Below are 211,317 nucleotides of genomic sequence, written 5' to 3'. Positions count from 1 at the left end.
CTGAGCTCGGCGATATAAGAAAATAAAACGAGATGCGAGAAATGGCCAAAGCATTTGAAAACATGCTCCAGGCGTATAATGATAGAGTCCACAGCACAGTGCTGCGTGGACCAAGGCGTTGTTGTAACGGAAAGCCAAAGATTAAAGGACGGCTGCATTGGCCTCGACCGGGAGGGGAGGGAATGGGGGTACTGAGGAGCTGACTCGTGGCCCAGCTCGCCACAAGTTGAGCCCGGCAGAGGTTCCAGGGCACTGCCCAGCTAGATTCTTTCAATAGAAGTATTTTGCATACTCTTGGGCTGAGGGCTGCGAAGACGTTTAAAATTATTTTTTGTTTTTTTTTTTTTTTTCAATACTGTCCAGTGTAGTCGCTCACAATGAACAATTGTCCAGGGGTCGGTTCAGGGGTATCAGCCTGCGTTAATTTACGGTAGCCCGCCTATCAAGTATTCCCTCAGTCCTCCCGAGAGCGCCGCGTGAAAGAAAAGGGAAAAAATCATTTCTTTACTTTTTTTCAAGTGTCACCCTATGTCTTACTGCATTGCTGCTGGTAGACGCGATGCTGCCGCGCAGTGAACAGCAGTATCCTCTCCGCCTGCCCTCCGGCCGGTGGCAGACAGTACAATATGACTGATATCACGTCATACCATCAGCCCGTGAGTGCTCCTGGCTGGCCTCAGTGAGGTTTGGCCGGGGGCACTGGGTAAAAATAGGAATGACTCCTGGTCATTCCCGTAGATGGTACAGAACGGCTGGTAACCGTCTTCATCATAGCAACTGGGGGCCTGAGCTCCATCAGCCCCCTCCTCTTTCCTGTGTAAGAAAAAGATTCTGTATTGTCTGGACTATCATAGCAGCGAGATGCTGGCTCCTCTCCCCCGCACCGTTTAATGTCCTGCTGGACTATTGTAGCAGCTGGGGGCTGCCTCCCCTATTCTCATTTATCTCACTAACAAGTCATTGTTTCTTATTTCTGCATTCTTTATTATACTTCATCACACAAATGGGGGACGCTGCAACGGTAGCCCCAGGAGGTTGGGGGAGGAGGGAAGCAACAGGTGGGGTTGTTGCAGAGGCATCCTCAAGAACGGCATGTAGCTCATTATTTCTGCGGGATCTGACACGCAGCAGGCGGCTGTGGCTTTCTGGTAACTGGTTCTCTAGTAACATTGCCCCTATTCTAGGCAGGACTGACTCTATTTTTAGATACCATAAAGGAGGGATTGACTCGGGGAGTCATTCCATTTTTGTCTTTGGCGTCCCCAGCCGACTCATCGCCAGGGGCATTCATGACAGGCGCAGACGGTACAGAACGACTGATAACCGTAGTCTCATCGCCATTGACAATGGCATGGCAGCGGTACACTGAGCTCGGCGATATAAGAAAATAAAACGAGATGCGAGAAATGGCCAAAGCATTTGAAAACATGCTCCAGGCGTATAATGATAGAGTCCACAGCACAGTGCTGCGTGGACCAAGGCGTTGTTGTAACGGAAAGCCAAAGATTAAAGGACGGCTGCATTGGCCTCGACCGGGAGGGGAGGGAATGGGGGTACTGAGGAGCTGACTCGTGGCCCAGCTCGCCACAAGTTGAGCCCGGCAGAGGTTCCAGGGCACTGCCCAGCTAGATTCTTTCAATAGAAGTATTTTGCATACTCTTGGGCTGAGGGCTGCGAAGACGTTTAAAATTATTTTTTGTTTTTTTTTTTTTTTTCAATACTGTCCAGTGTAGTCGCTCACAATGAACAATTGTCCAGGGGTCGGTTCAGGGGTATCAGCCTGCGTTAATTTACGGTAGCCCGCCTATCAAGTATTCCCTCAGTCCTCCCGAGAGCGCCGCGTGAAAGAAAAAGGGAAAAAATCATCTTCTTACTTTTTTCAAGTGTCAGCCCTACTGTCTACTGGCATTGCTGCTGGTAGAACGCGATGGGCTTCGCCGGCGCAAGTTGAAGCAGCAAGTATCGCTCTCCGCCATGTCACCTCGCGGCCCGGTGGCAGAAGCAGTAGGCAATATCGACTCGATATAAACACGTCATGTGACCAATGCAGCGCGCGTGAGTGTCAGGCTACGGGCTGGCCTCAGGTGGGTTTGGCCGGGGCAGCTGGGTAAAGAATTAGGAAATGACTCCTGGTGCATTCCCGGTTAGAATGGTAAGCATGTGAAGGCGGGCTGGGTAAACGGCGTCTTACAATCATAGCAAGCTTGGGGGCCTGAGGCTTCCAATCCCAGCCGGCCCTCCTCCTTTCCTGTGTAAGAGAAATAGATTGCTGTATCTGTGCTGAGACTATCATCATCGGGCAGCCGGATGGGCTGGGACCTCGGCTTCTCCCGGCCGCACACGTTTAAATGTTCCTGGTGCTGGACTATTCGTTAAGCAGCCTGGGGGGCTGGTCTCCTCATAACGGCGCGTGATGAGTGGAAACCCCTCATCCTTTTGAAATGCTCAGCTAACAAGTCATTGTTTGGCTTATCTTCTGCATTCTTTATTAATTACTGTCATCAGGCACAAATGGGGGAGCGGCTTGAGCAACGGTAGCCGCCCAGGATGGTTGGGGGACGGAGGGAAGGCAAGCAGGTGGGGTTGTTGCAGAGAGCATCGCTCCAAGAACGGGCATGTAGCTCATTATTCTGGCGGGATCTGACATGCGCAATCCGCAGAGCGGGCTGTGGCTTTCTGGTAGACTGGTTCTTACTAGTAAAATCATTGGCCCTATTCTAGGGCAGAGACTGAGCCTCTAATTTTTAGATAAGGCCCATAAAAGGATGGGCATTGACTGCAGGTGGGGGAGTCATTCCGCATTTTTGTCTTATGTGGCTGTCCTCCGCCCGAGCGGTGGCCGAATCGCCAGGGGGCATATCATACAGGCGCAGGACGGTAGCAGACAGCAGACTTGATAACCGTAGTCTCATCGCCATTGACAATCGACCCCTGCATGGCAGGCGGTACACAATAATGATTCAACCGAGAATTCCAAGGGGCGGGGGAGACTGCAGGAACTATGGGATAGCTACGGAATAGCTACCCACAGTGCAACGCTCCGGAAATCGACGCTTGCCTCGGACCATGGACACACACCACCGAATTAATGTGCTTACTGTGGCCGCGTGCACTCAACTTTATACAATCTGTTTTACAAAACCGGTTTGTGTAAAATCGGAATAATCCCGTAGTGTAGACATACCCTTAGACTAGACAGGCTTTGCAGGGCCGCCCAGAGGTGGGGACAAGTGGGGCAATTTGCCCCGGGCCCCACAGGGGCCCCATGAGCCGCTCTGGGTTTTCAGTGACACTTTGGTGGCAGGCCCTTCACTCGCTCCGAGTCTTCAGCAGCGGGTCCTTCAGTGCAGCCAAAGACTTGGAGCAAGTGAAGGACCCGCTGAAGCCTCAGAGTGCCGCCCGGTGAGTGCAAGTAGCCCAAGCAGTGGGGGAAAAAAGAAAAGCCACGACTGGCGGCACTTAGGCTGTTCTACCGCCGCTGCTTCATTCTTCGGCAGGTCCTTCCCTCCAAGAGGGAGCCATTGCTGAATTGCCGCCAAAGACCCAGCCCTGCCCCAGGGCCCCTGAATCCTCTGGGCAGCCCTGAGGCTTTGCCCCAAATTCTGTGCTGCAGCTGCTTTATGCCACCCCATAAGCAGAGATTGGCCCTAGAGCTGGCATATCTGGCTTCAGCAGGATCATCTCAGTGTGCAGGAACCTTCCAGTGGCATAGAACCACCATGGTAGCTCTTGTCCCGACCCCTGGGGAGCAGCCCAGCACACAGCTGGCCCGGAATCAGGGAAATGCAAAGGTAAGTTTTGAACACCTTTGTATTCCCCATCCTGAATTGTGCTGTCTGCTTCTCAGCTGCAGCCTAGGCGTGGCCATATGTCCTTATGCTAGATGGTGTTCGAAAACCCTCTTTCTACTTTTCCTTCCTTCCCTCTCCCCAGTACTGCTGTTTGGTTTTGTGGCAGGCTAATGCTTGAGGGAGGCTAATGCTTGTTGGCTAGAGTAGGACCTTCCTCCTGAGCAGGACCAGCGCAGCCAATGGGCCAGCTAGGGATCAGAGAGCCACAAGGTATGACAGACTATGCCTGTGGACCTACACACCTTACCTGTTGGAAGTGATGGAAACAAGAAGCAGCACAGGGATAGTAACCTCCCCTTGTTGCACTAGTTGTAGGAAGGCTGGCCGGTATTTGGTCTAATAAATCATCAGCTAAACTGGGCCAAGAAACCTACAGGTGGACAGTCCAATTGCTTTGTACTCTTGTATGGTTCTGAATGGTAGGTCTGCTGAGGCCGAGTTCTCAAACAGGGGATGATTTGGTCATGACCTACAAGTACTTACCTGCAGGAGAGATTTCCGATAGTAGGAGGCTCTTTAAAGGCACAACGAGGTCCAATGGTTGAAAGCTGAAGTGAGACAAATTCAGACTAGGAATGAAGCACACACTTTTTAAGCAGTACAGATGATTAACCGCTGGGACAATTTAGCTAGGGATATGGTGGATTTTCCATCACTTGAAGTCTTTAAATCACAACTGGATGCCTTCTAAAAGTTAGGCTATAGCTCAAACAGAAGTGATAGTGAAATTACTGGGGGAGGTTCTCTGCCTTATACTCTGCTGCCAGATGAGACTAGATACAATGGTCCCTTCTGGTCTTACAATCTATTAATCAAACTGGCCCTGGGTGGCTTCACTAAGGTTGTAATTGGTTCCATATCTTGCATTACATTCTAGCCATGATAGGGCTCTTGTGAGCTACAGTACCACGACGCCTCTCCAAGCAGCTACTGTTCAAAATTCCAAATGGGTGTTTAAGAGGAAGAGGCTTGTGCACTACTGTATGGTTTTATTCCATTTTTCTTATTACAGAGGATTGTTGTTGCCCTTCTGCCCCACCGTATTCATGCCACGAATCATCAACCCCTGTTGGTAAGTACTGGGAATGCTTGTTCCTGAAGGTGCCCAGAGCTCTGGCATATGAACCCAGGCCTTCAGAACAACTGCTGTAGATTTTACAATGGGAGAGGGGTACTTTGATCCAGGTGGGTCTAGGAGGAGGAGAACTCGTCCCGTAAAAGTTACAGGGAAACCCTACATGACTCTGTCCCCGTCACTCCTTTTCCACACAATCTACTCCCTTGAGCAAACCCCACTCTGGATGTCTGGATTCACACCTCTCCATGTGTCACTCTGAACAAGAAGATGCCAAGCAAACTTCAGTCAGTTTGGACTCAACCAAGGGTAAACCTTTAATAGATTTTGAACAAAACAGGCAGATGAGATTGGTCTTATTCTTATGCAGCTATAGAAATGAATGGGGGAAGTGGCAAGGCAAGAAATCAGTGAAGCATAATGGTTCTGTTCTGAATCGCATTTTACTTCTCGTTTCTTCCTAGAAACAATCTATGTGGTGTCTCAGCCTCCAATCATCGTAGCAGGAATCTTTACAAGCAAGCCAGCAGGAACAATATGTCCAAGCTGTCGCCAACCCATTACCACAGAGATTGTCTACAGAGTGGGTAGACTGACTTTCCTCCTCTCCACTGCCATGTGCTGTCTTGGGTGAGTATTGAGTTTATTTTGGAGATTCTTTATAGCACAATGGTTAAAAGGTTATTTCTACCCCAATATATAGTTATAGCAGGGGCTTAGCTGCTAATGGCTGCATAGCTAAGTCCCAGTGTGAGTGCAGTCCCATATACACTGTATAACCTTATTAGGATGTACTCAGTGTGGTTATGTGGGATGCAGGTCATAACTGAATTTAACTTATGTCGTTACCTCCTCATTAGCCAAACAAACAGAATTTGTATAGCCCTGTCCACCTTCCTGTCAACATTTCTGAACCACATAATATCTCAGCATGTTCTCATGCAGCTCCTAGAATAGTGGGCAATATCTCTAAGCTTGCTTGAGGTCACATGATAACTCCTGTGAGCATCTAAGCAAGGGCCATGTAACCTCTACCCCAACAGTAAATACTGCACCCGCTTTAAGCCTCTTTCATGTTGAGCTGTTCCCATTATCACAGACCAGGCCAGCCTGCGTCATGCCAACTAGATTATCTCCTGGTGGAATGCTTCAAAACCACATTCTCCTAGGAGCGTTCCTCATGCTAGCTAGAGAATATTCTCTCTGCAAAGTGTTTTACATCCATACCACTGAGACAAAAATACTCTTTGTACCAATAAAGAGCCAGAGTAGAAGTGCACAATGAAGCTATCAAAACTGAAACGCTCATGCTGAAAGTAGAGACTGACCTGAAGTCAGCAGCAAGATGAGAAATAAGCCCTAACATGTTGGTTAACACCTTTCTGTACATTTCTTATATCCCATTCTGCTCTAGATGCAATATGGGATGTTGCCTCATCCCTTTCTTCATGAAAAGGTGCAAGGACGTAGACCATTATTGCCCACGCTGCCAGTTTCATATCTACAGATACAATAGGCTATAGAAAGCCAAGCCAAGCCACGGAGACTTTCAAGCCCAATTCACATTGTTTTGCTATTGATGTAAGAACTCATAAATGAATCTTTTTCTGTGAAATATGCAAAGGTAGGCCTCAATCCTGCAACGAATTCCTCAGAGATCTCAGCATCAGGACATTAGATTGTTGCACTGAGTTTTGAAAACACCTTTGGAAATAGTTTCATGTCAATGTGCCACACACGTTTTATTTCATTGTTTGGATATTGTTGCCTTAAGCTGTGATCTGACTGGTGCATAATTATTTTGGTGCTATTGTACCTATTCTTAAATCTCCAGATGGAACATGGACGGGATGTAACCTCTCCCATCCTTGCTCATGCTTCTAAACCCTCCACTTATTAAAAAGTTTCGAAATACACATTTTAGATCAGAGTTTAATCTCTGACCCATCAAGACCTATTGGCCTCTGTTTTTGTTAGGCCTAAAGCTTGGGTCAACCTATCTACATCACTCAAGGCTGTGAAAAACTTCCCATGCTGCATGACGTAGTTAGGCTGACCCATTGTAGATGCAGCTAGGTCCAAAGAAGAGGTGGATTAAGCAAGCAACAGAAGCCCTACTTCCATCGCTGTAGGAAATGTTTACGCTACAGCAGCACAGCTGCAGCACCGCAGCACTGACATAGTCTTGTTCTAAGCTCTTTGGGCCAAGAAATGTCTTATGTTTGTACAACGCCCAGCACTAGGATGCCCCTAGTCTGGGCTGGGGATTCTGGCTTGTACTGTACTGTAACTGTGTATTATTCATGTGAGCAATTATGAATTATGAAACTGAGGTTTCAGACCATATTATTTATGGGGCAGAAATAAACCTATTTGTTTAACAATTCCAGCAGCATTCCCCTTTTCTCTCTTGGTTCTGTGATCTACATTGTGTTCCGGGCAGACTGACACGCCATCTGCCACCTTGTTTACACTACAGCATCACCCCAAAACCAGTGGGGAGGGGGGGAGAAATCACATGTATCGGTAACAAACAGACAAAAAGTATTAACTGTCCCTTTAAAACTTCCCCTCAACACCTCACTCTTCCCTGTCCAAGCCACCTCCACTACTGACAAAGCTACACCTCCCAATGAAGACTGACCCCCCCCCACTAACTATTTATTGTGCCTCCTTTGCACACTAGAGGTTTGTAAGGCAAAGAAAGGGCCGATTTACCATCCCACCATGCTCCCAATTTGATGATGTGAAGAAATGTTAAAGGCAGCAGTTTTAAAGCCAATACAAAGGAAATATGCCACATAGGCAGAACTGAGCTTGAACCTGCCCCGCCTTTCCACACAACAGCTCCTTCAAGGCCCCTGAATTTAACCTTAGTGTATCAATGACATTGATTGTCAGTGATTGCTGAAAGCTATCCGCTATGTTATAGCTATTACATTGCCTGGTTTTTCCTTGTGTGTAATTAACCTTTTATCAGAGTTGTTTCAGATTCTAGTTATATTAATATTTACCCCACAGCCCTCCATCAGTGAAGGTCACTTGCTTTGTAAATGAAAACACTGAGTATCCTTATGGTACAACTATTTGCACTGACTGCATAAAGGGACCATGCAGCCTCAGCTGTCCAGCAGCAGCAGCAGCAGCAAATGTTTATTCTTATCCAAAGAGATAAACTTTGAGGAGGAGATTTTATTTTTCAGACCTTTAACATTAAAATGTTTCTATGCTACTGTAACAGGGTCAGCTGCCTCTGAAGAGCCCCTTTGTGGCCTGGCATGGCTCTGTAGCCCCTTGCCTCATCTTTCTCCTCATTCAGGTGTGTTCAGTAACTCCACAAGGGGCTGCGTCTAATAGCAATGCCGCCGATAACATCTGGTTTATTAACATAAAGTAACTCAAAATACAGTCTCCTCTGCCCCAGTCTCACAGCGGGCAGAGCCCCTCCTCCCTCTGTCTTCAAGTTCTCAAGGTGAGCACAGCTTTTCAGTGCTTCCCAGGCTCTGCTCAGTCTCTGCCCTCGGCACACTCTGAGCTCCTTTAAACACTCCCATCTCTCTTCTGATCAGCCACTCTCCAGCCTGCGTACCTGGAGTCATCTCCTGCTCTTTCTCTCTGCAGAAACTCCTAGACATTTCTACCTGCAGTTTTTCCACATGCTCACAGACCCCAACCCTCTGGCCAAGGACCTCCTGCACTCTATACCCTCTGCCACAGCTTCCTCTTGCCATCTGGGGGGAGGGATAGCTCAGTGGCTTGAGCATTGGCCTGCTAAACCTGGGGTTGTGAGTTCAATCCTTAAGGGGGCCACTTAGGGATCTGGGGCAAAAATCAGTACTTGGTTCTGCTAGTGAAGGCAGGGGGCTGGACTTGACCTTTCAGTTCTAGGAGATTGGTATATCTCCAATTATTATTTACCCTCTTTTCATAGTGACTGGCTGTCCTCTACCAGGCCCCATTGGGAGGGTGTTAATGAGGCACAGGTGGGCTGGACCAGTTCCCTCCTAAAAGTGCCAGTCCACCCCTTGACAACTACAGAATCATTACAATTGGTAGACATGTGGAGAATGGGCACCTCCAACGGCCCTTTGCTTGTCTTCTCCACAACAGAGGGGGTCAAACACTGTCAGCTACAGTCTCTAAGAGTCTCCTCCTTGCATGCAGTTTGGGCTGGCTGCTCTGAAAGAATCCCTTTAGCTACTCAGCATGTGTTTCAGTACATCCCCTACTTAGCTAGTTCAGTTGGTTTGACTGAGTAGCTAAAACAATGTAAGTTGTATCTTTTGTTAAGTGCCTAAGCAGTATATTACACCCGATTGCACAAACAAGGCTAATATGATTTCATAGATATTTTGGTTGTTCTTAAATCCTGCAGATCTGTAAACTTCCCAGATTTGCTTTAGCAGAAATGTACAAACTCTAATAATTATTAGAATTACAGTGGTGGACAAAGGCCCCAACAGCAATCAGGGCTGCATTGTGCAAGGTGCTGTATAAACACACTAGAACAGTCCTCCCCTCAAAAACCATCTTTGCTAAACAGACAAGAGACACAAAGGAAGGATTATCCCCATTGCACAGAGGGGAAACTGAGGCAGAGAGAGACTAAGTGACTTCTCCAAGGTCACACAGGGAGCCAGTCCTAAAGCCAGGAATAGAATCCACATGTCAAGTTCCAGCCCAGTAAACTGCATAAAATGTCACTAAATTAAAGTAAACAGAAAACCAGCCAAGGGACCACCTCAGCAGTTTGCCTGCCAGAGCCGAAAAATAGAGCTGTGACATTGAGCAGGCAGGCAGCTCTGAGTGATGTCTGCAGGTTTAATGTAGCACAGGCATCTTGCTGCATTCATTTCCTCCCAGGCTGGCAGAGCTGCCCATGCAGTTGTCTGCAGGCAGACAGTGGGTGCCAAATCAAGTCATAACGAGCACTTAGCATTTGTTCAGCACCTTGAACGTGTAAGTAAATGTCAACATCTCAAGGAGGCAGCAGAGTTAGCCACATGTTACTAATTGGGAAACTGGCACGGTGAGTTAATCTATTCACGAGTGGGCAGGTATTAGGAATGTAGATGGGCCAAGAAGCTTAGTTCAGAACAAGAACTTCGGGGTTTTGTTTCCAGCAGATACCCCGATTTGGGAAGTGCTAGAAGGCCACTCAACCATTTAAAGTTCCCTTTGAATTAAGTACCTGCCTACAATTCACTGGTATAGAATCAGACTCCAGGCTGAAAGCTATGTGCTAGAGAGGCAGTGAGGGCAAAGCACTGGACTGGGACTCACGAGAGCTGGGATCTAGTCTTGGCTCTGCCACTGATCTGCTGTGTGAGCCTAGACAAGACATGTCCCCTCTCCGTGCCTCAGTTTACCCATCTGTAAAATGGAGATAGTGACACTGACCTCCTTCGTAAAGCACTTTGAGATCTACTGATGCAAAAGTGCTATGTAAGAGCTAGGTGTTATTACAGACTGGGGATGGAGAGAGGAACTAGCTCCCTGAAGGACCTGACACAGAGTAACTTTCCTATCTGTACTCTTCTGCACATCTCTCTGCCTCAGAAATACTTGGGGAACATAAGAACGGCCATAATTAGTCATACCAAAGGTCCATCTAGCCCAGTATCCTGTCTTCTGACAGTGGCCAATGCCAGTTGCCTCAGAGGGAATGAATAGAACAGGTAATCATCAAGTGATCCATCCCCTGTCGCTCATTCCCAGCTTCTGGCAAACAGAGGCTAGGGACCCCATCCTGGCTAATAGCCATTGATGGATCTATCCTCCATGAACTTTAGTTCTTTTTTGAACCCTGTTCTAGACTTGGCCTTTACAACATCCCCTGGCAAGGAGTTCCACAGGTTGATTGTGTGTTGTTTGAAGAAATACTTCCTTTTGTTTGTTTTAAATCTGCTGCCTATTAATTTCATTTGGTGACCCCTAGTTCTTGTGTTTTGACCCCTAAACACAAAGACTAGAGGTCATTAAATGAAATTAATAGGCAGCAAGTTTATTAAAAATATTCCAACCTGATTTTCATTCCCTGTTGAGGCTTCCACTACCATACTCAAACACCCGAGAACTACCAGCTGCTCTCCCCTTCAGCTAGCTAGCTTTCATGAACACTCTCAGAGAATTATAGGAAGGTGTAATTCTGAACATAATTTTTCTGTAATTTTTAAATTGTTTCAAAATGTGTTTTTAATTGTAAGCTCCAACTCTTTACTCAAGCACCTTTCCCCACATCTGACTACTAATGATTTTACATCAGAATGTGCTGAAAATGTTTGCCCAACAGCCTTGCAGGCAAGGCAATGAAACCGTCCCCTACGACTTGTGCTCTTTCCACCCCATAAGCTAAAATGGAATGTTGCAAAGATTTCAAGCCACCAGGGGCTCTTTATCCTGCGAGGAGAAAACATAGCAAGGGGATGTAGCAGTAAGGGGTCTATATGGGAAAGGGCAAAGATCAATTGATGCCCTGTGTCAGTGCTCCCCAGACTGGGGAGGGCAGGTTTTATCACCAGCCAGTTCAAGAATTGAGCTAATAAAGCCCCAGCCCTTTAAGAAGCAAAGAGCCTCCCAAAGAACCATGTAGCAAACCTCAGCCAAACCTCCACTATCAGGGTTACTTATCCCAGCAACACTTCCTAGAGTTAATCCTTTCAAAGCAGCACATGACTTACATGCACCACTTCCTGGTTCCCTACTAGTTCTTACACAGAAATACATGGCTCATCTCTGCAAATTCCAAATAAAACAAAGTACCGGTAACAGCAATTGTTCCTACCAGCTGCCCCATTTTCAGGCCCACAGAGTCTTATACTGTTTGCCTTCTCTTCACACTGCTCCTTTCCTTTCCCCTGTCCCCCTGCATCTGATTGATCAGCCAGAGTATAGGGAAGGCAGCCAGATCTTTGATCCCCTACAGCTGTTTTTACTCTCTCCTGAATTTGTCTACACTGAGCACAGACAGCTGTGGTTCTTCTAAGGGAAAGGGAGTTAGTTAACCATTTCCCTGCCAGTCCAGCAATGGGGTTTGTACTCCCCATCAGAGAGGTGTTGACGGTTTCTCCTTACATATATGGTTTCTCGCATGCTCTGTCATAAAAGTATGATAAGGCTTTAGATAGGCATGTGGGAAAGCCAAGGTCAGTTCCAGGTTCTTGGTCCCCACATCAGCATCAAAACTATCGGAGGTGTCCCATCCTGTCTGTCAGCAGACAGGGAGGATGATCTAGTAGCAAGCTAGGGCTTGGGAGACATGGGTTCAATTCCCCACTCTGCCACAAACTTCCTGTGTGACCTTGGGCTAGTCACCTAGTATTGCTGCCCCAGAACCGCAAAGGTAATTAGGCACTTATTTCCATTCATTTCAATGGGAGTTAGGCAAATAAATACCTTTGAGAGTTTGGACCTCTGGCCTTAGTTCCCCATCTGTAAAATGGGCACAATGAGGGTGTTGTAAAGATAACTACGTTAAAGATTGTGAGGTGCTCAGGTACTGTGAGTAGGACAAGGGGTATAACATTAATGACATATTGACCCCATCCCTTGAACCCTAAGGCCCCATCCACCTGTCATCATAAGACCCCACCCCCTGGGCTATTAGTTCCAGGGCCAAGATAGACAGATGACTGGAAGCCAGGGGTGGTATGAGACTCCTCTGAGAACTCCTCCCATCACCCTCTATCAGTTAGAGCTGGTTTCAGTCCCAAACAATGCAGGTATCAGGGAGGAATGACCTGCCCATGAGAGCATCGTCTGACTGAGAACTCCCCTCACAGCCCTTTACCAGTTGGCAAAGGTTTCTCACCCTCTTAGGCCGTCCCAGAAGGGAAACATGTACCGATTAGAAAAGGTATAATACAAGGGTCTAGGCAGGAACCCCACGATCTCTGGAGCTCGACAGCTGGCCAGCCATCAGCACTGCCCCAGAAGTCCCAATGCTGCATGGAAGAGTCCATCTCATTTCAAGAACACGTTTTTCAGAAATCATGGAAACACTCATTCACCACCCCCAGGAGAACTTTGGGGGGATACGGGGTCACCCTGGCACTTGCCCTGTTTGGTCAAATCCCCTCCTGCGGCAGTCCTATGTGGCTGAAACTTTCTCCGCTTGGCAGAGGATGGTGGGAGGAGCTCTCAGATGGGTCACCCTGCCCTGGAACTTCCTGTTTGGCTGGATACACTCTTGGGATCCACTCTTGGGGCTGAAACCCACTCCAATTGGTAGAGATCAGTGAGGGGAGTTCTTCGAGGAGTAACATGACATCTTGCATCCAATCATGTGTCCATCTCAGCCCTGTTGGCAATACCCCAGCAGGGTGGGCCTTACGGTGACAGGTGGGTGGGCCCTTAAAGGTCAAGGGACAGCATCATCCTGTGATTGATGTTGTACCCCTTATATTACTACATGGTGATGGGGGCCATGTGAACACCCACAGTCAAAGGATGGCAGTCTCTTTTTGTGTCCCCCCAATAGCTCTGCAACCCCAGAAATACTCCATTATTTGATGTTCTTTTCCCAGGTTCTAGCACAAGCTTTCTGTTGGGTCCCAGAGTGCTACTGCCTTTAACTTTCACATCCAGGTTTAAGGAAGGGATCCTCAGGGAGTAAATACACCTGATGAATGACTGCCAAATGCAGAAGGGACCTGGATCTGTTATTATCATAAAATGCTAAATGAGTTCTTCCAGACATGTCCACTGGACAGAAACCATGATAACCACTTCCTAGCGGAAAGATGCCAACCAGGTAAGGAGAGACAGCCAACATCATGGCAATATTTCCTTGCTGTCTGTGTGTTTTAAAGGTCACTGTTAAGATGTTGATCAAATCTACCATAATATTTTCCTGCCTAAAATAGCAACAAGTGGCTAATCTCAGCATTTTACTGACATCTAGTGGCAAGTATCCACATCTCCTTTCTGCAGGGATTCAAAAAATAATACCTGTAATAAAGCATCTTTCTCCTGGTAACTTTTAAAACTTAAAGCAATCAGTGATCTATGTTACAGGGACTGGGGAAGAAAGGAGCATCTCATACTTAACAGTCAACATTACCTGCCCTCACAATGCACATCTGTTTGGATAAAGAGTCTTGCTAAACACCCTAAAACGTTAACAATGTGTGATGTAAGGAGTCTCCTGCAGCTGGAGAGTGGATAAGGATATTGGGGAGAGGAAAGGAACAAAGACGTACCTTTAGGAAGTGGTGTAGTTCCCAGAGGAATGTAATAAGGTTGCAACACATAGGACTTCTGACAATAGACAGATCTTTTATTCCCTGGCTGCAGTCACAGATCATGAGTCAGAATTAGAATAATTCATATCTAATAGGATTAGGAAGGACTATCAAGAGAGAGACTTGCCCATAGCCCACAGTGGCTTTTCACACGAGTGGGCCCCTACATAACCCACTGCAGCCCGTGGACACTGTCCTCTCATAACTTTTTCTGCAGCATAGTTCTGCAGGTGCAACCCATCCTTCTGTAGCTGCTCAATCCCTAGGCGAAGAATTTGCAGGCAGAAGTATCTTCTCTGGGGACTGCAGTGGATCCAGCACACGTATCTTGTAGTGTTATGCATAGAACTCTTCTGCTCCAGCCTAGATAATTTCAAATCTATGATTTTCCAGGTGGCCCAAAAGGATCTTTTCATTTCCAGACCAACCCTATGAGGTACTGAAGTTGTGATACCTGTGGGCCCTCAGAAACACCTAGACAGCCCTATACTAATGGCTTGTACTTTCAAAGCTACTGTTGACCAGAAGATATCCAATTGCTCTGTATAGCTGCATTACACAAGCTTCACAACAACTCTCTGATGTAAAGGACTCTCACATCTCCATTTTGCCGAAGGCTAAAGTGAAAATGATGATACATAATATTTGGCCCTTATAGCATCTTGCAGCCAAGGATCTTGGTTACAAACATTGCTAGCCTCGTTCCACATCTGTTGTACGAGGAAGAAACAGGCAGAGAAATGGTGAGTGGCTTATGCAAGATCATAAGGCAAACCAGTAGCAAAACTGGGGCTATGTGTACACTAAATTGATGCAAGTTATGCTGGCATAATGCCATCACAGCTATTATATCACTGGCACGTGCACATTTGATTGCTGGCATCAGCAATTTGCATACACACCAGGAGTACTTGTGTCGATGCAATGTGGGCACACCCTGGGTAGATATCCCAGCATGCCATGCACTACTCTCTGGGGCAATACCTTTTGGGGGATTTTTGCAATGTGTATGGAGTAGAAATGAGTCATGCTGGGAATTCTGGGAGGTAGGGGTCAATTTCCCAACATGTAACTTTCTCCTCCCGATAATGCCATCCATAGCCCATAATTTTTGCCATTTTAAACCCTCCCTTTGAGGGGTGGGAGGAGGAGGAGTGATAGCTCAGTGGTTTGAGCATTGGCCTGCTTAAATCCAGGCTTGTGAGCTCAATCCCGAGGGGGCCACTTAGGGAACTGGGGTAAAATTATTATTTGGCCCTGTTAGTGAAGGCAGGGGGCTGGACTTGATGACCTTTCAGGGTCCCTTCCAGCTCTATGAGATAGGTATATCTCCCCCACCACACACTTGTCAGTCACCTCTGAGCAAAGCATGGAACCCACACAGCATTGCACTATTGTCATGAAAGTTGCAGAGGCTGAGTAATCCTCTGGTATTTGCAGAGCCTCAAGAAGTACCACAACACTGGGCACATGATTTCTTTCAGGACAGACTGCTAAGGGACACAGTGAAAACCAGTTCAAGGCTGTTGGGAGCATTCATGGAGCAGCACCAGGCAGTGGAGTGCCACCTCTGGGCCTGAGAAGCAAGCCCTGACTGATGGGATTGCATCATAAAGCAGGTTTGGGATGATGAGCAACACCTGCACAACTTCCAGATGCAAAAAGCAACGTTCCTGGATCTGTGCGCTCAGCCCAGCCCTTCAGCACATAGACACAAGAATGAGAGCTGCACTGAGAGCTGAGAAGCAAGTGGCAATTGCACTGTGGAAGCTTGCAATGCTGAATTGCTAATGGTCAGTGAGGAATCATTTTGCAGTTGGAAAATTCCATGGGGGCTGTTGTCATGCAAGGGATTAGGGCTATTAATCAAACCCAGCTACACAGAACTGTGACTCTAGGCAACATGCAGGACATCATGAATGGATTTGCAGCTATGGGGTTCCCAAAATGCAGTGGGGTGATAGACAGCATGCACATCCTTAGTTTGGCCTCAGCCCACCTTGCCACAGATTACATCCACAGAAATGGCTACATTTTGACACTGATGCAAGCACTGGTAGGTCACTGCTGACTGGGCTGGTCTGAGGTGCATGATGCTCAGATCTTTTAACACAAGCCTGTTCAGGAAGGTTCAAGCTGAGACATTCTCCCCCCAGTTGGCAGATTGCCAGTGGTGGCATTGAAATGCCAATCGTGATGCTAGGAGAACCAGCCTACCTCTTGCTGCCCTTGCTCATGAAGCCATGCACTGGTCAGCTTCACAGCTCCAAGAAAAAATTCAGCTACCAGTTCTGAAGGTACAGAATGACAGTTGAATGTGCTTTTGGTACACTGAAGGGACGGTGGTGGCATTTACTCACTAGATCAGATCTCAGGCAGAAAAAATATCCCAGTGGTTATAGCTCCTTGTTGGGTCCTGCATAATATTTCTGAGGCAAAGAGGGAAAAGTTGCTGCTGGGGTGTAGTGCGGAGAGGGAGCGGCTGTCTGCTGACTTTGAATGGCCAGACACAACAGCCACGAGAAGAGCTCAGCATGAAGCTATGCAGCAGAGGGAGGCCTTGAACGAGCACTTTAACAGGCAGTCATGGTAAAGTGCTGTGCTGGACAGCATGGTACCTGGCCCTGAAGTTTTGTGCTGCACTTGGTGTACATTTGTGACTATCACACTGTCTTTCAGTAAACCTGAGAATTATGCAGTGCTTACTGTACATTTATAAATATTACATGTTTTGCACTCAATCTACGAGTTCTGTGGTCCTGTTCAATTATAATTCCTGTGCACTTTAGATAGTGCTCAGCATTCATTCAAGTTTGTCATGAATAAAGACGTATTTAAAAAAAATTGTTGTGTAACAAAAAAGTGCAAAGAATGTGCAGTAAAAATAAAACAGTGAAAAATAAAACAGAACATAAACTTAGAATGCTAGAAAACGTGTGTCCATTTCAGTTCATTTCATCCATACACACAGTGTGTGTGGCTATCACAGCTCAGCATATATGAAGGAATGCAACCCGTGATGCCACATGGAATGTTGGGAGGGAGGGGTGCAGGAGACTGCAGAACTGTGGTTCGCCACTGACTGCAAAGGGAGGTACACACGTGACTGCTGGACCTGTAGGTCAAGAAGAGCCTGTAGCATTTATGTTTGCAGCCTGAGAAGCCCCATTACGTCCTGGCGCATCTCCCAATCTTACCTGCTGAGAAACCTGGATCTCTCTCCTATCCACTCTTCCCTTCTCCAGACTGTCTGCTGTATTCACCCTCCAGCTCCTCCATTCAAGGTCCGATGCACCATTGGCTTGCAGGATCTCATTGAGCATGTCCTCCATAATCAACTCCTGTCTCCTCCACCTCCTCAGGGTAGGTGTTCCCTGGATGTGGAGCTAGTACCCCTCACAGCCACAATGGTGGCAGCTATAGATAAAACAGACAGATGTATCACTGAATTTATAGTGGAAAGCAATACTCCCTTCCCTTATTCCCATAAGAGTTTTAAGTCAGACATGCTTATTGACACTTCAGCTTCTCAGCCTCTACACACCACCAGTGTCCAGCTGCAGCCGTGATGAATACGGACTGCTGGGGTTGGAGGAGAAGGGAACTGTTTTGTGTGAAACAAAAAACAAACAAAAAAAAACCATTGACAACTGAAGGACATAAATCCACACCGTGTAGAGGCCAAGCATAGGAGTTTATTACACACAGCGCTGGCGGAGTGTCACCTTGCTTATTAGGCTCAGAGACACTGTCAATCAATTGATTACAATAGGATATATAGATTTTCCAAGGCCGGAGGAAAGTGACGGGGTAGGCAGTTCCACACCCCAGGATAGGTGTTACAGCAAAACAAGATAGCACATTATGTAACCTTTTAACCATTGGCTAATGTCTCCGCCCATGGTCTCAAGTTAGCAAGTTAACATTTAATTAATACTTTGATAAAATGTTATTAGTATAAAATATATATGTTGAATTCTGATTTGGAGTCCATAGGAATGGAGCAACTCCTCTGATCGTCCACCAGGTACATTCCTAGGGGTTAAAGCAAAGAAACAGTGAAAGGATATGACAATAAAGATTGTCTCCTTTATGTTTTAAGGCAGGCACTGTTCCCTGGGAAGGGAGGTGGAAGGATGCCATATCTTATACCGACATGTGCCAACTTTTCATAAACTCAAGGTTGGATCTGTGGGAAGAATGTTGCCTCCAGCAGAGACCGACACAATAGGAACAGGGATCCTTTTTTCAATTTGCAACTCTGAATAAGACACAATTATTTAGTTCTTAGCTCCAACACCTGGCAGTTTGCTGACCAGGCCTATTTTAGCAAAACAAGAGTATTTGTTTACCCCAGCTTTCTCTTAACTAATCACTATTTGCTAGGCCTCTGGTCCCTTGGCCAAACTCTGGACTTTGGGTCTGAGAGAGAGCTGGCACAATCCATATACCAGGTTGTTATATAAAATGCACATGGATTTTAACCCTTCAACCCCCAATTGAATGGGCATGAGTACAGGGCAAGGGCACTGAATACTGGCACTACTTTCCAAAGGCCCTGGTGATTTTAGCTCATCTCTCACTTCTAAGGATAACAAAGGCACAGAGAAACTGCTGCTGCTGGTGCCCGAAAGCTGCCCAGGCTTAGAAGCCACTATCTCATTTACTGCAGTGGTACCTGCCAAAGTCATAGGGGAGTGGAGTGGGAAAGTGTCCTACTGCAGACACAGGAATTAGGGCAGCCAGCTGTAGAAACCTTAGGAAGAGGACTGCAGAGTACTTCCATGAAAGTTTCATTGAGATCTCTCAAGAGGATGCAAGGGATATCCCTGAGTACATAAGCAAACTGCTTCACATGGCTCTCCACTAACTCTACAGGGGAAGGAAAAGCAGGTACCTATCTCGAAGTTAGATGTACCTCTACCTCTTCTTGTTTGAGTATAACAACGAAAAGCAGATACCTGTCCTGCTAACTTGGGGTTGGGCCAGGAGCCATCTTCGCATTTATTGGTGGGTGCATGTACACACTTATCCGAGGTTCCTTCCCCTGGATTGGGCTTGTCTGTACTCAGCTGGTGTGATTGGCTAGACTGTGGTTCACAGCACAGCAGTACCCCTCCACCGCATGGCCTTCCTCCTCCTCCTCCTCATTGTTCATAGCAAGGGTCTTTGTCTTAGGGCCCATTGAGGCATCCATGGTGGTTTGTGGGATGCTGGTGGTGACTCCACCAAGTATGGCATTCAGTTCTATGTAAAAGTGGCAGGGCTGCAGCTTAGCATCAGATCGACTGTTGAACTCCCTGGTCTTGTGGTATATGCCTGCCACAGTTCCTTCACTTTCACTGGGCACTGCTGCTCATCCCTGTCCCATCCCTTCATCTGCATCCCCTGTGAAGTCTTTCTAGTTGTCCACACTTCAATGACTAATCTGTAGCTGTACCTGCACAGTCTCTTCTCCCCACAGGCTCAGGAGGTCCAATACTCCTTCTAATCCAGGAAGGACCACATAGGGCCAGGGTGGCCAGTGGGGCAGTTGCACACTACAATACTCGCCAAACTGGGCAATTAGCAAAAGGAATTTAAAAAATATTCCTTTAAATTCTTCCATTTCCATTCTTCCAGTGCTCAGACAGCACTGACAATATTGGAGCCTCTCATTTCTGATGTTTGCCCATTATTACCAATACTTTTATATAAGACCGTCAATTGACATGAAAGGGAAATATCCCAGTTTAAATGGAATGGAGATTACACTTGCAGCATAAGCTTCAGTATTTATCTAATCACTATTATTTTGAGGGAAAAAAGGGGGAAGATTTAAACAATGGTGCTATGATTTCTTCTCTCTTCTAACTCTCTACTCCAGACCCAGAAATTTTACATTAGAGGCGAATAACAAAGTAAATTCTAACTATGGAGACACTTTAAAAAAGTGGCTTCCTAAGGACTCCTTATTTTGTGTGTCAGCTACACCATGTGAAAGCTATGTCACTGATAGCTAAGAAGATATTTATCTCTCACCAGCAACCCGGCAAGCTCAACCTGAAAATTGAGCAGAGTTCTGTTCTTCTCATGACCGATCACCAGTAAATGAAGATCCCTAGGGCCAATTTATTTATTGTGATTTTTATAAACAATGATAAAACATGTCCAGTCAGTGCTATGGCCACTGTGGACAATCTTTGAGAAATACACTAATTACGTCCTCCATACCCTCTATGGCACCACCATTGTCCTTGAACTGTGCCTTCAGTTGTACCTATGGACACCAATCAAAGACTAATAGGTTAGCAGAGATTTTACTGAGGACATGTTTCCCTATAGGATATATTTCATCTCATTAATAAACGTACAGTCACACTCACATCTGCACAGTGCTCTTAGTCTTTCAGCTGGCTAGACTGTTACAACTGAGGGTGCAATCTTGAGAAAACGACCACACATGGAGGTTTAATTCTACTGCTTTGGGGAACTTGCTACAAGTAGTATAGGTAAGTAAGTTCCTGACAGCTTGTCATTTTTTGATGACTTTTAGAGCTGATCTATTTCACAAGTTGCATCAGATTAACTAATGGTGTGTTTTAAAACTATTTCAGTAAAATGGGTGTAGGTTTGTGCATACACGTAAGATCACAACAGCAATACTGGGTCAGACTGAAGGTCCATCTAGCCCAGTATCCTGTTTTCTGACAGTGGCCAGTACCAGGCACCCCCGAGGGAATGAACAGAACAGGTAATCATCAAGTGATCCATTCCCTGTCGCTCATTCCCAGCTTCTGGCAAACAGAGGCTAGCGACACCATCCCTGCCCATCCTGGCTAATAGCCATTGAGGGACCTATCCTCTGTGAATTTATCTAGTTCTTTTTTGAACTGTTATAGGTTTGATTTGTTTAGCTTACTATTTAAAAGACCCCAAATACTCTATTCTTACACCAAAAGCAGATTGTCTATATACAAACTTGCACCAGTTTAACTAAAATCTTTAAAAATGTACCTTCAGTTAAACCTGTGCCAGTTTGTAGGTATATAAGGCTTATTTATATTATAGTAGTCCTAGGGACCCAAACTGAGATCAGGTGCTGTACAAACTGAGTAAAACAATCTTGTATTCCCAAGATCTTACACTGTTTAAGGTCTTAACACCAATCCCCTCCTGAATAAAATCAGAATGAGCAGACAGGTGACAAAATTCTATTCTTCTGCCGCAAGGTAGAGGAAAAATCAATGTTTTTATCATTTTTAGCACAGTAGAAATTACTTCAGAGGAAGCGCCATGAGATTCTAGTTCATCTGTCATTGTGCAGGCCTTTAAGTTTAGAGATCCTAGGTCTAAGGGTAAAAGGGGATCTTCAAGACCAGATTAGCTAAATTAAAAGCATGAGACACTATTAGAATTCCTGAATCATGATTTATGGGACCACTCTGGCTATATGAGCAGGCAGGGCAGCCTCTTTCTTGATGGACCTTCCTCAGGACTTCAAGGAACGAGAGGAAATGTGACAAAAAGGCATGGTTAGTTAGCCCCTTGTGCTCTAGAACTTAGCTGCTTGAACAGATGATTTTTTTTTTTGGCATGATCAACATCAAAGGGAGTGGTAATGTTGAAGCACCTGGAAACAAAATACGCACTCTGCCTGGGTGAACTATCTTCATACCCTAGATTTCTCTCTGCTCATGCAGATAAACTATAATCATATACTGAAAAAAGTCTGTTCTTATTAGAACTAAGTTATTATTGTGATTTCAGAGCTAAAGGATCCCTGAGCAGTTCAGGCTAAATTATGCACCTCTCCTACCCTCATCCTAGATTGTCATGATCCAAGGGGATATTCTACCATGTCAGGGAAGTGTCTCATGATAAACTTCTCTCTCCTCCCCTCTTTCATCTGTAGAATAAATGGGAGATATTTTGACTGATTCCAGTATTTTAAGTTCTTCAGAACAAGATTGTTTGCTTCAAACTTCTTGAGCTGCTGAGCATGACATCAGGGAATGCAAGTGACCACAAGCTCATTTAACTAGATGGATGCTGGGATAGTTCTACGTAAATAGAACTTAAGGACTCTTACCACATCTAAGTTGTGCCAAAGCACAGGATTTAGGAGATGGGCAATTTCCAAGTGATAGATGCAGGGCTAGCTCCAGGGTTTTTGCCCCCTCAAGCAGCAAAAAAAAAACAACCAAAAACCGTGACCAGCTCTACTGCCACCGCTTCAGTCTTCGGTGGCAATTCGGCAGCTGATCCTTCGCTCTGAGAGGGAGCGAGGGACTCGCTGCCAAAGTGCCGCCGAAGAGCAGGACGTGCCGCCCCTCTCCGTTGGCCGCCTCAAGCACCTGCTTGCTGGGCTGGTGCCGGCTCTGGATAGATGACTTGAACACCAGGCACTGAATCCTCATGGAAGATCTGAAATGGTTCCTCTTACAGGTGAGATCAGCTCTCTCCCCCAGCTTACTTATGGAAATAATCATGCTGAGAAGGGCAACAGCAGCCAGGGATGGACAGGGCCTGAGGGGGACCATGAGGCAGAGCTTTGATTTGAGGAGAACTATATCCAAATACGTTTGATAGGTGGAGGGACCCTTCCATTCCACTTCCCTGCAAACTGCGGAGTGCAAAAACTTTTCTATGAAAGGTGCTGTTGACAACCTGAAATTCAGCTGTGCTTGAAGAGCTCTGAGACCTTAGGGATTGGGGATGTTGTGGGTTAGAAGTTTCTGTCCAGAGCAGTACGTTGCCTACACCTTACTAGAGACTGGAAGACTAGGTTGCTACAGGACAGTAAGGGTATGCTTACACTGCAGCTGGGAGAAGCCTCCCAGTCTGGGCAGACGGACATGTTATCTCAGCTGGTGCTAGCATGCTAAAATACCTCTGTGGATGTTGTGAAACTGGCAGAGGCTCAGGCTAGTTCCCAAGCTCATGTCCACCTGGCCCCCTAGGTCCGAGCTCTCTCCATCTGTGGTGCCATAGTCACACAGCTATTTTTAGCACGCTAGCTTGAGCCTCTCTAGAGCAACTCTCTACCCAGGCTGGGAAGCTCCCTTCTAGCTGCAGTGTAGACATACCATAAGGGCTTAATTACTAATTAGATAGTCCCATAGCCACCAGGCTGCTAGAGAAAGATCTAGACTGGACTGGAGAAGGGATTCAGAAAGGCAATTTGTGGCTATGGGAAGAAGAGTGGAGTACCAAATTTTCTGGGAGTCGTGGGAAGAGATGGAATGGGTGTGTGCGCATGGAATATATTTTTCAGGGTCCCTGCTCATCCTCTGGAAAAAAAGATCTACAGAGAGAAAAATGTGGATTGAAGTGAAAGTTCCCAAGAGCATCTTGTAATCACAAGCAATCCTCCTTACTACAGGACTGCAAGGCAAATTTTTGTGACTAGATATGCATCAGGTTGTATGTAAGACAAAAAAGCAAGTTGCAGGAGAAATAAAATTAACTGTTTTTTCTTCCTCTTTGAATTTCTGGGCCACTCATCTTTTCAGTCACAATTGCTTTGAAAGACTAAGATGAGTTTCTAGCATCAGGAGAAGTTCTCATAACACTCAAGACTTGTGTCTGTCTTCCTGTGACTAGGGGGAAGGAAACAGGAAACTGCTGAGGCCAGTTTAGGTAATGATACCCAGTCTGAAAAACTTTTGACTTAAGTCAACTACATCTTATGACCCTCTTTAGGTGCATCTCTGCTAGAAAGTGCTCATTTTCCTGCACTTGCACTTGTGCTAGCAATGGAACAACTGTTAATGCAGACGGGGCTTTTTTTTACCATGTCATGCAAGGATGCTCAGAGCACCTGGTAAAAATGCTTAAGCCCTGTCTACAATAGTGCTTGTGCTATTGATAGTATGTAGGTACAGCATTTTCTATTGCAGACAAAGCTTTTAAAAATGCAGAATATTTAAGTTTGGGATGCCCAGACGCTATGTCATTGTTAGAATACTCTTATGGGTTAGGGACTGTTTTTCCCATCTCCCCATCCATTGGAAGAATGATCTAGGTGGAACAGGGCAGTACCTAGACCTTCAAATTTTGCCCTTAGGAAATAAAATACCAACAAGAGTCTATTTTCAGAAATGGATGCATCTGATTGAAACAGGTGCACTTACTCCTCTGCAGAGATGAGTGAGAGGGAGGTGTATTGCTGTCCAGCCTCAGACGATCCAGCGTACAGAGAGTTTGGCCCCAAGGGAAATAGTCACCATAGTGTTGATTATGTCACCATGGAACTGGAGGATAGATGTTCTTTCCTTCCTCTTGTTTCTAAGGTATCATTTTGCCTGAAAATTACCTTAAATCCTGAATTGAAAAATTTGCTTTGCAGAAGAAAAACACAGGCCCACCTTTTGCTTAAGAGGTAAGCTAGACTGAAGATGCTTCTAAACAGCCCAATTTGTTTACCTGTGACAGAACAAGTGGCAGAGAAACCTAGCTGCCTGAATTGAAGTCATAGGTTGTACAGAAATACTTTCATGACGAGGTAACCTTAAAAGGCACGTACTGGATATGATCGTGAGCACCTCAACAGGAACTGAAGTGTACTGAAAAACTTGCAGCAGTGAGCTCATTTTACTTGTGGGCTGAGAACAAAGCATGAGAAATTTCAGATCCAAAGGCAGTGGTGATATTTTCTACCTTTTGGGGATGTAAAAGTGTAGGCATGGAAAATATCAGGCAAGTGTTCACAACCTCAATTTAGATAAAACATTGAAAATGGCATTTAAAACATTTTTACTCATATTCACTGAGCTGGCACCGCTTAATCTTTGTCTCTGTTACATGGGTTCTTCAGAATTACACAGATCACACTGTCTCTCTGTCAAGTAACCATGTGTCCTCTAGAGCAGTGGTTCTCAAACTAGGGCCGCTGCTTGTTCAGGGAAAGCCCCTGGCGGGCCGGGCTGGTTTGTTTACCTGCCCCATCCACAGGTTCGGCCAATCGCAGCTCCCAGTGGCCGTGGTTCTTAAAAGAAGGATTTTATTAAAAGAAAAGGTAAAGTTTATCTCTGTAAAATCAGGATGGAAATAACTTTACAAGGTAATCAGATTCGAACAGCCCAGAGGAACCCCCTCTAGCCTTAGTTTCAAAGTTACAGCAAAACAGGGATAAACCTCCCTCTAGCAAAGGCTCAGGGAGGTTTGAGAAAATAAAGATAAAACTAACACACCTTGAGAAAATAAAGATAAAACTAACACACCTTGCCTGGCTGTTACTTACAAGTTTGAAATATGAGACACTTGTGCAGACAGATTTGGAGAACATGGATTGATGTCCAGTTCCTCTTAGTCCCAAGAGCAACCACCACCAAAACAAAGAGCACAAACAAAAGCCTTCCCCTCCCCCCAAGATTTGAAAGTATCTTGTCCCCTTATTGGTCCTTTGGGTCAGATGTCAGCCAGATTACCTGAGCTTCTTAACCCTTTACAGCTAAAAGGATTTTGGTGCCTCTGGCCAGAAGGGATTTTATAGAATTGTATACAGGAAGGTTGCTACCCTTTCCTTTATGACAGGTCTCCTTCTCAAAATCCTGTTGTGAAACAAGAAACAGGTTTTGCCTTCAAGAGGTTATAGTTCAGTTTCAAAGTAACTCTCTTTCCTAATAGGAGGCTATGTACACTGGGGGGAAAACAAGAAGTTTCTCACGTCTGATTTTAGACTCATAACAGCCATTTTCCAAAGCTGGTTGGAACATCTGCAGCAAAGTGAAACTTGGCTGAAATACGATGATGCAAAGCAGAAGCATTTCATGGAGAGTTATCTGTTTAGACAAACTTTTAATTGGGAGGTTTTTTTGAGAGCGATTCACTCTATAGCCTGATGGTTAGGGCACTGGGATGTGGGAGATGCAAGTTCAAGTCCCTTGCATCAGGCTAAGTAAAGATCTGGGACTCCTACATGCCAGACCAGTGCTCTGACCTCCGGAATAGTCAAAACACCCCTTCTTCCAAATCAAAGAGCTAATTTTGACTCAGAAAATGAACACTGACAAGTCCATGTTTGAGAACGTTTGCAAGGCTTTGTTTTTGTTCCCATGTGGAATAAAAATATATTTAAAAACTTCAAAAGTTGGTGTGAAAAGGAATTGTCTGTCCTCTGGCCAGCACTACCCTTTTTTTTTTTTTTTTTTATCATAAGACCATTTTCGATACAAAAACACTTCAAGAAATGCTTAGGACTTTCCAAGAGATTGTAGTGCATTCTGAAAAATCCAAGTCAACAATCAAGATCAAGTTGTCATGACTTCTGAGCAGTTCAGTAGCTTTTGACTCAAGATCATTAAATTTCTAATAGAAAAGCAAATGAGTGGACACAGACTCAGGTTCACTGTTATTCTAGTTATTTTATTTACAGTATGTACAGTTCCTACAGAATATGGTTTCTATTAGGATACTAGATAGCAAAAACAAACACAGCTTAGATCTACATACTGACATCCACAGCCAGCACGAAACCCACTGGTCCAAGCCTCATGTCTGAAACACTTAAAGACTCTCTGGAACTACAGGTTCACAGCCCAGCAGCGTCAACTCAGTAGGGTGAAGGGCTGAGGTAGATACAGTACACTGAGTTCCATGTAGTTTACTATGGGTCAACACAAACCCTGCCTGATTTGTACCAGTACGGGGCTTGCCTGGTGGGGCTGGCTAAAACCCTCCTCACCACTGTTAAGTGTGCTCGCTGCTTGCCACACTCAACCCCAGATGTGACTCTGTCAGTGGTGCTGTATGTATACAGTTGGTAAAGCACTTTGGGATCCTTTGGAATGAAAAGCACTATATAAATATCAGTAATATGTTTTTTTATATTTATAGCAGGAATTTAGGTTGCCCATGGTAATAATGTGATGCTGTGTAACAGTGCTTGACTTATCTTCTTGTTTTATCACTGTAATTTAATGCAGTCTGTGTCTATTACTCATCTACAATCCAAAATACAAACTCAAAATTGAAATCATCCTTATTCTGAAGATTACATTGTGTAATCGTAAATTCTTAAAATGAATTAAACGAGGAGAATACCTCTGAGAATACCCTTCCTTCCTCTTCTCTTCATAGTGTTAGGTATTTCAAATAATCACACCTTAAACAACGTCTCTAAACCTTTCCCTCCTCAAAGAGCAAGCTATTTGTGCTCCAAATCTTCTCAGAAAACCTCAATGACAGAAGAAGTTGGAAGGAACAAAATGCTTTACATATGTGGGGGTCCTTTCAAAACTGGTGCACTAACTAATGCTATCAATAGTGATAGTGAAGAAAGTAAAACTACCGATTTGAAATTAAAAGGCACCAAGAGCTTACTGCTGCAAAAGTGAAATGGATGTTTTCTTTAAGTATAAAATGCAGTTATGATTACTAGAGATAACTTCTAAAATGGGCTGCGGTCCACGTTACTACTTGTGTGACTATGAAGGCTCAATGATTTTCAAGAGCGAGGTGGATTCTATACTAGGCTATCCTAACATTTACATCCAAGAAATGTAGAGCGCGTCCATTACTTCTGGATGGCACAACTAAAGAACATCTAAAGTACAATCTGAGCACTCTGTAAGCACCAGTTGCCCTGGATTGCAGCACAACCCTCACCAGTTAACACAAACAATCAAAGGAAATCTTTACTCACTCAAGGCATGCTACTTAAACCACTTTTATCCATCTGAAATAGATAAAGCAGAGGACAAAACTAACTTGGGTATACCTTGATTGGAAATAAACATAATTAAAAACAATACAACATACAATTACAAAAACAAATCCCCCACTACAGGAATATTTAAAACCAGAAGCAGAAAATTAAATTAATTTTAAAACTGAAATAGAGGGGGGGAACCCCTCTATAGATTTAGTTACAAAACAAATACTCCTGCTGTTTTTGACAACAACCATAATCAATTTCAGAAAAAAATTATAAAGGCCATTACGTATACAACCCCTATTAAATGTTTATTGACAGGTCTAATAAAGTAAGCTTCTAAGAATGGTTTTGATTATGAATACAAGGAACACATTACAGCAATAATCTATAAACCTATCGAGAGCTTACCTTTAGAGACTCCAGATTTTACTTTACACCATTTATAATATTAGATTTGAGAATCTGGACCACAAAAGTTTTGTACAAGGCAGGCAGAGTCAAGTCTACTACAAAGACTCTACTACAGCTTTACAAACAAACTAGTAAAATATTTTTTTCATTCATCTTATTTGTACATGGTTCCCTCCTGGAAAACCTTTTATTTCCTAAGCTCGAATGTGACTAGTTAGAGGCAAAACACCAACAAAAAAAAATCAATCAAAAAAATTCACAAAACAAAACAATCCCTCCCAGACCACTCCCAAAACCCCAAACCAACCAAATCCAGGGATATACATTGGCAATACTGGAAAAAAATATACATCTCAGTAAAACCTTAATATAAATGAAAACTGTATTTCCAAGGAGAGTAGAAATCTTCTTCAACCTCCACGTCATCACTCATCGAAGTAAAATTTTATAGAAAATTTTATTCAACATACAACATTTTCCAGCAAAAAAGGCAATATACAGGAAGAGTTGTTGTACACTGCGGCTACAGAAACAAAATAAAGTACTGGAAAAGAATGTAAAATTATAAGTGTGAATTGCTGATTCTATTTGGACTGCACTCAACACTAGACACTCAGCTGGCATTAGCTCCAAAACAAAAGGAAGCAGTCTGGGGACTGAAATAAAACTACACACAATGAGTATCAACATCAGTGAAATTCACTTGCAGACTCACCCAACAAAATTAACCTCCAAGTGTTAAATTGTACATGTTCATTAAATATACAATTTCATTTTTTTCCATTTTTTGTTTTTTTACAAAGTCAACAGCTTACTAAACACTAGTGAGCATGCCCTCTGTGCTGAAAGGCTATTTCTTGTGTTTCTTCCCCCATCTCTTCCAATGTTAACTAAATTAATTATATTTATAATCCTTTCACCTGCTTTTGCCAACTCTGAGTGTCATTCTATTTGTCAAAAGGCAGCATAGTAATCCTCAATGGTATTTGTCAATGTTTTTAAATTTAATAAAAATACCCAAACATCTTTTAGGACCCAGAGCATCCACTTGGCAAAATGGGATGCATGGTAGCAACAGAACAACATAGGAACTAGTTTATTAAAAAAGGATCCTATGAAGCTGGAGGAGACAAAAATCCCGAATAAGTGCCAACAATGTACACAATGAAGTAGAGATTGCTATTTATTGATGTGAGTTTTTTTGCATTTACAAATGCACAAAAATGTCATTTAAAGTATAACTGAAGGAAATAAATCTGATGTGAGTCTAAACATAAGACTTACTAGCTGCAGTGATGGGGAATACCACACCAGGAAGGGCAGCCAGACAGCTTATGCCATCTATAAACGTACTACAGACAAATATTTTGCCAATGTCAACTGTTCTACTAAACTCTTCCCTCATTATGCTGACAATTGCCTTCCATTACGTTTACCATAAAATAACTCTCATTGGCATCCAAGCTTTATAAAAACACCTTCATTTTGCTCAAAAAGGGCAGTCAATAGATACAGAGAAGCCAAACTGAACAGCCTCAACAAAATAAAATTAACATCAGCAGCAAATCCTCTTGCTGAAGACTTCAGATATAGTGCACGTGTACCAAAGTTCTACTGTTGTTAAAAAGGTGCACACACACACTGATATTTGTCCCTTGCCTTGAACAAATTGGTTGCGTAAGTCAGTTATGGATTTTAATAGCTTTTTCAAGGTAAGTGTAGCGACTTCTCTTTGGGGCTTTATTGAAATGGTCAAGCCCTAGCCATGGCCTTGGATGAGACATGTTGCCTAGAAGAGGGAGAAAAAAAAAAACCCAAATAAGCTTTTAAGACACAGTAGCAACCTTACATTTGCACAAAATATTTGCATGCCCTTACATGGAACAGCCTGAATCTTACAGTACTGAAGCACTTCAGAAGTCTGTAGAATGTTTTCATAGCAACCACTCCACTTCCACTAATACCCTAAACTGTGTCCTTGGATCTATTGGATACATACTTAGCTGTTGCTACCACAATTTTACAGACATGCTAAAAGTGAGATATTGATGTACTACTTGATGCCCAAAGACATGAGTCTGAATGCATCAGCTTTCATAGCTCTCTGAATAAAAGAAACGGGCCTATTTTGAAGAGGAAACTACCATCTAAGAATACCAAGTATCAGAGGCTGTAGTTTATTATTACCCTATTTTTGGTTATTCTTGCCATGTGATTTACTTGGGACTTGTCTACACTACTGCTAACTTACGTCGCTCAGGGGTATGAAAAAGCCACCTGGCAAGTAACACAAGTTACATCGACTAAGAGTGGTGTCTATACCGTGCTATGTAAGCAAGGAAATGCTCTCCCGTCGATGTAGCGCACCTTCACCAGACATGCTACAACGATGCTGATGTAGTGCAGTAGTGAAGACAAGCCCTTAGATTTAATAGCACTGAAGTACACTCACATCAATTAACTCTTCAGTTGGAATTTTTGAAGAAATTATGCAACTGAGCGCCCGATTTTAGTCCTCCAAAAAAGTTTACAAACATTTTGAAAGCACTAAAAATACAGGAATTTTGTCAGTCGTCCAATTCAATATTTTGTGTTGCCAATGGTTAGTTTTCATTATGCACTGTAATATCTTTAGAACACTGTCTCTATATTTCTTACAAATGGAAGAGAGTTCCCTGTAAGGTGTCCACAATGCATCAAATGTTCTTTGGAGTGAAATGAAGAAGACAGTAGCTTAAAAACCCTACAGCAACAAGGACCTGACACTGGATTCAAATCAGCCAACTGCGATGACTGAAGTGTGAAATACTTGACCTTTTTCTTCTAGAAGGTTTGTGTGCATGCACTTTGGATAAATTTTCCCCATTGAAAAAGTAAATTTTCTTTCATCTTGGCATAATGGACAGTGCATTATAAAAACAGATGTCACCAATGCCTTTTAAAGAGATACCATTGCACACCATAACACTACTTAACACTGATTAATGACAGGAAACTTGTACACCTCTACCCCGATATAACGCCACCTGATATAACACAAATTCAGATATAATGTGGTAAAGCAGCGCTCAGAAGGATCAAATCAAGTTTGATATAATGCGGTTTCACCTATAACATGGTAAGATTTTTTGGCTCCTGAGGACAGCGTTATATCAAGGTAGAGGTGTATTCTTGTTTAGGTTTTGTCTAGACTAGGATTTAAAGGTGTGGTGTTAAAAAGCTAGCTAACATGTTTTAAAAGCCTACTTAATCGCTGTGCCTTGTCTACACATGTGCAAAACTGGTCTAATTAAGTCTAGGACAAAGGTTTAACTTGAACTGTTTAGCATGTGTTAAAGTCTACATATTAGGCCAGGTCTACACTATAAACGTACACTGATTTAACTACATCGCTCAGCGGTGTTAAAAATCCACAACCTTGAGTAACACAGGTACTACCCTTTCCTAGTGGGACCTCTAAGAGAAGGCTGTGGTACAAACACTGCTTGCTTTTCCCTGGGTAAAAAGCCCACAGAGTGTATTGGCTCTGCTTGTCTCTGTGCAAGCATGGTGAATGGAGCGCTAAGCATTAGTCAAGTAAAGAACACGGTGAACAGGGTACACAGACAAGTACAGATTAGGTTACATTTCAGCACAGTACTCAGCTCTTAAAGTATATCTATATAATATCCCTAGTTAACACTCTGTTCCAGTTTGATTCCACCTTCAGTGAACCCGTATTATGGTCTCTCTTTACAATAAGTGGATTAGAAGAATCTGAGTTCAACCACCTTTGGGGGAGTCTTAAAATTAAGAAGTTTATAAGAATGGAGCTTTGTACTAGACAGCAATATTACATATGTACGTTTCTCCAACAAAAATGAAGAAACCAAATATTTAAACAAACTAGAGTAAGATGAGCCATACAGCAAAGCTTTTAGCTTACATTGCAGCTTTCTTCTCTTGTACAATATGTTGTGTGCGCACATGTGTGTGTTCAATAGTACTCAGCTACTTAGGCACACACGCTTTATTTGACTCATGGGGGAATAATAAGTGGTTCTGTAAGTCTGTGTGGGTATATATACATTAATGCAAATATGTATTCTCCCATGTTAACACAACAGTGTACATATACATTTTATGTTATATACAGATACATGAGTGAACTACATAAAGCATATTGTGGGTGGACACTAATATACCTTTTTATTTCCTGAGTCAGGGACCACTGCATAAGTAACAAATGGCAGAGTAACTGCTGCAATTTAAAACAATAGAGTCAAATTAACCAGCTACTCACCGGGTTGGGGTTCAAAATCTTTCAAGTTCACTTCATACTCATCTTCATTCAGGTACTGGTGTCGACCCATCATTACAATGGCAAACTTAAACTTCAAAAGGAACAAACTGTTAAGATTCTGGATGGAAATAAAACTCTACAGTTTTTTCAACTATTTATATTTGGTATAGTAATGCAGAAAGCATATTAATCTGAAGTGGCACATATTCCAAACACAGGAAGAGGAAACCCTATAAAGTATTATTTCCAATATTCCCACATGGCACCTTTTTCCTGCCCCTCATCCCATAATCTGATGGAAACTCAACAGTATTTGATCTAAACCGAGTCTCTTATGGTAAAACAGCTGCTCTATAATCCTTAAGTACATTGTATTACAGCTTTTTTTATTTTTAACTCAGGATTAATAAACTGCAATATGAACTCTCTCCAACATGATGTTACCTTTTCAAATTCTTTTTCTTGGATGTCCAGCATTGTTTGAATCCGCTTCATCACCTCTCTGAAATGTTCACCCTAATAATTTTTTAACAGTAGATATCAAAAAAATATAATTTAAATAATCATGATAAAGAGAAATTGGATAGTAACTGTTGTGATTTTCCTGCCAAATCCTGCACTGCAGTACAATGACATAAATTATCCAGTTATTTCCAGAAACTATTACAGAAATTTCAGTACCACTTACTATGACAGGGGTGGGGAAACTACGACCCGTAGGCCGGATCCGGCCCCTCAGGGCTTTGGATCCAGCCTGCGGCGGCACCGGCACCATGTCCCTGCAGCCTCCTTGCGTTGCCTTTGCCTCCAGGCACAGTCCCCCGCAGCTCCCATTGGCTGGGAACAGGGAACCTGGTACCTGGAGGCACGGCAAGGGCAGTGCATGCCTCCCCTCTCCCAGGGGCTGCAGCGCTTCCGGGAGCAGCACGGGGCCGGGGACAGGGCGGGCAGGCAGGCAGGGAGCCTGCCCTAGCCCCAGTGCACCCCACTGCCACCCCGGAGACGCTTGAGATAAGCGGCACCAGGCTGGAGCCTGAACCCCTCCTATACCCCGCCCCACAACTACCTGCCCTGAGCCCCCTGCCGCACCCTGCAACCCTCCTGTCCCCCAACCGCATGCCCTGAGCTCCCTGCCACACCCCGCACCCCTCCTTCATCCCAACCCCCCGCCCTGAGCCCCCTGCCACACTCCACACCCCTCCAGCAACCCAACCTCCTGCTCTGAGCTCCCTGATGAAACCTGCACCCCTACCCCCTGCCGAGCCCCCTGACGCACCCCACACCTCTCCTGTACCCCAACCCCCTGCCCTGAGCCCTCTCCTGCAGTCCACACCTCTCTTTCACCCCTGCCCTGAGCCCCCTCCTGCACCCCAACCCCCTTTCCATAGCCCCCTCATACACCCCACACCCCTCCTCTGCCCCAATTCTTTGCCCTGAGCCCCTTCCTGCACACCGCACCTCCTCCCACACCCCACACTCCCTCCCACACCCCAACCCCCTGCCCTGCATACAACTTCCCCACTCAGATGTGGCCCTCAGCCCAAAAAGTTTGCCCACCCCTGTACTATGACACAGTAGTAAGTGAAATCTACATTTTCAATTCACACTGGTTCATCAGTGGCTTGTATGCAAATTGTTCCTAATTTAATCAAATCCTTGTTTAGATGTGTTTGCACAACTTTTGACATATGTGTAAATCAGGCTAAGGCCAAGATACAAGTGAGAAATATTGCAACCGAAAGAAAAACAGTGTTCTAAGAAAATGGAAATATCTTCTTTGGAACATTGTCATTTTAAATCTCTATAACCTGTGAATTTTTGCCCTCAGTAGCATTATCTTTGAAATTAAGTACCTCTGCCTTGTGTTATTTTATAAACCCACAAAAGATGATGTAGTGGAAAACACCAAAAAGAAAAAGGTTCAATCAAAAGTCAGCCATTAAGAACATGAAAAAACAAAACAAGTGGCCTCCCTTAAAAATAATACTAAAGGTTTATTTGGCACTAGTCACAAATTCCAATACACACAACTAGTTCTGAATTCTGTGGCAATACACACATTTCTGGGTCCAAAAATCTTACAAAACTAGATAATCTTTGTATGAACTGGCATATCAGAACAACAAAAAAAAGATGCTAACTTTGAAAACGATTGGGTTAGAAATCTGAAACTTGCAGGGGTTTATTGTGCTTGAAGATAAAGTGTATGCTAAGTGTTAAAAACAAGTCATTTGAGGTAAGAGCTATGAAGGTATGTTGGAACATGGCTTCTAGAAAGTTAAAAGTATTATTTTTCACAGCCATGATTAAAAAGAGAGAGCCAATTTTCTTCATATTAACCAAAAAATTAACCTTTAGGCAAAGACTAACCATAAGAAATTTCAAGCCACGAGGAATATTTTAAATACAATTGTGCCCCAACTGATATCAGGGTCTCATTACGTTTGGCACCACACACACACACTGCCTCAGAGATACTGCAGTCTAAACAGAGGTGAGGCAATATTATAAATGCTGTATATTAAATTCAAATATACAATATTAAAATAACCACAGGCAAGAGAGGAAGTCTCTCTATTTTTACACATGGGGAACTGAGGCACAGAGATATTAAATGACCTGACCAGGGTCACAAAGGGAGTCTGTGGAAAAAGCAAGAATTGCTGAATCCCAGTTCACTGACTTAGTCACAAGACCACCATTCCACTTGAATTTTCTTCCGTAGTTCAGAACAGATGGAAAACAAAATGTCAGACTAGAATAGTTCTGAGAAGCATTTCTATAGAGGTGATGCTCTAATACATAAATTGACACCTATCACACATTTGTTTGTATAGGAAGTTAAAGAAATGTTATGTAAATACCACCACAGGGGAACAACAGAAACATGGTGTACCTGGTGTATCCTCAGCAAGAATGGAATTCCAAATGTCCCAAAAACCTCTTTGTGGAAATGTGCTACTGTGATTAGCATCTCATTTTCCTTATCTATATCTACCTGGTCCAGAGGAATTTCCTATATTAAGATATAAAAACGGTGATCACGATAAGTTTAAACTGCCACAATAAACATTAACATGAAATATCAGAAAGCATCACTGACTAATGGTCTTTACATGATTAACAATTTGACCAACAACACACGTTGTTCTTTCTTTTTACCATTCCTTCTGAAAATAGCTTTTGTTTGATATGACATGGAAGCGGCCCTATTTCTAATGGACTTCTGTTATTTGCCATTTTTCTTTAACTGACAGGAGAAGCCAGGAGTCCTCAGGAGCACTGATTTGCTCATGAACTGCTAGTAAGCTGCTGCCACAGTAATAATGCAATGCTCTCTTTCTTGCTTCCTTGCAATACAAATTTATATTGACAGCTTAATTTCATTTTCTACTTATGAGTTCTGATGTAAGCAAAGTTCTCAATGCTTAAAGTGAAAAAAAAAAAAAAAAAAGTTTGCCGCACTGAATGTAAATTTTGAGAAAAGTCAACCCAACCTCTCTCATTTGACTTAAACATTCAACCTTAATTAAGAAGGAAAGGAATAAAGTATGCAGGCACAAACAGACTTATTTTCTTATTGGAAAATAGGGCCTAAGCATAAAAATATACAATATATATGAGCCCCTATGTCAATCTTGGAATTACTGCTGAGGAGGCAATTTCCTCACAGATAGCTCCTTACAAAGCTTTCATTTCCTGTTAACATTTTATGCTCAAATGTTATTGTAAGAGTGGAATTGTTACAAGATCAAGAACTTCAAGCTATTCTGAAGTGAAGGTGAAACTAGGTTTTACTATTTTTAGAGGGATTCTCAAAAAAAAAAAAGTCAGTTAGCTAGTTCATTCAAATGGTCACAATATTTGAACATCAGAATCTAAGAATGGATAATTACTATTTGGAGAATGCAGCCCTCTCAAAAACAAGTGCCTCATATTTCTTTAACGAACAAAAAACAAAACAACAACAAAACCATTTACCTCTATTCGAAATGTTCGACTTGTTGCTGGTGATAAACACTCTAACAGCTCATCTTCCTGATGGACACCAATTATTTTGTAGCTTACAATTTCTAGAAGCCTTAAAACCAAAATGAATAGGAAAAGAATTAAAAATCAATGCAACATATCTCTACTAAATCTTTAGCATATTACTATATCCAGAATTAAATTTAATACTGAATAGTTATTTTAAAAATGTATTCCTACTTTGGAATAATTAAGCAGTAAACTCAGTCCTGAATAGCGAGTGTATCTGCAGCATAAGCCAACAGATGTTTATTTAAACTATCTTCTGAAGTCTCTTCAAGTTATATGACAGTCTTTATTTTTGGAAAATTAATGGCATGAACTGTTGGATAATGCAATAAATCATTGTAATTTGTCTGAATTTGCAGTTGAAATCTATGAATGTTAAATATCGCTAGGATTTAATTCTAGGAAGTGGCATAAGAATTTTTTTTTAATGAATTTAGCTCATAATTATACTTGCAGATATTCCAAAAACTAAGAGCTCTAAAGCCCTTAACAATTTTTAAACCCACAGTGACAGACTACGTTAACGTGCATTTGATTTTTCACTGTATTTTAAATCATAAAATTGTTCAGTTAGGTGAAATCCACATTGTCATACCCATTGATCTATATTTTAAAATAACTTGTTTTCTTTAGCTACCTTTTCTACTTACCTTAGTTTTCCCGAACCCTTCTCACAGAGTTCTACTGCTTTTTTACATTCTTCTAACAGGTCCCGTACACACCCATGTTTATCTGGATATAGTGTTATTTCCTTTACAACACAATATTTAAAATGAGACAATCAATGCATAGAGAAACTGAAACCAAAGCACATAAAACACTGAAATCTGACTTATTACTAGACCTTGCTCAACAGATAATGATCACTGACGTGTACATAAAAAACAAGGTTGTTTTTTTTAAAATTCTCTTTCCTAGAAACAGTACTATGGAAGCCACATAACATTTTCAGGACACTGCCCAGAAAGCAATGGATGCAACTTTTCTTCTTAATGGAAATTTCAAAGAGGTACAATGACTAAAAAAACCCAACACATAACAAATTTTATGTTTTTGGTTTAATCCTTAGAAGTCAACATTATATAAGATGCAACATGTTCTCACAATACTATCCAAAGGCTTATGGGAAAAGAAATTACAATCAATCCAGTGTGGTAGCTAATATTGTACTAACCTCTTCCCTAAATTGGCTATTTAGCCATATGCACTTAAAACTTCTCCTGTTTTCAAAGTCAGTAATTTTCATTTTAAGCTAGGGGGAAAAAAACAAAAAACAGATACGCTTTAGAAATACTTGTAAAGGCAACAAAAGCACAAAAGCACAGTAGTATAAATAAGGACTCATACCTGCTGATAATAAAGTTTTTTAGGTTGTCTAGGTTTGAAGAACTGCAGGAGATCTCTTAAAGTACCTTCATAATTATGTCTAAGAGGATTACCTGGGCCATCCCTATAACTATACAAGAAAACAACATATAAATATCACTTCATAATCCATCATCACAAAGTAAACATCTGTTAAGAATGCAAAATAAATTTAACTTCCAGCACTCAAATTTATAAAATTTCTCCTTGGTATGAAACTGGCAGCACTATATTCACAGTGATTTAAGGGGAGATTTTCAAATGCCCATAAGAGATTGAGAAGCACAATTCTCAGTAACTTTCAATGGGAGTTTTTTTGTTTCTTTAAAGTCACATCTTTAATCTTTATGCAATGGCAGACAGAGGTTCCTCCAACATTTAGAATAAGTTAGTGCAGCAATTCCTATACTTGCTGTCATTTCTAGAGGCTTAATTTGTGGAGGTATAGGAAAAAAATAAAACAACAACATTTCCCAGTGAAAACAGTATAGAATCTATAAAAAGCTATAGTGGGTTACTAAAACTAGGTACATGATCCTTGAGTATCAAGGAAGATATTTAATTTTAAAGAACTATAACTTACATTTGCAAGAGTAAGAACTAGGGCATAATTTCTCTGCCTGTCACAGTTTATCGGCAGACATGCCAAACCCGCGAAAAAAATGTGAGTTGCTTGTTGGCTAGTTTTGGGCTTGTAGTCTGCTGTAGCTTGTTGCTTCTTTTTTTTGACCAGCTCCTGGCAAGCCGGGGCAAGGTGGGTAGAGAGTCAGGGGCGCACAGCGGGCTTACCACAGTCCCAGACTGCATGCCGGGGAAATCTTGTCACGCAGAGCGCTGGGGTTCTTCGGGACTGGTTTGTTTTGAAATGGGATTAGCTTGACTTCTGGCTTATTGTGAAAGTCGGGGTGCTTATTTACCGCGAAATATCTGGCAACGGTGGTTATGGGCCCATATACACCACAGGAATAATCACTGATGTGCTGTTCTTTCTCATGTTATGCCATAGTTTTTTTGTTGATAGACAACAGTTTTACAGTTGTGTCTGGAAACAATGCACTGACATACCAGCTTCAATGATGAGGGTGGCTGCTGATGCTCTTATCTTGTGTGCACCCCTTCAGAATAGAGAAGGGCTCTATCCCACGAATGCTCATTTCCTCCTTGATACTCATTCATCATTCCCAGATCTCCAAGAGACAGTCCATTTCCCACTAAAAATATGCCCTCACTTTGAGATAAGCCACATACTCTTCTTTCTTGGCACACTTAGCTTCTACTACATTGTCCTGAGACATCCACCCATGGACCAACACCTCCCCACGCTTTCCACTGATCCTCTTCCACCAATGAAGGAGCATAAGTGTGATTTCCTTAACTTCCTCTTCTTCTACTTTGATTCCTCATCCCATTGGTTTGTGTCTATCATTCCTCATCTGATTCTTTTCCCCCACCAGACAGATTCAGGAGGGAAGGCCGCTCTAACACTTGGTTAAGGCTTACTTCCACTACAATCCAATGATATATTTTGCCATTTAAAATGCATAAGTATCCATTTGAAATGAACCCAAGAAACCCTAATATTTAATAGTTTTAGATGTAATTAAGGAAAAATACTTTTAATTGGTTTTGTATATAGACTAACTGTCCCAGAAAGGCATATTCAATTCAGTGGTCAAAGAGTGCTATATGAAAGTATTAAAAAAACCCTCAGTATCTGCGTCAGTTCAGTAGAATAGAAAAAATCACTAATATGTCAACTTTAGAAATGCAAGCTTGCAATTTATTTTAGCTTGGAGTCTTTCTTCTTGAATGCCATTTCTCCATTACCTCGATATAAAACTGTCCACTGTGGCTATCATCCTTTAAATGAAGGATTCCCCTTAAAACCAGTCAAGATAATTCTTTGAACTTGCTGCAAATTGATGCATTCAAAACCTACGTGAGCCCAGAGAGATATCTGCTGCCTGAGTGTTTTGGGCAGCAATGAATTAACAGTATACCTATCACCTAGGTTAATGGTCTCTTCACATATCAGTTTGGTCGACAATGTAAAACACAGTGATCACAATATGCAATTAAATGCACGTTTTATAAAGTTCTTGAGAAGATATATTTGGTGATGTTAGCTGAAATAAAATTTAACTAGGCAAAGAATTAATTTTGTGGCAATGTGGAAAAAGCTATTAAATGAAAACCTAACTCTAATCTGTTAGTTTTAAATTATTTAAAATTAGTTTAAAGATATTCGTGTAAATAATGACAAAGCTAAACTAAAAAGTTATGTTTACAGGAACTCATCTTACCCTTGGGACTTGAAAAACTGTAGTAGCATTGGGTCTGTATTAAGTCTTTGTGCAACAGTCTTCGCAACCTGTAGAAATAAAAGCTTTTTAAAACTTCTAAACAACAAACCATTTATGACACTGCTTTGTCTAGGGTTATGCTTAATATTACCTCCATATTAGATTCCAATAATCCAGTCAGAGACACAGAATACATACTAACTACATTAATAGTGACAGAGTCCAAGAGCAGAAGTATTTGGTATATTAAATGGGTGGCAATCACCAGTTCTTGAAGATTCTAGGCCCATTAGCACCTTGTAGGAAAATTAGGTTGCATAGGTATACATGAAGGCATAATTTGGCTGAATCTTATTACTGGTGATGATACAAAAAAACCTGAAAACACAGCAGTTTTTCAGATCCCAAGACTGATGGGAAAAACTGTCTTAAAACAAAATATTTTTTTCTTGTACATGAGCAAATTTTATTCGGAAGTCATTCTCGGAATGCAAGCAATCCTACTATGTCATTTTTAGAAAAACAGTTTTCAAAGCAGAACAGCATGTTAAAGAAGGAAGTTCTTGTTTTCATACAACCGTTAGTAATAAAAAGGAAAACACTCTGGAAAGGAAACAACTGAAGTTGTGTTAACATAGGCAGACTATCTATATATATCCAAATTTTCTGTGAGCAGTAAGCGGCTCTTTAATGAAAACTTTAAAAAGGCAAGGTAGAAAGTATGAAAAGGAGACTGGAATTGTTTCTAATAGAACACACAATGTGCTTGGTGAAAAAACAAGTGAAAGCACAGCTCAGGCCCTAAAGAACTTTGTCTAAGAACATTTCATCCAAACAGTGGTATCTTGACCTACTAATTAATCTGAACCTGATTTTATTATATAACGCCCCCACACGGCTGTGAATGGGAAAACAAAAGGAGAGGAAACAAAGTAGAGTGGAATACATACCTGAAAGTAATTCATTCTATTGGACAAAGTAACAACAAATCCGGGATCATTGGGGATAGTTTTATCACAGAAAATGACATCAACACGGTGGTAAAGGTCTCTGAAGTATTCTTTTGCTGTTGGCAGTTCACTGTTATCATTTTCTGGGTCGTCCCTACAAAAGCAGACAAATTGTACTATCTACATCATACAAGCAGTTATGGGTGTTAAACATGTTCTACAGTAAACCAGAAATATTATTGAGAAATACAGAAATGAAGTTAGGAAACCTTTATAAAGATCCACCATTTGTACACACCAACACTGTAATTGTCAGCTGTGATTCATACCTTTTGAATATATATGTGCTGTGCAAGGACTTCTAACACATTTGCAAATCATAGGTACTTACTTGGCAGCATGCTGACTCCATTTGTTTCAGAGCACAGTCTAATGGCACTGGTTCCCCCTTCCCTCCCCGGTATGCTACCACATACCTTTACTACATTGCTGAAAACATCTGACATTCTCATGGAAGGTTTTTATTAGTCACTTCGCACAATGGCTGGATGTACAATAGCATCCCCTGAACCATAGATGTGAAATGTGTATAAACATTAGTATGGGTCACTACTGACTGGTACCCCTATCTTCTTGGCAGAGCAATAGCACCAGTGTACAAGCTGTGCACTTACCCAGAAGTCAGCAGCCAGCCAAAGGTGCATAACACCAACTGGGTCAACAGGGAATGCGAGTTCCAAGGCATGACATGAGAAATACATTCATCTCACATAATCTGGGGTAAGAGTGCTGAAGATAGACTAGCTGGCTTCCACCCACTGTCAGCCCATGGAGAGAAACAGAGCAACACAGTTGGGTGTGACCATCAGGAGTAAGAGCACAGAAATTCTGATTTATAGCCCTGACAAACTTAAGTAAGATCCCTTTATTGGATATAAGCTGCAGGAGTTCTCCCTTTGCCTTGGAAATACCTCCAATAAGCACCAACATCCTTATTATTTGAACATGTGCTCAGTTAAGTCAGAAGCATGTCATCACTGTAGGCCAATGTGTGACTAGTAAAGGAACATGAGTAAGAGGAAAAGGGAGACAGCTTAGTTTCAGGCTGAAGTTATAACACAGAGACTTAGACTAGAATTACAGCTAGGCTCTGCAGTATAGTATTTCAGTTACGGTGGCTTCAAGGGCAAAGCTGCAGAATTCAGACTACCTGGTGAACACAGATCTTAACATTATCACAATGTGAAGATCTATTTCAGTATTTATTGGTTTTCTAATTCAGGTGAAGAGGTATTTTTAAATCTTATGAGTGACAGTTTAATATTCTTAATAGTTTAATTCCCCCACCCCAGTAAGTTGGTACTGCTGACTATGTCTGCCATTAAGCAACTATGCTTCTCAACATTTGAAAATCATTGTTAAAACTGCTAAATAGAATATCTTTCTCCACTTAAATTTAAGTGAACCAGGTGATGTAACCATGATTATAACCATCCCTTCAAAACACATACTTCTGAAACACTATGATGTCACCATCCATGAGTTCATCAAGAGCCTTATCAAGAGATACATCATAGTCTTGAATTCTCTCTGTTAAATTCGGTTTAACTTCCTGCAGTAAAAACAACAGGGAAAACAATTAGAAGAAATAAATGACAAAATAAGAAACCCTCACAGCTGCAAAAATATTGTAATGGAAGATGACTCTTTTCCTTTTTCAATCTAAATTTAAATGAATGGGGGGGGGTGAATTTTGATTTTTTTTAAATTTAAATTATATTTCATTTACAAACTTCACTGCTCACAATAGTTTACTATTTCTACTTTACCCATGAAATTTGCACTAGATTCTCTTTTAATTAAATTGAATCAATTTAAAAATGTTTTATATAGTCCATCAAACCACCTCAATAGCCAGCCCCAATTCAAAATTCTCCAATGCTCCAAGACTTATTTTTCAAATCACACAACTTTCAGAATAGTAGTGGAACCCAATTAATACTAGTTTGTTTTTGGCAAGGTGCAACTGATTCACACTATAACAAGCTGCCCTCTCCTTCTCAAAAGGAGTGGAAAGCCCCCAGAGTATTAAATACACACTATTTAAATAACTATAATACACACATATTGTGAGTTGTTTACTGGACTATAAATATCTTTGTTTAAAGGAACAGGTGGCAGAATCTTTTGTGGTCCTCACCCATACTACTTAAAAGAAGGAGCTTTTATAAGTGATTGTATATATGGAAGTTCCCTGGTAGGAGTTCTGCCTGTTAGTACGGAACTCTGTACATGCCCCAGGAACCACCAGTGAGAGCAGTATGGCTGCTAGCAAAGCAGGCACCTAGTGGCATACGAGCTCTCATTCCTACTGTAGCAAGGGCCTCACTGCAGATTCAAAACCCAATAGAGCAATTTGAAGTTGTTATAAACATGTATTGCTCCTACACTTTGGTGAAAGGCTGTGGGAGCTCTCACTCGTTGCCTGCTGTCTCATATAGTGTGGTGGAGGCAAGAGAGGATGCACATTCCCTCCCCACAGCTGGAGACAGGTCACTGCAGATTCACGAGCACTGGGAGCCATAGGCCAGCCCTGCTAGCAGCAACAGCTGTGCTATCATGGTGACTTGGGGAACATGCATGGATTTAGTGCTAACAGCACAGAGTGGCTCACCCAGGACTTCCATGAAGATAACTGCATTTTTGGGGGGTTAAAAGTTTTCCTTACCTCAGACTGTGCAAGCAGAAGTTTTAAAGGGTAGGACTTTTTAGTCACAAAATACTAGTGGTGTTTTTGATTGTTGATTTTAAAGTTAGAATTCCAATGATATTCTCTTGTGCCCATGTATTCAAAAACTTCAGAGCCATAGCTTTTAGGGGTAGAGCAGATTAACCAAACATTGCTGGGCACAACATCTTTAACAGTGAAAGCTCTGTTTGTTAACTGTAGGATGCACAAGCTGTAAAGTTTGTTACTTTAAAATATCTGCTAGAATATGCAGCCAGATCATAATTAACAGCCAGTCCTGGAGGAGGAGGAATGTTAACAACCTTGACAGAGTTTAACAGAGTTTTGTAGCTAAATTATTAGTCATATTGATGCAAAAAATCAAAAAAAATCTTATAAAGGATTTTGACTTTTAATATTGGAGCAAGTGTCAGAGCAAGTGTTCAGAAATTGAGTTTCTGTGTATTCAGCTCCAGATTAAAGGAAGCGGTAATGATTTTTTGAATAGTACAGAGAGCTAACATAAGTATTTATTAAAATAAAAATACATAATCAGATGCATTTTATAAATTAATTTTCAATAGTTCAGGGACACTGATCACTCTGAGTATTTCCATTCAGTGAATGGCACCATTTTATCTCAGTGCAACTTGTCTCTTGGTGATACAGCATTATACCTAATCAACAAGAGGTGGCTAACCTCATGTAGCTGATTAAACTTCACTGTTAAACCAACTGTTTGTAATCAAAGCTAGCTATTAATTTTTTTTTTTTAAGTTATAAAATTAACCTTACAAGCACTCAAACTGACTGATTTTCAGAGTTTCCAATGGGACTTAAGCCTCAGTTGGCTGTGTGTGTGGTGATGGTTTCTTGTCTAAATGTAATATCTAAAATTATTTTATTTCTCACTTAAAATGTTATGTTAGTGACATGTTCTTTGTATTTATATGTCATGGTTAAAATCTTTTATATACATTGCAGTTTTTCCTTAGAGAAAAACTTGCTAATGACACACAAACCTAGATTTATTGTAGGAAAAATAATCAATCCAAACCTCATAGAGGATAAGGTTAGTTTCTTGGGGAAATCCTGCTCTCTCACACATAACTGGAAGCAAGTCACCTATTGGAAAAAAAAAGAAGTGTGAAGTATGTTATAGCTTTCGCTAGTAGCGAAAGCTATGATTAAGGTTGCAAAAAGGTTCCATTATAACCCTCCAAGTTTTCAGATGTCCAACTTTATGACAAATTTCTCCTTTAAATTGAAACTTCCCATCCTTACGTTTAACCCAAAAGGGGATTTATTTATTTATTTTTAAATTTGAGGAAATTTTGCACAGCCATCTCAATTCTGCTAGTGTAAAATAATGCCATAGTTTTAACCACACACAAAAAATAAACAGAGCTAGAGCAAAACTGAAAAGTTTTACGCATAACATTTTGCATGCAAGTTACTGTTAATGTAGAGCAACATTTGCTTTGCTTATGGGCAGAGACATTAACAACAATAAGAAATCCGAGTATCATGTCTGAACACGTTCTGTGCACATCCACTAAGTTTTTCAGTGGAGCTTAATGAGGCTCTACCGTCTGTATGATGTCACATAGGAGTGAGGTGCACTAGAACTTTACAAACACAGTCTAACCAGACAGGCATAGGGGCTGCAGCTGCTGCTGGGACAATTTGCCTGAGGTCATTTTGCAAAATGTTGCAGCAGAACACTTGGCAAGAACACAAACTCTAACATTCAGGAATAAGAAAGAAAGTAGGAAAAGCAGATCCTGAGACTTTAGGGTGATTCTGCAACATTTGCTGTAGTCACCAACACACTGTAAATCCTAAATTTTTAAATAAAATTAGAAAGCTACAGCTAGCCCAATACAAAAATCAATAAACTGCTGCCCCATTAACCCAGCCTTGCAGATAACTCTCTACAGCTAAATCTCAGCAGCAAAGACGGAACTCACAATTCCCCCACCCCATTCATTTCAATGGCATGTAAACTTCAAAGCCTCACTGGGAACATTATAATTCTACAATTATTGAGCAAAAACAATTTTCTCTCTTTATATATATATAAAAAGGCTCTTAAGTTATATTAATGAATCATTAAGGCTTCTCAGTTAAATTTAAGTTAGGAAATAGAAATGTTAAGGTTCCTGCAACCATGTTGCAAACCTTGCATATTTCATGCCATACTTCTCAAAATATACCAAATTATACATTTATCACATAAACAGAGGAATAGAAAATACTATGCACGTCTGACAGGTTAATGCTGCTGTAGAAGCCTTTTTTTTTGTATTTCCTGAATTTCGCTTTCAACAGTATAACTAATATTAAATGCAAAATGTTATATTTATATAATTGATCATATTATATTACAGCTCAACAAGAGCTTAAAGACTTACGTATTTTACAGGATATAGGTGTGTAGATATGTCCACAGTAATTCAAACTCCGAGTCTTTGGATCATACATCTTCAGAAACAACATCACATCATCTGCAAGTGAAGACGCAAAAAATACTCTGAAGTAAAGCCATAATTTGAGCACATCTGAAGATTACCTAACTGTAAATTCCATTTTCACACTCAAGGCCACAGCAGTCACAAAACAATGTCTTTAATTAATAAGAAAACACGTAACCTGGTAACAAGATAATTTCCTTAAAATACTTTTTAAATATCAAAGCCAAATAACCCACACACAGCTGATTAAATGAATTTTATTCATTCTACAACATCTGAAATCTCAGTCTCTCTCCACCCTGGAAGAGGACAACACAAAATGAGGTCACGTGATCAAACTAAACTGAGAGTCACAGTCTGATAGACATCCTGTGCATCAGGCAGAGTGAGCACCATAGAAGCAGCACTCAGTGATTTTCAGGCACATATAGAATAAGAGATTTTGTATTTTCTGAAATTTTAGCATATATACTTACGATCTTTATCAAACTTGGGTAATGTTGCCCCAGTAGCTGCCATCTCTGGATCTACTGTTTCCAGGAATATTGTCCATGGATTTTCATTGTCACTGAGCTCAATCATCTGTTTGTTTAGGAAGCAGAATATACAAAACACAACATGAACAAAAAATGACTTTAGATGAGTTTCATATAGGCAGAAAACTTAGTGGAGTGGTCAAACTGCATAATTTAAATTAAAACAAAACAAGAACTTATAAGGAATCCTACACTGTTGGGAAAAGTCCCTCATTTTTAGCTCTGTTGGTGAGAGTTAAAGATCATATGCAATCCTCCACCAGCTTGCTGAAGTAAGCAAAACAATAATAAATATTGCTTTTGATGTGTGTTTTTTAAAAGTTACACAAGTTTTAAACTGCACAGAATTTAACTTAAAGTGAACTCTCTTGTATGTTTAAAAGTATTTTATTTCCATCCATATCCATTATACTAGCAAGAACAAAAATTAAGGATAAACTTAATACAGGGGCTAGTACAATTTTTCGTATCCCTAATTTTATTGATATTTATATGCAACACTTTATTTTATGAAGTTTCTAAAGCATTCATGGAACGCATAACATATTTGCCCTTACATTTTATATTATGTAGTAAAATTTAAATAAGTTAGTGTCAGTGACAGATGAATAATGATTGTCTCTTCTTTCATTACAGTAAAAAGATCTAGATCTGCCAAATCTCAAAATCAATCCACCAAATCTCAAATCTACTCTAAATCAAAAGGTACTGTACACTGCTCCCAGATTTAACAGGTTTTTCTATGGTGTTACAAGGGACATCGGTTAGTTTCCAACACTTAAGTTTTGGGTGTCCCGAGGCCACATCTTTACTGTTGGAACTGTAAATGAGACAGACTTAGAATTAACTTTCCCTTCCATTAGTAAATACTTACAGTTTTATTGCCATCCGCTTCATTATCTAACATCGCTGGTCGTTTAGTTCCATTACTTCTAGCTTGCATCGGCCACAACCGTATTTGATCCTGTGGAAATCCCTAAGTTAAACGAGTCAAAATTATAAGAAAAATAATAAAAAAAAATTAATACACTTTAATAAAACCAGTCAAAACTAGTCTGTGAACAAACATTCAAACTAGAACAGAAAGAAGTTACTCACCTTGTGCAGCAAGTGTGTGTGTGTCACTATGGGTGCTCCACTGTAGGTGTGCTTGCCTCCCTGCACTGCTGATTGCAGAACTTCAGTAGCAACGTCCATTAAACCCGCACATGTACTCTCATTCCTCATGCTGCATCACAAGGCTAGTCAGCGATGTGGGCTAACCCCTCGCTCAGTTCCTTCTCTACCACAGTGTCATTCACAAGAACGCCGAAGTAGAGGGGAGGAGGGTGGATTGTGGAACACCCACAGGGACACACATCTCAAAGAACCATTGTTACTGCACAGGGTGAGTAACTACTACTTCTTCGAGCAGTGTCCTTATGGGTGGTCCACTGTAGGTGATTCCCGAGCAGCATCCCTTCCAGAGAGAGACTTCTTTAACTGACCCAACTCCAATGACAGCACAGTGGAGTCGGAAATGGCATCAATGGCGGAGTCCCCAGTGATCCCATAATGTTCCATAAAAGTGTGGACTGACACCGCTCTACAAATCTCTAAGATAGCGACATTCTTGAAGAAGGCGACAACGGATGAGGAGATGGACCTTGTAGAGTGTGTATGAATAATATGTGGAAGGGTTATATTGAGAATCTAGTAACACTGTCAGATGCAGTTCGAGAGACACTTGGAGAGCCTTTGGGCTGATATTCCTGAGCCCTTGAATCTTTCTGCAGTAGAGAGGAAAAGTCTGGGGGACTTTCTGAAAGCCTTTGTCCTGTCCAGGTAAAAGGCTAATTCTCTCTTGATATCTAGAATGTGCAATATAGCCTCTCTCATGCTTCGGTGAGGCTTGGGATAGAAGGTTGGAAGATGAATCAATTAGTTCATGTAAAATGGGGAGGTTACCTTAGGAATGAATTTTGAATGTGGCCTGAGCATAACTTTGCCCTGAAAGAATACTGTGGGGGGTGGGGGGAGAGATGTGCCATCAGAGCGACACTTTCCTCTGTTCTTCTGGCTGAAGTAACTGCGATCAGGAAAGCTGTTTTCACTGAGAAACAGGTGGCTATGGGTTTGAAGGGAGGCCTAGTTAGTTCTTTCAGCACCAGGTTTAAGTCCCATGTGGGAGGAGGAAGTCAAGGTTGTGGGAGGAGGTTTACTATACTCTTGAGGAACCGTTTGGTGATTGGGTGTGACTGCACTGAGTATACCTCTACTGGGAGGTGGAAGGATGTTATAGCTGATAGGTAGACTCAGAGAGCTTACAGACAGTTCCAGTCTTTTTAGGGCCAGAGTATAGTCTAAGATGTTGAAGAGTCATGGATGTTGGGAAGATCTTTTGGGAAGTACACCAAATTCAAAACCTGGACCATTTTTGCACACAAGTATGTTGTGTTGAAGACTTTCTACTGTGTAATAATGCCTCTTGCATGTCCTTTGAACAGGAGTGTTCTAGTTATTTGAACCAAGGAGCCATGCCTTGAGACAGAGAATCCCCAAGTTGAGATGTGGAGGATAGCCATTGTCCTGGGACAATAGTACGGAGCGACTGGGAGAGCCATCGGCAGGCATGTTGCGAGCTGTGACAGGTAAAGGAACAAGGTCTGTCTTGGTCAAATAGGAGTGATCAGAATGATGTGTGAACAGTCTTTTTTTAAAATTTTCAGCAGGACCTTCAATAGTAGGGATGCCGGGGTGGACGGCATCACCTAGGGAGCACTGTCTTATCCCTGCTCTGGAGCAGTAGCAGGGACATTTCTTGTTCGAATAGTGAAAAGGGTCTGCGGTCGGTGTCTCCTACTGCCTGAATAGATCGTGAAGTACTACTGGGTCTATCTCACACTTGTGGTCATGTGGGAATTAGTGACAGACTATCTGCTATCAAGTTATGTGCCTCCGGGAGGTAGTCTGCTGACAGTGTGACAAGGTGGGAGACACACCAGTTCCATAATCTCATCGCCTCTGCACAGAGGGAGGGTGATCAGGCTCTCCCTTGTTGATTTATGTAGTACATGCAGGCTATCTGTTACGACTCTTGTGTGTGATCCTTTGATCACCAGGAAGAAGTGGGTGCAGGCATTCCTGACTGCCCTTAGGTTGAGGAGGTTGATGTGAAGGGATCTCTCTGTGGGTGACCATTTGTGACAGTACTAAGCCCCGTTTAGATATTTGCATCCCTCCCTACCCCACATGAGCAATGTGTCAGTGATTAGAAGAAACGAGGCGGTGATTTGCAAAACAGGGATCCCTTTGAAAAAGTCTGTTAGGTCTTTCCACCAATCTAAAGAGATTTTGACCCAGGTGGATAGTGAAAGGGGTTTATCTTATCTGTCCCTGTTTGGGCTGTAAACAACATCTGGAGGCACCACATGTGAAGCTTTGGCATGTGGTATTACCGCTGTGCCTGCTGCTATGTGCCCCGAGTTGCACGCAGTATCTGGCTGATATTTGTAGGCTGTTTTGAATGGTCTATATGAGTGTGGCTAAAGAGAAGAAACTGTTGGAGCAAGGGGAGCTCTGGTCTGTAGAGCTGAGGTAAGCGCCTATGAATATTAGGTGCTGCACTGGAGTGAGGGTTGATTTCTAGGTGTTGATCTGTAAACTCACTTCTGTAAACAAGTGTATTGCAGCTAAGGTGACTTGGTGAGCCTCTTGTAGAGACTGGGCTGAGGAGGTAATTGTCCAGATACAGGTAAATCATGATCCCTTGGGAGTAAGTGGGCAGCCACTACTGAGAGAACCTTGGAAAATACTCTTGGGCTGATGACAGTCTGAAGGGGAGCACCCTGTATTGACAGTGGTCTTATCCTAGAGAGGATCTGAGAAATTGTCTGAGAGTCGGTAGGATTGAGATATGAAAACAGATGTCCTCAAGGTCGAGGGCTGAAAACCAGTCTCCCTGTTCCAGCGCTGGAATGACTGTTGCTAAAGTGACCATCTTGAATTTTTAAGCCTTGACAAACTTGTTGAGAGCTTTGAGGTACAGTATGGGTCTCGAACCTCCTTTCCTTTTGGGTATTAGGAAATAACAGGAGTAGAACCCTTTCCCTTCTAGATATTTGAGGTACTGGTTCTATGGCTCCTAACTGGAGGAGATGATCTACCTCTTGTCCCACTGGGGTGGCAGAACAGAGGTTGGTGGTGGTGCCCATGGATGGCCATGCCAAGATGGTGATGGTGGGGCCATCTGAGGATATCCTTGAGACTTTGCTGATATTGGGCATCGTAAGGAGCCTTTGAGGAGTACTGAGATGCCACCTCCTCAGGTTCACTGTCCGAGCTCTCACTGGAGAGCAGGGGAGCATGGCAGAGCAGTGGGGAAGACTCCTGTGCCAAGCAAACTCAGTGCGGAGGTCCCGGTACTAAGGATCCCTGGAGGGCAGGAATTTCAGTGGTGCCGTTCGACTCAGTGCTGTTGGCAGTACTGTGGGGGACAGGAGTCTTGCCCATACTGTTTGCTCTGGTGCCAGATGAGGTGTCGAGGACGGTACCGATGAGGAATCATATACGGATGTTTTCTTAGAGGAGTGATTACTCCTGCCTTTGTCCCTCGCTGCTGTTGACTCGGTGCCTGTGCCCATCAGCTGTAGGCTTGTCAACAGTATCTGCCACTGAGGACTTCCATGAGCACCGGACCGAGAAGGTCTTTGTGCTGGTGGTAGTGAGGATACCAAGTATGCCAGCGAATGTTTACGGCTATGTTGGAGCTCAAGTGTGGGGACTTCCGCTCCTTTTTTGATGATTTGTGAGAGGGGTCAGCGCCTTGTTTCTTCGACTCACAGCCTTTAGATGTTATGGGCTATGGGGAAGACTGACATCTGAAAGGTGACTCGTGGCACGGGTATGGAGAGTGTTAAAGAGCCGCCTCCTTGAACATAATCTTTTGCCCGAGTTCTCTACCCTTATGAGACCTGGGCCTGAGCTGTTCGCAAAGACCACACCTTTGTTGAATGTAGACTTCCACGAGGCAACAAATGCACTGGGCTTGCTTTTCTGCGATAAAGGATTGCCTCTTTGCAAGACAGGCACTTCTTGAAGCCCAGGGATCTGGGCATACCCTGTTGGGGGAAGGTCCCCAACGAAGAGAGAAGCAGGAAAATAAAATAAATTTTGTTTGTTTGGTTTTTTTTAAAGGGAAAAATAAGGAGAAAGAAAAAAAACTATAACTAGAACTACAACTAAGACTTAGGAAGCTAACTAACTACAGAAAAGCAAATAGCTCCGTTTCTAGCCTGAGTGTGCCAACTAGCCTCATGGAGCTGAATGAGAAGAGACAGTGAACGTGCAGGCCTATCGCATACTGCTACCGAAGTTCTAAAAACAGTAGCACAAGGATGCAAGCGCACCTACAGTGGAGCACCCACAGGGACACTACTCAAAGAAGCAGTCACATATACCAAGAGAATGCAACAATTATAAAGCGAACAAAATGTAATAACAAAAAGTGTATAGTTAGATATTGTGCTACAGAAAAAAAACTTACCATTGTTTGAGACAGGTTTTGAACAAATTCTGCAAGTGTGGAGTTTTTTAATACTTTGAACACAGTATATTTCACTTTTTCTTCATCATACATATCATTGCCTTGGTGGCCACAGAACTGGTCCTCTGTCACGATCTGAAATTGAACGTTTTATAAACATTACAGCTGAAGAATCAGAAACACTGTTGATGTACGCTTTGCCTCCGAATTTAACTGGTTTATTGGTTAGTGTCAATGTTTACACTTAAATCATTTTGTGTTAAGTTTTCAAATATATAAGCTATTAATGAAATTTAAGACAAACTATGTTACTCAAAACCATGTTTAAAAATTCACAAATATACCAAATGTTCTGACAAAACACAGCACAAAGCCATTAACATTTAGGCCCAAATCTTGCAAACACTAACCCTAACCCTAATTTTAGCATTAGAGAAGTGGCCCTGCATTCAAAAGGAATAGTCACTGACGTGTTTCCTGGACTGGGGCCTGAGTTTCCAGGAATGGGGCCTAAAACATTATGGAGCAGTTTCTGATCAGTATACCAGTTCTGCAGGGGAGTACAGGAACCACACACCCAGGAGATCTTGCCACTGTGGAAAAGCCCCAGTTTAAGTAGAATTTCATTCTGGTGTAGGGCCTGCACGGCCTCTACTAGTAGTACATAATGGGGTCGACGGAAGGAGTGACTAGTGACTCTGCCTATTTTGTGCTGCTGGATGGCTCCATAGGAAGCCATAGCAGTACAGTATATTGAACAGCAGCCACAGGGCTTATTCTAGGTAACACTGGAGACTGCTCTGGTCCCTTGCCATCTAAAAATGTGAAGATGCAAAGGTAACATAGTTCTCCTCCACGGTGAACTCAGCTCAGCTGCAGTCCAGAATTACAGGCTATAACTAGCTATATTCCAATTTCAGAAAGTAATTTATGGGAGATCTCCTGAGCTACTCTAACACTGCACTGAAAGAGTCTAGCCCTTTTCCTCTAATATAATAATTTAATCCTCTCTAAAAAGCCCTGAAAAGTTATATTCTTGTATAAGTACAATAAACAGTGGCCCAACAGAAATATATGAATATACTGTTATTTCCCCGCGGAGTGCTATTAATTTCATCAGAACTCAAGGTGACATTTGCAGATGTAAGAAATGGTAACTTACTGTAACTGTGGTGCTTTGAGATGACATGCAGACGTGTATTTCACTTAGATGTGGGTGCACCCAATGCACTCGAGCTGGAGAATTTTGCCTATCAGTACCTGTAGGAGGTGGCACTCACATCTGCTGGCCATAGCACCTCCTAGGGCTACATGAGGCAGCACTGCGACGACCCGTCTCTGTTTCTTTGCACCGAACGCCCAGACTCTAGACTCTGATGCAGAGGGGACAGAAGCTGGGTCACGGAATACACGTCTGCATCATATCTCGAAGAACCACAATCATAGTAAGTAACCGTTTCTTCTTCTTCAAGTAGATGCAGCTGAGTATTCCACTTAGATGACTCTCAAACAGTAACCATCCCAGGACATGGGGCTTGGAGTCTATCCAAACAAGGATTGCAGGGCCACCTTACAAAAACTTGCATCCACCCTGGGAGATGCAATAATGGTATAATGCTTCGTAAGCACATATATGGACAATCACAGCACAGTCCTGCAAATAGGCAATATTGAGACATCACTGAGGAACACCTTTAACTATAGCTGTGCTCTCACAGAATGAGCTCACATCTGCTGATAGGCCGTAGCTGAATCTATTTCATATGCAGTCTTTGTTTTACATTTAGAGGTAGTCTGTGAAGAGACTGCTTGACCCTTCGTGTGATCTGCATAAGAGACAGGTGAGGCGAAGCACAAAATGGTTTAGTCCTCTCCAGATAAAAGGCTAGATGTCATTTGGTATCTAAGGTATGGAGAAGCTGCTCCTCACGTGATGAATGCAGCTTAGGAAAGAACACAGGTAAATATATCACCTGGTTCAAATGAAACAGAGACCACTTTAGATAAAAATTTTGGATGCAGTCATAAAGGCACTTTGTTCTTATCAGAGTTGTGCATAAGGCGGTTCTGCCATCAGAACCTGCAACTCTCACGCTCTTCTTGTGGACGTTATCGCTACCAGGAATGCAGTTTTCTGACACAAAAGCGGAAAAGAACAAGATGCCGGAGGCTCAAATGAGGGTCCAATTAAAACTGCTAGGACTGTGTTAAAGTCCCATAGAGAAACCAGTTCTCAGAGCAGATGGAGACGAAGAAGCCCTTTTAAGAATCTTGCTACTATAGTATTGGAGAAAATTGATCTTCCCTGAATGGGGGGAGTGAAATGCCGACATTGCTGCCAGATGCACTTCCAATGAGCTACACAAGTCCTGACAACCTGAAGGTACAGCAGGCACTCCAAGATGTCATGAATAGAAACCAGTATCAGCTGAATTCTGAGGGCCAGTGATCACACCGAAAACCACTTCCATTTAGCTGAATAGGCATTCTGAGAGAAGACTTTCTACAGTTGAGTAGAACCCGTTGCATAGCTACCAAAAAATGCTCTTCTTCCTCATTCAGCTGCAAAGCATCCATGCTGGGAGCTGATCATGGGATGCAATGTGTGACTGATTCTCTGTGAGTAGGTCAGAATGGAGAGAAAGGAGTAAGGGAGACTGAACTGACAGCATGAGGTCAGAGAAACAGCATTGCCTTGGCCATATTGGGGCCATGAGAATGAGCTTGGTGTGATCCGCTTTCAGCTTAAGGATGATATGTGGGATGATCAGGATCTGGGGAAATGTACACAGGAGAGCTGATCGCTAGCTGACATGGAAAGTGTTGGAAAGGGAGCCTGGACTGAGGCCCCCTTGAGAGTAGAAAGGTAACATTTCCCTTTGTCCCTTGTAGTAAGCAGGTCAACCGTCAGAATGCTCCAAGCTGCGAAGATGACCTGGAGGACACTTGTCTTCAGAGTCCACTCATGAGTCAGGGAAAAATTCCTGCTGAGATGGTCCACAAGATGATTCTGGACTCCAGGCAAGTGGTCGGCTCTCCTCAATGAAGAACTTCCACAAACTGATTGCTTCTTGGCAAAGTGTGATGGAGCGTGGTCCCCTTGCTTGTTCAAATAATATGTCATGGTAGCATTTTCAATAAGTATGTGAACCACTGAGCCTGATACAGTCCAGAAAAGCACAACATGCATTGCACATGGTCCATATCACATATCTTGAACTTTCAGTGACCCCAGGTGTGCTCCTCAACTCATCAAAGAGGTGTCAGTGACAATAGCTCTGGTTGGCAAGGACCGGACAAAGGGAACACCTTAGCATATGTTCTCTGGATGCATCTACCACTGCAAGTAGTCCAGGACCTGTTGAGGAAGATGAAACAATCTATACGGTATGACGAGCTGGACAGTAAACCATCCTGAGCCAAATGTAGAGGTAGCGAAGGTGCAACCTTGAGAAGTGGGCCACCTGCATGCAAGCGGACCGATATGTGGCCCAAGAGCCTTTGGCACACCTGAACCATCATGAAAGTCAGCCTTCAGACTGAGGCAAAAGGTAGTAAATTGCCTTAAAATGGTTGGTCAGCACAAAAGCTCTCAAACTTTTGGAGTCTACTAGGTCCCCAATGAACTTTAATTTCAAAGTGGGAACCAAAGTTGACGTCCCATTGTTTAGGATGAGACCCAGATGATCAAGCATGCACAGCATAATGTCGATGTGAGCAAGAATTTCCTTTCTAAACCTGCCCCTCAGAAACCAGTCATCCAGACACTGGAAGATGTGGATTCCTTTCTTCCTGAGATATGTCATCACAACCACCCATTTAGTAAAAACACAAGGGGCAGAACAGAAGCACCATATACTGAACATGATGCTCTGCTATAACAAATCAAAGGAAGTTCCTGTGACCTGGCAAAATCACCACATGAAAGTAGGCATCCGGAAGGTCGAGATCAGCAAACCAGTCTTTCTGAGACAATGTTAGGAGGATAGCCAATAGAGTGACCTTTTGGAACCTCATGTATCTGATATATTTGTTGACACCTCAAAGGTAAAAAATGGATCTTATCCCTCTCTTGGATTTGGGCACCAGAAAGTATCAGGAACAGAAGCTGTGACCACAGTGTTCCAGAAGAATCTCCTCTGCTGCTCCCCAGCCAGTAGAGAGCAAACCTGCTCGCAGAGCAGCATCTTGAGAGAGATCTCTGAAGAAAGATAGGGATGGAGAATCAGTGGGAGGGATGGAGAGGAAATGGATGAAACAGCCTGATCTGACAGTGTCCCAGATGTCAGTGGTGATCAAGCCCAAGCATTGCAAAAGCAGGCCACCCAGTCCCCAAATGGAGGGAATAAGGCAAAAGAAGCAAAAACTGGAACACTGCTCTGGACCAAGGAGTCAAAATGGGTGCTTGGAGGGTGACAGGGAAGGGCATCTGAACTGATCAAACCCCGGGCCCAAATGCCTCCTCATATATGGGGTTCATTGTTGGGGATCACTAACCTACATGACAGACAATGTTTAAACCCTGGTGAGGGTATCATCAGGGAAATACTTAAACTACAGCTAACTAACACTAAAGCTAACTAACTCTATATTAGGGTACTAATTAACTATATAAAACTAGAAAAGTCACTAAAATAGAAGGATTTTGAGGTGAAAACCACACTGGGCTCTGACTCCAGCCCTGGGTGATAAGAGGGAACTGAGGGGGGTCAGGAGCGGTGCCACCTCATATAACTGGAGAGAGGCTATGGCCATGAGCACCACCCCTCTACAGGTTACTGGTAGGCAAAATTATCTGGCTCCAATGTGCTGGGTGTGCACATGCTCAAATGGAATACACAACCGCATCTACTCAAAGAAGAACTGTTTGTTGAATCAAGCCCTGAGCTGGTGGTTCACACCAAACAATAAGTAACTTAAACAACTAGAGAACCCAAAGTTTGATTTGGGTGGTTTAACATTAGAAATACAAATCAGATGTCAAGAATTATAACATTCAAAAACCAGTCGGAAAACACTTCAACCTCCTTGGTCACTCAATTACAGACCCCAACAAGAAACTGCAGAATTGGAATTAATATGCAAACTGGACACCATTAAATTAGGCTTGAATAAAGACTGGGCGTGGATGAGTCATTACACAAAATAAAAACTATTTCCCCATGCAAATGTTTTCCCCTACTGTTACTTACACCTTGTCAACTGTTGGAAATAGGCCATCCTGATTATCATTACAAAAGTTTTTCTTCTCCTGCTGCTAACAGCCCATCTTAATTGATTAGTCTTGTTAGAGTTGGTATGGCAACACCCATTTTTTCATCTTCTCTGTGTATATATATCTTCCTACTGTATTTTCCATTGCATGCATCCGATGAAGTGAGTTTTAGCCCACAAAAGCTAATCCTCAAATAAATTTGTTAGTCTCTAAGGTGCCACAAGTACTCCTCATTGTTTTTGCTGAATTAAAGACGACGCAAATGTAAGCAGACACTGGGGAAGACCACCATTTGCAGCATAACTGTTTTCTAGAATTCTGACTATTAGCCAATATTCCTATCGTCAAATTTCAAAGCAGAAATTGGTTTTAAGTTACTGTTTGAAAGCTGACCTGCACTTGCATGTAGAGGTGAGCTTCCTGCCTCTCCTTCCTCTTTTGAGCCTCTATTCTCTTTTCTTCTTGTAGCCGTTCTACTAATTGTTGAGGAATATCATGGTCTGTGACAGGTTGCAAAACTTCACCTAAAAAGAAAGTGGGTTGGTGATGTCATTTAACAATAATTTATATCTAACAGGGCTTTCATACACACTCGTGACTATTCTTGGTGCAACTATTTCTGATAATAAGCTAAGGAAAGCTTTCACACCTTTAAAACCACTGTTTATCTGATACAACATCATTACATTCTGGCACAGGATGAACTTTCTAATCGAGGCTACACTACACCATTTTCATGATTTATATCTTACCCTTACGAAGGATTCAATTAAAATGTCAGATTTTTAGGATAATACATTTTTACTGACACTCAAATTTATACATATCAAGCCTGATCTAGTTCTCGTCACTAAGGTTCAGTTACATTAAAATAATGGTAATCCATTTCTGCTGTTCAAAATACAATCAAGGCTATTACACAATTACTGTGAAGAGAAAGTGAAGTACTGTAGTGTACACTTATGACACCACTATGTCAGCTAAAGACATTTTTGATTTTGAAGATGTAATAAAGACTGGTCAAACATTAACATTTTCCAAGGTTAACTGCGGCTTTCTGAAGCTCCATGGTGAAAGATAACCACAGACCTCTGCATTTCAATATCTGAGTTTAATCAAAATTCACGCAAGAAAAGGATACACAAATATAGACATACTTAATTTTGATTCCCTGATGTAAACCAACATGTAAGCATTAGTACAGTGCCGAACGGATAAGTCGTCATCATGACCTCCATAATTGTGCTCAATTGCTTCTTCCTTTGTACATCTCGATACAACATCATCATCAAATTTACACCACTGGGAAAAAAAGTGAATTATTTAAAGATACAAAAAAATTATTCTTAACTCAAATTAACTCACACCTTAACTGACTTAGATTACATGCAAGAAATGGGAACTTTGCTCTTTGAAGTGACTAAAAAATATAAAACACTTTCTCCAAGTGACAGAATAATTATTTTTACAATATCTCACTTGTTCAACATAAGTTGTGCAACCTTCTGTTTTTACAAAAAATAAAGGTCTTAAATTTCTGATGCTTTATTAATTAAATATTTGAGCCTATTTTATGAAAAACAGAAATCTTTAGCCAAACTATTCAAATTATTATTTATCTTAACAGAATCTGTTATCCAAATATATTTCATTACTACCGTGAAGTCCTGACAGCTGATGCAGATTTATTGTTGTAGAATGAAATATAAAGCAAGTAGTACACAAAAGTATCCAACTACTACTTGTAAATTTTAAACATACTGTGGCAAATATGAAATAAAACATCCCAAAACTTCATCCTTATCTGTAAAATATATCTGTTGTGAAAACTGAAGGGGAAATATGAAAAACAATACATTTACATTGAATCTTGGCTTTCTCCTCTTAAATATAAACAATTAACAGCTCAAAAACATTTTATGGTGCACATAATGCAAATATCTCAAACAAGGATGTACCTGACCTATAAACTTCCAGTTACAGCTAGTCATCAGAATGGCCTCTCTCATATTAGGAGAATGTCAGAAGGAAAGAGTGTTGAATCAGAGATGTTAGAAACATTTCCCTGGATTTAAATATATGTAATACAGACAGTAAAGACACAGGACATGCTGGTCAGCCTCCTTCTGCACACACTAATTTCTTTTGGAGCCCTAGTATGTATGTGTGTGACTGGAAGGATTCCCCTAGCTAAATTATTTGGCCACAAGCCAACCAACAGCAGGCAAGCATGAGCCTACTCCTCCTTAAATGGGCGAGAGACTCCTAATGCCTCAAACTGTCAGTACCGTCACTACAAAAAAAGGATGAAGATTTTTTGTACAAATTAAGCTTCCCTAAGTCTGTGGGACTAGAAGCTGGGTGAGAGAGGAACAGTTTAATAAACTCTGTCGAGAACAAGCATTGTATTGGAGAAAATGAACTTCGTTTCAAAGACAAGTATTCTAGTAGTCCCCACTCCTGGAAACCGAAAGGTTCCTAGGGCAACTCTAATCAGCAATAGGAATCTTAATTGCAGGTTTCTGAGTTGCTCCACGACAGAAGCTTTCACTGCCTCAAAAGACAGAATCAGACCCTCTACAAACAAACAAAATAGTTTGATTGCTTTTTCAATACTTACTTTGCCATCCCCTTTAGGATTTAAGTAAACAACATAATGTCCGCCATGGTTATCTCCACTATGTACTAGTACTGCATGAAGGATGTAATTTGCAGCATCTTTAGGGTCTGTTTTTTGTAAAAATTCATCAAGTGGCAACTGCTCAGGAAATTCAAACCTAATTTTAAAAAAAAAGTTAGGTATTTTTTACTTGTAATTAAGAGAATAATACTTTTATGCTTAAATGTATTTACACTTATAAACTTCACTAAAGGAAGTTACAGTACATAACTGAACATGTCAAATTACAACATCATTTTTACCTGAGATTAACTGCAATGACTGAGTAAAGCAGCATATTTTACATTGTTAATATGGGATATAAATAATCTTTGTCTACACACGGGACCAAATTCTGCTCTCAGTTACAAAGCAGTGTAAATTCAGAATAACACATCTGAAGTCGAGAAGTTACTCTGGATTTACTACACTGAAAAAGAGAACAGAATCTAGCTCAAAAACTCATTCTTTGCAGGTGCTGCAAGACTGCAACTGCTAAATGAGGTACCTTTTGACTGGAACGCTATTGTTATTTTGCATCAGACCACACTACACAACATTCTCCAATTACTGTAACATATTGATTTCCTCAATTTCCCTTTTTGCTGGAAAATAGTAAATTAATTTGTAAACAGAACTGACGTGTCCAGAACTCATTTCATAGAGGTGTACCTGGCTTGTAAAAAATCCACATAAAAGTATGTACAGGTTTTTTCAAACTGCACATCTACTTGTGTTATGAACATCCCAAAATAGAGCGTGTGTGGTGGAAGCAAAAGAAAAAGTGACATGAGTAGGGGAGACCCAATAATTCTGTTTATTATTGCAGTAGGAATTTGGTATGTAATAAAAACAGCGGCTTACTACACTATTGCAACGTCTCTTACTTTTTTGATACCCATATGATGTAAACAAGGTTCTATATAAAATTACATCATTTAAAAAAAAACTAAACAATTTGTTAATTATCTAATATCTCAGTAAATGGTTAACAATGGATATTTAATAAACAGCTGAATTTGTCAACCAGAACACTAAAAATTCATTAGTCAACAATACAAATAATCAGAACTATTTCTTGGAAGCTTTCTTCAGCATATGTCTTCATGTACCTCTCCCTGCTGGTGTCAACTGATTGCCCAAAAGCCACACTTTGGGCAAAATAGTTTCCATATCACATTTCAACAAGTTCAAACTTTATTATGGCAAAAGAATTACCTATCATTTATCTTGATGTTTTGGTCAGTTTGAGGGTCATACATAAATCTCATGAGTTGAAGATGTAACACTGGTGGCAATGTTAGGAACTTCACACCTTTCTCTGCCTCCTGTATGTTAGAAAAGGATGCAAGTTCAGACCCTAAATTTGTCGTCTTAAACTACTCAAAGAAAACCATTTTTGTCCATAAACTGCATTTCTCAGATTAGTTTGTACTACATGGGCTTTCATCTACACCACACGATAGACAGATATAGGATATTTCATAACTTTTTGGTACTTTGGTACCCTCGAGCTTCCCAAGTGCTACTGCAGTAGTACTTAGAACAAAATAGTTAATTATTTAAAAGGAGAGCAATAAATAAGGCAAACGCATAGCAACACCGCAATGAGCTACTAACAATAAATGAACAAGCAAGTTTTTTATGAATTAAAAAATGTATATAGATGCAACATAGCACCAGTGAAACTTCTAAGTTGAAGAAGGTTGATTGAGCTAGTGCCGGAAGATTGCTGAGTGAAAGGTCCTCCCATTATAGCTAGCTTTTCTTTTTTACTTCTTGCTACTGCAGTCTTGGGAGAACTCAGGTAAAACTTGTGACTTCAGAGAGGCCTTACGAAACAAGGAAGATAGAAGATTCAAGATGCACATCATACAGTGGATAGCCAAAGACACTGTTTTCAGACTACCAAACATAACAAGAGGGCAGTGAACAAGCTAGACATTGCTAGGCTGCAACACCTTACCACAAGAAGAGTATTTACATATCTTTTGTTTTTCCAATTTATTTTTAAACTATTATTGACAAGAGTTATGCTTCTTCTAAAAAAATCAGCTTAACCAAACCAGTTTTAGACAAGGACTTCTGCTTTTCACACTGTGGTAGGCAAAGTGAAACTGAAAAGTCAGAGAGACATGGACTGATGTAAACAGATGAATGGCAAAAAATATTCTGCAACTTCAGTTGCTGCCTCTTCCTGTTTGTGGGTGACATATAGATACACATGCAAATGCAGACTAACTCTACTAAAGTAGCTGAATGGATTGTCATCTTGAAATCAAATATCAGTTCAAAAATAGAATCTAAATTTAAATGCAAGTTATAATTTCTTCTTTGGTAAAAAATGATAATTTATAACAAAATCATAGGGAAAAGCAAACTGCATTGCTGAAGTCTTCATTTCAAAGTAACTTAACAAGAATTAACAAAATATACACAATCTTTCTTAGAAGGAAGCCACCACAACCAGTTAATGCATGTTTGCATGAATTTCATAACACTTTTGATCAAGGTAGTTCAATAACTAGCTCTCGTTGGAAATCCTTTACCAAGGATCTGGAAAGAAAACTCAGTACTTCCTCTTGAATTTTATACCTGCAAGCCATGTTCTCCTGCATCGTATTTGTTATCACCATCCAGCTGCTCTACTGCAACATAATCAATGAAGGACTCAAATACTAAGTAAGAAGCAGAAGGAAAAAACAGAAGTTTACTAAAACAATGTGCAGACTCAATGCAAAACATTAAAAAGAGCAAAATAATTTGCAAAACTTACTCAAATCTAATTGAAGATTTCTGTCTTTGTAGAGTGAAAAAATGTGTTATACTGCTTAAGATTTTCAAATAGATTGAGACTTATTTGGAATTAGAGGGGACAAATATAGATTTTAAAATGCATTTTAAAATGACAGATTTAAAAATCAGGTCATTAAATGGTCTACCAGCTTTCTACATTCACTTTGTGAGTGACATACAGTTACGTATCTGTGCTGTAACCGTTGTTCTTTGAGATGGGGTGCAGATGTGTATTCCACTCAGGTGTGCACATATCTAGTGCACTGAAGCCAGAAAATTCTGCTCAGCAGTACCCATCAGGTTGGTGCTCACATCCTCTCGTGCTTGTTGCCCATCCTATGGCTATATAACGGCAGCACCACTTCAACCCACCCCTTCAGTTCCTTTGTCCCGGAATCTAGCACCAGAGACTCAAAAGCACAGGGGATGGAGGGTAGGGCATGGAATACATGCCTACACGCACATCTCAACAGTTACAGCACAGATAAGTAACAGTCTTTTCTTCTTTGAGTGGTTGCCGACATGTATTCTGCTAAGGTAACTCACAAGCAGTACCGGTAGGAGTTGGGGCTTGGGAGTTTGTTTAAAGAAAGACTCAGACTCATAGACTTTAAGGTCAGAAGGGACCATTATGATCACCTAGTCTGACCTCCCAACGCAGGCCACAGAATCTCTCTCACCCACCCACTCCTGCAGCAAACCCCTAACCTATGTCTGAGTTACTGAAGTCTGCAAATCATGGTTTAAAGACCTCAAGGTGCAGAGAATCCTCCAGCATGTGACCCCATACTGCAGAACTGACTTCTCAAAGTTTGCATTTGATCTAGATACCAAGGTAACAGCATAATGTTTGGTAAAAATACGTACAGAAGACTGGGTAGTAGCTCTACAAATGTCAAATACTGAAACATCACTGAGAAATGCAATCAATGTCGCTCACTTGGGCTCTCATTGAATGAACCCTACTACATAAGCTGTGGAAACAGCCTGCACAAGGATTGGCTGACCTTTGATCTCATCCTCATAAAATACAGAAAGTCGAGACAATGAACAAAACATTTTGGTCCTTTCCAGACAGAATGCAAGGCAACACCTGACACTTAAAATATGACGACACTGTTCATCTGCATTTGAGTGCAGCTTAGGAAATAATACAAGTAAGAAAATAATCTAGTTCAAGTCAAACTGTAAAATGACTTTGGACAAAACTTTTGGATGTGATCTCAAGGCAACTTTAATCTTTGAGGAACTGCGTATATGACAACCCTACCATTAAGGCCTGGATTTTGCTGACTCTTCTTATAGATTTTATAGTAACAAGAAAGGCTGTTTTTGGGAAAGGAGAGTCAACCGACAAATTGCTAGCGGCCTAAATAGAGGACACATAAGGATAGCCAGTACTTTACATAAGTCCAACAATAGGACCATTTCCTTCACAGGTGGAAACAAGTGGACTATACCTTTCAGAAATTTCACTACCATGGAGTCTGAGAAAACTGACTTCCCTGGAATTGGAAGATGGAACGCCAAGATCACCACAAAATGAACCCTTAACAAGCTAAGAGCCAGACCCAAAGATTCAAATGCAACAAGTAATCCAAAATATCCTGAACACAAGCTAACACTGGTTGAATTCCCTTACCAAAAACTACTTCCACCTGGCCAAATATGTAGTCCTAGTAGATGGTTTTCTACTATTAAGTAAGACACTCCAAACTGCTTCTGAATATTGCCCTTCCTCATCATCTTACATGTACCATCCATGCCGTGAAGTATAGATCTCTCAGCACCAGATATGCAATCTGGCTGTGGTGTCCAGTCAATAATTCAGGAAGGAGAGGAAGAGATCTGTGAGGCTGAACCGACAGACCCAGAAGGGTTGGAGAACCAATACTGTTTTGGCCAAGTCAGTGGAATAAGAATCAGTTTAGCATGGTCCAACTTCAGTTTGAGGACAACCTGAGAGATTACAGGAATGGGGAGAAAAGCATACATCAGGGCCATGCCTCAATTCAATTGGAAGGCACCGGTTAAAGATCCTGGGCTGAGTCTTGCTTGAGAACAAAACGGATGGCACTATTTTGTTATCCATTGTTGCACGGATTGACCGATGGGGTATCCCATTCCCTGAAGATGGACCTCACCACATTGTTCTTCAGAGACCACTTGTGGTTTTCAGAGAAAGTTCAGCTGAGACGATCAGACAACTGGTTTTAAGAACCTGATAAGTGTGTGGCTGTGGACATGTCATCCTGGATGCAAAAGTGTCAAAAGTTTATTGCTCCTTGACAAAGTTAATTGAAGCAGACTCCTGTTTGTTCACATACTAAATTATGGTGATATCATTGATAAGTATGTGACTGCTTGCCAGCCGCATGACGAGCTGGCTGGTTAAAGTTGGAGACTTGTGTCTTCTCTGAGAAGTCCAGTTGCTCTGCAGAATAAGGTGGTTGTCTGAAACACTGTCGGGAGTACCAATGGAACTGCTGTTGTTGTTGCTAATCTCCAGACTGGCAACTTTTAAATTGCTGGGGTATAGACCCCTAAGACCTATAACATGGTCCTGGCATCCTTAAAAGAATGTAATGGCTCATCTGTCTTTTCAGAAAACAAAGACCATCCAAACAAACATCTATGATCTGTTGCATGTCTGGAGCAATGCCAGAGTTCTGCACCCAAGGAACCCTTCACAGCTGAGGCCATAATCTTAGATGAGGTGTCTGCCACATCGAGTGCTGACTGTAGCAACGTCTTAGCCACTATGAGGCCCTCTGCCAGGAAAGACTGTGAGAAGGGACTAACGGGGGTCAGGGCAGTGTCACCCTTACATAAGCCATGGGAGTGGTTATGAGTGGTTATGAGGTCCAACGGGCTCAAGCACTTCCCCAATGGGTACTGTTAAGCAACGTTCTCTGGCTTTGGGGTGCGCGTGCACATGAGTGGAATACATGTCTGGAACCCCTCTGCTTGGTTTACTGCAGTCTTAGGTGGCTCTATATTTCTTGTCTTCATTCCAATGACTTGTTCATGTAATTAACAATTAGCAACTGCTACATTGCTTGACTCAGTTAGCTGTTCTCTTGGTTTTTATTAACATCTCCATTTGTATGTAAAAATGGTCTGAATTACTCAAAAATTCATCTGCTCTAGTTGATCATGCCTATAGTACTCCTGGGGGAATTCTGCACATGTGCACAGAATTCATGTATCTTGCAGATTTCTGTGGCCTGTGCTCCCCCGTCATGCTGGAGACTCTGCATTTATTTACTGACAAATAAAACTTGCAGAATTTTAAAATATTGTGCATAGAATTTTTTATTTTTTGGAGCAGAATGCCTCAGGAGTACTATACTTAAATCATAATCCATGTGACATTATTACTGTTGCAGAAGCAACTAATTCAGGGTATTACAAAATATTATGACATCAGAAGATGAGTTAGTAGGAAAAATAGATGAACTCTTAAAATACAGGATGATCCTAACAAGAAATGAGGGGAAAGGAAAAAAGAGAATATGGCCAATGCAAGCAGAATCTCTCTAAATCATGGGTTCTCAAACTGGGGGTCATGACCCCACAGGGGGTCTCAAGCTCATTACATATGGGGGGGGGGGGGGACACTCAGAAGCTTGCTGTGTGACAGGGTTCACCAGTACAAAAGTTTGAGAACCACTGCTCTAAATAGAAAAATCTGTGAGGTTATCTTCATGCTGAGACACCTACTTATGAAATCAAAGGCATTATTTTCCAAATGATGAGCCCTTGCAAATCTATTTGAAGTCAATGAGGTAGGTGGGTGCTAAGCATCACTGAAAATCAGCCCCCCAAATTTAATTTGTGCATATAAAATACATATTACTTACTATTTTTCTTTCCCTTTATACTTAGCTGGATGTCATAATAATCCTCTATTCGTTCAGACCGATAGTCTACGTGTTTGCATTGAATGTAAGACTGCGAACAAAAATAAAGATAGGATTTCAATATGTACAAACAACAGAATTAATTTTAAAAATTTGTTAACTGACTAAATACATACCACCATCTTTCCTCTGAATAATTTAGGGATAGTGCCCTCTACACACGTGCCTTTCATTTTATTTTCCACATTATCAAGCAACTGAAAGAAATTAGATTTGCACTGTTACACAGCCTGAACTATCTTTTTCTGAATTCATTTACTTAAAGTATATAATTTTAATTTAATGGTGAAACTTTGGGGACTTCATTTTTTCTTGTGCTACTCATTAGTCACTTCTCCTTTCTATTAATCCTTTAAGTCCTCCTTTCCCCCAAAATCCTTTCACGGCTATCCCCACGCTATTTCCCCTTAGATTTGAAGAACTTTGCAAAAGTCTGTGATGCACTAGAACAGCAGGATAAAATCCACAAGCAGAGTACCTTCAAAATATTTTTTTTAAAATTGGGCTTGTGCCTTTTAGAAATATCAGGAATGTAACGTCTGGACTTCCCTGGTTTTGTTAGAGGACCACTGTGAACACTTCTCATTTAACTGAAGGAGCAAAGATGCTGAATCTTTTAACAGATTTCTATTCACAACGTTAGTTGTACAGCTTTTCCCAAATGTAAACATAAAATAGTTTTCAATAGACTACAAATACCTTCCCCCTCATAAGTAAACTAATTTGCTTGGCTCTTGTGTTGTAACCATTTAACTATTTCTGCAGTCAGTCTTTCAACCCAGAAAGAAACTGAATTTCTAATTTAAAAGAAAGGGAGAGAGAAACTATTCAAAAAAGCACCCAATTCTCTCCCACCATCTTTATTCAGCAAAGAAACAAGGGCACAAATCCAGTAATTATCTTCCTTTCCAAGCCACCTTTAAATGCATTTCTCCAATGTGACCTTACAAGGAAAGTCAGCACATTTGAAAAGTCTTCTATATTTTGTTTCTAAACTTTGCTTTCCCTTACAAATTGTGTGTCCCTATAACCCTGGTCCATAAATATAAAGGGACACATAATGCTCATGCTATATTTAGAAAGGAAGATGCCATGTAAAATGGAACTCTTTAAGCCTTGGTTTACTCTAATCTAAGAAATCAATTTCAGTATTAATAGGAATTGAGCTAAAAATACATATATGCAGATATCAGTAAGAGATGCTGGAAACTTACCACTCGACATAATTCCTGAACGTCATGTTGCATGAAACTGTCTAAAGTTTCCCACCTTTATAAGACAAATAAGTAATAACATCACTATATTATAAAAGTGCAGAAATCCAGCATTTTAAAACAATATTCTGATAATTCAATTTTAGAATACGAGTTTAAACAAACAGTCAGATAAAGGAAGATCTGAAACTGGCATCCTGTATAATCCTACTTTTAAAACCAGATAAGACCTGAAAAATGCTGCCGTTTTGTTACAAAAATATTCTATCAGGTGTTCCATTCAAGTGCCTTCTACAAAGGTAAACATCAGCTGTTCCTGTCTTAAAATTACCAGTGGTCTTGGCACTTAATATCTACATCTTATTCTACTTTCTCTTGTTTTAAGATTGGTGAGGATCTGGACATAAGAGGATATTTGCAAAAAATTTATTGATACTTTATTTTTTCTCTGAAAAGAAGTCGCTTTTAGAGATCCTTTGTCAGACTGCACACGTAGACATATATCAAAGGACAGACATTAAGACTGGGATTTTGTAAGTACTCTGTATTTATCTAACTCTGCTCCCATTGACATCAAACAAAACAGATGGAAGCAGAGTTAAGTCAAAACTGTGCACTTTTGAAAATCCACCTTAAAATATCACAACTTCTTTATTAGTTTTACTTTAAAGAAGAGGAAACACGGAACAACTTCAGAATGGTTTTAACAATTTCAGATTAATATACCAGTGTATACTTCTATACACCTCTACATGAAAATCTCCAAGAACATTTCAAAGATTAATTTAAAGATGAAGTTAACTAAGACACAAAGAGGTTAAGTGACTTGCCAAAGGCCATATGGGAAATATGAGGCATACTTAAGACCTAAAAATAGATTTCTTGCCTCTCTGTTCTGGGCTTTAGCCACTAGTCATATTAAAGACAAATGAAATGGAGAAGGATTAATTACATCTCTATAAATATCTGATTATTGTGTAACATTAAAATGAATAATGCAACACAAATAGATGTTTCAAATTAAGAACTAATGGGCAGTACTGGCTTCTCAGGTCAAAAGACAGCACTTGCTACAGTGGAAAGTCAAATCTAGATTGTGCAGAATAACCACATCGCACCTTAAAGTGGGAAGCGAGAGAGGGGCACTGTCCAGCTTGCTGGGGGAGAGGGAATAGCACCTTATGGACAAGAGGGGAAGTGAGGCTCAGAAGCTGCTGCAAAAAGGGAGAGTAGGGTCAGCTACGCTGACTCATTCCTAGGGAGCCCCCAAGAAGGTCAATAGGGAAAAGTGAGTGGCTCTAAGCCATGCTTTGCCTGTCCCCAAATATTTCAGAGTCCCCTCTGCTCCAAGTGCCCACACTGGAGCAGAGCTTCTAGACTTCAGAAGTGGAGGGCTAGGTAGCAAGTGCTGTCCATTCAGAACTCCCTTTGAACTCGGTGGAAATCTACTACAAAGTCACAGTTGGCATAACAAGCAAAAATTCCCTCTATTGCATTGCCTTAAAGAGGAATGTTATAACACCATACTAAACTTTATCGACCTTATAAGAAAGAAGCAAACCAAAGCTAATAGCTAGTGTCAGAAACAAAATGAGCCATATCTAAGTGCTTATGTTGCAGATAACATCACAATATTTGAGAGCCCAAGTCTGTTATCAGAAGCAGCGACCTTCCACATGGTAATTTTGCATACTTAACCCCTGCACCTCAGTAGCAGTGGCAGATTAACGCACGGGTCTACAGGGCCCAGGCCAATTTGGGGGCCTCCCGCAGGAACCTGAGTAGAAGTATGGGGGAAGATGGGGGTGGGGGCCAGCAGCATGGTCCTATCCCCTGCTCCTGGTCTTCTCCCTGGGGCCCTGCCCCTCTGCTCCCTACCCCAGCCAGACCAGAAGCTGGAGCTGGGCTGTGGTAAGAGCCACCCAAGGAGCCTGGGGCTGCTATGGGAAGCTCTGGACCCTTTACCTGCCCTGGGCAGAGGGTCAGGACGCTCGAGAATAGCCCCGGGCCCATGTCTCTATCCCCCAGCATTTTGATCTATGTTATTTGAAACCGTGTGGTTAGGGACCACAATTTCCTTCAGTAATGTTGTAAGTGGTGAAAACGTGCTGTGGTCTGCCATAAGAGATACAGCTACCTGAAAAAGATCATACTTGAATATCTGAACCTATTGTAAAAGCCACAGTTGCTTCTGTTTGAATGGGCAATCTAGAAAGCAATAAAGCAAGAAACTAGCTGGCTAATATAATGCAACACAAGGAAAATGTATCTCAGTTTCTTTATACTATAACTATAAATCTGGTCCCAACACACTGAAAGAAGCCATAATTGTGATGTAAATGCACAAGGAGCAGACTAAAAGGTTTCTGTGGGATCTTGACCTCTAACTTTTATGTGTAGACAAATCCCTAATCTGGAATAAGACAGGGTACGAATTTAAAGAAGATTATCTACTTCTGATCAATTCCATTTGTGGATGCTCTTATTACGGAATAAATGTGCCTAATTGTGAATTATTTTAATTCACTACCAAAGCGGATTTAGGATAGATATATTTAGGATAATCTTAGATTTAAATTTATAAATTTGTCAGACCATATTACAACATGGTACTAGACTGAAAAGATAATAGAAAATGGATACTGGGGGGGACAAAATCAGAGAGAAGAAACTAGAAAGGAGTGGATACAAATAAGGTAATTTGTATGATGTGGCACATCTACTCGGTGCCACAGGTACATATTTCATGTTTTAAAATCACTAAACAGGATATAGTGAGACGTGACAGAAATGGGATGTTGGTACTGCACTTGTGTTCTGTATATGTTAAAAACCTGATTTTGGTCACAAATAAGTTCTACAATGGTCATCAATGCAGGGCCACTAAAGGTTATAGAAAGGCAAATTCTTATTTCTTTTGCTTATATTATATAAATTTGATAAAAAGGGTACCTCTCCATGGCCCAAGACATCATTTACAATTTTAAATACACAATTCCACTCTGTTTTCTGTTTAGCCAAATGCATCATCCACTGGATAAATTATAAAATCAGATCTTTATTGCTGTAGATGGCTGATGGTTATGTACAAGAAAACATTTGATTTTCAGTTCAGCTGACCTTAGTGTTGTCAGTATGCGAAATGTTTTTATTGGTAAACTAAGAAATATTAATAAAAGTCTTCTTAGGAAAGAATAACCATGGACCACTATCAGACTATTTTCTATACCTTTCTAAGCTATCTTTAATTTACCTTTACACAAAGCAAAATACTTTTTAGCAGAAATGTGGAAAAGTTTTAAGAACTTTGCTATATCCTACAAAATATTTTGAAGTTCTGACACTTACCCAAAGGATTTTGTTAGCTTTTTAGTTCCTACTGGTTTGTCACTGTGCTGAAGTTCATAGAATACTCTCTGCAATGCTAAAGGAACACTTTTGGATGAATCATCTCCTTCTGTGGGCATCATGTACACAGCCTACAAAATATTTAGTTCAATTAGTATTTAAGAAAATGTGTGTAGTGCTCATATTGTTCAATTCATCACTTGTTCCTGCTCAGATTTGTTTCATAGACCTAATCAATTAACACAGCAGAATAATCTGGCACAAATATCCTACTGTGGTTTAGGGTGAAAACTATTACTTACCTTATTTGTGGTTCTCCAAATCATGGTAGATAAAAGAAAATCAATTGATTATGCTCACTATAAACTCTTCTAATCATTCATAATTTTTTTAAAAAGTAAATGTGCTGAAGAGTTCAGTAATTCCTTCAAACAATGCACCATACACTGTATGTTCATGAATTCATCACAGTAGGATTTGACATACATTGCACAATACTACAACCTATTTGAAAATGACTTTTTTTTTCCAATTTGGTTTTATATGATACAAAACTATGTGAAGGTAGAAAGGACAATAACAAAAGTGTGTATGTTCAGTGAGGCACATCAAAAGAGGCTTTGGGGATCAGTGCTTGATCCATTCTTATTTAACATCTTCATTAATCATTTGGAAGAGGGAGTGAACAGCATGCTAATTAATTTCACTGATTACTCTAAACTTGAAAGGGTCAAAAACAACAGAGAAATTATAAAAAGGAACCAAAAGGGATTAGGAAATATGAGCACGCAATGCGATTCAGTTTAGAAAAATGTAAAGTACTCAGAGAAAGATAAAGGACAGTTACCTGTTCCCTAACTGGCATTCTTCGAGATGTGTTGCTCAGGTGTATTCCACAGTAGGTGTGCATGCTCTCATGTACACCGGTGCTGGAAGTTTTTCCCGTAACACTACCCGTACGGTGGGGAGCATTGCTGCGACCCCTGGAGTGGCACCTCTATATCACGCGATAAGGGCAGCTGTGCACTCCCCTCACCCTCGGTTCCTTCTTGCCAGACAACTCCAACAGAGGGGAAGGAGGGCTGGATGCGGAATACACCTCAGCAACACGTCTCGAAAAATGCCAATTATGGAACAGGTAACTGTCCTTTCTTCTTCAAGTGATTGCTCATGTGTATTTGACAGTAGGTGAATCCAAGCTATATGTGATGGAGGTGGGTAGGAGTTTAAGGGTTTCCGGGATGGAGTACCGCCTTACCAAACCCAGCATCATCCCGTGTTTGGGAGATGATTGTACAATGCAAAGAAAAGGTGCAGACAGAGGACCACGTGGCAGCTCTACGTATGTCCTAGATAGGGATGTGAGCTACACAGGCAGCCGACGAGGCCTGAGCTCTCGCAGAATGTGCCTTAACAACAGGCGGCGGGGGAACCCTGCGAGGTCATAACATGTGCGTATGCATGAGGTGATCAAGCGAGAAAGGCGCTGGGTTGAAATTGGTTGCCCCCTCTTACGTTCGGCCGACGCAACGAACAGCCTGGTTTGGCCCAGGTGAAAAGCCAGCGCCTTACGCATAGTATACGGGGGTTCCGAGGACACGGCCTAAGCTCCGAGACATGATGAGCTGATGTGATAGCAACAAGGAATGCTATCTTCCATGACAGGTGGGACCAGGAACACATGGCCAAGGGTTCAAAGGGAGGACCCGTGAGGCTGGAAAACACTAGGTTTCGATCCCATTGGGGATAGGGGGCCTGGCATATGGAAATGAACGATCCAGGCCCTTTAAAAGGCGGGAGGTCCTATGGCGGGAAAAGCCCGAGTGGCCCTGTACCGGGAGGTGGAAGGCCGATATGGTGGCCAAATGCACTCTGATGGAGGCAGGCGCTAGCCCATGGGTCCTAAGGGACAAGGTAATCGAGAATGAGAGGGAGCAATGCGGACAATGGGGAGGTTCCCCACCCGCCCACCCGCCTAGAGAACCTGTACCATTTGGCTAGGTATGTCCGCCGTGTGGATGGCTTTCTGCTTTCCAACAGAACTCATTTGACGTTCTTTGAACACCTCCTCTCCTTCTTATCTAACCACAGAGCAACCATGCTGTCAGGTGAAGCACGTCCAGGTTGGCGTGGAGGAGGCATCCCCCTTCCTGGGAGAGGGGATCTGGGCGAAGCGGCAGCCTCCGCAGGGGAGCCACTAGGAGCTGCAGGAGGGTCCCGTACCAGTGTTGACAGGCCAATCTGGGGTTATGAGGATGACCTGCGTCCTGTCTGCTTTTACCTTTTGCAGAACTTTGTCTATTAGAGGGAAAGGTGGAAAGGAATAGAAAAGATGGCCCAACCATCGAAGGAGGAAAGTGTCCAAGATTGCCCCCCATCCTGCCCCTCCCCTGGAGCAGAACTGGGGGCAGCGTCGGTTCTGATCAGCTGCAAAGAGGACAACTCGGGGAACTCCCCACTCTCTGAAGAGCTGTAGGACGACCGCCCAGTGGAGTGACCACTCGTACTGGTGGGGAAAAAAAACCCTGCTGAGGTGATCGGCTCGCACACTGCAGACGCTGGGGTAGGGGGAAGGCTTGCAGGGAGATATCGTAGCCTATACAGAACTCCCACAGGCTCAGGGCTTCCAGGCATAGGGCCGAGGAGCGCGTTCCTCCCTGTCTGTTGATGTAATACATCGCAGCCGTATTGTCCATGAGGACTCTGGCCACCTTACCGCGAAGGTGCCCACTGAAAGCTACGCACGCCAACTGTATTGCCCTGAGCTCCCTGATGTTTATGTGTAGGGATAATTCTGAGGCCAGCCATCTCCCTTGTGTCTGAATGCTCCCTATATGAGCCCCCCAGCCCAGGTCCGAGGCATTCGACACCAGGTCTATTGAGGGGGAGATTTCTCGGGAGGGGACCCCTTGCAGCATGTTGCGCGGAGGGACCACCATTGAAGGGCAGTAACTATCTGAGATGGTATCATGACAACCTTGTCCAACCCGTCGCGGGCCTAGGAATATTGGGAGGCCAGCCAGAGCTGGAGGGGCCTCATTCTGAGCCTGGAGTGGCAAACCACGTATGTGCACGCCGCCATGTGCCCAAGGATCTGAAGGCACATGGCGTTATAACGGTGAAGGCCGTGAGCCCCCATGAATTCTACGTTCTGAACTGGAACTAATGTAGACTTGGTCTCGTTTACCACTAGGCCAAGATCTGTGCACATGGACAGGAGAAGTCCCACCTGGGCCTGCACTTGGGACCGGGAAGCCCCTTTGAGAAGCCAATCATCCAGGTATGGGAAGATGTGCACCTCTCTCCTCCGGAGGTAGGCTGCTACCACTGCCATGCATTTGGTGAAAACTCTAGGAGCCATGGAAAGGCCGAACAGAAGGACCATGAACTCGTAATGGTCCCTCCCTACCAGGAATTGGAGGAAGCGCCTGTGTCCCTCAAATATATGGATATGGAAATATGCCTCTTGGAGGTCCAGGGCTGCGAATCATCCAGGGAGGGAATGATAGAGGCCAGGGATACCCCCCACCCGCGGGTCCAGGGAGGGAACGACAGAGGACAGGGATACCATCTGCAACCTGTAGTGAACCATAAAATTGTTGAGATCCCGTAGGTTTAGTATGGGTCTGAGCTCCCCTTTTGCCTTCGGGATCAGGAAATACCAGGAGTAGAAACCCTCGCTCTGGAATTCTACCAGTACACTTTTTACCACCTCCCAGGCAGAGGAAGTGTGCCACCTCCTGGTCTAGGAGGCGGGCGTGCTCCGGGTCCCCGAGGCTCACCTGGGGTAGGGGGTGGTGGTGATGCAACATGTAGCCCTTGGAGATAGTGTTGAAGACCCACTGGTCCGACGTTATATGGGATCACTCCACGTGGAAGGCAGATCAATGGTTGCAGAACACAAACTTTATTAACTGGGGGGCTTCCCTGGCAACAAGCCCGGTGGCCCCCCGCAAAGAGTCACAACTGCCTCTTTCCCTGCCTTTTGCCCTTCGAGGGGCCTGGCCGTGGGGCTGAGCGGGACTGACGTTGGGACCTATGTCTCTGTTCCCTCGGTCTCTTGGGCAGGGGATTGTAGCAGGGGGAGCCGACGCCTGCAGCCTGGGCTTGTCCTTCGCCGGAGGGACGTACAGGCCCAAGGTTTGCAGGGTGGTGCGGAAGTCTTTCATCCCATCAGTTTGGTCCGCGAACAACCTTTCCTGTCAAAGGGAAGGTCCTGCATCAAGGACTGGGACTCTGCAGAGAAGCCACGATGCCCTGCTCTTGGATAAAGAGGAAGCCATTGAGCAGGCTGCCGTGTTGTCTCCGTCAGATGCCGCCTGGAGGGCTGCTTTAGCTGCTGCCGCTCCTTCCTCTACCGGAGCCCTGAACTCCTTTTTGTCCCACTCCGGGAGGAGAGGTTCAAACTTTGGTAGGGACCCCCCTAGCCTGAAGTCATACTGGCTCAGTAGGGCTTGATGGTTGGCCAACCTGAGCTGGAAACTTGCCAAGGCATAAATCTTCCTGCCAAACATAGCCAGTCTCCTGGCATCCTTGTCCCTGGGGGTGGGTTGATCGTGACGTTCCCAGTGGTTCACTGATTCCACCACCAGGGAGTTAGGTGCCGGGTGGGAATACAGGTACTTGTAGTCCTTAGCTGGCACAAAGTATTTTCTCTCCGCTTTTTTGGATATAGGAGCCAAGGAAGCTGGGGTTTGCGACAGAGCAGTCGAGATACTGGCTACCTCCTGGTGGAGAGCCAGGGCCACTCGGCCTGGTGCCGAGGACGAGAGCATATTAAAAAGAGAGTCAGATGGCTCCTCCATCTCCTCAGCTCAGAGCTGGAGATTGGACACCACTCGCTTAAGGAGCTCCTGGTGAGCCCTGAAGTCCTCCTGTGGGACGGGTGGCGCGGCCGTTATGGACTCCTCCGGTGCTGGTGAGGGAACCAGCATGGTGCCTAGGGCGTCAGGGGGGTACTGGTGGATCGATGCCCAGGTCAGGGTGAGAGTCCAGATGTGGTGCCGTCGGCTCGAGACCCATTGACTTTTCCCTCTGCTGAGGAGGGGAGGCTGAACGAACCTGGGATGTTCTGGCCACCGAGCAAGAGCTGGCCTGGGCGGGCATCTGCGGCCACGGTGCTCATTGACACCACTGCCCCTGTCATGGTGTGCTGTGCCACTGACCGACCTGGGGGCCGGGTGGCACAGTTTGTTCTTGCTGAGTCGCATGACTTGAAGACGAGCGGCTGAGTGCTGATGCTGAGGTCACCGTCGACCACATGGTACCATAGGAGTGGCGAGAGCGATGGTGTCTGCAACGCTGCTGTCTGCGTGACTGGGATGTCAATGACAAGGATCAGTACCCGTCTGAGGAGCTGCTTCTATACTTGTGCTGGCGGCCAGAGCTACGATGCTTTGGTGCTGGAGAATCTCAAGAGGAGTCCTGCGTGCAATGTCTGGTAGAATGGGGACTTGAATCGGAGTGTCTACGTTGGTGGCGTCGAGATCGGCTCCGGTAGCTGCGGCGTGAGGAGGAGTGTTGGCATCGCTTACGCTGGTGCCTACATCCCTGGTTGCGGGGCATGGAGGAGCCCCGAGGCTCCTTCATGGGTGGCGAGCCAGTCAGCCTGAGCTGGGTAGAGGGCTGGCGTGAGCTGTGGGAAGACTGCGTCGAGTGAGGCGGTGAGCGGTCCTCGGAGCAGAGACTGTGCTGCGTCGGGGAGGGCTGTTGTGCTCCCAGTGGCAGCGTCCCTCGAGACTGGGGGCCCATCCCAGGTGGTGCTCCATGTAGCGGGAGGGTTAAGATGTCACGCGCGGCCTGTGCAGCCTTTGGAATTGACGGCATCCTCACCGTAGGGGAGGCACGCGTGGACGGGACCGGGCTGCTCCCTCAACGTGAGTCGGAGGCCTGGGTTCTGAGGGGGACAGTGGTCTGTCCCTCTCCTTCTTAGTTCGGGGCCTGAATGATCTGCAGATCTTACAGCGCTCACTTACGTGGGTCTTGCCCAAGCAACAGATACACTGAATGTGCGGGTCGCTTCTTGGCATAGAACTGCAACAGAAGTTGCACAACTTGAAGCCTAGAGCACGGGACATGCCCCGAGCCCAGACAACTAACTGGAGAAAACTATTTAACTATTGGAAGAACTGTATTACTAAGGCTAACTAGAGAAGCTGCAGCAAGGCTGGAGCATGAAGTTCCGACTACCTTCACTGGCGGCAAGAAGGAACTGAGGGTGGGGGGAGTGCACAGCTCCCCTTATAGTGCAATACAGAGGAACCACTCCAGGGGTCTCAGTGGTACTCCCCTCCATATGGGTACTGCTCAGGGAAAAACCTCCAGCACAGGTGCACGTGGCGAGCAAGCGCACTTACTGTGGAATACACCTGAGCAATCACTCAAAGAACAACTCCCAAATACAGATATTTAATGGGGGAGACGAATTTAGGAAGCATTAATGTTAAGAGAGAATAGGGGCAATAGTAGAGAGAAAATTAGACAAGAGCTTGTAATAGGATAGGGCCACAAACAAAAAAAAAAAAAAAGCAATTTTGGGCAGAAAAACGAAGAAACATCACTTCAAGCAGCAGGTACATGATAGACTGCATTCACTTCTGGGCAGCACAGTATAAAGGTGTAGGGTCTTGTGATTAAGGCACTGAACCAGGACTGAGCAAATCTGGTTCAATTCCTGGTTCTGCCACAGACTTCCTGAGCGACCTTGGGCAAGTCACTTAATCTATCCTGTGCCTCAGCTCTGCATATGTAAAATGGGGCTAATAATATTTCCATCTATAATTAGAGCGTTGGCAAGGCAAATTCATTCATGTTTGTGAAGCGCTCAGATACAGTGGTGAGGGGAGCCAGATTAAACAAATTAAATAGATTAGACTGATACAGACAAAATAAGGGAGTCTAGAAAAGAGCAACAAAAATTGTTAAACAGTTGAGGGACCAATTAAGAAGATTAGAAGATCTGAGGAGGTAACAGCAAAGGAGAGGAGTCCAAACAGACTTCAAATATACATAAAATGTAAATATTTAGCAGGACTAGGAATTTAACATGCTACAATGAGGAGAGTAGCAGTAGAATAACTAAAGTAATGGGATAAAAATAAAACAGGATAATATTTCTGAATTCTGGAAAACTTCTGGACAGTGAATCCATTAGACTGTGGAATAGTCTCCACAAGAAACTGAAAGTCCTATCATACTGGATACAATAAATGATATTGCAGATAAAAATTACGGTCAAGCAGGCAACAGTATAAATAGGCAGCATGATTCCACACTATTATGTCCCCTCTTCCAGTTCTGATTTACATGATCTGAGTGTATGGAAGAGGATAACTCACCAATTAAATTCCGTATCATAGGGAACCTATATGTAAATCAGCATCCTGATGGTAAAGAGGGACTATTTGGCACCTTTGTGCGATAAACACAAATCATCAGTACTCTGCAGAGTCTCCACCCCAGCACTAGAAACATTACCGGCTAATGTGATATAGCCATCACGTGTCAGCAATACCCCTCTGCCATGTACATTGGCCAAACCAGACAGTCTCTACACAAAAGAACAAACAGACACAAATCTGACATCAGGAATCATAACACTCAAAAACCAGCAGAAGACTTCAACCTCTCTGGCCACTCAGTAACAGACCTGAAGGTGGCAAATTTGCAACAGAAAGACTTCAAAAACAGACTCCAACCAGAAACTGCTGAGCTTGAACTGATTTGCAAATTAGATACCATTAACTCTGGCTTGAATAGAGACTGGGAATGGCTGAGTCATTATACTACTTGAATTTATTTCCTTATGATAACTATCCATACACCTCTTGTCAACTGTCTGTAACTGACCATCTCAATTATCACTACAAAAGTTTTTTCCTGCTGATAACAGGTCATCTTAATTAATAAGCCTCTTAGAGCTGGTATGGCATCGTGTGTATGTGTGTGTGCGCGTACATACATATATATATATATACACACACACACAGTTACAGACATTTGACAAGAGGTGTATGGATATATATATATATATATACACACACACACACACACACACACACTCTTCTTATATGTTCCATTCTATACATTCGATGAAGTGGGCTGAAAACTTATGCTCAAATAAATTTTTTAGTCTCTAAGGTGACACAAGTACTCCTGTTCTTATTACTGGCTTAGCTACTTCAAACAAGATGACAAGTTATTCTGCTTTCCTTTTTCTTTCCAAACCAGCTACTGATTCAAAAATCAAGAACAGTAGTTCAACAAATTTTGCATCCAGTTACTTCCACCAATTCAGTAATTCAATCTCCTTTATAAAACTCTGAGAAGGAAACGTGTAGTTTGGGAATGGCTGTGCTCCAAACTTGATAGTAATTAGCAATGGTATAATTTATATGCCTAGGTCATAGCACCTAAAATTTTCTGTAAAAGTATCTAAGTATTTATACTGCACTTTTCATTGGTACCCTGTGAATCCCAGAGAGAGAAAGTTCTGGGCAGAGGTTTTCTACCCTCAACCAAAAAGCTGTATTTTCTAGAAGCATTAACCCTGCTGTCCTGGCCAAATTCCAATTCAGGTATATGTAAGCCAAATTCTCCCTCTATTTTCAACTGCAGAAGTTATTTTTCAATTTAATGTTGGGAGCAGAGAGAGCTCAGCACCTTGCAGGTTCAGTCCATATGATTTATATCACCTTATAATAAGTCAATCTACCTTGCGCAAAGGTAGTAAAAGAAACAGATCCATGATCTTGAGTCTTACATATTACAGGCTCATAATATTAGCAGTGATTCATGATACCTTTTTAATGTCTACGAAAACCTCCTTTTCACAAAGCACATACAGAAAACTGGTGAGATATGGACTGACACGAGTCACATTGTTTAACCAAAATAAAATCTATATAAAACCCAATGTTATTAAATGCAGTGCACACAAACGTAAGATAAATCACCAGAACTAGTTTATCAAAATGTGCTTTCGGGAAAAAATACAGATATAAACGCACACAATATTTAGACAGTGTGTGTATATATATTTCCCCCCAAAGAAGTGTATACTAGGGATTCTACAACCTATCCCAATACTTACATATCCTTATAGTTAGAAAGTTTTTCTTAAGAAATCTCTCTTGCTGCAGATTAAGCTGATTATTTCTTGTCCTACCTTCAGTGGTCAACGGGAACAATTAATCACCATCTGCTTTGCAACAATCTTGAACATATCTGAAGACTGCTATCAGGTCCAGTCTTTTCTCAAGACTAAATATGCCCAGGTATTTTAAACCTTTCCTCACAGGTCAGGTTTTCTAAGACTTTTATCACTTTTGGTGCTCTCCTCTAGGCTCTCTCCAGTTTGTCCACATCCTTCTTGAAGCATGGCACCCAAAACCGGATATATTCCAGAGTAGGCCTCAACAGTGCCAAGTAAACTGGGACAGTTACTTCCTGTGTCATATATACAACACTCCTGTTTACATCCCACAACGATACTAGCCTTTTTTACAATTCCATCGTGTTATTTAATTGTATTCAGTTTGTGATCCACTATAACCCTAGATCATTTTCTGCAGTATTAACGCCTAGCCAGTTATTTGCTATTTTGTATTTGTGCTCTTGATTTTTTTCCTTCTTGGGTGTGGTATTTGCACTTGTCTTTATTAAATGTCCTTGTGTTGATTTCAGATCAATTCTCCCCCAATTTGTCATGGTCCTTTTGAATTTTAATCCTGTCCTTCAAAGTCCTAGCAACACCCGCCCCCGTCCAGCTTACTGTCATCCATAAAATTTATAAGCACATACTCTACTTCATTATCCAAGTCATTAAGGAAATTATTGACTAGTAAATACCCAGGACAGACCCTTGCAGGATGCTACTAGATAAATCCTCTGAGACTCGCAGTGAATAATTGATAACTACACTTTGAGAACTCTTTTTTTCCCAATCAATTGTGCAGCCATCAATTTTGCAGCCATCTTACAGAAATTTCATCTAGGCCACATTTCCCTAATTTGCTTATGAAAACGTCACATGAGACTGTGTCAGATAACTTACTAAAATTAAGATACATCATGTCTACTATTTCCTCCCAGACACTATGTCAATAACCCTCTCAAAGAAGAAAACTAAGCTGGTTGGGCATGATTTGTTTTTGACATACTAATGTTGGCTAATACTTACCACCCTATTGTCCTCTAGATGCTTACAAATTTATTGTTTGGCAATTTGTTTCAGTATCTTTTCAAGAACTTAAGTTAGACTGGTCTAATTCTCTGTGTCCTCTTTGCTTCCCTTTTAAAATATAGGTACTATGTTTACCTTTCTCTTGTACTCAGGGACCTCACTTGTCTTCCATGAGTTTTTGAAGATAAAAACTGAAAGTTCTGAGATTGGGAATACTTGTGACACCTTAAGCCTTGGCTACACTGGCGCTTTACAGCGCTGCAACTTTCTCACTCAGCGGTGTGGAAAAACACATCCCTGAGCGTAGCAAGTTACAGCGCTGCAAAGCGTCACTGTAAACAGTGCCCCAATGCTGGGAGCCCGGCTCCCAGCGCTGCAAGCTAATTCCCACGGGGAGGTGGAGTACGTGCAGTGCTGGGAGAGCTCTCTCCCAGTGCTGGCGCCGCGACCACACTCGCACTTCAAAGTGCTGCTGCGGGAGCGCTCCTGCAGCAGCGCTTTGGAGTTTCGAGTGTAGCCAAGCCCTTACGGTATGGCTACACTCACTTTACAACGCTGGAACTTTCGCACTCAGGGGTGTGAAAAAACACCCCCCTGAGCGCTGCAAGATACAGCGCTGTAAAGCCTCAGTGTAATCAGAGCGGCAGCACTGGGAGCATGGCTCCCAGAGCTGCATGCTACACCCGTAGAGGATGTGGTTTAGGTGCACTTCAAAGCGCTGCCGTGGCAGTGCTCTGAAATTCCAAGTGTAGCCATACCCTTAGAGACTAACAAGTTTATTTCAGCATAAGCTTTTGTGGCTACAGCTCACTTCTTCAGATGAACAGAATGGAACACACAGACAGGAGATATTTATAAATACAGAGAACATGAAAAGGTGAAAGCATGCATACCAACTGTAAGAGTCCAATCAATTGAGATGAGCTATCATCAGCAGGAGAAAAAAAAACCTTTGAAGTAATAGTTGAGATGACCCATAGAAGGTGTGAGGAGAACTTAACATAGGGAAATAGAATCAATTAGTGTAATGACCCAACCATTCCCAGTCTCTGTTCTGAGATTGCTTCAGCTAGTTTCTTAAGTACCCTAAGGCGAATCTTTGCAGGCCTCGCTGATTTGAACACATCTAACTTATCTAAATATTCTTTAAACTGTTCTTTCCCTATTCTGGTTTGTTTTCCTCCTTCCTTGTTGTTAATATTAACTGTCTTAAGTATGTAGTCACAATTAATCTTTTTAGTGAAGACTGAAGCTATTATTCCTATCCTTCATTTACATCAGCGTAATTTCCTGTTGTGCCTTTAATATTGCCTCTGAGAAACTGCCAGCTCTCCTATACTCCTTTTTCCAATGATTGGACCTTACCAATCACTTTTCTGAGTTTCTTAAAATATGCTTTTCTGAAGTTCATCATCCTCATTCTGCTGCTCATTCCTTCCATTCCTTAGAATCAGGAAATCTATTATTTCATTATCACTTTTGCCCAACTTGCCTTCCACCTTCAGATTTGCAACCAATTCCTTCTTGTTAGCCAAAATCAAGTCTAATATACATACACATACTTATGCTATATATAAACAATCACGTTAAGTATGACAATATCAGACTTAGGCATGAAAATTTCCAGCTCCCTGATAAGTCAAAATTATCAACAACAGGCCTCAAATCAAAAGACAATTGCCCTGATTTTCAATAGTGCTGAGTGCCCCAAAGTCAATAGGAACGGCGTGCTCAGCCCTTCTGAAAAATTAAGTTCTGTATCTATGGAAAGCAACTATGGAAAGCAATTAGTTCCTTTTTATATATATCCAATCATTATGCTGATTGATAAATTTGAAGTAAATTCAAACTGCCATTGACTAAATGCATTAGTATATACTTTGTTAAATGCTAAATGTTTCTATTAAGACACACAAAGTGTGTGAGATAATATCTTATTTTACCAACTTTTGTTGGTGAAAAAAACAAGCCTCCCAGATACACAGAGCTCTTCTTCAGCTACACAAATCTGACTTGAAGAGCAGCTCTGTCTAGCTTGAAAGCTTGTCTCTTTCACCAAAAGAAGCTGGACCTCCCCTCCCCTCGGCCAGTCACTCTAATATTCTGAGACCAATACAGTTACACCACCACCGCAAACAACAAATGTTTCTATTGTATGTTATCAACGTGATATTTAATTTATATGCTTCCCTGGCTTTTCCCCTCTGCTTGTGCAATTTAGGATAAAATCAGCCTATTACTCAAAGTTCAGTCCGAATTTCCAACCCAGATAAATAATCTATGTATCTTCTCTCGTAAACCATCTCACTGAAATGCCCAGTTCACTGAAAACTCTGAAAAATTTGCCTCAAAATCAAGAAATAAGGCATTTAAATACATTCAGCAAACAACAATCTCAAATTAAAATCTGAGATGTTCCCCCTCTGGGGATAAATGCAAGAGAATAGTAAAGACATGTGGGGACAAAGTCTGAAAAGAAGAGGCACATAATCAGGTACTATGCAGAATACATATAAAGAGGAACAAGAAAAACTTATACAAGCGAGGCAACATTAAAGGAAAGTTTAAATCCATTGCTTAACAGAGGAAAAGCAAACACCATGACAAGAAATGGGAGGAAATACTTCATCCTTTTTCGTGAAATCTCAGGCAAAGTAACTACTGAGTAACAAAATACATTAGATGATGACAAGGAAAGGGAGAGGTCAAAGCAGAGCCAGATCAAGAAGGAACAAACCTAAATCACTTAGGCTGAAATTACAAACATTTGTCTCAGGCCCTAAGGTGTGATCAAGAGAATTAGCACAAAGCTTGAAAAAATTACTATTATGTTCTAGCTGGAGGACTGAATCTATTAGCTAGAAGCAGAGACAGAACACTAGGGTGGAGAGACTCCACCAGTAAGATCCAAGGGCAAAGTCTTTGTGAGAAGCTCTGTCCCCGGGCCTTGTTTAGATCGTGATGGTGGGTTCGGATTTAATCAGACATCTCCCAGCCACAGGCCAATATAAAAGTTGAAAGTTCTTTCCCCTCTAACTGGTCAAGGAGAGAAAGTGCCCTGGTCCCTTGCCACACTTTCTCAGCCTCATGGCTGCTGTTTGGAGGGATAGGGTCTCTGCCATTTTAGACTGCTGTTGGGAAATTGCAGGTAGGGGAGGGGGAGGAGGAGAGAGGGAGGAAAAGGTCTTTTCTCGATTAGCTTTCCCCCAGGCTCCATTTTAGTGTCTGACTCCCCACGAGTAACTCAAGTACTTGCCTGTCCTAATGTTCACTGCTTTTCCAGTTGGATTATTGAGACAATTTCATTTTTGTTCACAGGATTCTGAACAGCATCAGTAAAAGCAAATAAAGTCCTGTTAATTTCACCTTGCTCAGAACACTACATTAGTTTTCATGCAGTGTACATAAACACTCATAACAAATTTGCTTATAAAATAAAAACTTGAATTCTGTAGAAATTGATGCGCTCTCTCCAGACTAAGAATTTTGTTCTGGTGAACAATGGTAGGAAGACGACTAAAAGAAATACAAATCTGTACCATTTACAAATATTTCTGGTTGGTTAAGCGATTTTACTCTGCAGTGGGCTGAAGATCGGGACCAAAAGGAAAGAGGAGTGTCCAACAGATTCCAAGGCCATTGTGGATAGTGGCCAATAAGTAGCAGGCCAAGAGCCCCTATACTTCTCTTCCTGCTACAGGCGGTCTCTGAGTCCTGCCAAGGAACGTCAACATGCTACGGCACCGATGATGGCTGAGAAGCTGGTACTGTCTCCAGCACAGACATCAGCCTCCTGGCTTGCTCAGTCAGGTTCTACTTGCATCTCAAGTCCCTTGCCACCAGCGTCATGTTCTTACAGACAGAACCCCTGTTCTAAATGTACCTCTCTCCAAGGTACAATAAACACTACATGGGGGGGATCACTATTCAGAATAGCCCCTCCACACGATGGGCAATGTTTAAATCCTGGTGAAGGCAAGCCACCAGAAAACTACAGCTAAATACCAAACTGACCCACCTATAAACAACTTATTAAACTATTTGCAAGAAGGTCTCAACGACAGAGGAAAAGGGGCAGTGTGAAGAAACACTACCCAGAGTGCTTCGACTCTAGCCCTGGGCAGTGAGAAGTAACTGATGGGGCTTGGGGCAGAGCTGCCCTTCTGTAGCTAGGGGAGGGGCTACAAAGCGAAGGGGGTGACTGCCATCCCTGCAAATACAGCGAGGCAAATTTCTCTGGCTTTGATGTGCTGGGTGCGCACGCACACCTGAGTGGAACACATATCTGCAGCCACTCCAAGAAGATAAAATTAACTGGTGTATCATGCAAAAACAATCCAAATATTCCAAGGCATGTGTTCTATTTTTGATACTATGTTACAGAACAAGCCACACAGTGCAGAAATAAAGGAGAGAGAAACAAAACCACTGAAAGCAGTGGGGTCCTGGTCCATCACTAGGGCTTCTGGGGACTATGGTAACACTATTATTAATAGTAATTAAAAAGATTGGAAAATAGGCTATATCAAAGGAAAAACTGAGCTGCCAAGAGAGAATATGGAATCTTCCATCAACTTTAGAGTAGACACTTTTTTGTGGATTGTTGGAGAATAATAATTTAAATTTATCTATCAATCAATCAATCATGTCCCAAAGTGGTAGTGTAGGGATATTAAAGAAGGTACCAACAGCGATTCCCACAAGTGACAGTGACCCCTCAGTTTCACCAAATACAAAAATCTTTTAGTTCTTCTGTTAAAACTTGTAAGCTCCTGTCTGCAGAAAATATTGATTGTATCTGTCCTGTGAAATATACTTTATTACTATGTAAAACTTACAAACAAGTTAATTGACTTTGTTCTTGATGTAAACAGAATGCTAGCCTTAAGTTGTAATTGATACAATGTAAACAGACTCCCACCTCTGTGATTACCTGGCCGGGAGTCTCATATGATTTAACACACACCCCGAAAGTGGTGGAGACAGTGAACTAAAATATGGTTAAGATATGGAATGTATGCTGATGAATGCTTGATGTACAGGAATGGTTAGGGAGGTGCCAGCCTAGAAAGGGAGTATCCATCGGCCAAAGAATGTGTCAAGTCGACCACCAGACAACCCCCGGAGGGTAAACTGGGATCCACCCCATCACCTATAAGGATGAGAAACACAAATATTGGACAGTGTGAAGCCACCAGGAATGTGCCACTTTAGACAATGTGGAGCCACCAGGAATGTGCCATCTGCTGACTGAGTCAGCAACAGCAGGATGAAACAGCTCCCATAGACTAACATAGGAATTAATTCCTATAAGAATGTACTCCAAAGACTGAGAACTTTGAGTCTCTGGTTCTGCTGCCAGCCTCCAGGAGCATCAGGTGCACCTGACACAGACTCAGCTCCATCCTCATGACCAAGATACCTGGCCAGTAACTTGGCATGAGCAACTTCTAGGCTGGTAACTATAACACCTATACAGAAGTTGAATGAATGATTGTGTGGATGTGTGTGTGTGTGTGTGTGTGTGTGTGTGTGTGTGTAAGGAATAAGTAGTAATAGGAATTAGTCAAACAGTTGTTTACTTTTATCTTTTGCTTTATTATTATATTTACAATAAATGTGGCATCTTTGCCTTATCCCTCTTAATAAGATCCTGCTGGTTTTTATTATATTGGTATAACAGTAGGCTATACTAAAATCAATGGAGACCTTCCCTAGACCAAATTATTTTAAGTCAGGATTTCTTAATGCAAATAAACCCTTGCTAGTCAGAAAAGGATAACACTAATTTATTCAGCAAGTTAAAAAAACAGAAAAGAAAGGTTTTGTTATCCCAGGCACTATTTCACTGTACTAGGATTACATGCTATATAGCATTTCCATGTTGCTTTCTTGAGGTATTTGTAAGAATAAATATTTTGCTAGCAAGAGCTAGTTTTCTTTTGATAAGACATTTTAGAGTATACAAGCAGACATGCAAAAAGACAATTAAGCATGTAAGCAAAAATAATGCACTGAAGTCAAAATTAAATTACCTTTAAACCTCCCAAAATACAGGTCAATACTGTTTTAGTACCACCATTACGTAAGGTAAGACATTAACTATAGTGACCAATAATTTAGCTGCACTATATAAAAAACAGGAAGAATAAATGAATACATAAGCAACACTGAAAAATAAGTGTGTTTAACCTGTGAAGCAAAACAGAAAAGATTATTATGAACTGTTTTAAAGAGCCAATTCATTAATAGATATATAGACTTTATAAAGAGGGATGTGTGTGTGTGTAGCCGACAGATTGAAAATTAAGCGTTGAAAATTATTCCTTTATCTTGCCTGCTGCAGAGGGCTAAGTTAAAGTCTCCTTTTCCTGGAACAATTTTTGGCATCAACAACAAATAAAGCAGTACAGCAACAGATCCTTAACTCAAGCCTTGGCATGTATAAAGATATTTAGCTTATTTTTTAAAAAAGACAACTCAATAAACCCATGTAAACACACCTAAGTATTAAGACAAGTTCTCAGATCTGGCCTGATAGAAATCCAGTTTTAGTGGACTTGTATTACCAGAAGTTAATCAAACTGCAGTTTATCAGGTTTGGAGTACACTAACTACAAAGATATTGTAACCACCTTTTCTAGCTACTTGACAAAGCCTTTTGTTTACTGAGTTACAGAAAAAGGAGCTAACGGAGAGATTGGGAACCACTTTGAAAAACCAGAATAATGATCAAATTGGGCAACTGTGCTCTGAAGTTTTACAGAAAGGAGGGGATTCTTTTGAAAAGGAGAAAACAAAAAAATGGTGGTATGGGGTGAAAAACAGGGTGGAAAGCTATTTAAAACAAAAGCTATTTTGAAATATATCATTTTTGCTATTTAAATATTTGAAATGAAATTACAATGCTATTTAGTTACCTTTCGTAGCTGATTTGTGAAAAATAACGTCTGTAATAAACTGTTCATGTAACAGGTTGCTCCCTGGTTCTTTAACCCAACATATCCCGTGTGCTTCTTTGAATCCCACCTGCAAAGCAGTTAATGGTTAAAACTACAATTGATTATATATATAAAAAACTTAACTATAATGCAGATATATTTCTAGAGAACATTTGTTCTAGGCCAGTGGTTCTCAAACTGTGAGTTGCAACCCCAAAAGGGGTTGCAATTCCATTTTAATAGGGTCGTGATGGTTGACTTAGATTTGCTGGGACCCAGGGCCAAAGCCCGAGCCTCATCACCTGAGGCCGAAGTCTAAGGGTTTCAACCCTGGGCAGCAGGGCTCAGATTACAGGCCTCCTGCCTCAGGCTGAAACCCTTAGGCTTTAGCTTTGACCGCCCCTCCGCATCCAAGGCAGTGGGGCTCGGGCTTTGGCCCCGCCACTCAGGGTGGCGGGACTAGGACAGGGTCAGGCCCTGGGGTCATGTAGTAATTTTTGTTGTCAGTAGGGGGTCGCAGTACAATTAAGTTTGAGAACCCCTGTTCTAAGCTAATCAGCTCTATTAACAGAAGTTATGTGCTCCTTAGTATTACATTCTTTCTAAATAAAACAGATTACACATCACAACTGCCCGTCACCACATGCTCTTAGGATTCCAATACTACTATAAACAAAGGGCTATTCTTGTTAAATTTCCTTTTTTACGATTTTCTGAAGGCTCCCAGAGTGACAAGCATTTCATTAGTTATCTGTATTTAAAATTCAATTTTTAAATTAAAATTTGCAGTTCATAGCAGCCATCTTGCTGAAAAGTGACATCCAGTAATATAAGAACTCAGCATCAGGGAAGGCAGTTTTAAAACTTAAACAGTAAAGCAGGATTAAAATTAGGCGTTTGAACCACTGATGGTGGCAACCATACTGCTTGATGGTGGCAACCATACTGCTTGATGGTGACATTAACACCAAGAGTTTCAAGACCACAATGGCAAAGACTGTAGGTAATTTTAAACTGAAAAATAAAATTAGTTTATACATACTGAAAAGTGTTTTGCACCAAGTAAAGTTACAGAAGGTTGCACTGAACAACACAGGTGGAGAAGCTATTGGGACAAAAATCTCTATGCACCTTTCGAAACATGGGTACATTTCCCTTGAGATGCTTCATCAATTAAGTCTGAAAAAGTGCTTTGAGATCCTCTCATGAACAGTACCATATATTACAAATAAAATTAGATAGTTCAACAAACTCAAATGAATGTTCTAAAGGTTGACTTTTCTGTACATTGGTTTACTATGTATTTCTACTCAAGAGAGGGATTTTTTGTTTTGTTTTTAAAAGATACTTACGCCACTCCATGTGGAGCATCTGCTTGAACATAGACTTCAAAAGTAACCTTGTCATCCTCTATAAATCCTTTTTCAGGATCAGTAACTTCCTATTAAACAGAAATAAGAATATGAAATTTGCTGCAAAACTATTTTCTGAATCCTACAATGCGGAATGTCGTGAAAAACCCAGGCTGGATATTGCTCAGAATCTGCATATTTAAGTAAGCAACCATTTATGGAGTTCTTTTACTCAATAAGCTAAAAAATTATTGAAGGATACCAATTAATCTCTAGGACACTGAGCTCAAAGTACTGAAATAATTTTTAAATGTCTCAATGCAAAATCTTGTTTCTGGCTTTTATAGTTTTTGCAACAGTATTTCAATTCCCTGTGGATAATAGGATCAGTAATCAAAAGCTTTGTTTTGACTTAAAGCAGTTAATTTAGGAAACTATTCCAGGGAAAAGAGAAAAATTAAGGCCCCAGACTTCCATAATGCTTAAAAAACTGTCTCAATTTAAGATGAACATTAAGAGTAGTGTTAATTGAAAATGTCTGTACACATGCAGAGAACATAGGAAATGAGCAAGAAAACCTAGACTGTTCTTAAATGACAGTGATCGTGACCAACAAGATTTAAAAGAAAGTTGGTAGAATGATTTTTATTAAGTGAAGTATTAGTGAAGATGGGTCAATGGAGGAATGATGGAATATTTATGTGGGTCATTAAGTCCAGGTAAAATAGTTAAAAGGAATATGCACTGTGAGGTGCAATATATTAGCACTTAAAGGTATCGTCAGTATGAAACCTACTGATACCACAAGCATCATTCAAACACTAAGACAACACTTGTAGGAAGAAATTTACAAATAAAGCATCTAAGGCAGTATTAGAAGATCAAGTGCATGTACTGGTCTGACCTCCCAACCCAATAACAGCCCATTATTATAAAACTAATATATTGTTACTTACACTCCATGCCATAAAGTTGGAAAAGCCCCAGTCATTCTCCTTATGAAAGAATAAGTGACTAATACGACGACTGAATGATTTTTCATCGTCCTTATAATTTATTATCTTGAGAACTGCCTGTGCATGGCAAGACCATGACCTATAAAATTAAAAGATAACACTTGAAATAAATTTCAATTTTGTTTTCTTCAGTAACAGAAAACACTTTTACAAATTTTACTTGATACACCAAGTCCATATTTGTACACAGATGTCTACTTCACCTTTGTTCCTCACTAGATTCTTAATCTCGTTTAACTGCTGTCAGGAGCATTGTAAGAATTAATCTCCGTTTTTTGTGAGCCACACTGTACGAAGTTATGTTTGTTAAAGTGCCCATACTTTTTTCAGGAATGTGGTTTTAGATTATGTCCCTCTCTGAGAGCAACTGCTACACACTGTCTTAGCTGATTCCTCCTAGGATTTTTTTAAAGGATAACAGTGATTTCTCTTAAGCAAGGTCAGAAGTCTTTTAGGAAAGTGTTCGTTAATATTGCTAAGAAATAATAGCCGAGAGAAAAATCGCCGTCTCTTGAAGTTTCTTGCCAGAAATCACTGTGGCTAACTATTCACATCAAGCACGGTATATCGTACCTAGGTAGGGTATGTGAGATGAAAAACATTACTACTTCAAGAGAAAACGAAACCCAAGAAATAATGTGGAAGAGAAACTGCCATCACTCAGATTGAACCAGAAGTGGTGTGTGATATCATATAAGAATGAATCCATTGCACTTCACAGGAAACTTGCTCCTCCACAAAGCAGCATGTATCAATGCAGTTTCAGGAGACCACCCAGCTAAGAGGCAATGGTTTCACTGGTTTTCCCCCCCACCCCCCCCCAAACACCTTGCCGCCTGTCCCTCTTGACCCCACACGCTCTCCCTATGTTAGAACTCAACTCTATAAGGTGAGGTATGTCTCTTACAAAGTTTCCCAATAATCTGGTGGGCTGCTACATTACAAGATCAAGAGCATTTTGTCCAACAACTGCCAAAGGCTGGGGAACGTTGTCTCACTCAACACAGAAAGTATCTTGTCTTTACAAATGCAGATTTCTTTTATTAGAGTGTCAGGTGAGTTGGTTTAATGTGCTTTGCCACAAATTATCTAAGGGATCCTTCCCTTGGGGTGTGAGCCACTGCTTACTGTGGCTGACAGTGGGTGATCAAACTGCTAAGGCTGGTGTGGATAAAATCACATATTTATGATGCCTACTCTGGAAATGACTGGGTTTCCTCTTCAGGAAGCCATTACTTTTCTTGCTGGACAAGTTTACTTTTCTTGCATGGTTCTTCCCTCCTTCTGTTCAGACTTGGGGTGGCACTGAAGGTCTGAGTTCTCGGGGTCCAGCTGTATTCTGACAGGCAAAATTTATGAATATAAAAAATGCCATAGTCAATCAGACCAGTGATTCTTCTATTCTGGTATCCTGCCACTGACAGTGAGAAGCACCAGATGTTTCAGAGAAAGACGAAGGAAACTTGTGTAATGTACAATTATGAAATAACCTACTCACACGAAGTTTCTTTCTAATCCCATGGGACTGTGGAAGGGCAGAAAGCCATTGTTTTAAAATATACTAGCAACAAATGCTTTTCCTGCTTAATTTACCTAGCAACTGCTGTATCACAGAGATGGATTTATAGCTCAGATTGATTATGGGGATGTTTACTAGCATTTTAGCATAAAATTGGGACACATCTTCCTTTTCCAGGCCAGCAGCCTGGCAATGTTGTTGAGGCAGTGTGCTCCATCCTGACTGAGGGCTCCTCTCATTGCTCTAAGCAGTCCAAGAGAAGGATGGATGAGTTCCATCAGGGATTTCTGGTCAAGTAGGCCTAAATGAAAGATCAGCGTTAGGATGTGGGGATTTGAAGGTGGGAAGCAAAGAGTATATGAGAAGTAGAAAGATCTTCAGACACTGAAAAGCTTGTAAACTTCTGCTCCTCTGTAGAAAAAACTAGATTAAATAATTTTACCAGATGTTGGTCTTGCAATACAATTAAATAATGCCATATATAAGTTTGTATATTAATTATTTAAAGGGTCTTACGTGGAATCAGATTCAGCATTGCACTGAAGAAAGAATCCTACACTTTTTTGGTGTGGTCTGTCTGGGTACAGTCGTGGCATCACCATAATCTTCCACGGCAAATTCCGTACAAAGCAAGGAGGACTGAGGACTGACTCACTGAGCCTGTTGAAACGTTCAACTGTAAACTGAAATGTTGCTTCTGATCGCCAACTTGTGTCTGTAAAACGAAAATATAAGACAACTAAAATAGAACTTAATAATGTGAAGATATCCTTCACCCCACAATACACATTTCAAAAATACAGAACCAGGGGTGCATAAAGAAAAGTTTTACCAATCAATAAGAATGTGTAACATTTTAAATATTCACAAAGACTGTATTGTTACATAACCTGGTTCATGGCAGCACTTGCATATAAACTCTATCATTCTCAAGTATGTCCGAGATCTCAGAGTACCTGTTTTTATATTGCACTTCTTCCAATAATTCCTACATCCTGATGACTTTTTCCCTGGACAGAAAGGCTTTTCCTTTCACTATAATGCCATGTAAGAGTTGGATCAAACTGTTACTAACCCATCGATCCTCAGAGAAACTACAGCAGAACCTCAGTTACGAACTGACCAGTCAACCACACACCTCTTTTGGAATCCGAATTACACAATCAGACAGTAGCAGAAAAATAAAAAGCAAATACAGTACAGTACTGTGTTAAATGTAAACTACTAAAAAATTATGGTAAAGTTATTTTTTTTATTTGTTTACAAGGTAAGGAAACTGTTTCTGTGCTTGTTTCTTTTAAATTAAGATGGTTAAAAGTAGCATTTTTCTTCTGCATAGTACAGTTACAAAGCTATAGAAAGTCCATGTTCACTTGTAAACTTTTGAAAGAATAACCATAACATTTAGTTCAGAGTTAAGAATAAACATCTGTTCCCAAGGTGTTTGTAACTCTGAGGTTCTACTGTAAGACATTATTAATGATCTCTTTGGCTAACTGATATTAAAAGATCATCTAGTAAATGAAAGTATCACACATTCCTGGGATTTTCAGTCTCCCCAGTGTCTTTGAGAATGTTGCAGAAAGCCTAAACAACAGAGTCCTGAAACAAAACTCTTTTCGGTAGAAGAGTCATATATTTTCGGTGTAGCACTTATTCTAGAATGTGTAAGAGAATGCCTCTCAGCTTGGTCAATATCATGTAATGCCCCTGATTTATGAGAACAGGATAGAGTTTTTGTATCATGAAGCTAGTTTTTCCTCACACATTTGTTCTGTCCTTTCAAATCCAGGACAACACTTACTTCACACACTTTTTATTAGTGGAAAAATAAAGAGTAAAATCTTCTTGAAGAAGTCTACATCCCTACACCTGAGATGTTTGGGAAGAATCAGCTGCACTGTCCATGTTTTATTATACCATGTAATGCAGGTGACAGAGACTGATAAATATGACCAAAAAAGAGAGATTTTTACTAGGAAATACTCTTAATGTGCAAATTGTTGGCATGTATTTTATTTGACAGATTTGTCCATGCTTTTGGTTAAAAGGTTATTCTTTCCTGCCTTCAGAACCATTTCCTATAGCATTCACGCAAAGTCGAAGCTATTTTAACTGAAGAGGAAGTAGTTTATCTGAGTATCAGCCTTCCTTGTTAGCTGTGGTCACAATAAGCCTCTTTTAAACCTAACTCTCTTTTGCTTGATTTATTCTGCTATGTACATACAAAAGATATAATTTTATATAAATTCTTTGAATCCCTTTTGTGCTATTTGGCTGAAGATCAAGAATATTTATTCCCCTCTCTCTGCAGCCTGTGCTACCATCTTTTCTAAGGCAATACTAAATAACCCTTTACTACCACTGGTAACACTCATTTGACATAACTATCACCCAGTTATGGTTTCAGCCAAAATGCTCTCTCTTCTTGCCACCACACAGAGCACAACTCTTTAACGTGGTCAGTATCCAAACCACTAAAGGTTTTATATGTCAAAACAAAATCCTGAATTGCACTCAGATGAATCAGAAATCAATGCAGACCACGGATGTAATATGCACCCAACAGGAAATACCTGTAAATAAGCCAACAGTTGCATTTTGCACTAGCTGAAGTTCCCAACTAGTTCCCACGAACAGAGCATTTGCTGTTATAATGGTTTGGATCACCAGGATGAGGTCCACTTCCAAGAAGCGTTACCATTGTATAAAAGTTGTCTACAGCCCCTACTTGACTACTTAGCAAAACACATGGGGATCACAATGTGCACTCTACTGGAAATACCTGCTGGGACAGTTGCAGGTATGGCACAAAGTAATTTAATGCACTGTATTTCTCACAATGAGTGGTGCATGATAAATTTTGAAGAACATGCATATTATCAGACTCTGACAAGATTTAAAATGAACAGCCATCTACAACATGCTTATTTTTTCTGCTGATAGCTTTTGGGATCACCTCTCTTGAAGAATGACTAATCTAAAAAGGAATTCCCATACAGAAATTTAGACATTGTTTATTTTCTCTATGGGGAAGCAAAAACTCTTTTCCTGAAATAACATCATTATTAGAATTTTTTTAGAATCAGTTTTACTAGAGCAGCACCACCCAGAGCCCCTAATCATGATACCATTGCGCTGGGCACTCTACAAATATAAAATAAATAACAAGCTCTGCTCACAATACTTTCATGTCATATTTACTTACCATCTTCCATGTCTTCTTCTGTGTTGTTGTGTCCATCGGCCATAGCTACATTCCCATTGATGACAGGATTTTGCGTAATTCTTGGTGGATCATCTGTATCTCCAGCTAATAAGAAAAAAAATTATCAGTAACTTATTCCTTGTTTACATGGAAAAATTTCAAAATGACATAAGCAATACCAGAAAAAGGCACTCTTAGTCCATATTCTTATTCCTGAATTAGTGTGTCCACACAGGGAGTTCTAGCTATAATTATACCACTACAGTTCTGCTGGTAAATTTCCCTGTGTAGGCAAACCCTTATTGGTTAAGTGTCATACTAATGCATAACAGACTTAAAATTATAATTTAATTCCTAACAGATATATGTACTTTCCTATATGGCATTACACTTAGTAGTCCATACAGAGTTTTATTAAATACAATACATATATATTTAATAATTTCTAAATGACTATTCTCAGGCCCTTTCAAACTGCATACAGTTAGAACTGAAGTAATACTGATTAATCAATTAACAGACACATTAATTTGCTCTAAGACTGCCTGAATAAGCAGTCTTATTGATTGCCTTTTAAAGAAAAAGCAAGCACTACAGCACATGTAAGAGCATGTTTAAGATCTTAAGAATGAAAACTTAGAACATTTAAAACCATCCCTTTGCCAACTCTATCATTACCACGGCTAACTTGTGCTAATATAGTTGTTTGAACATATACAGAGAATTTATGCACCTAAAAAACAACATCCTATGACGTATAAGAAGTTTGACTTAAAAATGTATGCCTTCTGATGAGATATACCAACACACTACCATAACACTGTTTCCACTTCTTTCTCTCCACAACATCTCCCCCACCCCCATATGGATCACTCACTCATGCTAAGAGTTCATACAGACGCCATTAACCCTCAACCACCCATTAAAATCAGATCCAAGTGAGCAGATCCTTTTGCCTATAGAGAGGCCCACTAGCTTCAGTAAGACACTAGGCAGCCATAAGAGTCTCTTTTGGGCAGATCTACTGCAGTAGCAAAACTACAGAATGACTCTAAAAGACAATGCCATCCACACACATGCTACAGAACAGAAATGGGGATATCAGACTTTGTATCTGAAGCTGATGATTAAGATATACATTCATATAAGTTTAAGTTTAGGATTACACATTTAGTTGAGCTGAGTACTAGTCCAATTAATATTTCTCTTATGTCGAAGCACAATTCTCAGGTTACATTTTAAAGTTGTACAAATCTATCGCTATCAGAACACGGACGTTATTTAGTAGGATGCATGGGAGACAGGGACTACCTATTTGCAATTAAGGGTATTATTTTTATTTAACAAGCTAATTTAGAATTTTAAAACTGCATTTAAAAATCCTTGCATGGAGATAGAAGGAAATAGAAGTGCATCTTGCAAGAGGCTAACCCATTGTGAGGAAACCCATGTGAATGGCACTGAATATTATATAATAAGATGCTATGAACCAACAGCATCCAGGAAAAGGAAAACTGATTTCAAATCCAAGCAGTTTGAGCTCATTAGCCTTGGAGGGCAAGTAAACCAGGGTAGATCCGCTGATACCTGCTCCTTACTGGCCAGCAGGCTATGACATGGCATTCCCATGAGCTGGATAGGGTGTATTAGCCTAACGAGCCATAAGTGCACCCAAAACTCACTTTTTATAAAAAAAAGCACAGTAAACCAAAGAGATTTTAAAAAACTAGGCCAAGCATTTATCATCAGGATATCAGCAAATATTTGTGTTGCAGCTCTCACACATCCTTATTCAGCCATTTTCCTTTGTACGTGCCAGACACTGGCAATTAACATACTGAGCAAGCAGCACTATGAAATCAACAAGTCATCCTCCCTAATAAATACTGCAGAGTCCTAGCTTTAAAGAATTCAAAGAAATGCAAATGATTCAATATACATAAACGACAGGAGTTAAATATTCTAGTACTGTTTCTCTCTTGCTTAAATAGCTGTTTGTTAACTTAGTTGTTAGAAATGGAGCAGGAAATGAAAGTCACTACATTGTTTCTTGAATAACCACCAACATGGATTTCAAAATACCCAACCCAATTAGCACAGTATAGTATACATTTGGCAAGCTGGTCAACTGCCTGCCTGTTACTTGACCATTCTCAAATATTCCAGCAAGAATACTGCTGATGTAGGCAGCAACCCACCTTTTTCATCGTTTCATGGTGCTATCTGTAAGCAAGCCTAATTAAATGTCTTGATCACTCACTTATCTACATTCTAATGCTACCTGTTGGACATTAGTGTGCTATTTAAAGTTGAACATCTTGATTGGCTTGAATCTTTTAGAACAAAACACTTAGGTAGGTATGTCGTTGTTTGTATAGCAGGCCATCAATGTACCTCGGGTTTACAAAAAGCACATTAAGCAAATTAAAGCACACAGTCCCTGCCCCAAAGAGCTTACCATAAAAAGTTGGGTCGATGTAAGGCAGCTTATGTTGACTTATGTCAGTGTACACACTACAGCTTTGTTCTGCTGATGTTAATGCCCTACTACACCGACATAACAACTTGAACTCAATGACAGGTGTAGCACTATATCAGTGTAGTTAGGGTGATGCAGTGTTGGTTGTTAACTATCTTGTCAATTTCACAGAAATTGACATGAAAGCCAGGCAACTAGAGTCTGGCTGCCCCGGGCTCCCCACTCCCAGCCAGGCTGCTGCCTGGAGGCTCCCTACTCAGGGAACAGAGATGTCCAGGTGGCTCCCCTCTGTTCCCAGCAGGAAGTCGGGAGCTGAGAGCCCAGGGGGGCAGCCGGGCTCCCAACAAGGAGCTGGGCGGAGCTGAGAGCCCTGGCTCTCAGCCCCCCACGCTGCCCCTCTTCAGTTGGTGGAAGGACTCCTGGTGAGGACATGCTCCAACAACAGAAGGAGGGTAGTGTGGACAACAGCCACTGCAGCAATTACTGCGATGGCTGTAAGTAATGTCTACACTACAGCCCTAAGTCAACCTAACAAAGGTTGACTTAGGGCTGTAGTGTAGACATTACTCTTTTTCTATACTGTTGTTACTGCTATAATAAACCAGTGCTTTAAAATATTAGACTTTTTTTAACCAATATTTGACCAATTATTTTTTGATCAGTCAAAAGCACAACTCTGAAGCCATATTGCTGAACTACATCTTCATTTTTGTCCATTCAAAAGCATTTTGAGTGTGGTTGCAAGCCAATATCGTAAGAGGCAGTCAGCCACTGAATAAGTACTGGAATCTATAATCTATATCTGTTGGGAAAAAAACAACCTTTTTTACAGAAATAATTAAGTAGCACACAAGTGTTACTGTCCAACAAGTAATCAAGACATTGTATTTGTCAAAAATGAAAATGATCTACACAGACTGAACATCAATTTATGTTTTCTAGAATCAGCTGTGTCAGACTGACACCTGGCTTGCAACACTTATCTAAATACACAAAATACTGAAGATCAATATTTAATCTGTTCTTTTTATACATTTGTTTATAAGTTTCACCTTTATGAAATTACACATTTAATGGGAGAATTCTTGGGACTTGAAAAGTTTATCTCAAAAGGATACAGCTACCTGCATGTTTTTTTCCTTTTTGTATCAGTTTTGATTTTTATTATACTTTTAACAGTGGATATATATATATATAATGGCTAAACACACAGTTTCCATATGAAAACAATTAACACATTCAAGACATGAACCATTTGGTGGCTAGGGATGTCAGGTATACAGTCTTAAGTAAGAGTAACCGTACCCTTATAACACACTTTGTTTACACTAAAGTTAATCTCTCACAGCCCACAAGCATGTCTATTACCTTCAAAGGCTATTCAGCACCCTGGACAGAGCCAAACTTGTTCTTCCAAAAGAAGAAGAATCCAAAATCTAGAGGTCTGACTTCCTCCCCTGAAAGGATGGGCACTTCTATTTGGATACAATTCCTCTTATTAAAAAAAAATAAAATACAGCAATATCTGAGGCCTTTCACTTTATAAGATGACTTTTTCAGAGATATTAAATGAAGCAATGTGCAACATTCATGGTATGTGCTTCATCATAAAGAGGCTAGAGCAGTGGTTCTCAACTTATTTACCTTTGTGGGCCGCGTATGTGGCCCAGAATGTGTTATGTGGGCCACATCCAATACTATCTGTATGGCCCTGAGGATGTCACATGGGCCACCGCGCAGTGCTGACTGGTCCACAAGCAGCCCACAAGCCACAGGTTGAGAACCACTAGGCTAGAGTCTCAGATACTCACTGGACACAACTCATTCATTCCTCCTATCAAACATTAACTTAAATCCTCTGTTCAGTAATGTTCTCTAGTTAAGCAGGAAGTTCTCCAAAACCAAACAAGACCACCTTAATTTAATTAGAATGTGTTTGAGATTTTAAATTCATCCAAGTCAGGAAATGGAAACAATGCACCATGATGTGGCATTATCATTATTGTGCATTTAAATATTCTTGCTTTTTATAAAAAATGGGAAACTAGATGGTGCTAAATGCACATTTGGAATGTATGACTGAAAGATTATGCACCAGATCTTGACTTCCACAACAGCGGTGGAAACAGGCCAAAAAGCTCTCTCTATCAGGGTAATTAAGTTTTCCTCGATATGGGGGGATCCTCAGCTAGTGTATAGCTGATATAGTCAACTTAATGCTAGTCCATTTCTTCCTCTTCCACCCCTCAAAGTATAGGGAGCATGAATATGGACAGACAATTTATGGGGTGGGGCTGGAAGACAGCCTGCACTGCTACTACTGTACTCGCTCTGTGGGCGAGAGGATTTCAGTATGTAGGGCTCTCAGTGCAGCACCTTTCACAAAGAATACATTCACTAAACTTTTAGAAAATAATTTAAGAAAAGAAGACAAGCATTTAGAGCTTCAGTTACACAGGCACTATGGCCTAGTGGATAAGGCAGTGGCACTGAACTCCAGAGACGTAGGTTCTATTTCTGGCTCTGCCAGAGGTCTACTAGGTGACTTTGGGCAAGTCATTTCAGCCCTGTGCTTCAGTTTCATCATCTGTAAAATAGAGGCAATCATACCATACTTTTATAAATGACTGAGATCTACAGATATTATGACGGCTAGATATTTTATCATTGTTATTTATGAAGCCAATGGAATAATCAAATCAGAATCATCCTAATGGAGGATCTGAGCCTCCTTGAAAGGTATACTGGATTACCATAAACCTATTTTGGGTTCCATTAAACTGGTGTGCATGCAACTGTCTCATATGGAACTATTATCTCATCATACTTCGTGGAATGCACTTATGAACGTGTAACTTTTATTCATGCAGTACTTGTGTTAATGTGTATGCCTTTGTGAATTTCTCATTAAAGAGACAATGTAAGAACAAATTTGGCTCATAATTCAGGCTTTACTGTAAAAGATTTTTCAAAGCGGAAGGAAAGCAGAAATAGTCCCATGTTCCTCTGTTTATTAAACTCCAGTACAAACTGTTTTCAAACAAACATTCCATGGCCATGTTTGGAACCCAAATGTTTCAGGCAGTACAAGAATCAAAAGTTAAAGGCGAGAAACCGACTCAATAGCTAAAATGAAACTGACCAATAAACTAATTTTCAATTTTGATTGCTAAAAGAAATGGCAAAAATAAACAAATAGAATAGCAAAAAGTAAATTATATCACTACAACTCTTTCTAAAATTCTTTCCGTTTTAACATATTAAGACACAGGTTCTCAAACTTTTTCAAAGTATGGACCACATCCTAGTAGGGAGATTGCCTCTATGGTTACCTCCCCATCTGCCACCACAGAGCACCCCTATAACAATCACAGCAACTACTTATTTGTTCTGAATGCTAGTTTAACCTAGAGTAGTATCTCTTATTCTTATAGATAAAGCATTAAATAAGTTAGAGGGAGGTTTTCAAACAAACTGAGCTCACTACAAGATTCTGCTGTCCATTCAGAGAAGCCCTATGATTAAACCAAGGAGGGATAAATGGAATAGATTAAAGAAGTGTTGGCACTTTTTAAAAACATTGGTTCTCAAATTTTTGTACTGGTGATCCCTTTTACACAGCAAGCTTCTGAGTGTAACCCCCTTTATAAATTAAAAACACTGTTTTTATATTTAACATAATAAATGCTGGAGGCAAAGCGCGGTTTGGGGGTGGAGTCCGACTGCTCAGGACCCTTCATGCAATAACCTTGCGACCCCCTGAGGGGTCACAACCCCCACTTTGAGAACCCTTGTTCTAAACAATCACACTTGGTGACAGAGGTAAAAAAAGCCTGAAATATGACTACAGAAACAAGTAACAATGACATACATTTGCATATGGACTATATAAAGATTTGATCTTTTGAAATATACCATCTCAAAACATTAAATCAGTACACAGTTCTGGACCTGTCTTTGGATATTATGTTAAAAGAAAGTCTTATGGAATAGCTAGCTTTCAGAATAGTGATCCAGGAAGTAAGACTTGGGCTTGGTCCACACTACAGATTTACATCAGTATAATCATGTCGCACACTCCTGAGCAATGCAGTTATACTGACCTAACCCCCAATGTAGACAGCGGTATGTTGACAGGAGGGCTTCTCTTGTTGACACACCTACTGCCTCTCGGGGAGGTAGAGTACCTACAAAGCTCTCCTGTTGGTGTAGACAGCATCTTCAATGAACACTACAGTGGCACAGCTGCATCAGTGCAGCTGCGCCAGTGCAGCTCTGTACATATAGACAATCCCTTACTCTGTTCAGCAGTGAAGTAATGCAAGTAATTGTATCTGGATTGAAGCCATGGAACCTGAATTGAGTGTATTTATAGCAGTTTACAAAAGACGAGAGAAGAGAAAATTCCTACCAGTTCAAAAGTAGTGGCAGTGAGTTGCCACCTGCCAGGAACAGGGGTAACTTGCAGGTTTTGTTTGTTACATATGTCACAACTAAGATCACCAGGCATAAGAATCTTAGACGACATTGACCACAGTGCCTAGGTTAATTTATGGACACTAATTTATGGATAATTTAAAATCAGAGTTCGAACCAGTTTCTTTACAGAGAGGAGGAAACCTCAAAAGTAAAAAGAACGTGGCGGAAGCCCACAAACTGAGGTTGTTAAACAGGACCAGAACTAGAGAGCCTTATGAAATCAAGATGTGTCAGTACAAGCTGCTTCTCAAGATGGAAGTTAACACTGAAAGACTGTATGGTGTTGCTGTAAAGAGTACGAGTGAATATGGAAGCACTTGCTGTTGGTTTCAGCTGACATCCCATGTCCACAGATGAGAATGTGAAAAATGGTTGGCTGTTGTAGTAACTGGTACTGGGCCACATCATATACAGCAGTGGTTCTCAAACCTGCAGCCCATTCAGCCCAGAGCTGCAGCCCATGTGACATCCTCAGGGCCACAAAGGTACCACTGGATATGGCCCACAACGATAAATACGTTGAGAATCACTGTTAAACAGCATGAAGATAGGGAAGAAGTAAGGTCAAGAATGTACCAAAAGCATGCAGGAATGTGAAGATCTGATGTGCCCATTTCCACTTTGCCACATCTCTGCCTTTGGGTGCAGGGAGACCTGAAGACAAACCAAGATTTGCTACCTCAGATACTGGACAGAATAGCTTGACTAGAGGAGCGCGTGAGATTTTCTAGTGTCAGCAGTTCCATAAAGTTTTGATTTTATTTTTTTAAATTGGAGAGCGGAGACTGATGGGGAACAGAAGGGCTCAATTCTTGTTTACTGTCCTAAATAGACAGTTGAAACCTGAAGGTTCCATAGCAGTTGGGCAGGATCCTAGGAGCTGCATGTTGTTTTTTTTAACCTAGAAAAATGGTTCTTACAGCTGAATAAAACTTTCAGTAAACAGTGCCTACTAAAGAAAGTTAAATAACCCAGTAACCACCCAAGACAGCAAAGACCTGAAGCAGCGTGGCAGGAGAGAACACAGAAAGGCTGAGGAAATATTACTAGAGACTGAAATAAGTTTTTTAAAGGCTGACCTTCTTCAGTATCAGTGTGCATAAGCAGGTTAACCGCAAAATATGTAATCCAGGTCTAACTTTCTACCTGAGAGTCTACATTTTGTTGGACCATTTGAAAAGAAACACTCAGATTGCTCTTATGTCCTTCTTAAGCAGCCTGAAGGAACCAACAGGTAATGCTACTTAAGGTATTTAATACATTCTTTTTTTTATTTGGAAGATAAATTTAATTTCACAGACATTATATTTGTTGAAATTTTACAAAGCTACTGTGTTTAAAGAATAACACTTGTACATGCTTGAAGTGATCATTTGCTAACTGAGATTGACATTTATAACGACAGACTTGAGCCAAAATCCCAAATGCTTGTGGACATGTAAGCACTAAAATCAGTATCTGGTAATTTCAAGCACGGTTTTACTTTCCATCTCTTCTCCTCCCACCAAAAACCCTCCCATTATGGGAGCTGGTTATGAGTATGACCAAAATATGGGATTTAAGAAAGATTTTAGTTTAATATACTCTTTGCAAAGTAATCACTAAAGCCATTACAAAAACCTCTAAAATGAGGCTCTGACTTCCTGATCAAGCAAAAGCAAATGGGAAACTGGGAGCCCCAGCTTGAGTCGATTCCTGTGCCCTTAAATAGAGCAAAAGCTGCGGAGAGAGACCCTTTGCTCCCTCAGAAGGTAAGAAATAATTCATACAATTCCTAAAGGGAAAAAGCCATGCCCTAAATTCAGTCAATTTACAAAAGAGTATGTAAGAGATTTTTAAGCAACTAAAAAGAGATCAAAACAAAGCTTAGAAGGTTGTCCATCTGATGAAGACAGGAATTGGACTGGCAGAATCCCCCTCTTTATAGTGGGCTAACATGACACAGTGGTTGATTACTTGTTCCTATTTGCTGTTAGAATATAAGCACAATTCTTAATTAAGCAACTGGAAGCAGGAAAATGGGCATTAAATCTACACCACTGTTTGAGTGAAGAATAAAAGTATAGAACATAATTTTCAAGAGAATGGTAGCAAAACAAAATAATAAAAATGAAAAAAGAATACTGGAACAATTTTTGCAATCTTCAGAGGTCACCTCAGGGACAATGTAATTCTCCTAAGACATTATTAAGGAAAACAGAAGTACAAGATAAAAGGAGGAAACAAAGATGGGGTGGGTGAGAAAAGGAGTATGTGAACATGCAGGTGCCAGGATAGCTGTAAATCTGTGTCTGGATGTAGACTTAAGGGTAAAATTATTACGACAGATTACATTCATGACTTTAAAAAACTATGTCGTCTGCACACACTATAAAAAGTGTTTTTTAATTTTATTACCAATGTAGAGGCCAATTTGCTTTTGTTTCATTTACATCTATTTCATTCCTGTGTGACTCCATAGCTCTTTCTGATTCCATGACAAGCAGCAGAATTTGAAGGCTGATATATTCCTCTAAACAGGAAAGCTACAAGAGAGGATGACTAGGGGTAAGTCTTCACTACCGGCCCTATTGGCGGGTAGCAATCGATTTCTCGGGGATCGATATATCGCATCTCATTTAGACGCGATATATCGATCTCCGAATGCACTCCTGTCTACTCCGGAACTGCACCAATGCGAACGGCGGCAGCGGAGTCGACAGGGGGAGCCACGGACGTCGATCCTGAGCCGTAAGGACGGTAGGTAACTCGATTTAAGATACTTCGACCTCTGCTATGTTATTCACGTAGCTGAAGTTGCGTATCTTAGATCAAACCCCTCCCCTAGTGTAGACCAGCCCCATGATTCCAGTTGAGGATGCTCAGAGAAAAATTACAAGCCAAGAGGCAGCTCTCAGATGAAGGAAAAAGAGGTGTCATGAATGTGGTAAAAAGGAAGAATTTTCTCGTTACGGAGATATACAGCCAGGTAATTCTTCCATCAGATACCATGATGATCAATGATGTAGTGTTTGATTATCAGGGAAACTAAAAACTCCATGAGTAATTATTTTTCCAAGACAATTTTCATAGTACAGCAAACTTTGAGGGGGAAGGAGGGGAGAGACATTTATAAAAGAAAAATGCAGCTGGACAATATATGAGCTTGTACAATGTTATCAAAAAATCCTTTGTATATAGATTTCATACAGTCATAGATATATATGCTGGAAGGGGCCTCAGGAGGTCATTTGGTCCATACTCTCCTCACTGAGGCAGGATTAAGTATACCTAGATCATCCCTGACAGATGTTTGTCTAATCTGTTGTAAAGAAACCCTGCAGTGACAGGGATTCCACAACCTTCCTAGGTATCCAGTACTTAGTTGGAAAGTTTTTCTTAATGTTTAACCTAAATATCCACTGCATCAAACTACACAATTTTCTTCTTGTCCTATCCTCAGTGGATATGGAGGACAACTGACAACTTTTTACATATCTGAAGTCTTATACGTCCCACCTAAGTATTCTCTTCCCTGGACTAAAAACATACTTAGTTCTTTCAACCTTTCCTCATAGGTCATGTTTTCCAAACTTCTTATTTTTGTTGCTTTCCTCTGGACTCTCTCCAATTTGTCCATATCTTTCATAAAGTGACGTACTCAAAACTATTCCACCTGAGGCCTCAGAATTGTTGAGTAGAGCAGAACAATAACTTCTCATTTCTTACATCCTACTCTCCTGTTAATGCACCCCAGAATGACATTTGTCTTTTTTGGTGAAGCATATTGTTGACTCATTCAATCTGCAACCCACTATAAATCCCAGATCCTTTTCTGCAGCACCACCGCTTAGCAAGCTATTTCTCATTTTGTATTTAATTTTTCCTTCCTAAGTGTAGTATTTTGTACTTGTCTTTAATAAATTTCTAATTATTGATTTCAGACCAATCCTCCAATTTAACAAGGTCTCTTTTGAATGCTCATCCTGTCCTCCAAAGTGCCTGAAAACCCTCTCAGCCTACATCTACATCTGGGAATTTTATAAGCATGCTCTCCACTACATTATCCCCAAGTCATTAAAAAAATACTGAATAGTACTGCACCTAGGACAGACCCCTACAGAACCCCACTTGATATGTCCTCCCAGTCTGACTGTAAACCATTGATAACTACTCTTTGAACATATGGTTTTTCAACCAGTTGTGCACACCACTTAAGCTAATTTCAGGTAGACTATATTTCCCTAATTTGCTTATAAGAGTGTCATTTAGGATTGTATTAAATGTCTGACTAAAACTGAGGTATCTACTACTTCCCTCCATTCGCTACAGGTTACCTAGTCAAAGAAGGAAATTAGATGGATTTGTCAAGAACAAATCATGCCAAACCAATGCCAGCTAATATTTATCACCTAATTATCCTCTATGTGCTTACAAACTGATTGTTTAATAATTTGTGCCAGTGTCTTTCCAGGTATCAAAGTTTGGCTGACTGATCTAAAAATTCCCTGGTTCCTGCTTTTTTCCCTTTTTAAAGATTGGAAGTAAGTTTGCCCTTCTCCATTTCTATGGGACCTCACTCAATCTCCATGAGATCTTTAAGACAATCACTAATGGTTCAGAGATTGCTTCAGCAAGTTCCTTAAGTACCCTAGGATGAATTTCATCAGGCCTGGATGAACCGACTATGTTTAACTCATCTAAATATTAGTTAATTGTTCTTTCCCTATCCTGGCCTCTGTCCTGGTTCTCTCTCTCTCTTTTTTGTTATTTCATAAAAAAAAATATTATCGCTTCACTGATTGTAGCTTATAAGCACTTCAGCCAAGGTCTAACAGTGTAAAAGAAAAAATGGAAAATTAGATCATCATTAACACATGACAAATAACTCTCTGCGGGATCAAACTTGCTATCTATAACCTCTGCCATACCTGTAAAACACTCAACGATGACCAGATAGGCAACATGCCATAGTCATTACTGCTTATTACACTAAGCACAGTCATCCCACTGTTATCTTGTGCTTCCTGCCTATGTTGTATCCACTTCTTGTCTCTCACATTTAGACTGCAAGCTCTTTGGGGCAGGGACCATATTTTCACATTGTGTGTGTATACTGCCTAGTACAGGGGTAGGCAATCTATGGCACGCATGCCAATGACAGCACACAAGCTGATTTTCAGTGGCTCTCACACTGCCGGGTCCTGGCCACTGGTCGGGGGGGGGCTCTGCATTTTAATTTCAGTTTAAATAAAGCTTCTTACAAATTTTAAAAACCTTATTTACTTTACATACAACAATAGCTTAGTTATATATTATAGACTTATAGAAAGAGACCTTCTAAAAACATTAAAATGCATTACTGGCACGCAAAACCTTAAATTAGAGTGAATAAATGAAGACTCGGCACACCACTTTTGAAAAGCTGCCGAATCCTAGCCTAGTACAATATAGTCTGTAGGCACTAGTGCAAAATCCATAAAGAATGATGCCATATATCCAGCATCGTGACTACATTATCAGATGTAACAGACTCAGGAGTAAGCCTTTATTTAACTCAAATCTCTGATATTTAAACAATATAGAAGAAAAACAGTTCACCTTTCAGATACTTCAGTTTTAATGCATGTATTTGAGAGTTTCTCCCACTAAGAGTTATCTTTATTTGAAAACAAAAAAGCAGCAACCCGGACAACAACAACTTCCATGGCTGCAGTCCTGCAAAGCCCAACCCAGCACTTTGTTCTGTGGCTGCAGCCCAGAAACCTGCCTGCATCAAGGACCAAATAGGAAGTAAGGGGCTATGGGTTGGAAGGAGAGATTGTGGGCAGAACTACAGTGGGGAGGGCTCCTCTCCCTGTGCTCTCTGGGCTACGCCCTGCTGGGACACTGCACCCAAGGAACCACTGGGACATGCTGAGTCCCAACCCATGGAGAGGGCAGGGAAAGATACTGTGCACACAGGGCCTCAGCACTTTCACTCTGTATAGACTGCAACCCACCATCCTAGCTGCTGCCCTCCCTGCAGCGCAACAGTCAGGGAAAGCACATCCCAGCATTCCTCCCCAGGTACAGCCCTGCATCCTTGCTTCCAGTTACTAGAAACTGCCAGATAATAGCAACTTCTCGCTGGCTACCGAGGGTCTGTGAATAAGCAAAATCTACTGTCCTTTTATTGAACTCTGTGGGTGAAAGAGCTAGATATTACTTATGGTGGGGGGTTTTTGTATTTAAAATGTGCCTCACCCTTGTTATTGAAGCACATAAAACATCAAAATTCACACAATTATTCAGTGGATCAATGGCCACCATTAAAGTCCTTACCCTCCAAATGTTTTAATTAAACTTTGGCCAAACCACTACCAACTTTCTACATATTTAACTTATTATATGATTGATAATTAGGCTTTATATAAATGAAATGTTTATCTGAAACACTTTGGCGTGAACACTGAACATAAACATTTTTTAATTTGTCATTTGCACAGTTTTATAGTTTCGCTGAGGCAGTCTCTGGATATATTGAAAACATTCATTTTAGTCAATTTTTATACAATATTAATATGATTTGTAAGCTGTAGATGCAACTAAAAGTCTTATGACTTGTTCACAAGACAATAGAATTTGTGTGCATTTTTCTTTAACAAGGTTTTATTAGATGCACCAACTTATCTAGCTGGCTCAACTACATATCAGAAGTTTTCTACAGTGGATATAAACATCTTTTACTTTAATTTGCAGAAATAGTTTGTCTCAGTCATTCAGAAATGGTAATGAAAAACTGTTTTTGTCCACTCTACACCAGCACCTAAGCCGTTTTCAATAACAGACAGAGAAGCCCACTGCTAAGAATCATTCACTAGTTTACCTTCTAGTGCAAACTTGTCTCACGTGGCTAATTATGGGAAACTGACAGTTCTCAGTAGAACCCAAAGTGAAAAATAAAATTGTTGACCAATTATTTTCTTACATGGTGATGACAGAGAAGTTGTCCCCAACTTTTCTTGTCGTGTTCCCCACTTACCAGTAATGGAATCTGTCTGCACCCCTCCTTCATTACTGCATGGCCAAGGCTTCCTCAGCAGAGAAGCTTGGGCTGAAGGTGGAGCTGGGGGCAGAACTAGAATAGAGGCGGAGCTGGGGACAGAGGCAGAGCTGGAGAGGGGGAGGGAAAGCGAACGAGAGCAAAGTGGGCTGGGGACAGAGGTGGAGTGGAGCTGATCTGGGGGCAGAATGAGGCTAGGTGGAGCTCTCACCCCACCCCATGTGGGGGCTGGCCTGGACCTCGCCATGCCTATCCCTCCCAAATGTTCCTCTGTGCCCCACCCCCCACCCCCGGTTGCACCCTACTATATGGGGACCACTGTGATAGAGGCTGAAATATCATCCTTGGACTAACCATCTAAAGGCATACAACAAAACCTTGTGACTTACATGGCAATTATTTGGTTTGCACTATTCTCTTCTCAGATATAGCTACAAAAGCAGCAAGGCTATTGGAGGGGCTTACCAATTCTTAAGTCTTGTCTATGAACATTCCAAAGATGATAACGTGATAGTGCCTTGCCTTCAGCAAAGGTATAACTAGACCAAGCCTACAGACAACACTTTAAGTGACGTGTTTTACAGTACCACATCCCTCCTTATGTTTTCACTGCTTTACTAGATAACTGATCTACCTCTGCAATAGCAAAAGCCAGGCTCTGCCCAACAACCATTGCTAGGTAGAGCAAACTGCCATTATCCAGTCTGGCAAAGTTCTAGAGCAAGTGTGCGGTACTTAAGAGGAAGAACAAACCTTCTGATACAGGGAGAAAGAAACTGAAACCATCCAGAGGGAGCAAGGCTACTTTAATTGTGACAAGATAGGCAGTGACATCTCCCCCTTCCAGGTCAACCTTACTGTTATATTTTCTTTGATTACATACCCAGTTAAGAACCAAAGAGAGTCAGTGAAAGCTATTTAGTAAGTAATCTTGACTTGCTGCTGACAAGATATTACTGAAAACCACTAAACCCCATCAAAGCTGCACCATTTCCCCCACTGTTTTAAAATTTAAAAAGGACAGCATACATCTTGATTTTCTGACTCAGCGGAATTCCTTGTAAACAGAGATTCAGCTATTTGAGCATTCAGTCATCTGTCTCCTTCTTATGTCATATCAAATGGACTATCAAGTTGACAAGGGAACCTTAAAATATTGATTTGCATAATACCTGGATGTTTGCTATGAGTATAAGCAAGGGAAGGTTTGCATTTAAATGGTAATAGCAATACTTAAATTATTTGATAGAAGTTAAAATGTCATTAAGATTTGTACATACTAGTTTTAAAAATAAATGAGTTCTGGATGTGGTTTCAAAACTCAGTGAAACAGATTTCAAAAGATATTTAGCGCATTCACATAACACCACTTTGAGAACTACCATATATACTCGTTCATAAGCTGAATTTTTTTTTAGTAAAAAAAGGGAAGCACAAAGATGAGGGTCGGTTTATGAACGGGTATAGCGAGGCAGAGGTGGGAAACAGCCCCTCCCCCCAACAGAAGGAGCAAGGAGAGCAGCAGAGCCAGAAGGGAAGAGGTGGGGCCACAGTCTCTCCACTTCTGCCCACACTGTTCTCCCTCCAGACTCTGAAGCAGCTGCAGCTTGGGGGCTGGCAGGCAGCAGCCATGCCGCTTGGCCCCGCCCCCAAGAGCAGGCTGTGGCTGCACTGCCCGGGTGCCAGAATATGCTGCAGCCATGCCACCTGGCCCACCCTACTGAAACATGCTGCAGCTGTGCTGCCTGGTCTGGCCCGTTGGACCAGGCTGAGGACACGCTGCTCAGCCTGCCAGAGCAGCTCCAGCCAGGCCAGAGACATCATCCCCTGGCCCTCCCCAGAAAGGGGAGAATGTGGGGGTCCTGGGCTAGGGGTGGGGTCATGTGGGCAGTGGTCACAGGGATTACTCCCTTGACTCCCAGCTTGACCCCCCCCCCAAAAAAAATTTCCCCACCAGTTGCTGTCCCAGCCCATCAGGGTAAGCAGCTGGCGCCCAGGACACTTTGTTTACTTAGGTTTACCTCCATGTCTGCGGATGCTCAAACCATCTCAGCCTACCAGTGGCTTACCCTGATGGCCTGGGAGCCAAAGTTTGCTGACCGCTGAATTATAGAGTTGGCTTATAAACGGCTTATAAAAATTTTCCATTTTTACTTATGCATCTTGGGGGAGGGGCGGCTTATAAACGAACCAGCTTATGATCAAGTATATACGCCAATTTATTTACGGAACGGTAATTTGTCGAAGTGGAGTCAAAACAGTATTTGAGGTTACTTATCTCAGAGATTCTGTAACTGTTCTAGCATGGTTTCATACTTGTAGAACCATTCGTACAAACTGTGTTATTAACTTTTAAACTCATCTTACAGTATAAACCGTTAAGCCTTGTTCACACAAGGAAAGAGTACCATAAGAATGACATAGTGAACATCTAAGATCCTTTTTTACTCAAGTCCCAATCACAAATTTTGCAACTTTGCTGGAAAACTGTCTTGTCCACACTAGCACTTAAACACCAAACATCGCCCACTGACCGTCAGCAACAGATCAATTTCCTAACACACAAAACTCAAGGACAACAATGCATGTTTCAAAGGCCAATACTGAAGTTAGAAAACTCTAAAACTAGTTTTATGATGAAAGACAACCTAGAGATAATAGATTTTCAGGAAAACCCAAAATCTCTGAAGTCTGTTTTTTTATACTCACTGTACAGATGATGTTCAGGCATTTATTTCAATCCTGAATCTGCATTACTTTAAAGTGGAAAAAAAACAGAGTTGCTGCAGAATTTCTGTTTCTGGAACAGACAATTGTAACAAGAGATGTAAAAAGTTATTTGATACCAAAAAGCCCCAATTTATTTATTTATTTTTGGAGAGGGAATTTTACACTATCAAAGTCATGTCCAAATTTACCCTAGATTACATGACCAAAATTCTCACTGTTGACTTTACTGGATGTTTAATCTACCTAACTGAGGGCAGACTTGGGCTCTAAATGTACATAATGGTCTTTTTCCCCCCCAGATGAGATCTATTTTTCTCATAGACAATACATTTGTCCAAAAAAAGAGTAAATGTTTAAACAAATCAGTGATCATCTTCTGCTCGAGCATAAGTTGTGGCCACGCTGTTAAACAGTGTTTCTCAAACTTCTGAAAGCTTAGACCTGCTTCAGGAATATGAAACCAATCACACACACACACACACACAGTCTCACTCACACACATACACCTCTCCCATCATCTCACCTTGATGTTCAGGAAGGACTGTCCAATGATTAGGTCACTAATCTGGAATTTGGGACACCCAGGCTCAACTCCCTGCTCTGCCACTGATTTTCTGTGTTACCTGGGGCAAATCACTTTAGCCACTGTGCCTCATCATATGTCCAACAGGGATAATAGACCTTTCTCCACCTCACAGGGTGTTGTGAAGTTAAATACATTAAAGATTGCGAGGCACTCAGACAACACTGTGGTAATGGTGCGCTCTCTCTCTCTCTCTCTCTATATATTGTGATAGACCCAGGCCAGTTGGGTACAGCAGAATAGCAGAAGGCAGATATACTGGCCACTGGATTAACAGTTTTCTGTTCCCTGACTGACCAGAGCAGGGCCTGCTCCAGGCTAACGAGAACACCTGACTCTGATTAATCTGCAAAGAGACAGGTGAGGCCATTCAGTTAATGTGACCACCTGACTCTAATTAAGGCCCTGCTGATACTATAAAAAGGGCTCCCTCCAGTCAGACAAGGGAAAGCAAGGTTGGCTGAAGGGCTGGTTAATGAAGACACCCTCAAACCACTGTTAAGGGAGCCCTAAGGTAAGGGTGAAGAAGGGAGAAGCAGGAGAGCTGTGGGGAAGTGGCCCAGGGAAATGTAGCAACTCTGGCAGTGAAAGGTTGGCTGCCAACAACTGCTACCATTAGGGTCCCTGGGCCGGAACCCGGAGTAGAGGGTGGGCCCGGGTTCCCCCCAACCCACCACTACAGGAACATCTCCTGGGAGGGGAAGTCAGGCTCCTGTCAGGACAGGAGGCTGAACAGAGACTGTGGGAGTTCTCTCAGCAACCTCCTTGCAGGCCTATGATGAAAAGGGCTCAGTAGACTGTAACCCTGGCCCTAGAGAGAGAAGGGCTACATGGAGGGTCACAGTGAGCTACTGAGGCTAGCATACACCGCCTAGAAGCGAAGGACCCACGGGAGCAAGGTCAGAGCTCTGCCACAATATATGTATCTCCATCCAAGATCTTAATCTACCGCCATGCCACTAAAAGCTATGCAGTGTAGTTGCTCTTTGTCGGCTGGAGAGAGCTCTCCCGCCAACAAAATAAATCCACCCTCAATGAGAGGTGGTGGCTTTGACAGCAGGAGAGCTCTCCAGCTGGCAAAGCACTGTCCATACTGACACTTTTCATTTGGTGGGTTGTTTTTGTTTTGGTGGGGAGGAGGGGGAGCCACACCCCTGAACGACAAAAGTTTTACCAACAAAAGTACAGTGTAGACAAAGCCTAACCTTTTGCTCTTTGAAAACTGCTAGTATGGAGCTCCATAATATTGTATTCCCCTCTTCTTTCTGCCATGGTTTGATGAACAGTGAAATAGTTTGCATTTAAAGGTTCATCATTGGCATTGGAGTTAGCACCCACTGAAGTGAACAGGTCTGTTCGCAGCTCACAACTGCGGCTCTCTCCAAACTCAGGCAGATTTCTCTGGATTGGTTACATTTGCTTCACACTTTGAAAGTTTTCTTTGCAACTGTAACAGCTAAAGGCTTTTTTTTGTTTTAGTAAATGAAAGCTGAGACTCTGGAGTATAATTGAGAGGTCTATCCATCCATCCAGTTAGTCTGGAGCCATACATCCCACATTTTGAAAGACACTCGGTTAAAGACATTTACTTCTATTAGGATTTTATAAACAGGCTGAAAACAAATGTTCTTGGCCCAATAATATAAGTAAAATGACTCCTGTAGCATAACTGTACCAATTATTGACAACCACATTTAGAGCACAGCTGATGTGATTATGAAGAAAGGAATGGTGAGTTGAGTCATCTTATCAACTGATTTTGTAATCCTGAACTGAAAGCTGAAGCTTCATCTATGTAGCACAGAAGCTCACTACAGCGACAGAAGGGGTTTTTCCACACCTGATTAGATATAGCTAGGTCAGCAGAAGAATTCTGTCCACCTAGCTACTGCCAAGTGAGGACTTGGAAAACCTAACTGTGGCACAGGGCATGAAATTTTTCACAGCCCAGAACAAATTAGTTAGGTTGACCTAAGTTTGAGGTGTAAACCAGGCTTTACTCTTACATACATTGTATGCCAAGGCCTTTCAACAATCTATTAATATAGATATCCAGGGGAACTGCTCTTTTTGAAGCAAGTTATTGCTTTCTTGTAACTCCCAGTTAATGACCAAGTCCTAATTAATACAATATACTAAATACCTGAAAAACTTTATTAAGGAAGGCAGAATCAGACTGATTAATCATTTTTATATGGAAACATTATATAGAGTACACACTGCAATCTGATCAGACATCCTGACAAAACTAACTAGTAAATACACATAGGTATGTATCAGTGTCTGCACAGGAGGCTTTTGATAAACAGACTAAAAACTTATCAGACATGTAGGAAAGAGGCAAAAAAAGGAGGATTCCTGGTTTTAAACAGTCCTGGACTTCCTATAAATCCTATAATATAAAGGATGCTAACAATGAAAGAAAACATTAGTGTAAGAGGAATTTAACACTTTATACTCAAACTAACGGAGAACCAGAATCTATGTAGCTACATTAATTTCCCTCCCACATCAAGAAAAAAATCCCTACTGAGAAGCATCTAAGATGTATGGAATGTATATGCAGCCAGTCTCATCAGCCTCAGGCTCCCACACCTAGTGCTACTCCCAACCACAGGATTTGTGTGTTTCACCCTTCCATCTTCTGCCCTTGTGACAATTTTCTTCCAGCTGAGAATCCCACTGAAAGCAAAAGCACTTTGTCACAGATTATGCCAATAATAGTTAAATAGCAGGCAATGCTAAAACAACAAACAGATCTGTTAACTAATCCTGACATAGGGTCTGATCCAATTTTTACAAACTTTGCTTCCAAGATTAGTAATCTTGAAGTTATCCTTGTCCTTGGATTGCAAGGAAAAGATCATTTGAATTCTGAGTTTTGCAAGGATACAGGCAAGCTTGGAATTTAAAGTCCACTTTAAAGTCATTTTCAAAGAATCAGCTACATGTGTGCAAAGTAAAATTCAGTGATTTTGATGTTTAAAGGAACTGTGTGTTCCTGAAGCATTTTCCTCTCTAAGGATCTCTGTACCTAGGGACCGTTCAAATTAAGTGACACACCAATTGCTAAATAATAGCAATGCCTACACTGTATTAACTATGTTAAAGTTACGTACTTCTTTAGAAGGAATCCTTCTGCAATGTCCCCCTGAACAAACAATCAACATTTACAAAATACAGTGGATGTACATGCTCAAAAGTAATGTACAAAAAATTAATATGTTTTAAGATTAAACAGACCATGAATCTTGCAAGAGGATTTTGTTGGACATCCATTAGGTTTTTTTGGTATAGTAAAGATAACATAGCAACAGACATACCGCACAAAAACCCAGAAGAAAAAAAGAGGTCTGTCTTTTTCTGACCTCCAAGTGAGGAGCAGGAATTTAAAGTACTGGAGAAACACATACTTTAAAAACAAAACAAAATCCACAAACAAAAACAAGAGCATTCATTCTAAGTAAAAGGCTTTAATTGGAAAAAAAGAAAAAAAAAGTTCTACACCTTGATCTGAACACTAAACGAGTTTGGCTCAAACAGATCTCTACTGACAAATCCCACTGCCACCAATACTATTTCCCAGTTTTCACTAGTGAGAATCTCAGCCTATATAGCTTCATCATCTCTGTGGAGCACTAATTTTAGGAAGGAGGCAGGCACAGGGCATCACAGACAGTAATGCCCTCTCTGAGGTATCTAGGTCCTAGTTCATTTAAGTAACTTGTAGATTAAAAAATGGATTTCGAGCTCTGCTCTGAAATACATGGGGAATCAGTGCAGTTCATGAAATGCATATGTGATGTGTTGTATATATCAGACTTTTTTTTGTTAACGAGGTATGTATGGTAAGGGTTTAAGCCTTTTTGCAGTGGTTACATTCAATTCAAGGCAGCATGAGTTAAAACTAATCAATCTGAGGAGGACAAAACTGAGAATTCCAAGCCATGATGATCCACCTCTAAGAGAAATAAGTAAGGCATCCCGGGCAAGCAAAAGGTGGCATTTTTCACTAGTGTGTCAAAATGCATGGTAATGATACTGTGACGGTTAAGAGAAAACAAAGCAGTGAGTGATTAAATAATCGGTTTATCCAAAAAAGATTAAAACGTATATAAATACCATATAAACATAATATCCACTGAGAATAACTTTTGTTAACAGCCATCATTTTACAAATAATTTTTAATCAAGTGAATGTTTTTAATGGGAACCAAATGTTTTCAAAACTTCTGATTATAATATTGCATTAAAAACTGTAACCTGTGCCACAGACACAAGTTACTGGATTTACATGTCCCCTCAAAAACATAATTTATGAATAGCATATAAAATCAACAGCTTTCTTACGCATTCCCCAAAAAACAGCTTAAAAATATTTAAGCGGCAGCTAATTTTCCATGACGAAATGGATTTCTATGGTGTAAATGAGCCCTACATTAATTCAACAGTTATATTTGCTCTTAAAACTTTTCTTATACAAAGATTAACTATAACTGACACATCAAAGAGCACAAATGTATATCTATTCTCAACAGTAATATCTTCATACAGTTATGGCTATTTCTGCTGTGGACCAGTCCTTTGCTTTGCTGATTAATGTAGCTGACGCATATTAGTATCCATTCCTAGGTTTGCTAAAAGGAAGAATGACAATTAATAGCTATTAGGTCAAATAATCTCTGGCTAATATTTAGATCAAGCCACATAAAATAAATGATCTGCTTACTGGCTATTTGCACCTTATGAAAGTACTGAGCCAATTTTCAATTCTACCATCTGGTCTTAGAATATGATACTGTTTAAAAAAAAAAAGCACCATAAAGTCCACGTTTAAAATACATGTTGAGATTTCTCTCACACACACACAAATCTTCCAGTGTGCCAGGACTGAATGTAATTTAAAAAGTTAACCTGCTTCATCAATGGCCTCTTAGACACTGTGTATTCTAAGATATTTCATAAACCAGTGGATTTTTTTTTTTAAACTAAAATCTATTAAGATAGACACATGGTTTAGCTGACAGAATAAAGTTCTAGCATGCAACACAATCAAGTTTGAAAGTGACCTTGGGATTTTAGTCACTATGCCTGTGAATATTGAGAATATCAAAAAAAAAAGCTAATTTCGACACCCAGATGTAAAAGAAGGGAATATCTAGATTAAAATTAGGGATAATGACTCCAGATTAAAAATATTTACATAAAAACAAACTGAAGTACCTACACTTAGTATTAGAGTGACCAGACTGTCCTGATATTTGCTTGTTTGTCCTGCGTCCTGACCAATGTTCGGTTGGGACACTGGACAAACAAGGAATTTTGCCCTCAGCACTGGCGCACAGGCTATATTTGGATACCGCTGAGTCCTGCTGCAAAAAGGAACTGAAATGGGAAATAAAGATTTCAAGAGGCTGATCTGTTTCAGGATTTGTTTTACAGAAATGGTGTACATTCAAACAGCATTCAATTATATATTTTTTTAATGTTAGGACAGTTTCATTGATTCAGCGTGTAGCTGAAATTTTGTTAGATGGCCGATCCCTAATGCATTTCTTGGAACTAGGTCAACAGGGCCACAAGTATATTTTTTTTTGCTAGACATACCTCCTAAGACTCAAAGTTCTACTCCTTTCCTAAGATGCTGTAGAGTCTATTTTATTTATTTAAATATGTTACAAACTGAAAGAATAATGAAAATGCCATGGGTTCATATATTAATTACAGGAAAAGATACATAATACTAACATAACCGGGCCACTTAGACAAGACTGTCTACCCCTGCCAGGGACTGCATTCATGATAATACCTCATGGTTCATGGTACCAACAGCTGGGATCACACTATAAATTTACATTGGCATAATTACGTCGCTCGTGGGTGTGAAAAATCCATACCCCTGAACAACACAGTATATTGACCTAAGCCATAGTGTTATGTCAAGAGGTATACTGTAGACAGTGCTATGTCAAGGGGTGGGCTTCTCCACAGCTGGAGGTGGATTAACTATGTCGATGGGGGGAAAAAAAAAATCTCCCATCGGCATAGCAGTGTTTTCACTCAAACGCTATACCATCACCACTTCAGCGTTTTAAGTTTAGACCTGCCCAAAGGCTACTGAGAGGTCTTAAAGAACTAGTATGGATATTATCTACCATCAAGAGAAGATCAGGGACCAAAGAGGCCAGAGCAACGTCTGTAGTGTACCCAGGACTGAAAGAGCGCCTGGAAATTTAAGGTTCCACATATTTCTATAGCTGTTTCAACATAACTTTCCAAACAATCTCCGCCCCCTCTTCCTCCCCCATCCCACGAATGTCACAATGCTGAGCAATAAATTGTGATATTATCAATATCAAGAGATGGTTTCTTGAATATGGGTCCAACATCTGTTCATTAGCGGAATGCCAAAACGTTGCCCTCTCTTAAGGGAGGCACTGAGTCTCTCTACCAATGAGAGAAGGGGGGTGAAGCAATATCTTTTACTGGACCAACTTTTATCAATGAGAAACACAAGCTTTCAAGCTTATACAGAGCTCTTCTTCAGGTCTGGGAAACATAGGCTTTGTCTACATCATGTAGTTTTTAACGACATGGCTGTGCCACTAGCCATGCTGCTAAAAGGTGTGCAGTGTAGCTGCTATTTGTCCGCAGGAGACAGTTATCCTGCCAACAAAACACTCCCAAAGCACGAGCGGCAACACCTTTGTTGCGGGGAAGAGCGCTCCTGCCGACAAAGCACTGCTCACCCCGGCACTTTTTGTTGGTAAAACTTTTGTCATTTGTGGGGGTGTTTTTTTAACACCCCTGAATGACAGAAGTTTTGCCAACAATATTCCAGTGCAGACAAAGCCATAGTCCAAGGGTTGGCAACGTTCCAGAAGTGGTGTGTCGAGTCTTCATTTATTCACTCTAATTTAAGGTTTTGCGTGCCAGTAATACATTTTAATGTTTTTAGAAGGTCTCTTTCTCTAAGTCTATAATATAAAACTAAACTATAGTTGTTTGTAAAGTAAATAAGGTTTTTAAAATTTTTAAGAAGCTTCATTTAAAATTAAATTAAAATCTAGAGCCCCCCAGATCGGTGGCCAGGACCGAGGCAGCATGAGTGCCACCGAAAATCAGCTTGCATGCCACATTTGGCACACATGCCATAGGTTGCCTACCCCTGCCACAGTCAGAAAGTCACAGCTAAATACAAAGTAGAAAAGAATAGGAGTACTTGTGGCACCTTAGAGACTAACAAATGTACTACAACATAAGCTTTCGTGGGCTACAGCTCAATTCATCGGATGCACGTAGTGGAAAATACAGAAGGAATGCCCCTCTGCCATGTATATTGGCCAAACTGGACAGTAACTACGTAAAAGAATAAACGGACACAAATCAGACATCAAGAATAACAACATTCAAAAACCAGTTGGAGAACACTTCAACCTCCTTGACACTCGATTACAGACCTAAAAGTCGCAATATTACAATAAAAAAACTTCAAAAACAGACTCCAAGAGACTACTGAATTGGAATTAATTTGCAAATTGGACACCATTAAATTAGGTCTGAATAAAGACTGGGAGTGGATGGGCCATTATACAAAGTAAAACTATTTCCCCGTGCTTATTCCCCCACCCCACAGTGCCTTATATCTCCTTGTCAAGTGCTGGAAATGAGCCATTTTCATTACCACTACAAACAGTTATTTTTCTCTCCTGCTGACAACAGCTCACCTTAACTGATCACTCTCCTTATAATGTGTATGGTAATACCCATTGTTTCATGTTGTGTGTGTGTGTATGTATATATATCTTCCTTCTGTATTTTCCACTACATGCATCCGATGAAGTGAGCTGTAGCCCACGAAAGCTTATGCTACAATAAATGTGTTAGTCTCTAAGGTGCCACAAGTACTCCTATTCTTTTTGCAGATACAGACTAACATGGCTACTACTCTGAAAAGTGGAAAAGGTTGCTTAGCATAAGTAGTTAACTCATACTTCAAGGAACCAATCAAAGTGAAGTGACCAGTTAACAACTCATCCTGAATGGTGTTCTGAAATATGTGTTAACTACATATACTAAACAAATCTGTTCCACCTTGTATTTAGCTGTGGCACTCTACATTTCCTAGACCCCAAGAAGAACTTTGTGTAAACTCGAAAGCTTGTGTTTCTCACTGACAGAAGTTGGTGCAATAAAGGATATCACCCTGACTCTAAAATCCTGAAATCGACCGTCTGAAATGGGCCTCTCTCATTACCACTTCAAAAGTTATTTTTCCTCCATGGGTATCCTGCTATTAATTGAACTTTCTCATCAGACTGACCTCACACTTAGTAAGGCAACTCCCATCCTTTCATGTATTTATATCTGCTCCTGTATTTTCCACTCCATGCATCTGATGAAGTGGGTTCTAGCCCATGAAACCTTATGCCCAAATAAATGTGTTAGTCTCTAAGGTGCCAAAAGGACTCCTCGTTGTTTTTACTACATAGTCTCTATCAATAACTGATCACATCTCTCCACTAAGCTTCAACAATAAGGAGGTCATGACTAACTCATGGGGTGCAAGCCAAAGCCCAATAACTTCCAGAGTCTGGATGAGTAAAATGGGTTGAAACATGAACAGAATATACAATTTATTTAAAAAGACACCAGGTAAATGCATATATTCAAATCTGACAGTAATCTTTCAAAAGTTAAAAAGGCAACAGTTGTGATGGTGAGAGGAATATCTTTACACTTATAACTTACTGAAGCTGTAAATTTGAAAATGTACAAATTTTACCAAATATTCTATGTTAACTTTTTATTTTTAGAATATGCTTCTGCATCAAATAGTTCCAGTTTTTGGCTTTGTACAGATTAGTTCATCTGTCCTTTCCCATTTTTAATTTCCAGTTAGCATGTTTTTTGAAACATCTGCTTATGGTTACTACCTGCCTGGGAATATACATTCTTGATATTTGTCCTTGATTTAGACAGCCAGGCATTGTTCTAGTTTGTTTTTGGGACCAAGGATGGAAAACCAAGAAGCTGAAAGCCAGAATGAAGCATGAATCTGAGGAACAATAATCAAGATGGGAAGAGGAGAGGCCTGAGCAAGGAGAAACAGAAGACAAACAGTGAAATATCATTATTCCAATTGTTCCCAACAGATATAAATAAAAAGGGAGGAAAATGCACCATTTGCTGCTATCACCACAATATTATTTGGGGGGGGGGGGGGGGAGACAAATATTTTTGCTCTAATGCATTCTTTGAATAAAACACCAGTTCAATACACGTGGTAGTGGCTAATTATCTGATGCTTCACAGAAATATGAAGATACCTCATGTCACTAACCAATTACACAATATTATGCACAATATACGGAACAAGAAGTGAAAAATCCATCCCAACCCCTGAAGGGAGTTAGCTTACACCTTGAAGCACAATATCTGACAACTCTTACCTCAGTTTGCAGATGAATAAACAGCATCTCATGCAGCAGTTAAATCACCATACAATTGCTTCTTTTGGTGCATAATTATGCTTCAGAATCTAAGCTTTCATTAAAAAAAAAAACTCTAGATCTTATGACTGCTTTCAAATTGTGAAACAAATGTAAATCTGTGATGGCTCCCCGAGTCTGCAGACAGCCTGAATTAATACCTTAGAAGTGTGACTTGCACATTCACTATAGGGTTTTTAAGAGATGCTAGCAATATAAGTTGTAGTTGTGTCAGAAATATATTAATGTTACAAGCGATCCTAAGATTATAGTAACAATGAAACTGGGGGAGGGTTTCATTTTGGTTTCTTTACTTCAGTCAAGTATCAGAGGGGTAGCCGTGTTAGTCTGGATCTGTAAAAGCAGCAAAGAATCCTGTGGCACCTTATAGACTAACAGACGTTTTGGAGCATGAGCTTTCATGGGTGATGAAGTGGGTATTCACCCACGAAAGTTCACGCTCCAAAACGTCTGTTAGTCTATAAGGTGCCACAGGATTCTTTGCTGCTTTTACTTCAGTCAGGAACTCTTGCCATTTCTGTTATACAACAAGAAAATTATTTGTGCGTTTGAAAACATTGTATATAACCAGTTTCACTGTTTGCCTTGTACAACTGGTATTAGTTTCCCCTGTCAGTATGAGATTTCCAAACAGCAACAACTTAAAAAAAGGAAAATGTGTTTTACAAAACCGCAAAAATTGGTAGGGAAACTGAAAAACAGGTGTAGTAGCTGAAACTACTCTGAACTTATCTTTTGAAATTTCAACTAGATTCCAAGCCAACAGTATGGCTAACTCAGAAGTGTACCAAGAATAAACACTCTCATACTGTTAACTATTTTATTGCTAGCGATTCAGCAAAAATATCAACTCAATCACTTTATTACTTCACTGTTGCTGGATGAAGTGCCAGATATTAGCATGGGGTGTAGTAGGCCTGCCAGTTATCAAGATTTTAATGTCACCTCTATCCCCAACAAAAACGGGAAAAAGCGCAACATCCTTTCCCCAGTACCAAAGTCCTCAAATACTGCTATAAACAGAATGCCTTTCTAGGTTAACAGAATAACTGTTGTCCACTTGAATCTCAAAATCATCTGCCTTTTTGTAACAATCATGCACGATGGCACAAAAATCTGAAACAGACTGAAGATGAAATATTTGGGGTTAATATACAATAGAAAATAAAAAAAACCCCAAGGGATATTTTCCTAATTGTACTGGAGCAAAGAGCAGCCAAGGAAGACAGTTTGCAGGGGTCAGTGACCCATAACCTAGGTGTACAGTGCGGCATAAGATACAGGACCAGACTATGAATACTACTGCATGTCATAAAAATTATTGAGTCCTTCTAAAATGCAGCCAGTCTTTTTTTTTTTTTTAGCAGAGAGTTTTACAAAAACTCTACACAAACTTCATAAAATAACCCATTGATCTTGTATTATAGAAGAGTTTTAAAAAAGGGAAGAATCAGTTTTCCCTTTACCTTTTATAATTCTGTAAACACCTGTCAACACCTCTTAACTCACCTTCTCACTAGATTGACTAAATTATTAATATACTTAGCACTCATGTTTTGGAGCACTCCACTATGAAGCCCTCTTTAATCCAAGGAGCAGTCACAATATGATTTTGTTTCCTAACACTTGGGCCAAATCCAAAACCTATATAAATCAAGTGTACAATTCCTATTGACTTTAACGAACTTTGTATCAGATACATTCAGCCAGATAAATTCAGAAGATTTTCCCCAAAACCCCACTGTTATTTTCCTTTTTCATAAGGGGACCGTATCAAAATCTTTACCAAAATCCAAGTTACATCGACAGACTATTACTAATGTTGTTAAAAAAGACTCCAAAAGGGTTAGAAATGTTTTATATCCTTATCGTGAATCTGTGTTGATTTGACTACTCCCTCCCGTACCCTTCCCAAAGATATTTACCTAGGTGGTGTACTATATCATTAGATTCAGTTTCCCTGGGATCAGTATGACTCATTTTGTCTAATTCCCAGGACAACCCATGGCACTTCACGCAAAAATATAGAAATGAGATTAGGGATGTCCCAATCTTTAAGAATACACCCTTTTAAAGAATTCATCCTTGTGGTACATCTTGCAGAATCACTATTATGAGATCAAACTTAATTGTACAGCAATCAGAGTTATCGATGAAATGTCTACACTGACCTCTTATATTAGCCCTTGTCTATTTTCCTTTTCTCCTTAATGCTTCCTATGGTGTACTGGTGCAGGAACAAAAAAAACACACCACTATATTAGTGTATTTGAACCCATAATTTAAGAAAAGCCCAGTTTTGTCATGGAGAACCCTGCTCTTTTTCAACCTTTATCTTCCCTCCAATTTCTCCTTCCTACAACTAACTCACCACAGAAAATAAAGCACAGAGAAACAAACTAGTTATCACTGTAACAAGTACTAAATGATTGCTTCTTACAAGATGTTAATATCTTTTGTAGTAATTCTGAAGACCGTGTAAAACGCTGGCTATTGCAAAATGTGTCAGCTCACTCGCAAGGGTATATTGCACAAAGAGCACATTACTGTGATGTGCACGGCCTACAGTTTATTTCTGGGCACAACCCAATGTGTTGGTTTTGATGTACAAACTCCTAAGTAATTTGGGACCTAGCTACTTGAAAGACTGTTTCCTTCTCTCTTTGTGCCAGCAGCAGGAATTAGCTGAAGTGCCTGAAATCAGTCCCCTGGTTTAAACAGGAGGCTGCTGTCAACACACCACGAGGGGCCCTCCACCCTGGAACTCGTTTTGCCCCTTGGTCTGACAGAGTCTAAGACTTCAGACTTTCAAAGACACTGAAAGCCCTGTTTTCTTAGAAGTCAGAGAACAGTTGGGTTAGGAAGTGTGATTTTGTTTGTTTTTGTTTAATTCTCAATGATTAAACTTGTGAGGAATAATCTCTTCTAACAATCTTTGCATTTCTAATTTACATATGCCTAGAGTAACTATTAGGTGAATCTTTCAAAAGTCAATTAAATACACAAACTGAGATATGCTCTACACCGAGTACATACAGATCCAGTATAAAAATGTAAGAATTTACACATATATTCTAATCAGCCTTGAATTGGTTTTGTTCTGAAGTAGTTTCTGTGTAGGTGGTCCCAAACATTTACATTTTGTTTTGTACAATCTACAGCCATGGTATACATATGCTTATGTTTATGTACAGAACCCTATAAAACAGCCTTTAAAAGAAATTTGATATTAAGACCATTTTTAAAAGTGCTTTTATATTCTTAAAAACAACCAACACCTAAGCAGACACTGTATGATCAAAGTAATTGGAGAAACTGCCTTCCCCAGGCCTCAATATTCTTTTGCAACTTGTTTACAGAGTCCTAAAGTTTGTTACTTCTTTTGAAGCTGAACTTTTTCTAGTTCACCAAAACAGCTTTCAAAATAGGTAAGGCAATTTCAAACAGAAAAATGGCACAGATTCTCTTCACGGTCAACATTCTTCCTTAAGTTTGCAACTCATTTAAAACAGTCTATTTCCTCAAAGCTTCTGAAGTTGTATTGCTTGTTTTCTATATGAATTAGTTAACATAAAGGAATTTAGATGCAATACTTAAGGGTTAAATCTCAGCCTATTACAACAATGTACCAACAGCTGTATATTCTGTTGCAATTAAGTCCAACTTGCAAAACTAGTTTATACATTTACTTATTGATTCACTGGCTACTAGTAATACATTCAAACTACTGAAACTATTTCACCAATATATAAAGCCACAGAAGTAATCAGCAAAAAAGTTTTAAAAGCAAGCATATCTATTTAATAGCTTGACTTGCTGATCAACATGCCCTGACCCCTGCTCTCCTCCAAAACAACTTCCAGGAAAACAAACCCACCTCACTATAGAAGTTTATCAGTAACAGGATAGTAGTGTAGGTCTAGAGCAGATTGAAACTTTGGAAAAAAAAATTTTTTTTTAAAGAAACAAGTTTTCTAAGCGTTATTAATTTTGCATCCTGCAAATCATCAAGTACATTTTCAGCACTACACAAATATGTAAATAATACTTCTCAACTAAACAACAGTTAGATAACCATAACTTTAAAACTCCTTTGGGTTAGAATTATCAACATTTTCTTCATCCATATGCAGAATACAATACTTAAAAGTAAAGAATCATTAAAAATGGGCAACTAAAAACTGATTTAACAAACATTTAAGGAAATATGGACAAGTCACAAGCTCTAAACCCTGTATTTCCCTCATACACACCCCAAATCACTTACAAATATCCTATGATGTCATGCAACATGTACTGGCTTCTGGCAAAACTGGTTTAACTGCTGCAGTTTGGATGCACTACATAGATTTACTTTGTGATAAGTTTCCTGTAGCTATGAAACTGATTTAAGGAAGCCAGACTCAAAGACTATTTCCATTTCAAATATGTACATGGTTACAGTGCTTTTACACAGATAATTTCAGTTACATTAGGATAGTTTCCTAGTAACGATACGGAGATTTTATTCCTATTCTGGATATGGTGGATTCACACACGCTTAACTGGGAAGAGGGGATGGAAAAGGTAAATCTGAGTTTTTGAAAATGTCCTCCTTCACCCTTTAAAATCAAACTATTCACTTCTTTTAGCCTTCCATCTGCCTTCCCAGATTTTGCACATTTTATTTCTCTTCCCACAATGTCTTAGTTTTTCTCTTTTTCCTTCCCTGAAGGATTCCTGAATCCAGCTCTAACCCATTTTACTGCCCAGGTCCTGAGGTCATATATCCATCCTCTGGGAGAAGACCTTGGACATACTTCCCTCGGATGGCATGAAATGGTCATCTGTGAGTGATACCACACATATACTCCTTTCCCGGGGCCAAGTACATTGCCTCAAGAAAGGCCCTAAACATTGCTGTTGAGGGGAACAATGGACTAAGCTGGGTTCTTTACCGGATGCACTGCCATTAAGCCACCAAACTAATTTCACTTTATAGTCTGCTCCCTTCCATCATTTATATCTCATCTCATTCAACCATCCCCCATCTCAGAGAAAAACGTCAAAAGGGGTGGGGTGGGGGGGGACAGAACACCACTTGGATATGTAAGATACCCATGTTCGCAAGCTAAAATTTAATGTCCATAAACTCAGAGAAGTAGATCAAGTTTATAACCTGAGTTTATCACTACCAAGCTGGGAGTAGTCTGAAAGATAGTGGGGGAAGGGACACAAAAAAAGAGGGGAATCTTGAACTGACTCTTAAATTAATTAAAGGGCAGAGCTGATGAGCCTCAAAAACAGTTCCACCCAGTCCTCTCCATCCATAAAAATAATGGCATCATGTGGGATTCCAAAAGAAATTATTCTTGGGCTTCAACAGAGACAAGGGCCACCACACAGATTAAAAAATAATTCAATGACATTTTCACTATAATCTGTATTTCACAAAATATATTTTCTGATGTGGAATGAACACTACATTAAGTATCTATGTAGATATTCAATTGTGAGGAGTTGAGGTCACTCATGAGGTCAAAAAAGTTAAAGGGAGGTAAACATTAGAAAGATGTAAAAAAAATTAAATGTGATATAACTTTGAAAAAAGCAAGCTAAATCATGAGAAAAAACATAAGAAATACAGTTTATAAAAGAAACCTGCTAAGAAATACTGTAGAAATCAAGGTATGATAGTTATCATTGAAAGTTCATGTCTAACTTGCTGGTATAACACTGGGAAAAGTGAAATTTTAGGTTTCATATGCAGATGCAACTTCTTTTTTCCCTGCTCCTTCTCAATGACTTTGGTGTGAACTCACAGGGAATATTAGATTCAGTTTGGGGCGCTTCAACACAGACAAATATGAAAAAGTTAAGAGAAAAGCAACAAAAAATTACCAAGAAGTTAGAGAAATTGACATATTAGGAAAAATTAAAAGTGGTCAATTGGAACTGACTAAACAGGATTAAGGAGGGTACCATAATCTACAATTGTATAGAGGGTGTTAACACCAAAGAGAGAAATTTAATTTCTATGACATGCAAGAGTATAACTAGGGGTAAGGGGCAGAAATTAATAAAAGGAAATGTAAATTATATTAAGAACACCTTCCAGATCAATTAGACTGTGAAATAGTCTCTCAAGGGAAGTGGTGAAAGCACTGTATGGATTATAGATAAGCACCAAGTGCTTTGAGTATGCATAGATCTTAATACAATTTACCTTGGAAGCAAGTTATATAGGAGTTACATCAAGACCCCAGATTTTCCTTTGTTATATGATTTTACAAAACTTTCCTAGAATTTAGTATAGCAAGTCTCATTTGGAGTGCAACTGAAAAGCATAGTTTTTTTTTTAAATGACAAGCCAAGCTGCATATACTACACAAACACTATTTGCTGTCCTTACAATAGGTACACAGAAAAGGTCAACATTTACCGAACTGCATTATTTTTACCTTTCCATACAATTCCTATATTTAAAATGTATAACTCAGCAAGGAACTATATTGTATCACAATAAATAGCTAAAAATGTCAACCATCATATGCATCAAGAATGTGTATAATGAAGCCAACTCACAATACTACATTATTCTGTTCAATATAATATGGCAAATAAGTTAGACTGCATACCATATGGCCCCATAAATTCTTACTCCTTATCAAGGCCTGTTGCTGCCACTTCTATACTTGCTGACTAAATTATACCTCTTTCCTATCTAAAATGTAAAAAAGTCTTTTCTTAATATTTCTTTTTACAATCTGATCTTCCGGAATGTCTACTGTTTCTGATATTTACACTTTATGGTCTACAAGATGTTCAAGGAAGAGAACCAAGTCAACTGGATCACAAAAGCAAAGGAAAGAAACAGGGACAAGTATCCACAAAATGTCACATTCAACTGGCAGAACTTAATTCCACTGATTCAATAGTTTTGTTTATAATTCTGCTCATTTGAAACTGTCCTGTGTAGCTGCACAGCAAATAAGTGAGCAGGCTTCACGTAATTCAAAAGTCAAGATGTGCATGCTGTTTTCCATCATACATTCTTCACATACCTCCTAAATCTAATCTGATCTCTCAATGGAGAATGGCATTTAACATGCATAAAACAGTGTAAGATTTGAGAATTGTGTTTTATTAAATAATTTCTCAATTTCTAAAGACAATTTATCTCTCCTCAAGAAAGTATCTACATCCACATATTAGAAAGTTGAACACAGTTCTCTACTGTAAAATAAGGGAACACATAAGCAATTACACGTCTTTCATTCGAAAGGGAACAAGAGTCTAGACTAAATGATCTAGTGCACCTAAACTAATTTCTTGTGAAAATCAAACACTCCAAAAAGGTATAGAGTCCATCTAAACACATGCGTCTGACCAAGTGGGTATTCACCCACGAAAGCTTATGCTCCAATACATCTGTTAGTCTATAAGGTGCCACAGAACTCTTTGTTGCTTTTTATCTAAACTCTGTTAAGCTTTCCATTAGTGCAAATAAACTCTCAAATAGATTAGTATGTCCTATGATCACTCTGAACCATTAGTGTAAATTTTACCAGCCTATGAGGGCTTGAATAGATTTCTGGAATATTGCTGCACTGAGATCGAGCCCAGAAATCAGAGAACCATTAAGCACTGTCAATACTCTAAAGGACTAGAAATGAATACTGGAAGCAAGGCTGATAGCTGGAGGCTATGGCACATTCTCCTGGAAAACTCATTATACCCAAGACATTATGTTTATGCATACATACAAATAGGTGTGAACAAGTATTTTTTTTAAAACCAATTCACCTCATGTGTGTGTCTCTGGAGGTTACAATGAAAAAAATCTAATCTATGTATGGCAACTTGGGGACAGGTTTTGGGGTTCTTTTTAATAAATGCCAGTCATTGAAATAACACATGATGTGCTTCATCCATCACATTGTGCACTAAAGTCTTAGGTTTTAAAAAAGAAGGGTTTCACCGAATGTCCTTCTCATCGTGAAATATAGTGAGTAGTGACTATGACCACCTTTCAGCAAAATAGCTTTATTAATCATAGTACCAATCCATGATTGGTTGTAGAAAATTCTAAATTTGCTAAAACAATTGTTGCATATTTCACAACTAAATTGGCTGTTGATGGTGACTGTTCTTGTTGATTTGAATACCTGTATTCATAATGATTGAAACCTTTTAAGCAATATTGAGGTGAATTCATATTTTTGAACAACAAGGCAAAAGTCCATTAATATAAACAATACATAATAGTGGAGGGTAGTTATGGCTGGAATTCATTATTTGTTTCTGATTAGGTATTTACACATTTCCTACAGTAGAAACATGTCAGATTAAAAGAGTCATACCTTAGATTAAAAAAAAAGCCAAGATTAATAAAAAGTACAGCTGACTTTATCCCCAACAGAACCCTTGGAGGGTACTGGTTTGGGGTAAAGAGCAAGACTGGAAATGTAGTAACCTCCCCCTCCAAAACACTCTCCTGAGCAATGGCATGACTCTGCAGGATCAGGGTCCCATGAATACGTAAGAGCTACACATGGTCACAGAACCGCGTGCTAGGCCCCTTCCTGATGCATTTTCTGTAAATAAACCTCAGATCAGTGCCCCAATTAAAAATGGCGAGCTTCTCGCGTGGCAGGCTGTGTGCAGATACAATGGAAGGGCTGGAAGGCAAAACCCTGCCGCGCGGCTCTAGAGTCAACAACACAGAAGAAGGGGGCGGGCAGGCAGCTGCAGAAATACAGGGGCCGGATCCACTTGGGGGAAAACAGACCTGGGAGAGGCACTACTAAGGTCTACCTTGAGAAAGCAACCCGTAAAACCATCCATCGCTAGGCCCCCATGACCCACCGTTCATCGCTCACCTATTGGGAAAATAATCAACAGAGAAAAAAAACAAACCTTCCCACCGCCCGGCCCCATGCCTGCTCCAGCAGCACATTCAGGAGTCACAGCGGCAACGCTACTAGGAAACCCTCCCTTGCCTACCCTCCCATACACAGTTGAATTCCTTGAACCAGCCCCCTCCCCCCAAAATAATCCTTCTAGTCCTAGGAGTAAAGCTTCCACTTCAGGGTCACCCCCTTTCCACCCGAATCCCCAGCCCCTCCTCTGCAGACAGCGAACCCTACTATCTACACTGGAGAAGTCCTAACTCAGCCGAGGTTTTACTGGAGAGCCCACCTCCCCTATTTACTGGGCCCTTGGATCTCCACACGCTCCCACCCACACAGGGTGAGAGTGCTAAACATCCCTTCTCACTCAACAAAATCATTCTACCACTATTAAACCCCATTTCCAGAGCACAGACCAGCCCGGGTGTCACTGCAGCCCACCAAATCAAACCCTTCACTTCAGCCAGGAAAACCCTGTCCTCAGAAGAATGAACCCCCTTTTCGAGAGGCCCCGGTCCCCACCCCCAGCCATACGTCAGCCATGAACCCCCATCTCTCCTTCTTGAATTAAGATACTGGTTTAAGGGTCGCACCCTACAATCGGACCCCTCCAGTGTATCTCAGCCCCAGGCACACAGACGCTCGAGCCTTCTTAGCCATACTTTCCAAACCCTAAACTTTCCCCAATTCTCTCCTTCCCTAGAGAAATATGGACAACACCCCACCCCGCCAAGGGGAGCCCCTACTCCCAAGTCTCTCCCCGGCCCACCCCCAGGCCATGCCATCAGCACTACTCCATTCCCAGCGGCCCCGGGGGGCTGGGGTTGCTCCGGTTAGGGGGGTGTGTTGTGGGGAAGAAGAGGGGACCAGAGACGAGTAAGGGGGCGTGTTACGTAGGGAAGAAGCCTGGAGCGGACTGCTGGGAATCAGAGAGTTTGGAGCTGCACTGGGGGGGGGGCCCAGTACGTTAAGGGAATAGGGAACGAGTCAGGGTCTCCGGGCGCCTTCAGGGGAGCCAGGGCCGCTGGCGGTGCCTACTCCAGCCGCTCTTTACCTTCCATCTCCATGTCCTCGGGCTCGCTCAGCTGCTGCTCCCCGGGCTTCTGGTGCTGCTGCTGGTGGTGGTTCATGTCGGGCTGGGGCTGTGGCTCGGCGGCGGCCTGGGCCTTTCCTGCAGGGGGCTGCAGGCCTGTGTTGGGAGGGCAGGGGGCGGAGGGGCGGCAGGGCCTGGGTAGCGGCGGGGCCTGGGCACCAGCCTCAGGGGACTGCGGCTGGGCTCCGGCGGGCAGGGAGCGGGCGGCCGGAGGAGGCAGCGAGACGCGCACGTATTTGCTCGCTATTCGCCCAATCTCGGCGGCGGCACCCGGTCGGGGGAAAGGGGTGGGGAGGGGGGAACCGGCCGGGGGCGGCGGCTTCCTCGGGGGCCAGGAGATCAGGAGTTAGGGCCCGGCGCTTCCCCCTCCCCCGCCGGGTGTCCCTGCTGCGGTGAGAGTCGGGGAGGCGCCGCGAGCCCCCAGCTCCCCAGGAGGCCGCTCGCTCGAGGCTGGGGCCCTGCTCCCGGCCTGTAGGCCTCCCTGCTGCCTGCGCCCGGCTCGCTGCAGCTGCTGCTCCGCCGCTGCTGTCGCCGCCTCTGTCGGGAGCGTAGCAGGCGCCAGGGCTTCTCTCTGCCTCTCTGTCTCTCTCAAAATGGCGGCCACGGTAGCGCCGTGAAATGTCACATCCGCATGGGGGGCAGCGGCGCTCAGCCAGCCGGGGAGGGGGAGCAGCGCCCGGCCGCCACCGCCACAGGAGGCTGGAGCGGAGGGGAGGAGTTACAGGGGCCCCATCCGGATGGACGCGCTGCACCGCCCGTTTTCTCCCGGGGCCTCTGCCCGGGAGAGGCTGCTTTCAGCGGAGCCCTTTGCTAGGGACCTGCCTGCCGGTGAGCAGCCCCGCTCCTCCCAACAGCTACTGCCCGGCAGAGCCCGCTGCCCCCCCGCCCCTCCAGCAGCCTGCTGGCCTCTGCCCGGCACCCTTCTCCCAGCCAGGGCCTGCTTGGGGGAGACCCCGCTCCCGCCGAGGGCCTCTGCGAAGGCGCCCCCTTGCCGTGTAGACCAGCGGCTTGTGCCAGGGCTCTCGCCACTCGCCAGAATGCCTCCTTGGCAGGATCTCCTGGGATTGCCCTGGGGATATGCGGCTTCCTCCCAAGGCCTCTGCAAGGAGTCCCTCTGCTCCGCGGCCCTTGTGAGAGAGACCATCTCCCTGGTAGGCACGGCCCTCACTCTGGCATGGAGGAGGACAGGGCCCACCCAAGAAAGCTGCTCTATTAGATAGGGATAAATCTGGCTCTCCTCTCCCGTTTTGACTTTACCTTCCAGAGAAAGAAAGAGAGGGATTGCTGAGCAATTGTCCAAGGCTCCTGCCAAGCCCTGGCCAGCCCAGCTCTGGGGTACTGCGAAATAAGGGGTTAGTTCATTGTCTGCATAACTCTGGAAATAGCCACATGTTTTCCAAGTGTTTAAAAACATCCATAAGAGGCAGGTAAAGGGGTATGACTAGGAGTGACTGGTGGTATTAAATATCAGCTGGTAGCCGTTAGTCAGTATACACAAAAACAAGGAGTCCGATGGCACCTTAAAGACTAACAGATTTATTTGGGCATAAGCTTTTGTGAGTAAAAGGTCAACACTGGCCTCTCTTCATGTGTCAGTATATAATGGCTGCATCTGTGATTTTTCACTCCATGCATCTGAAGAAGTGGGTTTTTTACCCACGAAAGCTTATGCCCAAATAAATCTGTTAGTCTTTAAGGTGCCACCAGACTCCTTGTTGTTTTGGTGGTATTAAAGAGGGAAAGCTATGGGATGGTGAGATGAGAGATGCAGTTCTACAATCTATCCTAAGGAAAGCACTTAAATCACCTAAAGCTAGGTTTCCCAAAGAGCTAGAAAATCTACTCCAGGGAAGTTAACAATCTTGTACTGGCAGGGTGTGGTCTGTTCCACTTCAAATACCTATTATTTATTGTTCCAATTTATGAAATGATGAGTGAACCTAAACTATCTTTTGGGGGCAAATCCAACTCCTTTATCTGTGCTGTGGAGGGCCCCTTCTCAGCAGAACTGGAGTTTGCTGGCTGTGAGTGGTGATTTGGATTTAGAGGACTGTGAGGAGTTGTCCACCCATGGAACCCTGTCCTGTGCAGCAGCACTGCAGAGATAGCAAGAGGAAGGACAGGTGTGTGGGCTGGGTGTGAGAGGACCGGGATGGGGCCAGAAGAACTGCTTTTATGTATATATTTCCTTGCAGAGCAAAGAGGAGATGCCTGAGGGCCCACAGAAACTACTCCAGCCATTGAGCTGTACTAGCCTCTGTGGAGCAGCTCAACAACCATAAAATAGCTTGGAATGAGCGAAGGGATCCTCACCTTCCCCCATCCCACCTTACACAACCACGCCCTCTACATCTACTTGTTTAACTACATCAGAAACAGGAGGCCTGCCAAACAATCTGTGGGGCCACTGGATGATCATGGTGCTAAAGAAGCTCTCAGAGACTACAAAGCAGTTGCAGAGAAGCTAAATGAATTTTTTGCAATGGTCTGTACTGCAGAGGATGTGAGCGAGATTCCCCACCTGAGCCATTCTTTTTGGTGACATATTTGAGGAACTGTCCCAGATTGAGGTCTCCACAGAGGTGTTTTTTGAACAAATTGATAAACAGTAATACGTTACCAGGACCAGATGGTATTCATCCAAGAGCTCTGAAGGAACTCAGATACGAAATTTCAAAACTACTAACTGTGGCATGTAACTTATCACTTAAATCAGCTTCTGTGTCTGATGACTGCAGGATAGCTAATGTATTGATGATTTTAAAAAAAGACTCCAGAAGTGATCAGAGCAATTACAGGCCAATCAGCCTACCTTCACTAGGAGGAAAATTGGTTGAAACTATAGTAAATAACAGAATTATCAGACATATCAATGAATATGATATGTTGGGGATGCATCAACTCAATATTTGTAAAGGAAAATCATGCCTCACTAATTTATTAGAATTCTTTGAGAGAGTCAGCAAGCATGTGGACAAGGGTGATCTAGTTGATTTAGTATATGTGGACTTACAGAAAGCCTTTGTCATGGTCCTACACCAAGTGCTCTTAAGCAAAGTAAGTCACGGAATAAGACGGAAGATCCTCTCATGGATCAGTAACTGGTTAAAAGATAGTAAACAAAGGGTAGGAATAAATGGTTAGTTTTCAGCATGGAGAGAGGTAAATAGGGAGGTTCCCATGAGGATCTGTACTAGGACCAGTGCTGTTGAACATATTCATAAATGATCTGGAAAAGGAGGTGAACTGTGAGATGGCAAAATTTGAAGATGATGCAAAATTACTCAAAATACTTAAGTACAAAATTGATTGAGAAGAGTTATAAAGAGATGTCACAAAACTGGCCAACTGGGCAACAAAATGACAGATGAAATACAATGCTGATAAATGCAAAGGAATGCACACTGAAAAACTTAATCTCAACTATACACATAAAATGATGGGGTCTAACTTTTCTGTTATCACTCAAGAAACAGATTTTGGAGTTGTGGATAATTCTCTGAAAACATCCACTCAGGGTGCAGCAATAACCAAAAAAGCTAACCAAATGTTGGGAATCATAGTAAGACAGAAAATATCATAATGCCACTGTATAAATCCATGGTATGCCCACCATTTGAACAGTGCAAGTCACCTCATCTCAAAAAAAATATATTAGAATTGGAAAAGACACAGAGAAGGGAAACACAAATGATTAGAGGTATGGAACAACTTCCATATGAGGAGAGATTAGAAAGACTAGGACTGTTCATCTTAGAAAATATATGACTAATGAGGGATATGATAGTCTATAACATCTTCAGTGCTGTGGAGAAAGTGAATAGGGGAGTGTTATTTACCCCTTCACATCACACAAGAAGCAGGGTCACCCAATGAAAATAGGCAGCAGGTTTAAAACAAACAAAAGGAAGTACTTTTTCACACAATGCACAATCAACTTGTGGATGCCTGGGAGTGTTGTGAGCGCCAAAAATATAACTGAATTTAAAAAAGAATTAGATATGTTCATGGAGGATAGGTCCATTTATGGCTATTGGCTAAGATGGTCAGGGATGCAACTCCATGTTCTGGGTGTCCCTAACCCCTGACTGCCAGAAGCTAGGACTGGATGACAGGGGATGGATCACTTGATAATTGCCCTGTTCTGTTCTCTTTGAAGCATCTGGCAATGGCCACTGTTGAAACACAGGATACTGGGCTAGACTTACCATTGGTCTGACTCCGTATGGCCATTCTTACTCTACACCCAACTTTGCTCCTCTAGCTAGACTTGAGTTCAAGATTTGAGGTTTAGTGCTTCATACAGTTTTAAAACCAATAGTTAAACTATTTGCCAGTTGACTTTGTCCAGAAATAGATTCCAACTCTCCCTGTCACCCCTCCCTCTTACCCCAAAACATCAATTAAGAGAAAAAATATTCTCAGATTTATCAGACTATCTACTCAGGTGAAAGCATATCCTAAAGGTCTACAAATGTGCACTTGGGCTCACTGGAAGGAGTTCTAGGTGGGAGTCCCTTTATTGTTCCTTAGTGTTTTAATCTGTTCCCAACTTTAATAGTTTACAGAAAGTCCTTTCTTACTGCCACTCTTCCCCATCCCCACCTCTGCTCCCCAGAAACCAAAGATAACCTTTCTCAATGACTTCCAGTCCCACCTACCAAATCTTTCACTAGCACAGGTTTTTAACACCTTCATTCCTCCATCAGTGATTCCCAATACAAGACACACAATTTTCTTACACTCATGTGGTTGGATGGCTATTTGCTACTGCGTAATTTCTCAGTCACTGAGATCAGGGTAGTAGGCAAGGTCCAAAAGAAAGGAAAAACAACCCACCATAATACAAAGACAATCAACTTCTCATAATGTCACCCCTCTATCCCTTATTAAGGACACTGGTATTAAAAAATATCCCGTCACATATGTTTGCTTCTCTGGATTTGAGTTGTTTTAAGGTAACCACTGTTCTCAGAAGCTAAGCACTTGAACCAAAATGCCTTTCCTCCTCCTGCTAAGAAGTCTGGAGAGGACACCCACTTAATTTCTGAAAGTCATAGATGAAAAGGGGAGAGCTCAGAAAGCTGACATTTTACTGTGACATTTTACATTTTCATTAGATGTTACCATCTCTCATAGTTTTACGCAAGCAGAAGAAATGCAAAATAGACCTACAGAAAACTTTGTGGGAGATATGGGGCAAGGGGCAGGAATTTTCCTGTTAAATGGGAAGTGGCTACTCTATATCACTAGTTTAATAAGATGGAATATCACAGTTATGCCATCCACCCATAGAGACTCAATTTAAAATGAGTTGTTTCTTTAGGGAATTATAGTTTACAGATTCAAAGTGCAATGTAGACTAAAACATACTATACTTTTATGAAAAATCTAAATGAAAACAGGCCTTTTATATTTTATAAATATATCTACGGACAGCCAATCTATAAGAGAGACATTTTAATACTGATGTCTAGAAGAATTGTATATAATCATCTCAAATGCTTTTATGAAATAATTACACAGCAAGGAATTTTTTGGTACCATTTCACAAATACCCAGTGATTACAGTGTTTGACTTTTTTCGACACAAGGAGTACAAGTCATAATAAACTGACTAGGCTAACCTGAAGTCCACAGTTCAACATATACAAATCCATCTTGTCCACCTCAGTCCATTCAAAACAATACTGCCAATATACGTTTTCCTAACTCGTTGTTCTGACCATGCCAACCCCATAAGAGTCCCTCCACTGGTTCCCCCTTCTTCAACATGTCAAATAAAAGCTCTCATCCTTACTTTTAACAACGTTCACAATACAGCCCATTCTTATTTGGCTACTCTTATATTTTATTTGTCTCTATCTCCCCTCACATTCTGCTCCACATTTTCTCCACCAATGATGCTAGCGGGATTGCCTGTTCCTCCACTTCTCCTGCAAGCACCTTTGCACTTTCTTCAACACTGCCACGTCTTCATGGAACACTCTCCCCAAAGTAACTCATAAGGCCACTACCTTGTACTCCTGCAGATCCATCCTCAAGACTCCTTTCTCCTCTGATACTTGTGGTAAATTGCTTACTGAATATGGCTAGGCAAACAGCAAGCAGGGATTTCTGATATTACCAAAAAAAACCCTAAAAATCTTTAATGGGGAAATTGTGCACCTCGTTAGTCTATGTAACCACAGGTTCCTATTGCTGCTATCCTTGTCTTTCCTCCTTCACGCCTTCCTTTTGTTTTTTATAATCACTTACTGGAACTTGTTTTGACTTAGGCCCCTGTCTTGCCAGTTGATCAATAAAATTTCCCTCTTGCAGGCCCTTATGCCTATATAAATCATCACTGAAATCAGTGGGGTTCAGGAGTTCATCCTCCTGGATCAGTTGGCAGGATCAGGAGCTTAGACTGTTAGTGCTTTAGGGCCAGGAATGTCTCTTACTGTGTGTTTGTGTAGGATGATAGGGCTCTTGTCCCAAATGAGGCCTCTCAGCACTACCATAATACAAAATAATACCTGATCTTAAAGGGACACTGTCAGCTTGAAATTAGTAAATTTCAAAGGAAGTAACTTCATTCTGGTGAGGTGACCTGCCCCTAAGACTCTGAAGTTACACCGCTGCCTCAATATAACGCCACCCGATATAACGCAAATTTGGATATAAAGCAGTGTTCCGGGAGGGGGCTGCACACTCTGGTGGATCAAAGCAAGTTCAGTATAACACGGTTTTACCTATAACGCGGTAAGATTTTTTGGCTCCCCCAGGACAGTGTTGTATCGAGATAGAGGTGTATATTTAAAATTGTTTTTCTCACTGTATAAAGGATCCTCACAAACTGAGGAGTATGAATGTGCATAGGAAGGGAGACAGCTAAAGGTAAAAGCCAGTCCAAGCTGTACAGTCAGCCTGACCCTGGCTTCTGTAGAAGAGCCTGGGACAGATCCCCACTTTCTCTTGTATTCCTAGCCCAATATCTTGTTCCTGCAGACAGAGCAGGGGATGAAGATGTCAACTACACTCTTAGCCCCAGCTTCTCCATCTAGCTCCCACAGAGTAATCCAGACCAGGAACAAGGATCCTCTGTTTTCACTGAGGGGCAGAGTTTACCACTGACCTTCTGGCCCCCATTCCTGTCTGGTGCCTGCAGTAGGATCCCCATTGCCTTCCAGGCCTGGCTTGTGTTGGCTCCCACAGCGGAAGCTGAAATAGGAGCAGGAGATGCTGCTGCTTACCTGGCCCAACTCCTGCAAAGGATCCAAATTGCTTCCCAGTCTGCTCCACTCACTGTCCTAGCTCCAGCAGGGGATCCCTTCCAGCCACCTGCTGCCTTGTGTAAGACTGCTTTTCTCTCCTTATCCTGCAAGAGAGAGCTGTGTCCTGTATGTAGCCATGTATATTGAAGGAATTTACACTCGTGTAATTACATCAAGGTAGTTATGCCAGCACAAACCACTAATAGACATGCTCTGCACCATAAAAGCAGGACCTACCCTGTTGCTGTTTAGTTTGTTGCGTTACTGGATTAAGGTGCACCAGTGTAAGTCCCTTTAAGAGGTTTGCACTGGTGTAACAATATCAATATATTACATCAGTACATATTTCCTTAATATAGGCAGAGCCTGAGTGGGTGGGAAGTGGCCTTCCTGTCTCAGGCCAGCTGCTCCTGGCCTTTTGCAGCTCTGCTTCTTCCTCCCTAACTAGCTCTTGTCTCTTGGCTTCTCTCTGGACCTCACTGCAGGATGCCAATCACCCAGCCAGGTGCTTTTTCTTTCACTTGCTTCTGGGGGGGGGGCACAGATTTATAAGACCTCTTCCTGCTGCTGGCAGGTGTGTCCCAGTCTCATTTTGGGGTTCATGTTGTGATAAAGATGTTTCCCTGCATGCTCTGCCAGATCTCTGCTGCCCCATCTTGCAGTTGGATCTGGGGAATGAAGGTGCATTCTCTTAGCCCCCTGCCAAGTATCTGGTACTTCCGTGACCCATACAAGTGTTTGGGGAGCAAAGAAAGAGGCTTCTGCACTAGGCTCTTATTTTGCCCTGGCTTTGTGCAGACACCAGGGGAAGAGGAGACACCTTTTCTGACCTGAAAAGCGAAATAACAGAAGCTTTGGTTTTACTGGTGAAAACCCTCGTGCGGGGCCCAGGAAGCATGTGCATGTGCTTCACGAGAATGATGTCATCCATCACAAGAGAGAGAAAATGCAATTAACCATACTGTACTGTGAAACATATGAAGAATGGCCATATTGGGTCACACCAATTGTCTGTGTTGCCCAGTATCCTGTCTTCTGACAGTGGCCACTGCCAGTTGCTTCAGAGAGAATGAACATAACAGGGCAATTATCAAGTGATCCATCCCCTGTCATCCAGTTCCAGCATCTGGCAGTTAGAGGCTAGGGACACCCAGAGCATGGGATTGCATCCCTGACCATCTTGGCTAATAGCTACTGATGGAACAAATAAAAGTAAAAAATTAGAGAAATATTTGTCTGCTAACTTCCTTCAGTTGTAGTAATATTAGGCGTTAATTGTAAAACAAAACAAAACACTGTAAGTACAAAATTTTCAGGGGACGGTTATTTCAAGTTGATGATATCCCTTTATGGCAATATATTTTTAAAGAGCTATATGAAGCATTATCCATTAATATTGCTTTGAAAAGTGAAATGATTTTTTCCTCATCCAGTTTTGCTGCAAACAGTAAATTGTGAAGTCAAGAGTTACAATGATATATATCCAAAGTAAAAAAGGAATGGAAGGAATAGTTCATCTTGTCTATACAACTCTGATTAATCAGCTATGTTTCGTTGTGATAGGAGTAGCTTTCGCCAAGTGTAAAAGAGAAGGTAAAGTTGAAAAGTATCTAACAAATTAGATATATTAGGAATTGTCCTGTTTAAAGTGAATTTATTGTTAGTGAAAGATGCCAGACTGGGCAGCACTGGAAATGGATCCCTCCTATCAACATGACACACATGGCCCTGCCAAAATGCCTCAACCTGCCAGTCTAATAATGAGATAAGCACTGTGTATTAATAACTTCATTCAGAGACTCTCAAAGTGTTTGTATATTAGTTGATAATCTTCATAACTGCTCTGTAAGGGTAGTATTAAAATCTCCATTTTACCAGAGAGGTTAAGTGACTTGTCCACGGTCACATACTGATCCATTGTCTGAACCACGATTGCAAGCTAAGATCTGTTCTTTAATCAGTAGAAGAAACTGTCTTTATCTGTATATTTCAGTGTCCAGACTTATTGTGGGTATGGCTACACTTACATTTTTGCAGCGCTGGTAGTTACAGCTGTGGTCGTACAGCTGTGTAGGGCCAGCGCTGCAATGTGTCCACACTGACAGCAACCAGCGCTGCAGTGTGTCCACACTTGCAGCATTTGCAGCGCTGTTGTGAGTGGTGCATTGTGGGCAGCTATCCCAGAGAGCACCTCGTCCCATTTTGGCACTGTGGGTTATGGGAAGGGGACGGAAGGGTGCGGGTCATTCCCGCTTCCTGTTCCAAGACCCGTGGTGCATCGCTTCCCTTTTCAGCCGTTTGGTGCCATTGTGAGTCTGCCGCGTGATTTCAGTAAGAAATGGAGCCCGAGCTGCTGAGGACTTTGCTGATGAATGTTGCCAGCACATCACGTCTGGCAGTTGAGCTATTCCTTATGCTCCAAAGTGACAGTGAGGAGAGCTCAGATGATGAAATAGATTCGGCTGACGCGCCTGACACTAAATTGCTTGTGGCAGTAACGGACGTGCTCAGCACCGTGGAACGCCGCCTTTGGGCTCGGGAAACAAGCACTGAGTGGTGGGATCACATCGTCATGCAAGTCTGGGATGACGAGCAGTGGCTGCAGAACTTTAGGATGAGAAAAGCCACTTTCATGGGACTGTGTGCTGAGCTCGCCCCAACCCTGCAGCGCAAGGACACGAGACTGAGAGCTGCCCTGTCAGTGGAGAAGCGGGTGGCTATTGCAGTCTGGAAGCTGGCAACTCCAGACAGCTACCGATCGGTCGCAAACCAGTTTGGAGTGGGAAAGTCGACCGTTGGAATAGTGGTGATGCAAGTTTGCAGGGCCATTAATCGCATCCTGCTAAGAAGAACCGTGACTCTGGGGAATGTGCAGGACATTCTGGATGGCTTTGCACAAATGGGTTTCCCTAAACTGTGGAGGGGCAATAGATGGGACGCATATTCCTATTCTGGCACCACCCACCTGGCATCCGAGTACATTAATCGGAAGGGGTATTTCTCTATGGTTCTCCAGGCGCTTGTGGATCACCGTGGGCGTTTCACTGACATTTACACAGGATGGCCTGGAAAGGTGCATGATGCACGCATCTTTCGGAACAGTGGCATGTTCAGGAAGCTGCAGGCAGGGACTTTTTTCCCAGACAGGAAGATCACAGTGGGGACGTCGAAATGCCCATTGTGATCCTTGGAGACCCCGCTTACCCGTTAATGCCTTGGCTCATGAAACCATATACAGGGAGCTTGACAGGAGCAAGGACCGTTCAACTACAGGCTGAGCCGGTGCAGAATGACTGTGGAGTGTGCTTTTGGCCGTTTAAGGGGAGATGGAGAAGTCTCTACGGGAAGCTAGACGTGGGGGAAAGCAGCATCCCAGCGATTATAACCGCGTGCTGTATCCTCCATAATATTTGTGAAGGGAAGGGTGAAACCTTCAGTGACGAATGGACCTCCGAGGTTCAACGCCTGGAGGCTGAATTTGCACAGCCAGAGAGCAGGGCTACTAGAGAGGCCCAGCACAGTGCTTCAAGGATTAGGGATGCCTTAAAGGAGCAATTTGAGGCTGAAAGCCAACAGTAATGTTGGGTGCCTTCCACAGGAGTTAAGTGCAGTGGTTGCAATGATTTGCAGTGCCTATTTTTCACTTGTGGTACAGTATGTTACACTTTCTGTAATAATAAAAACTGTTTTAAAAGACAAGAAATCCTTTATTAAAAATACAGTACATAAAACGGGCAGGGGGGTAGGGTGATGAGCAGTAAAGTCAGAGGTTTGAATATGTCCTTCCTTGAGTGCTGTGCAATGCCTGCTGCACTTCAGGATTAATATGCTGCATGGTGATGGGGTTGAGTGCATAGGGTAAGGGTCGTAGTTCTCAGGGCTGTTAGGTGAACGTATGGGTGTTGGGGCAGCTGGTGGTGGTAAGAACCAGGATGCTGGAGAAGGGTGTTTTGAGGAAACAGTGGGGCACAATGGGTTGAGCTTTGGGATGGGGGGAGGAAGGCACGGTAGTGCTCTGCCTGCATGGCTAGCATTGACTGCATGAGGTCTGTGTGGCGTTCCAGGATGCTTAGCAGCCGATCTGTGCTTCTCTTGGTAGCCAATTCCTTTCTCTTGGCAGCCTTTTCCTTTCTCTTGGCAGCCTGTTCCTTTTTCCTGCTTTCCTTTTCCCTCCAGTCTTGCAACTTTTTATTATCTGTGGAATACAGATTCATAACTGCTTTCACACCAGCTCCTCCTTATTCTTCCTTGGTTTTTTTCTTAAGTTCCGTAGTTTTTCAGAAGTCTGCGCTGATGGAGCAGTATCCAAGGTCACTTTAAAAAAAACACAGAGAGATAAACTTTTACTACAGAGCCTGTATTGTTTTTAAGACTATTTGTAGCATCATTTACACATTGCGAGCATAGCACAGAGAGGCCGCAGCTGCAGAGAGAAATGGTGAGTTTCCCCACACGCGGCTCACTGGGGAGGGGGGGGCTGCTTGACTCTGGGATCCATGGGTTTCTGTGACTTGGGGAAAGCAAAGAGCAGCTACAGGGAAAGGCACTGAACCCTACACCCACATCTGCCACAGCAGGTACTCCTCAGAGCCATCTTGCACGCGGCACTGGGAAGGGGGGCTGCTTGACTTCCTGGATCCTGGGGAAAGCAAAGAGCAGCTACAGGAAATAACCTACACCCACATCTGCCACAGGGGTCTCATTCGAGCCATCTTGCACACGCGGCTCACCTGGGAAGGGGGGCTGCTTGACTCTGGAATCCATGGGGTTTCTGTGACTTGGGGAAAGCAAAGAGCAGCTACAGGGAAATAGCACTTAACAGTATCCCTGCATTTTCCACAGAATTTTAACCTCCCCGATATCTCGCTGCTCCGGGTCACCTGGAAGAGCGGGAGGGTCTTCTACAGCTATGTGGATTCCGCCCTGGTCCCTACGCAGCTTGCCTGTGTGCAGCAATGGTCCCCCCACCCTCACGGCACAATGGGCGGACGCGTTAGCCTGACTGGGACAAGGACCACGGTGGCTCTCCCTATAAACTTGCGGAAGCGCATTGCACACGCTCTGGCTGAAACTTTTGAAGAGATTACAGAGGCAGATTACCGCGACGTGATAGACCAAATCAATGGGCTATTCCACATCTAGGCATGCTTGCAGGCAGCCATAGCCCCCCTCCTCCCAAAACATTTCCATCCTTATAATAAAAGCTTCTTACCGGGAACAGGCTCCTCTGCTGGTTCCTCACTACCAAGTCCCAGCGGCTGCGACTGGCTAGCTTCTTCCTGGCTGGAAAATAGCTCCTGGCTGCATGACTCCTGGGAGTCTCCAAACACCTCAGTAGCCTCCCTCTCGGGTTCCTCTACACCCTCCCCCTCCTCTCCAGGCTCTGAACTGTCCATCGTGATCCTCGGATTGGCAGTGGGGTTACATCCAAGTATCGCATCCAGCTCCTTGTAAAACGGCAGGTCGTGGGGGCAGCACCTGAGCGGTGGTTTCCCTGACGTGCTTTGCAGTAGGCACTCCGCAGCTCCTTTACCTTAACCCTGCACTGCACCGCGTCCCGGTCATAGCCCCTGTATTGCATTGACTTTGATATCTGGCCGTAGGTATCATAATTTCTACGGCTGGAGCGCAGCTGTGCCTGCACAGCTTCCTCACCCCAAACACTGATGAGATCCTGCAGCTCGGCAGTGCTCATGCTGGGGCTCATGGGGAGGTGGAGGCATGGTCACTGATTGATTGATTGATTGCACTCCACGCCTCGCTGAGCAAACAGGAAGGGGATTTTTAAAATTCCCGGGGCATTTAAAGGGCGGGTAGCAGCTGTGTTTGGTAGCTCCGGGGAGTACCTTCCGGTTTGTTGTAGACAGGAATTCTGGGATACCTCTTAATACCCTGGAGGCCAATAACAGCCCTGGTGAGTGTCCACACCTGATGAGCAGCGCTGCATCACCAGCGCTGGATTCGCTACACCCGTAGCAGACCAGGAGTACAGCCAGCGCTGCAGACAGGGAGTTGCAGCGCTGGCTGAGCTTTGTAAGTGTGGACACCGAGTAAGTTGCAGTGCTGTAACCCCCTCACCAGCGCTGCAACTTGCAAGTGTAGCCAAGGTGGGAAAGTCAACAGGGGCCTGATCTGATTGACTTCAATGGGCTTTGGACTGAACCTTGATTTCTCTGTTCCTCAGTTCTCTATCTGTAAAAAGATGGTATTACTTTCACTGTCCTATCTATTTAGTGGCAAGGGATGGAACCATGGAACAGGGGCTGTCTGTCTCTTACCTTTTGTATGTACACTGCCTAGCCCAATGGTTTCCTGATCTCGACTGGGGTCTCCAGGCACTACTATAATACAGGCGAGTCTCATCTTACGCGAGGGTTCCGTTCCGCGGTTAGCGCGTAAAGCGAAAACCGCATATAGTCAAAACTACATTGAGTTGAATGGCGGGCAGAATCGCTGCACTACAGAAACAGTATTTAAATAGTTATTTTTCCCTTTTTTTTGGTTTTTGCCTACTGCGTAAAGCTGAAATTGCGCATGTTAAATGCACGTAAGATGCGACAGACCTGTATAAATAAGAACAAGCAACCAAGTTTAAGAGAAAATAAATCTGTGACACAATGTGACAAAAGCAGAGGGATTAAACATGCAAGTATTCATCCATCCTGAACACATCCACCTATGCAACACTTCCCCAAATTGATGTTCAGTCTACTTTTTTCTGTTTACAAAACAAATGACTACCCAAGCATAAATGTAAAACTGACAAGTGCAGTCTCTCCTAGTCTATTTCCTCCACCTCTTACTCTATCCCCACCCTCTGGAATAATCAGAAGAACAACTTCATCTCCTCCAATCCCTTCATTCACTTATTCCCTCTCCATTCATTCCATACCACTTATTTGTTACCTTTTCTCCACAAATGACAAACACTCTCTCTGTTTTTCACTTACCCTCCTGATTAACCTCAGATTGCAAAAACAAGGCTGAGGGAGCACAAACATAGGTTGTATTATGGGCTCCACCAAACTGACATCTGTTGTATTAATTTAATCTCTCAGACATTAAGCAGTAGATTTTACTTATTTTAAACTAGGTACTTAGAATGTCAGTGTTCAATACAATGTTAGGACCTGATCCCACAATCTGATCTGCACAGGGGAGCCTACTGAAGTCAAAAAGGGGGAGGGGAGCTGTCTGCCTGGATGCAGCAGATAGCAGAATCAGGGCCTTATTTTTGTAGACCTTCACCATGCAGTTTTAGCCCCAAAGCCTTAATGGGGCTTAATACTACTAGTTAGTTGGAGAGTATTATAGCTTTCACTGGCAGTCAATGCTGAAGTTAACGGTGATTCTGCTGGACGTGGCAGAGAAGAGCTACTGGATGATGAATAAGTTAAAACAAGTCAGGCCAATTGCAAAAGGAGAGAAAATTAAAAGATTAATTTGGAGAAAATATGTTTGTGATCTTTTTATTTAATTTTGTGATGAATAGAAAAAAAGGCTCAGAAGGCACGGGTTATTTTTCTCTTCAAATAAAGGCCCCGATCGTGGAGGGAGATCTGTGCAGGCAGGCCCTTGCACCCACATGGAGTCCAGCTGAAGTCAATGAGGCTCTGTATGGGCACTGAAGTCTGACTGAATGAAGGCTACTGAAGGATTAGCACCAGCCTTTCTCCTCCTGTTAGTATTTTAGGTATATCAGAATTATGACAACTTGTTGCCCCTGTTTGTGCTGCAGTAGAGGACCAGACAACTCGAATGAGAATTTTCTTAGCCATCAGCTGACAAAGTGCACGTGTGGAGGATATTGAATCTTTCACAAATAGAGTTTTTATACTAGGTGTTCGTTAGGAGCTTGAGTTAAATGGGTGTTGGGAGAAACAACCTGACTAAAAATTTCTGCCTTCATTTGTTCCGGTTTCAGACTCTTGTAGCATCATACTCCCACAGTTCTCTTGTTTCCATGTGTCCGCCAGTAAAATTAGAGAGGTCAAAATGGTTCTTTTGTAAAGGGAGAAAAAAAATTGAAACCAACATTTTAAAATGTCTTCAGCCCTTCTTTATAAACTAACAAAACAAGGCACAATCTTTTTCTTTTCTGAAGAACACTTTAAGAGGTATATAAAAGTGAGGAAAAGATTTCTCCAGATATCTGAAAATAGATGAAGAATGAATGCAAACTGCAAGAATGCTGCTCCAGGATGCAGGAACAGCAGAGGAGAAGGTTCTCATACCACCAGTGCTAAGATTGTGCTGTGGGCAGAGAGAAGGCAGATACCAGATGAGTGGAAAAAGCTGGGAAGAGAGTAGAGAGATTAACATCTGGGTGGCAGCCTTAGGCAAGTGTACTGAGGGATTTAAAAATTATGGGAGTGATTTTGAACTGGGATTCTGAAATGAAAGTGGATCCAGCTGAGGTGTCTCAGGATGGGAGTGTTCTGTACATATGAAAAGCATTCTACACATGGTGGAGTCTGGAATGCTGGGATTGGGGAACCACTGAGAAAAGAGTTGCAATAGGCAGGATGAGGAGAGATGAAAGCATGAATGAAATTTCAGCAGAGGGGAAGTCAAAAGTAGATATTGCAACTTCACTGCACTTATTTATTTTCAGTATTTAATCATGAATATTATATTGAATGCAATTTATTGAGCACACAATTCATTTTTTTATTATTTGAGCAAGAATATTGAAAGTCCAATTATTGCTAATGGCACAGCTTAAAGTAAACCACCAGAACCTTTATTTCAGAAAGTCTGCTTTCTAAGGGGCCCAATCCTGCTTGAATTGAGTATCAGAGCTCCCACTGACTTTAGTGTAAGATTGGTCCTCTTTAATCTTAAGAGGCTGGACTTTGGGCTGCATTTGCTTGTTTGTGCAGAGACTGAGCCACTAAGTTCTTTTGGAAAATATGAACAAAAATCTATATGCCCATATTTGAGATACTGTATCAAACAAACAAAAAACAGGGTGTGTGACAGTGGGTGTGTTGCCAGCTCAATTTTTCAGATGCCCCATATTTGGATCACGCAAAAATTGCTTATTCTCTAACGGCTGAGATTCTCAAAAGTATTTAAGTATCTAAGTCCCACTGAAATTAATGGGAATTAGGTACCTAAATAGCTTTGAGAAGTCAGGCCTCTGACAGGTATAAATGCCAGGTATAAATGCCCTCTTCCTGATATCACAATCAGTTCCTTCTTGTCTGCAATTGGCAAAGGAGCTTCCTGCAGGATGAGTACAGCTGTGCTAATATTTGAGGCTGTTGCCTTGAGCAATTCCTTGCATGTTGGAACCCGCTTTGATACTTGATCTTCCTAGTCTCTGTGGAGACCTCTTTAGAGCTTTGTCACAGATGAGCTGTTAGCACTCACCACCCTTTTGTGCCTTAATGTTTTCAGTGCCTTGGTACTTACAAGGTTGTTTGCTTTGGTGGTTTGGTGCTCCAGCATCTGCAGGATGTTAGCCCTGTAGGATGGCCTCACCACTGAAATGCCACACTGTGACCATCCAATCTGAGGGCTGTGCCACAATGTTGGCTCTTTGTCTCATTTGAATCCTCCTTTCAAGGGAGGGAAGTGAGGCTCTACTTCATGATAATGCTTTCATGCTGAGTGGCTTCAAAGGCTCTCAGTCCCCTTCTACAGAGGACCTCAGCACCAGAAGCCAAAGGGCCATACGCTATCTTTCAACAAAAGACAAGAGGTTGTTGAAATGGTCCAACGCACTTAGCCAGCCTGGCAGGACCTCTATATCAAAGGCAGAACCTTTTGCCCCACTGGATCCTGGTCACTTGGACACAAGACTGCTGAGCATCATTTGGCTGGGCTTCAGGTTCAGAATGCCTTACAAGTCCAAATGGAAAGGGACTAAGGCATGATGCAAGCAGCTCCAAGCAGGCCCCTTTACCTGACCTGCACAAAACTTCCCTGACTATCTATTTTACCTGTCTGAGACTAAAACGTAAAGAGTAACTCGATCCAAGTACATTTGACAACCATTTTGATCTATCATGGATTAGCGTAAGATAGACCATGGTCTCTGTACCAGTATGTCAGGTTCACGTGGGGCTGGATGTTTTTGAAGTTTCCTACTAAAAAGCTTTGTGTCAAGAGATATTCCTGTCGCCTGAAGTTGATAAAAGCTCCTGTTGAACCATTCGTTTCCTGTAAGCTTAAGTTTCTATCCTGGAAGGTCATTTTCCTGATGGTAGTGACTTCAGCTCGCAGAGTTACTTTTAGGCCTAGTGACTGATCTACCTTCTACGATCTTTACGACACTAAATTCCCTCCCAAGATGCAGTTGGAGTTACTCTTTAATGAGCCTAATACCCTACCATTTTTTTTCCTGCATGCCCTTCCTAATGAGGCGTTTCTCCATATGTTTGATGTTTAAAGGTCCCTAGGTTTTACTTGGAGCAGACTAAAGCCCTTGTGAAGTGCCTTCTACATTTTATTTCATATCTATTCACTGGACAACTTTGTTAACATCCACCTTATTGCAATTCATATTGCTGTTACCTGCCTGAAGCTGGAAAGCCACGTCAAGCTGCACTTGATCTGAGGCAAGGCAGCCTCCAAAAAACATTCGCAAGGTAGCCACCAGGGCCTTACACCAAGCATTTACAAAGAATTATATTTAGATTTGCCCTATAGCAGGAGATCCTGTTTCAGTCTATGTCATAGAACTTGTTTCCAAGGTATGGGAGGCCAAACTCACCTTCAATTATTTAAAAAACAAAAAGAAAAACCACTCACAGCCCTCCACTTTGTAATGTAGTGACTCCCTAGGACTATGTGACATTGGGTACATCAATGCTGAAAAAAACCCCAAAACACAAAAAAACCCCATCCCTGTGGCAATGAGTCTCAGAGCCTGGGCTCCAGCCCAAACCTGAACATCTACACTGCAATTTTTAGTCCCATAGCATGAGCTCCACAAGCCTGAGTCAGTAGACTTTGGCTTTTTTTTTTTTGCATTGTAGATGTCCCCAGTGTCACACAGTCCTAGGGAGTTCTACATTGCATATTGCAATATTACAACCTTTCACTTGTGTACATTTAAAAAAAGATTAGTCTGCATTACGGTCTCTATACTTGGCAAATTTAATTCTTAAAAGGGAAAGCCACTTTTGAAACGTAGCTCAAAAAGGTGTCTTAAAACTGGTATACTATTTTTACAGATTCACTCTTCCAGAGGGCTTAAGGACAGCACATTTGTGCTGTCCTTAAGCCCTCTGGAAGAGTGAATCTGTAAACTATTCAAACTATCTGTAAACTATATACAAACTATATGAAGGAAATCTTATTTTTTAGTTGTTTCCGTAGCCTCATGGTGTGACCCCTTCTACTTTATTTATAAGGAGATTTTGCCACAAAATTAGCTAATGCACCAGCCAGTTACACAGATATTGCTGTAATGGGAGCTTGTATACAGAGAAATTACCATAGAAATGATATAACATAAATTAATCTCAGTTAAATAGAGTAAATCAGAATAGTATTAGATAGGAAGTCTGCAGAGCAAGGATGCCATATCGCTCTCGCCTCTCATTTTGAATTAGCAGTTGTAATCCATACTGTTTGATTCAGAAAAGTATTTGGTGACATTTAAAAAATCTGTAATTTACTACATGCTCCTGTATAGTAGCATTTCATAGATTAAACAGGGACAAGAACTGATTATTTGAGGTTTATATTTGGTGTTACATGATCCTACTGTAGGAGAGGTAAGTGTGTGAAAGATCCTTAGACACAAGGCTCAGAAATTGAACTCATTTGCATTGTAGCTCACAATTACCACTTTGATGCCATTATGTCCCATTGCTCCTGCTGCTTTGGACACCTTAACCCTTGGACCAGAAAAAAAGATGAACTACTGTAGATCCCCTGCAATTGCTCCCAAGAAATGAGAGACTTCAAATGTCAGAAGTTCCTTGTGTAGGGAAATTTTCATCTTTCCTTGCAGGCCTGGATAGCCTTAATGGCTGAGTCCAGGAAGCAGAAAAATAGATTTAAGTAGATGCAGACAGTACCAAAGGATAAAAATAACAGAGAGGGAAAGCTTAGCTTGAACCAGAGGTTGAATCAAGAGCAATATTGTTATAGAGAAGTTAATAGAATATGTTGAAAACCAGTTGGAACTCCGAGTTTACACAATCAACTCCCTGATGGTAGGAAGACATCAGTTCCAACTGAATTTGCTGTGAAGTTTATTGCTATCTTAGACCCAGGGGATCATCAAAGATCATTTGTTTTATACTTTTTAAAAAGCTACATAACTCCTGCAGGAAGGGAGGTAGGCAGTAAGGTAAAGGAGGACAGAGGTTCTATGACTAACTCATTGTAGAGAAGATTGGGACCACACTAAAATCTCTGGATCCAAAAAAATACCCAGGATATGAAGAAGGGAAGATATTTTTTTCCATCAACTTAAGTCCCTTGCCTTATTATGTACATATTATGGAAATACAACAGTTATGACTGCACAAAGACAGCCTGTGTTACTTTCAACGTCTTTCAAAATAAAGTGTCAGAGGTGATGGGGAGGGAGGTGTTTGCCAAATGAAGGTGCACAAAACTACAATAAAAGTTTAAGGAGGGTGTGGCAAAATGAAAGAAAATAGAATTACTTGAAAGTATCCTCTTAATATCCCAGTCTTCTATGGACAGAGCTGTTCGGAGTAACTTCCCAAACATGAGCATGCATCAGTTTGTCTTCCAGGAACAAACCAGTCCTGCAAAGAGAAAATAAAACCACCACTGGATGAGTGAATACTGCAGACTGCTGTCATTCTTCACATCAACAGATCTTTCTTCCTCTGGAACCGCAGGACAGTCCTTCACACACACAACTACCAGCAGCAAGCACAACATAATTTGGACATGATAAGATTTATGGGCTAAATCCTCAACTGCTATAAGTTTGTGTCGCTCCAGTGAAATCAATGTAGTTATGCCAATTTACACCACCTGAAGATTTGGCTGTCTGTGTTTATGCAGAATGGAATACACACTTTGCACATCTCAGGTGGCATGACATGCCTACAGGAGAACAATGAAAAGTAAACAATGTGCCATAAAACACATTTGTATTAAGCTATCAGAATCATGGAACCTTTCATCTAGGCTTTATGACAGCAATAAAACAGACCTGGCTTCCCAGATGGTGCTAAATTCTCAAGTGAAATATACAATTTTTATTACACAGCAATCCTTGGACACCCTTAGTATTTTAATTATAATTTGCAATGAGGCATCACAGACTAACTCGCCTGTTTATTAAGGACTTTAGGAGGGGAAGTTCCACTAAAATGAATGAAGATTCTCTCGTTTGAAATATTTCTGTGACTTTAGGGCAAGTATGCTTAGACAATGAAAATGTTCTCCATCTGTGCACCCCTCATTATAAACCTAATGGAATGCTGAGAATGAAGGCCTGCTTTCGACTGGTGACTGTACCGGTGCTGAACAGCTAGGAAAAGGCCAGTGCTGTAAACAGAACGCTCTATCCATGGCAACGGGCAGTTCCACTTGTAAATGCAGAAAAGAAAGTACTGGTTTGATGTTTCTTTGCATTTTTAATATGTTCACAGTTTTATAACAGCAAGAATGACCTGTGGGTCAGGCATTTCCTGGCCATTAATGATTGTCTGTGTTAAGGGGCCAAGGATTGAGTATACCAGCCTGTTATTAGCAGCCAGGAAATGCCCTCTGTGTTGGTCATTGTTGCTTAAATAAATTAAGGTCAGACTGTGCCCCATATGGGAAGTAGCCACTTAAGGGAGCAGAAACTACCTTGTGGATTTCCCTGCCATCATTCCCTAGTGGGAGTGTGGACTTCCCTCCTTCATGATAAAAAGGGGACTGGCCTCAAAACCAGTGGATCAAGAGAGGCCAGGGGTATGCCCTGCATTAATTCTCTGCTCTGAAATTTGCATGCTTGACTAGGGTGTGAAAATCCTTCACATAAACTGGGGTTCCACAAATACACACACACACATTACATATATACACAGATAACCCAACTCGCACATGTGCATGAGGGAGTTTGCACACCTAAATGGGCCATGTAGGTGTCCATGTGTTCAACATGGGAGGCAAAATGGCTAAATAATCTCCTTCCTTATCTGTTTCCAGCCTTCTCTGTATCCGTATCTAAATACTACACCAGAAACGCCAACTATTTCATAAACATGTTCCTTATCCCTAATCTGTTAGATCAGGGGTGGCTAACCTAAGCCTTAGAAGTGCTTTTTACACTCACCTGAATTTTGGCCCATGTAAGGAATGTTAGATTTCTGAAAAGTTACCTGCCTGGGTTTGTGCGCATTATTTTTCTATCATGCAGGCTGGTGTTTTTAAAAGACATTCTGCATGATAGAAAAAGAAAATTCTGAGGCACGTGGCTGAGGAATCTCAATGATACTTTCAACAGTTCAGATCAGTCTAGCAATCAAAGGGCAAGAAAGAATAGACATGCCTTTGCTTTGCCAGTTGTAAAAAATCAAACTCAGACTTTGCACCTGGCAGAGTTCTAAGTTATAAACAAGTTCTGTTGATATCATTATATTACAGAGAGCACTTTATCTAAGCTGCCTCTTGAAACCCATGATCGGGTAATTAGCTGTATCATATAAGAGAGTGTGTATACTATGTATTAATCCAACACTGTTTGAGTAGAACTTTCAATAAAAGCAGACCGCCTAATATCCAGGACCCTGCTAGTGCTAAACATTTCATTAAGAAATTTCTGTGCAGTCTCTAAAATGCTTTTGGGAGAAGCACAGTAAAGTGAATAAGGACTATATATTCTCAGTCTTTGCAGATGTTGGATCCTTCTTAATGCAAATGCTGTATATCCATTACCAGGAAGTTCAGCTCAGTGAACTGTAGTAGTGCCAAAAAATGCACTGTAATGTTGAATTAGCAAGTGAAGAGCAACAACAGACTGTTTTTTCTATAGTATGGGGAAGAACTGTTTACAGTAAAATTGAAATCTAAGTAGTTTACAGGAAATCTTTTCAGAAGCCATTATCAGGGTTACTTAAAAAATACACCTGTGTTCTTTATAGCTAACATCTGTATATTCTTAAATATAACATGACCTAAAGAGCACTACTCTTCCAAACACTCACATGATCAGCGCTTGCCCACCTGCTCATTCCACAAGCCCTCCTGATGCTGCCAGCTCCTCCTGTTCTTAGTTTTGGGGCAGGCACTTCATCTTTATTTGTTATGTAAAGAGCCATGCTTATCTATGGCTCTATAATTATCAAATGATACTAGTTCAAATGGCAGTGCACCTGACTGAAGTTACACACGATGCTGAAAATAGCAATAGATATTGGGCTGCTTAGTGATGCCAAAAGTGACTAAGGAACAATTGTCCTCAAAATCAATTGCAAAATGTGCCATGCAACACATGCATTTTGAGAAAAGAAGCAGAACTGTCCTAACCATTATCAGTCAGGAGTTCCTGGTGTAGTGGATTCCCATGGTATTGAAAGCAGAGTCATCCGTAACAATGGGGGCTTTGTCCTGCACAATTGCTATCAAAGTAGCCCTGAGACTTCCAACAGACTGCTAGGAATATGTCTGGATTGGGATGAATCTGACAAAGAACTACTAAACTGCTGTATTGCCAGGCTCAGGACTGTTGCACAGACTGACAATTTCAGTGCAGTGCTGAAAAAGGAAACTTTAAGGCTTCTAGAGGACTGAAATAGCTCTGTGTAACCTCACCATACCACTGAGTAAACACTCATGATTGCTCTACCCTCTAGAGGTAGCAAAGAAGATATAAGTGCTATTAATGATAGCTAACTGAGATTTTAAATCAGGACTGCTGCTACTTTGGGCCCAACTCTGAATCCCTCACATGCTCAAAACTCCCATCGAAATCAATGGGAATTTAGGTGAGCAAGGAATGCAAGATTAAGTTCTATATTGCACTTCACTTTCTAAATTTTTGAACACCAGCTTAAGATATAAGAACATTCACCATTACACCTAAGTGTGCATCATCTTGTACAGTCTTTGTCATGACCATGACACCCTTTGACACCCCACTATGACACTCCCAGTTCTTTTGCTGCACTGAGGAACATCAGCTGACAACATATATTTATGTGTAGGGTTAAGGGTGGCAAGTTAAGACCTTCCTTTCTTGGAGATTGCCTGAACTTCAAACATACTGGAGAGCTGGATCCTCAGCTACAGAAGCTGACATGAGGCTTTTGACTTTGATGGCAGAGAAATCTATGGACTTTTCAGTGTCCCAAGGACTGAAGAGTGCCCTGAAATTGGTCACAGAGGGCTCCTAAATGTGGGCTGAGGCCCCCTCAGCACAAGGAACCATCCCCACCGATATGGATGATAGTAGGAATAAATTTGCTCTCCAGGATACAGCAAGGCTGCTAAAGAAGAATGATTTGTTGAGCTGACAAGATTGGCTCTGAAGGATGTCTACCTATCATTTCCCAAAATTGCTAAAGTACCCAGAGTTCTTATAAGACTAGTGTCCCTTTCAGTTTATCATTTATTCCATTCTAGTTCATAAAGCTCCTAAAGTTTACGTAGCTTTAAGAATTAGGGGCATCAGAGAGATGCTGGACCTAGATGGCATACTGATTACATCCCAGAAGACAGAGCCATTACAGAAGGGTTTTAAGCAATTCACATCTTAGAAGGGTTTGGCATCCTCATGATCACGTAAAAATATTACAGTCTTATAACAAATAAGAACTCTTTGTCTCCCAGAAAGGGAAATGTTCAAACTTCCCCTGTAAACAAAGGACTAAGGAAAACCACCTCTCCCCTTAGGAATGTAGGCCTGTGTAAGTGCAAGCAGTCTTCCATGGACCCATCTACTAGTGGAGCCTCCAGAGACTGAGGGCCTAAAACAAGGATCAGCATCTCTCTTGATAGATCCAATACATAGAAGTCTGGAGCAGACAAGCGGTGTTTGGCTTATTCTTGGACATAATCATTATATCAAATGCAAGTCTATCTTACTGGTTAACAGGATGAGAGGAGTTAGCCATCAGGGGCAAATGCTCACAAGAAGACAACAAATTTCATTTCAACTGCCTGGAACTCTGAGTAGGCTTTTGATGAAAAGTGTGGCAAAGGAGAGATCCCAAATACCAATGGAGACTGCTTTGGTTAGACAAGAATAAGTGATCACATGTGGTACTAAAACAAACTGGTAGACCAAAGCTCTAAGATGCTGGTGTGGATGGCCAAGAATTTGGGGGAGTAGTGCCTAATATATCATCTGTCAACGTGAGCAGAATATACTCCAGGCCTGTCAGATGCCAGAACAGATTGGAGTTCCAGGTACTTCAGAAATTTAAGGAATCTGGTGTCTAAAATGACAAGTGTTTACATGCCCTGTCTATGTATATTCCTCATATGTCTGTAGCTGTAGTATATACATGCCCCTTACCTGAGACAGGAAACATCAATTCTGCCACAAATAGGCTACAGTGGTTAAAGCAGCCAGAATCTAGTTGGGAAACTGAGGCAAGCAGATATTAAGTAACTTTTCCAAGATCACTTTTCCAAAGTAACAAGGCTAGGTAGAGAACTTTTAGTTTCCAGTCCTTTGCTTTAGCCAAAAGACCATATTCCTCTTTAACTGGATAAATAAAAGACAGGAAGAATCTCTGTCTTGAGGAACTTGCAGTCAGTCTAATTCAGACCGATGCAACACATAGCTCAAACAGAATATAGTCATTGGGCAGGAATGGCACAGAGATCAATGTTGGAAGGCTTTACTAATGAAACAGATTTTAAAAAGAGGGACTTGATGGAAGACAAGAAGTCTAAAGTTATTTCAGTCCCAGAGAGCACCATGAACGAATTTGTGAAGCCATGATGGCAAATGTCATTTTTAAATACACACAATGATGTAAAACTGGCCTTTAATGTGAAATAGCATGATAAAATAAGATAACTGTTGTTCAGCGAAGTAGCGTTCAGGGTCTGACTGACACCCTAAAGAAAAAAAAATCCAAAATTCAGAGTTAAGGTACCAGGCAACAGTAATTTTACTCCCTTGTGCATACTTATTATGATAGGTTGTATTCAGTAAAGCCTTCCATTATACGGTGTCATAACACTATTGGGCAAATGTTTATTTTTTTACGGCATAGGTTATCTATGTGGAAGCTACTTATTAAATATTTAAATAGTAAGAAATTTCTTTATCGGACTACCAAGGCACTGTACTGCCCATCTACACCCATGTTCATCTATCACCTTGAGAAGGGAATTGGTTTGACCATTTTTTGAGCAGGCACAATGATTTCCAAACAAATATGTGTAAGTCAGAATTGAAGAGACCAGAGGCCAAATTTATCCTTGCTTAATAGAGCTACTCTAGGGATTAATCTGGTCTAGCAGGTTCAAGTGTGTTTGAAGGCAGTGTTGCCAGCAAACAATTGTCCTAAATGCACTTACTTCTAGGTAGTTAATTTGCTATCTAGATTTCAGTTAATTTTCAGGAAATATGGCAAATGGGTTAATGTGTCCTCATGAGAATGTTCCAAGCAAGTTTTTCATTCACAATTTATCTGAGCTAGTATAAAATAAATATTATAAAGCTATAATTAAGCATTAAAACTATTCACTATACATACATACCTAGGCTTGCTCAAAATGGCAATGTAAAGAAATATTCCTTAATTGCAGTCCTAGAAACTTGTTGATGCAACTTGGAAAAGTGGGCCAGGAAAGTGATCCACAGTGTTCTAAAATGTGACTCCATATAGATGTAGTAGAATGTCAGAATGAAGCCCTGCTTTCCTATTGGTTGCTGCACAGCAAAGAAAAGGGGAGTGCTGTAAATAGAACAGTATCCATGGTAACTTGCCCTTCAAACTTTGCAACGTTTATGTAAATATTCTGTTTATAACAATAATTATAAGTTTGTTAAGTTTGCTCAGCTTTGACTCAGCCATTCAGATCCTCCAGCTAGTTCTGTTGCCCCTGTCTGCACCAATTGAAGTCAGTGGCAACACTCCCATTGACTTCAGTGGTGCAGGATAGGGTCCATAGAACCAAATCCTGGCATTACCAGAGTCAGTGGGAATTTTGCCGCTGACTTTAATGGAACTGGGATTGGACACTAAATGCTAGGCTATGGCCTGCCTGGTGGTTGACGTTCAATTATAACAGTGTTTTTAAAAAGGAAAATAGCAAATGCCACAAGACTCTTAACCTCATCAATATCCTGTATCCATCTTTAACTGAATAGCTTCGCTTTGGCAGTTTCTTCCCCATCTAACTGTATGAAACAGCACAAACAGCAGTACGCTTGACTCTAGATGATGGCAGGCAAAATACATTCATTGGCAACTAAGCTTAAAGCAGCTTAAATGAAATTCAAACAGTGATGAGGCAAAGATATTTCATGCATGCTGCAAACTTGTATAATATGTGGCTCAGCCTGATGGAATTACACACTTAACTTCTACAAAATATGGTTATAATGAAAATGTTGACAGCGACAGCAATGCTACAAGCAGACTTCATGATAATAACGTTAAGCAGTAAGGAAATTAATCAGTGCTTTCAAATGTCCCCCTTTCACTACAAGTTTCATTACAGGGCATACAAAACATTTTTTAACCTTGTCTAAAGAAAAGTTTGGATAGTCCAATTCCAAATTCAAGTTCCCAAGATTCCTAGCAGTCAACAAATATAACAAACAAGTATTCTTAACAGTAAATACAGTTTAGATAGCACAGTGGGTTCAACTTTGTACTCAGGATTCCTGACGTCAGTTTTGCCACAGATCACAAGTGGAAATGAATTTGGTGCTTTCATCTGGATCATTAATGGATGTTAGTATCCAAAAAGGACACAGTGGTTTCCAGCACCATCAGCAGTAACTTCTCAAGAGAAGTCCAGAATAGGAGCAACACAAGGATTACCACCAATCAGTTTTGAAATGCTTTGGCAGATCCAGCTGCTTGGCTGTGGCTGAGGAGCATGTGAGGAAACAAAGCGGGTGGGGTTGCAAAGGTGGCTCTAAGTCAGGGGTTCTCGCAACAAATTTTTTTTTGCGGGGGGTGGGGCCACAAAGTGTGACCATCAACTCTTGCAGCCAGCCACTCTGACAATTTTTCCTAAAACACTTAATTGACTTTAAGAAAAACAAATAAATATGCACATATACATGTCCAAATCATCATAATGTATTTATGCAGGGCTTTTTTGCAGACTCAATAATAAAAATAGTTTACAGTTGTCTCTATTCTTTACTGGACCTAAACAGAACAGAAACACAAATTAGGTGCTGTGCATGTTCTTGTCGTTTTTATTTTGTTGTTGTTTCTTTTGCTTTTTTGGTTGCTTTTTGGAGGGCGGGGTTTAAGACTTGCTAGCTATTACTTTTCACAGCAGAAGACCTGCTAGCTAGTTGGGAGGCAGTGAAAAGTGATAGTAACAAACATACAAATATCACTTTTCACAGCAGACTTACTCAGCCCCAACAAGCTGAGGGACAAATTAAACCCTAGATGGAGAGGTGGGTAGGGAGGTAGTGGGGGTCAAGGGCAATGAGGGGATGGATGGAGGTCCAGGAGAGGTGCCAGCAGTGATGGGGGTGGACTGGAGCCCAGGGCCAGCACCTGAAGCCTGGGACCGGATACTGAAGCCGACCACCACACAGCTGAAGCTTGGGCCTGGAGGACACAGCAGGGGCCATGAGCAATGTGGGGGATCCCGGGGTACCATGGCGAGGGCCCACTGACAGAGCTCACCACCACATGACTGAAGCCCAGCGACAGAGCAGGCAAGCGGGGTTCAGGGGTGATGGGAGGGATGGTGAGCCTGGGGATGGAGCCTGCTGCCATGCAGCCGAAGCCCAAAGCCCCACACCTAGAGCCTGTTGCCCGGCACCCTAGGGCTGAAGTCAGAAGCACAAGCCCCAGTGCTGCCGGGAAGGTGGGGAACTCACACTGGCTGCCTGCTCCACCAGCTCCAGACGGGGGGCAGAGCCCAATCCCTGCTGGTAGCCCCTGGGGAGGGACCACTGCTTTGCTTCCCCCTCCCATCACCTCCCTGGAAGCTGTGGCCACAAGAAAAGCCCCTGGTGGCCACATACAGCCATGAATGCCGCATTTGAGAAATGCTGCTCTAAGCCACCTTTTTGCCCTCTCGCTGAACCTGGCGCTGCTATGTGCTGGACCAGTCCTGCAGTGCAAGTCAAAGCAGTTTGATAAACCCTCGACTCCTATTACATTAACCTGCTGTTGTATCGTCAAAGTTCAGCTTCAACCCTCAGAGCCATATAAAGCATAATGGAAAACATAATCCTGCCTCCCTCTCCGAAGAATTCAAGGGTCCAATCATATGTCTAGTAGAAACCAATGGGATTTTGCCATTCATTTCACTGGTAGTTGTTGGATGGATGGAGACCCAAGTTAAGTAGACCACAGAGTTGGAATATGCAAGATACCTTATAGCTAGGAAAGGGAAAGTCTCTGGACAGTGGAGATGTCACAATTTGGCTAGTGTCATATACTTAGGCCCAGATCCTCAGCTGGTATAAGTAGGATTTACACCAGTGTAAGGAGCTGGCCCTTAATTTTTCAGATCCACCTTGATAGGGCTAATGGAAGAGGAGAATTTTTAGGAATTAGTATATTTCAAAAGGCTAATATTAGTGGTACTGAATAACAGATTTAGTCAAACAAATTCACTCAATCAAACTGCTTATCCAAAGGGGATCTATTCCAATGAATGTCATTGGCTTTGGACACTGGAAATATTTATAACAGGGATGTACAATGTGGGCTCGCAGAAACCAAATATTCCCCATGGACTCATAAAATGTGAACCTGAGATGCCCTTACCGCTGAATTGCAAGGTTAGAGCAAATCTGAACAAAGGCAGGTTTTATTGCTGATTAACAGAAAATGCAATTAATTCCCACGCGTCTCCCAAGAAAGACACAAACATGAGTAAAGATGAGGGATAATAGTGTGGTTACAAATTATCCACAAGCACACGCATGGTTGGTGAGGCCCTCGGATTCCTGGGAAGCTGCCACGGCCTACTCCAGTGTGTGAAGGCGACGTAACCCCAGTTTTGAGGGCTGAGATTTTCAGAACAGTACAGACTGTTAGCCACACTTACCTTTAATGGATGATGTGTAGCTAAACCCTCTGCACTGTTCTGAAGGTCTCTGTTGGAGATTGCAGCAAACCTTGCAAGTGCAGACTTACACCTCATAACCAAAGCCCTTTGTAGTCAATGGAAATATGTCAGTTGGGCTTTGGATCAGCCCCTAGACATGATTCATGGTGGCCCTAGAACAGATATGCCTTTTAAAGACTCAGCAAAAGGAAGACTTTTAGGCCAACACCGACATGATGAGAAGACCGCTGCCTCTGCCCAGCTGCTAGTGATTCAGTACCAGGAGACCAGTGAGTGAGCCAAAAGCATTTGGCTATAGCAGCTTCATGAGATCCATTCCAGAAGGGGTGTTTGGAGAGCGAATGGTAGACCAGAAGGAAAGAGGAGTGAAAATAGTATCTTTATGAACTAATTATAAACCAGGACACTCGGGCTGCTTAATCTCTGAATAGCCTGACTGACTTCTATTCCACAGCTTACTGTATGAATGTGGGGGGCAGGAGGACAATCAGTAACTGTGTGCTTAATTTTACCCTCATATATAACAGTGCAAATTCTATGTAGTTATTTGTGTCTGTTTTAGATTCACCATGAAATAATTCTGAACATAAACAAAGCAGCATCTCAGATACCACAGTGATGAGAGCAGTATGAAAGTCCATCTAAAAGAGACAGATATCTAATGGCAACAGGGTCCAGAGGCAAGGGATGGGATGAGGAGTCAAGACACCCAGGTTCTGCCAATGATCTGCTGTGTGACATTGGACAAATCACTTCACCTCTCTGTGCCTTTGTTTCCCCATTTGCAAAATGGAGATAGTGAGACAGGGTGACATCCACTCCTATGCAGAGGGCCTGCAAAAGAACTAAGCACCATTCAAGTCCTACGTAAGATGGGGTATGAAGACTTTCCCAAAATGCTCAGAAACAAAATTTGCAGAGCAGCAAAAGGGCTGGGAGGATATGGATTTATGAAAAAAGATTAAAAGGGCTAAATATACATTGACTAAACATTGATTAAGGGAGGCATGATAATTCCCGAATATTTGAAGGCTAAAAACCCTAAGGACATAGAGGATTTATTTAGGGTAATAAATGGGGAATAGTTAGGCATGACCAGTGGAATGAAGTTAAAAAGAGGAAAAGTTTTCTGACTCTGAGATGGATTATGAAACATGGTAATATCCTCCCATGGGGAGCGGTGGAAGCCTGTAACCTTGGACATCTAAAACTTGACCACACAAAGCACAAGTACGTGCAGGGTAGGCAATAATCCACCATGGGCAGAGGGCTAAACTGGAGGATTCATAGGTCTTAAGGCCAGAAGGGAGCATTAGATCATTTAGTTAGGACTCCTGTATAACACAAGCCATAGAACTTCAACCAGTTACCCCTGTATTGAGCCCAATATCTTGTGTTTGGCTAAAGAATACCTTCCAGAAAGGCAGTCAGTCTTGTTCTGAAGATATCAAAAGATGGAGAATCCATCACTTCCCTTGGTAGTTTGTTCCATTGGTTAATTCTCCTCACTGTTAAAATGTGTCCCTTCTTTCTCATTTGAATTTGCCTGGCTTTAACTTCCAGCCACAGGGCTGAGACTGAGATTGTGATGCCTGATCCAAAGTCCTTTGAAGCTAATGGAAAGACACACATTGACTTGAATGGACTTTCAGGCCCTTGCTGAACACTATTTTCTGTTCACTCAAGTTGCGCTGTTAGTAAAGGTTCTGTGGGCAAAAAGCCTTTATACTGTCAGATGCCAGAGATGTAAAACAATTGCCCTAAATAGATTCAGCTACCTGTAAACATAAAGGACTGCTTTGTTCCTGACCACCCATGGAGAGGGTGAAACGCACACTCCCTACCTCATCCTGCCTAGTCATTAACCCTCCCCGGTGATGAGATGATGCAGCTGAACAAGCACCCAGTGAGCATAAGTCTATTATTGTTATAATGTAAAAATGTAGGAATGCTGTAGGAACAATAATCTAAATAATAGAACAAAGAACACTACATCACTATAAAAACAATGAGAATACTTGTGGCGCCTTAGAGACTAACAAATTTATTTGGGCATAAGCTTTCGTGGACTAAAACCCACTTCATCAGATGCATGGAGTGGAAAATACAGAAGGCAGGTATAAATACACAGTATATGAAAAGATGGGAGTTGCCTTACCAAGTAGGGGGTCAGTGCTAATGAGACAATTCAGTTAAGGTGGAAGAGGGCTATTCTCAACAGTAGAATTCCAAGGGAGGAAAAATCGCTTTTGTAGTGGTAATGAAGCCAATGTAATCAGGGTGGCCCATTTCAAACAGTTGTGAAGAAGGGGTGAATATCAACAGAGGGAAAATTACTTTTTGTAGTTACCCATCCACTCCCAGTCTTTATTCAAGCCTAATTTGATGGTGTCCAGTTGCAAATTAATTCCAGGTCTGTAGTTTCTCATTGGATTCTGTTTTTGAAGTTTTTTTGTTGAAGAATTGCCACTTTTAAGTCTGTTATTAAGCATCCAGGGTGACTGAAGTGTTCTCCAACTGGTTTTTGAATGTTATAATTCTTGAGATCTGATTTGTGTCCATTTATTCTTTTTGTATAGAGACTGTCCAGTTTGGCCAATCTACATGACAGAGGGCCATTGCTGGCACATGATGCCTGTTGTCAGACGGCCACCGGTGTGGTGCTCTGCTCTGTTCAATGTTGATATCAGCTGGCTGCATGAGTGTGTCTCCTCTAGTGCTGCCCCGGCTCTGCAAATCGCAGGCACAGCAGATCCCGAGAGAACCCCAGTGACCACAGACTCTGATAAGGTACGAAGGCAACCAACCAGGTTTATTCTCAAATGAAACACAATCTGTAGCTCCCTTGATCAGATGCCTACAGTTCTGCTAGTACGTATGTGCTCCCTGACAATGGACTGGCTCAGTCAGTGGCGGGACTCTCCACCGCCCCCTAGGCCAGACAAAGCACCACCCAAGGGATGCATTCTTATACACAGTTACAAACAAGTTACACATCACTCCTGACTATTGAGGTGCAACCCCCCTACATCGTAAGGTACAACCCTTCTACACAGTAATGTCTCGCCTTTCATCTTGTACATATTGGTTTAGACAAAACAATTCTATCCATCATATTACCCTTTTGACCCTGTCTTTAGGATGGGTCAGCTTGTTCCTTGTTATCTGTGTGGAATATGCAAGTATCCAAATGTTCTGATATCTGCTGTCCAGCACAGCGTTCTTAAATACCCACCTGGTGAAGTGAAGAAACAGATTGACAGAGCCAGAAGGGTACCCAGAAGTCACTTACTACAGGACAGGCCTAACAAAGAAAGTAACAGAATGCCACTAGCTGTCACCTTCAGCCCCCAACTAAAACCTCTTCGGCGCATATATCTTTTTGCAGCATCAATCCTTTCCTTGCCAGCTTCTGTGAGCAGGGCCTGTCTCTGGCTCACAGCTTAACTTTGCTATTTGTTAGCAAAGTCTTGACCATTATTTTAGTTCAGGCCTCAGGCCTCATTCCGGGCCTCTGATACAAGGATTTGTGTTTTAGGGCTTCACCTTACTACAGTGGCATATATCACATTGTTAGATGTGCAGGTGAACAAGCCCTGATGGTGTGGTTGATGTGGTTAGGTCCTATGATTCCCAGGTTAGTGTTTTTGTTGTGCGGTGTGTAGTTGCTGGTGTAGTTGTTTCAGGTTGGGGGGCTGTCTGTAAGCGAGGACTGGCTAGTCTCTCAAAGTCTCTGAGAGTGAGGGATTGTCCTTCAGGATAGGTTGTAGGTCCTTGATGATGCACAGGAGAGGTTTTAGTTGGGGGCTGAAGGTGACAGCTAGTGGCATTCTGTTACTTTCTTTGTTAGGCCTTTCCTGTAGTAAGTGACTTCTGGGTACCCTTCTGGCTCTGTCAATCTGTTTCTTCACTTCACCAGGTGGATATTGTAGTTTTAAGAGCGCTTAATAAAGATCCTATAGGTGTTTGTCTCTGTCTGAGGGATTGGAGCAAATGCAGTTGTATCTTAGAGCTTGGCTGTAGACAATGGAACATGTGATGTGGTCTGGATAAAAGCTGGAGGCATGTAGGTAAGTACAGTGGTCAGTAGGTTTCTGGTATAGGGTGGTGTTTATGTGACCATTGCTTATTTGTACTGTAGTGTCCAGGAAGTGGATCTCTTGTGTGGACTGGTCCAGGCTGGGGTTGATGGTGGGGTGGAAACTGTTGAAATGCTGGTGGAATTCCTCAAGGCCCTCTTTCCTATGGGTCCAGATGATGAAGACCCATCAGTGTAGTGCAAGTACAGTAGGGGTGTTAGGGGACGAGAGCTGAAGAAGCATTGTTCTAAGTCAGCCATAAAAATGTTAGCACACTGTGGAGCCATGCGGGTACCCATAGCAGTGCCATTGACTTGAAGGAATAAATTATCCCCAAATCTGAAATAGTTGTGGGTGAGGATAAAGTTAAAGTTCAGACCCCAGATTTGCCGTGACATTATCGGGGATACTGTTCCTGACGGCCTGTAGTCCATCTTTGTGTGGAATGTTGATGTAGAGAGCTTCTACATCCATAGTGGCTAGGATGGTGTTTTCTGGAAGACCACCAATGGATTGTAGTTTCCTCAGGAAGTTAGTGATGTCTCAAAGATAGATGGGAGTGCCGGTAGCATAGGGCCTGAGAAGAGAGTCTACATAGCCAGACAATTCTGCTGTCAGGGTGCCAATGCCTGAGATGATGGGGCATCTAGGATTCCCAGGTTTATGGATTTTGAGTAACAGATAGAATACCCCTGGTCGGGGCTCTAGGGGTGTGTGTGTGTAGATTTGTTCTTGTGCTTCTTCAGGGAATTTCTTGAACAGTTGGTGTAGTTTCTTTTGGAAACCTTCAGTGGGATCAGAGGGTAATGGCCTGTAGAATGTGGTGTCAGAGAGTTACCTACCAGCCTCTCGTTCATATTCCGACTATCACTATGACACCCAGCAGCTTTACAGCCTTCCTAGCACTCACGCTGGTTCTTTTTCATCATTGCTTTCATGACCTACTTGGGGAGAAGATCTCAAAGAGTTGTTTAAGGGTTCCAAGGCATAACAGCCATGAGGTACTGGAACCTAAAGTTTCAATATTTCTAGGAAAAGGAATTGATTTTCCATCTCATGACCCTTCACTTTGAATTTCTTTCTTAACTTACAAGCAGCAGAAGATTTGAATTGACAAGTTGGAGCAGGGGAGGGGCGGGGAACAGCGCACACACACACACACACACACCAACCGTGATCAGGCACCACCAGTGGGCAACTGGGAACTCTTTTATCATTGTGAAATAAAAGATACAACTTACTCTGTCTGCTTTTGGTTTTGTTCTTTCTAGTTTTTTTTCTTATGCTGTTACAGGCCCAGAGGCATCAGCAGCTGGTTTGGTGGCAGGGTTGGGTAAATAGGACAGTTCCACGGCCCAGTTCAGCAGTGAGTCCAGACAGGACCTTTCCTTCCCCACTCCTTGTGCTGACCAGTCCCAGAATAGCTTGCCTTTCACCTAGATGCAGAACAGCTGGGACTCCCACTGCTGCTCAACAGCTGATGGGTGAGAGAGCGATGGCCCAGCTACTGAGAAAAGCTGGAGTGAGGTTCTGTGGAGTGCTCTGTGTTGTGACCCTGAATGTGGGAGATGGGGAGCAAAGCACGAGAGAAAGAGGGGACAAGAGGGAAGTGAACAATGAGCCAAAGAGAAGGAGGTTCAGTTACAAGAGGAGAGGGGACATAAAGTAGAAGAGGGAGGGCCAAGGGTCACAACAGGGGAAAAGGCACCAGGGAGGGCGAAGGAAGGTCAGAGGGGATGTTAGGGCTGAGTAGGCAGTGGAAGGGGAAGTCAGCCAGCATTCTCTTGAAGACTCCAGGAGGAGAGTGGAGGCCTTTGTGACCTCTTCATGAAGACAATAGTGGGTGGGGCTCCAGTGAGGCAGCCTGAGAGAGCCTGGGACCTTACAGCTGCTTCTGGGCCTGGAGAAGAAATTAGATTTATGGATCTGGTTGGATTGAAAACTACAAGTTGGATTTGGATCCAAGGACCCATAAGCTTTGGAAGTTTGGATCCAGAACTCCAGCTCAGGACCATTCTTAATTTTTAAAGTATTTTAAGATCCTCAGGTGAAAGGCACTTTAAATGTGCAAGTATTGCAATAATGAATTTATAAGAGGACAAGTTCACCACTGACATCAACTAGTGCAACTCCACTGACATTAGTTGACTTTCACCTACTTGGCTGGGGTATATTTGGCTCAGCAAGTCCACCCTAGCAGAAGTGGGATACCACAGGACTGAACACAGGGAGAAACTTGGTGCATTGTAAAAACTCTTTTAATGCTTGAAATTCCTTTCTGTTATTCTAACATGACATGTTGAATAGCCTTTTAATAGTGTGTTAGAAAAATCAAGAGTGGGAGACCCTTGTTTCTGACATGAAAAAGCAAAATGGGTCCAGTTTTAATTATGTTCTCTTTCTGCATGGATATTGGTGCAAATCCAATCACTTTGTTTTGAACACTACAGTTTTCAGATAAAATTTATGATTAATCTGTGAACCGTTCTATGTATCTGTTGTATCCATGGGACTATAAAAGTGCCCTCTGGTGGCATGCTATGCTTAAAATTGATTTTTTTTTTTAATTCAAAGATTCACTGCAACAGAGAATTGAAATGCTGACTGGTGATGTGGGTCTAAATCCTAACGGTGCTGTGTTTTTGTTATTAGTTCCTATGTTACTTCTGAAGCCAGATTTGGAGATCTATGTTCTCAACACTCAGTTTACTATTTTTCAAAATAGCACCAAGCTAACAAAACCCTAGGACTCCATAGTGACAGACCAGATCATTGCTATTCTTACTCCCTGCACTGTTGTACTTTATGGGGAATCTAGGGTATTGCCATGGTAATGCCAAATCCTGAAGCTTCACTGCATTTTTGTGTTTAAAAAAATTGTGTTCACTGACAGGCAAATTCTGGAGAAATAGACCACCACAAATAGAGGCAAATTCTTCTCTTTTACTTTGTTCAAGTAGAAAAACATTAATACAAATTAACGTAGCCAACCAATTTTTAACCACAACTCGCTTTTATCTAACTCCCAGCTCTGTCCCCCATATGAGTCACATTTCTGATAATCTGGAGTTTGATTATTTTTTGTCTCCCAAAAATGTTGGATAAATAAGATAACGTAGTGTAGAACCCAGTAAGCCTGTTTTTTTCTGAAATAATGGGCGCTAGCTTGATATGGACTAGGAAGATACACTCCACTCAAACTCTGTATCCTTCTGTACATTTTATACTCTACTCAAGCATTTTCACACAATCATGTAATCACAATTCATTTCTTCATACAAGTCACAAATGGTAACATAAGAAGTGTCCAAACACCTGCTGCTCCCCCTGAAATGAATGCCAGATCCAAGCGCTCAGCACTTCTCAAGATTCAGTGCAATAAAGTGTTAATATAGGAATTACCAAGGCAACATTGTAGATTTCTGGAACAAAGTCTCATAGGAAAAATCATAATGTAATTTGGCTAAAGTTACTAAAGTGATACTGAATTTCAGTGACTAGCTGTTTGTTAATATGGGCATGACTAGCAAAGTTTTATTGTAATAACTAGAGATTTCTAATAAAATCCTTCTAATTTTTATGGTGATGAATTTTTATGTGGGATGTCAGAGCTTGCTATACAAATGCAAAGAACTTCTGGTTCTGTTCAACATCTTCATCAATGATTTAGATAATGGCATACAGAGTACACTTATAAAGTTTGCACACGATACCAAGCTGGAAGAGGTTGCAGGGCTTTGGAGGATCAGATTAAAATTCAAAATGATATGAACAAACTGGAGAAATGGTCTGAAGTAAATAGGATAAAATTCAATAAGGACAAATGCAAAGTACTCCACTTAGGAAGGAACAATCAGTTGCACACATACAAAATGGGAAATGACTACCTAGGAAGGAGTACTACAGAAATGGATCTGGAGGTTATCGTGGATCACAAGCTAAATATGAGTCAACAGTGTAAATGTTGCAAAAAAAAAAAAAGCCAACTTCATTCTGGGATGTATTAGCAGGAGTATTTTAAGCAAGACACAAGAAGTAATTCTTCCGCTCTACTCCACACTGATTAGGCCTCAGCTGGAGTATTGTGTCCAGGAAAGATGTGGATAAATTGGAGAAAGTTCAGAGAAGCACAACAAAAATGATTAAAAGTCTAGAAAAACATGATCTATGAAGGAAGATTGAAAAAATTGAGTCTGTTTAGTCTCGAGAAGAAAAAGATTGAGAGGGGACATGAGAAAAGTTTAAAATACATAAAAGGTTGTTACAAGGAGAAAGGAGGTATATTGTTCTGGGGATACGACAAGAAGCAATGAGCTTAAATTGCAGCATGGGCAGTTTAGGTTGGACATTGGGAAAAACTTCCTGTCAGGGTAGTTAAGTACTGAAATAAATTGCCTAGGGAGGTTGTGGAATCTCTGTCATTGGAGATTTTAAAGAGCAGGTTAGACAAACACCTGTCAGGGATGGTCTAGATCAGTGGTTCTCAAAGCCGGTCCGCCGCTTGTTCAGGGAAAGCCCCTGGCAGGCCAGTTGGTTTGTTTACCTGCCGCATTCATAGGTTTGGCCGATTGCAGCTCCCACCGGCCGAACCTGCAAACGCGGCAGGGAAACAAACCAGCTGGCCTGCCAGGGGCTTTCCCTGAACAAGCGGCGGACCAGCTTTGAAAACCACGGGTCTAGATAATACTTAGTCCTGCTGAGAGTGCAGGGGACTGGACTAGATGACCTCTTGAGGTCCCTTCCAGTCCTACGATTCTGTGATTCTATTACTGTACATGAAGCAGTGTAGTCTGGTGGCTAGAGTAGGACAACTGGGAATCAGGATTCCTCAGTTCCATAATCTGAGTTTTGCCACTTACTCATGTCAATGTGTCTAAGAGTAGATAAAGAGACCAGTTCTCAGCTGATGTCATTCAGTGTGGCTCTGCTGATTTTAGTGGAGCAATGCTGACTTACATCAAGGGAGGACCTGGCTCACCCTGTGTTTAGAATGCTTTTATATCGCGCCTATCAGTGGCAACTAAGGATCCTAAAGCAAATTGAGATATTTTGGCAGATGGATCCCCAATTTAGGGTTTTTCCAAGGCTTTTATCTAAGCACCACTGACACCTTTTACAAATAGCACAGAGTGAGTCCTAGCTGGCAGTATACTCACAGCTTCCCTTGATCCTGGTGGGCATGTTTGGATGGGTTTATTTTCCTTCTTTTTTTCCTCTGTCTCTATTGATAACCCCAGTAGAAATAGGGCAGGATCCCTTCTCCACTTTTGGGAATAAAGGGAGGCCAAAGCTGTTGGGTCCTTGCTGGTGGGAAAGGCAGTAGGCATTCTTCCTCCCCTTTCTGGGCATTGTTTTACCAGGGAGTTTCCTCTGTTTGAAATGCTAATGATCACCCTTTGAATGGGAATCAGGACTGTAACAGGACCTAGTAGGAGGTAAGTGGCATTTATTTTTTTTATATGTACATTTGGGATCAACACTCCAGGGCGAAGGCTAATGATAATATAGATTGGGGCTGCTCAAAATTCCCTACACTTCTCCATTGTGACTTCAACACCTTTGCTATTTCTGTTTTGGACCACTTATGAGGAGACACTACCATTTGTGCTGGCTTTGTGATAAGGACAATTGTCCACTGGGGACCAGCAAACTTACTTATTTTGTCTTTTGTTCTTGTTGTAAAGCAATTTCTATTGCAGAAACAGAGCAGGATTTTGCCATATGAGATGCAATCAGTATGGGTTTTTACTTTCAGTCAATTATCAGTATAATGCCCTGATTAGGTCTGTGAATTGTAGCTCCCATGAGTAATTTACTTAGTCTATTACTCAATTTTGTTTGTGATCTAAGTGCAACTTGAAGCCAGGTGTCCAGAGATAAAAGGTGAATGCACTGACCCAATGCACCAGTGTTATGGACAATACTCTCCTGCATAACTGGAATTCTTATCACCGATACTCAGTGAAATTTTTGAACACAGTGAGGATCCATTGTTATTAGATGAGTTCTAAGACCTCAATACTCTCCTTTAGTAGCTTTATTTTTCTAAAATAGATGAACAATGAGCCAACATTAAGGACTTACTATATACACATTTCATGCCCAAATATATTTTGGGGCTACTAGATATTGCAGTTTAAAAATCATTTTTATATAAATTAACATTCGGAGGAGATTTTAGAGCATGGATTTGGAATCCACATGCAGGGCACAGGCATCTCTAGTTAACTCCAGCACTGCTTGTGGGTTCTGTGCAGGAGACTCAGTCAGGACGTTAAGAAGATCAGGCTACATCATTTATTATGGATTCAGCTCAGCAACTCAAAAGGCTGGGTGTTCCTGGTTAGCTGTTTGTCTGAGAACTGCTCACAGCCCTGCCTAATATCTATTCAGCTAAGCTGGGTACAGCCCTTAAAGAGACATATCCTCACACACCAGGTAAGTGGAGGGAGGCAAGAGCAGCAGTACTGTGAGGACAATGTATTGCTATGCTGTGCATGGATTTGAGAGCAGAGGTTGACTTGGCTTGTTCGAAGTCCTTGATAGGCCCTTTGCATACTGGGGTAGTGATTTATAAGGTCTCAGTCTTAAACTGTATACTGGGGTAATCACAAACTTATTTCTTTCTTAGCACGTCTGCTGTGTTTTACATTGTTCCTAATGGTCATTTCACAGATCCTGTGATATGGTAAGAAAACAGACTATACTGAAAAGGAAGCATGGTTGAGTCATTCCTATACAGGACATCTAATTTTAGCCCTAACTCTGTCATTATAATTATCTTGAACAAGTCACTTAACCACTTACAGCCTCGGTTTCCGCATCTATATAATGGGAAGAATAATAATCATAATACTTTCCTCAGTCCACTCTGTGAAGTGGGTTTAACTTATTGATATGTGGATGAAAGTAAACTGGGTATCTTCAGAAACAAGACGTTGAAGAAGTGCAAAATATTAATACATGGCAAACTTTTGTAACTTCATTAAACCCAATAATCCTGACAATTAACAGGTTAAATTCTATTGTCCATGAAAAATAAAAACAGTCTTTTTTTAAAAAGTGTGAAGATCAGTAAGAAAATCCCATTAAATCTGTTTAGCTTTTTTTTAAAAGCTAACTGTGACAAACAGCTATATCAGGAATATCTACTTTATAAACCTTACCTTGGTGTCATTCATTGTTTGGTTTTATTATTTGTAGTAGGAAAACAAATTAAAAACATACAAGCCACTTGAAAACCTGACAACAAAAAACATTTAAACTTGATTTTTGAAAAATAAGCAGGCACATTTAGAACTTGGGTATTATTATAATGTTTCATGAGCCAAGGCATTAAATAGCTGTATCTAGAGACAATTAACAATTGCTTATACATGTTACTTTAAAAGCAAAGAGGATAGTGTTTTGTTGTAGCAACATAGCTGGGTCCTCATCCACTATCTGGGGTTCTGTTGTATCTCCAGATTCAGTTCCCCCATCAGCGGGGGACTGTGGAAGCTTCCAGGACAGTGGAACCATAGCTAAGGAGAGGCACATGGAGAAGCTGACTTTATGCCACTCTTCATAGTCTATCAGAGACAGGAGTTTAGAGACAGGCTGGAAGAAAGGCACTGGGCACAATTCTGCATTGCTCTATGACCTCTGTATACTACCAGAGCAGCTTCAAGCTGAAACATCTAGCCACCTCGTCAGATTCCTGATGTAGGGTGACTTTCCTGAGTGGCATGACCAGCAGAAAAAGGGCATAGCCAGAGTGTTGCTGCACTCTAGCTATTCTTAAGGCTGCTCTAGCTTGTGCCAGGAGCCAGCTCCAGAATAAAGGGAGGTGTAAAGGTGGCATAACGCCTCCACGTTTCAGCTCCTGGTCCAAGCAGACTTGTCTGGAACTGAAGACAACTGGGCTTACTGTGCCCATGGCCATATATATCCAGCAGCCCCAACTCCTGAGGAAGGCAGTTTGGTGGGGTCATGACAGCCACACTGAGCTGCCTTGTGCCCTTCTCCCACTAAGCTCCCTGCCCATAGTCTGTTTAGAGTATGTGCATGCTGGTGACTTTCCACCCAAAGTGAAAAGCTGTCATGTAGGTAAATACAGGCTTTTCCAAGGGTGAAGTGTGTGGTACAGTAAACCAGATGCCATCAAAGCTGCTGACTTTATCAGTGGGCAGTTCTGATGCTGATCAGAATCAAGCCTGGTATAAGGACCATCTCTGTTCAAACTTTTAAAAGGGAAAAAGCCTTATTGTTTTGGCCACAGCCAATGGCACAAATACAAATATTTACTGTGGTCAGTGACAAATTGTTTATATCTTCACACATAAGACTCCAAGAGTTACTAGTGAGGAGAATTTAAGCACAGCTCAGTGCTCAGCAAGGACTGGAAAGGACAGAAAGGTTGTGTTGAAAAATCCCTTGGCAGTGGAAACAAACACTGACAGTCCCCCTGTAACAGGACTTGCTGACAATTACAGAAGGATTACAAGGTTTTTCAGTCCAGTGTGCAAGCAGTCTAGTAATAGGTGCTGTGTGCCAAGTCCCTTTATGCTACGTTAAGATTCTATCCAAAAAATGCCGCTTTAAGCACAACCAGTAAACTCAACTGGTCAGAACAAAAGGAGGCAGGATAACAAACTGTCTGACACATTTGGAGTAACATCGATCTCTCAAGTTACAAAGCAAATCAAAGCCCAGTTCTTTGAGAGAGCTAAAAATATGTACTTGGACTTGCAGCTGTAAAGCTGTGCCATAAATAAAGGCTGCTAGGCTCTTTTAATTATGAGCTGATTCTTTATGCACCCTTGCTGAGGAAGATAGGTCAGATTGCTGCCCCCTATGCTGTGACAACATGGTTTGAGATGAATGGAATGCACCTGTGTAAAATGTAGAACTCATGGGGTTTGATGCTTCTTGCTTCAACTTGGGATTTCATGACTGACAGCAAATGGAAGGGGAACAAATGGCCACTGTACTTACAGAAAAAGGCGAGATTGTGACCAGGTAGGTGTTGAGTTCCTCCAGCGTTGCTGACTCTTGTGAATTTATCGTGAGACTCACAGTATTTGATGTTTTTCTCTTAAAGCCTCAGTTCCAGGAGTCATATGAGTATGCAAGAATCTGAGCTTGGATTTCAAATAATTCCATTTTTAGCCCTCCTGGGTACAGAGTAAAGCTTGAAAACGTGAACTCTCAAAAAAGGACACTCGAAATGTCTTGATTCTTAAAGGACTCAAGCTTTTTTAAAGACAATCATGATTTGATGGGGCTCTGATTCCTGAGTTTAAAATGCTTAGCTTTGGAAACGCCACTCCCCTGCCTGCATGAGGGATAGCCAGAAATGCAGCCCCTGAACTCAGGGCTAGGGAGCTGCTACCAAGTTGCTCCCCACCTCTCCAAGCAGAAAGTTGACAGAAAGTGCATGGGGAACAGTGGGGAGGGGTGAAGAAAACATCCATGGCCAGGAACAAGCCAGCAGGGGGGTTGTGGTGGGGAGGAAAGGGCGAGTATGCTGCAGCCCTTAGAGAGGTATACAGACAACTAGCAAGCTAACACCGTGCCAGCTGGTGCTCCTCCTGGAGTAGGGCAGCTCTGCATAGTCATTTCCCATTGGCTCTGTATTAAGTGTATGGGTTAGTCAGGGGTTCTCAAACTTCACTGCACCACGATCCCTGTCTAACAACAAAAATTACTACACAACCCCAAGAGGGGGGACCGAAACCTAAGCCACCTCTGTACACCATTAAAATGGGGTTGTGACCCACTTTGGGGTCCCAATCCACAGTGTGAGAACTGCTGGGCTAGATCATGCTATGGTGCTGGTGAGTATGTGCTGAAATGGTATATGCTGGATAAAATTGGCTTGTGAAGGTGTTTCCATACATTGCAGGTTTATCATTTTAAAGATACAGCAATGGTTTGGCATTATAAAGTTTATCAGTAGGTTTAAACTGTTTGTACAGAGTCTACAATATTTCTGAGGGTTACATTATTTTTATTCCTTTCCAATGAAGCAACTCTCAATACAGACATGCTTGTGATACCAGCTGGAGTCAGTATTAGTTTACTGTACATCACCCAGCAGTGTTTCAGCTAGCTCTGTGCTCACTGATTTCACAGCTACAAAGAAATACTGAAGGCTAGACTCTAAACACACACTGTTAAATCTTTCTGCAGCCAAATGTTAGATGAGATGATGAAATGCTGTGTGCTACATACAGGAGATGCCTCCTCTATTGCAAGAAGGAATTGCATGCGTTTAATGGATTGCTACAACTCGTGGAGCAGATTGTATATTTTGGAACTGGTCCCTGGTGTTCTGATGGCCAGCCACTGAAAGCCCGTTGTATTTCCAAGATAGCTTAACATGAGCACTACCTATGACTGACCTTATTGTAATATTACAGAATCTAATTACAAGATAGTGAGACTAGAAAGAGGAGAAGACTTCTCAGTTCATTTTGTACTTTTGGAAACAAACAACATTTCCCCAGGTTTCAGAGTGGTAGCTGTGTTAGTCTATCAGCAAAAACAACGAGGTGTCCTTGTGTACCTTGGAGACTAACAAATTTATTTTGGTATAAGCTTTCGTGGGCTAGAGTCCACTTCATCAGATGCATGAAGTGAAAAATACAGGAGCAGTTATATCTGAAAGGATGGGGATTGCTTTACCAAGTGTTAAGTCAGTCTAACGAGATAAATCAATTAACAGCAGTATACCAACGGAGGAAAAATAACTTTTGAAGTGGCAAGAGAGTGGCCCATTACAGACAGTTGACAAGAAGGTGTGAGTAACAGTAGGGAGAAATTAGTAATGGGGAAATTAAGTTTAGGTTTTGTAATGACCCAGCCACTCCCAGGCTTTATTCAGGCCTAATCTGATGGTATCCAGTTTGCAAATTAATTCCAGTTCTGCAGCTTCATGTTGGAGTGGCCAGGGAGATTGAAGTGTTCTCCTACTGGTTTTTGAATGTTATGATTCCTGATGTCAGGTTTGTGTCCATTTATTCTTTTGGGTAGAGACTGTCCGGGTTGGCCAATGTACATGGCAGAGGGGCATTGCTGGCACATGATGGCATATATCACATTGGTAGATGTGCAGGTGAACAAGCCCCGGATGGTGTGGCTGATGTAGTTAGGTCCTATGATGGTGTCCCCTGAATAGATATGTGGAAAGAGTTGGGACTAAGGTTTGTAGCAGGGTTTGATTCCTGGGTTGGTGTTTTTGTTGTGTGGTGTGTAGTTGCTGGTGAGTATTTGCTTCAGGCTGGGGGGCTGTCTGTAGGCGAGGACTGGCCCATCTCCCAAGGTCTGTGAGAGTGAGGGATTGTCCTTCAGGATAAGTTGCAGATCCTTGATGATGCGCTGGAGAGGTTTTAGTTGAGGGCTGTAAGTGACAGCTAGTCGCATTCTGTTACCTTCTTTGTTGGGCCTGTCTTGTAGTAGGTGACTTCTCGGTACTCTTTTGGCTCTGTCACTTCACCAGGTGGGTATTGCAGTTTTAAGAATGCTTGATAGAGATTCTGTAGATGTTTGTCTCTGTCTGAGGGATCGGAGCAAATGCGGTTGTATCTTAGAGCTTGGCTGTAGACAATGGAACATGTGATGTGGCCTGGATGAAAGCTGGAGGCATGTAGGTAAGTATAGTGGTCAGTAGTTTCCGGTACAGAATGGCGTTTATGTGACCATCACTTATTAGCACTGTAGTATCTAGGAAGTGGACCTGTCGTGTGGACTGGTCCAGGCTGAGGTTGATGGTAGGGTGGAAATCGTTGAAATCTTGGTGGAATTCCTCAAGGGCCTCCTTCCCATGGCTCCAGATGATGAAGATGTCATCAATGTAGCACAAGTAGAGTAGGGGCGTAAGGGGACAAGAGCTGAGCAAGCGTTTTTCTAAGTCAGCCATAAAAATGTTGGTATATTGAGAATGTTTCATACAAACTGCATCCCCAGGACATCTTACAGTTAAAGGATACAAAAAAGTTAAATACATATGAACATAAGGATTAAGAGATGGAGGGAGAAAAGGTTTCAGATGCAATTTGAAATAAAACGGAGAAGCAATGAGGCTAGACCCAATCAGAAAAATTGTTCACAGTGACAAATTATCATCTGTACCATATTTCCTAGAAAAGACATTAACTCCTCTCTTCAGTAGTCAATATGTTTATTTGGTTCATGTCAATGAAATGATGACCATCACTAATATGATCTATTACCACCACACTTGAATAGAGGAATACTCACTAAGCTAATCAAAGATAAAGCCTTAGACCAACACAAAATAAGATGCAGAATCAAACACTGGAAGACCAGCAACCTTTAGGCATGGCCCCCCAAAATACCACTGATACAAAAGAACCTGAGAGCATCAAACCAGAATACAGTCCAAACCACCCTGTCACCAACATGCTCACACCTCTAGATAGACAAACAACCTACCTAGTCTGCCTAGGTATTTTAGAACAAAAGCTAATAATTATATATTCAGCTATGTATTCTGGACATGTTTAAACCCTGCTGTCATAAACAGATAGTTAAGGGTTAACGCCTCTTTTACCTGTAAAGGGTTAAGAAGCTTAGTAAACCTGGCTGATACCTGACCAGAGGACCAAAAAGGGGACAAGATACTTTCAAATCTTGGTGGAGGGAAGTCTTTGTTTGCACTCTTTGTTTTGGGTGTTGTTCGCTCTTGGGACTGAGAGGGACCAGACGTCAATCCAGGCTCTCCAAATCTTTCTGAATCAGTCTCTCGTGTTTCAAAATTGTAAGTAATAGTCAGGCAAGGCGGATTAGTCTTATTTCTGTTTTCTCAACTTGTAACTGTCCCTTTTTTTGCTGAGAGGATTTTACCTCTGCTTGCTGTAACTTTGAACCTAAGGCTAGAGGGGGTTCCTCTGGGCTATAGGAATCTGATTACCCTGTAAAGTATTTTCCATCTTGATTTTACAGAGATGATTATTTTACTTTTCTTTCTTTAATTAAAAGCTTTCTTTTTAAGAACCTGATTGATTTTTCCTTGTTTTAAGATCCAAGGGGATTGGATCTCTGTTCACCAGGGAATTAGTGAAGTCCCTCAAGGCAACCCAGGGAGGGGAAAGTTTTGGGGGGACAGAAAGTGCTCCAGACACTGAAATTTCTGGATGGTGGCAGAGTTACCAGATCTAAGCTAGTAATTAAGCTTAGAAGAGTCCATGCAGGTCCCCACATTTGTACCCTAAAGTTCAGAGTGGGGAAGGAACGTTGACACCTGCACTATGAGCCACAATAGCATTTCACATTTTAGAGAAAGTGGCCTCTTTAGTATTAGTAGCTGGAATGTACAAAGTTTACCCTCTTTCTTCAGAGAGAAGTGCTACATTATTAATGTTAAACTGAAATGCCTCTAACTTTTAAATCTTATGAGATGCGACATGATTAGGCAAAGGTGCCCCTGCCTACTTCCTCACATGGACATTCAAGGGCATGCTCTGAAGTCACAAAACTAGGAGACATTCTGAGGCATCTAAGAATGGCTGAATATGAATGTTCAAGATACAACACTCCCATTAAAAATAAAGGCCAAATAATCCCGAGCTTCTGTACTGAAACTCCTATGTCTATTATTCTTGATAATTTACCAAGTTCCCAGAAGTGTGTTAGACACAACGACATAGAATATGATGTACTGGCCACCTATAAATTCTCCATATTGTGACCATGATTATTTCCCAGACATCTAATCTGAACTGAGCAACTTTCAAACAGGAAGGATATTTATCCATGGAAGAATATGTTCTTGCAGAGGCAGAGACCATATGCAGAGATCATAAGCATATATTTGGAAATAACCTTCCTCTATATCCAAGGAGTGTTAGGGTAGAGCGTGGAAACACAAATGGAAAGAAACTGTTAAGTACATATAGAAATCTCGTGTGACAAGGTGCAGAGACATTACGTGGGCACAAGTAAATGGTGGTTAATTCTGTTTTCCCTTTCTTTGCCCAGATGTTCAGGTTCACCAAAAGGGCAGTAGGAAACAAAGAGCAAATGCTTGGGAGACAGAAAGCGGGGGTGTAATATATTAAATTGCAGTATATTATTCAACCATTAGACGTTTGAGTGTTGCATAGGTTTGCAGGCAATGTGGTGCCAAGTAAACAAGAGAAACAAAGCTGTAACTCAACCTCTGTGGAAGCTTGTTTGTGCCTAGACTTTGTAATTTCTTTAATCAATATGTCTCATTTATGACATATGGAATCGCAGTCCATCATAACACGGGGATGCTTTGGAGTGAGGAAAATGCCACACAACATGGCTGAGATGATGACCCAACCTACTTTTATTTCCTGGCAACATACCAGCCATTTGGTTTGCTTTGTTTATTGAATTAATACTCTGTATTCCCTAAGTAGTAAGAGTGCCTTAAGGATTCCAACTTGAAAAGAAAGAGAACTGAAGAAAAAAGGTTTAATACAGACTGCCATAAACGAAGGAAAAGTAGTCAAGGAATTCTCCAGCCTAGGACACTCAGGGTCCCTTGGGTAGAGATGGATGGGAAACAGTTTTCCCATCCAGTAAGAATTTGAAACTTTCCCATCCTGAATGGGGACAAAATCTCAAATTTTAATTAACCAAAAATTGAAAAATATCAGATTGTATCAGATATTTCATTTCAATTGTTTACTACAAAGTAAGTTAAATTTCTAAACAAAAAATCATTTTGATTTGAAAAACTTAACTTTTTAATTTTGAAAATGTCAAATTGGGATGTTTTGACAATTTAAACTAGAAAAATACTTTCAAAATGAGAAATTCTTCAAAAAGTGAACCTTTTGCCTCAAATAATTTTGGCTTTGATGAATCGGCATTTTCCAATGAAAGAACATTTCAGCAAAAAAAGTCTGACTAGCTCTATACTTGAAGCTAACCTATGCAATATATACCATAGCACTATGCTGCTCTTACAGGAACACACATGGAACTGCAGCCCTGTGTGCCAATAAAAGTCAACATGAAATAATTGACACAAACTGAAGCTGCACTAGAAGTCAATGCCTTTGTGCATATCTTGAGAGAATTTAAACCCAAAGAAAACAACTAGACCCATATGTTTGCCTGCATATTTATACCTGCCTCTGGAAATTTCCACTACATGCATCCGACGAAGTGGGTATTCACTCATGAAAGCTTATGCTCCAATACGTCTGTGAGTCTATAAGATGCCACATGACTCTTTGTCGCTTTTTACAGAGCCAGACTAACACGGCTACCCCTCTGAAACTAGATCCAGCAATCCAAAATAATCACGTCTGGACAGAACACTTTCAAGACTTCTACAAATGAACCTTTTACTTCTCCTATAAATCTAATTTAACACAGGGAAACACCCTCCCACCCACAAAATTACACTTGAAAACATCTCTCTCGTGTGGCCCTCAAATCACTCATTTTAGTTAAAAGTTATCTATACATCCCACAAAAATGTGGTGTCCCCTCTCTTTCAATGTTGAAAGTTGTTTACATCAAAAATAAAGGATTGTGAAACTGAGGTCAGAGAAAGACTATTTATACCGAAGGAAGGAATCACACAGCATTTTAAGTTTCCTGCAAGAATAATGTTTCTCTCTCATTTTGAGACTCTGGGCTGGTCTGGACTGGGTGGGGGGTGGGTATCGATCTAGGATACGCAACTTTAGCTACATGAATAGCATAGCTGAAGTCGCAGTATCTTAGATCGATTTACCTCGGGTTCTCACGGCGTGGGATCAACGTCCGCGGCTCCCCGTGTCGACTCAGCTACCTCCGCTCACTCCGGTGAAGTTCCGGAGTTGACAGGAGTGTGTTCGGGGATCGATATATCGCATCTAGATGAGACGCGATATATCGATCCCTGAAAAATCGATCGCTACCCACCGACACGGCAGGTAGTCTGGACGTACCCTCTGTCAAATATTTGGGGCTTGGAGAGTTGAAAGAGGTTCTTCGAGTATCTATCTATATTAGATACTAATATGGCCTCTGTCACTGTGATGTCTGAGCGCAGATATGTATTTATCCTCACAACACCCCTCTGAAACAGGGAAGTACTACTGTCACATTTTACAGATGAGGGAAGCGGGGAAGAGAAGCTAACTGGTCACACAGGAAGTCTGTGGTGAAACAGGGGATTAAACCCAGGTCTCCCAAGTCCCAGACTAGTGCCCTAACCACTAGACAATCCTTCCACTTTAATCTCCTGAAAATGTCATTAGAAGCTACCACTCCCTCCCACCCCCCATGATAGCCCAGAAACCTATGGAAATCTTCAGAAACCCACATTCAGAAAAATCATGTGGGCTAGATAATGTATCAAATAGAAGACAGAAACAGATGAGTGCATACAGTGAGGATTTGACCCAAAGGTTGTGAAAAACAGAGGAGAATAGAAGTAGCTAGTGAATCAAATTACAGCACACTGAAAAGATCAAAATAGTGCAGTTAAGTACCATCATCCGTATCTATGAAAGGCATTACAATTTTCACACTTTGGAGAAAGAGATTGCAAATGGGAATGTAAAATAGTCAACATGAATCCATCCTTATGACAATGAGGATAGGAAATGGTCCTGCTTCACTCAATCATGTTACAATTTCATGTTATAATCTTGTCCATCTTGGATGCCAAGCCAGACTACCTACTGGACAAAAAATATTCTTCTATAAGCACAGCCCTCCCATCCCCTTTTGCAGCATTTCACTTTTTAAGGGAGTTTTATTCATAACTTCAGACATCATCTGAATATGCTCTTTGTTTTCAGTTATACTATACTATGCATAATCTTTCTGGTTTTAATTCTTTCAAGCTTCTGAAACAAAAGTGACATAAAACATCATGGTCACTGAGGAATAGGAACAGTACCTTCCCTCTGGGTATATAAATTCGTCTTACTTAAATGCATTATGCTGCTTTTAATTAGCAAAATTCATGTAAGTTATTTTAAAATATGGTGTTTTTATTCAAAGACCATATAGCTGAAATAAATCTGAAACAACAAATCTGAAATTGGAAAGCAGGAGAATTCCTTTTCAAGTTCAAAGCAACCTTCTAATGGGGCCCTGGTTAAACGGTAACTTTGGAGCAGCTACCATTGCACCATAAGCCACAGCACTTACAGATCTGGTAAGAGAACCCTCAGTCCTTCAGCTCCAAAATAAAACAAAAAGCCACCCCCATTTCCTCCCCCATTGCCACATGAGTTAAAGGTATCTAATAGTGGTTACCTATGGAAAGACCATTGTGTACACCATAAGCTGCAACCAGTCAACAGAGGGCAGCATACTCAAACACAGGCCCAAATTTTCAAGAGTGGCCATTAGTTTTAGAGTGCCTCGCTTGGCACATAAATTATATGTTGAGTTAAACAGGTATAATTTTATATATAGTCTGCATCCAGGTATTTTTCCTCATCTCATAAAGTTAAATTTGCTCCATTATCTTCCCTAGCACAGAAGTTAAACTAACTGGTCTGTAGTTTCCTGGGTTGTTTTTATTTCCCTTTTTATAGATGGGCACTATATTTGCCCTTTTCCAGTCTTCTGAAATCTCTCCTGTCTCCCATAATTTTCCAAAGATAATAGCTAGAGGCTCAGATACCTCCTCTATTAGCTCCTTGAGTATTCTAGGATGCATTTAAATCAGCCAGGTTGGAACTTGCAGGCATCTAACTTTCTAAGGATTTAACTTTCTTTTTTATTTTCTCTCAAACCTACCCCATTCCATAGCATTCACTAAGTTAGAGCATTCCTTCAGCTCTCAGTTGAAGACCGAAACAAAGAAGCATTAACATCTCGCATTCAAGTTCCTGTACTGTTTCTCCTCTCACTGAGCAGTGGCCTACCTCTCCTTAGTCTTCCTGCGCTTCATGTATGATAAAAAGTTTGTTTTTCTTATTCTGTCTGAGTTTGAGCTCATGTGCTTTGCCTTTCTAATCTGCCTGTGCATCCTGTTGTCGCATATTATCCTTGTAACTTTCCAGTTTTCATTCTTATGAGGTATCCTTTTTTATTTTTAGATCATGCAAGATCTCGTGTTAACCAAGGTCTTCTTACCACATTTCTATCCTCCTACCAGTGAAGCTTGCTTTGGCCTTAATAGTGTCCCTTGAAAAACTGCCAACTCTCCCATGTTTCCCTCATCTTGTTCCGGACTACATCAGCTCCTGAAGCTTACCAAAATGCCGCCTCTGAATCATTGTCTCTATTTTGCTGTACTCCCTTCTACCCTTCCTTAGAATTGTGAACTCTATGATTTCATGATCACTTTCACCCAAGCTGCCTTCCACTTTCAAATTCTCAGCGAGTTCCTCCCTGTTTGTTAAAATCAAATCTAGAACAACTTCCCCCCAGTAGCTTTTTCAACCTTCTGAAATAAAAAGTTGTCTGCAATGCAGTCCAAGAACTTATTGGATAGTCGGTGACCCGCTGTGTTATTTTCCCAACATATATCTGGATAGTTGAAGTCCCCCATCACCACCAAATCTTGGGCTTTGGATGATTTTGTTAGTTGTTTAAAAAAAGCCTAATCTAAGCTAGATTTCCCACTGGGTCCAAGGCAAGCAGAAATAGATAAAAATTTAGCTGGAACTATACTATATATGTACATAAATACAAGCAATGAAGACATAATCATCAACACGGTATTAGTTAAGTATCAAGTATGAAAGCTGTCTACACAGGGACTTAGGTCAGCTTAACTATGTTGTTCAGGGGTCTGGATTTTTCACATCCCTGAGAGATGTAGCTGGATCAGCTTTGAAGTGTAGACCAGGATCAGGTCTCATAGTCATTAAAAATTTCATGGCAATTTTTGTGGGAATTTGAGTACTAATTATGATGTCCTGATCACATCCCCAGCTGGGCAGTTACATTCCCTTGAAAGTGTTACTCAGATAAGCGTTTTTTCACTTTGTTCTGATCTGTTTTACAGTATTGCTATGTGCTGCTACTTCTTTTCACCTCACATATGGCTGTTCTGATGCTGGGTGATGCGATCTCTATACTTGCAGAGACATTTGCACTAAGGACTACGTCAGCGGTCCCCAACGCGCTGCCCGTGGGTGCCATGGTGCCCGCTGGGGCATTTATATGTGCCCGCCTAGTGCCCAGCAGGGGAGAAGCTGTGGCCCTGCGCCTGCCAGGGACAGAGTGCTGCGGGCTCCAATGTTCTCTGTCCTCAGGGCTTCTCTCCAGCTTCTCTCTGGATTCATATATTATGTAATATTTAATATGATGTTTTTCGTATTATTTAATGTACAAATACAAAATAAGCCTTGAAAAATTGTTGGTGCCCGCCACACTCTTCTGAAAACATGAATGTGCTATTGGCCACAAAAAGGTTGGGGACCACTGGACTACGTCCAATAGGCCATCCCCTCTCATAGTGAGCACTCTGGAACTATGTGTGAGCTTGTGGGATTCCCACCCAACACCAGATAAGAAGCTACACACTTAGAGTGAAACATTTCCTTTAACAAAGAAAATTCCAAGACAGCACTACATGAATCCCAGGCTATGCTGCTCCCAGGATTCCTTCCCAAAGGACCATCTGTTCCAGACACTAGAGTTCTTCTACCCGATGGACAACTCCCACCTCCCTTATACTAGAAGAGAGGTGTCTAATAAGCCACATGAACCCCAAATGATTCAGTAGTCATTAACTTGCAACTCCCTGCGGGATTCTGGTACCTGCTAAAGGATGGGTGGGAAAGCTTGCTACCCTGATATTGTATACCCAGGATTTCTAGCACCATTTTAATTCAACCACTTTGGCAGTCTCTCTAGGAACCACTTTGCTTAAGACCATTTCACTGTAGGTTGTAAATCAGTGAGTACAACTCTGTGGGATCTTTGTATGAAAAGATTTATATAAATGTAACTCATGATAATTTATTCCTGCCAATCTTGAAAAGAGTGAGTGAACGTCCTGCATTGCGTTCCATTATAGAACATGTAATGTAAATAGCTGTGGGCTGGTATCTAGAGGTTTTGGTCAAGGACATCTTGTATTTCATACCTAGGCTGGCAGACTGCAGTTTTTACAATCATACTGAGAAACGGTACAAAACATAACGGACTAAACCCTCTAAACAGGATTCAGCAGGCAAATAGGCAGCCCCCATTGGCACATGCAGCAATAATCAGGAACTAGCTGGGGCACTCTAAGAGGTAGAATTACTTCAGCATCTAAATATGCTGATGTGATAGAAGTTGATGCCTCCCCATCCTCAGCAGCTGATGCCATTGCACTTTCTTGCATTATAAGGGAGAGGGTTCATGTGAGATTTTTCATGGCATATCACATTCTCTCAGGTCCTGGACTCAAATTCATAACTTGGGCAAATATGCAACCAAGTAATTTTCTCCCTTTCCCTGGGCACAAGTCAGGAAGAGGCAACAAGCGATTTAATGCAACAGTTATAATTTGCATTCTGTTTTCTTCCCCAAGTTCCTCTAGTAAATATGCTTCCCTTAAAATCTACTTGAAACTACAAAAAGTTCATCTCACACTGCTTTCCATCCAGAATGCTCTTTCAGTGGATGCTGACTGAAAGTACTGTAAGATGACAAGTATATGTTTATGACATGAGTATATCTCATGCACACCTTTCAGACAATGTATTGTCTCTTTTTAACTTTGTTTCTTTTATTCCATCTCAACAGTTATACCCAACCATTTTCTTTTATAGTAATATTGGACCAAATGATACTGTTAGTCTCACTGGTTCAGAGTAACTCCGGTATTAAATCAAGTCACCCTTGCTCAGGTAGTGTCAGTAAGTCACACTGTATACCTTGTGTATTTTATGATTAACATTAATAATGAAAAGTTATACATTAAGGTTTCCATTGGGTCAAATATATTCTGGATATATGGCAATACTTCTTAGAGAACAATTTGATCTCTTGGCTGAAACTTTCAACCATGGCTAGTGATTCTGGGTGATCAACTTGAGACTTTTTAAAGGGGCATGCTTTTAGAAAGTGCTGAGTACCCACCAGGTATGCCAGGGACCTCTGAGACACAGCTGGGAGGGGCCATACCATCTGTGAAACTGAATATGGGACCAGTCCTTCTATCATTGAAGTCAATGGCAGAAGTCCCAATTACTTTGATATGGCAGAAGCAGATCCCATGAGCCAGATTTTCTGCTGGTGTAACATCAGCAGAGAATTTGACCGCATGTCCACCAGAATGCTTCTGTAGTTGTCTTCAGGGCTCTACATAATTAGATCTTACTAGGTAAACTACCACAATCTTTGACAACCATTTTTCAATCACCCATCCTGTTTCAGTTATTTCCTCCCCCCTGTACCCCATGGTAGAGTGGTTGCTTCTCTCTAAAACTCAGCTTTACTTTTGTGCCATGCCCACATTGTGGAATGCATCTAAGCCATTAAATATTTGAAAAGAGGCTTTTCCCAGAGCTCTCTGATTATTAAAACCTGTAAAGTATTCAAGAGTTGAATATTCATCGCTTATTTGTTGTCACTCTTTCCTGGATTCATTACAGACAGACATTTTGTAAAATCAGAACCCTATTAAAAGAGAATGGAGGCATTGACTCAAAACGTAAAACACTCCCTTTTATTGTTTCCTTTTGTAATGAATTCAAGTTTCACCCTCCTCATTCCAATCCCTGATATATCCAGTGAGAACCTATTCTAGCCTATTTTATTCTGAAGGTAAATTTCTTCCTTCCAGCACATCATGCTGAAGTACTGAGGGCACACAATAGGATGCTTAGTGTATCCATTTGCAAGCCTCACTGAGAGGGGTCTCAGATCAGTGGCTAGTGATTGTCCTTTTAGAACAAATCTAAAATGTTTGGAGTAGAAGTGTGCTGTGGCACCAGCCTGGTCTGGAATTTAACTTTGGTGAAGTTCAGTGTGTGCGTTCAAATCAGATCTAGGTTTCTGATTGAGTCTTGTTGTTTAGAGCTAACAGTCAGCCACAGCGTTCAGATCTGGGACATTCAGAGCTGCAATTTAGATACCACACAATCTCTAATTTGGACACTTTTGTGTGTTCACCAAGTTCTCCTTGAAGGCTCAATTGCGTAAGGTGCAAAGCACACAGAATTCCCATGAATTTCAGTGGGAGTTAGGGCATTTAAAACTTTGCAGGATCAGACTCTGAGCAAGTAGGGAACATTTTAAGCCATTGAAGATGCCCATTCAGCCACAGAAGCAAGTCATCCAAGACCGTTATCTTCATTATGTCAACTGTCTGCTTAGCACAACTCAAAATATCAAGCCACATTCTTAGCTGATACAAAACTATGCCAATTCACACCAGCTAAAAGTTTGGCTCATTCATTTTAAAAGCTGTTTCATGAATTTTCCCCTGAATATGTGATAGAGGAACTCAACAATATTTGTCATGTAAGCTTTTCCCACAGTCTTACATGACATTCTTATAAGTCAACTAGGGAAATACGGCCTAGATCAGTGGTGGGCAACCTGCGGCCCGTCAGGGTAATCTGCTGGGGGGGCCACGAGACCATCCTCAGGCACGGCTGCCCACAGCTCCCAGTGGCCATGGTTTGCTGTTCCCGGCCAACGGGAACTGTGGGAAGCGGTGGTCAGCATGTCTCTGTGGCCCGCACCGCTTTCCACAGCTCCCATTGGCCGGGAACTGTGAACAGCGACCACTGGGAGCTGCAGGCAGCCATGCCTGTCTCACAACTGTCTCACAGCCTGCCAGTGGATTACCCTGACAGGCCACAGGTTGCCCACCACTGATCTAGATGAAATTACTATAAGGTGGGTGCACAACTGGTTGAAAGATCATACTGGAACAGAAGTTATCAATGATTCACTGTCAAAGTGGGAGGATGAATCTAGTGGAGTCCTGCAGGGGTCAATCCTAAGTTTGGTACTAGTCAATATTTTCATTAATGACTTGGATAATGAAGTAAAGCATACCTTTACAAAATCTGCAGGTGACATCAAGTGGGGAGGGGCTGCAAGCACTTTGGAGGACAGGATTAGAAGTCAAAAGGACCTTGACAAACTGGAGAATTGGTTTGAATTGAACAAGCTGAAATTCAGTGAAGATAAATGCAAAGTACTTAACTTAGGAAGGAAAAATCAAATGCACGACTACACAATGGGGAATAACTCGCTAGGTGGTAGTACTGCTGAAGAAGGTCTGGGGGTTATAGTCGATCACAAATTGAATATGAATCAACACTGTCATGACATTGCGAAAAAGGCAAATATTATTCTGGGGTGTATTAACAGGAGTGTTGATGTAAGACACAGGGGATAACTGTTCCACTCTGCTCAGCACTGGTGATGCTTCAGATGGAGTACTGTGTCCACTGAAGATAGAACAAGAAGTAATGGGCTTAATCTGCAGCAAGGGATATTTAGGTTAGATATTAGAAAAACCCTTTCTAAGTATAAGGGTGGTTAAACTCTAGAATAGGCTTTCAAAGGAGGTTGTAGAATCCATCATTTCAGGTTTTTAAGAAGAGGTTGGACAAACACCTGTTAGGGATGGTCTAACTTGGTCCTTCTTCAGTGGAGGGAGCTGGACTTCATGACTTCTTCAGGTCTCTTCCAGCCCTACGTTCCTCTGATTCTCTAATAATGTCCCTTACAGAAACAGACAAGTTACAAATACAAAGTGGCTTGGGAAATGACTTAACTTTACCACCAAATTACCAAATCAAAATTAATCAGAGAAAGGGAGAAAATAAAAAGCAAAAAGCAAAACCAACCAACAAAAAACACTGAGCAGGATCTTACTCCTCATATAAAATGAGAACATTAGTTCAAGTCTTGGCTGTCGAATTTGAAGAGAGTTCTTCTTTACAAAAAAAATCTGAAATTATGCCAATAGAATGAATCCTGGATAACTCATTGAACACAAGAAATTGGCAAGCATGGTTTATGTGGCTACAATCCTGTTTTAAGCGTGAGATTTCTGCCTAACTGCCTGCTAGGGGACAGAGCTGCGATTCAGAACAGAGCAAGATGTTCTTTGCCTTCTCCCTCATGAGACATCAGACTCAATTCTCATCTTATACCAGTGGACATCAGGAATAATTTAATCAAAGTCAATTGAACTACACTGTAAAACTAGTACCACAGAGATCAGAATCAGGCCTTTTATATTTGTTTTTATTTATATGGGACTAGATTCTGATTGCCACGCAACCGTACTCCATATGTAGCCCCATTTAAATCAGAGTACTTTGGGAAAAAGGTACTAATCAGCATAAGTAATAGTATTGATTCTAGCCGTTATTGTTTCCCCCTGATCTAAAATAAACTCAGCTGGGTAGAAAGTGTATGGTTTGCTCATGAGAAAAAGTGAAATTTAGACAATTCCCACAATAAATTCTAAACTTTTGTCTCTACCCAACATTAGGGCTTAAGTGTATTTAAGTGAGTTAGCCAAAAACTGGGACTGATTTTCCTCTCACTTCCCTGGGTGTAAATGAGGTTTTATTCTATTATTTCATTTGAGCCACTAACTTTAATATTTAGCATAATGTGCATTGACACAATGTACAATATTCACCCATTCAGATTGGCTGGTTTGATACTTCAGATGTGGAACAAAACTTTTTTTTTTTTTAAATGTGATTTTAAAACCTGTTCAGAGGAAGTTTTATCCAGTGATTAAACTTGGGAAATTGGAGGCAGTACTCCCTGTTTGTACTTACCCACTGGAAGAATCAGTACCAACATTTATAAAAATGGACACAACACCCAAATGTCAATTTAATCAGATTCCAAGGATTTTTGAAGTCTGCCTTCTCCACACTCAGCACTCATACACAAGTCCCAAATCTTCCTAGGATTTATTCAGATCTGCTACTATGGCATGCATGCAGTTATACATGTAGGTACATTATGTGTTTTGATTGTATACATTAATTCCCTTCTACTTATATGATATTAAATCCCTCACTTAATCCAGAATGCTTCATAACAGCACGAATGGCTAAATGGTTTGGGTTTGTAGGGTTTTGTTTTTGTTTTGTTTTGTTTTTTGCATGCACTGAACTGTGTTTTCCTTTCAAAAGGAATCATATAAAGGCTCCATTGTGAATTTTCAATTCACTAAATGGACAAAGATATGCAGTGAATCTGCATCACATGCCAAACATCACTAACACACAAACTATGGAATTGCTAATTGCATTCCTGGACTCTGCTGAATATAGAGAGGGAGAGACAAGCTCTTCCTTCTAGGCATAAGAGCAAGAATTAATAGAGATGGACAGATCGCAAAGGATTAATAAAGCATATTAAAAGGAGAGGAGAGGCTGTTTTGTTATGCTGCAGTCAAAGCAACAACAACTAGTCTTCACTGCTCTGATGACATAGAACATTTCCTAGCCCATTCTCTACCAAACTATCCATTTGTGTGCCCCATTTATCGAGTCCACCTGATGCACTTTATCAAGGTTTCCGAACATGGGAAACATTTGGGCAAGAGCACATTCTCAAAGTGAGAGAGAACTAGCTATCAGCTGCAGTGACAGCTGCAGTTAATTCCTCTCTGTACAAATGCTGACCTTTTGTCTCCAATATGTTACTTCTAGTGAAAACATCAAAATCCAACTGTTTTATTTACATGGACAGAAGGGCAGAGACCATGGCCAGAGCTCTCTCAAGTGCTCTTAGGGATAACAATAATCAAAGAAGAGGTCACAGTGGGAAAACTTGAGTGATATGGTACGCAGGCCACTGATTGATATTGGGCAAACAATTGCCTCAATGCTGTGCTGGTTCAATCATATAAACTAAGTGCTGAACGCTATGCAGTAGATAACATGAGACATGCAAATTAACCTTTCAGCTGAATCACTAAAAGCTGCAGTAGATTAATTTAATCCATGTATCAAGGGCTGTATTCTCGCCACAGAGAAGAGAGAACCACAAACCTTGTATCTGGATTCAGATCCAAATATGCTTGGAGTTTGGTACTCAGATCTGGGGTTTTTGACTCATCCTGTTACAGAGGCCACTGAGATCAGCATCTGAAATGCTGCAGAGTTTGGGGGTGTTTGGGTCTAGAGTTCTGGTTTAGTTCCATCTCGGCTTCATACATACTCTAAAGCCAGAGGGACCTTTATGATGATCTCTTGCATAACACATGCCATCAAATTTCATCCATATACTTTCATACTATGAAGTGTAAACTGACCTGAAAAGGCAGAATACGCACACATATTTCAGTACTATAGTGTCTCTTCCTTACAACATTAAAATCACTCACTGTTGGGCTACATACCATGGAAGCTCTACAGTTCTATTCGCATACTGGAAAGGAGTCCAAGCAGCAGGAAGGAAGCATCTGAGCTGCTACATGCTTTCTTGAAACCTATATAATGCAATAATACCTTGCAATTACGCAGCGCTTTCAGTCAAGTAACCCAAGTCACTTTATAAACATTAATTCATTACGTCTCACAACATCCCTGGGAGGCAAGTATTTATACTACCCTCTTTAGAGATGTCTAAACTGAAGTACCCAGAGATTAGGTGACTTGCCCACACAATGAGTTGGGGATATAGGACCCAAGAGTTCTGACTCACTGTCGAGCTCTGCTCACTAGACAGAACTTCCTCTACTTTGATTTTAAAGAACCCATTTTGACTAATACACTCTTTCCATTCCACCTGGAAAGTATCAGTGCAGCAAGTTTTAGTCTGAATACATCATGTTTTATACAATGTATGCAGTATAGGAAGATTACACTAGTAACAGCGAACAGTTTTATAGCCCTTTACATAGGTGTTGGAACTAGGGGTGCTGAGGGTGAGACAGCACCCCCTGGCTTGAAGCAGTCTCCATCCTGAACAGGGTTTACAGTTTGGTTCAATGGCTCTCAGCACCACCATTATCCAAATTGTTCCAGCACCTCTAGCCTTTTAAATCCTGAGGTATCTCAAAAGGCTCTGGCCAACCATATATAAAGTGTTCACTTCAGTCATCTCTCAGGTAGAACAGAATATTTCTTAAATAGCACACAGCAATGCTGCCCAACAGTTTATCGCATCCAACGGCAGGGCTACTGACAAAGGATTTGTCCACACAGTAAGTGGAAGTGTGACTGTAGCTAGCACAGGTAGCCATACTCACATTAGATTTAATCCACCTAGCACAAGTGTGGCAGCATGGGCATCAGCACCACCTAGCAACCTGAGTACCTGAGTACCTCCCCAGTGAGCCTGTACTGCCCATGCTGCCATATCTTCACTCCTATGGTTACCCACACTAGCTGGATTAAAGCTAGCACAGTTATGCCTGCCGTGCTTCAGTTATACCTTTACCTGCAGTGTAGACATACCCCAAAAGAGAATATAGATGGAGATTAAAAAAAAAAAATCAAAAAAACAAAGTGGAGTTTAATACACTTAAAAATAATCCTGTGCTACATTCTTTCCCTCCTGCCTCTTTTATTTGTAAGCGGCCAGATCCTCAGCTAGTGCAAATCAGCATAGCTCCACTGACTTTAACAAACTGATGCAAGACAAAATAGACATAAGCAAGAATTAAACCACCATTAGTTCTTCTACATGTGTGGTTTGAATCAAAGGAGTTGAACTGATTCATTTCTCTAATACAGACAAAGCCACAGTCAAGGTGCAAATCAAATGAAGTTATAGGGCTTGATTCTAAATCACACCAAGGTCCTTTTATATGCTTTGGAAGTGTAAAAGGGCCCTAAGGTGGGTTTAAATGCCAGGGTAGCGTGAAGGGGCCTTACTGTACATGAGAATCATGCCCACTAAAGTCACTAAAGCAAAGATATGTAAAATTAAGGATCAAAGGCCATCCTCAAGGGCGTCTTGATATACACACTGACATTGACATCAAAGGGTGTTAAATATGCATATTGAGGAACAAACAGATTCCTGAAACCGCCTTTTGTGCTTAGGGTTGTAACTTACATGTTTCTTTAGAGCTTGCAGATCTAAGAGATCGCTACTATACAAATGCACAGGAGACACTGAGAATGGAATGTCAACAGTAGCTCTTGAGTTTTCTTGCTTTTGTAGCTTAATTGTTACTTTCTTTTTTAGTTTCTTTTTTGCCCTCTACAGCATCAACAAAGAAAAACTGCTAAAATCCTATGGCCCATTTCATTGCCCTAGACCTGTGCATGCAAAGGAACCGGCCTGGCCACCTCCAACATCAGTCTAGTCCCTGTAGAGGCTTCTGAGGAGGGAGGTTGAGACTGGGGGGTGGGGGGGTAGGTCAAGGAATGCTCATCGTCCCTCCTGTGGCCCTGAAAGGATACTGGAGCAGGTGTGGGTGGAAATCTCTGATTGGATCCTTGAGGATGTTTCTTCCTACAGAGACCTGTCCTGCAGGTTTTACTATGGCAGGACAATGAGCTGGGCCTGAGGTACACTTCTCTGAGATTACATCAGCTTCAGTCTGGACACAGTAGACATCTATGGAAACGGATATACTGCGTGGCCCAGTGAAGCTACGAGTGCCAATAGGCATCTATAGCAAACTTCCAATAAGATATATCACTGCTACTATCAGTGGAGGAGCTGTATCTGACCTGATAAAATGCCATAAATGCAATTGGTACAGAAGAGGAACAAAGAAGAAATGACTATACCAATCTCTGCTGTTTTTTGATACTTTCCTTCTACATTCTCTCCTTGTTTATCCGTACCATTCTTTCCCCTTTCAGCTTTTTGTGACATAGTTAGAGTGATGTCAGTGTAGACACTGTGCTTGGCTATGTTGCCCTAATTGGCCTCCAGGGGGAATCCCACAATGCCCATTCTGACTGCTCTGGTCAGCACTTTGAACTATGCTGCCCTAAAGGGAAATTCTTCTTCTTGTTTGCTCAGGGTGCACAGTTCACACAGCATCTTCCCAGCTGACTATGCTGGCTTTCTGCAGCAGACACTCTCCTGTGTGGAGAACACCAGAGCTGTTGGATCTGCTGAGTCTATGGGGAAAGGAGGCTGTGCAGTCGAAGCTTCATTCTAGCCACAGGAACCTTGATATCTATGGGCTGACTGCTAGTGGCATGCAGGAGAAGGGCATGAGAGGGACACGCAGCAGTGCTGTGCCAAGACTAAGGAGATGAGGCAAGCATACCAGAAGGCAAGGAAGGCCAACCATGCGGTGACAAAGACATGCTGCTTTATAAGGAGCTGCACATCATCTTTAGCAGCGACCTTACCTCTACCACCAAGAGCCGCGTGGATACTTTGGGGAGACTGGATACTTTGGAGCCAGTGGCCTGTGGACTCAACCCTGATGATGAAATGGTGGACGAGGAAGTGGAGCTGCAGAGTGATGTGGAGCAAAGGGCAGGGTGGTCTGATGCACAGCAAGTGAGGACCCCTTTCCCAGCACTCTGGCTCTCGCATGCAGGAGAGGGGAGCTCTGGTAAGGGCTCATTTTGCTTTGACACCAAATGATGAGAGGAGACTGAGCTCTTACGTACTAGAGGAGAGATAAGGGACAGACTTTAACAAGAGAGCCTGTCCATCTACGCACTCCTCCACACTGGCAGAGCACCTTCATCAGATAAGGTGGCAAACCAGGAGGAGTAAGGAGGATATGTTTTTCAAGGTGCTGCAGTCAACAGATGCAGCACATAGTGAAACAGGAGCCTGGAGGGAGACAATTAATGAAAGACTGAGGCTGGATAGCCTGGAAAGGACTCGGAGGCAGGAGTGGATGATAAAGCTCCTGAAGGGCCAGACAGAGATGAAGTCCCTCATTATCTTGTAATCTGAGTACATCCATGCACAACTCCCCCTGCAGAACACCAGTCCATGCCATCCCCAAATTCCGCCACCATAGTCCTCACATGTTCCCAGTTCCTCACAGTGCACCATGCAATCCACATCTAGGGATTGGAGTTTCCCAAACAAAGCTGGAGTTACACACTGCTGCAAGAACCCTAACCTGTGAGACTACTCCTCATTGTAATGTTCCTTGTTTGACCAAAAATTTGTCCTGTTATTAAACTTGAGTCTTAGAAATAAAATTAGTCTTTATTTGTGACATAAACACATCAGTGCTAACACTGAAACACAGTGGTGATAGATAGGACTATTTGCTCACTACAATTAACATTCAGGAAGCAAGCTCTACAGGAGTAATTCAGGGCAGCAAGTTATCACTGCCTGACCAAATGCCTCCCATAAAGACACATTACTGGGAATCATTGTAAAAATGCTCCTTCAAAGCCTTCCTGATTAGAATAGCCTCCTGCTGCGCTCCTCTAATTGCCCTTGTATCTGGCTGCTCAAAATCTGAAGCCAGCGGTCCATCCCTGGAGAAACTTTGGCCCATTGCTTAGCAAATAATATGTAGAGTACAGCAGGCTGCAGTGACCATCAGAATATTTTCCTCTTTGAGGTCTAACCGGCCAAAAAGACAGCAGCAGCAACCTTTTACTCGGCTGAAGTATTCAACAGGCATTTGGCACCTGCTGAGCTTGTTGTTGAAGCACTCCTTCCTAGTGTCCAGTTTCCCGGTGTGAGGTTTCATGAGTCATGGGAGCTAGAGATAGGCGGGGTCTCCAAGGATCACTATGGGCATTTGTTCATCCCCTATTGGAATCTTCTAGAAAGAAAGACCCAGTCTGCAGCTTTCTATACAGTCCACCATTCCTAAAGATACATGCATCACGCACCTTCCCTGACCACTCTGCATTGATATCAGTGAAACGGCTCTGGTGATCCACCAGCGCCTGCAAGACCATGGAGAAATAGCCCTTTCAGTTGATGTACTCTATCGCAAGATGATCGGAGGCCAAAATTGGGGTATGTGTACCATCTATCACCCCATTGTAGTTAGAGAATCCCATTGCCTCAAAGACATCAATTATTTTCTGCACATTACTGAGAATCACAGTCCTTTGTAGCAGGAGGTGATTAATGGCCCTGCACACCTGCATCATCGCAACCCCCATAGTGGATTTCCAACCCCAAACTGATTCATAACTGACCAGTAGCAGTCTGGAGTTGCCAGCTCCCACACAGCGATTGCCACTCGCTTTTCCACAGTGAGGGCACCCCTCATTCTGGTGTCCTTGCAGCACAGTGCTGAGGCGAGCTCCACACACAGTCCCATGAAGGTGGATTTGCGCATCCAAGAGTTCTCCAGCCCCTGCTTGTCATCCCATACATGCATTGCGATGTGATCCTGTCACTCAGTGGCTTGTTTCCCTAGCCGAGTGCTAATGGTCGACCATGTGCAGCTGTTCCATGAATGCCAGCAGCAATCTTGAATTATTTGTTTTCATGGCAGACATCACCAATTCACTCTCTGCTTCGCAGCTCATGAAATACTACAGGACCAGCCAGGTTGTGTTCATAAGGCTCATCACCAGCTTGGGGCCCATGCTGTCAGGCAGAGGTGGCAAGCACATAGTTTACAAGGGCAGTTGAAAAACGGCACAGAACAAAGTAGGAGGCCAGTGGTATGATGGATGGGAAGAACTGCATCACAGGACAGCAAGCACATCCCCATGAGGCATTGCGATCCATTCCCAGAGCTCCCAGGGCACAGAGTGGCACGTTGCATGGTGGGATAGCTATCCACAATGCAATGCTCTCTCTGTCACTACTCAGATAGCACCCACTGTGGTTTAGGTGCTTTGCGTAATAGGTAAGAAGACAATCTAGCCAGACAGTGCACTTAGCAGAGATGGGATATATCAAAAAGCAGCATGACTGAATAAGATATTTTGCACGTTTTGTTTGTTCCATGGTTTATGTCAGAATCATTTAAGATTTTCCCATCACCTGATTAGTTAACCTCTCTGTGGGCAGCACTAGGGTCTAAAGACTTCTGGGGTAGGAGGGCTGGGAGGGGCTTAAAGTGTAAAGGGTGGATTCCTTACAGAGTGAGAGAGGAGTTCTTGATGAAGAGGCTATGTGGAATTAGACCTGGAGGAATAAGTGAATAACTCAATAGGGCAGTTAATCATGGAGCTTGGATAGAGTGAAAGACTTGGAGGAGAGGTGAGTAAAACGGGATGGACAGAGAGGAGCCAAGATGCATAAAACCTTGAAGGCTAGGTGTAGGAGCTTAAATCTGATGCAGAAGGCAAGGAAAACTCGGTACCTTGCTCAGAGTTCTGGGGCGCTTGTATTCAACTTTCTAATTCTGTCCTGTCACCAAGGGTAAAACACAGAAAGAGTTACAGTGCATTTGACAAGGGGGAGAATGACTTTTTTACCCTCTCAAATTAGTGCTCTAACTTATTCCTAAATCCAAATTAGAACAGAACGTAACCACTGTCTTTATAGGGAGCTTATACAAGAAAACTCTAGGATCCTTCTCACCATGGCAACTGGAAAGAAACTGCCCCATCCAAGAACATTTCCATTTTCTTCAAAACGAGTTCTTCACTGTTCTTGCTTCTCAAAAGGAATGAGTTCACCTAGTTCTTGGTATAGAACTTGGAGCCTGAGTCTTAGCTACAGTACCACTTAAAGTCTTCTTGTACCATATTAACCCCAAAGCAACTGCACACACTAATAACTTATCATTTGTGCTGCAGAAAGTTACTGAAGAATGGGATCAGTCCCTGTGAGATATTAGTGAGCTTGATTTTCCTCTGAACTGGTTTCACATCAGTCTGATGCCATTACATCTGATTTATATCAATGTGTTCAGAATCAAGCCATGGTTTTTATTCATTTTGGAATGCATTGTAGATTTTTATTTTATTTTTCATTGTGGGTTTATTTTAAACATTTCATTAACATTGCATGAGAAAAATCTGACAGTTTTCTGTTGAAAGTAGACCTGCCAACTTTCTAATTGCACAAAACTGAACACCCTTGCCCCACCCCTTCTCTGATGCTCCACCCCCCACTCACTCCATCCCCCCTCCCTCTGTCGCTCACTCTCCCCCACCCTCACTCACTTGCTCATTTTTACTGAGCTGGGGCAGAGACTTCGGGAGTTTGGGTGCAGGGCAGGGGTGTGGGAAGGGGTACCGGCTCCAGGAGGGAGCTCCAGGCTGGGGTAGGGAACTCCGGGAGGCGCTTACTTCGGGGGGGCTCCCCAGAAGCTGTGAAATGTCCCTTGGCTCCTAGTGTTAGGCATGGCCAGGCAGCTCTGCACAGTGCACGCTGCCTCCGTGCACAGGTGCCACCCCTGCAGCTCTCATTGACTGCGGTTCCCAGCTAATGAGAGCTGCGGAGCTGGCGCATGGGGCAAGAGCAGTGCATGGAGCCGCCCTGGCTGCCCCTGCACCTCAGAACTGCAGGGACACGTCGCTGCTTCCAGGAGCCATGCGGAGCCAGGTAGGAAGCCTGCCAGGCCCATCAACCAGACTATTAACACCCTGGTCACCGGTGCTGACCGATGCCGCCAGGGTCCCTTTTTGACCAGACATTCTGGCAACCCTAGCTGAAAGCATGAAGGAAGTTTTCATTAAGTGTCTGTGCAATCAGCTTGATACCACCCTTAATTCTGATGGACAAACAAGAAGCCACTCTCGCAGAAGAACTACTCATAAGGCCCTTCTCTGTAGGCACTCTGCAAACAAAACACACTGAAGTGGACGGGCCAGATCCTCAGCTGGTGTACATGGCATGGCTCTATTGATTTCATTGTCACTACACTGATTTACAACAGCTGAAGATCCGGCCCAGTAACGTGGCTTTGTTGGGATGATGGAGGTGTCCTCAGCTGAACTCTAGCTGCCTTCAAGGAGACACTGGAGTGGAGACCCTGTCATAGGGGTATGTCTACACTGGAACTGGGAGGTGTAAATTCCATCTTGAGACACACCCACACTACTCTGTTCAATCTAGCATGCTAAAGAGAGAAGTGTGGTTGCCATGGTACGAGCAGCAGTAGGGGCTAGCCTCCCGGCATAGGCACGTTATTGCCTTAGATAGAATCATATGTGGAGCAGCTAGCTTGCAACTACACTTCTAGTTTTAGTGCACTAGCTCAATTAGAGCATGCGCATGTATGTCTCCTTGAGCTGGAATTTACCCATTCCACCACTAGCATAGGCAGACCCTAAGAAGGGACCTTCAGAGTACCTATCCTCTGAGGCCCACAATGATGTAGCTACTAATTAATGAAGCTTCTCAGTGACCCACTGAAGTAGAGGTGTATTATCCCCATTTTGCAGATATGTAACTGAGACCCTGAAAAGTGAAGGGCCTGATTTGCAGAGATGCTGAGCACCCTTGTCTCCCATTAACTTCAATTAAAAGTTGCGGGTGCACTGCACCTCTAAAGCCCTTGCCCCAAATGACTTGCCAGAGTTCAAACAGCAACTGAACCTTTCCAATACCTGATTGGTAGAATTACAAATACTGTGTGTACCACATAGTGTACTTCATCTTCAGCACGGTTACCAAACACTAACTAGTCAATCCTTACAAAACCCCAGAGCAATGGTTGGTTTCATTAGCTTCAATTGACAGATGTGGGAGCTCAGGGAAAAAGTCAAATTACTTGGTCAAGGCCAAGGGCATGGACAGCATATTGTCAGAGCTGAGATTAGAACACTAGCAATTCCTGGCACCCAGTCCCCTGCTCACACCACAACTTTATAACGTCAACCAACGTGCTAAAGACGTGTATGGTACTTGTCCCCACTCATTCTTTTAAAATGATATGAGACAATGAAGGGGAAAATTCTGTGGTCCTTCATCAAGCAGAATTATCCACTGACTTCACAAGTAATAGCATTTGATGAAGGACCACATTATTTTGTTCACATTGTTCATGATAGTAGGGGATTTATAACCCTGGCTAGAGCTAAGAGTTATATGGATAAACACAATCCTTCCTCACAAAGCTCTGCAAATGCACCTCAGCCCAAACCTGCAATACCCCTACTCTAGGGTCAGATCTACACTCTAAACTCACCATGGTACAACTATATTGCTCAGGGATGTGAAAAATCCACATCCCTGAGGAACGCAGTTACACTGACCTGTTGTAGACAGCACTATGTTGATGGGAGGGCTTCTCCCATCGACACAGCTACCGCCTCTCATGGAGGTAGATTAACTACACTGATAGAAGCAGCTCTCCCATCAGCATAGTAGCATCCTCACTGAAGCGCTACAGCGGTACAGCTGCGCTGCAACTGCAGCATTTTAAGTGTAGACCCACCCTGGTAATTCTGGGCTTTTCTTGAGAAGGCTGTCAACTATGTTGAGATATGCACAAGTGTAGGATTGATTTGTGGCACATGGTACCAGGGACTAGGACTGTACAAGCAAATTAATTCCCATTTGTGAACAAAGGCAGAATCTGGACCAGGTCTAAAAGGCTACATAGGGCCCTATTCTTCAATCCCAACATAAGTAAAACTCCATTGACTTTAAAGTGTCTTTGAACTCTCTGACTGGGCCCTAAAGTGTGCGTGGCAAACCAATTTTCCCATCTCTTAATTTAACAGACATCTGCCAGGAAGCATCAGCGGCCAGAGCCAGCTGAGTTAACACATTGAAAAAAGAAAACTATTATGGTGGGCATGTCTATACTATAAAAAGTGTTTTCTGTTTCTATATGCGTCCAAGCTGGGCAGAGGGTTAACTCTGGAAAAATGGGTGCAGCCTAGGACGTCAAGACATTTTGAAAAACCTGACGCAGCATCAAACTCCCCCGCCCTCTCCCACTTTTTTATCCCATAGTGTTCTAAGGAAAGGGGAACTAAATGCTGTAGTGATTCATAACTGCCTGTGGGATTGTGCAACTACCTACAATAGACATCTGGAGCCTGCCACTCTCTCATATGAGTCACAGTAACCAAGATGTCCCTAGCAGCAGCACCTATTTACTCAGTGTCAAATATCTAAGCACCGTTCCACCAACTTCATGAAGATCTGCTTCCATCAGACACTAATAAAGATTTTTAAAAGTGTTCACTTCCTGTCTTCTAAATCAGGGGTGGGCAAACTACAGGCCCAGCAGACATTTTAGTCTGGCCCTCGAGTTCCCGCTGGGGAGTGGAGTCTGGGGCTAGCCCCACTCCGGCACTCCAGTCGGAGAGCAGGGTCGGGGACTTCCCTGCTCCGCACAGCTCTCGGAATCAGCAGCATGTCCCCTCTCCAGTTCCTACGCATAAGGGTAGCCAGGGGGCTTCACGCGCTGTTCCCACCCCAAGCATTGCCCCTGCAGCTCCCATTGGCTGGGAGTCATGGCCAATGGGAGCGGTAGGCGTGGCACCTGCGGACAGGGCAGTGCACAGAGCTGCCTGGCCGGCACCATGGCTGCACATAGGAAATGGAGTGGGGACATGCCACTGCTTCCGGGAGCTGCGGGGATGGGGCAGCATGCAGAGCCGCTTGGCTCCATCTTTGCATAGGAGGGATATGCCGCTGCTTCCAGGAGCTGCTTGAGATAAGCACGGCCCAGAGCCTTCACCCCTGACCTCCTACCACGCCCTAATGCCCTGCCCCAGCCCTGATCCCCCTCCTGCCCTCTGAACCCTTCGGTCCCAGCAGAGCACCCTCCTGCATCCCCAGCCACTCAGCCCCAGTCCAGAGTTCACACCCCCAGCCAGAGCCCTCACCCCCCCAGCACCCCAGCCCCCTGCCCCAGCCCAGAGTCTGCCCCCGCACCATGAATGCCTCATTTTTGACCCCACCCAGAGACTGCACCTCCAGCCAGAGCCCTCCTGTACTCCAACCCCCAATTTTGTGAGCATTCATGGTCCGTCATACAATTTCCATACCCAGATGTGGCCCTCGGTCCAAAAAGTTTGCCCACCCCTGTTGTAAGTAGACTGGAGCACATAATCTACTCTATAAACTTAACCTCTTTTGCTCACAGAATGGGCATGAGCAGATCAGTTTCTTCCAATTCACTTATTTGAATCCACTCTAAGCTTTTTTCATTGCATTAGCTGGTCACAGACAGCTCACTGCAAGTATCTAACATTCTATACTCAGACTGAGCTGTGTTTGTTAATTGTGGCTAGCACATAACTCACACGATATTGCTTCTGTTCATAGATTGGGTGAGTACAATTTATAGGGCCCAACCCTGCAACCTGGTCCAGGAGGTTAGATCCCTGCCTCCACTGGAGCCCCACTAAACGGGCTCAGAGACCCCCTTCAAACTCAAAGGATTCAGTTGTAGGACTGGGGTTTTCCTTGTACTTAACAATAATACCTACCTCTTACATAGCTAACAAAGCTGTGTGAACTCATCACCATCTTCATTTGCTTGTATGTTGTATCCGCATTCCCATCCTCTTCCTTTTGTGTTTCAACTAAGTCCTTCATGACGGGAATAGTCTTTTGTGGTGGGCACTGTCCAGACACAAAGGGGCCTCGTTTCCAAATGGGGCCTTTGGCTGCTATTATAATATCAATATTTACTACTAAACCCCCCTGGCTTTGAATCTCTCAGGAAGAGCAAGCAGTTTAGGGAGATGCTGTAAAGAATCTAAATTAGGCAAGTTACGATGTGCCTGAGGTATCAATCTTAGAAATATTAGGCTGCTGTAAAGTACTGGCCCAGACTGTGCCACTCTCACAATGAGTAGTACCTTACTTTTCAAGTAATCCCTTGGATTACAGTGGTGCTGAGTGTGCAGTAAAGAACTACTCAATGTGAGTAAGGGTCATGAGTAATGGTTCTTTGGGGCTGGGTGCAGAGATTACGTTTAAATTGTCTTGGCATATTCACACAAAGGAACTGTCTGAATTTAGTCCTAGTTGCAAAGGGTGTGGTCGGGTCCTTGTCTGGCTTGTTTAATTGCTTCTCTGTTAGGGCTCTGGCAAAGGGTTTGGGAATCCTGTTCCTCCACAATCAAGCAGCATTCCATTCCATATAGAATATAAGCTTTCAGGTGAGTACTCTATTGACCTCTGCTTTAAGTACAGATTTATCTATTCCACTGCAATTACAGGGCCATGCATAAGAGTTTAAAATTTGGTATCTGGAAGCACTTGATCATTTGAGCTTAGAAACTCAGGTGCTAAAACATTCACCTAACACACCAAAGGAGTACAAGCACTAGTGCAGTAAGTTTATTTTAAAATGCAAGCAACTATTCAAATAAGCTTCTTTGCAACACTCAGCTAGTTCAATGCCTGGGTCACCTTTGCTGAAGCAACACCTTTGGAAGATGTGCCACCTATTATGTCATCAGGGAAGTTCAAAGAAGGGGATAGGAGTTCTTCCTCCCCTTCTCTTTCTGCTTCCCATCTTTCTACTATACAGTGGAACGCTGCCCAGGTAGCTATAAACATCCCACACACAGCTAACGCTGTGGACTCTTTACAAACAAAGCATCGCTATTTCAAGCCCAGTCACACAGTTCTACTGACACGGGACCATATCTTCTGCTCTTATGTGATCCATGGCAGGAATGGACATAGTGCAAATATCAGTCAAAGTGGATCATTTTGCATAAAGAGAGAATGGATCCAAGAGGCGAATTTAACCTATTGTTATTACCTTGATTAGCCATGTTAATCCCCTCACTTTTTCATTTAGGCTATCCATTTTATTTTGATTGACATTTTTATCCAAGGAATATGAAAGATCCATTCTGACTAGTTTTCCTCCCCTACAGCTTCATCTTTGATTGAGCCATCTCTCTGATAAAACACCAAAAGAGGTGGAGGAAAAATACTGTGCTGTATCAACATGAGCAGGGGCAGCTCCAGGCCCCAGTACGCCATGTGCGTGCTTGGGGCGGCATACTGGGGGGGGGGCACTCTGCCGGTTGCCGGGAGGGCGGCAGGCAGGCAGCCTTTGGCGGCACATCTGCGGAGTGTCCGCTGGTCCCGCGGCTCCGGTGGACCTCCCGTAGGCATGCCTGTGGGAGGTCCACCGGAGCCGTGGGACCGGCGACTGGCAGAGCGCCCCCCATGGCATGCCGCCAGGCTTGGGGTGGCGAAATGTCTAGAGCCGCCCCTGAACATGAGAGTCTTCTTTCCCGTTGGTGAAATTAGCATTTTCTCCCTCCAGGCCTGCTGAAATCTCATCTAACAGAAGGTAAGCCTGAATACTCTTGTGTGGGCATTTACAAATCTGACCATGGCACTGAGAAACTATTGCCATGGTTAAATCTTCAGATACTTCCAATATTTTCATTTCTGCTAAGAAATCTTTGTCATCACTATATCCCAGGAAATTCCATCTCCTTAATCTTGTTTTCCTTATTTATCATTAAGCCCAGCTCCCAATAACAATCTGCATATGGGAATAAAATAACTCTTTAGAATGATCTACAATTAACATATCCTCTGTGTATCCCTAAAGACTTCAACTAGGGATACCATTGGTTTCATTATCACAGCAATCTCAGGGGGCGGAATCAAAAGGCAAAAATCACCAAAATTACTCAGCTGCCTCATTCACTGTGCACCAATCAACCTGCACATCACACTTCTCGACCTTGTAGTCTGCCAGTGTGTGACACTAGCCATTAAAATGTGTGACCAGTGACCAAGATCTGGGACATCTGTCTTTTGCTGCATGTTTTGCCATAATTGGCAGATCAGAACGGTTTATTAAAATAACAAAAACAAACATAAAATGTTGTGTTTTGAAGGATGCTTCGTCACTGTGTGAATTAAATGAGACAGTTTTCCAGTCTGTTAAAATAGGTATCATCTGAGGAGGAGTTTCCCTGCTCACTGTTTGGGGGCTTTGGATTTGGGGAGAAGGTTCTTACCTTGGCTTCTTGTGGGGCACCAAGGAGAGGGGTATTTGGTTAAGTGGGGTGGTCTCTACCCAGGCTACCCCTAAATTCAGTTAATGTTGCCCTCATGCTACCTACACACTTACACTCAGGGCCTACACAATACATTTAATGCTGCTGGTCCCACAAGCAGGGGGACTCCATTACTGCCACTCTATTGCCCTCCTGGACCCAGAGGCCCTTAGCCTCTTTTCTGGCAGCTTTGGGCTCCACACTCCCCTTTTTCCTCAGGTGGATAAAAAAGTTAACTTTCTAAGTTAAAATTCTTTATCCATCTTTAATAAAATGACTTAATGTTTCACACATAATGTTTGAATACAAACACGCAGTTAAAAAGATAGCAACCTTACCTTTGTCAGTACACACACAAATTCAATAGTCCCAGTCCTCACCTGTACTAAGGTTGCTTTGTACCATGCTGGCAAGGAAATCACCAGTGGTTACTTATGGACAGATCATTCCACTCTAGGGACAGTCAGCTTAAAGCAACCCATTTCATCTGGAGTGGTGGGTGTTGGATGTGGCTAACAGGAAGGGGACATGGTCACGTTTTCCTGGAATCCTAGCAATCTCTGTCTTCTATTATGTACTCTTGGGGCCTCTGGCAGTCATCTTAAATTAGAACAGTCTGAAGGCTACTCTAAATTATGACAGGGGACCGGTCTGGGGTATAGCTGGCTCAGAAACATGGAGCACAAAAGTGTATTACAGCTCCGCTTCTGAGTTGTATTGTCTGCTTCTCAGCCACAGTCAAAGATTGGGCTAATACATTTGGTAAGGCACAGTTATTAACTCATAGAATACTTATTTAAAAGATGCTAAACTACATATTTAATTACTTCATCTACATGTGTAATTCCTCACTATGTGTAGTAATGTAACAAAATTTACATTGGTATTTCAGAGGTGCCAGCATTCTAGAAGTGCTCAGAGGCTACATCTACACTGGTGCCTGGACAGGGATACAGGGCCATACGCATGCTTGCACATATACCCATGCCTGTGCTGAGCGTCCACATATACTGTGCTGGACACAGGTACACACTCTGTAGGTACCTGGGTACATCCCCATCCACACTAACTTCTTTTGGTGCGTGAGGTTAGTTCTAGTATTTCAGGGTTGGTATCTCAGGCCAGGTCTACACTGCGACTTTAAATCGGTTTAATGGCCGATATACCGATTTAACGCTGTACCCGTTCACACGACGTCGTCATTAATATCGAGTTAAATGGCTCCTTAAATCGATTTCGGAACTCCTCCCAGATGAGAGGAGTAGCGCTAAATTCGACATAGTGATAAACTCAGATTAGGGTTTCATGTGGCCCAGAAAATCGACTTAATTGGCCTTCCCCTAAGGTATCAAAAGTGGGCAACCACTGGACGCGCTCTATAGTCCCGCAAATCCGAACTCGGATGCGGAGTGCTGGTAACAGGAAAACCCCGAGACACTTTTAACAATGAAACATTTACTGCTTTCAACGTGTGCCAGCTCTGAATCACCCACGGTGTGGCCGATAGCCAAAGTTCAAAATGCAAAAGTAGCCCGCCATTGACCCCTTACGGGAGATATTAGGATTCTTGATCGCCGATGTAAAATGGTGAAGACAGAAAACTCTGTTTTTATCAGAAGCCTCCGTTAAAGAACAGGAAATGCCCCAAAAGCGTTTTGAAAAATAAACTCCAGGATTACACAGCGGTGGCGTGACAAATCCGTAACGGGAAGCCAAGCCGACTAAACGGATTGCTTCATGGAGGGAGGGAGGGGGTAAATTGAGGACTACCTAGCCCAGTCTCCACAGCAAGTCCCTCCCTGAAAAAAACTATTTGCATTCTTGGGCTTGAGCGCCCATGTCTGTACTTAATACCTGCGGTTGTCTTGCCTTGGTTTCAACGGAACAGCTTCGTCAAGACTTCTTCCCCCCCCCCCCAGCACGTGAAGAAAAGTAAAAAAATAAATAATTCCTTGACTACTGGAAAAATGGTCCACCCTCTGTGGTACTGAATGCTGCTGGCCAGATGCCGATGCTGCCCTGCGGTGAAAAGAGCAGTAATCCGCTCCTCTGCCCTCCTCCCCAGTGGTAGAATGGTCGTCCAGTGAAGTGGCTCCTGGCTGAGTCTTGGGCCGGGGGCCTTCCTGGGTGGAAAAATGGGAATGACTCCCTTTTTCTGACAGTGGGATGGTGCAATGAACGGCCTGGTAACTGTCTTTCTCTTATCAAACCTGGGGCTGAAGCTTCAATCAGACCCCTTCCCTCTCGTTGTGTAAAGAAAATGATTCTTGAAACTTCATGGAACTGTCCATAGGCCCATGGAGGGCTGCCCTCCCCCTCATTTGTATTCTCACTAAACTAGTCTGTGATTCTTAAAGTCCCTGCATTTCTTCATAACACCCATGCCCAACACAATGGGGGGGGGTCCACTGGCCCAGTGGTAGCCGCATGGTAGGTGGGAAAAGGCAACGGTTGCGTTACTTGCAGGGGCTTCCCTTTGGGAATACTGACGCGCAGAGCAGCTGTGCTGTGATACACTGCTTTAATTAAATAACCTTGATTCCTATTCTGTCGCGGACCTGACTCTAATTTTTATTTAACCATAAAGGGCGGAATAAATTGACTCAGTTCCCAAGTTGGAGTCAATCCCAATTTTTTGCTTTCAAAAATTTTTTCACAGGGTTTATTATATAACGTTCCTGTCGCATTTACGAGTGAACAAAAGAAGGTGAGATGGTAAACCAGTTTTTTCTGCTGGTCCTCCAGTTATACTAGTACGCGTTTCTTACCACCAGGAGGGGAAGAGGAGCGTTATTAATGCTCTTCAGTGGCTGGCAAGCAATCGGGGCCGCAATCTATCAGCAGCCATTCAGTACAAAGAGGGTGGACAATTGTGTAAGTACTCAAGGGGACTGGGTTTATTTAACTTTCATTTTCGTATTGCGCTAGGGTGGGGGAAGAGATGCTTAGAGAGCTGTTTCCGTGAACCATGCGGGAGACACCATGTTGTAAAGCTAGGGCGACATTGGGGCTCTCAGCCAAGAAATGCTAAAATGGTTTTCAGGAGGCCTGCTTTGAGGAACTTGGTGGGATAGCTGGAGTTCCTCAAGCACCCCCTTCCCCCATTTCCTCCATGATCCCCTTCAGCCCCCCTGGAGGCTAAGTTAATGCGGTCGCGGGGGGTTTCTGGTAAAAATGTCGTCAAGTCCCATTCCCTTGCCTCCGGAAAAAACATATCAAAGCAGGAAGTCCTTTCGCACCTTTTTTTCTCCTGGATGTGGGCCTTGCAGAAACATGAAGCACTCGGCAGCCACTAGAGACCGTCCCGCTTTTTTTGTTTTTCCCCGTCACCATTTGTGTGGTAACTAGATGGCCGTGGCAGACAGAGGGTACACCTCCGAGAAGCTACAAAACACCACCAGCATTCAAATTTTTGTGGCAAATGATACGCCACAGATGGTTTAACCAGTCCGTTTCTGTTACCGTTCTTACTGCCTGGAGAAGAAAACTTGCAAAAAACATGAACGGTTATATCTCTCCTTCTCTCGTGAAAACTAGGCTCCCGCTTGTATTTCATTGAATTGCCCCTGACTAAAAATCAGCTGGGGGCGCAACGCAAAAGCATAACTTTGGATTGACTATCACTAGGCCACTGAGTTCCAATCCCCTCCCTTATGGTTTCTAAAAATAGAGTCTGTCCTGCCTACCAAGGAAGAAAGTCAGTGTATTAGGGAAGAGCGGTGAAAGCTACTCGTTGGCTTGTATTTAACTAGGGGTTTCCCCGCAAGAACCGTCACCCATGTGCTTTTTTCCCTTCTCCTCCAACTCCCTCGCAAGCTTACCGGTGGTATCAGGGAGGCCCCCCCCCAATTTTGTCATGCTAGTTTTGTGAGTGAATACACAAGATAAGAAACACCATAGAGACCTCTATTCGTTGACATTTTTACACCGGGGGAGTGGGGCGGGCACTTGGAAGGCCTAGGGGGCAGCGGGGGCTTACGGCAGGGGTATATATCCGGCACCATAGCGGCGCCACTCCAGGGGGCGCCCTGCCGACCCACCGAGTGTTGCTAGGGTAAAAATCTTCCGACGAACGTGCACGCGGCGCGCACACACCTAACTGGAATGGATATGAGCAACACATCTCGAAGAACAACAGTTACAAAGGTGAGTAACCGTCTTTTCTTAAAGATGTGTGGTCCCTAACTATTCCAGTCCCTCACTCCTCCCCCTCTGCTGCAGATCTGTTCAGTTTGCAATGGAGTAGGAATTGAGGGTGTGGTTGGTCCACTCTGTCCTTTGTCACCTTGGACAAAACCGTGAGGTGGAGCAAGGGCACATGCATGGATCAACAGACATTACTACTTTCAAATTTTCTGGCTCCAGATGTGTGGCCCATGTGTATAACCCTCAGTGCAATACAGATAGGGACCACAGAACCTCCAGGTAAGTAACTGCCTCTTGTTTAAATTAGTCCTTAGGGTGAAATGCATGCATGCATTTACCCCACAACTAGTCTTGGTTAAGTTTTTGGTTCAGTTGTAAACAGTTTTGGCTGAATCTGAAAATAATTAAATATTTGTTTTTGTAGACATTAATCTGCTTGCAAATTAAATTTCAAAGCTCCTTCTAGGGTGGGCCATTTCTCTAGATGCTGAGAGATGTTAAACATGTGGATTGGGATGATCTCTACTATACCTTGAGTGGTTTCCTTTTGGTTCTTAAATTCATCATTTTGTTACCTTTGTTATACAAAACCCCCTTCATGAATTATAGCCAGTGAAGATCTATCAAAACTTTGTACACAGGAAACAGATAAGGTTGTTCTGTGTTCACGCTATTTTAGTTTATTTTAGCATTTACTTCTGTTAATTGCAATTCAATCCAATCGTATTGCTAAAGGTTTAAATATGACTTAAACTAGGAAATCTGTTTTTACATGAAAATGAACTCCTACTTTACTTTTCATATAATAGGGTATCTGTAAACAATGTATTTTCTATTGAAACATTTTCCTATATCTCATGTTGTTGAATTAATTCAATAAGAAATTTTGCTATTAAAAACATTTTGTTTTCTAGTTGATTTTGATGACTAGTCTTGAAATATTGGGTGCTGGGAAGTGGATTTCTTACTGTATCAGTAATTCAGCATTGGGTCAAATTATTGGCTGACAGGTTAAACTGAGAGCTGTTCTTTGGTTCTCCATTAATCCTCATCTGGAAATTCAGTTTAAAATTCTAACATTGGTGATGGTTCTACAACCAATATGCATGTTAAAGATCATATTCTACATTGATCCATGCATGGAACTGCCCATTAAAATAATGGGGAATTTTGCATGAAAATCTGTTTTTTTTCAATCAAAGTTTTTTTGTAAGGTTGCCCATCAGTATGTATTGGAGAGTAAAAACTGATGATGATAAGATCCCGATGCTGCATAGAGTTAAGCACTTAACTTCAATTGCATGACATGTTTCAGAGTAGCAGCCATGTTAGTCTGTATCCGCAAAAAGAACAGGGGTACTTGTGGCACCTCAGAGACTAACAAATTTATTTCAGCA

The 211,317-nt window shown here is 42.0% G+C and overlaps 2 protein-coding genes across 2 annotated transcripts in view; one reads left to right on the top strand and one right to left on the bottom strand.

The window, feature by feature from the left end:
- LOC116828079 (LITAF domain-containing protein-like) overlaps positions 1-6,449 on the top strand; it is a 7,958-nt gene extending 1,509 nt beyond the window's left edge. The window contains exons 2-4 of the mRNA XM_032786067.1: positions 4,864-4,923; positions 5,391-5,556; positions 6,341-6,449. Of these exons, the coding sequence (XP_032641958.1) occupies positions 4,864-4,923; positions 5,391-5,556; positions 6,341-6,449 (335 nt within the window). The remainder of the gene's footprint in view (positions 1-4,863; positions 4,924-5,390; positions 5,557-6,340) is intronic.
- A 22,207-nt stretch (positions 6,450-28,656) lies between these two features.
- USP7 (ubiquitin specific peptidase 7) lies at positions 28,657-133,418 on the bottom strand. The gene is made up of 31 exons (XM_032786069.2): positions 132,545-133,418; positions 95,793-95,897; positions 93,101-93,299; positions 91,006-91,144; positions 90,050-90,138; positions 88,677-88,785; positions 71,574-71,704; positions 68,226-68,280; positions 67,128-67,208; positions 66,952-67,042; positions 62,888-62,970; positions 61,511-61,620; positions 60,254-60,410; positions 58,791-58,935; positions 58,027-58,157; positions 52,419-52,553; positions 47,769-47,870; positions 46,835-46,940; positions 46,299-46,391; positions 44,942-45,009; positions 42,668-42,768; positions 41,157-41,310; positions 40,207-40,274; positions 37,886-37,994; positions 37,713-37,790; positions 37,189-37,289; positions 36,482-36,581; positions 35,397-35,516; positions 32,945-33,016; positions 32,501-32,591; positions 28,657-30,007 (listed from the first exon to the last, which is right to left on the bottom strand). The coding sequence occupies exons 1-31, from the start codon at positions 132,618-132,620 to the stop codon at positions 29,901-29,903; spliced, it is 3,306 nt and encodes a 1,101-aa protein (XP_032641960.1). The 5' UTR covers positions 132,621-133,418; the 3' UTR covers positions 28,657-29,900.
- Between the last annotated feature and the right edge of the window lie 77,899 nt (positions 133,419-211,317).

The sequence above is a fragment of the Chelonoidis abingdonii genome, chromosome 9 (genome assembly GCF_003597395.2).
Source record: "Chelonoidis abingdonii isolate Lonesome George chromosome 9, CheloAbing_2.0, whole genome shotgun sequence".
Classification (NCBI taxonomy): Eukaryota; Metazoa; Chordata; order Testudines; family Testudinidae; genus Chelonoidis; species Chelonoidis abingdonii.
This window is presented reverse-complemented; position numbering and strand designations above follow the sequence as displayed.

Bases quoted from the DNA above. Each gene is read 5' to 3' on its own strand.
- USP7 (XM_032786069.2), bottom strand. From the start codon at position 132,620: ATGAACCACCACCAGCAGCAGCACCAGAAGCCCGGGGAGCAGCAGCTG. The intron at 46,392-46,834 runs GTAAGTATATAT...CTTCACTTGCAG, and splicing joins ACCCAAGTTTGATAAAGATC to ATGATGTGATGTTGTTTCTG. The intron at 37,290-37,712 runs GTTAGTACAATA...TGTGTTGTAAAG, and splicing joins ATAGCCAATTTAGGGAAGAG to GAAATAACACTATATCCAGA.